The sequence below is a fragment of the Prionailurus viverrinus genome, chromosome B4, assembly GCF_022837055.1.
Source record: "Prionailurus viverrinus isolate Anna chromosome B4, UM_Priviv_1.0, whole genome shotgun sequence".
NCBI classification, from domain to species: Eukaryota; Metazoa; Chordata; class Mammalia; order Carnivora; family Felidae; genus Prionailurus; species Prionailurus viverrinus.
Window position 1 is genome coordinate 139,330,839 of NC_062567.1, and position 241,271 is coordinate 139,572,109.

General features: G+C 50.0%; 9 protein-coding genes and 1 pseudogene across 38 annotated transcripts; 4 read left to right on the plus strand and 6 right to left on the minus strand.

The window, feature by feature from the left end:
• The first annotated feature begins 522 nt into the window (after positions 1–522).
• KLHDC7B (kelch domain containing 7B) lies at positions 523–3,754 on the plus strand. Its single transcript, XM_047867070.1, has one exon. It carries the CDS (start codon positions 740–742, stop codon positions 2,648–2,650), a length of 1,911 nt encoding a protein of 636 aa, XP_047723026.1. The 5' UTR covers positions 523–739; the 3' UTR covers positions 2,651–3,754.
• A 202-nt stretch (positions 3,755–3,956) lies between these two features.
• Positions 3,957–33,457, minus strand: SYCE3 (synaptonemal complex central element protein 3). 2 transcript variants are annotated; one of them, XM_047866650.1, is made up of 3 exons: positions 33,376–33,457; positions 21,614–21,722; positions 3,957–4,263 (listed from the first exon to the last, which is right to left on the minus strand). In XM_047866650.1, the coding sequence occupies exons 2-3, from the start codon at positions 21,720–21,722 to the stop codon at positions 4,106–4,108; spliced, it is 267 nt and encodes an 88-aa protein (XP_047722606.1). In that variant the 5' UTR covers positions 33,376–33,457; the 3' UTR covers positions 3,957–4,105. The 2 variants fall into 2 exon arrangements, with proteins under 2 accessions (XP_047722606.1, XP_047722607.1); XM_047866651.1 differs by lacking the exon at positions 33,376–33,457 and adding an exon at positions 23,654–23,709.
• Positions 22,101–46,854, minus strand: CPT1B (carnitine palmitoyltransferase 1B). Of its 6 annotated transcripts, none has more exons than XM_047866644.1 (19): positions 46,470–46,854; positions 45,893–46,052; positions 45,380–45,519; positions 44,905–45,082; positions 44,579–44,680; positions 44,256–44,393; positions 44,080–44,157; positions 43,185–43,292; positions 43,026–43,110; positions 42,269–42,464; positions 41,750–41,935; positions 41,558–41,663; positions 41,359–41,475; positions 40,828–40,992; positions 40,614–40,748; positions 40,362–40,514; positions 39,678–39,791; positions 39,008–39,100; positions 38,556–38,861 (listed from the first exon to the last, which is right to left on the minus strand). In XM_047866644.1, the coding sequence occupies exons 2-19, from the start codon at positions 46,031–46,033 to the stop codon at positions 38,778–38,780; spliced, it is 2,319 nt and encodes a 772-aa protein (XP_047722600.1). In that variant the 5' UTR covers positions 46,034–46,052; positions 46,470–46,854; the 3' UTR covers positions 38,556–38,777. The 6 variants fall into 6 exon arrangements, with proteins under 6 accessions (XP_047722602.1, XP_047722598.1, XP_047722600.1 ...); XM_047866643.1 differs by having other exon boundaries at positions 46,220–46,854; XM_047866645.1 differs by lacking the exon at positions 46,470–46,854 and adding an exon at positions 46,167–46,181.
• Positions 46,855–47,105: 251 nt separating this feature from the next.
• CHKB (choline kinase beta) lies at positions 47,106–50,523 on the minus strand. The gene is made up of 12 exons (XM_047866649.1): positions 50,156–50,523; positions 49,845–49,953; positions 49,511–49,624; positions 49,170–49,303; positions 48,787–48,882; positions 48,559–48,617; positions 48,391–48,472; positions 48,155–48,263; positions 47,913–48,016; positions 47,547–47,628; positions 47,290–47,394; positions 47,106–47,216 (listed from the first exon to the last, which is right to left on the minus strand). Exons 1-11 carry the CDS (start codon positions 50,491–50,493, stop codon positions 47,320–47,322), a joined length of 1,302 nt encoding a protein of 433 aa, XP_047722605.1. The 5' UTR covers positions 50,494–50,523; the 3' UTR covers positions 47,106–47,216; positions 47,290–47,319.
• Positions 50,524–50,685: 162 nt separating this feature from the next.
• On the plus strand, positions 50,686–80,312 carry MAPK8IP2 (mitogen-activated protein kinase 8 interacting protein 2). Of its 2 annotated transcripts, XM_047866640.1 has the most exons (12): positions 70,102–70,288; positions 71,259–71,364; positions 72,659–72,940; positions 73,101–73,194; positions 73,300–74,553; positions 74,815–74,890; positions 75,019–75,191; positions 75,309–75,418; positions 76,065–76,169; positions 76,314–76,384; positions 78,311–78,409; positions 78,835–80,312. In XM_047866640.1, the coding sequence occupies exons 1-12, from the start codon at positions 70,224–70,226 to the stop codon at positions 78,905–78,907; spliced, it is 2,508 nt and encodes an 835-aa protein (XP_047722596.1). In that variant the 5' UTR covers positions 70,102–70,223; the 3' UTR covers positions 78,908–80,312. The 2 variants fall into 2 exon arrangements, with proteins under 2 accessions (XP_047722597.1, XP_047722596.1); XM_047866641.1 differs by lacking the exons at positions 70,102–70,288; positions 71,259–71,364 and adding an exon at positions 50,686–50,765.
• An 8,650-nt stretch (positions 80,313–88,962) lies between these two features.
• Positions 88,963–92,296, minus strand: ARSA (arylsulfatase A). 3 transcript variants are annotated; one of them, XM_047868373.1, is made up of 9 exons: positions 92,177–92,296; positions 91,491–91,728; positions 91,056–91,296; positions 90,712–90,930; positions 90,468–90,637; positions 90,036–90,160; positions 89,816–89,943; positions 89,507–89,609; positions 88,963–89,406 (listed from the first exon to the last, which is right to left on the minus strand). In XM_047868373.1, the coding sequence occupies exons 2-9, from the start codon at positions 91,706–91,708 to the stop codon at positions 89,087–89,089; spliced, it is 1,524 nt and encodes a 507-aa protein (XP_047724329.1). In that variant the 5' UTR covers positions 91,709–91,728; positions 92,177–92,296; the 3' UTR covers positions 88,963–89,086. The 3 variants fall into 3 exon arrangements, with proteins under 3 accessions (XP_047724329.1, XP_047724328.1, XP_047724330.1); XM_047868372.1 differs by having other exon boundaries at positions 91,491–91,743; positions 92,177–92,293; XM_047868374.1 differs by having other exon boundaries at positions 91,491–91,743; positions 92,093–92,271.
• Positions 92,297–112,709: 20,413 nt separating this feature from the next.
• On the plus strand, positions 112,710–164,284 carry SHANK3 (SH3 and multiple ankyrin repeat domains 3). Of its 5 annotated transcripts, none has more exons than XM_047865336.1 (22): positions 112,710–112,852; positions 114,174–114,859; positions 115,250–115,453; positions 116,272–116,343; positions 118,395–118,503; positions 118,579–118,730; positions 118,826–118,993; positions 119,168–119,284; positions 119,690–119,767; positions 120,732–120,798; positions 126,542–126,815; positions 129,810–130,012; positions 131,176–131,289; positions 136,525–136,600; positions 136,893–136,975; positions 137,501–137,625; positions 137,727–137,859; positions 138,821–138,901; positions 146,569–146,699; positions 147,332–147,416; positions 151,536–153,795; positions 161,753–164,284. In XM_047865336.1, exons 2-22 carry the CDS (start codon positions 114,560–114,562, stop codon positions 162,342–162,344), a joined length of 5,424 nt encoding a protein of 1,807 aa, XP_047721292.1. In that variant the 5' UTR covers positions 112,710–112,852; positions 114,174–114,559; the 3' UTR covers positions 162,345–164,284. The 5 variants fall into 5 exon arrangements, with proteins under 5 accessions (XP_047721292.1, XP_047721291.1, XP_047721293.1 ...); XM_047865335.1 differs by having other exon boundaries at positions 112,803–112,984; XM_047865337.1 differs by having other exon boundaries at positions 112,803–112,984; positions 137,504–137,625.
• Positions 164,285–169,856: 5,572 nt separating this feature from the next.
• Positions 169,857–175,668, plus strand: ACR (acrosin). Its single transcript, XM_047866860.1, has 5 exons — positions 169,857–169,950; positions 170,806–171,012; positions 171,215–171,498; positions 174,390–174,535; positions 175,085–175,668. Exons 1-5 carry the CDS (start codon positions 169,874–169,876, stop codon positions 175,640–175,642), a joined length of 1,272 nt encoding a protein of 423 aa, XP_047722816.1. The 5' UTR covers positions 169,857–169,873; the 3' UTR covers positions 175,643–175,668.
• A 9,529-nt stretch (positions 175,669–185,197) lies between these two features.
• Positions 185,198–187,379, minus strand: LOC125170691 (glucose 1,6-bisphosphate synthase-like; annotated as a pseudogene).
• Positions 187,380–201,889: 14,510 nt separating this feature from the next.
• Positions 201,890–225,683, minus strand: RABL2B (RAB, member of RAS oncogene family like 2B). 17 transcript variants are annotated; one of them, XM_047867784.1, is made up of 11 exons: positions 225,625–225,683; positions 225,298–225,403; positions 224,862–225,066; positions 223,749–223,918; positions 210,888–210,949; positions 209,934–210,065; positions 208,088–208,167; positions 205,040–205,151; positions 204,614–204,711; positions 204,163–204,246; positions 201,890–203,989 (listed from the first exon to the last, which is right to left on the minus strand). In XM_047867784.1, the coding sequence occupies exons 4-11, from the start codon at positions 223,853–223,855 to the stop codon at positions 203,909–203,911; spliced, it is 756 nt and encodes a 251-aa protein (XP_047723740.1). In that variant the 5' UTR covers positions 223,856–223,918; positions 224,862–225,066; positions 225,298–225,403; positions 225,625–225,683; the 3' UTR covers positions 201,890–203,908. The 17 variants fall into 17 exon arrangements, with proteins under 17 accessions (XP_047723740.1, XP_047723739.1, XP_047723735.1 ...); XM_047867783.1 differs by having other exon boundaries at positions 225,298–225,406; positions 225,625–225,673; XM_047867779.1 differs by lacking the exon at positions 224,862–225,066.
• Positions 225,684–241,271: the final 15,588 nt, after the last annotated feature.

The following is a 241,271-nucleotide window of genomic DNA, read 5'->3' on the forward strand; positions in this document are numbered from 1 at the left end:
GGGCACAGTGAAGGGGCCCAGGGAGAGCAGCCTCCATCCAGCCTCAGTCCTAGCTCTGGAGAGCAGGGAGGCTGGGCCCCAGGCTCCCAGGGAGTCTCAGGGACCCCCAGCCTCCGAGGAAGGCTGGCCGTGGGAGAGGAGCTTCGTCCAGACCCCAGACTCCATGGGCCCATGGCCAGAGGGGTCGCAATGCGGACATCCACTCTTGTCTCAAGGACGGGGGACCGCAGACGCCAGCAATGTGGTAAAGGCTGGGGCTCAAGGCTCTGGAGACGGCTCTTTCTTCAGCTCAGGGCCGGGCGGGGCAGAGCAGCAACGGGGCCATGGCCTCCTAGAAGGGAGACCATCTTGGCAAGGCCAGCGTGGGCAGAGCAGCGGGCAGGAGGCAGGCAGTCTGGACACAGAAAAGCGCCCCCCAGACACCCCCGGCTCAGCCACGCTCTCCCCGCGCATCCCTAAGCCCCTCCTGCCCTTGGCTTCCCCGCCCACAGCACATCCCCACGGAGGCCTCTTACCTGCAGGCTCAACCCTTCCGACCTCCTCTCCTTCAGACTCTTTGTCCCTCAGAGTTAGTCAGGGTTCTGCCGAGGATGAAACTCTCAGGGCAGTGTCAGCCCCAGCCCCTGCCCCTGCCCCTGCCCCTGCTCCAACTCCGCCCTCCTCCCCAGCCCCTGCCCCAGCCCCAGCCCCAGCCCCAGCCCCAGTTCCGACCCCTGCCCCGAGTAGTGAGTCAAGGCCTATGTCCCAGGAGCCCAGTGTGGCTCTCTGCAAGGACAACCAGGAAGGGCAGATCTCATCTAGCTGGGAAAACCTTATTTCGATGGTTCTTAGGAGTCACCCTTTCCCCAGGCAAGAGAGACGCCAAGGGAGAGCCCCAAGGGCAGCTCCCAGGAGCCCTAGAGATCCCAGCACTGATGCACCCTCTGAGAACAGAGAGTCTGGTTCTCCCCCTGAAGGGGCCGCCACCAGCCTGGAGGTCAGGAATGGCTCCGCCGTTGGAATGGTCACAGAAGCTGGCACAGGGGGCCTGCCTGAGGCTGGGTGTCCGCAACAGCAGAGAAGCTCGGATACCAGGGAGGCTCCTACTCCAGACCCTCCCTCAGGCCCAAGGCCAGATGCAGTGGATGAGATACATCCAGACTCCCCACTGCCTGGAGCCGCAATGCCTGGGGCCCCATCACGGTCCCCTGGGCAGAGGCAACCCGGCCCTGTACCCTCCCCCACCGCGAGGGGGGTCTCACAGCCTGTCCCACGGCCCCGGAAACGCAGCATGTGTGAAATAGCAGAGAGCTCTGAGTGGGAGGTCAGCCAGATGGTACCACTGAGGCAGGAGGGAGAGGCTCCAGGGGAGAGGCCCCGCCCTGCAGGCAGCGGGGCAGTCCTCACAGAAAAGCAGGAGGCCCGAAAACTCAAGGTGCTTCTGCAGAGGCCCGGGAGCCGGGGGGTGGCGGAGGGGCCTCGGAAGCCCAGCTCCCTAGCCCGGGAGCCCACTCTGGCCGCGGCTCGACGACAGCGGCTGGACCTGGGCAGCTGCCTGGATGTACTGGCCTTTGCCCAGCAGCACGGGCAGCCTGGCCTGGTGCAGGAGACCTATGGGCTGATGAGCGACAATCTGCTGCACGTGCTAGGAGACCCGGGCCTCTACCGGCAGCTGAGCGGGGCCGAGCGGGAGCGCATCCTGAGCCTTCGGACGGGCCGGGGCCAGGCGGTGGTGGGGGTCCTTGTGCTGCCCAGCCTCTACCCGCTGAGCCGCTCGGGGCTCACAAGGGGCCCTTGTGGGGAGGAGGCCCCTACGGTGGGACCCGCACCCCCGCCTCCTCGCACGCACCTGCACGTGTTCAACCCCCAAGAAAACACATGGCGGCCCCTGACACAGGTGCCGGAGGAGGCCCCGCTGCGGGGCTGTGGCCTCTGCACCATGCACAACTACCTGTTCCTGGCGGGGGGCATCCGCGGCTCCGGTGCCAAGGCTGTCTGCTCCAACGAGGTCTTCTGCTACAACCCACTGACCAACATCTGGAGCCAGGTGCGGCCCATGCAGCAGGCCCGTGCCCAGCTCAAGCTGGTGGCCCTGGATGGGCTTCTTTACGCCATCGGTGGAGAGTGCCTGTACAGCATGGAGCGCTATGACCCGCGCACGGATGCCTGGACCTCGCGCGCGCCCCTCCCTGCGGGCACCTTCCCTGTGGCACACGAGGCTGTGGCCTGCCGTGGGGACATCTATGTCACCGGGGGCCACCTCTTCTACCGCTTGCTCAGGTACAGCCCTGCGAAGGATGCGTGGGATGAGTGCCCCTACAGTGCCAGCCACCGGCGTCCCAGCGACATGGTGGCATTGGGAGGTTTCCTGTACCGCTTCGACCTGCTGCGGGGTGTGGGCGCTGCGGTGATGCGCTACAACACTGTAACGGGCTCCTGGAGCCGGGCTGCCTCCCTGCCCCTGCCCGACCCGGCCCCCCTGCACTGCACTGCACTGGGCAACACCATTTACTGCCTCAACCACCAGGTCACCGCCACCTTTACGGTCTCTGAGGGGACTGCCCAGTTCCAGGCCAGGGAGTTGCAGCCCTTTCCTCTGGGGAGTAAGGGGGTCCTCTGTCCATTCATCTTGACTCTGCCTGCCACCGACCGGCTGCAAACAGCCCTCTGAGCTGCTGCTCTCTAGGGAGACCCTGGGCCTGGGGGTCTGAGGGCAAGTGGAGCACAGGAGGTGGCTGGCAGAACCTTCTGCTGTTGTTTCTATGACAGCTTTGTTTTTCTGTTCTAATAAGGCTCATGATCTCCCCCTTCCCTACCCCCTTCCCTGAAAGAGCCCTCTCCCCCTGGAGCTCAGGCTCCTTGCATCTGGTTAGAAGCCGGCTTCTAACCTTCCCACCACAGCATGCTGTTTACTGCCTTTTCCGCTTAGTTCTTGCCCTGACGCCTCAGCTGGCTCGCACAGCCCAGCCCCTCCTCCAGGGGGCTCCTCCTCCTCCTCCTCTTCCTCTTCCTCCTCCTCCTCCTTCCCCCCTTCTCTGGGCTCCCAGGAGCCAGGTTCCCTCTTGCAGCACTGCACTGCCTGGAAAAATCTGTGTGGGGGTCCCTCTGGTGCTTTGAGAGCCAGAGACCGATGTGTCCTTGAGGACCAGGATTTGGCCTGCAGAGGGGCTGAGTGACTGCTGAGCCAAGGAAGGAGGTGGCTAGAGAGATCGTCACACTTCTCCGTTCTGTCCCTAGGGCTCCAAGCTGGGCAAGAGGTCTGTAAGGGAATGGGACAGGGGAACAAGGAACAGAGAGTCCCCAGAAAAATGTTCTTGCCTCAGGCCTTGGGAGCTGGTTTGGGTCTTCCTGGGAAAAACTCTGTAGCCCTCCTTCGTCCGATTGGTCCCCAGAGGCCTGGAACCCTTGCCTGTGAAACCGTTCTGCTGACTGTAGCCCCTGCCTGTAACCACTTGGGCTCATGCCCCTCTGCAGCCTGTGGGGTCTCTCCCCCCCGCTTTGCCCCTCCAGAAGCAGCCTCACTTCCCACCACCCCCTGTTCTTACGTGAGACCCAGGTTTCACCTGAGCTCTTTCCCTTGTTAGCTGCGGACTTAGCCGAGACATCTGATTCCATTCTTCTCATCTGTGTAGTGGGGAAAATGAACATCTGTTACTCAGGAGAGCTGTGAGGGCATAAGGACACATGTGAGCGCCTAGCGCAGTGCCCAGGATGAATAGATAATGTTCCCCTTTACTCATTTTGGAATCCATCACAGGAAGGTAAATAAATCTGACTGAACACTGCTGCCTGTCCCACTGTGTGCCCTGGTTTGCCCCATCTGGCCCTTTTAATTTTGCTTTTTATTCCATCCTTGGTACTACTGGCACTAAATGCGTTTAATCCATTGAAAGCATCTACATCTTATGATTCTCATTTTTTGCTCACAAGGCTCGCTATGCTGCTGGGTAGGACAGAAAGGGGTCCTCAGGTTGCTCTTAAAAATAAGTTTATTGAAAAACAAGTACAGTTCACACAGCTATATATTACGGTTGCTGTTACTCTGCCAAGCAGAGAGGGCTCTGTGTCCCCGGGGCTTCTCCACACTGGCAGGCAGAAGCACGGTGGCCGTGGGTGGGCAGGGGGCCTACTGTTTGTGCTTGGTCTCAGTGAGCAGCTCTTGCCAGTTCTTCTCCATCTCCTCCTTGCAGTTGAGGAAGGCATCCTCCAGCCGGCGCATGGACTCGGCCAGTGTGGGGTTGGTGCGCATCACCACCATGTCGTAGGCCATCCATGTGGCTTGCACTGCAACAACCAGATGGGCCCTGATCAGGCTACCGAATGGGGCTGTGGCTCTGAGCACTCCAGGGAGGGCCAGATGCCTCCAGCCATGCTAAGCATCCCAGGGACCAGATCCTGCTGAGTTGCTGGTAGGCTACACGTTATAGGGTTCATAAAAACCACTATTAAAACTTCTTCCTCCACAGAGCACTACTGACACTTCCCTGATCTCACACAAGTCTTAACTTCTGGATACATCAGCCCGTGATGCTAAGACTGGAGGCCTGTCTGATATAAAATATTAGGACCATTTAGAGCAAACTCAGGTCCTTACCTATCTGCAGTTTACAGCTAGTGGTTGCAGGGTGAACCCTGAGGGGTCGTAACACCCATCCAAGCTCACATGCTCAAGTAGGACTGATTATTCCTACTCCTGCAAAGCCCTGAGCCTCATGTTACCTTACGCACAGTGGCCTGGGATGCCTGCCCACTTCTGTCTGGGTACCTCTGTGCTTTCATTAAGGCCAGCCCAGGGACTCCTCCTTCTGGAAAGGTTTGCTGCATCCCATGTTAGGTGTCCTTTGGTGCTCGCCACTGCACTGAGTTTCTTGCTGTTTCCCATCGAGAGCTACTCGAGGGCTTATAGGTGAACACATGCTTCTTATACAAATTCAACGGAAGTCTGCAGAAACCTCATCTCTCTGCAGCACCCACCGCACTGGTGTGGTTCTACCCTCTATAATTACAAAGAACAAAGGTCATCTCCCTTCCACATGACAGCCAACCACAGTACATATATCTCCCCCTTAAAACTGCTCTTTGCTGGGCTAAAACATACTGGACACTTTGGGGAACTATGTCCTCAGGGAAATTAACCAAAGAGGAGATAAGCAGATAATAATAACACATGAATATCTACATACAACCAAGGTCAGCAGCAATGACAGACTTGATGTTTTACAGAAAGTAACATGTTTGGTTAAGGAAAAATTGTTAGAAAAGCTATGTGCAGTATCTTAACAGAGGGCATATAGTTATATGGCGTGTACAGGAATTCTTGAACTTTTGGATGTATGCGAGTCACTTGGGACACCTTTTAAAATGTAGATCACTGGCCGCTCCCACAACTCAAAGAGGGTCTTGTCTAACATGTTGTGAATGGTGCCCAGGAACCCGAATTTTAACAAGGAGACCACCCTTATAGACTGCCTGGACAGCAGGTGCAGCATGTACCTGGGAGTCAGAACAGTTTACTTTCTGGCTCTCTCTACTTGCTACCTGTGTGCCCACAAACAAGTGACTTAAGTTCACCAACCTCATTTGTAAAGGAGAGACAACATCCCAGTCTCACAGCTGGCTATGATTAAATGGATGATATGTAAAATGCCTAGCACATATTATGGTGTTCAAGACAGGAGAAACCCTTACCGTAAAATGAATAAGAGGTATTCAGGGCAAAGAGAGTGGGTAAGAAATAAAAATTCAGAAGGAAAAAAGAGCTTGCAGAAATGAGTCTCATACGGTTCCACACAGCAGTTGGAATTCTAGCTCTGAATTTCCTAAGGCGAAAGCAGAGGAAACATGCTTAGATTTGAAACTCGGTGGCCATAAAATAAAAACAAACCCATGAAGGACACCTGGGTGGCTCAGTCAGTTGAGCAGTTGAGTGTTCAACTGCGGCTCAGGTCATGACCTCACGGTTCCTGAGTTCAAGTCCCACATTGGGCTCGTTGCTGTCAGCATGGAGCCCGCTTTGGATCTTGTGTCTCCCTCTCCCTCTGCCCCTCCCTTGCTCACACACACACACACACACACACACACACTCTCTCTCTCTCTCTCTCTCTCTCTCATAAATAAATAAACAACAACAACAACAACAAAAACGGGCACCTGGGTGGCTCAGTCAGTTAACTCAGCTCAGCGTCTGACTTCCACTCAGGTCATGATCTTGTGGTTCATGGGTTCAAGCCCCACATCAGGCTCTGTGCTGACAGCTCAGAGTCTGGAGCCTGCTTCTGTGTCTCCCTCTCTCTCTGCCCCTCCCTCACTTGTGCTTTTTCTCTCTCTCAAAAATAAATAAACAAAACAACCATTAGATGCTTTTATCCTAAGAAAAAATTTTCCTATAGGTATATTCTATGAGAAGCATATAATATAGTTGAAAATGTCCTTGACAACATCTCTACTTGAAATACAAAGTGATTCTTCTATGTCTATTTTTGCAATCACTGGTAAAAGAAAGCTGTTGGCATATTGCCAAAGCACAGTCCAGAAAAGGCAATTCAATGAGACACCAAAACACTATATCAAGAGCAAAGCCCTTTTTAATTTGATCCAAGGAAGAAAATTCAGAATGCATAGAAAATAAAGAACTCATGATCATCAGAAGATCCTCCAGAAATGCACATCTCTTGAGTTTTTCATTCATTCAATATTTATGGAGCACCTTTGTGTTGGCATTTTGCTAAGGCACTCCTGGTCTCCTGGCAATATAGCAGTATGCAAGATAGACACACCCCACCTCCAGGAAGTGTCTATAGGGGCCATGGGAGGTAGAATAAACACACAAGACAATCACAGGTTGGGAAGGGTGCTGTACGGCAGTAAGCAGCATGTGTTGGGACAGAGAAATGGAGTAGGAGGGGTCTTTAAACCAGATGGCAAGGGCAGGCTCTCTCTGAGAGCTTTTGGTAAGGCCTGCACTTTAGCAAAGCCAAGGTCATCATCTCTGGAAAAGCCTGAACAGCAGATATTCTAAGAAGCCAACTAGGGCTCACCTGATACACTACCTGCTGGGTAGGACTAAAATCCTCATCCAGAAATCAAGAAAAAACAGCCAAGATGTGGGGCACCTGGGTGGCTCAGTCGGTTAAGTGCCTGACTCTTGATTTCAATTTAGGTCATGATCTCAGGGTTCATGGGTTTAAGCCCTGCTTCGGGCTCTGTGATGCTGGTATGGAGCCTGCCTGGGGTCCCCTCCCCGCCCTCCCCTTCCCTGTTCATACATGTATGCACTCTCTCTCTCTCAAAATAAATGAGTAAATAAATAAACAAATAAATAAGTAAATGAATGAATGAATGAATAACCAGTCAAGCTGTACACCTAAATGCAGGGTTCAAAGGATGAAGATAAAGTGTTCCAAAATTCTGTTGTAGGAGAGGGGAGGACATCACTTAGGGATGTAGTAAGTGAATTTGCTTTGAGGGCCTCGAAGGTAGACAGGGAGTACAGGAATGATGACAAAGGGCAGGCTCAGCCATGTGATAAAGGGACAAAGATGGGCCTGGACTTTATAGCCACGGGCTAATTCCCACCTTTGGCAAAACAGACCAATCAACATTTTAAATGTAATTGGTGAAGTTATATCTCCCAAATCTCAGGCCCCAGATAGTTTTACAGATGAATTCTACCAAAATTTGAAAGAACAGTTAATTCTTACATAATACGATTCCAGAAATTAGAAAAAGAAGAGTGATAACCTCACTGTATGGATATAGGAGCATTCCATTTATGTTCTAGAAAATTTGAGTACAGAGATAAACAAAAATAAATACATAATTTTCCCTAAGTTAGTTTGTTCCAAAATCAAAGATTATATGAAAAAATATAGTTCTATTTTATATCAATATAGATATAAAACTCTAAACATAACATGAACTAACCAAACCTAACAATGTGTTAAAATAGCATGTTATGATGTAGAATTTGTAACAGAAATTCAGCCCTGGGGGCTGAGCGCGGGTGCCATCAGGATGCTGCGCACAGGCTCTGCTCTGCTCTCTGTGCATAAATTCACAGACAAACATGAATGGGTAACAACAGAAAATGGTATTGGAACAGTGAGAATCAGCAATTTTGCACAGGAAGCTTTGGGAGATGATGTTTACTGTAGTCTGCCTGAAGTTGGGACAAAATTGAACAAACCAGAGGAGTTTGGTGCTTTAGAAAGTGTGAAAGCTGCTAGTGAACTCTATTCTCCTCTATCAGGAGAAGTAACTGAAATTAATGAAGCTCTTGTGAAAATCCAGGACTTGTCAACAAATCTTGTTATGAAGATGGTTGGCTGATCAAGATAACACTCAGTAACCCTTCAGAACTGGATGAATTAATGTGTGAAGAAGCATATGAGAAATACATAAAACCTATTGATGAGTGAAAATGGAACCCCTAAATAAACTAGTATGAAACAATTTAATCTAGCATAATTGTCTTAAATTAGTGGTGCATGGAGGATTTAAAATAGCAACTTTTGGGGCACCTGGGTGGCTCAGTTGTTGAGCCTGGGACTTTGGCTCAGGTCATGATCTCCGGTTTGTGGGTTGGAGCCCCCCATTGGGCTCTGTGCTGACAGCTTAGAGCCTGGAGCCTGTTTCGGATTCTATGTCCTCCTCTCTCTCTGCCCCTCCCCTGCTCATGCTCTCTCTTTCTCTCAAAAATAAATAAACATTAAAAAATTAAAAATGAATAAATAAATAAAATAGCAACTTTTAGCAATACTAGTGCAAAAAGAAATCACTCGCAACATTAATGAAAGAAAACACCCCTTAACTTTCTAATGATTGCAGATAAACTTAGCATGCATCTTTTTTGCCATACCTTATGATTTTTAGGCTAGGCTCTAGTTATAATATTCAGAATCCTGTAAATTATTTGTGGTTAAAAACTAGTTATAAAAATTATGTAATTCAAGGATAACACTGTCATCTTAAGTCTTAGGGAATATCGTAACTTGTTTGCATCTCTCCCTGGATTGGAGTCAAAATACTTAAATAATCTATCCATTGGAAATAACTGGCCGTGGAGAAAGGTTTGTTAGTTCTGTAGTGTCAGATAAAGAATACTACCTTAATTTTGCAATATACTGTGCTTTCAAAATAGCTGGTGCTATTTTTAATATGGTGAAGCAACAGCCTTGCAGGAAGATAAATAGTTTAATAATAATACATTCAACTTCGTTAAGGGGCGCCTGGGTGGCTCAGTTGGTTAAGCGTCCGACTTCAGCCAGGTCACGATCTCGCGGTCCCTGAGTTCGAGCCCCGCGTCGGGCTCTGGGCTGATGGCTCAGAGCCTGGAGCCTGTTTCCGATTCTGTGTCTCCCTCTCTCTCTGCCCCTCCCCCGTTCATGCTCTGTCTCTCTCTGTCCCAAAAATAAATAAACGTTGAAAAAAAAATTAAAAAAAAAAACATTCAACTTCGTTAAAAAAATAAAAATAAATAAAAAGGGGTAAATCATAGGAATAGCTCAATTAATGCCCAAAAAAAGGGCAGTTAACAAAATTTAATACCTATTTGTGGTTTAAAAAAAATCAACTCTAACAAATTAGAAATAATGGGAGACATCTTAAGCTTACTAAAAGTGATATACCAAAACTTACAACATATATACTTAATGGAGAAGCTATGTATATATTCCCTTTTTATTTATTTATTTATTCATTTTTACTTAAAAAAATTTTTTTAACGTTTATTTATTTTTGAGACAGAGAGAGAGAGACAGCATGAACAGGGGAGAGTCAGAGAAAGAGGGAGCCACAGAATCTGAAACAGGCTCCAGGCTCCGAGCTGTCAGCACAGAGCCCCATGTGGGGCTCAAACTCACAGACTGTGAGTACCAGTATACCCTGGTATACTGTTGGTAGGATTGTAAAATGGTGCATCATTGTGTAAAACAGTTTGGCCTTCTTCAGAAAGCTAGACATAAATTCCACTTCTAGGTAATTCTCCAAACAATTGAGAACAGGTACTCAAACACATACTTGCATATAGATGTTCACAACAGTGCTACTCACAATAGCTAAAAGGTGGACACAACCCAAATATCAATCAAAGGATGAATGAATAAAGAAAATGTGATATATCCATACAATGGGATAATTATTCAACCATAGAGAGGAATAAAGTACTAACATATTCTATAATATTGATGAACCTTGAAAATATGCTAAGTAAAAGAATCCAGAAACAAATTGTATTCACATACCATATGATTCATTTATATGAAACATCCAGAATGGGTAAATCCATAGAGACTGAAAACAGATTGGTGGTTGCCAAAGGCTGAGGATAGAGGCATATGGGGGTGACTGCTTAGGGGTACAAAGTGTCTTTTTTAAAAAGTTTACTTATTTACTTTGTGAGAGAGAGAGCATGAGCCCACAGGTGGGAGGGGCAGAGAAAGAGGGAAAGAGAGAATCCCAACCAGCCTCCATGCTGTCAGCGCAGAGCCCGATTCAGGGCTTGAACTCATGAAACCTGAGATCATGACCTGAGCTGAAACCAAGAGTCAGAAACTTAACTAACTGAGCCACCCAGGCGCCCCACACAGTGTCTTTTTTGAATGATGAAAACATTTTGAACTGGATAGACTTGGTGGCTGTATGACATTGTGAATGCATTAAATGCTACTGAATGTATACTTTAAAATGGTTAATTATATGGTATGTGGATTTCACCTAAGTTGTTTTTTTAAAGCTTATTTATTTTTGAGAGACACAGAGACAGCGTGAGTGGGGGAAAGGCAGAGAGAGAGAGAGAGAGAGAGAGAGGGTGAGAGAGAGAATCCCAAGCAGGCTCTGCACTGTCAGAATAGAGCCCCATGCGGGGCTCAAACTCACAAAACTGTGAGATCATGACGTGAGCCTAAACCAAGAGTTGGATGCTTAACCAACAGAGCTACCTAGGAACCCCTCACCTAAACTTTTCTATTTAAATTTAAGATGCTTCTATCTTTTATATTTAAATTTAAACTTTTCTCTAAAAGAGAGAGAATGAGTCCGGGAGAGGGGCAAAGGGAGAGAGAGAGAGGAGAATCTTAAGCAGGCTCCACACTCAGCGTGGAGCCCGACATGGGGCTCGATCCCACAACCCTGGGATCATGAGCTGAGTTGAAATCAAGAGCCGGTCAGTCAACTGATTGAGCCACCCAGGTGACCCTCACCTAAAATTTTTCTATTTAAGATGTAGGGGGACACCTGGGTGGCTCAGTTGGTTAAGCATCTGACTCTTGGTTTCAGCTCAGGTCATAATCTCATGGTTCTTGAGTTCAAGCCCTGCTGACACTCACAGCCTGCTTGAGAATTTCTCCCTCTCTCTCTGCCCCTCCCCCACCCCCTCTTCTCTCTTTCTCTCAAAATGAATAAACTTAAAAAAATAAAAGCAGAAACTTTATACATAATATAAAAAAAAGTGACATACAAAAAAAAAGAAATGGAAATAAAAGAATGTAAACAAAAAAGGGAAGATTCTCATATGGATTAATGATGATAACATGCTGTGAGCTGAAAAGTATGCCAACTCTCTGCCAGAGAACTCTAAAGAAAAACAAACCAACAAAACCAAATAATTAGAAAACAACAAACGAAGGACCCACTACGGTAGAAAGGGTATTATCTATGGTCAATTACAAATTAAAAGCATACCACACTGTCCTCATTTTGCCACGCAAGTAGGTACCATGGAAATTATCATATTCCAATATCTATTTCACTGTTAGCACTGTACTAGGAAAGGATGATGTCAGGAAGCTTAAGATACAGCTTTATTAAAATGCATAAAAAATCAGGGAGCTAAGACACATTCGTTCACTTAAAAAATATCTATTAGGGGCGCCTGGGTGGCTCAGTTGGTTAGGCGATCGACTTCGGCTCAGGTCAAGATCTCAGAGTTCGTGAATTCGAGCCCTGCGTTGGGCTCTGTGCTGACAGCTCAGGGCCTGGAGCCTACTTCGGATTCTGTGTCTCCCCCTGTCTCTCCCCCTCCTCTGCTCACACTCTGTATCTCTCTATCAATAACAAATAAACGTTAAAAAAATTAAAAAAATATATCTATTAAACATCTATTATGGGTCAGCATCTATTCTGGGGACAGAGCAGTGAGAAAGAATGTCAAAAAGTCTTGGCCTCATGACCGTTATATAATAAATAACAGTAAGTAGGGGCGCCTGGGTGACTCAGTCGGTTAAGCTGCCAACTCTTGATCAGCTCAGATCATGATCTCCCGGGTGGTGAGATCTCCCAGTTCGTGAGATAGAGCCCCCAGTCGGGCTCTGCACTGACGACATGGAGCTGGGATTCCCTCTCTCCCTCTCTCTCTGCCCCTCCTCTATGTGCATGCTTGTGCACATGTGCACTCTCTCTCTCAAAATAAATAAACATTAAAAAAATAACAATAAGTAAACTTATATAGTATGTTAGAAAGTAATAAGTGCTGGGCTGCCTGGGTGGCTCAGTAGGTTAAACAGCTGATTTTGGCTCAGGTCATGATCTTGAGGTTTGTGGGTTCAAGCCTTGCACTGGGCTCTGTGCTGAAAGCTCAGAGCTTGGAGCCTGCTTCAGCCCTCTCTCTCTGCTCCTCCCCTGCTTGTTCTCTCTGTCTCTCAAAAGAGGAATAAAAACGTTAAAAAAAAAAAAAGAAAGTAGTAAGTTCTGAGGAGAAAAATAAATCCATGAAGGAGGGTTGAGAGTGCCAGGGAAAAAGGACTTGCAATTTCAAGAAGAGCACTTGGGAAACACTTCACAGAGAAGGTGACATTTTTATTTATTTATTAAATTTTTAATGTTTATTTCTTTTTGAGAGAGAGTGAGTGGGGGAGGGGTAGAGAGAGAAGGAGACAGAGAATCCGAAGCAGGCGCTGGGCTGTCAGCAGAAAGCCCAATGTGGGGCAAGAACCCACGAACCTCAAGATCACGATCTGAGCTAAAGTTGGATGCTCAACTGACTGAGCCACCCAGGTGCCCCAAGAAGGTGACATTTTATTTATTTATTTATTTATTTTTTAATTAAAATTTTTTTTTCAACGTTTATTTATTTTTGGGACAGAGAGAGACAGAGCATGAATGGGGGAGGGGCAGAGAGAGAGGGAGACACAGAATCGGAAACAGGCTCCAGGCTCTGAGCCATCAGCCCAGAGCCCGACGCGGGGCTCGAACTCAGGGACCGCGACATCGTGACCTGGCTGAAGTCGGACGCTTAACCGACTGCGCCACCCAGGCGCCCCAAGAAGGTGTCATTTAAATTACCTTTTGATGAATAGAAGTTCTTAACGTTAATGTAGTTCAACGTATCAATCTTTTATTCTGTGTTTAGCATTTTAGCCTCTTGTTTAGGAAATTCTACTCCACCCCCAAAGTCACAAGATATTCTCCCCTATTTTCTTTCCAAGTTTTAAACATTTTTGATACCTAAGCCCTTATTGTTCTGAAGCTATTCTGTGGGTAGGGATGCATTTGTAATTTTTATTCTTATGGATAACCAATTTCTCCAGCTTACTTATTAAATAGTTCCTTCTTAAAAAATAAAAATAAATGGTTTATTCTTTCCTTCACTGATCTGTCATTTCACCTATTATATACAAAAATTCCTGTGAGTGTGTATGTATGTACACATGTGCATGTTTGTGTATATGAGCATGTTATGTGTGTACATGTGTGTGAGAGTGTGTGTGTTCACGTGTGTATGTGTGTGTATGAGAGTGTGTTATGTGTGCACATATCCATGTGTGTGTGTTTATGTGTGAGTGTGTGAGCGTGTGTGTGTGATGTGTGTGTGTGTGAGCGTGTGTGTGTGTCTGTCTGTTTCTGGGCTCTCTGTTGCATTCTGTTGCTCAATTTGTCTATTTCTAAGTCAATATGACACTATATTAACTATATAGTTTTATAATAAGTCCTGGTAATGGTAGGGTGAATCCTCTGTCCTTGTCTTTCTCAGAAATATCTTAGCTATTTTTGGGTTGTAAGTCTCTCATAAATGTTTTAGAATAAACTTGTCAAGTTCTATGATAAACCCTATTAGGATTTTCACTAAAACTACTTTAAAGCAAATGATGAACTCTGGGGAGAACAGACATATTACTTTAAGTCTTTCTATTCATAAATGTAGCTACAGCTCCATTTATTTTGATCTTTAGTATCTGTTAGTCAAGTTTTATAATTTTCTGCATATAGGCCTTGCACATTTCTTGTTACATTTCTTCCAGGGGAATTAATAGATGTGTCTATGCACGTGCATGTGTATGTTTGTGTGTTACTGTTGTAAATGCCTTTAAAAAATGTGTTCTAATTCCTTGTTGCTGGTATATGTAAATGCAATTAACTTTTGTACACTTATCTTTTATGTAACATATTACCTCCAATTACGTGTGTTTTAGATGTTCTGCATAAGTGTGGTAGCCAGCTTCCAAGTTGAGCCCTGTAGTAGTCCCGGCCTTCTGCTAATCACACCCTTATGTAGTTCTCTCTCACACTGTACTAGAGTAGATCCATGTGACAAGTAAAATATGACAGAAGTGATGGTATGTCACTTCTAAGATGAGCTTATAAAAGATCGTACCTTCTGTCTCTGGCTCTTTCATGTGTGTATGTAGTATTATACTATATTACATGTAATTGCTCTGGGGTAAGTTATGTCATGAACAGCCTTCTGGTGAGGCCACATAGAAAGTGGCCTGCCAACAGCTATGTGAGCTCAGAAGGAGATTCTCCGGCCTCTGGTCAAACATCTGGAGATTGAAACCACAGCCAACAGTTTGACTGCAAACTCATAAAATACATATCCAGAGCCCAGCTTAGCTACTCCTAGATTCCTGATCTTCAGAAACTGTGTGATAATAAATATTTTTTGTCTTCAGTTGCTAAATTTGGGTTAACTTGTTATGAAGCAATAGATAACTAATACAGATTTTGGTACTTGAGTAAGTGCTCCTGTAACAAAACTGTGAAATGCAGGAGTGGCTTTGGAGTGTTTCAGGGGATGGGAGCTGGAAAAGCTGTAAGGGTTCTGAGGAGAGCATTAGGAAAGATTAAAGTACCTCGAGCACACTGTTCGTAGGGTTTGGAGTTTGAGGAGGCTGCCAATGAGGCTTTACAGAAAAGGGCGGAAACGCTTATTGGAAGCTAGGGGAGAGGAGACTTGCTATGTGGTGGCAGAAGATTTAGCAACACTGTCACAGGAAGTAATGTGGAAGGGAGAAAATGTACTTAATGAACTATTCATAGGATTTACCTTCATGTTTAATATTTGATTTGTTTTCCATTGCCCTGTGCATTTCAGACCTTCCTTCTGAGATCACATTCCCTTTACTTAAGTAAAACTTTTAGTAGTTCCTTTAAAGCAGGTCTCTTTGTGACAAATATTGTAAGTTTTTATTCATTTGCAAATGTCTTTATTTTTTCCTCATTACTGAATGATAATTTTGTTGGATGCATAATGCTGCGTCAATAGTGTTTTTATGACATTTAGATATTATTCCACTAAGTCCTGGTTCTCACAATTATTGTTCAAAGTTCACTCCATTCTGATACCCTATGTCTTTTGGTTGGCGCATTTAGTCCATTGATCAAAGTTCACTCCAATTGTTACTCCTTTGATCTCTCTCTCTCTGGTTTCCTGTAGTTTTTCTCTTTGTCTTTGGTGTTCTGAAGTTTCACTATTATGTGTCTAGGTATGGATATAATTTTATTTTACTTAATGTATTTTGTTTCTTGGATCTATGATTCAATTTTTCATTAGTTCTGGAAAATTCACAGACATTATATTATTAGGTATTGCCATTATTCCATTGTCTCTAATGTCTTTTTTTCCTGAGATGCTAATGAGGTATATATTAGAACTTCTTGGTCTATATCACAAGTCTCTTAATCTCTTCATACTTTTACTTTCTTTATCTCTTTTTGATGCATTATCCTGCAATTAATCATCTCTTCAACTGTTGTTGATTTCGTTTTTATCTCACAATTATATTTTTCTTTTTAAGAGACTCCATTTGTTCTTTTCAAAAATGTCTATCCTTGAGTTTCTTTTATTTAAAAAAAAATTTATTTTTAACCTTTATTTATTTTTGAGACAGAGAGAGACAGAGCATGAACGGGGGAGGGGCAGAGAGAGAGGGAGACACAGAATCGGAAACAGGCTCCAGGCTCTGAGCTGTCAGCACAGAGCCCGACGCGGGGCTCGAACTCACGGACCGTGAGATCATGACCTGAGCTGAAGTCGGCCGCTTAACCGACTGAGCCACCCAGGCGCCCCCCTTGAGTTTCTTTTATACTCATCTTTGTAACTGCGTCTATTACTTCTGTAGCCACTTTATACACAGCTATTTGCATTCTGCATCTGACATCACCTATAGTCCTTGGAGATCTAAATATGTTGACTCTTGCTTCTGTGGACTTTCACTCACAGTGGCTTATCATTTCATGTATTTGGAAGGCAGCTTTGCTCGCCACTATACCACCAATGCTGTATCTGGTAATATTTATCTGTGAGGTCATTGCTGAGGTAGCTTCCAATCTCTTCCACACCGCTATATAATCTTTCTAAAACCTTTCTATAAATCTTTATGTTTTTCCTCTGCTTAGCTTTCTTCAATTATTCCCCTGTTGACTACAGAATGACTTCTTAGTGTGGTACACAAAGTCTTTCATGATTTGACCCCAAATGATTCATTTAGATTTATTCTCTACCACTTCCACTTGTAGTTTATTCTATAGAAGTTTAACATTAAATCCAACCAACTTTCTTCTACTTTTGTTCCTTGGCACAAATTGTTCTTTCTATTTGAAAGCCTTGCCCATCACTTGTCTATTTGAGAAACTCCTAACAACTCCTACTTCAGAGAAATGCTTCATGCCTCCTCTTAAAAATTTCCATAATTTAGGGGCACCTGAGTGGCTCAGTCGGTAAGCGTCCGACTTCAGCTCGGGTCATGATCTCGTGGTTTGTGAGTTCGAGCCCTGCATCGGGCTCTGTGCTCACAGCTCAGAGCCTGGAGCCCGCTTCGGATTCTGTGTCTCCTTCTCTCTCTGCTCCTCCCCCACTCACACTCTGTCTCTCTCTCAAAAAAAATTTCCGTAATTTACCAGACAGATTTCAGCCATCGATTCCAAATCTCACTGGAACTTTACTATCCTTTTATTATACCAATTAACATAGTATACTGCATTTCTTAATCGTTTATTTATTTATTAAATGTTTATTTTATTTTGAGAGAGAGAGAGGGTGGTGGGGAGGGGCAGAGAGAGAAGGAGAGAGAGAGAGAATCCCAAGCAGGCTCCATGCTCAGCACAGATCCCGACACAGGGCTCATCATGACTATGAGATCATGACCTGACCGGAAATCAAGAATCAGATGCTTAGTTGACTGAGCCATCCAGGCACCCCTGTATACTGCATTTATATGTCTATACATTTATTTCCCCCATTAGATTATAAGCAATTAAAGTGCAGGGCTTGGCATGTGTTCATTCAGGAAGTACTTGTTGAGTGAATGAATGAATGAATGGTGCTTTAACCCTGCCCCCAAGTCATGATATTTCTTTGGCTCTGAGATTATATTTTTCCAGCTTTTTAAAAGTATAACTGAGATAAAAATTGTATATATTTAAGGTGTACAATGTGATGTTTTGATATTTGTATACATTATGAAATGATTACCACAGACAAGGTAATTAACATTTCTATCACCTCACAGTTATTATTTATTTTGTGTGGTGAGAACACTCAAGATCTATATACTAAGTACATTTGTTTTTTTCGGAGAGAGGGGGAGAGCATGCATGCAAGCAGGGAAGGGGCAGAAAGAGGGAGAGAGAGAATCCCAAGCAGGCTCCACTCTGTCAGCACAGAGCCTGACACGGGGCTTGAACCCACAAATTGTAAGATCATGACCTGAGCTGAAATTAAGTTGGACACTTAACCAACTGAGCCATTCAGGCGCCTCAAGAAATTTCTACAAAGACTTATATTACCGCCAAATCAGACTACTGTGCAGAACATTTATATAAAAATAGAATTATAAAAAAGAGGAAAATATGTGAAACTAAAACTAAGGAAAGAATCAGCTAAAGAACAAATAATGGACCTTATATCAATTCAAGGGGTGTGATGTGGAAAAAGCACCAAGCGGAGAGGGTGTGGAACTGCGCATGATAAAAGCCTCATTTATGCCAAGTGTACATAGGCTAAACCTTTTTCATTCCTGTGAGAAAAGAAATGCACAAGCCTTTCAAGAAGTGTAGCTGCTTAAATATAATCGTTGCAAGTATCAGACAACTTTAATTTTACTCACATTTAAAAAATTGTCAAAGCTGAGTGTTTTATGTGACTTCTTTCAATATAAATACCTGTCAACCTTATCTTGAAAGGAGAGAGTATTTTTAATAACACTATTACCTTAGCAACATTAACTGACTTAACTATTGTTACTTAATAACTTACTTAGCTACTACCTTAATTATTATGGGAATATTTGCTGAAAAAAGAGTCGCTAGCAGATCTAAATAAAAATGCAATATGCTGTTTGGTTCCTTTGGCACACCGGGTGGTTTGGAAGTAAATGTTAAAAAGGAACACAAAGAGGGGTGCCTGGGTAGCTCAGTCGGTCCAATTCTTGGTTTTGGCTCAGGTCATGATCTCACAGTTTGTGGGTTCAAGCCCTGCACTGGGCTCTGTGCTGGCAGTGTAGAGCCTGCTTGGGATTCTCTCTCTCTCTCTCTCTCGCTCTCGCTCTTTGCCTCTCCCCCACTCACACTGTCTCTGTCTCTCTCAAAATGAATAAATAAAAATTTTAAAAAATTTAAAAAGAGGAACACAAAGTAAAGTAGGAGAAAATATAAGTAAATATTTCACTAATCTCAGATTAGGGAAAGATTTTCTTTTTTTTTTAAATCCTTTTTTAAAAGTTTTTTTAAAGTTTATTTATTTATTTTGAGAGACTGAGCAAGCATCTGAAAGCAGGGGAGGGGCAGAGAGAGAGGGGAGCAGAGGATTCAAAAGTGGGCTCCGCGCTGACAGCAGTAGGCCAGCTTGGGACTTGAACTCACAAACCTGAGAGATCATGACCTGAGCCGAAGTCAGAGGCTCAACCAACTGAGACACCCAGGTGCCCCAGACTTTATAGTCTTAATACGTAAAGACCTCTTACAAATCAAGAGATTCTATCACAGAAGTCTGCTATTTCCGTCTTGTTCTCAGTGCCAAGCCAGAGTTAAGGCTAGTTCCTTTTTAGCCTTTAGTTTTGCGAAGCTTCATAATTGATCCTTCCACTAGTCATCCCTCTCCAAACCATCCCTCCTTGGTTACTAGAGGTATCTTTCTAAAACACAAGTGTCTTCCTTGAAATCCCAGTGGCTATCTATTACCTAAATAAGAAAAGAAACAAAAGAAAAGAAAAGAAAGGTCAAATTCCTTAGGCTGATGTTGAAGACCCTTCTTCTCACCTTTTCAGCCTCTTCTTTGGCCTGCCCTCTTGTGGTTCTCATGCGCTAATCTTGCTCCCTATGCCCAGCTTTCCCTCACTGGCACACACACATTTGGCTATTTCTTCTACAGGACTGCCCCTCCTCTCTACCTCCAGCATCCCTACCTCATCTGTCCAATCTGAATTCCTTCCCTAATGCGCTGTTCAGAGCCTCACTTGCCTCCCCAAGCAGTCAGCCTCTCTTTCTTCTCTGCTCCCTCCCCAGTAGTTGGTATACACCATTATCAGCATTTACTAGATTACAGTTTTAATAGAAAATTAAAATGTTTTAATTTATATATTTAAATTATAATTAGTCATCTTGATGTCTGTTTCTGGCCCCCTACCTACTTCTTTTAATGAAGGAGCATCTCTATTTGATATCTCTATTCCATCCTAATCCTACAATAGCATATAGTAGGTACTAAGTGAATACTGTTAGATAGGAGAATATTTTATTAGATTGAAGGAATTGTATAACTTTTGGTAGAAAACAAATTATAGGACCTTTTAATTAATTAATTATTCATTTGTTTATTTATTTATTTTTAAAGTTTATTTATTTTGAGAGAGATAGAGAAAGTGAGAGACTGCATAAGCAGGGGAAGGGCAGAGAGAGAGGGAGACAGAACCCCAAGCGGGGCTTGAACCCATGGACCATGAGATTATGACCTGGGCTGAAATCAGGAGTTGGACGCTGAACTGACTGAGTCATCCAGGTGCCCCCTAGAACATTTTAAAAAGACAGTTTACAAAATATAAAAAACTTTCAAGTACATAGGCAAAAAAATTGCCAACATTTCAAGTAGAAATTTTCTAATTTTTTTTTAAAGTTTATTCATTATTGAGAGATAGAGAGAGACAGAGCATGAGCAGGGGAGGGGCAGAGAGAGGGGGAGACACAGAATCCGAAGTAGGCTCCAGGCTCCAAGCTGTCAGCACAGAGCCCGACGCGGGGCTTGAACTCACAAACCGTGAGATCATGACCTGAGCTGAAGTTGGACGCTTACCAACTGAGCCGCCCAGGCACCACTCAAGTAGAAATTTTTTAAAGCCTGTTGTAATAAATGGAGATTGTTTGCAAACTAAAAATGTCCTTAAAAAAAGGTTGTTTCTCATTTTGAGTAGAGTATGCACGCTTTCTAAAATTTGTTTTACATTATTATTTTCTCTAATAAAACTTAGGCTTATAAATTAAAGAATTATACATATTCTGAATTAGTAAAGAACAAATTAAAGAAATTATAATGGTGGGGGGATGCCTGGCTGACTCAGTCAGTAGGCCACGTGACTCTTGATCTCAGGGCTGTGAGTTCAAACCCCACACTGGGTGTAGAGATCACTTAAAAATAAAGCCTTTTTTGTTTAGGTTTATTTATTTATTTAGACAGAGAGAGAGAGAAAGAGCACATGGAGGGGGGGGCAGAGAGAGGTAAGAGAGAGAATCTGAAGTAGGTTACACACTGTCATCACAGAGCCTGACTGGGGGCTTGATCTAACGAACTGTGAGATCATGTTCTGAGCCATACCCAAGAGTTGGATGCTTAACTGACTGACCCACACAGGTGTCCCCAAAATAAAGTCTTAAAAAAACAAAGAAATTATAATAGTATCTCCACCACTGCTGGTTATCACTTAGTGGAAACATGTGGACTAACAGACTAACATTCTTATTCAAAAATGGAGAAATTTGTTCAACTCTATTCTTGTTCTATTCCACTGAACTAACTGTACCTCCCATTTCAGCACCTCATCAGTCTTAGCGCTATTACTCTGAACTCTTTCTATTTAAACGACTCACAGGAAGAATGTTCCAATTCTGTTCATAGGTGTTATATTAACATTGTCATTTTCTGAATACTTGAGCTTGGGTTTGGTACTGTGCCCAGTTACAAAAAAGAAATCACTATTTCTGCCCACAGGAGGATAATAGTCCAGTTGAAGAAGTAACATGAAAACACACATAAAGTAATCAGAAAATAATTCAAGGCAATATTTAGTGGTATTGTCAAATTTTATGGCATAGTAGTTACATGGTATAGAAGCTGAGAAGTGGTCAGGGAAGGCCTGTTAAGGCACTTGATTTGAGCTCAGCAGTGTAGGAAGAATCTGAGCTACTGGACGTAAGGGGGAAGACATTGTACCTGAGATTTTCTCCATCTCTTCTAGTAGCTTTTCCAAGTCTTTATTCAGGTCTGACAGCATTTTCAGCATGTTGTCATAGTTTCTTTCTCCAGGATCAGAATCAGCCATCTAGGCAGTGCACAAAAGAAGATGCAGTGAGACAGACTGACGTTTCAATTCCAGCTCTATTACTTATACCTGGCTAGCCCAAGCCAGAAACCCAAGGCCATCTTTAATTCCTCCTTATCTTCTTTTCCTGACCAAATGGGCCACTGAAACTCACCAATTTTATTTGTTCATGGAATAAATATTTAATCATCTCTGGGTCAAGAAGGTCTGCTGCTTGGGAGTCACCAGTGAACTGAACACTGCCTTTGTGCAACTCATAGCCTGGCCCAGCTCTTTAAAATCTCTCAGTCCCTTCCTTTCTCTCTCCAAGGTTGCAGCTTTAATTCGGGTCCATTCCATTAACCGCCATTGAATAGATTTACTGAGCATCTACTATGTGTCAGATGTCTACTATGGATGTGGGTATTTCAGTGTATTTGTAGATCCAGACAGAAAAACCCATGCTCTCACAGAGCTTCCATTCCATGGAGGAGACGAATAATAAACAACGGAATGGTAAGCATACCTTCAGTTTGTGGTTCACTGCACAAAGAAAACAAGACAGGGTGATTTAATAAAGAGGATATTTCATGGGGAGGGGTGCTTTTGCTTATAAAGTCAGATAAGTCCTTTCTAATGTAGTGACATTTGAATTGACACTTGAATGATAAAAAGGAGTTGGCATATAAAGAGCTAGGGGAAGAGTTCTAGATAGAGGGAACGGCTCAAGAAAAGGTGGGAGTGGCCTGATATGTTCTGCTTTAAGGCATGAAAGAAAGTAAAGAATGGGGTTTAGGAGAAAAGTGGTATGAGACGAGATCAGCTAGGTAGGCAAGACTTTTTTTTTTTTTTTTAATTTGGGAGAGAGCGAGCGAGCAAGCACACGCACATGTGAGCAGGGGAGAGAGAGACAGAGACAGAGAGCGAGAGGGAGAATCCCAAGCATGCTCCATGCTCAGCAAGGAGCTCAAGGCAGAGCTTGATCTCACAACCCTGGGATCATGATCTGAGCCGAAATCAAGAGTCTGATGCTCAACCTACTGGGCCACCCAGGTGCCTCCAGAATTTTGGTTTTATTTTGAGTGTGAGGGAAAGCCACTGGAGGTTGAGAGCAGGGGATATATTTTAAGATAATGACTTCAGGGGTGCTTGGGTGGCTCAGTCGGTTAGTGGTCAACTTCAGCTCAGGTCATGATCTCATGGTTCATGGGTTTGAGCCCTGCATCAGGCTCTCTGCTGTCAGTGCGGGGCCTGCTTCAGATCCTCTATATACTGCCCCCCTTTCCCCCTCCCCTGCTCACATGCTCTCTCTTTCAAAAAAAGTAATAAATAAACATTAAAAAAAGACAATGACTTCAGCTGCTGGTTGGAAACTGGACTATTGCAGAAGGTTGAGAGGAGGCAAAAGTGGGAAACCAGTTAGTTAAGAGAGCATTAGAATGATCTAGAGATGGATGTAGCTTGGACTAGGGTGGTAGGTAATGATATCAATGGTGAAAAGTGGAAGGGTTCGTGCTATAGTTTGGAAGATGAGCCAAAAGAATTTGGAAGAGGATCTGATGTGTCTATATTTGCAGGGGTAAATGATAGGGAGAGAGATATCAAAATGATTCCTAATTTTTATGAGAACAATTTGATACATGGTGGTATTATTAGCCAAAAAGGGGAAGACTAAGAGAGGAGAAGATTAGAAGGGAAACCAAATGCTCTATTTTGAATGTTAATGTGAGATGCCTATTAGGCCTCCAAGTGGAGATTCAAATAGGCAGTCAAATATATAGGCCTGGAGCTCAGGAGAAAGGCTGGAGTTGGAAATACAGAGTTTGGAACTGATGGTGCAGGCTCTCTTCACCTTTCATTTGGACTATTTTCATAAACTCTTGACTGATTTTTCTGCTTTTAGCTTCCTCTTGTCAAATCCATCTTCCAGTTCACCTCCAGAATGACCTTACCTAACATGCAAATCTGACCATGTCACTCTCTTTGCAACCTTTCAATAGCTCCCATCTTCTTTCAGGATAAAATATAATCTCTTTACTATAGATATAAGATCCCTTAATATCTAGCTCCTGACTGTTCCCATTCTCATCCAGTTCTGAGTTGTGACCAAATAATTGAAGAAAGCCTTAAGAGATCTAGAATTTGGGCTCCTGGGTGGCTCAGTTGGTTGTGTCCAACTTCAGCTCAGGTCATGATCTCACAGTTTGTGAGTTTGAGCCCCACATCAGGCTCTGCACTGACAGTGTGGAGCTTGCTTGGGATTTTCTCTCTCTCCCTCTCTCCCTTCGCCCCTTCCCCACTTACATTCCCTCTCTCTCTCAAAATAAATAAATTTTAAAAAGAGAGATCTAGAATTTATTGAGATATTTAAAATCTGTAAGAGTTGTGTATTTCCATGAGACGTGATAAAAAAATATCCATGAAAAAACCACAAAACTCTGCAAGGTTAAAAAATCTACAGTTTTCCTACAAAAGAGCTAAATAAATAAAAAATACAATAAAATAATTCTATCATGTAGGTGGTTGCAAAAATCTCTGTGAAGGCAAAGTAGATACACAATTCATATCTATGTTGTGTGGGGTACTTGCTCAATTCACTAATTTATAAGATTGCAGTTATATTCTTTTACCCATACATTTAACACATATTTATTGAGCACTACTCTAGATTCTGAAAATACAGCAGTGAACAAAACAGGTTAAAATCCTTGGTTTCATGGAATTCATACTCCATGGTGAGAGGAGACAATAAACAAGATTAATAAGTGAAATAAACATAAGGAGGGGATAAGTACCAAGGAAAAAAGTCAACCAGAGATGGAGTGTGGGAGGAAGTGTGTGTAAGGTGATGGCTGAAATTTAAATAAGTGTACAGTCTTGTGATGAGCACCAGGTGATGTATGGAAGTGCTGATTAATATTACGCTGTATGCTAACTAAATAGAATTTAAACAAAAACTTAAAAAGAAACAAAACAAAGGAGTAAAGGGGGGGGGGGAAGAAAGAAGGAGGCAAACCAAGAAACAGACTTAACCATAGAGGACTGAGGGTTACTAATAGGGAGGTGGGTGGGGAGATGGGTTAAATTGGTGATAGGGATTAAGGAGTGCACTTGTGTGAGTACCAAGTCTTATTGAAAGTGTTGAGTTGCTCACTATATTGTACACCTGAAATTAATATTGCACTGTATGCTAACAAAATGGAATATTATATTATATTATATTATATTATATTATATTATATTAATTTTGAGAGAGAAGCAGGGCTCATCCGAAGCAGGGGCTCATGTTTTACCCTAAGCGGGGCTCATGCTCACCAAATGTGGGGCTTGAACTCATGAATCGTGAGATCATGACCTGAGCCAAAGTTAGATGCTTAATGACTAAGCCACCCAGGTACCCAATTAAATATAATTTAAATAAAAACTTAAAAATAAGTAAGTGTACAGGGAAGGTCTTTTGACTAGATTTTCACCAGAGACTTGTAGGAAGTGAGAGAATGAGCCATGCAGATATCTGGGAAAAGTGCATCCCAGGCAGAGAAGAGAGTAAGAACAAAGGCCCTGAGCTAGGAGTCAGCTGGATGAGCTGAAGGAAGAGCAGCAAAGGCAATATAGTTGGTACAGAGAGAATGAAGGGGAGAGCAGTAGAAGATGATGTCAAAATTGCGGGGTGCAGAATCATGGTGGGCCTTGTAGTCCACCAAAAAGACTCTGGCTTTTTCTTTGAGTGAGACGGGAGCTGGGAGGATGATAATCTGATTTATGTGTTAATAATCACTGGATTGAGAGTAGCTTGTCTGGACATGGGCAGAAGCAGGGCGACTAGGAGGCCACTGGAATAACGCAGGTAAGAGATAATAGCTTGAATCAACATAGGAATGATGTAAGTAGTATGAAGGAGAATAGAATAGTTCAGGGTATATTTTGAGGGCAGGGCCAACAGGATTTGCTGATGAGTCAGTGTGGAGTCAGGGAAGACACTAAAATTTTTGACAGGGTAACCAGAAATGGAGATACCATTAACTGAGATGGGGGGAAACTGGAAGACACTGGGTTGTGTGGGGAGAAGAAAGAACTCAGTTTTGAACATATTAAGATGCCTATGAGGCATCTGAGTGGGTATGATGAGTAGGCAACTGGATAAAGGAATTCAGAGAGAGTAGGCTAAAGATAGAAACTTGGGAGTCATCATCATATAGATGCTATTTAAAGACATGACAATGGGTGAGATCAAGGGAGAGAAGTCCATCATCAAGTTTGGGGAGATGTGAAAAATCTAGCCAAAGCAACTGAAGAAGAGGGGCCAGAGAGGTAGAAGGAGAACCAGTCGGGAGTCTTAAGTAAAGTCCAGACTCTCAGAGAATCCCTGGACCCCAGCCAGTGTCCTCTGATCATATGACATCTCAGGAAACTGAGAAGACAACTCTGAAAAGTACAAGAGAAGGGAACTTTAAAAATTGCATGGGATAAAATAGATGCTTCCTTAGTGAGTGAATAACTTACAATGTTGAGAAGGTAAGGAACAAAGATAGGACGTGTTCAAGACCATAAAAAGCTAGAATTACTGCATTTGGTATTTTATGCATTTCTATGTTTAAGAGAATTTGGCTTATTAGAGTAACAGGTCAACTCTGTCATTCTAGCTTAAAATGTGAAATTGATTATGGCTTATAATTTTAAGTCAAAATCTTACTAAGTTTATAAAGAGATTTAGGACATTTTTAGGGAATCTGAGGTTCATTATATTTATTAGTTTGACTTATGATATTTATTTTATTTTATTTTTTAATTTTTTTCAACGTTTATTTATTTTTGAGACAGAGAGAGACAGAGCATGAAGGGGGGAGGGTCAGAGAGAGGGGGACACAGAATCGGAAACAGGCTCCAGGTTCTGAGCTGTCAGCATAGAGCCCGACACGGGGCTTAAACTCATGGACCGCGAGATCATGACCTGAGCCGAAGCCGGCCGCTCAACCGACTGAGCCACCCAGGCGTCCCAATATTTATAAGAATTATTTAAGAGAGTGGGAAGGTTTTGGGGAGCCTGGGTGGCTCAGTCAGTTAAGTGTCCGACTTCGGCTCAGGTCATGATCTCACGGTTCATGAGTTTGAGCCCTGCATCGGGCTCTGTGCTGACAGCTCGGAGCCTGGAGCCTGCTTCGGATTCTGTGTCTCCCTCTCTCTCTTCTCCTCCCCCTCTCATGCTCTGTCTCTCTCTCAAAAATAAACATTAAAAAAAAAAATGGGAAGTTTTCTTATTAAGACAATTGAGATACTTAAAGAAATGAAATATATTAAGTTTATAATTAAATGAATTTAAATTTATAAATAGAAAACATAACAATAATGTTATTTAAATCATTATTAAATTTGCTAGCCTACAACAAGATTAAACGTTTAGAATGAGGGCACCTGGGTGGCTTAGTTGGCTGAGGGGCTGAGCGTCTGACTCCAGCTCAGGTCATGATCTCGTGGTTAATGAGTTCGAACCCCACATCCGTTGCTTCTGTCAGCCTGTCAGCACACGGCCCGCTTTGGATCTTCTGTCCCCCTCTCTCTGCCCCTTCCCCGACTTGTGCTCTCTCAAAAATAAATAAACATTAAAAAAAACCTTTAGAATGAGATAATCTTATTGAGGATAAGTAATCTAATAATCTGATTTAGAATAACATTTATAAACTAAACTTAAATGCTCAAGGAAAGATGGATTTTTAATATTAGTAACTTTAATAAAATATTAATTTTTAAAATCAAACATTCAAATACTCTTTTCTCTGTCTAAATAATGCCTTTAAAGGCACCAAAGCTCATATTTATCAATATCTAGCCATGTCCTCATATATACCCTAAGCTTCAGTCATATGAAAGATTTTGTAAATTGGGGTGTCTACCATATGCCAACCACTACAGAAATTGGAGATTAAAAAATAAATAGGTATGGGGCACCTGGGTGGCTCAGTCAATTAAATGTCTTATTTTGGCTCAAGTCATGATCTCACAGGTTTGTGAGTTCGAGCCCTGCATTGGGCTCTCCACTCTTAGCGGAGTGCTTTGGATCCTCCGTCTCCCTCTCTCTGCCCCTCCCCGCCATGCACACACACAGATTCTCTCTCTCTCAAAAAAGTAAACATTAAAGTAAATAAATAAATAGGTACATAGTCATGCCAACAAAGAAATAAGTCTGGTAAAAAGAGACCTGTTGTACCGCAAGATTCTCTGAAGAGCAATAGCCATTCGTCCAAATGTCCTTGCTCAGTTTCAAACCAAATCCTGCTCATTTAAATAGCCTTTATAGCCATGTCATTGAGGACTCTGAGAACACCATGTTCTCTCTTGCCTCTATGTGTTTATATATATTATGCTACTGCCTGAAATACCCTTGCCTCACTCTCTCTGTTTTTAAAGACTTAGTTCAAGGGCCACTTCTAGAAATCTCTCCTTACATTTCTAATCAGCCAACCCTGAAGGTTTCACCTCTCTTATGTTCCCACAACTTCTACACCTCCTTCTAGCCAGATATTGTTGTAAGCATTTGCATCTTTATCAAAACCATATAAGGTAAGTACTATTATTATTCCAACTTACAGATGAGGAAAACAAGCCTCAGAGAAATTAACTAAACTGCCCAAGGTCAGACGGCAAAGACACAGATCTGAGAATCGCGTCCTGACAATCTGGCTGCAGTCTGCGTGCTCACACATTATACTACTGGTACGCAATAAATTCTTGATAAATATGTGAGTGAACACAACCAATGAAAGGTAGTAAGCAACTAAAGAAAAACTTCTGTGTACCCCGAAACCCTGGACTAGAATCCAGGCTCTGCCATTTACTGACTGTGAGACACTGGAAAGTTTAAGTCTTAGTTTCCCCTTCTGTAAAATGGAAATGACAGCTCCTTTGTAGGTTATTGTGAAGATGTACATAGCTATGGATAGAGTAGGCACCCAAATTAACAAATTAAATAGTAGGCGTGACTGTGTGTGTAACACGAGGTACACACAGAGTAGTTGCTCAGAAAACATTTTACTATAATTAGGTGAGAAAGAGATGTGAATCTAATAATATAAAAGATAACATTTATTTCACGCTTAATATGTGCCAGGAACTGCGTAAATTCTCAACAAACATTGACTGATTTCACAACAACGTGAGAAAATTAAGTGCTATTATTCTCCCTGTTGTACAGATAAGGAAACGGAGGACTGTGGAAGGGTCTATCCAAAGACACACAGCTAAATAGTAGTAGGCCTGGATTCAAACCCAGTCCTGATTCTAGAGATGGAGCTCATTAGCATTACATTTTCTCACAATTGCCTCAGATGATACAGTGGGTAGTTTTGAGCTTGACAGATGGAACAAAGGGGGAGAAAGAATGGGGGTAGAGGAATGGAATGAAGAGGCTATAGGAGTTCAATTTGGGGCAGCTTGAGTGTGTGGTGCCTATGGTGTACCCAGGTAAAGTTATTTAACAAACAGTTGAAATACAGGATTGGAGCCCAAGAGAGAGGGTAAACTGAAAATAAATGTGAATGTATAAAAGGAGAAGGGAAAATGGACTTGGAAAAGTCCTTAAAAACCAGCTCTTAAGAGCAGTTGGAAACAAGCCCATAAAAGGCACTGATAAACAGTCAGAAATGTAGAGAACTGGGGAGTGTGTAGTCGAGACCACAGAAGAGAGGAGGGACTGGCCAATTAATTCATTTAGTCAACAAATATTTATTAAATGTCAGGAACTGTTTTAGGTGCCAGGGGTGTATTAGCAAACAAAAGACAATAAGCCTTGCCCTTGTGGAGTTTACATTCTGGTCAAGGGAGACAGATACATAAATACATAATTTATGTGTATAAATACATCATATATAAATCTATAAAATATATACGTATATGAATACATAAACATATAAAGTGTCAGGTGCAACTAAGCACCATGAAGAAAACAAGGCAAAGTAAGGTAGGCTAAAAAATAACGGGAGTGGGAGGAACCGCTATGGAAATCTGCTCTGAGGTGAACCTTCAAATAGCCTCAAGAAAGTGAGCGCGGGAGTCCTGTGGCTATCTTGGGGAAGAGCACCGTGCAGAGGGAACGGGAAAGAAAAAGCCTTGAGGGTACGTGTGCTTGGGTGTGGTTGAAGGAGATCAAGAAGGCTGGAAATGCTGGAGTGGAGTGAAGGAGGGTAGGCTGTTAGAGGAGGCTGAAAGACTGGAGAGGACACTGCAGTTTATATAAGACTTTGGCTTTTATTCTGAGTCGTATGAGGAGACGTTAGAAAAATCCGACAGAGGTGACAGGATGTGAATCACGATTTAAAAGGATCACTCTGGCTGCAACGGCGGAGATGGTAGAGCAGAGAGGAAACTGCGGCAAAACTCCAGGTGAGGGATGACAAGGCCTGGACCAGAGTGTTAGGAGTGGGAGTCGCGAGGGTTGCTTGGATGGCTCAGTCGCAGTTAACCTCTGACTCTGGACTTTGGCTCAGGTCGTGATGTCATGGTCCCAAGACAGAGCTCCGTGCTGGGTGTGGAGCCTGCTTAAGATTCCTTTCACGCTCCCCTTCTACCCCTCCCCCCCGCTCACGTGTGTGCACATGCACGTGCTCTCTCTCTCTCCCCCCCCAAAAAAAAAAATAGTGGAAACAGTGAGAAGTGACTGGATTCTAAATGTGTTGTAAACATTGAGCCGACAGTATGTCCCGGCATCCAAGTAGAAATATAAATCTGGAGTGTGGTGAAAAGTCTGGCTGAACATCCTTATTTGGGAGTCACTGGGGTACAGGTGACACTTAAAGCCACGGGACTAGTTGAGATCTCCTAGGAAGTGAGAGTAGAGGGAAGAGAGGTCTGACCTCTTCACTGTTTAGAATTCGGGAAGAAGAGGACCAGCAAAGGTAGAAGAAAAACCAGCAAAGAAAGTAAACAAAGAGTGATCCATTGTGTCTCATATAAAGTAGCATAAGCAGGGGCACTTGGGTGGTTCAGTCGATTAAGCATCTGACTCCTGATTTCGGCTCAGATCATGATCTCACCGTTGGTGGGACTGAGCCCCACGGCTCTGTGCAGAGAGTACGAATGGAGCCTGCTTGGCATTCTCTCTCTCTCTCTCTCTCTCTCTCTCTCCCTCTCTCCCTCTCCGGCTCACACATGCTCTCTCTCTCAAAATAAATAAACATTAAAAAAAAAAGTGGCATAAGGAATAAAAAAGTGACCATGGATTTGACAATCTGAAGGTCACTGGCAATCTTGACAGAAGTTGTTTTCATGAGGTGGCATGGACAAAAGCCTGATTGCAATGTGTTCACAGAGACGGTAAGAAGAGAAGTAGAAACTTGCGTGTTCTGGTTCAAAGAGAAGCAGAGAAAGGGCCAGTAGCTGGAACGTAATGTGCAGTCACAGGTGTTTTTTGTTTTACGTTGGGAGATGTTACACCAATGTCAAATATTACAAAAGGACCAGACGAATTGCGGACATCTTCTTGGGGTGTCAGGCCTAAGTGAGTAACAGTAACAACAAGATTTCCACGAATAAACAATTAATGAAGCGTTAGACAAAAGAGATAGCACATGCAGATTTCACGGAGAGAGGAGAAATAGGAGAGAGTAAGAAGGTGACAGAGGGAACGTTTTCTGTTTTTCAATTCACAAAGGCAGAAACCTGCCTGTGTGGAAAGAGCTAGTTGAACGGAAAAGGCTGAAGAATGCGGAGAAAGGGTAACTGAGGGCGCAGGGACTGGTTTCCGGTAGGAAAGTGGTCACATGACGAAGGGAAGGGAAGGGAAGGGAAGGGAAGGGAAGGGAAGGGAAGGGAAGGGAAGGGAAGGGAAGGGAAGGGAAGGGAAGGGAAGGGAAGGGAAGGGAAGGGAAGGGAAGGGAAGGGAAGGGAAGGGAAGGGAAGGGAAGGGAAGGGAAGGGAAGGGAAGGGAAGGGAAGGGAAGGGAAGGGAAGGGAAGGGAAGGGAAGGGAAGGGAAGGGAAGGGAAGGGAAGGGAAGGGAAGGGAAGGGAAGGGAAGGGAAGGGAAGGGAAGGGAAGGGAAGGGAAGGGAAGGGAAGGGAAGGGAAGGGAAGGGAAGGGAAGGGAAGGGAAGGGAAGGGAAGGGAAGGGAAGGGAAGGGAAGGGAAGGGAAGGGAAGGGAAGGGAAGGGAAGGGAAGGGAAGGGAAGGGAAGGGAAGGGAAGGGAAGGGAAGGGAAGGGAAGGGAAGGGAAGGGAAGGGAAGGGAAGGGAAGGGAAGGGAAGGGAAGGGAAGGGCGGGTTAAGGGTCCAGGTGGCCCAGGCTCAGCTGAGGTCTCTAGCTCGCCGGCAAATGGCAATGGAAAGGTTCTTCTCGGGCATTCTCGGTTTGAGGAGAACAACACGGGTTAAAGCTGTGTGCCCCCTACAGGCACCCAGACGTGCCGCGGAGAAGCAGGGGTGGCGGGCGGAGGCCACACGGCTGCACAGCACACGCAGGACTCCGGGGTGGCACAGAGAGAGGGGATGGACGTGGCTGGCCGGGGATTTTGAAACGTGGGGGGTGGACGGGCAGGGTGAGGACGCACGTAAGGCAGCGGACTTAGGGCTAAGAGGATGCGTGGGGAGCCAGCGGAGGCCCCGTGGGGACATGAGGTCGAGGCCCAGGTGGCCGGGGGCTGTGGCCAGGGTGATGCTGGGTCTCAGGGGAGGGATGGCTAGACGGGGAAAGGGGGTGAGCAAGCCCGGGGCGGAACGGGGTGCCAAAGCCAAGGGAACGCGGGGAACAGGAGACTAAGGGGGTTGGGCGAGCGGGGGGGGGGGCGGTGGGAGAGCAGGAGGGTTGGGGATCACTCGGGGCGTGAAAGGCTCGGGGTCGCAGGGGTCCCGGGCGCCGCCGCAGAGCGCACAGGCGTGCAGAACTCCAGGGCCTGGAGTCCGAAGAGTCCGCTGGAGTCTGGGCCCCCCTCGGCTGAGACCAGAGGGGCGCCGGGGTCACTGAGGCTGTGTGAGGGCGAGGGGCGCGCGCGCGGTGGGAGTCCCGGAGCGACGGGGCGAGAGGCCCTGGGGCCGCTCCCGGTGAGCGGACGTCAGGAACCGGGGAGTGCGGTCTAGCGAGCGCAGGTGCCCCAGCTGTGGCGGCAACAGGTGAGAGGGTCGGGTTGTGCGGGAAGGGGCGGGGTCTAGGATGTGCAGTGTGTGGTGTCTGCAGGAGGCGGGGGGGGGGGGGCGACGAGACTGGGGTGAGGTGGGGGGTGCGGAGTGAGGAGACACGTGGGGGGTCGGGGTGAGGAGACGGGGGGGGGGGGTGAGGGAGGTGCTAGGTGAGGAGACACATGGGGGGGTGCGGGGTGAGGTGACACGTGGGGGGTGGGGCTTCGGGGGAGGAGACACGTGGGGGGCAGGGGTGGGGGGGGTCGGGGTGAGAAGACTGGGGTGAGGGAGGTGCGAGGTGAGGAGACCCGTGGGGGTGGGGTGTGTGTGGGGGGAGGAGACACGTGGGGGGGTGGGGGGAGGAGACTGAGGTGAGGGGGGGTGCAGGGTGAGGGGACACGTGGGGGTGGGGGGTTGGGGGGAGGAGACACGTGAGGGGTGGGGGTTTGTGAAGGGAGAAGACACGTGAAGGGTGGGGGGGTGTGAGGGCGAGGAGACTGGGGCGAGGTCACGGGTTACGTCGTGATAAGGAGTGGGGACGCTGCGGTCAGGGCGCGCAGCGAGGGCGTGGCTCACCTCCCGCACCGCCTGCGCTCGCGTCAGGATCCGCCGTCCACCTACGCAGCCTGGGGCACGAGGTCCAAGCTCGGCAAGGCACCCCGCCCCTTTCCGTTACCAGATCCGCCCCCAGAAGTGGCTTCTCGCCCTCATTGGCCAGTCTCCCGGAGCGGAAGGGGCGGGGTCACAAACACGTGAATGCGCCCACTTCTGGCTGGTCCCAAGTGTCAGCCTCCAGGTCTCATTGGCTACTCTGTAGAGCGGAAGGGGCGGAGTCGTCTCCGGCTGGTCTCGCACGTGGGGCTCTGCGTCGCAGATGGGCCGAGTTCCCAGACTGAGGACTGGCTGAGTTCTCGGGAGAGCGGAATTGCAGCGAGGGTCCACTGGTGGTCCTGATCGTTGTGTTCCTCTCTGTGGTTCATGAGTGTAAGGTATGCGCTCAGGGCCCTGTCTGCTTGACCACTGTGCCCCCAGTGTTCAGGACAGCACTTGGCACAGCAGGTGCTAGTAAATATTGGTTCAATTAGTTCGACGCCCACATATATTCAGTCTTGACAACTACAGTGCTGGCGGACATTGTTGCATCTGTCTTACAGAGCAGGAACAGAAGAAGTACATGCAACTGGGGAGAGTGTGAGCTCTGGCTCCGGTCCAGGCCTGCCAGGCATCACTGGCCTCCAGGCGGTGGAAGCACATAGCCCCAAGTCAGGACAGGCAAGAGAACCGCTCACGGTTCTGCACGTTAAGCTGTGGTCCAGAGGAGGCCGGAGAGATTGCTCACACCGCAACAGGCCAGTCTAAGGAGCTCAGTCTTTTTTTTTTTTTTTTTTTAATTTAAAAAAAAATTTTTTTTTTTCAACGTTTATTTATTTTTGGGACAGAGAGAGACAGCATGAACGGGGGAGGGGCAGAGAGAGAGGGAGACACAGAATCAGAAACAAGCTCCAGGCTCTGAGCCATCAGCCCAGAGCCCGACGCGGGGCTCGAACTCACAGACCGCGAGATCGTGACCTGGCTGAAGTCGGACGCTTAACCGACTGCGCCACCCAGGCGCCCCAGGAGCTCAGTCTTTACTTAGAGGGCACTTCGGAAGGGTGGGAGGCAGAGGAGTGACATGGTGAAGAGGTCTCTCTGGCTGCTGGAGGGAGAGCTGAAACAGATTGTTGCTGTGTGGGTGAATGATGTTGGAGATGTGGACGGGGTGGAGGGAAGTACACAGAGTAGAAGCCTTTTAGAAGATAGACTTGACAGGGCTTGGTAATGTGGGAAGTGAAGAAGAAAGAAGGAATGGGTTGGTGGCTGTCTGGAGGGTGATCACTGGCTGAGTTGGGGAGCAGTGGGGGAGAAGCTGATTTGGAAGGCTGTTAACCAGTTTTGAACACTTTGAGATTCCAGATAAACCTGGGACGCACTGAATTTTCTTTCAAGGATTCTGATTTTTAGTGGACTGATTGCAGAATAGGAAACAGAGCTATAACTGAGCCAGACAGTTCTGGGCACAGAGTATTTGCCCATCTATTGAGGCCATACCCCCTCCCCAAGCTGGCAGGTTCCTGCCCTTCTGAACCTGGTTCCCTTGCTGTCCCTTCCCACCTGTGAGCTACCCTGCATACTTCTATTCCTTCCACCTTTGCTTAGACTTCCCAGAGCTGATTCCTGTTACAGCATCTCAGAAAAATACTAATCAGCAATAACTCTGATGGGTGATGAAGACAGCTTCAGGAAAGAGTAGGAGTTTACCAAGATGAGAACAACACAGGATTTCAGGTAAAAGTTCTATCAAAGGCAAAGGCAAGGATGTGAAAAAGCCTTCTTCATTTAGGGAACGGAGAGTCTGGTTGGGGCTCAGCATTCTTGAGATGAGGCAGAAGATCATTTGGGCTGGAATGTGAGGGCCTTGGGTACCCTGCCTAGTGGATGAGGTGGGCTATCTGAAGAACCCTGCAGAGCTCAGGCCAAGAAGGATGGGCTCTCGGTAAGCCCAGAGATGTCAGTCTGGTCTTCCCATGCCCCTGTGCGTCCAAAACCAGCAAACTATTCACCAAATGTTTTCTTTATATCCTTGTCATATAGCCAGACTGTATTTTCCAGCCTCCCTTGCATTATGAGCCCTGGCCAGTGAATGTGGCAGTAAGTGCCCTGTATCATTACCAGGCCAGATCCGTAAAAGCTTCCCACGAGTGATACTTTCTCTCTCTTCCCCGTGTACCTGCTGGATGTTGATGTCCAAGGCAACTTGGGACCTACTTGAGGAAGGCAGGGCTTCTGTCGGCATGCCTTTGAATAATGGTATGGAGCTGAGTCTCCATCTCAGCCAACTGAACAAGAACTAAATTTCCCTTGGGTTAAACCATGAAGATGTCAGGATTTATCTGTTATGGCTGCTAGCCTTTACTAGTGCAGATCTGTAAACCTATGAGAGACAAGCAGCTTGTTCAGGTTTGATGGGTTGTCACCAGAGGTTTATATCTTGGTTTAGCACTATGGTTTCTCCTCTTACTTATTTTAACCAAGAACAAATCAGATTAAAAAAAAAACACAAAACTTTGGATTTCAACATTAATTAAAAGCCAGCTTTTTGGAGACCCTGCTTACTGATCTCCCAGAGCTGGGTGAACTGATGAGCCCAGACACCTGCCAAAACCCAGACACCTACCCAAAGTAGGTGACACAGACACCCAGAGTGGCAGAGGTCTGTGAAGATATTTTTGGAAGACCAAGAAAGCTCTGAAATGGAACGTAACATTTTGTGAGCTTAGATTTAGTTTTATAAGCTTCTCACTGAGACTCAAAGGAGGTTAGGAGTCTCTGCCCTGGGAATCCTCTCATGTACTCTTAGGGTTTTAATGATCTTCAAAGTTGTTCTCAGGAGCCTACATCTCCTTAGCTTTCAAGTTATATTTTGAAGAGTCTGAGACATTTTCACGAATACTCCCTATAGGCACATCAAACTCAACATTTAAAATTCTCATCCAATATCCCAATCACCCAAAGCAGAAAATATGAATATCTTTGGTGCCTCCCTATCAGGTTTTTCAGACCTTCAACATTCTCAGTTTCCTGAGACTCCCTTCTTTAGTCTAAGTCCTGCCATTTCTCCCAACCCTGCCCCCCCCCCCCCACCAAGAGCAGTAATGACAGGTCTCCTTTCTGTCCTTACCAGCCCCTACTTTGTTATTTTTTTTTTAAGAATTAAAAAAAAAAGTTTATTTATTGAATTTATTTATTTATTTTTGAGAGAGGCGGGGAGAGGGGCAGAGAGAGAGCGAGGGAGGGAGAGAGAGAGAGAGAGGGAGAGAGAGAGAATCCCAAGCAGTCTCCACAGTGTCAGCAAGGAGCCCGATGTGGGGCTCAAACTCACAAACCATGAGATCATGACCTGAGCTGAAACCAATAGTTAAATGCTTAACTGACTGAGCCACCCAGGCACCCATATTTATTTATTTTGAAAGACAGAGCATGAGTATGGGAGGGGCAGAGAGAGAGGGAATCCCAAGCTGACTCCACACTGTCAGCACAGAACCTGACATGTGGCTCGAACCCATGAACCATGAGATCGTGATCTGAGTTGAAATCAAGAGTCAGATGCTCAACTGAGTCGAGTCAGGTGCACAAACCCCCGCCCCCCACCGTTGGTTCTAATGTCATTTAGGTTGGCCATGATGATCCCATTAAAATTTAGGGCAGGCAATATCACCCTCTGCTCAAACCTCAATGTCTCCCCCATCATTCAGGGAAACCAGAGTCTGGCACAGTCCACCTGTCCCCCCCGGCTCCGCCCCCCCCCCCCCCCCCCCCACTAATTTTGTGCCAGCCACAGACCGTCCAGTACTGTTCCTGCATTGCAGCAGGCAATGCTTCCACCTTGAAGCTTTGGCTCTTGCTGTCCACTCTGCCAGGTATCTGCTGCCCTTGCACGCTCATTTCCTTCAGGTCTGAGTCCAATGGCCCCGTTCCGGAAGGCCTGCCTGTGCAACCCCATCTGAAATTGCCACCCACCCCTCAGCGCTCCCTCCCCTTACTTTTCTCCTTAGCACTTATTACTATCTGACTTACTATATAATTTACTCATTCTTCTTCGTTAATGCCTGCCTCCCCACTAGATTCTAAGCCCCAGAGGGAGGGACTGTTTTGGCCACTTTTATTCACAGCTGTATCCCAGTGCCTAGCCCACAGTAGCACTCAATAAGTACTTACTAAGTGAATTATTCCAAAAGCCTCCTGGTTTCCCTGCCAGCCACTCCGTCCCCTGATCCATGCCTGTCTCACCTAATAGTGAATTCCACATAGGTCGGTGCCTTGTTCACCACTGAACCCCCAGCACAGAGCTCGACAAACAGAGCTTCATGAGAGAAGGCCCAGGATTGTGTCTAATTCATTTCTAGGCTCTTTTTTTTTTTTTTTTTTTTGAGACAGAGACAGACAGAGCATGAGCAGGGGAGGGGCAGAGAGAGGGAGACACAAAATCCAAAGCAGGCTCCAGGCTCTGAGCCGTCAGCACAGAGCCCGATGTGGGGCTCGAACCCACGAACCATGAGGTCGTGACCTGAGCCAAAGTCGGATGCTTAACCAACTGAGCCTCCCAGGCGCCCCTTCATTTCTGGGTTCTTAGCACCAAGCATAGGGCTGAGATTCAGATTCATTCTAGCTTGCAGTGATAGTGCTGTCTACTTATACTTTCCAAACAAATTACTTTTTGTTTACTCCTGATGTTAATTTAATGTAAAAGCCAACCTGAGGGGAGGAGCATGTGTTGCTCCAGATTATAGTGTGTGCTGTCTCACAGACATGGCCACTTGGCACCTTGACCTCGGGCCTGAGGTTACAGCCCCTCCCTTTGGCCAGGAGGAGGCCAAGGGCCTCCACAGGGCTGTGCAGGGGTGCAGAGGGCATGACTATTCATGGAGGAGGCAGGTGGGCCCCACTCTCTGGCTGACAAACAGAAGTGGCCCCAGGGACCAGGTGAAGGTTCTAAAGCAAGAATTTATTCCAAGTGCACATGTGAGTGTGGACAGCGGTGACCTCAGGAGAGACACGCATTTCAAAGTAGGTCATATGCCTCTCAGTCTCCCAGCCCCAGCTCCCCACCCTGCCACTTCTCTGGTCTGGACTTGGGCAGGGGAGGGCCTCATAGTCCCCAGCAAAACAAAGGTACCTGAGAGCTAAGAGAAAATTACACAGCCTTATCTTTATTTGTATCTAGCAAGAAAAAGAAAATCAAAATCCCCTCCCTGCTCCAACCCCACCTCCACCACCTGGGCCCTCAGCCAGCAGCATCTATCTGCCTGGAAAGTGCCGGCTGCCAGAGCTGTCCTTGGAGCCTGGACACCTGTACAAGGCCACCCTGTGCCTGTGAGCCGACCACAGGCCCCTCCCTCCACAACGTGGGGATGAAAGGGCAGCTGGCATTTCTCCAGCTCTCAGCTGTCAGCCTTGGGAACTTGGAAAAGATCAGCGATGTCCAGCAGAGCCTGGCGGATGTGGTTCCCAAAGCGCTGGGCATTCTGTGGGAGCCGAGAGCTCAGACCAACCTTCAGGTGAACCCCTGTCCCTCTGCCCCTAAAACTGAGGACTCTTCCCCCACCCTGCCCAGACAGGGCCCCAGGTGGCATCCCCTCCTCAGGCCTGCGCAGGAACCGGGGAGACTCACTGTCTCTGAGCTTGAAAACTTGCTGGAGACGTGGAAGAAGATGGTGTTTTCGCCCGCAATCATGTAGGAAACCCCATAGCCGTCATCTGCCACCTGAGGGCAGCACGAGAGTAAAGAACAAGTAAAGCAAACTTTGTGGATCTGAAAGCCAAGCTGACTTCATGCTTGTTCTCCCCACAATATTCCCAGGAAGGGGCCCCACCCCAGATGCTGCGTTTTTCCTGAGGTCAGGAACACCCCCAAGAAAAAGCGTGAAAACCAAGGGGCTCTGCCCGATGCAGCTCCAGACACTACCAGGAACCCAGGACCTTGTGTTTCTTTCAGGAGGCTCAATATCACCGCTTCTCTCCGGGGGGCGGGTGACAAACTAGCCCCCTTGAACTTCTCAGTGGGAGGCCTGGGCTGTCTCTGGGAAGCACACACTTCAGAGGAGGAAACCAGCCCTGGGTGTGGTCATGCTGCAGCTGGGAGTATTGAGGAGTGTTGGCCTGGGTGGGCCCCAGGCACCCGTCTTCTGTCTTCAGGTCAGGCCCATAGCTACTCATGCTGTTTCCATGCAGGGCAAGCCCCGGGGCCATGCTCCCACCTCTGGTCTGACTTCAAGACTGCACTCTCCACTGAAACCCCTGGGGCCCAGTCCTGCTCATCGTCCTCTTTCAAGGGCACTTACAGGGCCAAAGCCACCACCGGCGCCCAAGTGATTCGGGTACTGCTCTGGGTCAAACATACGGATCTGGAATTGAGCGCTCTGGCTGGTGGAGAGGCGCCAGGGTTCTGAGAGCACCTGCAACAAGGGGGCCCCAGCAGTGAGACACCATGCACGGAGCGCCATGCACCGAGCATGCACCTGCTGACAGGTGGTGCGTCAGCACCAGTACGAGTGATGCTGCCCCTCGCCCGCCCTGCCAGTCTGTTCTCAGCCATGTCAGCATCTGCACAAAACCCTCAAGGCCCCATGTGACCTAACCGTCCCCTGGGCCTCCTCTCCTACCAGCCTATCCCTTCCTTGGTTCTGCTCCCTCCCCTCCTGCTGTTCCTTGCGCACCCACACCCCTGCCTCAGTGTCTGGGCACCGGAGGTTCCTCTGCCTGGGTATTCTGCCCACCCTGATACTGCAGCCTCTACGCTTTCCTCACAAGTGCTGTCATCACCTGACACTCTCCTGAGAACACCAGCTCCGTGAGGGGAGGTTCCCACTCAGAGCCAGGACCACAAGCCTGGATGGGCTGTAGAGTGGGAAAGCCGGCCCCAGCCCTCGAGGGCAGCTTCTGGGGAGCTGGCCAGAAAGAAAACAGGCCAAGCCCCCCCAAGAGAGGGCATGGGGACAGAGGACACACCCACCAACAATGCTGACCTCAGCCAGGAAAGGGGAGCTGACCCCCAGGTACTTGGAGACCACGTAAAGGCAGAAGAGGTGCCTGTCTATCCCAGCCCCTGTCATGGCCAGGCGGTACATATTCTGGTGTTTCTTGGAAGCTTTCCGGAAGAGATCTTGGAGGTCTGCTTTCTGGGGAGCAGAAGTGGAGCAGTGAAGAGTAGCCCTGACCCCAAGGTGGGCAGAAGGTAGAGGGGTCACCTCACAGTGTGGCTGGTCGGGGAGGCTCACCATGTGGGACCCCTTCACCATAGCCTGAACAAAGGCTGTGGACTCGCTGGTACAGGAACGGACAGTCTCGGTCCGTCCCTCTCGGAACATTCTAGTCATGGAAGCTTCATAGGTCAGGCAGAACTTGCCCCTGTCCTGAGGAGCAGAGAGGGGTGAATCTGGCAGGTGAGTCTGGTGCCACCCTGCCCCCTCAGCGGCCCTGCGGGGCTCCTACCCGGAAGTGGGCCAGCTGCAGGGCAATCTGCACAAAGGCGTCAGGGCTGGTCCGACACTTCTTGATGAGGCCTTTGCCAAATGGCAAGAACTGGAAGCAGTACAGCTCCACGTCGTCTGCCAGCGCTGTGGCCACCTGGTAGGAGCTCTCGATGACCGCCTGGCACTGCCAAGACATGGAAGGGTCAGCTGGGGGCAGAGCTCTCTAAGCAGGACTCCAGGGTCACATCTGGGAGGCCTGAAGTTTAGGTGATAGATGAAAAGCGGGGCTGGGCAGGTCTCGGTGCACCTTCTCCGTCTTCAGACACAAAGGGCAACCTGGGCGCAGCAGCCACCAGAGGTCAGGTAGGGCTTTGTGGGAAGAGGGAGGCACTAACAGGTGATCCACGGATGACTCTCACACATCACATCTTTCTCTAACCACCAAATAGACTCTGAGAAGCTCCTGTCCCTCCCCCGAGAGCATCCCAGGTACTTGTCATACTTGTCACTCTCTCACAAGCCCGTCCCTGTTCCTTCGCAGACGGCACACCTGCTCGGGAATGTCCCACTGCAGCCGCTGGGGAGCTGCAAGCATGGGGTTCGGTTTGCCCAGGCAGTGCCCAGTCTCCGTGTAGCCCAGGTGGAAGGTGTCAGTGCCCAGGACAAACTGCAGGGAGAAGGTCAGGCTGAGAGAGCACCCACGTGTCCCGCACCCAGCCTGCCCTACGGGATGCCTCAGGGCCCGTTACCTCCCAGAGGTGCCCTATGATAGGGGCGTCTGCCCACGCGTGTTCCGTGTTGAGGCCCAGCTGGCCATTCTTGAAGGCAATGATAGTAAAAGACTTGTCGAACCACCTGCAGGAAAGGAGGCAGGCGATGAGCGGAGCACACCGAGATGGACGGAGAGGCGGGGGGCCTGCACCGGGGCTGGGGTGCCACACCTGTTGTAGCAGTTGCCGTGAAGTAGGGCCTTGCCATAGAGGCTGAGGCTGGCCTCATCTTCAGGGTCGTAGTGGGGAGACTCCTCGTCCAGGGCCACAAAGAAAGCAGCGCGCTCGATGGCGTCTAGAGCAGTCTTGTTCTTGCCGGAGCTGAAGAAAGCCTGGCGTGCCTGTGCCCACTCCACTCTGGGGGCATAAGGGCAGGGTGAGAGCTGGAGACACTGTGGGTGGCAGAGAAGGGCACCTCCCAGGACCCAGCAGGGCCCAGAGCTGGGGGTACCAGCCTCTCCTGGAAGGTGTCCTTGTCCTCCACACACTCCCACCTGGCCATCACCGAGCTGGATGTGGCTGGAGATGCAGTGGGTTACAGCCACTGACCAGCAGTGCCCCTCGCCACAGAGGGTCCTGCTGTGGACAGAGGATGCCATGCCAGCACTTCCCTCCCTCAGTCACGCCTCTGGCCCCAAGTTCCAGGGCGGCACTCGGGGCCAAGCCCCTCCCCTCGTGGGGCCCTGATACCTTCCCCCCGCAGTGAGGGCTGCCAGCTTCTCCTCCCCAGGCTGAGGGGGGGAGGGGTCATCCAGGATCCTCTGGAACTGCATCTCCAGGTCGCAAGGCTTGAGCAGGTGCGAGCCCTGGTAGAGCCACACCTTGAAGAAGCGGCCCTTGTGGTAGACGGCCACGTGCCTGCTGTCGGAGAGGTGCTGCAGCAGGTCTACAGCGGAAGCGGGCAGGAAGGCTGAGGCAGCGTGGCATGGCGTGCCTTGCTCCCACTCCACCTGCTCTGTAGGCTGCCAGCTGGGCTTTCCTCCCCCGGGGGGGGGGGGGGGCTGGGGTGCAGGGGGCCTGCATTGAACCAGGCCCTATGCTGGTTGCCTCCACACCTCTTGTTTAAGGCCAACACCCTGTGAAACACTTCACAGGGCAGGAAGCCCACACACTGCCCCAGGGTCTGCGAGCAGCCTTCTGGTCCTACAGGCTCCATGAAGGGCTCACGGAAAGCTCCGCCCCCCTGCTGCTCCTTCCTCAGACTACCTTCCCCTGGCCTGTGAAGCCCGGACAGGACAGGAGGGGCTCTGTTTTGGGCCCGCAGGGTCCCAGCACTAGCATCGTGCCTGTGAACAGTAGGGTCACAATTACATGACCCTGAGACACCCAGGATGCTTGGTGATGGATGAGCACGTGGTAGGGTGACCAGCCATGGCAGGCCCAGAGCTGGGCGGGAGGGAACTCCGTCTGGATGGTCCCACCACGGGCTCCTGGTTGTGGCCAGTACCTGTCTCCTTGCCTGGGATCCGGGTGGTGTTGAACATCCTCTCCATCTGGTAGGAGCACATGGGCACGATGCCCAGTGCCATCACCTGGGGGGAAGGCCCAGCATGGCTCAGACTCAGGCCTCCTTTCCCTGTCATGCCCTCAACACAACACAACTCACAGGCTTGATCTCTTCACGGTCCAGTTTACGGCGATACATGATCATAGCGTGGACGATGTTTCCCAGGCGGGCTGCCTGTATGTCTGTGTTCTTGATGAGCACAAAGTCCTACAGAGAGAGGACAGAGCTTGCAGGTGGTGTGACAAATGTGCACAGGTCACCTGGGTCTCCCTGCCTAAGAACAGGGTGTCTTGACCCCTTCCCCCGGTCCATCCTGCACATTTGGTCGGGGTGCACTGCCAGAGATGAAATGCGTAACTGATCACGTAACCCCTCTGCCCAGCCTGAATCTTTGATCTGCTTTTCCATAATCTATTTTTGTTCGTATTTTGTTTATTTTGCATCGAAAAAGAAGTTCCCACCACTAAAAAACAGTTTAAAACCTCTGGTGTGGACAAGCTATATATAAGCTGTGAGGAGGACAGTTTTGTGGAGGAGGGGAATTCAGCACAGGATTCACAGTGTGTTTTGGACAGTGGGAGAGGAGAGAGAGGCATGCTGCATGGACCTGTGGCTGGGCGGTGGGGGGACCCTGGTGGCTGCGCACAAGCATGTGCTGGGGGTGGGGGGCTGGCCATGGGAGGGTTAGAGACCAACAGTGACCTCCTGAGCTCTCAGAGAAGCTGCTCTGGGTCCACATGGTGACACAAAAGGGAGGCAAGATGAAGGAGATTCCCTGGGGATGGTGTTAGGAGAGCTGGAAACATGCGGCTGGGAGGCCAGCAAGGGAACCAAGGCAGGAAGTGACGGAGCCTGGGGACTCTGAGACTGACAGCGTCAGGCTGTGTGGCTACCCAGTTCTCTAGATCCTCGGTATCTCTGCGGCCCTGAAGCTGCTTCCTGACTGTTCCTCCAGGACCTCCCCCATCTTCCCTGTCCCCGAATTCTCTCGCACCATGACATAGTAGTTGCTGTTCACCACGAGGGGGGCCCTGCTGCGCAGATACACGTACTCTTCCCACCAGTCACTCACCTGCGGGAGGGAGGGAGCAGTGAGGGCTGGGGCAGAGGGCAGGGGACAGATCCCCCTGACACAAGCGGAGGTGAGGGTAAGCCCGGGAGGGGACTCACATAGTTAGTTGCCCACCATGACTTGAGGACCAGGTACTTCTGCAGCCTGGGAGCAGTCTTGTCCTGGAATTCTTTGGCCAGCGTCTCCATTCGGTAATATTCCTCATCATCCAGCAAGGGCCGCACAGACTCCAGGTACTGTCCAGCCAAGTTATTGTCAGTGTGGGGGCCAAACAGCAACAACCACCTCTGTCCCGACCCTCTTCCAACCCAGCCCCATTGCTCTAAACCGCGCTCTTTGCAGGGGACAGTTCCTTATGTTTGCAGAAGTCCTCTGGGTCCAGCCTAGCCTGCACATTGGGATGTCTGACTCAGGCCCTCACCCGGTGAATTGTGGCTGGCACACTGGGCACAGGAAGCTTGGGCAGGGATGTCTGGAAGCTGTAGAGCATGGGCCGCCGGCTGGACAGAAGGCGGACACAGAACTGGGCGTACAGAGCACAGAGTGTTTCTGGTGAGAACCAGGGGAAATAATGGAAACAAACTAGCAAACACTTGAGGACTTGGGCCCCCGACCCTCAGAACCAGGACAAACCTATGCACCAGGCACCAGTGCCCTGTCTGCCTCTCCCCTCCAAGTTAGAACCCCAAATGAGGCCCCCAGGGTCTCAAACCAGATGCCTGACCCCCTCCCCTGGCTTCTGCTCACAGCCCAGACTTTGGTGAAGTGGCTGGTCTGGCCGTGCATCTCAAACATCCAGCCATGGTAGGAAAGAAGCACTTTCAGGGTTTGGCGGAAGAAGAAGATGCCCATCATCCAGACCCCCGTGGAGAAGATAGCCATGCTGAGAAGTGCCCGGGTCTGTGGGGTCCGGTAGGGGCCACATCTGTCAGAGAAGGGAGAGGGCTGCAGGGGGTCCACTTGAGGCCAGCCTTGGGGAAATTCTGACTCTGAAGTTTTCATGGTACAAACCATCTTGGGGGAGGTGCTGAAGAATAACATTCCTGGGCACACTCGTGTCTGAATGCATAACATGCAAACTTAGGAATGTGGGACTCTGGTGATGGCAGCCCCCAGGGAGGGCTGCCCTAGGACCTCCAATGGCTACTGTCCTGCATCTGCCCAGCTCAGGAACCCTGGCCTTAGAGCCTGCCCGGCCCTCTCTCATAGCCCTGCTTCTCACCCCTCAGGGAGGCATCTCTGGATACAGCAGATGAGTCCCATGGAGATGTCCACTTTGCAGTAGGAAGAACCCACGGTTGCCATGACGACGACCAGCCAGCTGGTGGGGCTGCCAGGGTACACACCCCTAAGGATACCATTCTGTGGGGCAGAAACAAGCACACTTACAGCAGGAGTGACGGCGGTGAGCAGGCACCTGTGGGGTCCCGGGTCTCTCACCTGTTGTGTTCTTCTTCCTCCCTCATGTCTGGTCTTCCCCTTCTCCACACTCCCACACCTGCAGCACCCCATTACTCACTGTGTCCCTCTGCCACTCCTTGTATGCCCATCTCCCCGCCACACCTTGAGCGCCGCTCTGGTTTCTGCACTGCTAGGGCCTGTCACCCAGCAGTACTGCCGGCCAAGGTGGGGGTGGAGGATCTTAACAAAGGGGCAGCAGCTGACACCTGGCCTCCGTCTCCGAGAGGGCTCTATTCTGCACTTGCTGGAAGAAGCCAGAACCACCTGCGCCCACCTTGATGCGAATCAGGCGTTTCTTCCAGGAGTTGATCCCAGACAGGTAGATGTGTTTCAGGGCCTCCCGACTGAGCCGGAAGTCGACCCCATCTGGGGTCACCGTGAACTGGAAGGCCACGGCCTGGTGCGCTTCCGCCATCCTGGAGGTTGGTCGTCACCTGGGAGGGGGCAGGAGGGTGCGCGGGCGGGCTCAGGCTGACCCCGCCCCCGGCCGCCCTCTGCGCGGAGGCCCCCTCCCTCCGCCCCCGGCCGGGCCGCGCCCCCGCCCGCACCGCGCTGGCGGCCTTCCCCCGCCCTTCCGCTTCGCACGGCCCCGCAGCCTGACCAACGGCCGCGGATCCCTCGCGCCCGCGTTCCGGGCAGGGTCCGTCACGGTGGTGCAGGGGTCGAGCCGTAAAATCTGCAGAATGGCTGCCTCGGGGTGGGGGCGAGACGCAGAGTTGGTCTGGAGCAAGGCCGGGTCTGGGCACTCCCAGCCCCGCCTGGGAGGGACCCCGGCGCCGTCCTGGTCCCCTGCTCCGGTCTGGGACTCTGAGCCGGACCGGTGGCCCTGTGTTGCCCCCCACTCCACTCACGGGTTGGGTTCGCTCCTGTCAGCGTGTGGGGCGAGTAGCTCTGGCCCGTGTCCCCACGTCCTTCAGGCCTGGCCATCCCCGCCCCGCCCTCACCGGGAACCTGACACCCACTCCCAAATTTGGGTTGAGAAAACAGATGTGGGGCGGCAACCAGAATCCCCTTCCCTCTGTGGTGGGAATCAGGAGTGGGGCGGTCCCGGTTTCTGCAAGCTGAGATTGCTCAGAGGTTTGGGAACCTGGGGGGGCCTAAAGGGTCTCACGTGAGGATGGTAGCATTAGAGCTAAAAATAGCTGAATGTAGGGAAAAGGTCATCCATGTGTCAGCTGTGCTGCCTGTCCCCTGCTCTCCAGTGCTCAGGGTTGGGCAGCCCCACCCCAGGGCCCTCTCTGTACCCCCATTGCTCCCCAGTCCCCCACCCCAGTCTCCCTAGTGTGCATCACTTCTAAGCTGGAGCCAGGGAGAGAGAGGGCCAGGGGCTCCATTTGGCAGAGTGGACCCGTAACTACTCTCAAGCCCAGAGCACCAAACAGCCATGCTTTTCAGAAAGGGAAAGTGAGGTTCAGAGCCACGGTCACTTTGTCACCCTGTGTGCATTCCTTGGTTGGTACTTTGTGCTGCAGAGCTAGGACAGGGTGTGAAGGAAGAAGCTTGTTTATTGTCTTAAGGTGCACAGCCCAGGGGTTCCCTCCCACCATCTTCGGGCTGTGGGGAGAGGTCAGCCTCCTCAGCCCCAATCTCACTCCAGGGCTCAGCCCAGTTCCCAGAGCCCCTCCCCACCCTTTGCCCCTCCCTCCAAGGTCCTGCCCTGGAGACTCCAGGAGAAATCTGGCGGTTGGGGGCTGTGGAGAGTCAGGATGAGGGCTGGAAGCTGCTCAGCTGTCCCTTCTGCTGGAAGTAGAACTGGAATCGAGACTGGGCGTACTCCTGGGGGAGAACCCACCCCACAGACTTGTGAGAAGGGTGGGTCAGGCACACCCAGCCCCCACCAAGTCTGCCCACAGACTTCCTGGAGAGCACATGGCCCCTGATGCACCCCACCTCCCGTCACACCTAACGGGCCCACCTGGGTTACTCACCAGGTAACCAAATTCTATGGTGGACATAGATGCCTGGAGGATAGACCAGAGACCCCAAAAGAAATGGGATGCCAGAGCATACCTAAGGGGGGCAGGAGAAACAGAGGGGTTCAGAGCATACTTGGTATTACCTGGATCCTATCCCTGAGGTTGGTCAAGCCCCAGAGCTCCAACTTCTCCCCCACTGCCCTAACCCCAACCCTGTCCTGACTGTCACCACTCTCCATCAGCCTCATCTGCACTCCCTGCCCCCACCAGGCACTGGCACCTTACCTGCAATCCTGTGAGTCGGCCTGCCTGCCTCCTTCCTCAGCTCCCTTTCCCCTGCACCCTGCTCTACCCCTGCCCCCACCCATCCTTCCTCACCGATTAGCCTCTACCAGCAAATCTTCTTCCAGTTTCCTCTGCTCCTCTTGGGAGATGGTCTCACCTTTCTTGACCTCTGCTAGGTAATGGCGAATAAAATGGAGCTGAGATCAACAGACAAGAGTCAGGAAATGAGACTGGAGCATTTCCCAGTGAACATCCTTTCTTGATATTCTTTTCAGACATCACCTTCCTCGTCCCTCATAGGCCAGGTCCCGCTCCCCAGCCTCTGGTCCACATACCTGCTGCCCCCGGGTGGGGTAGTCTGCAGGCTGTGCTTTGTAGAAAGGCCACTCGTCGTGAGTATAATCATAAACCCACTCACAAAAATGGTTCCCAATGTCAAAGCCCCTGGGGGAATAAGGTAGACACTCAGTCCCCAAATACCCTGGGTGGCTGGGATGCAGAGAGGAAGGCCTAGTCTGTTTTCTACAGTGCTTGGAAGCAGACCCATGGAGACCATTCTCTTAACCCTCACCTGTAGTTGTAACTACTGTACTCAAAGTCGACCAGCATCAGTCTGTCGGTGTTTTCTGGCTCTGAGAGCAACAAGATGTTCCCTGGGAGAAGGGGTGCAGTTCTGGTCACTCCAGGGTCCTCTGGCCCCCCTCACCTTAGGTTAGGAGACTCAGATGCTTTCTCCTACCTTCCTGGATGTCATTGTGACAGAAGACCACTGGTGATGGGGTAGAGTCTAGCAATTTCCTGCAGGGAAACAGGGGCATGGGTCCTGAGTAGGAGTGGCCAGAGGAGGGTGAGTCACCCTCGTGGGCCAGGCCCTGACCCAGCCCTCAGTAAATCCTGGGAAGGACCCCATTCGGTACCTGGAACTGCCTCCTGTGCTATTCTGTTCTCCTGCCCTGCCTTCCCTCACCTGAGGTTACCCATCTCATCCTTCAGGCTGTACATCTCCAGCAGGTTCATCTGTGGGAGGCCAGTGTGGGGCAGGTCCTGGATCTGCTTTAGGTACCTGAAGCCCAAAGAATAAGATATGCTCACTGTGATCCCTGCCTACCTCTCTCCTATCTGACTTTTTCCTGTCACTGTATGACTCGTCTGATGGACTTTTCTGACTTGTCTGCATTATTTGGAAGCCTGTTCTGGGAGAGACCATACTAGACGACACCGGGATGCGTAATCCGCTCAGCTGGAGGACTGGACAGTCATGGACACATTCAGTTGCAGCCCAGGGTAGTACCTGCCAGCGGTAGGGTTCAGACCAGGTGTGCAGGAGCCCGGAGGAGGCTCCTGACTCACCGTTCCATGGTCCCAAACAGCCAGTGGGGCTCCTTAGTGAACGGCATCTCCATGCCATGGAACCGGGCCATCTTCGTGGCGATTTCTGCTGACAACACCGGCTCTCGAAGCTCACACGTTTTCAGTGGCCGGCTCTGCACCCAGGAACCTATCAGGGTGGTGAGGGGGCTGGGGCAGGAGGGGGAAGGGGTAGGGGAATGGGTTGGGGGGGGGGGAAGTCAGGGTCTTGGGGAAAATGCCCTACCTGGGGTAAGGGGTGTGAAGGCACGCACTGGAAAGGGGAACAGGGGCTGGGGGGAAGGAGGTGCCTCAGGGAGGTCAGGGCCGGGCTGGGCTCATACTGGGATGTACTGTTCCAGCCGGCCCTCTGGAAAGACTCCATAGAGCTGGGGCCCCAGCGACCGCTCCGCCAGGATGGCGAACATCACACTTTCAAGGACCAAGGAATCCACGCCCTGAAGGAAAACGGACAACAAAGCGGGCAGAGCGGTGCTAACACCGGAGGGTCTGCTTTCCCGTCCCATCACCGCTTCACTTCCCGCTCTACAGCCCGCAGGCTCCAGAGCCCGGCGTGGCTACGGTAATTTACAAGCTGCTTAGCCCCCCCCCCCCCCCGCCACGCTTGCTGGGAGGTCCTAATGCCACTGGCCGCTGCGGCCCACACTCCCTCCTCACCTGCAGGATGGCCCCGTACAGTCGCAGCAGCACCTCGCGGGGCTCCTTGCCGACGCTGGGCAGGTGGTCCGGCAGCGAGCAGCGGAAGAGCAGGTTACTGAGGCCTCCGCTGCAGACCCACACCGGGGTGCGCTCAGCCCGCGGTCGGCCGCCCCGGTCCCGGACCCCCACCCCCCTCCCCCCTCCCGCCGGGCTCCCCCCGCGTCCGCCCCCGGCCAGGCCGGCCCCGCCCCCGCCCCCGCCCCCGCGCGCGCGCGAGGCCGCCGAAACGCGGTGTCCTGAGGGCCCGAGCTCGACCCCTGACCTCCCACCTCACAGGGTCAACCCTCAGCTGTTCGGGCCGCACTCGGCGCCAGGCCCCGCCCAAGTACTCCCGGCAGCACTGGTAGGCTCGGCGCTCGGCGTCACGCGATAGCGACGAGCTGCGCCGCCGGTTCGGGGCCGCGTCCAGGCACTGAGACTGCAGCAAGCCGTCCTTGGCGAGGCTGCCGCCAACAGCCCCGCCTCCGACCACAGCTGTCCCCTCGGCAGCCATGGCGCGCCTGGGCCAAGCCCAAAGTCCAGTCGCGCTCAGCCCCCTTCGGGCAGACTCGGCTCCTTCCGGCTGCGCTCGGGTCTGCTTCCGGCTAGCCTGCTCTTCTCCGGTCATACTCGGGTCTCTCCGGCTCTTTTCGGCTCTCTGCGGCGGCGCTCGGCTCTCTCCGTGACCCTGGTCGCGTACCTATTCCGAAAGCCAAATCCTGCGTGCTCAGGGAGCGTCCCGCCCCTGCTCCGGGCGAAGACCAATGACCTCTCTCGCTGGGCGGGGCCGCTGAAAAGACAGGCAGCTGTTTGGCCTGCGGCCGGAGCCGAGGAAACGACGTGGGCCGACCAGAAGTGTCTTGAGCAGCTGGGCGCGCTGCCCTGTGGCGCGTCGCGAAGGTGGGTCACGTGGGCGGGGCGGTGTGTCCTCAGGCAGCGAGCGAGCTATTCCGCTGGCGGGAGTGGGGTGGGCCGGGTGCTAAAGGGCAGGTATACCCAGGGAGGTGCCGGTGAACGGAGATGTGCCTTCGCCAGCCTCGGGGAGCGGACGGGGCAGCGCAGGCGGCGGCGGCCACTCGCTGGATAGGTTTGCGCCCCAACCCCTCCCCCGGGGAAGTCGAGCAAGCAGGACAGCCATTGAGCGCCCGATCCTGAGTGTGGGTCCCACCTGGAGGGGGAGACGGTGTGTGTGACTCCCCTCCATGGAGTAGAGAGTGTGGGGCACGTGGTAGGTGCCGAATAAACATTTGTTGAGTGAATGAGAGTTTGGGACTCTTGGGACAATTCTGATGACTCCAGGTGCCTTCCATCCCTAATCACCGCTAAGGCTGTCCTGTAAGTTGAAGCGCACCTCTGAGAGGAAGCTCTTGTTGTCGTGCTTGAAACCAATGTCTTCATGCCCGACTCCACTACCTCCTTGCCTCCAGACCTAGGCCAGTTAGAACATCAAATCCAGGAGAAGGCACACCTTGGAGCAAACACCTGGTGCTGTATAACGTCTCCTTGGCCCACCGTGGCAGTTTGAGGACCGATCAGACTCACCCCACCTTGGTGGGGTCCCACCTAAAATGCACAACCTCCTGCGTTTCTGCTTCTGCTGCAGACTGGAGTGGCAACCAGAATGACTTGACCCTAGGGATCTGTGGCCATGCATGTTGGACCATAGTGTTCTTTGGGATAAAATAGATAGGCAGCTGACTAGAGTGTTAATTGATTTGAATAACCAGAAGGAAACAAAGAATTTGTGACCAGAAGGCAGATGTCGGTTGCTGCTGTGGAAATCAGGATCCCTCACTCCGTTTAAATCTGAGCCAGTTCTGAGACCTGGAGTCCACTGGTTGAAAGGGAGGCTTGGTCCTTCAAGGAAGGATCCTGTGATGCCACTGAAAGCATATGAAAAAAAAAAAAAAAAGTCCTCTAATCCTTCCCCAGAGGAACCTAGAGCCACTTAACAAATAATTTACTTTGGGAAAGGGACTATCCAGACCTTTCAAGAGCTGTTAGATACAGGATCTGAGACACTTGTGCCAAGGTACCTGAAGCATCATGAAACACTGGTTAGAGTAGGGACTATGGAAGCCACATAATAAATGGAATCCTGACCCAAGTCCTGTGGTTACTTTTTTGGTCCCAGTACATCTTGGGATAATTATACCTAGCAGTGGGCAGAGCCTATACATTGATCCCTGACCTGTGGAATCAGAATCGTGGGAGGATGAGCAAAGTGAAGCCCCTGAAACTACCCCCACACCGACTCTCACGTCCTCTAGAACACTGTAGCAAGATTCTTGCACGAAGAGTCGTGACACCGAGGCTTTTCTTTCCAGGAAGCAACTTTATTCCTGCCGGCACCGCTCAGTTGGGTTCGTACCCGAAGAACTGAGCCCTGAATGCCTCGTGGTGTAGTTTTTTAAATATATATATTTTTTACCTCTTTGTGTCCCATATATGGTAACACACAAACATGTAGTCTGATTAAGTGCTCTCATGTTACAAGATCACAACGGATGTTGTCACGTATGCGTATAGCCAGGTTGCCTTGAGGTTTTTTTTCTTTCCTTAGGGAGGGGACCCTACCACAATACTAAAGCAAAAACGTGCTGCATTCCTGGTGGGACTGCAGAGATTTGTCACTCTCAAAGACATAAAGTGGTGATGCCCGTTACATCTTAAGTTCACCTGAATGGCCCCTGCAGAATCCAGGTGGATTCGAGTAAATGGTGGTGAGCCACCGCAAACTTAGCCAAGTAGTATCCCCGATCACAGCAGCTGTGTCAGGTGAGATATTTTTACTGGAACCAATGCATGCACCGCTGGCACTTAGTAATGCAATTCTCAGTTTGGTGAACATTCTTTTCAATTTCCAGTAGTAAAGAGTAAATTCCCAAAAGTGTCTCACGTTTTTATAGGAGGAACAGCTGAACATATTCATTGTCTTACTTCAAGCGGGTTTTAACTTTCCTGCTCTCCGTCACAATTAATCCATTGAGCTCTCAATCATCCAGACATTCCACATAACACTGATGACATCGTGCTAAGTGGACATGGTGAAGAAGGAAGTGACCAGTATTCTGTCCTTGATAAAACAATGCATGGCAGAGGATGAGAGAGAAACCCTCAGAAGTTGTGAGGCTGGGGCGCCTGGGTGGCTCAGTTTGTTAAGCATCTGACTCTAGGTTTCGACTTCAGGTCATGATCTGACAGATTTGTGAGTTTGAGCCCCGCCTCAGTCTCCTGTGCTGACAGCACAGAGCCTGCTTGGGATTCTCTCTTTCCCCCTCTCTCCGCCCCTCCCCCCACTCACTCTCTGTGTCTCTGAAGTAAATAAATAAATAAAAACTTAAAAGAAGTTGTGGAGCCTGTCATCAGTGAAGTTTTCAGGGTGCACTGTTGTAGGGCGAGCCAGGGTATCACCTCTAAGATGAGGAGAAGTTGTATCTTGCAACCCTGTCACAAAGAAGGACGCATGGTACTTGGTGCACCTCTGGGTTTTGGAGTTGGCGTGTACCATACTTGGGAATACTATTCTGACCCATTTGTTGGGTGACTTGAAAAACTGTCAGTTTAGAGTGGAGTCCAGAACAAAGGAGGGCTCTGCTGATCCAGATTGGAGGATGGGTTCCCCTGCCACTTAGCAGAACCGGTGAGTTAGTGTTGGGCTTATTTGTGGTAAGTAGCGACCCTATATGGCACCTTTGGCACGCTCCCACAGATTTGTAGTGCGTACACAGGGTTTTGAAGCAAAGCCGTGCCTGCTGCAGTAGAGAACTACTCACCACTTGAAAGAAGCTTCTGGCACACTGCTGGACCCAAGTAGAAACTTAGCGCCTGATTATGGGGCACCAAATGACCATGTGACCAAAACTGCCTGTCCTGAGCTAGATCTTGACAGATCCATGAAGCCAATGGGTTGGGTAGGTTCAGCAGCAATTCATTGCACAAAAAGAATTGGTCCAAGCTTGTTCAGAGAGCACCAGTCGTTTACAGGAAGAGATGGCTGTGGCCCCTATGTCTCTGTGGCACTGATGCCTCTATCTTAGAAGACAGGAAGAAAAATTCAGGTCTGAATCACTGCTGCACTACAGCCCCATTCAAAGTGGCTCTAAAGGAAAGTAACGGGGGGGGGGGGGAAATCCTCTAGAGGGCAGACCTTCGAGCAGTACACTTGGATATCTACTTTGTAGGGAGGGAGTGGGGTGGACAGAGTAGTGGCCTAAAGAAAGAATGCACATGAAGTTCTGAGTGGTGACAGATGTCTTGCTGGTTGGAAAGAGCAAGAGGGGAATGTTGGAGACAAGGTGAAGTTGTCACAAATGTGTGCATCTTTGTGCCTCATATTAATACTCACTGCAGAGGGGTCACTGAATGACAAAGTGGATGGATAGATGTCATCCAGCCTGTGTTCTTGGCTACCCTTGTGCTTAAATGGTGGGCCTGTGAATGGAGTTGCTATGTTGGCAGGAGTGCAAGTTATGTCCACTAACAGGGGCTCTCTCTTATCGAGGCTTATTTAATTATTACTGAATTATTATTACTAATGGTCACTGAATTTCTGACCTCTTAGCAGCCAGTATCAGTGCTGAGCCCCAATATGGCACCATCCCTAGATGACTCAGTGACAAGTTGGTTTTGGCAGATCCTTGCCACCCAGGAGACGGCATTGATTCATCCTTATTGGAACTGACACCTGCTCTGGCTGTGGGTTTGCTTCCCTATATCCACATATCCACATATCTACATATCCATGTAGCCACATAGCCACACAGCCATGTATCCACATATCCACACACCCACACACACACACATCCACACATCCACACATCCACAGTATCTCAGAGTAACGTCCCTATCCAGGAGCTTAGAGAATACTGGATTTACTAACATAGGATCATGTATAACATTATCTTGGGCCAAGAAACTCATTTCGCAGTGAAAGAGATACAATGATGTATGAATGGCCATGGGAGCCACTGTTTCTCTAATATCCTGCATTGTCCACAAGCAGCCCATCTAATAGAGAGATAGAATGACATCTTTCTAGCAAAGGTCCTAGCTCTGGGACAGTACCTTAAGGAGTTCAGATACATACACTGAATCACAGCCCGGTATATGGTGCTATCCCCCAGTAGATGCAATATAGGGATCCAGGAACAAAGACACAGGTCTAAGAACCCACGGGTTGGGATATCTTTCATCATCATGCTCAGTGATCCAGAGCATCGGGATCCTTTCATCATCCAAAGATGATCCTTTCATCATCCAAAGCTCAGTTTGTAGAATTTGCACATTCTGTCTCTGCAAAATTAAACTCTGCTGTTCCCAGGTAGAGAACATTTATTTCCATGAGGGGACTCCACTGGTTCCAGGGAAGGACACCCACACAGAGCCTCAGTCTGAAAATCCTATAGGGTCATTTTGAGCTCCTCATGCTTGTGAACCCGCAGGCAAAGAAGGAGTGGATAATTGATCCTGATGATTATGAGGAGATAGGGTTACTGCTACTTAGGGGGCCTTCAAGAGTTTGTCTGGTACTTTGAGGATTTACTTTGGGGTCTGGTTGCTTCCATGCCAAGTGATAACAGTGAAAAGACATTTTCAGCAGCCTCAGCCTGCCAAGGGCAAGGGAACCAAGGGCTCAGAACCCCCAGGAATGAACGACTGCGTAACTTCATCAAATGCTGGCTGAGGGTGAGGGAAGTCTAGAATAGGCAGAGAAGGGAGATAATAATGAGTATGAGTTATAGCCTCAGGAGCAGCTGCAATAGTATGGACTATTTTTGTTCTGTTAAGGCTTTTGTAGAGGTTGTGACCAGCCTTCACCTCAAAGAATCATGACAGATTGGACTTAATGTGGCACGTGGGTAGATCTGAGGGCTGTAAGGGCTGGTGTCTTGACTAATGCCCTCAGCACACCTTTAATTACAGTGGGTTTACAGAGATGCCTCCCTGGCACCTGCTGTATATCTACACTTTCTGCCCGAGCCCTTCTCTGACACCACAGGAGCCCACCTGACCTGCTTAGCAGCACAGCCCAGTCTCTAGAGGTAACCCAGGGTCTGGGGACAGAAGGCAGTGGGTGAATAATTGGAGAATCCTAGGAGACATTCTGGACACTTCTCAGGAGATCCTGGTGAAGTCAAGGTTGTTAGCCAGAGCAGTGACCTCAGGAACACTATGTTTTGATTCCTCCTTTCCTGTCTCACTCACCCCCTCCCTCACTTTCATTTCATGGCATCACTTCCTGAGCAAACCACTTATACCCAAGTCTCCGCCTTAGGCTCTGCTTTCGGAAGAACCCAAACAAAGACACACAATAAAAGAGCAGAGATTTTTGCCAATTTATATCCACAAAAAAATACTGGAGAATATGTGTGGGAATGGATTACAAGGATACAAAGCCAAGAACGAATTGTAGATTAGTTCAAATTTATCGACATGGGTGTACTTACTCCAAACAGATTCTGGATTCAGTGTTTGGGCTAAAGCCCTGGGATAAGTTGTAGCTGTGCTTAGTTGGCTGAATGGAGCCTGGACTCATTGGCAGCCTGCACTGTGAGAAGGTGAGAATGTGCTGGAACAGACTTGTTATGTATCTAATGGCCGCCGGTCTCCCGTCTCTGTTTCTCTTCATTAATCCATTATGTTGATTTGAAAATATGTTAGATGATGTCATGAATTTCTTTTCAAGATGATGAAGGGCTGTAAAATATTTGATTATGTGTCGGGTCTGTTGGGTCTGTGAACCCTAACTGGTCTCATTTGTGCCCATGACTCAATTGGCATCTATATGCTTGTGCTTCAATAGCAGCTGGCCTCGGCTTAATATTCTCGGGTCACCGTTAGTTTCCTATTGCCACTGTAACAAATTACCACAACCTTGGTGATTTAAAACAACAGAAATGTACTCTCTCACAGTCCTGGAGGCCAGAAGTTTGAAATCAGGGTCACTGGGCTGAGATCAAGGTGGCAGCAGGGCTGCTCTGAGGGAGAGTCCATTCCTTGCCTCTTCTGGCCTCTGGTGGCCTCTGGTGGCCACAGATGTACCTCAGCATGTGGCTGCCCCACTCCAGGCTCTGCCTTTAGGGTCAACATCGCTTCCTCCTCGTCTATGTGATCTCCTGTTTTTCTTATAAGGAAACTTATGATCACATTAGGGCCAACTGGGTAATTCAGGATCATCTCCTCATCTCAAAATCTTTAATTTGATCACTTCTGTGAAGATCCTTTTTCCAAATAAGGTCACATTGACAGGTTCTGGGTTAGGATGTGGATGTCCATTGGGACATGGTTTTCTCAGCCCCCCACAGTACTTTCCCTCAGAGCTCCCAGCTCTTTGCTTCATACTGCTCCAGTATTGGATATTACAGTTGAAAAGGGCAATAGTTTTTCTCCCTTGAACATGGTTTCTTTTTTTTTTTTTTTGCCTGTATATTTGAAGTATGTTATGTTCACGCTGAATGGGTCTTTTACTTATGTATAATTTTGAAACATCATTCATCCATCGGTTATTTGGAAAATATTGGCTCACTAAGTTACATAGATCTTCCAAATTTGGACACATTTTATTATATATTATCAAAAAATATTTAAGCATTGGGAAACTTTAAGCTCATGGTGATAGACACAGGTTTTCCAAAATTCTAATTTTTGCTTAAAAGCTCAAACATTTTTTTAAGTTTATTTATTTATTTTGAGAGAGAGAGAGAGAACATGTGTGAGCAGGGATGGGGCAGAGAGAGAGAGAGAGAGAGAGAGAGAGAGAATATCCCAAGCAGGTTCTGCACTGTCAGTGCAGATGCTAATGTGTCGCTGTATGTCACAAACTGTGAGATCATGACCTGAGCCAAAATTGAGATCAGATGCTTAATGTACCGAACCAGCCAGGTGCCCCATAAAAACTCAAATTTTATCAAATACTATCAGTTCTTTTCCTTGAAGTGACATGCTCCATTATTCATTTTTGAGAAAGTGTCTTCCAGATACCCAAGTGAGAATAAACACAGTTTAGGGGCTCGACACGACGTGGGGCTCTAACTCACAACCATGAGATCATGACCTGAGCTGAGTGAGATCAAGCGTCAGATGCTTAACCAACTGGGCCATCCAGGTGCCCCATTTGTCCATTTTCTTTTAAGTAAAAATGGTGTTTCATGAAAAACGTGATGCGTTCAGCAGCCCAATAAACAATGATATAAAGTAGCTATGACACGATTGTACTTTAGTATGTAGTCCTTTATGCCATCACCCTGAATATTAAGAATTGGTAAGTGTCAAGACAATAAAATTAAAATTTTTTATTGCTTAATCAACAAAATTATTTTTTTTGAAGTTTATTAATTTTGAGAGAGAGAGAGAGTGAGTGGGGGAGGAGCAGAGAGAGAGAGGGAGACAGAAAATCCCAAGCAGGCTCCACACTGTGGGGCTCGAACTCAGGAACCATGAGATCATGACCCGAGCCAAAACCAAGAGTCAGACGCTTAACCGACTGAGCCACCCAGGTGCCCCATTAATCAACAAAATTCCTAAGTGAAACTGCTTTTTCCTCCCTTCGACCTCTGACCATAGTGAAGAATTCAATGATTACTATTACAGTTTGGTACCCCAGCTTTGATTTATGCTACCTAACCATTGCTTTTGCACAATAAATGCGAATGCCAGCACAGTGGAAAGACACGTCACGTCTTAGTGTTATAAAGATAATTTGGGCCTTGTTGACCTTTAGAAACTCCAGGGTCCATGGACCGTATTTTGAGAAGCACTGTAATAGTATATCATAGGGACCATAGGATATGTGTATTTTCAGTTTTACTAAGTATTGCTAAACTTCTCCCCAAATTGATTATCCCACTTTATGCTCTGTAGCAATTAAAATACTGTTTGGCCATGAATCACAAAGACCCAGGATAACAGTGTCTTAAGTAAAAGGGAAATTTTAGTGTTGCTGTGTGTGGTTGAACACACAGAATACACTTAGTGGGGTCCCTGGAATCACACAGTACACAACATGTACAATTTTATGCAGTTTACATAAGATAATTTTATTTATCTCATGTAAGAGTTTAGAGGTAGCCGTCCCTGGGCTTGAATGGTGGCTCTATTCCATGAAGTCTGTAAAGATCTAGGTTTCTTTTATTTTCTTCTGCCTTTATGTCCTCCATTCCCAAGTTTACCTCATGATCCAAGATGACTGCTCCAACAAGTGCTTCCATTTTTAGCCAGCAAGGATAAGGATGGGCACAAATGCCTCATGCCAGTGATCTCCTAAGGGAAATACCTGGATGCTGCCCTGTGCCACTAGTGCAAGGGGGACTGAAATACGTATTTATTTTGGAAGGCTAAATGGCTGACTGAAAATCAGGGATTCTAAAATCATGGAGGAACAAGAGAAGAGATATTGGGGGACAATTGGCAGTTTCTGCTGCAGTACTCTCTTTTGGCCATTCTTGTTATCTGTGCACTCTGCTGTATCTGGAACAAGCTCACTTCATCCCTAAGGGAGACCATTTGTAACAGTTCCAACAGTTGCAGCATCCAGCTCACAGTTTAGGTTCTCTGAGTTATGTACAGTTTGTCCAAAAGGGTCTGATGTAGATTCTTGTGGTCCAGTGATTTAAAAATGAAATGATATGTTATTTGTTCTCCCAACATACTCAATGTACAGTAGTTTATAAATTTAGTGATTTATAAACTGAAAAATATTTTATGTGTCCCAAATATGCAATGAGAGAGTAAGAATAGGATAAAAGGATAAAACCTCTATTTAGAAAAGGCAACATGGGAAATATATCAGTCTATGGTCCGTGGCAATTTCCAAACCCTATTAAGCATGAATAATGAAGACCTCTACCCTGGAAGAAGAGAAAGTTACTTGTTTTGAAAGCTCCCAGCTCGGTCCTTTGGGGTTCTTCCTTGTTTTATGCTTCATGTTCACATCTGGAGAGGGCACTGAAGAGTATTCTCTTGTATACTACACAGCAGGCTGCTTGTGTAGAATAACTTGGGGGAGGGACCCTATCGGAGATTTCTGGAACTCTTTATCTGAGTTGATCCTCTCTCTCTCTGTCTGAAAATTCCAAATACCTTGGCCTCTGCAAGCTCTAACTCTGTCTTTTAAACTCATCATGACTGCCACACTCTGATTTCTGGAAGTTCCTGCAGTCCAGAAGTTCCTCTATGTGGAAAATGAGGGCAATCATAGGCTTTATGTCATTGATTCCCTTAGGGAACATAGTCCTGTGCTGTCCTTTGTCCAATGTCTGAAAATAGTTGCTCCCTATATTTTGTTCAGTTTTCTGGGGTTTCCTACCCACCCCCTTTGGAAGGAAGGAAAGTCTGATAGCAGTTATTCCATAATGGCTGGAAGCCATTTAAAAAATAATAAATAATTCTTTAAAAATCATAAATAATTGTTGAATGTTATAAAATTCACATCTGTTGAGATGCTTATGCAAATTTCCTCTTAGTCCATGAATGTGGTGGGTTACCATTGGAAGTGAAAGTGAGATACTGAACCATCCTTGGATTTCTGGGATCAGAATGCATTTACAAATATAAACTGTTGAGTTTCATTATCTAGTATTTTGTTGGGAATTTTGTATATATGCTTGTAAGTGAAATAGACATATAATTCATTAATTTTCTTGAGCTAGTCTTACATGTTGTAGTTTCTTTTCTTTAAAACAATTTTTTTAATGTTTATTTATTTTTGAGAGAGACAGAGACAGAATGCGAGTGGGTTGGGGCAGAGAGAGAGGGAGGCACAGAATCCGAAGCAGGCTCCAGGCTCCGAGCTGTCAGCACAGAGCCCAACGTGGGTCTTGAACTCACGAGCTGTGAGATCGTGACCTGAGCCGAAGTCAGGCGCTCAACCAACTGAGCCACTCAGGCGCCCCTATAGTTTCTTTTCATAAAATGAATGCAAATGTAATATGGCAAGCTAGATTCCTAAATAGAACTTCCTGATGAAAATGTTTTGGACTTTTTTTTTTTTTTTGAGATATAGAGAGAAAGAGAGAGCATGCGAAAACAGGAGGGGGGCAGAGGGAGACAAAGAGAGAATCTTAAGCAGCCTCCACGCCCAGTGTGGAGCCCAACGCAGGGCTCAATCTCACAACCATGAGATTGTGACTGGACCTGAAATCAAGAGTCAGATGCTTAACCAACTGAGCCACCCAGGTGCCCCATAAAATGAAGGATAAACCAAAAAATAACAAGTATCGGCAAGGATTCGGAGAAAAAGGAATCCTCATGCATTATTGGTAAGAATGCAAACTGGTACAGCCACTGTGAAAACAGTATGGAGGTTCCTCAAAAAATTAAAAATAGAAATACCGTATGATCCAGTAATTAATACTGGGTATTTACCCAAAGAAAACAAACACCATTTCAAAAAGATATATGCACCCATATGTTTATTGCAGCATTATCTAGAATAGCCAAGATATGGAAGCAGCCAATGTCCAATGATAGAAGAATGGATATATACACACATATGTTTTATACACACATACATATAGAATATATATACACACATACACATACACATATAATGGATTATTACTCAGCAATGAAAAAGAATGAGATCTTGCCATTTGCGACTACATGGATGGACTTTAGAGGGTGTTACTCTAAGTCAAGTAAGTCAAACAGAGAAAGACACATACCATATGATTTCACTTATATGTGGAATCTAAAAAACAAAACAAACAAAAAGCAGAAACAGACCCATAAATACAGAGAACAAACTGATGGGGTGGGGGGTGGGCAGAATGGGTGAAGGGGAGTGAGAGACACAGGCTTCCAGTTATGGGATAAATGGGAATGTAAGGGAATACAAGGTAGAGCATAGGGAATACAGTCAGTGGTCTTGTAACAGCATTGTGTGATGACAGATGGTGAGCAGAGCATAATGCATAGACTTGTCCAATCTCTATGTTGTACACCTGAAACTAACGTAACATTATGTGTCAACTATACTTCAGTGAAAGAATGTAGGACAAACTGTTTTCTTAAAAAGTGTTTTCAAAAGTCATTGATGATCTAATAAGAAAATAAGGGACGAAGTAAGAAGGGAGGCCAGAGGGGCAGTGGAGCACAGCATACTGTGTTTGATCAGAGCCATTTGATGAACAGAGAGAATTTGATTGGGGTTTTATAGCCTATGCTATGAATAAATAGTTAAATAGTGTCCTCCCCCACAGTGCATACCCACCCAGAACCTCAGAATGTGACCGTATTGGGGTACCTGGTTGGCTCAGTCAGTGGAGTGTGCAACTCTTGATCTTAAGGTCATGAGTTCAAGCCTCACCTTGGGCATGGAGCCTACCTAAAAAAAAAGTGCCCTTATTTATAAATAGTGTCTTTGCAGATAAAATTAGTTAAAATAAAGTCACACTGGATTAGGGTGGGTCCTAATCCGATTACTGGTATCCTTATAATAAGAGAGAAATTTGGGCACCTGGGTGGCTCAAGTCATTAGGTATCTGACTTTGGCTCAGGTCATGATCTCACAGTTTGTGAGCTCGTGCCCTGCTTCAGGTGAGTTCGGGCTGCACTTCTGGTGAGCCCCGTTTCTCTCTCTCTTTCTCTCCTTCTGTCTCTCTGTCCATGCTCACTTGTGTCCCCCCCTCAATCAACAATTTTTTTTTTTAATAGAGACTAATTTTAAAAATAGGGATATTTGGACACAGACACAAAAACCTAGGAGAGAAGCTCATGGGACAATGTAGGCAGAGACTGGAGGGATGCATTTATGAACCAAGGAGCTGGAAACCACCAGAAGCTGGGAAGAGGCAAGGGAGAACCCTCTCCTAGAGCCTTTGGAGAGAGTCTCGCCCTGCTGACATGTTGACTTGGGGCTTCTAGCCTCCAGAAATACGAGAGAACAAATTTTTGTTGTTGAAGCCACCAACTTTGTGGTACTTTTTAATGGCAGCCCTAGAAAATGAATATGTACCCTTTGAAACGCAGAAGACAGAGACAAATCAGAGTCTGTTAAGGAGGAGAATTTAATAAGAAACCAATCCTCTGCAAACCTTGGACTTCAAAGAGTTAAACCCTCAGTATTAGGGTGAATTAGAGAAATATTCTGTCCTTCGGGGAGTGCAAAGAAAATTATTTCAAATTTGGGGTGAAGTGAAGTGTGTGTGTGTGTGTGTGTGTGTGTGTGTGTGTGTGTGTATGCAAGAGAGAGACAGAGATGCTGAAAACTTAGAAGAGGAAGCTGGCCCTCATGTAGGTTGGCAGTTCAAGTTCATATGGTCAGGGTGATACAAGAACCCTTCGATGGGACATTGAATATAGAGTGACCTCAGGTTGCTAATGCTTATAGGTGCCTGGTAGACAAAATACAAACTCTCCCTGGTGGTTTCTACCTCCTCCTAGGCCACAGAGTTTCCCACGAATGCAATCCCAAGGCTAATGGGCATCCCTAAGTTAAAAAAAAAAAAAGGTGATGAATGATAATGAGGGATCATGAGAACAAACCAGCAGTAACCACAGACAGTACGCTTCAGGTAATGGAATTATCAAATGTGTTACAAAAGGCCTATGTTCAATATCATTTAAGTAATAAATGGTAAGGCTGAAAATACGTGTGGAAACTGAGAAACTAAGAAGAATAATCAAACTTTCTGAAAAGAAGTTCCAGACGGAAGTTCTAAAATGAAAGTTTTAATTTAGTTTATGTTTCACTTGAATTTTAACTTCAAATAAATGTAAAACTCAGTGCGCAGCTTGAATAACAGCAAATAATAAACAACTGAAGAGTGAATGCATGAACTAAGAGATAAATGAGAATCAATTATCCTGGATATTGCCTGGAAGATGTACAGGCATTAAGAGCCACAGAGGCTAGAATGAGAAGGTCCACGGGGTCTGAGTGGGGCCCCCGGTGAGAAAGAGGAAATGGGGGAGGAGATATATCAAGGACACATTGGCTGTGAACTTTCTAAACTGAGGAAACTATATGGAGAAATCCATGTGGTTAAGAGGCTCAGGGGGAGCCTGGGTGGCTCAGTTGGTTAAGCGTCCGACTGTTGATCTTGGCTCAGGTCATGATCTCACGGTTGATGAGTTCGAGCCCCATGTTGGGCTCTGAGCTGACAGCCTGGAGCCTGCTTAGGATTCTCTGTCTCCCTCTCTCTGCCCCTCCCCCTCTAACTCTCTCTGCTTCTCTCTCTCTCTCTCAAAAATAAATAAACATTAAAAAAAGGTTAGTAAACCTCAGGCCGAAAAAAACAGAAAAACAAATGGACACCTAGATCCACTGTATTGAAACTTCAGAAACCCAAAGACAAAGGAGAAAGTCCTAAATGAAGCTGGAGAGGAAAGAGAAATGGTCTTCAAGAGAATGGGGGACTGAGAAATGTGACTTCTTGCAGCAACAAGGCAATTCAGAAGACAGCAGAATGATACCTTTGAGATGTTGGTGGCAACAAATTACCTGACCTAGATTTCTGTATCCAGTAAAATGATTTTTGGGGAGTTAGGGCAAAATAAAGAATTTCCTAGACAAATGGAGAGTTTACTGCACAGAGCTCCCAATTAAAAAAAATGCTAAATATTGTATGTCAGGCAAAAGGAAAGGGTATCACAGGAAGGTCTGAGGTGCAAGTAAGGAAGAATACATAAAGAGGTAAACATTTGGGTAAATCTAAGTAAACATTGACTCTTTAAAGCAAAAATAACAATTCCAGGGCACGTGGGTGGCTCAGTCAGTTAAGCATCTGACTTCGGCTCAGGTCATGACCTCACAGCTGGTGGGTTTGAGACCCGCATCAGGCTCTGTGCTGACAGCTCAGAGCCTGGAGTCTGCTTCAGATCCTGTGTCTCCCTCTCTCTCTGCCTCTCCCCTGCTTGTGCTCTGTCTCTGTCTCTGTCTTTCTCAAAAATAAATAAACATTAAAAAAACTTTTTAGGGGTACCTGGGTGGCTCAGTCCGTTAAGCGTCCGACTTCGGCTCAGGTCATGATCTCATGGTCTGTGAGTTCCAGCCCCGCATCGGGCTCTGTGCTGACAGTTCAGAGCCTGGAGCCTGCTTCGGATTCTGTGTCTCCCTCTCTATCTGCCCCTCCCCTGCTCATGCTCTTTCTCTGTCTCAAAAATAAGTAAAAACACTAAAAAGAAAAAAAAAACCTTTTTAAAGCAAAAATAACAATTCCTTGTGTGTCTCTAAAAGGAAAATTAAAATGTACAATGAAATTTAATTGGGACTGCAGCGAATCCAGTTAGAGTCTTCTAGGATCTTTATGCTGTTCAGGAAGAGGATAGAAACATCCATTAACTTTAGGCTTTGTTAAGAGTAAACTGGGTGTCATAAGTAAAAGGGTGCCTTAGATCAGATTCTTTCAAAAATAAGGGCTGGGACAAGGGTTCAGGGGCGAGTAGCTTATTTGGAGGTACAGGAAATGAAGGTGACAGGGTGGGAGGAGGAGGCAGGGAAGAGAAAAAGGGGCATCATGCCAGTGGCCTGGTCCTTGTTATCTAACCTGTAGTCTGTGCTGCAAGATTGATAAAGGCAATTTTTGTCAACCAAATAAGGTAATTATGCTGGAATTTCTAGGGTAACAAGTTTGTGAGTGGAAGAGGCCTTGTACATCTCCACTCTGGGCCTCCCACAACCTTTCAGGACCTCTCCCTGGTCAGGCTGACCACTGTCTAGTTTGTCTTTGGGAAGGACAGGGGAAACTTGAGAAGCCATTCTCACCAAATATTCCCCAGCCTGATATTTCCTGGAGTGCTTTGCTGGGGTAGTCCCTTTGCACTCATCACAACAAATGGGAAGGTCTCTGAGATTCATGTTGTCAAGGCTCCAGTATAGTCCCATGTGGGACAATGATACTGCTCAAGTGTGAAGACTCATGTGAAAACGTACAGTCCTCTTCTGTATTCAATTTTTATGTAACTGTCTTTGGGTGTCCTACTCTGTATGAAGAAATGTTTTAAGACATTGAGATTTCAGAGATTGTTGCTATTTCCTAAGAGTAACAATCCCTTAAAAAACTTCAACTCTGATTTATTGTCATGACCATTTTCCTTATTGGTAGAAATCTGTTTTCTGAAAGGCATAACTGTTTGTGAGATTCCTTTCTTAAACCATAAAGGATATTCTTTTACTGTCTTTTTCTTGAAGGCATAACAATATCTGTAAACCCCATGACTTTGGATTCCTTGTTTATTCCTAGATTTTGCTTGTTTGCTGATGGAAATGATCCAGAAGAGAAGGAGACATTGATGGTGCAAGAGAGAAGAGCTTGAATGGCAATGAGAACAATGAGAGGGTCACCATACTGGAGATCTGTGGCTTTAGAACATGGCCCCCAATTCCTTGACACTCCTCCTACTGCCTACTGAGAGGTGGGTCTATGACCTCTCTCTTGAATCTGGAGGGTCTTGGGACTACTTTGACCAATAGGTATGAAAGTCATATAGCAGAAGTGATGCCATATGACTTTCAAAGCTATATCATAAAAGGCCATGCAGCTTCTGCCTGGCCCTCCTAGGATACTCACTCTGGAGGAAGCCAGCCATCTCGTAAAAAGTCCAGTTACCCTGAGACTATACCATGCCAGAGAGGCCAGGTGTAGGTGCTGGTTGACAGCCCCAGCTGAGCTCTCAGTCAACAGTCAATATCAACTGCCAGCCTTGTGAGTGAGCCATCTTGGACATCCAGGCCAGCTGATCTCTGACAGTAACCACACCACACCAAAAGCCCCAGACAAGGACTTTTAAATCCCAAATTTATGACTGCAAAACTGTAAGCAGAATAAAATGCTTTTAAAAAAATCAACTTAGTGATAATTTTCTACACAGCAATAGTAATTGAAACAGGCTTCTTATTGGGTCAAAGAATTGTGGGTGTCATTGTGATAATAGTAAGAAAGCAAGAAAAGTAGGAGGCGTTGGTCAGAGAACTGGATGCCTAAAATCAAAATTCAGGAGGTGGTGGGGCGCCTGGTGGCTCAGTCGGTTAAGCGTCTGACTTCAGCTCAGGTCATGATCTCGCGGTCTGTGGGTTCGGGCCCCACGCTGGGCTCTGTGCTGACAGCTCAGAGCCTGCAGCCTGCAGCCTGCTTTGGATTCTGTGTCTCCCTCTCTCTCTGCCCCTCCCCCACTCACATTCTGTCTCTCTCTCTCTCTCTCAAAAATAAATAAACATTAAAAAAAATTCAGGAGGTGGTGAAGTTATTGGTTATGACAGCATTCCCCATAAAGTGTGGCTCTTAAGCTTTTCATCCTTTTTATAGATTTCTGTTCATAGTTTCAGCCATTGGCATTTTTGCTTTTTTTGTGTGTGGGACTTCTATGGTATATGAACAGAATAAAAGCAGATTAGTTTGCACTTATTTTCTAATCTATGAGAAAATTGTCAGGAAACGTCCTCTGATTTTTTAGAATTGATCTGTGCTGAGGATTGCTGAAACTGTGTTGCTATTTCAATTTTCCCACATAAGTCCAGTCAATTTGGTGTTTTGTAGTAACTGTCCATACCATTAGCGGACCATAGAGCAAACCGAATTATTAAAGTGGTGGAGTTGTTTAAGGGAAGGAAAAGGAGTCTGGAAGACACTGACAATGGGTGGTTAGGAAGGCAAGAGGAAAACCAATAGTGCATGGGACCCACAGGCTGAGGGAAGAAAGAACTTCAAGGAGCGATTGATCAGCTCTCTCTCTGGATCTGTTATTTCATCCATACAAGGATGCTATGAGGATCACATGAGGTGACGTGTAGATTTGAAGAAATGTAGGAGATGTAAGGAGCATAAACCCCTTCAGGAGACTTTGCCTTTTCATATCAATGTATCTCTGAGATGGAAAGAGCAGAGTCCTGAGGGTTTGGGAGGAAACGGGTCCCAGGGTGAGGAGCAGGGAGAGAAGGAATATTGAATGATCATGATTGGGATCTGGGTCCATGCCTAGAGCTTTACATGTGTTATCTCACGTGATCCTCATAGCATCAGTGTATAGATGAAGAAACTGGGGTCTGTAGGATTGAGTAACTTTCCCATGTTCAGAGAATTGATGGCAAGATAAAGATTAGTACCACAATCTCTCAGACTCTAAGGCTGGTGACCTTCCATTTGTGCTCTGGGGGCAAATGGAAGACTTCACAGGTAAAATTAGGAGTGGGAGCCCCAACTTCATGACCTTTATACTCCTGGAATCCGCAGGTGTATCATCTGATAAGAGGGAGGGAAGTAAGTGGAGAGGCTTGAAGAGGATTGTAGGAGTGATAATTTGAGACGGAATTTAGACATATAAGGATTCAAAGTTGGTGCAATTCCAGGCAGAAGTAAATCCTGAGGCTCTTTATGGGAGAGGTTGCTAGAGTTGAAAGAGTTGAAGACTGTTGACTGATCAGAAGTCAAGGAACTGTCTTACCATGGTGTTGTTGGATGGACCATTTATGTGGATGTCTAGTTTCACGACAAGACAGGATTGAAAGGAAGTCTGGGAAGTTGGGGTAAAAACTCTGTGAATTCTAGGGAGTGATCTGGAGTTTTGTGGGGGAAAGTCATGGAGTTGTTAATATGTCCAGACTCCTTGAACCTCAGAAATGAGGAATGTTCTTAGTGCTCCTAAAATTGAAAAGACAGCATGGAGACAAGGACTTAATGTCCCATTTATGGACTGGTGAAGTCCATAAGCCCTCTCATTCATTCATTTGCTCACTCACACATTTCCTGAGCATGTGCTGTGTTCCAGGCACTGGAGGTTCAAAGAAGAACCTCTTTGGAGGTTCAAAGAGAGATAAGATAGTGTCTCTGCTCTCCTGTAGTTCTCATTCATTAGGGAGGATGACATAAACTATTAAGTACCATTCTTAGAAAAATACCATAATTGAGACGAAATGTAAATTGTGATTAGGCACAAAAGCAGGCACAGTCTGCCCTTGGCCATAGGTCTTTCCCAAAGAATGATGTTGCCCTTCCCAACTTGCAAGAGCTCCTTCTGCCTTGTGGTTTCCAGGCATTAATCATTCAAGAGCCACATCCTTCCCACAGAAATAATTTAGACAAAGAAATGTCAGCGCACATAATTTCCATCAAGGGGGGAAAAGGATACTTTCATGGCACTCTTGTTGAAACTCCAGCTTCCTTCTTTAGCCAAGTCTTCTCCACAATGTCTCCCTAAACTGCCCCTCCAACCTGTCTGTGTCAACTGTACTCATAACACTGATCTGCCCTCCCCCTGCCCCAATACCTGCTGACCCTGACCTAATCTAACTCTTTGAGCTCCATTTCAACCATCGCTCTCCCCACACAGCTCCGTAACAAGCCAGAACACGTCAGTATCCTGAACAATGCCAATCACATAGTTGGTGCTCAAGAAATAGTTTTTCTAGTTGAATGAACATAGCCTCAGGGTTATCACCCAATTCCCAGCAGTACCTCGGTCCAGTCTGCGTAGTCTGTACTGTGTCCTGAAAGTTCCGTGTTAGTCTCAATCAAGCATCCTGTGTGATTAACCTCGAATCCAGCCAGCTCAGCATCCCTGGTCAGATGTCTCTGTCCAGCACCGATCAGCAAGATTTGGGAGAGCAGCTCCTTCAGCTGTGATCAGCTCCCGTCAGGGAAATAGCTCCTCCAGCCCAGTCAGCACGTTTTAGGGAGAAATCTCCGGCGGCCCAATCAGCACCCTTTGTGGGACAGCTCCAACCAGCCCTGATCAGCACCCAGAGGCGGACAGCTCCCTCAGCCCCTTAGGACCCGCAGCCAGCCCAGCCTCGGTCTCCATCCCCTCAGACCCAGGCTTGGGACCCCAACTCTTCTGATTCCTCGGGACGTCAGCTCAGCTCCGGGGCGGCACCCGCCCCTCCACGAGCCCCCACAATCCAATCCCACGGTTAACCAGAGGTCTGTGGACCCAGACAGCTGCCTTCCTCCACTTTCCCACCGTAGGGTTCTCATTTAAGGGTCTCACTCTGTCTCTCCCCACCCGCAGACCCTCCTGTACATATACCTAACCCTCATCCCCGCCAATCCGCTTCTCACCTGCTCCCCCCACCCCGAGAAAAACCCCAAACCCGATCGCTCCCGAACCAGAGCCTCTCAGTCAAACCATCTTCTCTCCTCCAACCAGCTTCCCCGCCGTCCCCCTCCCTCCCTCCTCTGTCCCCTCCCTCCTCTCCCGGATCCTCCCTCCCCTCCTCCCCTCCCCCTGCGGCGCTGCCGCTCGCCTGCCGCGGTGTCCTGGCAGGGTGTCGAGGTGTGTCGGCGGGCGGGGTGTCGCAGGGCGTGTCACGAGGTGACTCGGGGAGGGCTGAGGACCGAGGGAGGGAGCGACGAAGGGCGTGCGGGGCCGTCGCTCCGCGCACCCCTCCCCCCGCCGCAGTCGGCAGGCCTTTCCCCGGAGAAGATGGCGGATCGGGCGGAGATGTTTTCTCTTTCCACCTTTCACTCGCTGTCGCCGCCAGGCTGCAGGTACGCACTCTGGCGCCCCGGGCCTCGGCAGGCCCTTATCTTCCTGCAGCCCCCGCCCCGACCCATCCCCAGCCTCCTCCGACCCGGGCCTGCCACCCCACCCCCATCGCCTTTGGGGACCCAAGCCCCAGTCCCCTGTCTGGTCCTAAGGCCTCTGACTCCTGTACATCATCCTCCTTCCCTTCAGGGTCTATTTTTGTCCTCCCCTCCTCCCCCTTCTCCAAGGCCTAATGCCCCTACCCCCATATCCCGCTAGGACCCTGTGCCGCACCCAGCTGGGGCAGCTGACCCCTCAAGGGTGGAGGACCTGGGTTGAGCCTTTGAGGGGCAGCCTGTCTGGGCAGGATGCTGAGCCGCCCTCTGTGCTTGGCAGTGTCCTTTTGGCCTTGCTGGGCCTCTCTTTGCTGAAGGCCTGTCTTGGCCTGTAAAGCTCCCGGAGGGAGAGAGTTGAAATCAAGCCTGGAGCCCTGGGGGAAGGGACTGAGGTGGGGAGAAGGTTGGACCTTTGGGTGTAGACCTGCCTTAGGCAGAATGGGAGACAAAGTGGCTAGACTCTGCTCTCAGAGCAGGCCCACCTGAACGCACCCCCCCCTTCTGCTGCTGCAGCTTCAGCTCCCCCTTCCCCCCCTTCCCCCACTCTGCTCAGACTGACTCCCCTGGGGCTGAAGCTGTGACCCAGAGGGGCCTGTAGCCTGGAGGAGAGAGGAGGAGGGGGTGGGGAGGATTGGGGGGACAGATGGCTCTTCTGGACTGGTCATGGCTCAGATTGTGGAGGATCCACTGAAGAGCAGAGCTTGGGGTTCAAGGTGATGGCAGGATGTGGATCTGAGAATTGGGGTTTCTGGAGACCATGGGGCCTAGCAGCTGGGGGTTCCTCCTTAGGACCAGCCTCCAGACAGGGAGGGAGTCCAGGGGTGGTGGCTCCCTCAGGAGCCCTGTCCTTGCTCTCTGACCCTGGTCCCCTCCCCAGGCCCCCCCAGGACATAAGCCTGGAAGAATTTGACGATGAGGACCTGTCTGAGATCACCGATGACTGTGGCCTGGGCCTCAGCTATGACTCGGACCACTGCGAGAAGGTGGGAAATGGGCTGGGGTCATGGAACCCTGTTAAGGGAGAACTTCACTTCGGATCTGTTTAATGCTCACTTGGAGTTTTAGGGTGGGTCTGCGCTCAGCCTTGAAATAGAAATCCTTTGACTCCCCCCTCCCTTTTGGCCTCCTGGTCCAGGGTCTTCCTTGATATCAAACCTCTCTTTTCTCAGACTCTATGCCCTCCACAGAGGGCTGTCCCTAGCATTCCTCCCCTGGCCCTGTCCCTGGGCTAGCCTGGGGGAGGGGAGGTGTGCCTATGGTTTGGGTGCCTTCTGTCTTCAGACTACTTTCTAGGAAGATCTAACCCCTTCCAGCTGCCATCTCCTTCCTAACCCTATCCCCATCTCTCAAGCTTCCATCTATCTGCCCTACGTCTCCACCCCAATCTTTTCTCCTCCCCATCTCCTCCTTCTTCTCTTCTCCCTCCCTTTCTCCACGTTTTTGTTTTTACTCACTCTAGAACATTTCTGAGGAACTGCCATGTGGCAAGTGCTGGGGGCTTCCAGGTGTGTGGAAGGAGAATGGGACCAGTGTGGCCCTTGCCCTTGGGAGCTTCTAACTCAGTAGGGGAGAAAGTCATAAGAGGCAATGGCTGGCTGCCTGAGTATCAAGGACTGGGCTCCTAGGTGCACTGAGGGGGAAGGGAACTCAACAGAGACTGAAGCCATTAGGGAGATTTTCTGGTGGAAATGGCACACAACCTTGCCCTTAGGGACGACTAGCTGGGGTTGGGCAGGTGAGGGAAGTAGGGAGTGGAGGAAAGTGATTAACTGTGTCAAAGGCCCTGAGGTGGGTGCAAGCTTGGTTTATCCTGGGCTGTCTTCATGCATTCCGCTTAGCATCCACAGGCTAAGTCTTGTTTTCGGTGTAGGGTACACAATATGGACATGGCCCTGCTCTGGTGAGGCTTGCAGCTTGCTGGGGGTGTAGAGTAATTGTGAGTTGTGTCAAAGTGCTATGAAGGCAGGAGTGCTGGTGTCAAATGTGACGAGGTTTGGGAGCAACATGAGGATGGCAGGTGGGTTGCAGCCGCTCTGAGAATTTCTGTCCCTTAAGCTTAAGAGTCTGGGCTCTTAGCAAGAACTGAAGGGATCCTTTTGTATCTTATGCAGGTTGAAAAACAAACAAATAAACAACCGATCAGTTGATGGGGAGCAGAGTGAACTGGAGTCTTCTCTCCCTTAACTTTCAGTTTTCTGCTTTCCCCTTTCCTGGCACCTGGAACCCCCAGTCACTATTGAGCTCTGGCCCAGCTCTGCCTGTCCCTCCTTCTTGCAGGACAGTCTCTCCCTGGGACGTTCGGAGCAGCCGCACCCCATCTGCTCCTTCCAGGATGACTTCCAGGAGTTTGAGATGATCGATGACAATGAAGAGGAGGAGGAGGAAGAAGAGGAGGAGGAGGAGGAAGAAGAGGAGGAAGGAGAAGGGGAGGGCAAGGAGGGAGGAGGCCCTGGCTTAGAGGCCCCTGCCCCAGAGGAGGCCCTGATCCCCTCCCCCTCCATGGAGGAGCCCCACAAGAATCGGCCCACCACGCTCCACCTGACTACACTGGGAGCCCAGGTGAGCATCCAGACCCACCTACAGCACCCTGGAACTAAACCTGGGTTTCCACCATCTGGAACTCTGCTCCCCATGACAGCCTGTCCTACCCCTGAGAGCTGGAGACCCTCCTCGGCACCACTGTCTTATTGCTGTTCCCCCCCCCCCCCCCCCCCCCCAGGACTCCCTGAACAACAATGGAGGCTTTGCCCCAGCGCCTCCAGCTTCCTGGCAGGAAACAGTCCTGTGCTCACCTCCCCAGGAGCCCCTCAGAGGTTAGCGGGGTGGCGGTGCTGGTGGTGGGGTCACAGGAGGTGAGGGAGGGAGGAAGGGAGGAAGGGAACCGGGTGGGCTTGCTGACATATACCCCTGCTCGGCAGAGTCACCCGCCCCCCTCCAGCCCACAGACGCGAGCCCCTGCAGGGCACAGTCGCCTGTGCGCCCAGGCTGCGATTGCGAAGGGAACCGGCCGGCTGGCCCCCCCGCGCCCTGTGGGGCCTCGCCCTCGTCAGATCCTGGCATCGAGGCCGACCTGGGCAGCCGCTCCAGCGGGGGCCGCGGAGGCCGGCGCAGCAGCCAGGAGCTGTCGTCGCCAGGCTCCGACTCGGAGGACGCTGGGGCCGCACGCCTGGGGCGCATGATTTCCTCCATCTCCGAGACGGAGCTGGAGCTGAGCAGCGACGGCGGCAGTAGCAGCAGCGGCCGCTCCTCGCACCTCACCAACTCCATCGAGGAGGCCTCGTCGCCTGCCTCCGAGCCCGAGCCCGAGCCCGAGGCCCCGTGCGAGCCCCCGCGCCGCCCCGCCTTCCTGCCGGTGGGCCACGACGACACCAACAGCGAGTACGAGTCAGGGTCCGAGTCCGAGCCAGACCTCAGCGAGGACGCCGACTCGCCCTGGCTGCTCAGCAACCTCGTGAGCCGCATGATCTCCGAGGGCTCCTCGCCCATCCGCTGCCCTGGCCAGTGTCTGTCCCCCGCGTCGCGTCCCTCGGGGGAGCCCGTGTCGCCGGCTGGCGGGGCCACACAGGCCCCTGAGGCGGCTGCGGGGCCGGGCGGCGTGGAGCTGGTGGACATAGAGACGCTGTGCGGGCCGCCGCCGCCCGTGCCCTCGGCACCCCGGCCTGGCCCTGCGCAGCCCGGGCCCTGCCTCTTCCTCAGCAACCCCACACGCGACACGATCACGCCGCTGTGGGCCGCTCCGGGCCGCGGCGCCCGTCCCGGCCGCGCCTGCTCCGCCGCCTGCTCCGAGGAGGAGGACGACGAGGAGGAAGAGGAAGAGGATGACACTGAAGACAAGGCGGGGCCCCCTGGGGGCCGGAGCGCGGGCCCCGCCGCGCCGCTGGACGCCTCGCTGGTGTACGATGCGGTCAAGTACACGCTGGTGGTGGACGAGCACACGCAGCTAGAGCTGGTGAGCCTTCGGCGCTGCGCTGGCCTCGGGGAGGACAGCGAGGAGGACAGCGGCGGGGAGGCCAGCGAGGAGGACAGCGGCGGGGAGGCCAGCGAGGAAGAGACAGCAGCTGCACTTCTGAGTGGCGGTCAGGGCCCGGAGGACGCCTCCCCAGACAGCCCTGACCTCACCTTCTCCAAGAAGTTCCTCAATGTCTTTGTCAACAGCACATCTCGTTCTTCCAGTGAGTGGGAAGTGGGGGGAGGGGGACGGTCCCGGGGAGCAGGCAGGTCCCCAGAGTGCGCCCAGGGCAGCCTGAGGTCCCTCACAGGGCGGGGACGCCTGCGGGGATTGATGCTCCTCCTCGCCCCGATGGGCCGGTTCCCTTTCCCTCCCTGACTCGGGACGACCTACAGCAGACTGTTGGGGGGAGGAAGTTGGCCAGGCCTTCAAGTACTTTCCTTTCCCACCTCTGAGTCTGTCTTTCCCTGTCTCTGTCACTCAGGCACCGAGTCCTTTGGCCTTTTTTCCTGCTTGGTCAACGGGGAGGAGCGAGAGCAAACCCATCGGGCCGTCTTCAGGTACTGCCTCCTCAGGTGCCGGCAGTGATCCCCAACCTTGGTCTGCAGACACCGTTGGGCCCGGGGGGACGCATCCCAGCCAGTGCTGCCCCTCCTCCAGTGATCTCCCACCTCCGACCTCATCTCAGGTTCATCCCCCGCCATCCGGATGAACTGGAGCTGGATGTGGATGACCCGGTGCTGGTGGAGGCCGAGGAGGACGACTTCTGGTTCCGTGGCTTCAACATGCGCACAGGGGAGCGTGGGGTCTTCCCTGCCTTCTACGCCCACGCGGTGCCCGGCCCTGCCAAGGACCTGCTGGGTGAGGTCCCATCCCCGAGGTGTAGTTTGCTACCCAGCCGCCCTCCTCCCCTCCCCCCCAACCACTGGTCTGAGCTAGACCCCTTATGATACTCCCCTCCCCTCCCCACCCCTCCAGGGAGCAAGCGGAGTCCCTGCTGGGTAGAGCGCTTCGATGTGCAGTTCCTGGGCTCTGTAGAGGTGCCCTGTCACCAGGGCAATGGCATCCTGTGTGCGGCCATGCAGAAGGTCAGTCTGGAGGCAGGGGTCCACCTCAGTCCTGTAGGCTTGCACGGCCTCTGGAGGCCCCAGGCCTCTGACCACAGAGGGTTCAGGTGGGGCCTTGGGAGCCTCAGGGGGCAGGGATCCCAGCTCTGATTCAGAGGCCTGGTCAGAGGGCAGAGCTTGGCAGCTGCCTCCCAGCACCTTGGGGTCTCTTGGCGGGTTCAGTGGGACCTCTACTTTCCTGCAGTCCGTCTTCTTTTTGTCTGCAAATCAAGACCAACTCTCACTCCGTCATTTGCTCCCTCATTTGTTCTTAGTCAACATTTAATGAGCACCTGCCCTCTACTGGTCCTGTGACTGAGTAGAAAAGCAGCCGAAGAGCAGGACGGCCCTGTGCCTGAGAACTTCCATCCAGCTCGTGGGGTGGGCAGTGAGGAGGCCGGGGGTGGTGGGAGCTGTGGTCCTGTCCGGAGGAACAGAAGGAAATGGCAGGCTTTGTGCAGAGAGGTGACCAGGTGGTCCTGAGCCTAATGAATGGCCAAGGCCCCTGGCTCACACGTTCGAGAGTCAGTGCCAAGAGCGTTCATCCATAATGCAAATGTTGCACCAAGGGGAGACGAAGACACCCTTGTAGGCCCTTGAGACCCTCTCTCCCTAACTTCTTCCCCAGATTGCTACTGCCCGGAAGCTGACGGTCCACCTGCGTCCTCCTGCCTCCTGTGACCTTGAGATTTCCCTTCGGGGGGTCAAGCTGAGTCTAAGCGGAGGACCTGAGGTGGGGGTGTAGGGGTCTGAGGCACAGGGGAGGCTGGGGACGGGCTAAGGCAAGAGGGTCCGACGGAGGGAGGGTGGCAGGGGTGCCAGGAGTGGCTCCAGGCCCTCCGTCTAACTTGGCAGACACCTGCCGCCTCTGCTCTAGTTCCAGCATTGCAGCCACTTCTTCCAGATGAAGAACATCTCCTTCTGTGGCTGCCATCCCCGCAACAGCTGGTGAGAGCCTTCTCTTCCTCAGAGTCCCCATAAAACCCAAGGGCCGCCCCTCTATGAGTCCCGTCCTCCACCGCCCTGACTGCCCCGCCTGCAGCCACGTGGCTCTGTGAGTTGAGCCCTTACATGGCGCCCACTCTGCACTGGGCTCAGGAGACATGGATAAAACAAGCTCCCATCTGGTCTGGGTGGGGAAACAGACACATAGACAAGTAAGCACTAGAAGCATCTATCGGGGCCTGGCAGATGTCGCTATGGGGCTCCAGTGAGCAGACCTGTAGAGAGGTGGATGAGTTCTCTTGGGACTCAGGTGGGGACTGGAAAGCATTCTGTGAGCCTTGGAAGACAAGTAAGTAATGGGGCAGGTCTTGGTAGGGAGCCAGTTGAGCCAAGGCTGTGGGTGGGGGGCACTAGGTGTCTTGGGGAACAGCTGGAATGAGGCTGGAGGGACACTAGGAGTCCCGTGCCCTTTGACTCTGTCAAAGAGCTTGTATTTCATCCCATTTGCAGTGGTGTCACTGAATGTGACTCAGTTGGGTTGACCAGCTGGCTTGTCAGGATGCAGAGCTGGATAGAATGTCAGGGCTCAGACCAAACAGCAGGGCGCTCGGGCACCACAGGACTGGTCTGCATGGAGGCCACATCTGCACGGGTGGCGGGCTGAGGGTGGCACTACCGGGAGGGAGACTGCATGCGCCACAAGCTCAGGTCTAGACACCTAAACACGACCCAAGTGCAAGCCCGTGAGAGAAGGATGGTCAGACCAGTGGTTTAGGATTCAAGCAGTGGAGGTGGTGGGTGGAGGGGAGGGGACACAGGAGCTGCTCTCCTGGCCCAGACCTTCCTAATACGTATTACTCCAGAACTCGGCGCAGTCCTTCATGGTAAGGAGGCGCTGAGGAAATAGCGTCAGGCGAAGGGGTATCTCATTTCCTTGTGAAGGAGGCAGCGGGTCCGGAATGTGCCGGATGAAACTGGAGTACGTGGCTTGTTAGGTCACAGATTGCCACAAGCACTCCTGCGCTGCCACAGACTGGCCGTGCGTCCTTGGGCAGGTTTCTGACTGCCTCGGCGCCTCATTTCCATCATCTAGAGACAGTAGAACAGGACACTGACCTCACGGAGCTGTCGTGAAGTTTATGTGAGGTGAGAACAGGAAGGGCTGAGGGTGGTGCCCAGGACTCGGTAGCCCCATCGAAGCGTCGGGTGACGATAAATGCGACTGAACGCGGCGTTTGAGATGCGGCTCTTCACCGACAGCACGAGCATGTTGTTTTGGCCGTGACACTGTCATGTGGATTCCCACGTGGCAGAACCACAGGAGCCCAATCCAGTGTGATGTGGGTTGGATGGGCCACAGTGGGGGAGACTCCAGACTCAGGCCGCGGGGCTCTGACAGGCTCTCCCTCTGGACAGTAACTTTCGTTAATGTCTTCGTGAAGAGAACAGGGCAGATTCAGGGAAGAGTTGGGGCGGTGACTGAAAGGTTGTGACAGAACCAGAGTGGGAGGTGTCTCTCCACGAAGAGGGTTTTGCAGGTTGAGGGCCAACGCCATGCCCCGAATCAGAGCTCAGAGAAGAGCTGCAAGAGTTTGCAGGACCAGAGATGGGACTGTGCAGGCTCACGTGACTCACATCTAGAGGGCAGGAAGGAGGCCCTGCTGTGTGCTCTGGGTGGGGAGCCACGGAGGCGGGGGCACCCCTGTCGTGGAGAAAGTAGCACAGGCCACTCACTCCTCTTAGGTGCCGAGCGCTGTGCTTGCCCTAGAACCCAAAAAGTCACCTTGAAATCTTGAAGTCCTGTGACCCACACACTGTCCCCTCCCCTTACTCTCCTCCGGAGCCCTCTGTCCCCGACTCGTCTCCAGATCTTAAGGGGGGCCTGAGGTGTGTGTGCTCTCACGTTCTTCTGCACCAACTCCCCTTCAGCTATTTCGGCTTCATCACCAAACACCCTCTGCTGAGCCGTTTTGCCTGCCACGTCTTTGTGTCCCAGGAGTCCATGAGGCCCGTGGCCCAGAGTGTGGGGTGAGCTGGGGTGGGGAGGGTTGGCTGGGGGGCGTGTGGGACGCAGAACTGGTGCGTGAGTGCCCGGCGGGGGGTGGGGAGAGTAGGGCTGGGAAGACAGGCAGGGAGGTGAGGTTTGTGGGGAAGGCCTGGCACGGGGTGGGGGGTTTGTACAGGAGTGAGGGGAAGGCCAGATGAGGAGCCATAGAGCTGGAGAGTTGGAAGAAGTTGGTGGAAAGCAAGTTTGCAGACGTGGGGCAGGGGCCTAGGGGGAGGGTGTTGGGGGTGGAAGAGGCATGTTGCCCCACGGGCCTGGAGAGCTGAGGAATGGGGGCCAGGGGTGACATGGGCAGGCCCAGGTGGGTGAGGAGGGAGAACTTGGGGCGTGGGGGTGCGGGTGACTCAGGTGGCCCCGAGTGGCTGGTAGATGACGCTCTCTCCCCCAGCCGCGCCTTCCTGGAGTACTACCAGGAGCACCTGGAGTACGCCTGCCCCACAGAGGACATCTACCTGGAGTAGCCGCCACCGGTCTCCTGCTGCAGGTGCAGCTGGGGCTGGGCGTGTCTCAAGAAGCCACTGCGGCTTTGGCAAGAACTGGATTGGGGGCACGTGGGAACTGACGTCCAGGGGGTTTCCTCCGTGCTCCCCAGGGGCTTCGGGAGGGAGGAGTCCGCACCTCTCCACTTTCCCTCCGATCCGTTCTTTCTCTCTGTGTCGCCCTCATCTGCCCCTTGACCTCCTCCTATCTCCTTGTTTCTGTCTCTGCCCCTCTCTGTGCCTGCAAACTCTCACCCTCTGCTCTTTACTTGGGGTCAGAACTGGGAGGGTTGTAGAGGAAGGAGAGGCTCTAGGCGGCCAGTGGCACCAAGCTCCCAGGTGATCCCCTCCTGCCCCTCCCCTGTGATTTATAAAGGAATTTTAATTTTTATAGTGAATCTCAAGGGATTATCCCATCCTTGACCACAGGGACAAAGAGAGGGACCCCCATACTGCCCTCCGTGGAGCTCAGGGGGAAGCAGGGAGGGGTTCCCCAGAAGGGGCTTGGGGGAGATTAGGAGTAGCTCTGGATGCTTACCCCAAGCCCCCAGACGCTAGGAGGAGGGCGCCCGCCCTGGCCCTGGTCGCACCAGCGTCCGCTTCGCCGCTGCACACACTCCCCGCAGTCTAGCGCCTCAATAAACTCTCTGCTTGGTGTGACACTGGCTGTTTCTGGGGGACGGTGGCACAGATAAGGGACTGGGAGCTGCCCCTGGCAGTGGGGCCCGAGACTCCAGGTTGATGGAGCCGTGAGAAGTACTCTCCAAAATCATGCCGTGGACCTTCCTAGGGATTCTCCCCAAATGTGCTTGATTGGCCAGGGAGGAAGCTGGGCCCAGAGAAAGAGAGGGGGCACTGGTCATACCTGTGTGTTCTTCTGTCCACACCAGAGCTCCAGGATGGGGGTGGTCACATGGGGGAGCTGGTATAGCTCAGATCAGTGTGTGTGCGTGTGTGTGCGTGTGCGCGCGTGCGCCCATGGGTGTATATGCACGCTTGTGAGTGTGTGAGAGGGAGAGCAGGGGGTCAGTCTGTCTCAATCTTAAAATTGGTGTTGAAAAAATTTTTCACAGAAACCCAGAAGAAGAAATGTGGCTATTTGTCACTAGGCCTCTAGCTGGTTGTAGATACTATCTGCCGGAGAATGGGTTTCCTGTCCCCGGTCCCCAGGTGAGCCCCAGATCTGGGGTGCTGAGGTCAGCGTGACAGGCGGGGCCTTCATGAGGGTGGGTCTGGGTCCTTCCCCCAGAGCCAGACCAGTGCAACCAACACTAGGAAGATTACAGGACAAGTGATGAAATGAGAGTGAGTGATGGGAGGGTTAGACAGATTCACTGCATATAAATTTAAAACTAGTGTCTATGAAAACCACATGCTGTGGGGATGCCCGGATGGCTCAGCTGGTTGAGCATCTGACTCGATTTTGGCTCAGGTCATGATCTCACGGTCATGAGTTTGAGCCCTGCATGGGGCTCTGTGCTGACGGTGCAGAGCCTGCTTGTGATTCTCTCTCTCCCCACTCGCGTGCTGTAAATAAATAAATAAGTAAATAAATAAACAGACTTAAAAAAATCACACGCCTCTACTCAAAATAAGAGTTAATAAATGGTCCGGACCTTTGGTATGTAGACAGCCCCACCAACAGAGCAGGGACTAGCTGCGCAGTGGACACGCAGCTTACAAACCAGGACACGGGAACGTTTCAGCTCTACTGTCGAGAGTCCAAGTAGAATGTCTGTGAGGAGACTTTCCCACTGAGTTGTGATGAGGCAGAGAGCCCTAGCTGTGTATGTTTGAAACTTGCACCCTAATGTACCTGGGCACGGAAGCATGACCCACAGATCCTCTGGCTGCATCACCAAAAGGACCCCCCCCAACCCACCTGCACTCTGCTCTTCCTTCACTCAGGTGGGAATTCTCCATGCCCTGCCCTCCTGTCCTCACTGCCGTTCTGTCTTCACTGTCCTCACTGTCCTCCTGCCCTCGCTGCCCTCCTGTCTTCCTGTCCTCCTGCCCTCCTGTCCTCACTGCCCTCCTGCCCTCACTGCCCTCCTGTCCTCACTGCCCACCCGTGCTCACTGTCCTCATTCGTCTCAGGAAAGGCACCACATGCCCACCCACACCTCCACCTCAGTTCCTCCAAATCATCTCCCCATTTTTCTGTAGCATTAACCTTTCCCTCCAGCTTGGCCACGTTTGGGTGTCCTTTATCTGGAACGGCTCCCTCTTAGCAGGACCCTTCCCATACCTGCCCATCTTTCTTCCATCTCTTTGACCTCCTTTCCTGCACCTGCCCGTCTTTCTTCCCCTTTCCAGCTGCTCCTTGAATCTCAGGGTTTCCTCTAGTTCAGCTGTGCTGTAGACCCCATCCCTGGCTGCATCCTGGGTTCTCTCTCACTGGCTTCTTCCCTTGGACTCAATGCCTTCCCTGTACAGAGCTCCAACGTTCTGCCTCTGAGCAGACCACTTGGCTCAGTCGTGTGCTACACATTAACTCACCAATCCCGGCTGACACTGGAAGCCACTCCTTCACCTGGTCAGTGGGCTGGGGCTTTGCAGAGTACTGTCAATGCAATGACCCTAATGAGAGCACCGAGGTGCAGAGGGCCCAGACAGCTCAGGAGGGGCTGTGGACACTTAGAACTCACATGAGCATCTCCCCGCCTGCTCTCGGTTAACTGTGTTCTGGGTTTTACACTTTTTCTCGGGCACCTGAACTAGAGTTGCCCTAGAGACCCCATTGCAGCCGCCTTCACCTCCACCCCGTCACCCCTGAGTCTGCCCCTTCATCCCCCCACCTCTGCCTGGATCAAACCACCTTGATGTCCGCCTATATACCTCCGTGCATCAAAAGCCTCCTCCAGGCTTCCTGCCCCAACCCGCATCTGTGAACCCACTGGCACTTGTAACCCCATGCTTTTAAACAGAAACCTCAGCAGACACTATCCCTCCTAAGCTGCAGTGGCTCCCTATCAAAACTGCCCTGTTCCTGCCCCTCTTGAGGCCCCAGTCCCTCCACCCCATTTCTGCCCTTGGAACCTCTGAGCTTCCTGTGGTCATCTGTTGTCCTCTGTATGTTGCCGGCTGACCTGTCCTCCTGGGTGCTGGGGGACCCTGAGCCTTGGAGTTGGATTAGGGGTCTCTCCTGCTTGCTCCCCTGGCAGAGGCTGTGGAATGTGAGTCCAAGACAGCAGGGGCGTGGCTGATGCCCCCTGTCCTCTGGGGGCCCAGTGCACACATGCTGAAGTCCTTGGAGCCCTGTGTGCTAAGACTCTAATGCCATGGCTCTGACTTCTGGAAACCAGGCTAAGGATAGCATTCTAAACGAAAAGCTTTGTATTCATTCTTGTTTAAATGTTGAAAGCATAAACATCTAAATTTTGACCAGCTAAATTAAGGTATACTTACCTAACTGAAATATCGGACAGGTATGAAAAAAGTAATAACCCAGAAAACATTTGTTATGCTATGGTAGGAAAAAAGCGCGCAGAACCTGTGTTAGAAAAAAGAGTGAACGTGGGGCGCCTGGGTGGCGCAGTCGGTTAAGTGTCCGACTTCAGCCAGGTCACGATCTCTCGGTCCGGGAGTTCGAGCCCCGCGTCAGGCTCTGGGCTGATGGCTCAGAGCCTGGAGCCTGTTTCCGATTCTGTGTCTCCCTCTCTCTCTCTGCCCCTCCCCCATTCATGCTCTGTCTCTCTCTGTCCCAAAAATAAATAAACGTTGAAAAAAAAAATTTAAAAAAAAAAAAAAAGAAAAAAGAGTGAACGTGAAGAAGGGCGGTCTCACGGCTTGTCTTCCTTTCTTCCTGTATGAACTTGTCTTAATTGTTTCAAGTATTATATGTGCTTATTAGAGACTCCCAAGTGCAATAGAAGCATCTACAGAAAAACTAAAAATACAAAAGTAAAGGTATATTAATTAAACGCAAACAAGAAAGGTTATTGGACCACAATAAAAGTACGCATCTCTGGATGTTGATGAGGCTTCCATGAACTTGCCCCGCAGACAAGGCCAAGAACAGCACTTCATCACATAGTGCTCATTATCATTTTTATAAACACTATTCAAAATAGAATTTGTCTATTTTTTAAAGTGTTATTTTTCCATTATAAAGAGCACACGGTCATTATGGGAATTTTGGACACTGCAGAAAATAGAAGGAAGATAAAAAAATTCTCATATCAACTCAAAGACAACTATTGCTAATATTCTGGTGTACTTTTTCTAGTCTCCTTTCTCTCTCTCTATATATATATAGATTTATATATATAATTACTGAAGTACAACAAACATACATCCACCCTGGATTTTACATTCTGCATATAGAGAGCACAGTTATTTTGGGATGTCAATGAAAATATTTCAACAATAGATCATATAATAGGTGTGATGCAAAGCATTCAGCTCTAAGAGAAAACACCAGGGAGACCGATCTGATCAATCAGGGTACGAGGTGTGGAGGCTGGCTTGGCTACTAGAAGAAGGCTACTTGGAACATAGCAGGCTCCTTCCCTTGGTCCTGGTCTTGGGTGCTTGGTCTTTGTCCTCATGACTGCCTGAAGGCTGCTGTGCCTCCTGGCGCTGTGCTCCATTTCACGCCAGAAGAAGAGTACGGACAAAGGGGCAGGCAGCTGGTCTTGCAAGAGCCCCACTGAATGCCCTGGTGAGGAGTGGGAAGGGGAGAGGCACTGGGGGGAGGAGAAGCTGGTGGAGACCCAAACTCCAGGCCTCCCCGAACCATCACCTGAAGGCTGGGGAACAGGAACATTTACCTGCTGGCTCCTGGCCCCCACCAGTTGAGAGCTGCCCCAGGAGTGTGCAGCCCACAGGCAGGCTGAGAGCAGAGTGAAGAAGCAAGTCCTTTTAGGATGGCCCAGCCAGCCACAGCTGAGGTCAGAAGGCCTGCCCCCAACTTCTGAGCCTCTCAAGCTGAGCAGTGTTTCTGACTTCCTCAAAAGAGGCACAGAGGGCAAACCCCATGACCAGGGAGCCTGGCGGAAGACCCCCCCTCCAAGTGCCGGGTGGGGATCCAAGACCACCCCCGAGGATGAGGGTGATGGGACGTGGATGGCACTCTCTCTGCAGAGGTGATGTTAAGGAACACCGCCTTGGTGCTGAGCAGAGCCAGGGCACCGGGCTCCTCATCCCCAAAACCGCCGCCGTGAGCTGGCCTTGCCTGGCTTGCAGGTGTGGACACAGGTGTGGCGGGACCTGCACGAGTGTGAGGTGTGTGGGGGTGGGAATTGGCACATAGCATGGAATCTCTCCCCGAACAAGCCCCCCACCCTGCATGGATCATGTCCTGTGGAATTGGCACATAACCCAGAAGACAGGACCCGGCACATGTCTAGCTTCCACTCCCGAGGTCACACCCACCAAATCCAAGGTCAGCTGCACTGCTACTGCTCCCTCACACCTGTGAATGAAGTCCTTTTATGCGCAGGACTTTGCAGCGAGGAGGATAAAACGGTCTACCCAAAGCTGTCTCAGCCTTCATTTGAGTTGGTGGCAAAAAGGAGAACTTTGATTTTATTTTTTATTTCTTCATGAGATTTGGAGCAGACAGGAGCAGCTGGCTCCTGGCCCCTGCCCTGTGCAAGGCCCCACCCCTGCAGAACCCCACTCACCACCCGGTGGGCCCAGAACTAGACATCCTTCAACCAGACAGAACATGCCTTCATCTAGACAGAACATGCTGACCCTGGAGGGCACGACCTGCGCTCCTTTGGGGCATCCTGCATGAGGCTTACACGCAGAGGAGGCTGACCACCCTGCATTTGTGGGCAGCAGAGGGGCATGGAGGAAGCTCCTGGGAAGGGGGCCAGCCTGAGCGGGCTCAGTACCACCAGCCACCAGGACGTGCCCCGTTCTTCCCCAGGGACCTCCAGGTAGGGACTGGACTATGCAGCCCACATGGGGGGGGGGGGCATCTCAGGGGAGGTGACCTGTCCAGTCAGGGTGGCAAAGGAGACGGAGGAGGTCATGCTGTTCAGACACAGCTCGTCTCCCAGGCAGGCCCCCCACCCAGGGGTGGCAGGGTGGGCACAAGTGGGCCCCCAGGGCTGTGCCTCATGTCTCCAGGAAGCAGTGTCCCATCTGCTACCTCAAACACAGCACATTATACTGAATCTCTGGCAGGGACCTGGATGGCAGGGACCAGTCCTCTCTCCGCCAGCCCACATTTGCTGGGATTATGGGGGTGGGGGTTAGTATTTAATTTCTTTCTGTATCAGTTAGCATTTTGTGGTCACAACCAAACTATAAAAACTAACTCTTGATAACTTAACCAAAAGGAAATTTATTGGGGGGGGGTGCTGGAGACTCCCAGGGGAGAAAGGAAGGCAAGACAAGGGGTGCCCCAGAGGGTCAGGGGCTACTTCGGGAATGGATGGGCAGCAGCTCTGCTGTGGGCAGATGGACCGACCCCTTTCTCGTGTTCTGTGGGTTCCCCGCACCTGGAGACCCATGTCTGAGTGGGGCAGGGTCATTGGACTGACTGTCCTTCCCTTGGGGTTAGAGGGGGCTGCAGTCCCAGTAGGGCATTGGGTATTCGCTGGGGAGGGGAGGGCAGACTCTGGGCATCACGTTACAGGGTTTGCAAAGTGACGAGAAAGTGTTTCCATTCTTGCTGTGGAATCCTGGGCCAGGCCACCCCCCACCTGTTCCCTCCAGGGCCCTGGTTGCCTGTCAGCTCAGATGGCACCCTAGACCCCTCTTTCTACCTTGGGTCCCTTTCTTCTGAGACCACCTGAGGAGAGAGACTCCGTCCTCCCTCCTTGCTGTGGGGTGTGTTGTGCTGGGGCAGGGAGAGGTCAGACCTCACCCCTGTGGCTGTGACCACTCAGAGGAGGAACCAAGGAGGCTGAGGGAAGGCATAAATAAATGCACCCCTCCCTCTGTTATTGCTAACCAGCCCTGGGGTCAAGGACAGGACCCACTGGACAGGACCCACTGGACAGGCACTGTCAGGGTGCAGCAAAGTGAGTTTACACTTAGTGTTACGGTTAGAACATGATTTGTGTGAGCAGAGAGAGCCTGATAGTGTTTCTTACCTTGGACTGTGGCTGCAGGCATTGCCTGGGGAGCTCTAACAAGTGCACGGTCCTTTTGTGATTAAAAACATTCAGGGAAGAGGCGAATTTAAATATCAGTCCACGAACTGTCACTTTTGCTCCCCCTTCCGGTCACTTGGGGGACAGGAGAGTAAGGAGTGGGTGATGGAGGGGAGGGGTGGTCTCCCTGAAGGCGCTCCTCTGCTCCAGACACCTCCTCTTCCTTCCTAACGCACCTGACGGGAAACTGCAGCACCAATGTGTTTGTTCTGTTGGTTCCAAACACACATAGCTCCTTCCAGAAGAGACTGGGTTGCCTGAGGAAGTCACTCTGTGGGAATGGAAAGCCGCCAGTCTGGTGAACGGATGAATCTTCAGCTCACAGGAAAAGGAGCTGTTTTTTTAATTAACAATAGCAGAGAAGAATGGGAAATGCAGGGATGGTGCAGACAGCATTTGGGGCCACGACAGGTGTGTGCACGAATATGTGTGCAGGCCTGTGTGTGCTCACATGTATGTGCTAGTATGTGTGCGTCTCTGTGCATGTGTGCATGTTTGCAAGTGTGTGTGTACAAACACGGGCATGTGTGTGCACAAAGACTGTATGAGGAGGGTGCCTCCCACTAAAGCAGCGGAAACGATGCCAAACAAGCATTTCTGCAAAAGCATCAGAGCAAAATCAAAAGTAGTGACCAAGTGAGTGAATCTGCTTCTCTCTCGAGCCTTGGGTGCGGAGGGTGGGTTTCAGCACCCTCCTCAGATCTCCGCCAACAGAGAAGCATCCCTGATGTATTCAATGATCTCTGCATCCTCTCATGATTATGCTCTTATAGGACCAAGTACTCTCCCGTTGTGCTATTTACCAGCTAAATTCTCATTTCTCTCAAAGTATAAAAAACATGTGACAACGGAAGTGTGCACCATGTTTCCACCCTCAAGTTAGAGAGCACCTGTAGCTCCTGAAATTTCCCTAGTGTCCTTTCCCAGGCAGTAGCCCACATACCCACCCTCCCCACAGGAGGAGGGATCCTCTCATGCTGGAAATCCAGCCTGAGATCTCAGGGTTGATGCTCACGTCCCTTGGGAAGAGGGGTGGGTCCCCTCTGGCAATCTGCACCCCAGCACTATGCACAGCACTGGGTGGCGGATAAACTACAAAGCGTGCTCCTCACCCAGGTGGGCGGCAGGCCTGGTGTCGTGCCTGGGCATTAGCATTTCTGTGGTTCTTGTTGAGTGTTTGGTCTTCGGATGCCATGCACAGACGGTGCCTGCTTCAGTTCTCAGTCCTCACTCTGAAACCAAGGCACCTGGAGGTGACCGTGTGTCCCGCTGGAGGAGAAGCTGCAGGCTGCAGGGGTGCGGCACGCCTCGCCCATCTGGGGCCAGTGCCTCCACTCCGACCACACGTGTACCTGGGCCCTCCTTATGCCGGCGTCAGCGGCTGCAAGGGCCCCCAAGGAAACCATTGCCCTGAGGGGGCAGCCCTAAGACACCGTGGGATCTGGGGCATGGTCAGTGCGGCACCAGACCAGACATGATGGGAGGGCCACATGGAGAACACAGAGTGGGCCTCAGCACTCTGCAGCTGACACCATAGGCTCACTCTCCAGGTCACGTGCACTCATACACGTGGCTGCCATACATCCCACTCACTCGTCTCATTCCAGCAGGACCTCTTTTGGCTGAAAGTAACATGACCCACAAGCACTGGCTTTAACAGGTAGGGTTTATTATACTGTGAGCTCTAGGAGGTAGGTGGCTGGGGACACTGGTTTAGCAGCTGCACGATGTCTGGTCAGGGGCAGCGATAGCACTGCTCCACCCTCACTGCCCCAGAGTAGGAATGCTGGAGGGGACCCAAGGATCCTGACAGACTGGCCCCGACCTTTCACTGACCAGGACTCTTAGTTACATGCCATTCCTGGACCACTCACTGCATTGGATTGTGACTGGCTCAGACTGGGTCAGGGAGAGCCCGTACGTACCTCCTACTCAATGGGCCTCTGACCACCACTGGAACGGTGGGGGTCTGTTAGGGAAGGGGACGGCTGCCTTCTGGACCTTGGCCACCCAGACAACGCTCTTCTCTTTGAGCCAACACCGAGGGAGCATAGGCTACAGTGCGGCTCTGGAGGCACACGGGACCTGACGTCGGCAACACACAGGGTGATTCTGCACGGGCCCCACACTGCTGCGTGAGTCCTCTCTCCTGGCCTCACAGGGGGACAGCCAGGCCAGCACGTCAGGCCTGAGGGATGAGGGGTACTGGGTGGGGAGAAGGGCAGACCTCAGAGGGTACGGGACCACTCTAAGGGAGTGAGTTTGAATTTAATTCTGAGCACGATGGGAAGTCTGCAGAGTTTTGAGCAGGAACCAAACCTGACGTCTGTCTTTTCTGGGTGGAGAACGCTTGTCTGAAGTCAAAGGAGGAGGAGGGAGACAGGAAGTGTGTGTGGGAAAGCGGAAAATGCAGAGCTCTGGAAGGGGCAGAGGCAGGGCCCGGGGTCCATCTCAAGAGCTATCTCCCCTGATCTGCACCTGGAATGTGCACCTCATCACCTGCCTTCAGACAGGCTTCTCCTAAGAGCCCACAGTCCGGTTATTGAGCCTCCAGGTATGCTTCCTCCAAGGGACACCTGGTGCTCACGGGGGCTTGGCAACTTCAGGGTCTTCTGCCCACCACACCTCACACCCACCCCACCCTGTTCCTGGCACACAAAAGCACTCAGCACAGCTCTGCATGAAGGGATATGCTCACACTCAGGACCCAAGCTTGCATGCACTAACACATACAATCACAAAGGTTGTGGGGCAGCTCCCGGAGCCAGGATGTTTGGGTTCAGATCCCAGCCCAACCTCTTCCTGGCTGGGTGACCTCAGACAAGTCGCTGGATCGCTCCATGCCTCAGTTTCCTCATTTGTAACACGGGCAGAACAGCACCTAACTCGGGGTTATCACGAGGATTAGAGGAATTATCACACCTGTAAGTACCAGCTGGTGTTATTAGCATTATCAGGTACAAACTGCCTCCACACACCCGCACCACAGCAGTCAACCATCACGTGCCCGGGTCAGGCGAGGGGCCCCGGCTGGCCTGCACCAGTGCTGTCAGGGCTGGGGCTCTGGGCAGTGGCAGCAGGATGGCCGGGGGGTGCAGCTGGGCTGACAGCAGATCTGCAGGGCAGGGTCCTCGCCCCGGGCCATCTGGCTGGGGCTGAAGGTCAAGGCAGCATCAAACTGGGCCTTAAGCAGCTGAAGCTGCTTTAGTGCCTCCAGCGCCTCGGGCGTGACCTCAGCCACGCCTCCCAGAAGGTTGTAGTTCTCACCAGGGTCCTCAGACAGGTCGAAGAGCAGCGGGGGCTCGTGGGCAGTCAGAGGACTAGAGGCGTGGCAGGCAGGGTCCGCAGTGGTGTCGCTGTGGGCAGAGCCTGGGGAGGGGGGCATGTCTGTGCAAAGGGCAAGGGCGAGAGGAGGGACCAGGCTCTGGGGCAACAACAGGGTTGGCAGGGTTGGGGGAGAGGAAATTACCCTGGGTGAAGAAGTGCGCTTTGTACTTCCCACTCCGCACAGCAAAGACCCCGTGGACCTCGTCTGGGTAGGCCGAGTAGAAGAAGAGAGACTGCCGGGGGCTCTGGGGGCAAAGTCAGGGATCACGGGGTGGGCAGGGCCCTCCAGGACTGGTGTGCACGTACCCAGAGCCATCAGCCTGGGCCCCGGATGCGTTGCTGCCCCCTGGCCCACCCGGGAACACCACTGGCAGCACCACTTGGAGGCCACTCGCCAGAGGGTCTGCGGGGCGGAGCGGGGGGGCCGGGGTCTCAGCCTTGCTGGCCCTACCTTGCCTGTACCCAGCAGCAGGGGGCTGAGGTCAACACCGTCCAAGGTGACATTGGGCAGAGGGGCCCCGGTCAGGGCTGCCAGGGTTGGCAGCAGGTCCAAGGAGCTGGCCAGCTCATGGGTCACACCTGGAGGCAGAGGACGACCACTCCATGTGCCACCAGGGTGGGGGAAGTGGGGCCAGGGGTTCGTGGGGGGGGGGGGGGGGGCTAAGACTGACCGGGAGCGATGTGGCCTGGCCAGAAGGCCAAGGCAGGCTCTCGGACACCTCCCTCAAAGGTGGTCCCCTTCCCGCAGCGAAGAAGGCCAGAACAGCCGCCATGGGACATTCTCATGGTCTCAGGCCTGGGACACACAAGGAGGTCGTCAGTGATGGGGAGCTCAGGGTGACCCCTGGTGACCCCAGCCCCAGAGTTACATGCTATACATAAAAACGGCCAGCATGCGCGGGTCCCCTCTGTGTCCTGCCAAGACCAGCACGTGGCCCCTAGCCTCCCACGTGCCCTGTAGGTCACCGTGATACAGCCAGCATCTCCCCAGACACCCTTATCCTACCACGCCCTCAGCCAGTAGTCAGGATGGGAAGACCCCAGTGACCCGCGGTGAGGGACCAACCAGCATTTCCCCACCCCCTGCCGCCCTGTCAGCAAACCCATTGTCTGCAGTGAAGATGACCAGTGTCTCTCCGAGCAGCCCCAGGTCCCCCACCGCTGTCATCAGAGCCCCCACCGCTGCATCCAGTTCCATCAGGGAGTCCCCGAATGGCCCTCGGCCTGAGCGCCCCGAGAAGCTCTGCCCGCTGAACTGGGGGTAGTGGGTGTGCTGTGGGCAGAGACAGGAGTTAGCACTGGGTAGGAGTCAGGGGCAGCCCCGGGGGGTGGGTCAAGGTCACTCACGTGAGAGGCGTAGTACAGGAAAAATGGCCGGCCCTGGCGCTGGGCATCAGCCATGAGGTCACGGGCGAAAGCCACATAGCGGGCCTCAAGTCCAGGCAGCCAGGGGGGCTGTGCCTCCACGGACAGGTTGGCCAACAGCGGGATAGGGACCAGGCCCTGGTCACAGCTGCCATCACAGGGGGTGGATGGCGGAAAGCAGGTCAGGTTCTGGCAAGGGCCCTGGCGGAGCAGTTCCATTGAGGAGTCTGGGCTGTGGGGTGGGGCTCAAGGGCTCAAGGGGTCAAGGGGAAGGGGATTGTTAGGAGGTAGGTAGGAGGGTGTCTGAGGGCCCTGGAGGTTCCTACCTGATCATGGGAGTATGGGATGCCCAGGAATCGATGGAAGCCCTGGTGGGGGGGCAGAAAGGCCCCCTCAGGCCCCACCCCAAGGTGCCACTTGCCAGCTATCCCTGTGAGGTAGCCCCGGGCAGCCAGGACCTCAGCCAGGGTCACCTCCTCCAGGGGCAGACCCCCTCGGGAGCTGGGCTCCAGAACTCCAGGGTACAGGCCCATCCGAACTGGGAGTCGGCCGGTCAGGAGGGCAGCCCTATAGGACAAGTCACAGAGTCCGTGAGACAGAGAGAAACTAAGGCTGAAGTGGACATGTGGAGGAGGAAAGATAGGGGAGAAAGAGCGAGAAACGTGAACTTCTCCAAAGAGACAGAGCCTTTTGGCTCCCCCACAGGAGCCCAGAGTGAATTTGGGAGATGCTGTATGGGCTCCCCTGGCCCCCTCACTTACCGGGAGGGTGTGCATAGAGATACGGGCACATAGAAGTCGGTGAAGCGCAGCCCCCCCGCGGCCAGCTGGTCCAGGTTGGGGGTGGTGGAGCTAGGATGCCCGTAGGAGCCCAGGTCCCCATATCCCAGGTCATCAGCAAAGATCAGCATGATGTTAGGTGGGCCAGCAGTGGCCAGGCCTATGGCGAAGGCCAGAGCGAGGGCCCACAGTACCACCATGGCACACAGCACAGATGGGCCTATCACAAGAGACCCTTGGGAAGGAAAGCAAACTGGCTCCAGAGAGCTCTAACCCAAAGACCCCTAGATCCAAGCACTATCTTCCCCTGAGAACCCAGATCTCGCTACTATCCTCCCCTGAGACTCCAGGCACTATGTCTCTCCTGAGACCCCAAATCCAGGCACTACCTCTCCCCTGAGACCCCAGACCCAGGCACTATCCCCCTCTTGAGACCCCAGACCCAAATACTCCCGGACCCAGATAACTCCCTTCCTGAAGTCCCAGAGGACTTCCGGACTTTCCGGAGACCCCTGACCCCAACAGAACCCAGGAGACCGTAACCTGGGATATAACTCCCTGGAGACCCTCGGGGACCAGGACACCTGATTCTCAGGCGACCTGACCCTCTTCACCAGAGATCGCAGGCTCAGGCTCGTGGTCTGAGACAGAAGTCACATGACACTGACCCGCGGGATCTGGCGCGGCTGGACGAAGGCAGTACCCGGCGGAGGAGAGGCGGGTCGGCACCGCTGGCAGTAGTGCCCTCCGCGGGCGCTTCCGCCTCGGCCCCGCCCCGCCCCCGGTCCCCGCCCCCCGCCCCGCGTCCCGTGACCCTCTGCGCGCGGCGGCCGGGGACCTCGCGGGACGGGGACGAGGCGGGGCCTCGCGGGGCGGGGACGGGGCGGGGCTTCGCGGGGGCGGGGCGGGGCCTGCTCACGCTAAGACTCGCTCCGGGTTCGGCTTCGGGTCGGGGTCGGGGTCCGCGTCTGGGGCGCGGGGGGCGTACTCGGTCCCCCTCTGCACCCCGAGGCCGTTGGCGGGGTTGGCGCGGGTCAGTCTGGGGCGGCGCGCGGGTACGGGCGGGGCGAGGCCCCCAAACTCCGGGACTGGGAGACTCGGGGTCCTTTTTGAAAGGACCTGAGCACCTGGGTGTTGTGGGCATCGCTGGATGCGCAAAGCGAAATGAAAGCCGCGGAGTCAACCGTCTGCTGCTGACTTTTCCTTCAACGTTACTTTTGGTGCTTTTTCGAAACACGAGATTGCAAATTCTTTCAGACCCTTTCCCCTCCGTGCATGTGTCTGCGTGTCAGTGTGTGTGTGTGTGTGTGTGTGTGTGTGGTGTGTGTGCACCCTGTGCGGTGTGTGGTGTGTGTGCATGTCTGGGTGTCGGGTCTGGCCTGCCTCCCGCTTACACACTGGGAAGAACCTGTCTGCGGAGATGACTAAGCTCCATCACTGGGTCGCCTTGGACAGATGACTTCACCTTTTTGCTCCCCAGTTGGTTTAGCTGTCTCAGTGAGAGGGAGCGTCCCAAGAAGGCTAGGCGGGTGTCACTGAGTGTAGTAATGGGGGGCCCCCAGCCAGCAGTTGCCCCCCGACTGCCAAGGGCAGCCTTCCAGCCTCAGGTTCCCCCACAAACTCATGTCATCCTTGTGGGACCTCTGGCCTAAGGAAGACTAGGACCTGGGTTTCCGGTTGGGGAGGCTCTCTGTGCTTCCTGACCCTGGAGCCAGCGGGACAGTGGATAGGGCCCTGGCTCGGCCTCTGGGGACTGGGGTGGGGGACCAGAACACAGCTTCCTTCCACTGGAGCCCAGCCGCCATGAAACGTGAAAGCTCAAGACCGGGGAGGGTGTGGGGGAGCAAAACTGAAAGGGTAAGAACTCTCAGAGATGCGGCTGGACACTGGGTTGGGGTCAAGGCTCTGCTGACGTTGTGGGGAAAGGAAGGGGCCAGTCTCTGGCCACCCATCCCCTTGGTGGCACATTCCAGGGTGGTTTCTGGGCCTTTGCGTGGGAGCGGTATGGGGTCGGGTGGCCAGGACAGAAAGTTTTTCCATGGCCCAGAAATCTTTGAACCTGTAATTGGAGCTATCACAGCTGGTCGGCGCTGTGAATTGGAGTTTAAAAGGAGTCGACCAAAAGAAAGCACTTTCTTCCCTTTTAACTGCAAGCTGGGAACTACCCCAGGCAGCTGAGGACCTGCCCTTATTCTTGGGAAGAGCCTGCCTGTGGTTGTAATGTTATGCAAATGACTGGCACTTTCCCTGTGGTTTCCGGAGGCTGCTCAGGTGTGCGCACACGGGACCGCTGAGCCAGCCCAGCCCTGACCTCTAGGTAGGGGGAAGGTCTGTGTGCTACCAGCTATGTTTGTTCAAAGCCAGGCCTCTGCAGGCGTCTGAGTCTTTTGGAGATGTGAGTTCTTTTTTGGCATTGCTGCAGGAGCTGGCAGGAGGGTCAGCTTGGGATAGAGCCCTGATGGGGGGCAGCCTGCCAGCGCGCAGGAAGTGGCTCTGGACGCCTGGGACATTGCTAATTTGGAACTGACGCCCACAGTTAGGAGAGGGGCCTTGCAGTGAGTGGTGCTGGTCTTGTCTTTCTGTACCTAGGGATAAGAGGCCTCCGTCTCCTGGGCCTGCGTGGGGTGGGTGGGGTGGGGGAGCGGCTTCAAGTGCGAACACCCAAGCTTGTATGAAGGAATTTTGTGGTGGTTTCTGGGACTGGCTGACTGTCGGGCCCCGGACACTGGAGGCCATCTGTGCAGGCTCCTTGCCCTCAGCTATCGCTGTTCCCGTTTGCTTCCCCGCAGCCACCCTGAGGTAGTGTGATTGGTCCTAGTTCCCGAAGGGCACTGCTGGCGGGTGCATGTCTCAACCAAGGGACTGAGCTTTGGTTTGCTTGACCAAACTTTAGTCAGGCTCCTGAACCTTCTTCTAGGCCCATCTGCTAAACCCAGTTTTAGCAAGAACCCTCCCCCACCACCCCCAGCTGATGTCTGATCACCTGGCCTGTCTGGCAAGAATCCTGGTAGATGGGTTTAGCCAGAACCCCTCTCACCCCTGATTGTTTCTTCTTAGTGACTTTCTGTCTACTGGCCCCCTCCTACCCTTTGGCTATTGTAGGTCAAATTTTCCTTGACCCTCATAGGGTCCCTGGCTGGGTCTGAAAATTAAACGGACAAAGACAGATTAACTGGAGAAGCCCACACATTTGTTTAATTTTATAAGTTTTACCTGACATGGGAGACTTCATACGGAAACGATCCAAAGAAACAGTTAAACTTGAGTATTTTCTGCTACGTTTGATGAAGACTGGACAGCTGTGGAGGCATACGACAGGTTAAGGAGTATGAGGTTAGTATAGTAAACTGAGGAAACTCAGCAAGGCCAGTTTGTTGGGGTTCTTTCCTTTGTATGTGGCATAAGGATGCTCCTTTCCTCCTGGCATAGGGAGGGTACCTCTCACAGGAAGGTTTGATGGCCTGTTTCAGGGGGGAAGGGAGAGAGAGGTCAGAGTGACCGTCTCAGTTCTGCTGTTTTCTCAAATACCTTCAGCTTCAAATATTCAGTATGCTAAAGTGTCGTACTTTGGGGTAGCATGTTCTGAACCCCATCACTATCAGGTCCCACTTGCCCATGCTGTAATCAGAGTTGAGCCCCTACCACATAATTTTATCACAGTGGTCTGGGTACCTACTGAGATGGTCCTGAATAAATGAAGTCTGCTTTGCCACTTTCTTTAATTGGTTAAATGTATTCTTTAAAAAAAAAACACAAACTGTAGTTAGCTACCATAGTGTTATATTAGCCTCAGATATACAAGATAGTGATCTAACAATTCTTTTTTTTTTAGTGTTTATTTATGTATTTATTTTTATTTATTATTTTTTTTTTTGTTTATTTATGTATTTAGACAGGAAGAGAAAGTGTGAGCAGGGGAGGGGCAGAGAGAGAGGGAGACAGAATCCCAAGCAGGCTTCACGCTGTCAGCACAGAGCCTGACTCGGGCTCATCATGACCTGAGGCTAAATCAAGAGTTGGTTGCTTAAGTGACTGAGACACCCAGAACCCCTAACAATTCTTTAAAAAATGTTTTTAGGGGCGTCCTGGTGGCTCAGTCAGTTGAGCGTCTGACTCTTGATTTAGGGTCAGGTCATGATCTCACATTTTGTGGGTTCGAGTCCCACATCGGGCTCTGTGCTGACAGGGTGGAGTCTGCTTGGGATTCCTTCTCTCTCTCTCTCTGCCCCTCCCCTCTCTCAACATAAATGAATAAGCTTAATTTTTTTTTTTTTTTTAATTTTAGAGAGACAGAGTGTGAGCAGGGGAGAAGGGCAGAGAGAGAGAGAGAATCTCCATGCTGAGTGTGGAGCCTGATGCGGGGCTCAATCTCACAACCTTGGGATTATGACCTGAGCTGAAATCAAGAGTCAGATGCTTAACTGACTGAGCCACCCGGGCACCCCAGTGACCCAACAAATCTATACATCACCCAGTGCTCATCATTATAAGTGCATTCTTAATTCCACCCATCCCACCTACCTCCCCTCTGGTAACTATCAGTGTGTTTTCTATAGTTAAAAGACTATTTCTTGGTTTGTCTCTTTTTTATTTGTTTTGTTTCTTAAATTCTACACCTGAGTGACATCATATGGTATTTGTCTTTGTCTGACTCATTTCTTTTTTTGTTTTTCTTTCTTTATTTATGAGGGGGCGGGCAGGGGCAGAGAGGGGAGGACAGAGGATCCAAAGCAGGCTCTGCACTGACAGCAGTGAGCCCGATGTGGGTCTCAAACTTACGAACCACGAGATCATGACCTGAGCCAAAGTTGGATGCTCAACAGACTGAGCCACCCAGGCGCCCCTCTGACTGACTCATTTCACTCAGCATTATACCCTCTAGCTCCATCCATGTTGTTGCAAAAAGCAAGTTTTCATTCCTTTTTATGGCTGAGTAATATTCCATTATATATATCCCACCAACTATATAATATATAATATCTACATATCTATATCTATATGTATATATATCCCACATCTTCTTTATCTGTTTGTCAGTGGACATAGGTTACTTCCATAATTTGGCATTGTGAATAATGTTGCCATAAACAAAAATGTACATATATCTTTTTGAATTGGTGTTTTCTTATTCTTTGAGTAGGGGAATTACTGGATCATATGGTGTTTCTACTTTTAACTTTTCGAGGAACCTCATACTGTTTTCCATGGTGGCTGCACCCCGCCAACTGCTTACCCACCAACTGCTTACCATTTTAACAAGTGTCATGAATAATTCTTTCTTTTTTTTCACTGTTTTTATTTATTTTTGAGAGGGACAGAGAGACAGAGTGTGAGCAGGGGAGGGGCAGAGAGAGAGAGGGAGACACAGAATCTGAAGCAGGCTCCAGGCTCTGAGCTGTCAGCACAGAGCCCGACACAGGGCCTGAACCCACGAACCGTGAGATCATGACCTGAGCTGAAGTTGGATGTTTAACCGACTGCGCCATCCAGGCGCCCCCAAATAATTCTCTAACAAGGTGCTGACTGGGAGGTTCTCATGGCATCCACTGGAATGGAGCGGGAGGCAGGAGGGCTCCCAGGAAGGGGGTGCTGTTCTGAGCAAATAGGAGAGGGGTGCCCAGGAGTGCTGTGGCTGGCATGAAGTGGTATAGCTTTGGATGGCACTGTCCCTCGGCCCCCTGCCCTTGGCATCTTCTAGTCTTGCACCTCTGACCTTGCTCCTCCCTATCTGAAATTCTTGACCTTGTATCAGCCTGGCTGGCTCCCACGTCCTTCAGGTCCATTGGGATGTCTCTTTCAGTGAGGCTTTCCCTGGTGTCTGAGCTCCCTCTCCCACCCCTCTGTCTAGTTGTGAGCTGCTGCCCTTGGCCTCTGTTGGTGGGGGAATAAGCTAATTGACACAGGCAAGGCTTAGCCTCAGCTGGCATGTAGCAAATCTGTATTATTATTCTTACCATTATTGTCCTTATGCAGTGGTGCCTGGCCAGGACTCTGAGGACTTTGGCAGGGAGGGTCTTTCACAGGGGCCACAGGGGGCTAGGGAAGATAAGGCTTATCTGGGTGACAACAAGGTGGAGAGACGAAGACAACTTGTCAGTTGAGTTACAAACAGGGGTCAAGTTGGTCAAGTTTTATTCAATCTTGCGTGCAAGGGAAAACCCTTGCATCCTTAATGCCTGAGACCACTTCAAAGATCCACTCAGGGCAGGAAGGAGAATCACCAGATACACTAGTCACACTAGATACAAAACAACCTCTGGTTACAGATCACTTATCCGTGAATGACACTCAGCTGGGCTAGTGACTGGTTTCAGAACAAATTATGCCATCAGTAAAGTTCATCAGATCATTGCATGTGCATATTTCATCAGGAATGATGATTTCTTCCCAGAAGGAAGTTCTGCACAGACCAGGTGGGGGACAACTTTTCCTTGCCAGTGCTTCCAAGGAACTAGATGAAGCTCAGAATGAACATCTTCCAGAGCAGATCCAATACCTAGCAGCAGACTCTAGACCCCATGTGTATGGCAGCCGGGACACCCACTGCCTGGTGCAGGTCTGGCTGTGGGGCTGGGAGGCAGCTGCTCCTGCACGGGTCCAAGGGCTTGAGGGGGATAAGGTTGATGTGTGAACTTCTCAGTTGGTCATAGTGTAGCCTTTCAGAGCAAGACAGGGGCAATTTAATGTAAACACAGGAACAGAAGACTTAGGCACCAAGATAATTGCACCATTTTGCACATCTTCTGCAAAGTCCTGATGGATGGATATTGGAGGAAGATGACCCTAAGTCCGGTGGGACTGACAGTGAGCATCGGTTCTGGATCTGAGGGGCTGGGATGGTGTTGACTGTGCACTAGTAATTAAAACCAGGCCTCACGCCGGCCCATGTGATGGAGTTGAGATGCTGCAAACACCTTGGTTTAATGGTGTTGAACAACAAAATTCAACAGAATAAATTTAAAGATCTAATGATCTTTATTCAGTGATTCTTGGATGGGGCAGTATCCGATCCACTAAGTAGAAAGGAGCTGCAAGGAACTGTACAAAATGGAAGGATTTTATAGGCAGAAGGAAGGGGGACAAGGAAATTAAAAGAGTGGAATGCTTTAGGTAAGGTCACCTTTCCTTAGGGAAGGCAAGGGGTCTTATCGTGCAGATGATCTCACTGTGCTGACTAGGAAATTGCAGATTCATTGGTTTGAAATTCCACTCCTGGGAGAGGCTGAAACTGCCATTAGGTTAGGTGATAAGTCTTGCTGGGGCTTAGCAAAAGTGACTCCATCTTGGGGCCTGCTGTTTCTTTTGAGCAATGGAGAAAAAGGCATCCAAAGACTGAGACAGGAAGGTATTGTGCTTGAATTGCTCAGTTGTCCCCTAAGTGTCCTCTGAGGGGGCCTGGAGGACACCCTGTCAACAAGACATTAAGGAGTGTAGTTTGGAGTAGACAGGGGAACAGCAACACCCTTGAAAGGTTCTGGGAAAGTTGGCTGCTGTAGGGAGGAAAAGGAACAAGGTGAAGAGATATTGGGGTGGCAGAGGCTACATGGCCAGGCAGATGTGGTTATCATGATGATCAAACAAAATGGTGTGGACTCAGAGACCATTGCCTCATTGCCTTGGAGTCACCCTCCAGGACACAAACAGAGGGCAGTGCCAGTGGAGGCTTGGGCGGTGGTGGAAAGACCCTGGGTCTCAGGAACTGGCCTGTATTGACTCACAATGCAGGAAAGTCCCTCCAGCTCCTCTTCCAATTCCTGGACATGAGTCATTCAGAGACCTTGAGCCTTCTGCCAGAGGGAAAGACCTGGCGGAAACACCCGAGGCCATGCAAAGTCTTCCCTGTGGCCTCCCCTGCAGGGAGGTGCAAACTTTTGCCCAGATTGCCATGCACTGGCGAGTGGGGCAGGGGGTGGGCTGGGGAGGGACACTTGAGGTTTTCAGGGATTGTTAGGTACTGATTCTGAGCTAATGCCACTTCCCAGACACTCTGATGCCTCCAAAGTCTACTGATCAGCAGGGTGCTTTGGAGGTCAGGTGAGATATGCATTCTGGACCAGTTCATCTCACAATGGACACAGTGAATACGTGACTTTATCTTGTATTAATTTCCCCAGTTCTCAAAATATATTGAGCAGCCAATGTAACACTATTTGCTGGTCCAGGCAAGGACTTCCAAGGCAGGAAGCCCATATGGGCCATTGGGAGGCCTCTAGGGCTCCCCCCTTATATCAGTTGAGGAAACATCAGCCACATTGATAACTAAATCTCCAAATCTCAGAGACTTAATGCAACAGATGTTTATTTCTTGTTCACAGAAAGTCAAGTTTACAATATTGGCAGGGACTGGGGAGTCTCTGCTCCATACAGTCATTTAGGGACCAGGGCAAATGAAAGGCTGCCATTCTCAAAATGTGGATTTAAGGTCATCTTTTTTTTTTTTAATTTTTTTGAACGTTTATTTATTTTTGAGACAGAGAGAGACAAAGCATGAACAGGGGAGGGGCAGAGAGAGAGGGAGACACAGAATCTGAAACAGGCTCCAGGCTCTGAGCTGTCAGCACAGAGCCCGACATGGGGCTCGAACTCACGGACCGTGAGATCATGACCTGGGCTGAAGCCAGATGCATAACCAACCAAGCCACCCAGGCGCCCCTTAAGGTCATCTTTAATGCCTGGATCCTGGATGCCTACACCCAGCAAGCAGAAGGGTGAAGAGAAAGCATGCAGGCTTGAGCAGGAGGTATTTACAGGTCAGGCCTAGAGCAGCACATATCATTTCTACCCAGATCAGTTCCAGAACTCTGTGACATGGCCCGACCTAGATACAAAAGAGGCCGAGAGGTGTGGACTATTGGTGTTGGGGCACCACCTTTTTGACACCTCAGTTTGCCAACTGTGGCAAAAAAAAGGAACTCCTTAGGAGACCAGTTCTATGGTGCTGCTGGGGGAGAGTATATCTCTAGAAGTTCAGACTAGATGCTTCTCTTTCAGTCCTTCCAATGACTTTGTAGGCACTAATTCCAGTATTAAATCCTTCTCTGCTCTAATTAGCTGTACACAAGTCTATAATCTACATCCAAACTCTAGCTTTTACAGTCAGTGAGATCAGAGGTAACTTAAGTGAAAGGCTACTTTTCAAAAAAGAGAAATAAAAGATTTTGTAACAATTTTACCACAGGATGGAAATAAAATCTTTCCTCAGAATTCATGAAGTATAGACTACCTTCAAATGAGTGTGCGTTTTAAATCTAGACTACCTGGGTGGTTTGGGATTGAGTTGAAGTGGTTATAGTTTGGCAGCATTGGGGCACCTAGCAGGAGCAAATGCAAATCATCAGTCTGAACTCAATTTCTCCAGGTTCCCACAGGTTGGATTAGCCAAACATGAGATCACAATCTAAAATCACAAACCAGGGGCGCCTGGGTGGCGCAGTCGGTTAAGCGTCCGACTTCAGCCAGGTCACGATCTCGCAGTCCGTGAGTTCGAGCCCCGCGTCAGGCTCTGTGTTGACAGCTCAGAGCCTGGAGCCTGTTTCCAATTCTGTGTCTCCCTCTCTCTCTGCCCCTCCCCCGTTCATGCTCTGTCTCTCTCTGTCCCAAAAATAAATAAACGTTGAAAAAAAATTAAAAAAAAAAATCACAAGCCATATAAGTATGCTAAAAATGTTCACAGAGAAAAAGCAGTTGAAAACCTAAGTAAGAGATGAGAAACAATCAGAAAAGATCAGAAAAAAACAGGGAAAGGGAAAGAATCTGATAGATCTGAAAATGAACAGAATATAACTTCAGAAAACTATAATTGAAATTTCAGTGGGCAGATTAAATAGCAAACTAGACACAGCTGAGAATTATTGAACTAGAAGATGGGCCTACAGAAATTACCCAGAATGCAAAATAGATTAGGAGATGAGAATATTTCAGAAAAAGAGGGTCCAACATATTTAAAAATTTTTAATCTTTAAAAAAATTTCACACTTTACAGTTTCATTAGATATATTCACAATCTTGTGGGAATCATTACCATTGTCCATTTCCAGAACTTTTTTATCATACGAAACAGAAACTCTGTACTCTTTAAATAACAACAACCTAGTCTCTCCTTCCCCAGCCACTGGTAACCTCTAGTCTGCCATCTGTTTCTATGAATTTTCCTATTTGAGATACCTCATACGAGTGATCATATAATCATTGTCCTTTTATGAATGGCTTATTTCACTTCATGTTTTCAAGGTTCATCCATGAGATCTAACATATTTTTAATAGAGGATACCGAGCAGACACAACATTAAAAAAGATAAAAGTAGTGAATTTCCAGATTTGATGCAAGATATAACCCCTAAATTTGGGAATCATAACAAATCCCAAATAGGACAACTAAAACTAAAATAACACCTACACATATATTGAAATTGAATTATATTAAAGACAATAGGTTCTTAAAAGCATCCAGAAAGAATAATCTACAGAATAAATAACTTAAAACAGCATATATTTCAATGTCAACATAGAACCCAGATGACAACAGCATAGTAGGTTTAAAACGTGGAGTGTACATAACTGTTAACCTAGAATTGTATACACAGGGTGACAGATTGCTAGCTGCCTATTCTAATATCCATCATGTTTTCTTCCTTATTAACAGAGCCCTGATTTTGTAGGGGATCAACAATGTGTTCACCTAAGAAAGGACTTCATTTCCTAGACTCACTTGCAGCCAGACTCAGTTCTAGCCAATGAGATGAAGCAGAGTCATCAAGCAAGATTTCAAAAAAGTTCCTTAACAAGGTCAGACATCTGTTCATGGTGAAAACTCTGCAAATGATGGCTAGAAGAGGACCTTCTAAATCTGATAAAGGCCACCTCCAAAAAAACGTTCAGGTAACATCGTACTTAATGGTGAAATATCAAACATTTCCTCCTATGATTGAGAGAAAAGCCAGGGTGCTTGCTCTTACCACTTTTATATAACACTGTACTGGTGGTCCTAGCCATTGCAACAAGGCAAGAAAAAGAAATAAAAGGCCTGACAACTCAAAAGGAGAAAATATTTTGCTATTTGCTGTTGACCTGATTCTTTATGTAGAAAATCCTAAGGAACCCATAAAAATGCTATTAGGAGAAACCGGGTGGCTCAGTTGGTTAAGTATCCAGCTTCGGTTCAGGTCATGATCTCACAGTTTGTGAGTCTGAGCCCCATGTCGGGCTTTGCACTAATAGCTTAGAGCCTGCTTCGGATTCTCTGTCTCCCTCTCTCTCTGCCCCTCCCCGCCTCTCTCTCTCAAAAATAAATAAATAAATATTAAAAAAAATAAAGATGCTATTAGAACTAAGTGAATTTAACAATTTTACAAACTACAAAGTTTATATAAAAAATCAGTTGTATTTGTGTATACTAGCAATAAACAATTATAAAATAAAATTAGAAACAAAGTAAATAAACAAAGGAAAAAAGAGACCAACAAAAAACAAGAGTCCTAACTGTAGAGAGCAAATTGATGGATACCAGAAGGGAAGACTGTAGGGGGATGGGTGAAATAGGTGACAGGGATTAAGAGTACACTTATCACAATGAGCACTGAGTAATGTATAGAATTAGTGAATCACTATATTATACACATGAAATTAATATAACACTACATGCTAAAAATAATAATAATGAATTCTAAAAATAAAGAAGTGAAATTAAATTTTCATTTGCAATAATGTGAAATAACAAAATTCTTAGGAATAAATGTGACAAAAATGTGTAAGAACTTTACACTGAAAACTACGAAGCTTTGCTGAGAATTGCTGAGATAAATTAAGGACGACCAAAATAAATGAGGGGATTTACTGTGCTTAAACATTGGAATATTCAATATTGTTAAGAATCCATTCTTTCTAGATATATATTTTAAATGTTTATTTATTTTTGAAGAGGGGACAGAGAGAAGATCTGAAGCGGGCTCTGTGCTGACAGCAGAGAGAGCCTGAAGTGGGGTTCCAACTCATGAACCACGAGATCATGACCTGAGCTGAAATCAGACGCCTAACGGATTGAGCCACCTGGGTGCCCCTTTTCTAGATATATTTATAGATGTAATGCAATATCAGTCAAATTCCTATCAGGTTTAAAAAAAATTTTTGTAGACATTGACAAGTTGATTCTAAAATTTATATAGAAATGAAAATGACATGGAATAGCCAACAAGATTAAAACAGAACAAAGTTGTAGGGTTTATACTACTTGATTTCAAGACTTTATAGAAATTAAGACAATCTGGTATTGAAGAAAGTATAAATATAGATGGAAGGAAAAGAACAGAAAATCAGGAATAGATATGCATATATGTGATCAACTGATTTTCAACAAAGGTGTAAAGACAATTCAGTGGAAAAGGAAAGCCTTTTCAAAATGGTGCTGGGATGCCTCTAAAGCAGCAAAATCTACAGAGGCAGAAGACAATAGTGGGGCTGAGGAGAGAGGAACGGAGAGTTAATGTGTAAAGGCACGGTTTCCATGCGGGATAATGAAAAAAGTTCTGGAGATAAATAGTGGTGATGAGTGCACAACACTGCAAATGTACTTAATGCCACTGAACTGCACACTTAAAAATGGTTAAAATGGTAAGTTTTATATTATATATATATATATATATATATATATATATATATATATTTTACCACAATAAAAATATTTTGAAAACATTTTTAAAGCTTATTTTTATTTATTTTGAGAGAGAGATAGAGAGCAAGCGGGGAAAGGACAGAGAGAAATGAAGACAGAATCCCAAGTTGGCTCCATACTGCCAGCACAGAGCACAATGTCGGGCTGGAACTCACGAACCGTGAGATCATGACTTGAGCTGAAGTCAAGAGTTGGAGGCTTAACTGACTGAGCCATGTAGGCGCTCTTTGAAATAATTTAAAACGTGGCCCGAGGGGTACCTGGGTGGCTCAGCCCGTTAAGTGACTGACTTCGGCTCAGGTCATGATCTCAAGGTTCATCGGTTTGAGCCCGCGTCAGGCTCTGTGCTGAACGCTTGCTCAGAGCCTGGAGCCTGCTTCGCATTCTGTGTCTCCTTCTCTCTCTGCCCCTCCCCTGCTTGTGCTCTGTCTCATTCTCTCTCTCAAAAATAAATAAATATAAAAAAGAAAAAAAAAAGTGGCCCAAAGCAATTGGACATCCCAAAATGGAAAACACAAACAAAATCTAACTTGAAATTAATCGTAGACCTAAATGTTACAACTAAAACTTCTAGATGAAAACATAGAGGTGGGGGGCACCTGGGTGGCTCAGTCCACTAAGCATCTGAACTTAGCTCAGGTCATGATCTCACAGTTCAGGAGTTCGAGCCCCATGTCAGGCTCTGTGCTGACAGTGCAGAGGAGCCTGGAGCCTGCTTCGGATTCTGTGTCTCCCTTGCTCTTTGCCCCTCCCCCGCTTGTACTCTCTCTCAAAAATAAATAAATATTTTAAAAAATTAAAAAGAAAGAAACACAGGAAAATTTTTGTGATCTTGTGGTAGGCAAAGATTTCTTAGGACAAAAGAATATTTTTGTGTCCAGAATATATGAAAAGATACTAAATTTCAGTAATTCTAACTACCCAGTTTAAAAAAAATGAGCAATAGATTTGAACAGGCATGTCACAAAAGAAGACACATGAATGGTCTATAAGCATATGAAAAGAGGCTCAGTATCATCAGGGAAATGTATATTTAAACACACAAGGAGATACTGCTGCACATCTATTAAAATGGGTAGGATTAAAAAAAAAAAGTCAATGCCAAGTATTGGCAAGAATGTGGAGGAAAGGAAAAAGTTGGAATTTAAAACGATACTACCATTCTGGAAAAACGGCTTGCCAATTTCTTAAAAAGTTAGCATACATACATCTACCATAAGACATAGCCATTCTAACCCTACATATTTACCCAAGAGAAATGAAAGCAAAAGTCCACACAAAAACTTCTACACAAATGTTCATAGCAGTTTTATTCATAGTTGTCCCAAACTGGAAACAACCCAAATATACATTTCAACAGATGAGTTGACAAACAAAATGTGGTATTTTCATAAAATGGAATATTCCATAGAAAAGGATGACCTGAGTGAAGTTCATCCCTAGAAGGGCTTCCCTTCAGGACAGAGGGCAGGGATGAGCAGGTGGAAGGCTACTCTGGCAGAAAGTAGGCCAGGGCTGCCCTGTCATTGAGGAAATCCAGAAGGGGGGGCTGGGAATCACTTTTTAAATTAAATTAAATTAAATTAAATTAAATTAAATTAAATTAATTTCTGTTAATTAAAAAATTAATTAAAAATTTTTAATGTTTATTTTTAAGAGAGAGAGAGAGAGACAGAGCATGAGCGGGAGAGGGGCAGAGAAAGAGGGAGACACAGAATCTGAAGCAGGCTCCAGGCTTTGAGCTGTCAGCACGAAGCCTGAAGTGGTTCACTCCCACAAATCGTGAGATCATGACCTGAGCTGAATTCAGATGCTTAACCGACTGAGCTACCCAGGGACCCCTAGAGACTCCTTTAAACTACTATTCCATTTACAATCCATGTGCCTGTCTTCCAATACTGGGATGGATTTATGATTTAAAAATATACATCATTCTTTTTAACACTACTGTATTGTATACCTAAAAATGATTAAGATGGTAACTTTGATGTTATGTATTTTTCACCATAATAATAAAAAAAACCTACATAGTTCTTGATTTGTCAGTGATCTTTGGTTAGGGGGAATGGGTCAACATGTGAGCAAAACTCAGTCTTGCAAGAAAATGTCATTGGAATCCTAATTGTGAAATTATATAGGCAGATATTTCTAACTTTTAATTTCACTATTAAAATAATACTTAAAATCTAATGCTCTAAGATTATACAACAAAGATCAGTCATCCCCACACATCACTCTGTTTTGCCACTATGTATGAAAATGTTCACTAGGATGCATTCATTGGGTTGAAATGACAGAAACCAGATCTGAACTAGCTTTATGATGTTAATAAAAACTCGAGTGTTTATGTTGCACCACGCCCATGGTCAGCATTTCACGTCCATTTATCCCATCTAGTCCACACAATGGCCCAGGAGGCCAGAAGCCAACCTGTGAGCCTTGCCTCATACTCAGCAACTTGAAACAGGACCTGGCATGTAGTCAGAATGAATGAAGGAATGAAATAATTCCTACCATTGTCCTCAACTTACCAGAGCTGGAGCTGTGCTCTGGAGACATAGGAAAGACATAGGAAAGCTAGGCCTACCCAGCTAGGCCACCCAGGTGTTTGGAGGCAGAACTGGGACTTTAATCCAGGCACCTGCTATAAGGACAGCCCTTCAACCCGTCCATTATGTGGACTCTCAACCCAGAAGGGGAGTGTATTGGGTCTCCAAGAGAAGCAGAAGTGCTTTCAGATTTCAGGCAGTGTTTAGGGACTTACCCTTCAGAGCCTTCCTTGTCTCCCGTATCTATATTTCTCTCAGTGTTGTTGTCTTCTCAAGGCTGGAATCTTGGTCACCAGTAGCTACTGAGTTCAGATCTCTCTTATGTATCTCAAGAGTGGAGAAACAGTTATAAGAGGTAAAATCCCAGGGCAGGATTGTCACTTGCCCTGGTGGATCACATGTACACTGCCATGGTTCAGGTCCTGGTTTCTACTGTCTAGCCATACATGACTTTGGACAAGGTAAGTTACTTAGTCTTGATGGCTTTTGTTTCCTCATCTGCTAAATGAGAACAATAACAGGGGCTGGCTAGTGAAGGACATGTAGTGCTCAAACACCTTAGTAAGTAATTTATTTTCATAATTCTTGTTACATATTTCCTTTTTATTTAAGCAATTTTCAAAAAGCCTTGTGGTGGTCTCTCTCTAGAAAAGTCTCACTGTGAAGTTGTAACTATTGCCTGACCCCATAAGCTTTGGAGTTTGGGTTATCTCCTTCTTTGTAGTCCCCAGGACCACCAAGCTAAGAAATTACCATGAAAGTAGTCCTGGAACATTAAAAAAATAATAATAAAAAAATTTTTTAAAAGGGGCACCTGGGTGGCTCAGTCAGTTGAGCGTCTGACTTTGGCACAGGTCATGATCTCGCTGTCTGTGAGTTCGAGCCCCGCGTCGGGCTCTGTGCTGACAGCTCAGAGCTGGAGCCTGCTCCAGATTCTGTGTCTCCCTTGCTCTCTCTGCCCCTCCCCCACTCATGCTCTGTCTCTCTCTCCCGCAAAAATAAATAAACATTTAAAAAAATAAGTTAAAAAAAAAAGTAAAAGTAGTCCTGGGATAGGGGCACCTGGATGGCTCAGTCAGTTGGGTGTCTGACTTTTGATTTTAGCTCAGGTCATGGTCTCACAGTCATAAGGTCAAGCCCTGCTCTGGGTTCCGCACTGATCCTTGAGCTTGCTTGGGATTCTCTCTCTCCCCTTCTCCCCCTTTTCCCCACTCAAGCATGCACACATGCACATGCTCCCTCTCTCTCAATAAAAGAAAAAAGTTAAAAAAAAAAAAGGAGTCCTGGGATAGTGGCACTTCTCTGAAGGGACACATTTAGGCTGCTTAGGATTCCCACATAAATACAGGCCCAATTGAGTTCATGGCCCCAAATTACAAAATTTTCACAGAAATAATCTACCATGAGTGACAGTCAGTAGACACCACAAAGAGCAAGATTAGACCCCCCAAAAAAGTCATACAATGGAACTATTGCCTAGAAATTTAAAAATAAATATTTTTAAATGATTAAAGATAAGAGAAGACATTTTTTAAGTTGCATTAAATAAAAAAGAAAAACCCATATAAAGAAAGAGAAAGCAGATTTGATAATGTACCAAACTGAACTTCTAGAAATAAAATCAATAGTCATTGAAATAGAAAACTATATGGAAAAAACCCCCAACTATATGGATAGAATTAACAGCAGATTAAACACAGTCAAAGAGAATATTAATGAGGTGGGAGTCAGAATTGGGAAATTATCCAGAATATAGCACACACAGAGGAAAAAAAAGTACTGAGAGGAAAATAAGTGTCAATTTCAACTTCTACATTGCTAAATTTTCATTCAAGAAAGAGGGCAAAATAAGAAATTTCAGAGACTGAAAGAATTTATCACTACCAGACATTCATTAAAAATATCTGAAGTATGTGCTTTCAGGAAAAAGAAACTTCAACCTAGAAGGAAGAGTGAGTGAAGAAACAGGTTCACATATGGCCAAATCTAAACCAGTGCTGATGGCTCCACAGTGAGAATAACAATGAAAAACATTGATTTGGAGGTGAAATGGCAGGGACAGGAACCTAGAGGATGAGAGAAATGATTGCAGCTAAAGCGTTCTAGTCTTATCATTACACAGAAAAGAGATAGAGATAGTAAATGACTTTAGAACTTGTTAATTATACATGTTGAAAATTTAAGTGTATTTATGAAAGTGATAGGCAATGGATAATTTCCAAACCAATGGAAGTTGAGGGAAAGGGAATTATAGAATACTCGATCCATCCAATTCAGGACAGAAAGGGAGAAAAAAGAAGCATAGAGAGAAAAGGTAGACAACACAAAGGAAGACGGTAAAAATGAATTAAAGCATATCATCAAACATAATAAACACACCATTAGAGGTTTAAAACTGTAAAATTGATTTCAAAAATCTAGCTACACAGACTGTACATCAAATTCATACCTAAGATATAAGGAACATAATGGAAAAAGATATATGAGGTCAACACTCACACACAAAAAGGACTGTAGTATACTAATTGGTGGAAAAAACAAAATTAAGGCCAAAAGCGTGATTAGGGATAATGAGGGGTACTGTATAATGACAAAAAGAATAATTTATCAGGAGGCTATAATAACTCTAAAGCTGTTAACAGTTAAAAATAGTCTCAAAACATTTAAAACCCAAACTGGCAAATTTCACGGACAGACCGCTAAAACCACTGTCATAGCAGTGCGATTTTAACCCATTTCTCTTGGTAATTTATAAATCAAGTAGATGCAAAATTAGAAAAGGCATAGACTACTGTAATAATGCAATTAACAAGCTTGATATAATGGAGATTATATACCCCATGCATCCAACAATTCCTATTAAACAGGAAACTTGCAGGGCATGTATACCACTATAAAGTCTTCACAAAATCCCCAAAGATCAGTATTATGCAGACCTCCTCCTTCTCCCACCATAATGCAATAAAATAAGAAATCAGCAACCAAAGTTTAGTCTTCCCTCCAAAAAACCTAGTGTACATTTGAAAATGTAGGGGCGCCTGGGTGAAGTGTCTGACTCTTGATTTCAGCTCAGGTCATGATCTCAGGGTTCATAAGTTTTAGCCCCAAGTTGGGCTCTGCACTGATAGGGTGGCGCCTGCTTGGGATTCTCTCTTTCTTCCTGTTCTTCCCCAATTTATGATCTTTCTCTTTAAAATCAATAAAAATGTAATTTTAAACAAACAAACAAACAAACAAACAAATAAATAAAAATAAAATAAAATAAAAAATGGGGGGCATCTAGCTGGCTCGGATCAGTGGAGCATGCAACTCTTCATCTCAGAGTTGTGAGTCCAAGCCCCATGTTGGGTGCAGAGATTACTTAAAAAGTAAAAAAAATCTTGGGGTGCCTGGGTGGCTCAGTTGGTTGATCATCCAGCTCTCGATTTCAGCTCAGGTTATGATACCACAGTTCGTGGGTTTGAGCCCCGTATCGGGCTCTGTGCTGACAGTGCAGAGCCTGCTTGGGATTCTCTTACCCTTTCTCTGCCCCTCCCTCCGTCTCTCTCTTTCTCAAAATAAATAAATAAACATAAAAAAAAGAAAATGTAAGTGAGCATACTTTCAGCAATTCCCAAGCCAAAAAAATAATTGATATTATAAGATCGGAACAACACGAAATTAAAAATACTACTTATCAAGACTTAAGGGACATAACTAAAGTGGCACTTGGAAATTGACAACCTTACATGCTTATTGTGAGAAAAGAGAGACTAAATGTTGAGTTAAATATCCACTCAAAAATTGGAAAGAATCATAACACAATAAAAAAGTAGAGAAATATAACAGAATAAGACAAAATAGAAAATAGATGATTAGCAAAATAAAAAAAAAAAAACTGATTCTTTAGAAATAGCTTGTATTCCCAGAAATTAAAGTGAACAAATTAGACTCAGGATGAAATGGAACCTAAATATACTGATAGACATTAAATAACTAGAAGCAATAAAAAACCTACCCACAAAAAATACACCAGATGCAGACAGTTTTACAGTCAACTCAACATTCAAGGGTTCCTGCCTCATGTGTCCTGTGCTGGAGTCTGGGAGAGGGTCTGATGTGAAAACAGAAAGGTGGGTGTGAAGAGCCTGTGGGTTGAAGCTTTTATTTATCCACTTGGCAGATATACGCTGCACATCTGTGGGGCACCAGGCACTATTCCAGGGCTGTGGACACACCAGTGAACCCCAGGAGCCTATGTTCTCAAAGGGCAAGGCAGACACTAAACAGGGAGGAAGTGAGTATGTTAGCCGAGGTGCCGCGGAAGAAGGAGTAGATCAGAGGAAGGGGCGCAGCAGTGCGGGGAAGGGGGGTACACTGAAGAGAAGGGCAGTCAGTGGAGGGCTATGAACAGAACACCCCACCAAGTTGTCATGGAAACCAAGGGGGAGTCTGGGGAGCTGGGAGAGGGCCCCACAGGAGGGCAGGGTTGGGATCCGGAAGCGGGCCGGGAGTGTAAAAGGAGGAAGGGGCGCAGGCCAGCTGAAAGGCGGCAAGAAACTTGGTCAGGAGAGAGCCTACCGCAAAGGCCAGGAAGGTGTGGACCACCAATGCCGGAGGGGGCTGAAGAATGTCAGGGTTTGGAGTACCAAGTCAACGGGGACAGATGATTGATGTTTGGGAGGCCGAGGGAGCATGTGCGGTGCGAGTGGGGGACGGGAGGCGGCACGGTCGTGGGCAGGGGCCCACACCGGAAGGAGTGTGCCCCGTGCCAGGCATCGGGCCAGGCGCTTTGCCTACATGAATCCCCCCCCCCCCCCCCCCCCCCCCCCCCCCCCGGCCTTACGAGGCCTGTTTTGCATCTGAATATGTGTGGTGGGAGAATGTGGGAAAAACATCTTTCTGGCATCTTGGTCTGGATGGAAGGAGTGCGAAGCAGAGGGCCATAGGCCTGGTGACCCCTCACCTTCAAGGACAGACATAGGCGTGCAGAGGGGGCTCGGCTGGGCCGTGGAGGGGGGCAGTGGCAGGCAAGGGGTGGCCCTGCCTGAGAGGTGGAGTCAGGTGGAACCCCGGGCTGCTCGGGAGTCCAGGGGAGGTGGTGAGGGGCCTGGTTCTTTTATTCTCAACGAAATGAAGGGCAAAGACACCCACTGTCCTTTGCCTTCCTTCTCGATAAACCCATCATGTTGCGGGGATGGAAGGACATGATGTGGGTAACGTGCTTCTGGGTATTGTTATTTTTGCTGTTTGCTGGGGTGGTGGCAGAGCTGGGGGGATGTGCAGGCTTGGAATTCATTCATTATGTGCCCACCCCAAGTGCCAGGCACTTTGTGGAACCAGCACAGAACTGAGCAAGGCTCTGGCATCTCCCGGGCAGTGCCAGGCCCAGCCGAGCCTGGAGACCATAAATCTGTTGGTTGCTGATCAGCAGATATGAGGTTTTCTCCCCAAAGGTTTGATGGCCACGGTGCAGGACTAGAGTGGGACTCACCCTGGGCAGTAGGTTGGTAGAGGGAGGCCTGGGAGGGGCTCCTGTGAAGTCCAGGCTGGGTGGGCATGGTGGCAGGGCCAGTGCAGAGGTCTGGGGCTGCTCCTCTTGGGCTCCTTCCTTCATCCACCCAGAACTAAGGGCTCTGCTGAGCATGTTCATGGCCTAGCAGCCAGCCACAGCAGGATGAAAGGCTGGGAGCAGGAGTGAGGGCAGGTGGGGGTTGTGGTGGGAGGACTGGGGAGGGCAGGGTGGGCAGGAATTGTGGGCCTGGATTGCTTGGTGGTGGGGGGTGGGGTGGGGCAGGAAGATAGTGGAGACAGGAGAGGGGCTGGGAAGCATTAGTTTCCTCTCTCCAGGGCTGGGCCACAGGAAATCCAACCCTCGCGCTTCCCAAGGTGCTTCCTGAAGATAAAAAGTAGGCTTCTGACGGCCCCTTCCTGCTCCCCCCTTTCCCCAGCCCTCCCATCCTGCCCCCAGCCCCCAGGGGACCATCAGCTCTAGCACTCAGGCCAGACCAGTGGCCTTGGGAAGAGCCTGGACAGGGGGTGGGAGGTCTGGGCATCCTGGGGCCGCACTTCCGGGCAGCGTGGGTCCGCCCAGGCTTCAGGAGAAAGCAGGACCGACCCACAGACAGCGCTGGATCCTGCTCTGTGGGGTCAGTGGGGAGTCCAGGGAGGCAGAGATTTTTCCTAAAGGGGTAGTAGATGGAAGAGGAGAGAGCCAAGGCTTGTCCTTGGGAAGAAGGCCTTGCTCTGGCTTGATCAGAGACTGTTCTGGGGGCAGAGAGGTGGGTATTGGTGGGGAGGGGGCTTTGTGGTGGGAGACAGTGGTTAAGGTGGCTCTGTAAAGAGGGGGTCTGTTCTTGGAGGGGTGCCATGCACTGCTCCAGTGGGGTCAGGAGGTTTCCAAGTTGTGGTGGGGAGGAGTAGGGAGGTTTTCTGTGTGTGTGTGTGTGGCGGGGCGGGGGGGGGGGGGGGGGGGTTCATTCAAGTTTATTCCTGGGAGGCTCAGGGGATCTAAGGCTGTTGTTCTTGGAGAAGGTTTGGAGAGGCTGGTGGGGGGTGGTGGGGCGCAGGCAGGGTCTCTTTCCACCAGGGAACAGAGGGTATGCCCATGTTTGGTTGTTCTGTGAACATAATCAAGTCTGTTCAGTGAAAGCGTGAGCAGTTCGGCTCGGGGGGTCAGGGCCTGCTCTTTGGGGGCATGGTCAAGGCATGTTGGGGAGTTCTATGGAATCAGGAGCTGTTTCTCTGGAGATCAGGGATATTTCTACATTTAGGGGCTGCTCTTTGCTCTCGGGGGTCTTGGGGGTACAGGTTTTGCAGCACTGGGGTAGTTTGGGGAGGCTTATCAGTGTTGGGGGGGTGCCATGCTCCAATGGGGTGGTGGTGCCTGAGCTAGTTTCTTGACTGCGCTCCCCTCTTCTCCGCCCACTCATCACCCCCTCCCGCGTTGCCACGACAACGTGTAAAACTAAAATTCACTTTCCCGTCGCAGGTGGAGACTAGTAGCGCCCCCTCCCCTAAGCCTGTCCTCATAGGTCGCGCCCCCATCCTGTCGTCGCTAAGGTGACGGGGAGGGGGCGACAGGCATTGGATCTAGGCAGACCAGGGGGCCTGGAGAGTGGGGAGGAGGAAAGGCGGCCTCGGAGTCCGGAGCGAACTCCCCAAACTCGGCTGGGGATGCGGGAAGCCGCGCTGAACACTATTCAGCGTGGTCGTAAGGGTTAAGTCGGAGGGTTAATTGGCTCCGACCGTGGAAGAGCCCTTGGTCCCTCCCTGGCCCAGATGTCTCCTCCGTCTCACCCCCCAAGCCTGGGGCAAGGCTGGTCACCGTGTCCCCCGGGCCTTGAGTGGGGTGGAGAGGTCGGTAGAATGGGGGGGACGCTGCCACCCCCGGAAATTAATTCTCCTGTTTTTTCTCTCCCCTTCCTGCCTCGTCTCTGGTCCTTGTGCCCAACGCGGACCCCACCCCAGCTTCAGGACCCCCTCCTCTCCGAATCTTCTTCGGTGGTCCGCGGATGCTCGCCCGCAGCCGAAGGGCGGCGCGGCCCTCGCGGTTCAGCCACTCCCCCCACGCCGAGGCCTAGGATTTCCCGCCCCCCCCCCCCCCCCGCCGCCAGCGAGCAGCCCCCAGGGCCCCCGCCCTGTGGGGCGGCCCAGGCCCTCCGCACGACCCCTCCCACCTCACCCCAGGACCGCCACGGTCCCCCTCGCCCCCGGTCCCCGACTGGCCCCGAGCCCTCCCGGCCCCCGCCTCCGGCGCAGCCCCCTAGCCACCCCCGCTTCCCTCCCGGCTCAGGCCCCCTCCCCCCGCCGCCCCCGCCCCCGGGGAAGGCAGGCGCCGCGCGGAGCCGGGGCCGATGCAGCTGAGCCGCGCCGCCGCCGCCGCCGCCGCCGCCCCTGCGGAGCCCTCGGCGCAGCTGTCCCCCGCGCCGGCCCCGGCCCCGGCCCCCCCCGGTCCCCTCCCGCGTAGCGCGGCCGACGGGGCTCCGGCGGGGGGGAAGGGGGGGCCGGGGAGCCGCGCGGAGCCCCCGTGCGCTCCGCTCCCGGCCGCGAGCCTCCCGGGCCCCGGCCGGGGCGCGGGCACGGGCGCGGGGATGGACGGCCCCGGGGCCAGCGCCGTGGTCGTGCGCGTCGGCATCCCGGACCTGCAGCAGACGGTAAGCCCCACCGCCCCGTCCCGGTAGCGCCCCCGCCGTCCTCGCCCAGCCCCCCACCCCTCCTTACACCCACCCCACTCCCCCACCGCGCGCTCCGAGGCGGGCGCGGGAGACCCCAGGCCCGCGGCTACTCACCCCTCCCCCGCCGCCTCCGCGGAGACCCCCCCCACCGGCCGGGCGGGGGCGGGTCCCGGGGAAGCACCGCCCTCGGGGCGGGTCCTCGCCCGCCGGCCGCGGAGGCGCGGGGTCCGCGGCTTAGGCTGGGGAGCCCGGGACTCCTGCGTGGGGGGTGGGGGGGAGTTGGGGTGGGGGGGGTCGGGGGGGCTCCCGGGACCTGGTGCTCTGCGCGGGGTCGGGCCGGGCCGCGCTCACGAGCTCGCTCCGCTGCAGAAGTGCCTGCGCCTGGACCCGGCCGCCCCCGTGTGGGCCGCCAAGCAACGCGTGCTCTGCGCCCTCAACCACAGCCTCCAGGACGCGCTCAACTACGGGCTCTTCCAGCCGCCCTCCCGGGGCCGCGCAGGCAAGTTCCTGGACGAGGAGCGGCTCTTGCAGGAGTACCCGCCCAACCTGGACACGCCCCTGCCCTACCTGGAGGTGAGCGGGCAGGGGCGCGCGCAGGGCACCACCACAGGGTTCCGTGGCAGGAGCAGCGAAGGGCACGGTAGCGACGGACGCGGACGGGAAGAGTTAGTGTGGGGCGGTGTGTGTGTGCGGGGCGGGGGTGGGAGGCTGTGTGTGGCCAGCGCAGTGAGCGGTACGTGCAGTGTGTGTGCGGTGCGCAGTGTGGTGTGTGTAGCGTGTGAGGTGCGAGCCTGGCGTGTGGTGTGCAGTCAGCATCTGTGCGTCGGGGGCACACCGTGGTTCTGCAGAGTGGGGTGTGAGTGTGCAGAGCGGTGTGTAGAGAGAGCCGGCGCGTTACCTGTACGCACATCTGCCCCCTCCCCTTCCAGGGGGTCTCTGAAGGCAGACCCGGTCATAATGGAAAGGATATTGTATGCGCCGTCAGGCGTGGGGACACAGGCTTGTAGTTTGGGGCGGTGGTGGCAAGTGCCATGAGCATTAAAATATGCATTATGGTGGCTGAGCACGAAGTGGCTTGGCCTTTTTGGTGTCACAGGGAAATAGGGTTTGTTCTCCTCAGAGAGGACATATCTAGGAAGGTAAGCCTGGAATCAGGTCTTGGAAGAGGAGCGGGATTTTCCAGGGGATCCTGGGGATGGGAATGAGAGGGAAAGGGTGGTGCAGGACAGCAGGCATTCATCCCATCTGAACTTGGGGTTGGCTCTGTGTCACTGGCAGCATGAGCTTTGTGTGGCTGGCAGGGTGAGCAAGCAGGGCTTGGTTTTGTCGGTGCATTTGCTCACTCAGCCCAGGTGAGTGCCTTTTCTCTGCCCTTTTTTTCACCTGAGCAGTTTCGATACAAGAGGCGAGTTTATGCCCAGAACCTCATCGATGATAAGCAGTTTGCAAAGCTTCACACAAAGGTAAGGAGGCAGCCACGGAGAAGGGACTCCAGAGTTACCTCCTGACCCCCACGAGCAGTGTTCTCTTCACCCCAGCCTTGGCTGGATTTCGTGATATTGAAAATGTCCTTTAAAAATTCTCGAGAGCCCTCCTTCTGCTCCTAGCGCCCTCCACCCTGGCTGGGGGCTGAGCACAGTCTCTCTAGCTTGCCTCAGTCTGTTTTCTCCTGTGTCAGGGGTCCACAGCATGCGCTGGGGCTGCTGGAGGGCTGGGTGCAGCTGTTGTGTGGGTGGTCTGGTGATGGGCTCAAGTCAGATCAGGTTCTGGCTGACCCCTCTGGTGGGCTCCTGCGGGGTGGTGGTGGTGGGATATGACAGGGCATGGTGTCTTGGTGGGAGCCTGGGTGGGGTGAAAATGAACAAGCACCAACCAATGTTCTCATTTAGGGGAACCGGGAGGGGGTGGGGGAGAACAAGGGGCCTAGCATTTAGTGGTCGCCCCGTGCTGGGCACTAATAATTGGGCATCTCATTAATTTTCTCCTGGGAGGGACTATTATTATCCCACTTCCCAGATGAAGATACTGAGTCCCAGAGAAGTGAAGTGACTTGCTCACAGGTGTGCAGACAGTGAAGCTGGGGCTGAACCCTGGTCTGTTTGGCTCTGGGTCTCTGTGCCTAGGCACACTTGCTGGGCACCATTGCTAGGTAGGCCTGACCCTGAATATTCTCTGAGGGGCACCTCACTGCCTTCTCTGAATGTGGGAGAGGCAGTGTGGGTGCCGCAGCCCCTACCCACAGGCCGACTCTCTCAGCTCCCACCTCAGGCTCCAGTGACCAGCGGACATTTGCTTTCTGGACACTTCATTGACAATCCCTGGAGCCTGTCTCCTTCTGGGAGAAGGATCTGAGCACTATCACCCCTGTGTCCCAAGGACCCCTCTGTGACCCTGGGGCCTCCATGCCAGGTCTCTCTGCTGCCCCTGGGGCACACAGGGGTCAGGGGCCATGACTCCGGCTGGGCAGAGACTGTGGTGGAAAGGTCTCCCTCTCTCTCCACTCACCCCAGTGTGACCCTGTCGCTCTGGGTTCCTCCCAAAGTGCTTACCTCTTCTCTAAAACTGTCCCAAGCAATCCCGAGGACATTGGTGACTATTGGCCTCCAGTGAGTCCCACTTGCTTTTAGAGCGAGTTTCAACTCCTTACCCCAGGCCCGTACTTCTACCTGCCTGGCCTCTGACCCCCCCACCATCATACCATCCACCCTGGGCCTGGCTGAGGTCTCTCCCCTGTCAGGAGCACCTTTCCTCCTGTGTCATTGTCCAGACCCACCTTGGTTCCCATTTATGATGTACCCTGATCGTTTCTAGAAGACCTGGGGCCTCCAGCCGGGGCACCGTGCCTTGTGCGTGCAGCATCTGTAGCACCAGCCTCAGTGAGGCTTTGGATGAGTGAATTTTGCTGAGTGAATTGATGCATGACTAGGTGAATGAATGAAAGGCAGTCAAAGTCATGTCACAGGAGGGGCCGCTTATGGGTGCGGAAGGGCCTCTGGGGTGGCGGTCTGCCTTTGCATGATCTCATGAGGAAGAAGGAGCAGGCTACCTTGGGGGTGATGGGGACTTGGGGGTGACAGGGACATGGGCTGTGGTGAGGGTAGCTCCTGCCTGGGAGCCTTGGGCTGTTCCGGGCTGGGCAGGTTGGCGCACCAGGGCTGGGGGGAGGAGCCAGGGGTGAGGTTGGGGTAGGGAACTCTCAGGGGGGCGTGGCCAGGGCAACGTGGCCTTGATGAGGGGCTGGGTGGGCTGAGACTAATTATTGCGGTGGGTGTGGGATGCAGGGAGGGACTTCAAGCAGCAGGAGGGCCCAGTTGAGCTGGGAAGGGCCATGGTGGGGGTGTAGGGCTTGAGGTGGTATGAGGGGGCGACAAGGTCATGATGGAGGCTGACAGGTCAGACTGGGGGCATGGGGCAGTAGATGCTCCACAGGTGGCCTGAGGCCTCCTGGTGGAAGGTGGGTGACAGAAGATAGTAGCTGTGGGGCTGGGCTGAGTAGGATGGCTGCGTTTTCCAGGCAAACCTGAAGAAGTTCATGGACTACGTCCAGCTGCACAGCACGGACAAGGTAGCCCGCTTACTGGACAAGGGGCTGGACCCCAATTTCCACGATCCTGACTCAGGAGGTAAGAAGCAGAGCAGGAAGGGGCATGGCCTTGGAATGGTTGGGACCTTAACCTTCATCTGTCCCTTGAACCCAGAGTGTCCTCTGAGCCTTGCAGCCCAGCTGGACAACGCCACGGACCTGCTGAAGGTGTTGAGGAATGGTGGTGCTCACTTGGATTTCCGCACCCGCGATGGGCTCACTGCCGTGCACTGTGCCACACGCCAGCGGAATGCCGCAGCTCTGACGGTCAGTGTGGGTGGGGCCCTGGCCTGGAGGGGCACGTGGCCCAGCAGGGGGAGGAAGCTGGGCCCCGCATGAATGCTGAGGCTCCTTGCCCTCAGACTCTGCTGGACCTGGGCGCTTCACCTGACTACAAGGACAGCCGCGGCCTGACGCCCTTGTACCACAGTGCCCTGGGGGGCGGGGATGCCCTCTGCTGCGAGCTGCTCCTTCACGACCATGCTCAGCTGGGGACCACCGATGAGAACGGCTGGCAGGAGATCCATCAGGTAGGCAGGGAGTGTGAAGGTGGGGAGTGTCTGCTTCTGTCTGGGGGTAAGGGTGAAGTTCCTGGCTCCGTCAGGGAGTGGGGGGCAGGGGGGGTTCCCGGCCCTATCTGTAGGATTGAGGGTCCTCTCTGTTGCTCTGTTCGGGGACCCAACAGCACCTCCCTCATCCCCCAGGCCTGCCGCTTTGGGCACGTGCAGCACCTGGAACACCTGCTGTTCTATGGAGCTGACATGGGGGCTCAGAACGCCTCAGGAAACACAGCGCTGCACATCTGTGCCCTCTATAACCAGGTGTGACTACATGTGTATACGTGCATGTGTGTATACAGGTGCCCCGGTACAGTGCTTACGTGTGGACGCATGTTGGGTCCTGTGTGCTACTTCCTGAGTGCATGTCCTGTGTCCTGCCGTGAGCTGTGGCCTCGTAGGCCTATGTGTGCACATCTGTTCCCTAAACGAACAAGTCACATGTGTGAGTTGTGCACATCCGGGCTTTCTGGGTCAAGTGGACTTGTGTGTGTTGTGTGTACCTGATCTGCCAATGCCTATGCTATGCACATGTGCACGGGACGTGGAGGTGTGGGTGTATGTGCCCTGCACCCCCGTCTGTGCCCTGGTGTGTGTGCATGCTGTTGTATCCTGACCCCACCCCTCCAGCTGCCCAGTTGTGACCCCCCACTCTGACCCTCCCAACAGGAAAGCTGTGCTCGAGTCCTACTTTTCCGTGGAGCTAACAAGGATGTCCGCAATTACAATAGCCAGACAGCCTTCCAGGTACAAGAGTGATTTACAGGAACAGGAGGCTGACCGCTGGGTGTCTGTCTCTGCGTGACTTGATCTCTCTGGGCCTTGGTTCTTCCCCTGTAAGGCAATAGCAGAGCTCTCACTCCAGGATCGGGCCAGGGTGAGGTAGAGGAAGAGGGTGGGCCAGTGCAGTGCCCAGTTCATGGTGGGGGGAGGGCTTCACTGTGGTTGGTTTCCTTGTCTTCCTTCCAGGGAGAGAGGAGGGTCATAGGGCTCTGGGGTCAGGGGAAAACCAGTGTGGGCTTGACCTGCCAGAAACAGGCCGGGTACAGAGGCCAAACCAGGGGTGAGAGGATTGGTTCCAGTCCCTGACTTAATTCAGGTGGTGTTTCTGAGCCCCTTCTCCAGTTGGGTTTGGTTCTTGGCACTGGGATGACCACATGGGTGGGTCTCTGTATGACCTGGAGTTTGTGGGTGGGGGAGACTTTTGGACCATGGAGAGAGCTGGGATTCTCTTCTCAGTGAATGTGAGGGCCTTCAGAGGTCTTGTCAGAGATGTGAGGAGAACAGGTAGGTCCTCCCTGGGCATCAAGTCAGGGGGCAGACGCAGTAGCAGAAGAGCCTGGTAGGTTTGAAGGAGTCTGGAAGGGCCTGTTAGGTGACTAGATGCAGGGGTGGGGGAACGGAAGACGGAGGGTAGCAGGTGTGAGGCCATGGCTGACACTTGTGCGCCGGTGTGTGCGGAGGGGCTGTGACGAGGGTCACTGGGGTGACCTGTAGGCCCGGACTGTCCTAGTTTTAGCTCTGAAAGTTTCGTGTCCCAGGAAACCTCTCAGTCCTAGGCTGAATAGGGTGGTGGGTTAGACAGGGGCCACAGTCTGAGCCTGGGGACCCCAACCAAGGAAGATCCCACACAGCAGCCCAGGCAGAATGCACAGGGGCCGAGGGAGGCAGGTTTGGCATCCCTGAGCCCCCCCTCGCCCTCCCTCCTCAGGTGGCCATCATCGCAGGGAACTTTGAGCTCGCAGAGGTCATCAAGACCCACAAAGACTCGGATGTTGGTGAGTTCTGCTCAACCCAGATCCCTGTTGGATGTGGATTTGTGGGGGTTGTCGGGGCTCCCACAGGTACAGGGGTCAGTGGGGATGGTACAGGGGAGCCCTCCATACCCTGAACCTCTTCCTCCCGGCTCTACTTTGGTCAGTGGTCCTGAGGTGTGGGGACTGTGCTGAGGGAGGGGCCTGTGTAGAGTGGACAAAGGGTCTGAATAAGAGTCGAGAGTATGGTTAGGTTGGGGACACTGCTGGGTTTAGGGATCGATTTAGGTTGAGAGTGGGGTTGAAGTTAGGGTCAAGATTCTTCTCCTGTTAGGTCGTACAAAGGGCCAGCCGGGGGCATGGGGCAGTGGATCTCAGTCATTGACCCTCAGTGTGTCATTGGTGCCTGGATTAAGAGGCAGTTTAAGTGGCCCATGGCGTGCTTCAATATGACAAGATCACGTAAAGAAAACAAAACACAGTGGTGGGGATGCGCTGAGTTCTGAACCAGTATGCCAAGGAGATCCCAGTATATGCCTGACTCATGGTCTCAGTAGGAAAACCAGGAGATGCCACCGGTGGCAGAAGTATGGGCAGAGCCATCACACTGGAGCCTCAGGGAGGTCCCCACCCACTCCCATGTGATGGGTGTGGAGCCGCTCTGGGACCTGTCCTTAGAATCCTGCCTGCTCTATCCTGTGTGAAGTGGCTGGGGCTATGGGAGAGGGTAGGCCTCCCCTCTGGAAAGGCCACCCCTCCAGCTACCTGGCCACAGAGGGGCTCCCTTCTCAGCTCCCTTTGTCCTGGGTGGACCAGGTTTTCCCTCCCATGGTTCTCTGTGGAACACAGACTCCCAAGCTCCCCTTTTCGCGATGGGTGCAGTGTCCTCATTAAAAAAAAAAAATTATAAGTGACGTTGGACAGCAAAGGGCTAGGGTTGGCCTTGGTTCTATTGTGAGGTTACAGTCGGGGCTGGGGTTGAATTTGGACTGGGGTTAAGATTAAGGTCAAATTTATGTTTAAGAATTCTTCCTTCTGTAGTGTCTTCCCTGAAAAGACCGTCTCAAATGAGGCTTGGTTATGAGCCTGTCATGTCCCAGGCAGGCCAGGGGACCATGATGATGGACCAAGTCTCTAAGAAGGGAGGGGTGGACTCAGCAGCTGCAGAAGCTCAGTGCAGCGAGCATCAGTAGGCGCTCGTTGGAGAAACGGCTGGGCTGATGACGTGGTGGAGAATTTGGGTCCAGGTTCTGGTGGGGAGAGAACCCCGATGAGCTCTGAGGTTTGAATTAGGGACAAGAGACAGAGTGAGGGCTCAGTTATAGTCTGGCTGGGACTGGTAAGTGTTTTGGAGGTAGTTGTTAGCCTGGGAGAACCGTGGTTTGTGGACATGGGGATCCTTTCATATTCTCGTGATTGACCATGGGAGAGCTACTAAGTAAGGCCTCTGTGCCTCAGTTTTTCTTAAGTAAAATATGGTTATCTTAAGTAAAATAGTAAAAATTCCTATCTCTGACCTCCTGTGGGATTTGATTCTGTGTGTCTGGACTCTGGCAGGTGGCCTTGGTCCATCTGACTAGAGGGAGGGGGGTGTCTGGTCCTGACCAAGAGAGAGGAAGTCTCCAGCTGCCTCTCATTTTCCTGATGTGGACAGAGATACTAGGGTCCCTAGGGTCACCGTTATTATGATTTACTGTCTGGCTGGCCCAGAGTGCGATCACCTGCTTTGCGTTGGGCACACCGTTGCTGAGCTGATGTACAGAGCAGGCAGCCATACCTGTTAGTCCCTGTGTGGGCACTGGCTTTGCTGGCCACGTACCCTAACCTGCTCAGGCATCACATGTATGCTCAAATGGCATAGCCGGATATCCTTGAGTTACAGGTAATATATCCATTAGTATTTACTATAAGCTTTGTTATCTTAGGCCACTCTCTCAACAACCCCTCAACAAGTGATTATTATTAGTCTGTTTTTACAGAGTTGGTTAAGGGCAGAACCTGTCTTTGGACCTGGGGAATCCAGGGGTTTGTCCTTGTCACTCCTACTCCCTCTGCACACCTTCACTCCAAGGACACTCCCTCAGTGACACTCACAAGTGGCCATGTCTCACCCCAGCTTGGGGACCCTGGGTGGGTCTGCATACAGAAGAGCTGGAGGGAGGCTCTGCCTATCGACCCTCTTTTTTCTTCCTCAGGAAAGGAGCCCTAGTGGAGGGTCTGGTGGGCTGGGTCCTGTTACCCTTCAAGGGACGTGACACATTGAAGCCTATTGGCAGGCCTCTAGCCCTTAGACTGATAGGTCTGGGAGCAGTCACCTCTGCCTCCTCACCTCTGTCACCTCAGGCCAACTGAGGGCCCACATTCTCCCCTCCATCTCTCCCATACATGCTTTCAAGGGCAGGTCTCACTGACTTGCTGTCCCATAGTGCCTGAGGGAAGTGCTTCTAATGCTATAGCCAGGAATCTCGTTAAATTTTTTTTTTTAATGTTTATGTACTTTGAGAGACAGACACAGAAGTGGAGAGGGGCAGAGAGAGAGAGGGAGACACAGAATCTGAGGGTGGGTGGGGGGAGGAAGTGGGGGGCTCTGAGCTGTCAGCACGGAGTCTGACACGGGGACGCAGGACTCAAACTCGTGAACTGAGATCATGACCTGAGCCGAAGTCTGACGCTCAACTGACTGAGCCACCCAGGCACCCCACCAGGGATCTTGTTAAATGTACATTTTGACTCATTGGGTCTGGGCGGAGCCTCAGAGTCTGCATTTCCAATGAGTTTCAGCTCTGAGGTGAGGCTGAGGGTTTGTTGCCCACACTTTGGTAACGGGAGTCTAGAACAGGGCTTGGCCAATGAGACCTTGCAAGCTAAATTCAGCCCACAGTCTGCTTTTTTGTTTGTTTGTTTTGTTTTTAAATTGAGGCTTTAAAATTGAGGATTTAAATTTCATTTAAAGTTGAATTCACACAACATAAAATTAATTATTTTAAGTGGAATTATTCAGTGGTATTTAATATATTCACAGTGTTATACAACCAGATCTATTGAATTTCAAAACATTTTCATCACCTTGAAAAGGAAACCGAGTATACATTAATTATTCCACATTCTCTTCTCTTTTAGTCCCTGTCAACCTTTAACACACTCTCTGTCTTTACAGATTGACCTATTCTAGATATTTCATATAAATAGGATCATATAATATGTGACTCTTGGTTTTTGGCCTCTTTCACTTAGCTTGTTTTCAAGCTTCATCCATATTGTAGGATGTATCACTACTTCATTCTTTTTTATGGCTGAATAATATTCCATCATTTATATTTATAAAATTTTGTTAATCCATGCATCCTCCAGCAGGACACTTGGGTTGTTTGTACCTTTCAGCTATCATGAACATTGCTGCTGTGAACATGTGTGAAATATATTTGAATATCTGTTTTCAGTTATTTGGGGGTATAAAGTTAGGAGGGAATTGCTGGGCCATATGATAATTCTATATTTAACTTTTTGAGAGACTACCAAATTGTTTTTCATCACTTTACGTTCCTACCAGCAACATATGAGAATTCCGAAGTCTTCAAATCTTTGCTAACACTTGTATTCGTCAGTTTTTTTTTTTTTTTTTTAATTATGGCCACTCTAGTCAGTGTGAAGTAGTATCTCATTGTGGTTTTGATTTGCATTTCCCTAATGGCTAGTGATGTCGAGCATCTTTTCATGTGTTTATTAGCCATTTGTACATTTTCTTTGGAGACTTGTCAAGTCCTTTGCTTATTTTTTAATTGCTCACAGAACAAGTTAGGAAGTTTTCTTTCCTCTTCTAGTTTTTGGAAGAGTTTGAGAAGGATGTGTGTCAATACTTCTTTAAGTGTTTGGTAGAATTCACCAGTGAAGCTGTTTGATGCTGGAATTTTCTTTGTTGCAAGATTAGTGATTGTGGATCCATCTCCTTGCTTGTTATAGGTCTGTTTAGATTTTCTACTTCTAGAGTCAGTTTTGGTAATCTCTGTTTTTCTAGAAGTATGTTCATCTCATCTAAGTTATTTAATTTGTTGACATACAATTGTTCATAGTATTCTTTTTTAATCCTTTTTAATTCTGTAAGATCGGTAGCAGTGCCACAGTTTCACTTCTGATTTTAGTTGATTGTGTCCCTCTTCTCTTTTTTCTCTATGCCAGTCTAGCTATAGGTTTGTCAGTGTTGTGGATATTTTCAAAGAAACAACTTTTGTTTTCACTGATTCTCTCTATATTTCTGTTCTCTTTTTCATTTATCTTTGTCTATCCTTATATTTCCTTCCTCTGCTAGATTTGGGTTTTGTTTGCTCCTCTTTTTCTAGTTCCTTAAGATGTGCACTTAGGTTATTGATTTGAGACTTTTATCCTTTTTTGATATAGATGTCCACAGCTATGAATTTCCTTGTTGGCACAGCTTTTGCTGCATCCCAAAAGTTTTGATGTTTTATGTTTTTGCTTTCATATTCTCAGAGTGTTTTCTAACTCTGAGTTTTCTAACTAAGAGTGTGTTGTTTGTTACATATTTGTGAGTTTTTCCGTTTTTTTTTTTTTTTGTTATTGTTTTTGTTGAATTCTAGCTTCATCCCATTGTGATTGGATAAGATACTTTATGTGATTTCAGTTGTTTAAAATTTATTTAGACTTGTTTTGTGGCCCAACATGTAGTCTACGCTGGAGAATGTTGCATGTGCACTTGAGAATAATGTATATTCTGCTCTTGTTTTCTGTAGTGTTCTAAACACATATCTGTTAGGTCTAATTGGTTCAAGTCTTCTATGTCCTTATTGATTGTCCTTACTGATAGATTGTTCTATATATTATTGAAAGTGGGGTGTTGAAAGTCGTAAATATTATTATAGAACTGTCTATTTCTCCAAATGTGTTAATGTTTATTTCATATATTTTGATGCTCTGTTGTTTGGCACATATATGTTAATAATTGTTAATCTATTTGATGAATTGACACTCTTTTGTCTATATGCAATGTCCTCTGTCCTTGTAACACTTTTTATCTTTAAGTCTGTTTTGTCTGATATAAATGTAGCAACTTAGCTCACTTAGTTACTATTTACATGAACTATCTTCCTTTATCCTTTTACTTTAAACCTACTTGTGTCTTTGGATCCAAAGTGATTCTTTTGTAAATAGCATATAGTTGGATCATGTTTTTAAAAATCACCATCTGCTTTTTAAATAAAGTTTTATTGGAACTCAGCCACACCCATTTGCTTATATATTGTTTGTGGCTGTTTTTGTGCTAGAGTGGCAATGTTGAGTCCTTGGGACAGAGACTATATGGCTTGCAAAGTCTGAAATAGTTACTATCTGATTCTTTACAGAAGTTTGCCAACCCCTTGTCTAGAACATCTTTTACGGTTTTCCTTGTTAGAGTCACCTATAGATGGTCCAGTATAGCAGTAGTGTAGTGAGCTTTATCATATGTGGCCTGTTCTGTCTCTGCTGAAGCCTGCGAAATGGGCAGTTCCAAGAGCAGGTCTGAACACACTCAGGACCTCGTTTGGCTGACAGGAAGAACAGGCTTCTACCCCTGAAGCTAGAGTTATTGGCAGTTTGGGATGTGATCCCTAATGGTAGCTTCAGTCATAGGCTGGCCAACTGTCCTGGCTGCCCAGGACTGAGGCAGTTCCTGGGACATAGGATTTTAGTTTTAAAATCTGGAAAGCAAACCAGGGTGTTGGTCACCCTATCTGGTTGCCCAGAGTCTCATCTGTGCCCCCCCCCCCCACTCCAGTACCATTCAGGGAAACCCCCAGTTATGCAAAGCGGCGGCGGTTGGCTGGCCCCAGTGGCCTGGCCTCCCCTCGGCCCCTGCAGCGCTCAGCCAGTGACATCAACCTGAAGGGTGAGGTGCAGCCGGCAGCTTCTCCTGGACCTTCTCTGCGAAGCCTCCCCCATCAGCTGCTGCTCCAGCGGCTGCAGGAGGAGAAAGACCGGGATCGGGATGGTGACCAAGAGAATGACATCGGTGGCCCCACAGCAGGCAGGGGCAGCCAGAGCAAGATCAGGTAGGAGGGGTCTGGGAGGCCCTGGCAGGGTCTGGGTGGGTGGGGTGCTGGGACCCGAGCAGGAGGAACCGGCATGGAGAGGCCTAGTGGTGCCTGGCACCTCTACAGTGATGGGCTGAGGCTTGGGGTGGGGGGCTTGCAGGCCCCCAGATGGGCCTCCCGGATGGGAAGCAGAAGAAGGTGAGGCCCTGTCCACGCTGATCTGGTTGGATCTGGACTTGCTCCGAGCAGAGCTCAGGGAGCATGTTGGAAGGAGAGGGTTTGGCCAGCTCTGTGCTTTACAAAGTTTCTTGCAGTGCTAGGAGGGCAAAGGCTGAGATGAGGCAGGGCTGGGTGGTGTGGGGTTAGGGGTCAGGGAATGGAGTTTTTATCTCCATGAGGGCTTGAAGTCTATGAGTGACCCCTATCCCTGTCTCCAGGGGGGAGTCTTTGTCTTTCTCCCCACCCCTCCAGCCCTATATAACCACAAGACTCTGCTTCTACTCTTTGCCCCTTACCGTTAGCACTGGGACCCTGAGAAGCAGGGATACGCCGGGGGGGGGGGGGTGGGGGGGAGGGGGAGGGTGGGGTGGTGGTGGGGGTTTTGGCATCTCTGGCACTTAGAGGAAGAAGCCTGGGCTGAAGCCCCACCGGCTTTGGTGGGCACTGGCTCTATAGATGGACAGTTGTAGACCTGGCATCAGTTGACTGGGTGACAGCTAACCACTCCATGCTTAGGTTTCTCATCGGTAAGGTAGAACTAATTCCACACAGTGGTTTCCTCTGGGAAGCCTTCCAGAACCTGGGCAGGTGATGGGTCCCTCCTGGGATCCCCTGGCCCACAGCACAGTCCAGCCTCTGCTGGTTAAGGCATCTCTCTTCCCAGCACTTCGAGGGCAGGAGCCGTCCTCTTACAGCTTCCCCAGAGCCAGTCACATAGGAGGTGCTCAGGAGACACTGTTCAATGAGTTACATAAACAGCACTTTGTTTTCAAGATGACAGCTGGGCTGAGCAGCATATGTGTATCATCTCACTTCACCTTGGCCATACGTGAGGCTCTGCTCTATTACTGTTTTACAGATGAGGGTCCTGATGCTCAGATGGGGTAAGTGACTTGTCTAAAGTCACAGAACTAGGAAGCGACATAACCGGGCGGGCCCCAGGTAGACCTGGTCCCCGAAGTTTCTAAGCCTGAGTGTTCAGCACAGGGCTTGGGGTGCAGCATGAGCTGATAGAAGCCATTTCTTCCTCTGCCTTTGTCCCTGCTCGTGCAGCTGTGACCTGTGATGTCTCCTCTCTTTCCGTGTCTCTGCCCAGACTCCAAGGCTGTCTGTCCTGCTCCAAATCACCTTAATTCTCCCCTGAAGCTTTTGCATGTCCCATGGATTTCTTAAGGGTAGGATGGCCCAGTGGCGAAAGGAACGAACTTTGGGATATTTCGGTTTTCCAGAAACAAAAAGCTATAGATGCCCTGCTTTCATTTATCTTTTTGTATATTCGTTTATCTTTTCAGCAAGCATAGAACTGAGACCTGCTCTTTATGGGGCTCTAGCTCACTGTTCTGTGGGGATGGCAGGATTATTATTATTTTTCTACAAACATTTAGTAGGTGCCTGGAGTGGTAGGAGCAAATAGCAGGGAGTTCCTAAAGGTGTCAGAAGGACACTGGCAACTGGGGCCCGGGCCTAAGAAGCAGTTAGGTGGGCAGTGATTCAGGTAAGGGGGCCTCTTGGTGCGTGGCCAGGAGGGGGCTGAGGAAGTTTGGTGCACCACGGGAGGGAGAAAACCTCATAGGAAGAGATGGCCTTTGGTGAAGGGAGAGAGGATGGCATTCGAGCTGCGGGCTGGGGTGGAGAGGTGATGCAGAGGGATGCCTTGTCTTGGGTTTCCCCTCCCCCCAAACCAGCACCCCCTATTGGTAGAGCCTGGCAAGGAGCCCTTAGCCCCCTGCAATGTGTGACAGAGTTTCTGCCCCCCTCCCCCCCCCCCCCCCCAGCATCCCAGAGCAGGACAGAGGAAATTGGGGCTGTAGCTGAGTGACAGTGACTTAATAGCTGGGAGCATGAGTGGGATTAGAATGAAGTGCTGGGAACAGTATCATGAGTAGCCCAGAGGAAGAAAAGGTCCCTAACCATGTGACTGGAGTGTAGCTGACTCTCACATCCCAGAGAGCCGGGCTATTGCCTGAGAATGTGGACCCGGGCTGCCTAGGTACTAGGGAGCCAGTGCAGGCTTCTTAGCAGCGGGAAGGTGGAGGGCCGAGGCCTCAGGTTCCGTGCCCAGGTCGGGGGAGCTGTCCGGGGAAGGTGGTCAGCATGGAGTGGGCATGGGCATCAGAGGCAGGTATCGCGGAGGAGAGGACACAGGTCTGGGGGAGGATTTGGGCGCCCGGCACGTGGCAGGGGCCAGGAGGAGGAGAAGGCCAAGGCCTGGGCAGGCGGGCTGGGGGCGGGCCGCTGGGGGAGCCGCCCCCCCAAGCCCTCCCCAGCTCCCACCCGGCTCTGCCCACCGCGTCCCCCGCCTTCCTCAGCCGACCCCTCCTCCGCCCCCTCCGTGCGCTGCAGTGCCCCTCGCCCCGTGGCCTCTCCCGCCGCGGGGGCCGCGGCGGCGAGGCGGCCGCTGGAGGGGAGGGAGGAGGGCCGGCCGCCGCCGCCGCCGCCCGCAGAGGGAGGAGCCGGGCCGCGGAGGAGGCGGGGCGCGAGGAGCGGCCGCGGCATGGAGCGAGCCCGGCGCGCCCGGGAGCGCAGCCCCGCGGCCCCGGAGCCCTGAGCGGGCGCGGCTCGTGCGCTGGCGGGAGCGGGCCGGGCGCGGCGGCGCGGCCCATGGAGCGGCCCCGGGCCGGGCCCCCGGCGGGCGGGCGGGCGGCGGCGGGCGGCGGGCGGCGGGCGCTGCGGCGGCGGCTGCGGTGAGGCCGGCGGCGGGGCCGGGCCGCGCGCCATGGAGGCCCCGGGCGCCGGCTTCGCGTGCCCGCTGCCCCCCGGCATCGCGTCCGTCACCTACGTGTTCGTCTACAGCCCGAGCGGGCCCGGCGGCCCCGGCGGCCCCGGCCCCGCGCCCGGCCCCGGCCCGGCGCCCCCCGCGCCCCCCGCGCCGCCGCCCCGGGGCCCGAAGCGGAAACTTTACAGCGCCGTCCCCGGCCGCAAGTTCATCGCCGTGAAGGCGCACAGCCCGCAGGGCGAGGGCGAGATCCCGCTGCACCGCGGCGAGGCCGTGAAGGGTGAGGGGGGCGCGGGGGGCGGGGTCGCGGGGCGCGCGGGAGGAGGGCGGGGGGCGCCACTCCCGGGTGCGTGGTTGGGGTCCTCCGCGATCGTGGAGGGGCTGATGCCATTTTCGGGGTCTGTGTCATGGGGGGGGGGTGTCTCTGGAACTCTGAGCCGCTGTGGTCATTATGGGATGCACCTGCCACTGGGGATTCCTTGTGTCACCGTGAAGGGCTCTGTGTCAGGGAGGGGTGCCTGCCTTTACGGGGGGGGGGGGGGGGTCCTGTCATGCGGGTCCCTCTCCGTCCTCTGTCACTGTGGGTTCCCTGTTGTCACCATGGAGGTTCCTCTCGTCATGGGGGTGTTTCTGTGTCATGATGGAGGTTGGTGTCATTGGGGTTCTGTGTATTTGAAGGACCCTATCCCACCAGGGACCTTCCTCGAATATGGGATTCCTGTGTCACTTCTGGGACTCATTCATTGGAAATCCTTGTGATAGGTGGGGACCCTGTCCCATGGTGGGGGATATGTGTGACAGTTATGTGGGTGTCTGTGTATTATGGAGGTTTCTGTCACTGACGCTTCCTGTGTTTTGGGGAGATCCTGTGCCATGACAAGCTCCTCTCATCATGGGGGCCTCTGTCATTACTGGGGTCCTATCCTTGTGGGTGCTGTATGTCCAGGGAGCCTGGGAAGGAAACAGTTGTGAGGTCGGCCCTCCTTTGGTCCATCATGTGGCCTAACCCTTGGTCGCAGCACAATGACCCTGAGTTTTTGGCAGTGACCTTTGGGGTGGGCGACAGAGCAAGGATGGGGGTTGGTTCAAGGAGTAGGAAGAGAAGGGTCAGCCGAGAGGACAGGAGCAGGATTGTGGCCCCTGCCTCTGCTTCCTGTCCCCCCTCGAGTGTGTCCATCTGTGTGTCTCTCTGTCCCCCACATGCCTGTCCTGTGCTGTGTCCATCTGTTCCTTTCTGTCTTCTGTGTGACTCTCAAAATCTTCCCAGGGAAAAATCCAGGAGGATGAAGGGGAGGAAGGGAACAGAAGGGGAGAAAGGGTGAAGGAGGGGTGTGTGTGAAGGGTCAGGGTAAGCAGAGCCTGAGCCTGAGGTGGTGGTGGGTGAGGTGGGTTCCTGAGTGTCCTGCTCTACGCTGACACCCTATCTGGCTTCTGTCCCTCCAGTGCTCAGCATTGGGGAGGGCGGTTTCTGGGAGGGGACCGTGAAAGGCCGCACGGGCTGGTTCCCGGCCGACTGCGTGGAGGAGGTGCAGATGAGACAGTATGACACACGGCATGGTGAGTGACCCCCCCCCCCATCCCCTGGGTGGCTACTGAGGGGTACTGCCCCTTCTAGCTCCCCTGTGGTCTTGCTTGGCGTTAAACCCGCAGATATTCACAGAGAAAAGACTAAACTCAAACACACATCCGAAGTGGACGCAAACTTGTGTACGTGACAGACACAGGGTGCACACACCCTGTACGTACTGAGGAGCACATGTGCAGGGAGCTGGGCACTTTACAGCTGTAGAGACACACGTGACCTGCCCATAGGACACGTATTATGAATGTGCATCTGTATGTGATCCCACATGTGGCTCCCAGTGACTATAACCCCCCGCCAGACACACACACACACACACACACACACACACACACACACACACACACACGTAGTCGTCACAGAAATACTGGGTGTTTGGGGTGTGAGATTCCTGTGTGGCTGGCAGATAAGTAAAGAGGTCAGTGTGAGAAAAGAGGCGTCTTTCCAAGGTGGACAGATTGTCCAAGTGGGCAGTGCAGGGAAGCCTGGGCCAGCCAAGAGGAAATGAGGCCAGTTGGGCCCGGAGGGGCTGTCGTGGGTGCCTTGGGGCCAGGATGGTCCGAGGGTAGCAAGTGGGGGACGGCTCTATCCTCGGCCTGCAGGGAGGCCGTGAGGGCAAAGGCTGCAGTTCTTGAGGCTGGTGGACGGCTTTGGTCAGACCTTGCTGACTGCCTGGGCCTCCAGAAAGCACCCCTCTGGGTGTTGGGATCTGAGGTGGTCCTGCCAGCAGAAAACAGTGGCTGTTCCTTCCATAGCTCCCAGGCCCCCGGACCCATGAGTGTTGTTTCTGCCTTAGAGAGTCAGTGGGAGAAGTGGTGGCCAGTGATTGTTACCAGTGTCGCGTCTAGACCAAGGGTGCACGCATTCCTCCCTCTGCACGTGAAGGGCTTGGGCCCAGGGTTGCTGTGCTCCGTTGCCCTGGGTTGTGAGTCTCTCAAGGGGACAGCCCCCCTCCTCCCCCAGCCGTGTGGCCTGGACTTCTGCTCTGTGTGGAGCATGGCAGAGTCCCACGGAGGCAGGGGTGCAGCTGCTGTTCCTGAGCAGATGCCTTTAGTACTTTACTCAGCCATTCCCTATCTTGCCCTGACAGATCTCCTGGTGGCTGGGTGCCTATAAGGGACATGGCCCCCTGTTGTCTGCCTGTGGAGTGTCGTTGGGGCCGTGTGTCCAGGTGGGGAATGGTTTCAGAAGTTTGGGTCCTGGTGCCAACTTCATGGAGGAGGGTGGGGAAGAAAGGGCCTCTGGCTTGACAAGTAGGGACGGGGTCCTATGCGCCCCTGGGGGAGGACGGTGAAGACTCTGGTTTGAGAACTGTGTGGATCCAGAAGCTGATCTGAAGCTGGGAAGGGGTTGGGGAGGTCTGGACTGGAGCTGGGATTTGAGAAGAGCAAATGTTTACTAGGTGTTTGATGTGTGCCGGGCCCTGTGTTGGGAGCTGGGTTGCGGAGGCCGGCTCTCTGCCTAGAGAGGAACAGGCACGCACAGCAGCTACAGCAGATATGCTGGCGCGCGGCTGTCATGATGTGAGTCCAGGGGGGCCCCCGGGGTTGCCCTGAAGGAGTTGGAGAGGAGCCGCGAAGGAAGCTGGGGGTCTGCTATGCGGTTGGTTAGCTGATGGGGCCGGGGGCCGGGCCTGCTGTTGCAGATCTCCGTGTGCTGGCATCTCGCATGCTCCTAGCAGCGTCTGGACGTGTGGCATAGTTTGAAGCACTTGTATAGATGAGAACTCACTTACTCATCCCGGCAGGTCTAAGAGGTGGAGGCTGTTGTTAGTTCATCTCGAGGAGGGCAGTGGGCTGCAGAGTCTGCTATAGCTGCCATGCTTCAGGGCCTCTGAGTGAGTGAACTCAAGTGTGTGCGCTGAGAGATAGGGGGGCTTTACTGGGGAGCGTGAGGCCGGTCAGGTGGCTGTGAGAGCAAGTGGAGGAACTTGCCAGTTTGCTGCAGCGTTGCAGGAGACTGGGTCGTATTGTCTCGATTCTTCAGGTCGTTTAGGGTTAGGGTGAAGGCCCAGGCAGAGCAGAGTGAGAGGTGGAGAGGGCTAGGGTGGGCTGAGAATCCCGAAATGGGAGAGTGTAAGGAGTGACCTGGAGAAGGAGTTGTAGGCCTCCGGACAATTGCAGGGCTCCTAGACCAGGGTGGCTCTGGGGTTTGTCACCTGGAAGAGTCAAAAGGGACCTAAGTAGATGGGATCCTTTCATGGGTAGGCAGAGGGAGAGAGGCCTGTGGGGTCTGCCAGCTGGCAAGGCGTGGGAGTGACCTCTGTCCTCATCTGAAGACCAGCCACCAGCTGCTCTGATCTGGGACCCAAGTGCTGAGTTCTGCCGGAGGCCAGAGGGCAGCTCAGGAATGGGAGTCTGCTTCTGACAGGCCCAGCTTTCTTTCCAAAAACAGATCTGTTTCTGAGACTGGAGATTGGGACAGAGAAGGACTTACAGGCCAAAAAGGGGCCACTGCTGGGGGCCAGGCTGATGCCCAGGGTCATCAGAGAGTGTACCTCCCAGGCACCTGTCTGGGGCAGAAGGGGTAAAAGGAACAGTTGCAGGCAGAGAGCTGAGAGCTGAGGTGAAGCCCTGTGTGCTCAGAGGGTCTGTAGGGCACCTGGACAGCTCTGGCCAGCTCCTCCCTCCCCTCCCCTTCCTCCTTCCCTCCTCTCCCTCCATCCCTCCTTCCCTGTCTTTCCAGTACTTGGGGGGTCATGCTGTGTGTTTTCACTTGAGCTGGCTTTTACATGTCTGATTAATAAAACTGGAAGATGAATTTTTGTTATGTAATTAGGATAATTTGTTTGACAAAATCTAAAAAATGGAGGTTAATGAACTGTGCAGTTTGAGGGGGTCCTTCTGCAGGCAGGTACCATGAACGTTCCAACATTTTCAAACGTTGGGTCAATGTGAAGAAGGGTGTGATGGAGGCAAGAAGGGGTCTGATGCTCCCCCTCCACCAGCAGTGATGAGACTTGGCCTGCTCTGGCCTTGGAAACGGCAGAATGGTGTGTGCAGCCACATTACAGAGGGTCTTAGGACAGGCAGTGTGTGGGAAGAGGAGAGAAGGGAGCAGATGAGCTACTGGGTGGGTTAGGGTTAGGGTGACAGGTTACAAGCCATCAGAACCTAGAGGACCCTTCGAGGTAAATTTTTCTGCTCTACAAGGAGAGGCTTCAAAGGGGTCTGTTGACTTACTGAGAATCATACTAGTGGCAGGATCCTGCAATTTGGACCAGTACTTTTCCTGACACCTGTGTCTTCTTATATTAACAGGAATTCTTTCTTTGTTCTATCCAGCTACTGTTCCATTCTTATATTCATTTATCCCTTGACTCACTATCCTTTCTTGCCATCCGTCTACTCTTCTATCAACCCACCCAGGCAACCCCTCCTTGCATCCATTCATCTACCCACCCACATACGCACCCACCCAACCATCTATCCATCTATCGATCAATACATCGATCAATCCACCAATCCAGCTATCCCCTCTCTGTCGACCCACCCTGCCCACCTATCCATCCATTTACTTATCCACTACCGTTTGTTCCATCCATTCTCCCCGCACCAGCCCATTCTCTTTTCTCTCCATCCACTTAAATATCTATTTACCTTTGATCTGATCTATCCTTCTGCTTCTCTCTTGTTCCATCTATCCATCCATGTACTTATTCAGCCAGTTGTCCACCCATCTATTCTTCCAGTTAGCATTTGCTTGGCCTGTTATATGCCAGCTGCTGTGCTAGGTGCTGGGATCACAGAAATAAATAAGAGGTGGTCCTTACCTATGAGGAGCTCACAATCAATTGTAGCTTCCCTCTCTGATCTCATTTCCTCTCTCTCTCTCACTCTCACTCTCACTCTCACTCTCACTCCCTCTGCTCCAGCTGTATGGCTGCTCACTGTCCCTTGAACACCCAAACCCAGCCCTGCCATGTGGGTTTTGCCCTGCGTGCCCCTGCTCCCTGGAAGCCCTTTGCCCACAGAGTCTTCAGGCTGCTCCCTAACGTTCTGTGCCTCCCAACTATCCTTTCCTGATGAGCCATCATGTGACCACCCTAGAATTGCAGACTTTCTCTGTACCCCCAGTTTGCTCCCTTCTCTCCTAACATTTGCCAGCAGTTGACATGTTATGCATGCACCTGTTTCCTGTCTCTCTGTTCTCTCTCTTCCAATAGATTGTAAACTCCACAGGGTAGAGGCTTTGTTCTGTTCCCTACTATATTCTCAGAGCCTAAAACAAACAGTGCTTGGTACACAGTTGGAGCTCAATAAATACTTGTTGAATGAATGAATTAATCTTGAGAAATTCTAGACTGGTAGGGAATGGGAGAGGAGCTGTGGATGAAACATGAGGTGGTGGTGGAGCCACATTGGGAGCCCTCCAGGGTCCTGGAGAGCTGGAAGCCAGGAGAGCAGGAATGGGGGCTAGAGTGTAAGAGAATCTTAACTTACAGGCAGCTGGAGAAGAAAGCCTGGAGCACAGGGGCTGTGGCTGCAGATGTGGACTGGGGTCTGCACGCTTGCAGGAAATCAGCAAGGCCACGGCCATGGGCGGAGTAGCAGGTGGACAGCCGGCTAGCCCTGCAACAGCTGTGAGGGACTTAGAGATCAAGAGTACAGATGGGGGCAGGAATCTGTGGGATGCAGTGACATCAGCCCCACACCTGGACCTCCTGTGCACTCAGAGGCAGGCTCTGGAGGAAGGGACCTGTGAGACTGAGCATCAGTGGGCTCTCATGAGAGTCTCAATGAGGACACAACGCCACCTCCATGCCAGTGCACGTTGCCTGCAGCATGACCCTTGCACGTGACCACAGTCATATGCACACACGCCTATATGAGCACGGCACTTACACGTGACTGCAAGTTACACACACACCTAGGCCTACACATGTACACAGCTTCTTTGCTCCTGGCTTTGGGGCTTGCTGACTCTTTCTGAAGATGGCCCGGCCTTGTCCCTGGCTGTGTGCAGCCACTCTGTAGAGAGATGGGCCAAAGCTCCTACCCTATTCTGGATCCTGACCCCTGGAAGCCAGGATTTCCAACATGGTCCCCTCAGCCTTCTTACCTTAGGACCTTTGGGCCCCTCACTTCCACGTGGGTACAACCAGGCCAGGGGTGTGTGTGTTGGCAGAGGCTGGTGACCAGCATGGTTGAGGGGCAGTTCAGGTCGGTTGGAGGATGTGGCCCTCCATCAGCTCCTGAAACTCCCCTCAGAAACCCGGGAAGACCGGACGAAGCGCCTTTTCCGTCACTACACAGTGGGCTCCTATGACAGTCTCACTTCACACAGGTACAGGTGGGGGCCGGTGGGCAGGTGGGCAAGGGTAGGCATGCATGCGGATGGGATATCAGGCGTGGAGGGGGGACCAGAGCTAGTTGAGGAGGCCTGTGGATGAGGGGGTCAGAGGAGGCGAGGTGGTCCCCAGCCCACCTCTGTCTTCTGCCTTCCTCCGTCAGCGCAAGGGTGACTTCTGGGGTGGGCCATGCCCGTGGGATCCTGTTTGGGGCATGTGTGGGGTCAGCCTGGCCAGCTGTACTCTCTGGCAGGGCTCTCCTCACCCCTCACTGCTTTCCTCCACCAGCGATTACGTCATTGACGACAAGGTGGCTGTCCTACAGAAACGGGACCATGAGGGCTTTGGTTTTGTGCTCCGGGGGGCCAAAGGTAAGGAAGGGTAGACAGCACCGAGAGTGGGTGTGGGGCTGGCTGCCAGACTGCCAGCATGTGTCTTGTCTCTGCTCCTCCTCTCTGCTCTCCTCCCTGCCTCACCCCTGCCCTATCCTCTGCCCCTGACTCCCCCACTGCCTCCCTCGCTGCTAGTTTGGCTCCCGTCCCCCTGCCTTGCTCCTCTGCTCTGACTCTGTATCCTTGGTTTGGAATATCTCAGTACGAGGCAATCCCTTCCCCCTGTTGATTTCCAAGATCTCTGCTGGAGCATGTCTAAGGGAGGCGAGTCCTTTCTGGTGGGGCCGAGGGGGGCAGTTTCTTCCCTGGGTGGCACTGCCTGCTGCCCCCCAGCCCCAGGACACCCTGACATGCTGCCTCAGTTGTCCTTTGTTCGGCGTGCGGAGCCACTTGTGGGAGGTTGCTATGTGGCAGCTGCCTCCACCTGGACCACGCAGGTGAAGCACCTTCCTAACTGCCCTCCCCCATTCCCAACCCCTCCCCCCCCCCCCCCCCCCCCCGCAGCAGAGACCCCCATCGAGGAGTTTACACCCACGCCGGCCTTCCCTGCGCTCCAGTATCTTGAGTCGGTGGATGTGGAGGGTGTGGCCTGGAGGGCCGGGCTGCGCACAGGAGACTTCCTCATCGAGGTGAGGCTTGTCCTTACCTGTGCAGCCAGGTGGGGTGCTGACCTCTGAGCCCCAAGGAGGACACACTTGGAACACCCCCACCACCCACCTGTCTGTCCCAGGTGAACGGGGTGAACGTGGTGAAGGTCGGGCACAAGCAGGTGGTGGCTCTGATCCGCCAGGGCGGGAACCGCCTCGTCATGAAGGTTGTGTCTGTGACGAGGAAGCCAGAAGAAGACGGGGCTCGGCGCAGAGGTGAGGGGCCGGGCTTCAGGCCTCTGTGCTCAGACCTTCCCCTCTGGCTCCTGACCTGAGACCTTTGACCCCAGGCTCACTTTCCTCTGCCCACGCCCTGACCCCAGACTGTGGAGGTCAGATGCCTAAACCTAGGTGAAATACCCACGTTCATGGCCTGGGTGGCTTCCCAATCCCTGATGTTAGCCCACCAACCCTGGCCCCCAGCCTCTGACCTCTGACCCCTGACCCCAGGGTGCCCCTCCTCAGATCCCCACCCCCTCCTTCCCGGCGTCCCCCCAGCCCCTGGCGTGGAAGAGCCCTCCTCCCGACACTGCCAGCAGCTGCCTGGAGGCCGGGGTTGCCATAGCAACTGTGAGGTTGACGCTGCCGCCGCTTTATTGTCGGAGGGAAGGGGGAGGCGGCACCTGAGGGAAGAGGAAAAGCGTCTTCTCCCCGCGACGTCGCGGCACAGCCTGGGCCCAGGAGGCTTTGCCAGCTTGGGCCGGCCCAGCCCAGATCCTGGCTCTGCTGCCCACACCCTGGTCCCCCGAGGGGCAGCGGCCTCCAGGGCCTGGGGTGGGGGGGCCCTGGAGCAGCAGGAGCCCAGCCTGCCGGGAGACCCCTCCCAGCCCCCACCTCATGGCTCTGGTGCCCCCTTGCTCAGCCCTCGGAGCCTACAGGGTGGGCATTCAGGTGGGAGCTGGCCAGCACCGTGACCCCCATTGGGGCCCTTGACCACCTACCTCCTGAGGCCCCAACTACCCCGGCCCCGCTGGGCCCTCAGCAACCCCCTGAGCTCCCAGCGCCATGAAGAAGTTTGCATCCAGCCGCAGCCTGAACAAGATCCTGGCGCAGTGCGACTCATCCTCACGGGAGTACGAGGAGATCCAGGCGGTGGAGCGCAAGTGGCACCTGCACCTGGCCACGCCGCGCTGCCTGCTGCTGGACAGGAGGTCCAAGGCCTCCCTCTTCTTTGCAGCCCCGCCGCCCCCCAAGAGGGCTCCCAGCACCACGCTGACCCTGCGCTCCAAGTCCATGACGGCTGAACTTGAGGAACTTGGTGAGCAGTGGGGGGTGGACAGCAGGCAGACAGTCCAGGGTGGGAGGCCAGGCAGAGTGAGCTGGGGCCAAAGCCAGGTAGAGACAGGGGAGCGGAAGGACAGACGGACGGATGTATGAATAGGTCAAAGATAAATGGGTGGGTGCTGGAGTGGTGGGGAGGGGTACAGCACATGGATGGCATGAGGGCTGGATATAGACAGTGGGCCAACCGGGACTGATAGGGTGCAGGGCCTGGCCTCCCAGTGTGTTTGCATGCATGTGCACCTGCTGCCTCTGGCTCTGTGTACTTCCAGTCTGACTTCTCTCCGTTTCATCCAGGCGAGGGAAGAGCAGAAGTTAGGGGACCTAGGCTCTGCCGTGGCTCTGCTGACACTAGCTCTCTGATCTTTGTGCTTATTTTGCCCTCCTAACACCTGTTCACTCATCAGTTAAGCATGGGTTACAGCAAGCTGCTGACCTCATAGGGCTGTGTGAACATCACTAGTATGATGGTGGGACAGGCCCTCATAAGCTGCAAAAGGCAGATAAGAGTATGTCAGGGCTTTGGTATGGCGTGTTGTGAGCACGATCCTGGGATGACCCCCAATAGCTTCGTTGTAGGGCATGTCTTGAAATATGTGACTGTTAATAGCCTCAGCATAGGCATGTCCAGATATACATGATTGTGTCCTGACATATGTGGCAGTTAATAATGGGCATATCCCAATATACATGACCCAGTTCTAGTCCCAGACTTTTCTATGGCTCTAGCCATAGAAGGAATGCTGACTCTGGTCCTAGGCTGAGTTCTGAGATAGTCCTGTCTACAGGAAAGGCCCTGATCCTGGTTCTAGACTGATCCCCAACCTTGGCTTCAGGCTTTGTTCATTCCCAGCTATAGAAGGAACACTTACCTGTCTCTGAAAATTGTTCCTGATCTTATAAATAGAGTGACCCCTGACCTTGTCCTGGCCACAGGTTGAGCTACCCCCTCCTTTCAGGCAGACACTCTTGACTGCAGTGTCATTTAGTGTGGACTTCAGCCACCAAGATAGGTCAGGCTGACATGGTCATACTTTTCTTCCCCATAAGTATTCTGAAGAAAGTAAAAGCCAAAAGGATATAGCCAACTCAAGACAAAGGAAATTTCCCAGACCTCAAGAATGGAAAGAGAAGTCAGTTAAGTGAGAGGAAGCTGATGATGCTTCCATAGTCCATGAGGGCTTGGGACAGTGTTATAGACCCTAATGGCAGGGGCTAGGGTTCTGTTGCTCCCACAAAGCCAAGAGATGAGGCTGTGGACCCATGAGAAGTGGGAAAACTAGAAGCAAGCCCAGGAACCAGCATTAGCATCAGAAGAACTAGAAATCAAAGAATATGAAAGAGGCAAAATAAGGTGTTTAAATACAAAGTTTAAGGAAACTAACAACTCATAAGGAACAGGACAGTACAAACAAAAACAAAAACAAAAACAAAAACAAAAAAACAAAAAAAAAAAAACCAAAAAGAAAAAACCCAAAAACCAAAAACCAAAAGATGAATAAACAGATTTTAAAAGATCCCTAAAGAACTGTTATGGAAACAAAAGGTATAGTCACTGAGATTAAAAAATCCATGACTGGGATAAACAGTGTACTAGATTCAGCTGAAGAAAGAAACAGTGAATTAGAAGATAATTCTGAGGAAATTATCCCAAGTGCAGCACAGAAAGATAGGGATATGGAAAATATCCCTAGAGATAAGAGATGATGAACAAATGAGAAAATCCCAGTCTAATGAGAGTCCCAGAGGGAAAGATTAAAATGGGGAAGAGGCAATATTTAAAGAGTACATGGCTAAGAATATTCAGAAATTGAATAAGGACATGAAATTCCATTTTGAAGAAGTATAAACCCCAAGCAAGGAAATAACAAATCTACATCTAGAGCTGTCATAGTAAAACTTCACAACACCATAGACAAGAAAAATCTTAAATACCAGAGAAAGGAGCTGGATGACATAGAAAGGAACAATGGTTAGACTGACAGCAGACTTCTCATCAGCAATAGTAGATGCTAGAAGACAATGGAACAATAACTAAAGTCTTGAATTAAAATGCCTTTCCACCTAGAATTCTGTCCCCAACTAAACCCACTCATTGAAGAGTGAGGCAGAGAAGCTGGCAGACTTTTGGCCCCAGGGTCACAAAGGTCCAAGACTAGTTATGGGGGAGCTGATCTGTCATACTGATTGAGAATGGAAACTGATTGACAAACCAGTACCCGTAGGTACCTGGGTCCAGCTGGACTCCAGACCAAAGCTTTGGTGGGTGGGTCCCAGGAGTCTCCTTCCAGAGGCTGTCACATAGCCATGATGAACTGCATGTTCAGAAGGGACCCTCCTAGTTCTGCATGAAGAGGTGCATAGGCAGCCTGAGATCTGTAATCCAGGGGCCAGGGGACTGAGCTCTGCGGAAACAGAAGAATTGCCTTCTGCTTTATGGGATGCTTCTGTCTAAAGAAGCTCCTTCCTCTCTGCTGTGATCCGGGGCCCTCCTGCTGCTGTGTGACAGGGTCGTTCCGTACACCCTTGTCTTTCAGAGGTGTTCTCTCTTGCTGCCTCAGGTCAGCATTGTTTCCACCATTTTTTTCCTGAGCAGAGTCTGGGTAGGACAAAGGGTAGCACAGAGGGTAGCTGGGTAGGACAGCTTAGCACAGAGCCTCCATGCACACTGCTGAGTGAGGGCGGGCTCACAGCTTATGTTGAAGCTGGACCTAGACTCTATGTAGCTCCATTCAGAGAGGGAGAAGCTACTCCTGCCTCCAGAGGACAGCTGTCGGGGGAAACCAGACTGCTTGCTTACTTTCTGTAGGTTTGAGGAGGCCAGGCCAGCATCAGGGTTTCCCTGGGTACCTAAGGGGTCATCCCATGATTCAGTGTTTGTGCTTTTATAAGATAGAAATAAGACCTGTAGGCTCATTGGCAGCATAAACATGTCAGTTCTCTGTCACACTGTTAAGAACTGATAGAACCTGTTAGGATGCTGTGGTCTATTGAGAAGATGGCCTGAACACCTGGGAAGAAAGGAAAGTGTGAGGCCGCAGAAAAAGCAGGTGGCAAGGGTGGAGACTCACGCCCATATGGCTCCTTGCTCCTTGGTGGGTATGGGGGAGAAGCAAGGTCATGCAGGAGGGAGAGGAGGTAAAGAGCATACTGTGGGGGATGGTAGTGGCAGTGTCCAGAAAATGAAGGCCCGAGGTGACTGGCGGAAATGGGGTTGAGAGGAAGAGGTTGGGGTAGAAGCCCTCCTCCCAAAGCAGGTGGTGGGAGGAGACGGAAGGGTGGGGCACTCCCAGTGCCCTTCCGCATGGTCAGTGGTCACCACATGTCCGTCTGCCTGAACCAATAATGAGCCGGCTGCACAGAGCAGTGGAGACTCAGGCCAGGGAGGGCCTTGGTGGGTCTAAACCTCTCCTATTTCTCTGCCTTCCTGTGAGAAATCTGGGGCTTTTGGGTCCCTTTTTCTCTCGTGATGGGAATGCTAGAGCAGGTGCCGTGCTTGAGTATGATATCTGATTAGCCGTGGTCTGGCAAACACATTGACCTGCTCTTTGATACTGTACGGAATACTCAAGGGTGACCACTGCAACTGTTAGTGGCCTCTGAACTTTTTTTTTTTGGGTGGGGGTTGCCTTTTTTCTGAACAAACATTTGATTGAACTGAGTATGATTAAGTTGTGTGTGGACATCTCCACACGTGTGTGCATGCCTGTGTGTGCATAAGTGCAATTATGCATATGTGTGAGTGGAGGTGCATGGATGTGTATGTGTGTGTGCATGTGCATGTGTATGCATACACACAAGCATGTATACCTGCTTGTGGTTGTTTCCACCTTGAGTTTCAAGCTGGGTACCAACTTGGCATTTGGGCACATTTGCCACTTGGGGTCTGATAGGGAGGGTTAGGCCAGGGTTGTACAGGATCTGGGAGGTCCCGGTTGTTGGAAGGGGTGGGAGTTGGAAGAGGGCCCAGATGCCGATGGATGAAGCCTGCCTCTTACCCCTGTGCTCTGTTTCTTGATTGCAAGCCTCCATTCGGAGAAGGAAAGGGGGTGAGTCATCTGCTGTGTCCCCATGCCCCCAGCTTTGTTTGACCCTGTCCAGGGAAGTGCTGATGTGTGAAGAGGCTCCATGTCAAGTCAGGGTGCTCTGGAAGCCTGGGCTGTACCTTCCTGTCGGCCTTCTCCCTGGGGATCTGGTGGGGGTGCAGTAGAGGGAGCTGGGGAAGGATGGGTGGGGGGGTCCAGGGGTGTGGCTCTGTGGGGGTGTGACAGTGAGGCACAGCCATGGGCTTTGGGGGCTCAGGTGAGTGTGGGGGCAGCCTAGTGAGGCAGAGCTGGGAAAGCCTCCCAGTGGAGGCCACACCATTTGCCATGTTCTGGAGCTGGGTAGGGGGAAGGTTCAGAGGGCTCAGCTGTGGGTCTCCTCAGGGAGCATGGTAACTGGGCCAGTGTGGGCAAGAGTGTTGGGTGCTCAGCTCTGGCCCTTTTGCTTCTTTCTGCCTGTTTTCTGGGGGCTCCTTGTGCCTGGTGTGTGGGTCCCATTTCTGTGCTGATCTGTTGTGGGGTCTAGTGCGGTGCTGATAGTCCCTTCAGAACAGGAGTCTAGGCCCCACAGCATTGGGGAGGGAGCTTGGAGCTCCTCTGGCCAACATAGCCCAGGCTGTTGACTTCACCACCCCTGCTCCTCCCATCAGGCCTCACCTGTTTGAGGCTCCTTCCTATATGTTCTGTGTGTCCAGCCTGGCTGCAAAGAATGTAGCTTCCATGGTGGGGGGGACAGAGTCTGAGGTCCAGCATCTGGTGAGATCTCAGGGCCTGGCCTCTGCCAGTCTTCTCCATCTCTCGAAGTGGACGGGAGACTCTTTCTGCTGAATAGGAGTCAGAGCCAGAGGGAAGCCTGAGGTGGCTTTGTGGCCCCAGGCATGTGCGTTTGCCCATTTGTCCGTGTGCCTGGTGCCCACCCATCCCTCACTCTGGGATCCACAGGGCCTTCCCTGTGCTGGGGGTACACCAACACCATCTGTCTGGGCCTAGGCTCTCCAGCATGGCCTGTGGTCCGGCCCTCAGAGCTCTCCTCTTGACCCTTGCCCTAATCTCAGGTGAAGTGCTTTCCTTGGTGTCTTTTCAGGTATTAAAACTGGGTGTCCCCTAGGGACGCCTTTCTTCACTCTATGAGGCAGACACAAGCTATTTCTGGAATATTTTGGTTCTGTCTTAAGATCATTAGCGGAGCTCCCAGGGTGCTATGCTGTGGCCTGTGCACTTCTTCCAGTTGTAGGGGAGGTGACGGGTGATTCCTCACCCCTGGGGCCCATCATACCTGCTTGGGTTCTGGCTGTTTAAACAGCTGCACATCGAGCTGTGTCGCCAGCACATGTGGAATCTTGATAACCGGTGGGTGTGAGGCTGATGGGAATGTGCGGTTCCCAGTGCCCCAGACCTGGTTCCTAGAGGGCTTCATTTTCTTTTTTGAGTATCTAAAATAATTTAAGAATATATTTTCTAATAACGGTGGGGATTGGTGTCAACCTCACCAGCTGTTAGTTCGGAGAATTCTTGATTCTTTCTCTTTTGGAAATAATTCTTGCCTGGCCCCAGCACCATCACCTTACCTCCAGCAGTATTTGCTTTGCTAACTTCATGTGCACTCTGCTTCTGGTCTCTGGGATTGAGCTCTTCTGGAGCTAGAGGTGCAGCTTCTAAACCCGCAGCTCGGGTGAGCACATGCTCACTTTTCACTTCACTCATGTCTTTATGTCTGAGCTTCCCGGAAAATGTGGTTGTTAAGTCTGACCCCTAACTTATTGAATCTATGATCTGGGGCGCTCAGATCTCTCAGAAATTCAGTTTCTTTTTGGGTAAAGTGAGGGCGGTATCAGTATCTTCTTTGTGTGGTTGTGGGGAATGAGAGGAGAAGGCTCATCAGAAGCTCTTTTCACTGAAAATCACCAAGGACTGAACGCAGGGCGGTGATGATGGTTTCAGCTTCCAAAGGGGAATTATTTGCTTCATTACAAAAACAAAGAAGAAGATCCCTCTAACGAGCCCTTCCTGGTGTGCACCTGGGCCCAGGTACCAGTGGCGCTGGGAGCTACACCCAGGACCGGTAAGCTAGTCTGTAGAGGGAGCATGCTCTGGTGCGTTGTAACATTTGCTGAACTCCTGTGTTACTCAGGGCCCAGGCTGGACACTCAGGGCAGGCAGGGGATGGTACTGGCTCCTTCCTCCTGAGAGCTCACGGGCTCTCTGGGGAGAGAAGGCGCACCGTGTGTGTTCAGTGCTTCCCCTGAGCCAGGCAGGGCAGCACTTGTCATGTGTAGACACGGACAGTAGGTGCAGACAGTAGACACTGAAGCAGCCACCATTTTTGGGTTGTTTTATCAGATGAGGAAACTGAGTCACAGAGAGGTTAAGTCAGGACAGAGGTGGTACGCGATGTGGGTCTGGTCCGGGTTGGGTGCCGGCCAGCTCTGACTTCTTTCTCCGTGGCAGTTGCCGAGTGGGTTGCAGAGGCAGAGCCAGGAGGTGCTGGTGGGAGGTGTTGGGGCTGACTGTGTCCTCTGACAACAGGCACTTGGAGAGCGAAAGCCCGGGCGTGACCAGACACATGGCCCTCTAGGGTGGCACGGGCCCTGAGGGCTTGGGGATTCAGAGCCTGAGTGACGAGTGGGGCGAGGTCAGTGTGGCAGCCATGTGGGCACGGGAGCTGCCCCCAACTCCTGCTGCAGCCCACATCCGGCCCTGAGTGGACCACAGATGCCAGTTCTCAGACACATGCGTTTAACAGAATTTCCAGGTCATGTTGATAATCAGAAACACCACTTTAAAAAGTACTAAACAGCTTTAATAAAAACAAGCAAACAAAGCTTTTCTTTATGATGGATTTGAAAAGAATGCTGCCTGAGGCCTCCTGGTGCCTTTCTCCCTTCTAGGGCCTCGTTCACACATCAGCTCCCCACCCCTCCCACCCCCCATCTTCCTTACCCTCCTCTCAAGGGGCCCGTGGAAGCCCCTTCAGCACCATCAGCACCTCCCACCCAGGGTGGGGCTGCTTTTCCAGGAAGGGAGGTTCTTCGGCCTGCTCATCTGCCTGGAGCCATATTTTTAGGTCCCTAGCCTGGGACTGTGAGTTCTGTTTTCAGGCAGTGTCCCCTGTTCATTCGTTTGTAGCTTATTCACACCTTCCATGGGCACCTGCTGCACACCAGGGTCTGTCCTAGGGCTGAGGTCCACCAGAGGCAGCTTAGCTTTTGGTGCAGCAGCTACAGACAGATGAGTAGTGCCAGGAGTTGAGGAGAAAAGGGACAGGGCCAAGGGCAACAAATTCAGGAAGACTCGAAACTCCAAACAGCGCTGTCCCTGTCCTGGTCCTCTCCCGAATGGTCAGTCAGGCTTTTCCTGGAGTGGGCTCCGAAGGGTGACCTGGACCACCCTCGGAGGACAGAGTGGCCAGGCGGGAGTGGGACTCAGATGGGATGCATGTTACTCGGCTTCTGGCCCCCGGCCTCAGGTCTGGAAGAAGGGACATCAGGCGGGCAGGGCCCAGTGGCTCCGTTAACATCAGGAGGACTCAGCATGGGGTGCACGAGGGTGGAGCAGGTTCAGGGTCCAGGTGGTTGAGATGGTGCCTCCCTTGGCTGTGCAGAGAAGCTGGATGAGATCCTGGCAGCCGCCACGGAGCCCACGCTGAGGCCAGACATCGCGGACGCTGACTCCAGAGCTGCCACTGTCAAACAGCGGCCCACGAGTCGGAGGATCACACCTGCTGAGATCAGTGTAAGCCACCCCAGCAGCTGGGGGGGGGGGGGTGGGGGCATGGGGAGGGGAGAAGGCAGGGAGGGGCGCGGGGGTCAGAGCTCCATGTCCCCTACTGTGCGTTTGTGCATTTTTCTGGGGTGGGAAGTCCGTCATTTGGACCCTCCTCTCCAGGGGTGAGGGTGAAGGACCCCATGGCTTCTCCTCACACACGTGGGGAAATCTTGTCCTCCCAGAATGGCCACAGTTTAACAAATGCTGAGTGCTCACTCTTGGCCCTGGGTCCCAGTGCCTCCTGCATAGCCACACCCAGGACCACCTAGAGCACCCCAGCCCTGTTGAGGGTACAGTGCAGTGTCTCTGCACCCCGCCCCCCGACTCCTCTCACTTGGCATCTTCTGGGCTACTCCCCCAGCCTTGTCCATGTCAACCCTACCCAATACTCTATGCCCAGGCCCCCACTGGCTATGCCCCTGCTCTCTGGAGTCTCTGCGCCTGGGTCTGAGTCTTGGGTCAGGCCCCACTGGTGCCAGCACCATTGTGATTAGTGTGTGGGGTGTTTGATCTCAGGCTTAGAAGGATGGCTGGGGCTGGATGGAGAACTGGGACCCCCAGTGCCCTAGAGCCTCCTTCTAACCCCCCAACTCCAACAGTCTTTATTTGAGCGCCAGGGCCTTCCAGGCCCAGAGAAGCTGCCCGGCTCCCTGCGGAAGGGGATTCCACGGACCAAGTCTGTAGGTACGGCTGGGCTGGGGGTTGCATGGGGCTGGGGTGGATGTGGGGCTGGAGGACCCTGTCTCTCCCAGCCCTCCAGTTGGGGTTTTAAGGTTTCCTTAAGGTTTCCTCTGAGAACCCCATCTCCCTGGTCATAGCCCAGGAATCTCATTTGTTTGTGGACATATGTGGGATCCGTCCTTTCCCCAAATCCAGACAAACTGCCAATAGAGACCCTTGAGGCTTCCTCACTCCATCCACCACTTCCTGTCCATTGTGTCCCCATCCCTGCTCTGGTCCACTATTGCCCCCCCATCCGCTCCTCCCCGTCCAGTCTGTGCCCCTCCATCCGCTCTTCCCCGTCCAGTCTGTGGCCCCCATGCGCTCCTCCCCGTCCAGTCTGCGCCCCCGACATTCCTCCCCGTCCAGTCTGTGCCCCTCCATCCGCTCTTCCCCGTCCAGTCTGTGCCCCCCCATCTGCTCCTCCCTGTCCAGTCTGTGCCCCCCCACACTCCTCCCCGTCCAGTCTGTGGCCCCCATGCGCTCCTCCCCGTCCAGTCTGCGCCCCCCACACTCCTCCCCGTCCAGTCTGCGCCACCCCATCTGCTCCTCCCCGTCCAGTCTGTGCCCCCCACACTCTTCCCCATCCAGTCTGTGACCCCCATATGCTCCTCGCCATCCAGTCTGTGCCCCCCCACCCGCTCCTCCCCGTCCAGTCTGCGCCCCCCACACTCCTCCCCGTCCAGTCTGTGCCCCCCCATCTGCTCCTCCCCGTCCAGTCTGCGCCCCCCACCAGGTATTGCTCTGTATCTCTCTTTTCCTTCACAGCCAGTCTTCTCCAGAAGTCACTTGCAGTTGCTGTCTCTGTCCTCATCTGCTCCTCAGCTTGGGGCAGCGTAGCTCTGTCCACACCTAAAACTGACTTTGCTGCCACCAGGGTCACCAGTGGTTTGCAGGGCATTCCTTCCAGCAGACACATGACCAGCCCTTCTCTTGTTGACCTCAACTGGCATTTGATTTTTCTGCTCACCTCCCCAGAGCTTTAGGACATTTCCTGGTTCTTTCCTCTGTTCTCAGGCTGTACCTGTTCAGGACAAGATGTAAACCTAAGAAAGACCTCCACACCAAATGTGGGTCCTCTTAAGGCTGTGTCCTTAGCCTCTGTGACTTCTGTACCTGTCTCTTTGGGGCCTCATCATGCCTCACACTCGCTGTCACGCCTCTCATGTAGCCATCTCTCTCGACCCCAGACTGGGGCATCTCACAAGCTCCACTCACTGCCCTTCCTTCTAGACATGTAGTCCCCTCTCACCTGCCCACTTCTCCATCCATTCCTTCACAGACCTGCCCACTTGTCCATCCATCGGTCTGCATACACTGCAGCTCCCCCATCATCTGTTCATCATCAGAGTAAACACCACAGTGTTTATGCACACTGGTTCGTTTCATACTTACAGTAACCCTGTTGAGGTAATACTATTAGTACCTCTGTATTACAGGTAAGGAAACTAAGGTAAAGAGGTAAAGTGACTTGCCCAAGGTCTTACCTTGTCTTCTGGTAAGACATCATGCCAGCCATCTGCCCAGACCTGCCCAAAGGGGGCTTTCTGCAGAGCAGATACCACCCCATATCCCTCCAGTTCCCCCGTGGTGGGCTCTTCATTGCCTTGGGGCCTTGGGGACCAGTCTCAGCCTTCTCCTACTTCATCTGGGGGCATTTGTCTCCATTTCCTTCTTACCCGGGTGTACCAACACTCGCTATTCTGCACCCGGCCTCAGTCTGCCTGGATGGCCTGTCGCTCAGCCCAGCCCAGTCCCAGGACTGACCACCACAGGTCCAGATCTCAGTGCCTTCCCTGCAGGATGTGAGCCTCTTGGTGGGTATTCCTCCTGGACCCTCCTGTGCTCATTCTGTGAGTGAGCGAGAGGGGTTCATCTTCAGGCTCCTTGCCCTGGCCTGCTGCCCATCACCAACGTGAGTGTTGGTCAAGGTGTCAGATTCCCAGAGTCCCCCACCCACCCTTGTCCTGGGCACATGATTCAGTCCTGGAAACCTCAGCGTCCTGGTCCATAAACTTGAGTCCCATCTAGTACTTGCCTCCAAGTCTACGATGTGGCTCACCCAGTGGGCTGTACTCAGAGGCTGAGTACAGGCATCAACCACTGATACTGTTCCTAGATGCAGGTCCTGAATCTTGAGGCTGGAACACAGTGTTTGAGAAATGTTTGCTACTCTTCATTGGACAGAGGTCCCCACCCCACCTTGGGTGGTATCAGAACAGATTCCCCACTTCATCCCAGGCAAGTGACTTATCTTCACCCTAAGTTAGAATTTGGCATGCCAAATCTCCTGCGTCTTCTAGGAGCACAAGCTTTTCCCCATGTAGTTTGTCTCATAAGATAAGTTGTGCAGCGGGGAGGAGGCCCCAAAAGAACCTGGCACAAATCTTGTGTCCAGCCATGGGGGTGGAAGGCAGACCTAAAAATGATGATGATGATGATGATCTCGGCCTCCTTCCTGGGATGCTTCTAGGTGCTCAGCCCCATGCTGTAGGCTTTAAATGGCTCCAGCTGTGGCAGCCCCACAACAGGGGCCAGCATTTCGCTTGAGATTAGGAAACTGACCTGCTAAGAGATTAAGTAATGTCAGACAGTAACTTCCAATGCTAGACTTCAAGCCACACGAAAGCCCACCTTTGCTGCGCCTGGGGTGAAGAGCTGTCATGCAGGACAAGATGTAGATCGTGCAGTGTGGGAGGCCTGGGGAGACCACCTTGGCTAAAGGAGGAGGTGGCTGGGAACAGGCAATCTGCATTGTAGTGAGTTCGTAAAAATGCGAGCAAGTATAGAGTGAAGCCAAGTGTAGATTCCCAAGGCACTCCACCAGAGACCTGTGCGTATCAACATGGAGGAAACATTCATCCACTGTCCTCCGGTTGGGCCGTCGAACACTTGCAGCCTAACTGAACATGCATACGGTACTGTGCCCACAAGGACACTTGGGAGATCTTGCCAGGCTCTAGCCAGGCAGCAGGACAATGAGGGCCCTGAGCATCCCAGTCCTGCTCTTGCACAGACCCTAACTCGGGCAGCAGAGCGGGTTTCATTTTAAGCCTGTGTTGCCCATGAGAGAATTGAGATTCAGGGGGGCCCAGGGCCCGGCCTGGGGCCACACAGCCCATAGGGAGTACAACTGACACATGGGTCAGGTGCTTAGTCTACAATTCCACTTTAGCTCTTCCTCCTTCCCTTCCACCCTCCCTCACTGAAGTTCAGCCATTGAGGTTATAGCAGTGACCGGGCCGTGCGTCCGGTCCAGTCCACTTGGGTCTCTGGGATGGAGCCTCTCAGGGCTTGTCTTTTCACAAACACCTTCTTACCTGGGCGCCAGCCTTCTTTCTGCCAGATGCGTGGCTCAGCTGGCCACAGTCCTGCTGCCCCTCTGACTACAGTCCGTGCATCACTCCTACTCTGGGAGAGTGTCCCTCTAATTTCTGACCATCTCTCTTCTTCCCGTCTCTGGTTGCCACCAGGGAACTCCCGGTGACACCTGCTTGTTCCATTGCTGCAATGTGGCCTCGCTCAGTCTTGAATGGAAGCCATGCACCAGCCGCCCCTACCTCTTCTGTGCAGTTGTCTTCACCACTCCGCGTGGGGGGATGTGTAGGGGCTGCCCCGATTCTCCCTGAGTGTCTTCTTTGGGCCCTCTCAGTGTGATGGGGCTTGGGTAGGTCTTGGCCCGAACCCAAGACTTTGGGTCCTTTCACAGTCTGTTGGTGGGGCCCTCCTCTGCCTTATATCTGAAAGAATATCTCTCCCCAAGTCTTTCTAAGAGCCCCCTCCCTCCAACTCAACACTGGGCTTGGGGTGCAGAGCTGGCATCCAGGGAGGAGCCCAGACTAGGGGCCTCACTCAGATCTCCTGCTCTGGGCTGCCCTGTCCCCTTTTTCTCTCAGACCCCAGCCTCCGTGCCCTTCTTGACCCCGTCCTCCCCGGCTGGGTATCGCTTCCCGCCAATTTCTAAGGGGGTGGCTTCGCAGTCCTCGCATCTGGGGCCATGGCTGCCCTCAGGTGGAGTCAGGGCAGGGCTGGCCCCTGTACAGGGCCGGCGCCGGGGTCTCACCAGGGCCCTTCTGTCCGCAGGGGAGGATGAAAAGCTGGCGTCCCTGCTGGAGGGGCGCTTTCCGCGCAGCACGTCCATGCAAGATACGGTGCGTGAGGGCCGTGGCATCCCGCCCCCGCCGCAGACCGCACCGCCGCCCCCACCCGCTCCCTACTACTTCGACTCCGGGCCGCCCCCCGCCTTCTCACCGCCACCCCCTCCGGGCCGCGCCTACGACACAGTGCGCTCCAGCTTCAAGCCCGGCCTGGAGGCGCGCCTGGGCGCTGGGGCCGCGGGCCTGTACGATTCCGGCGCGCCCCTGGGTCCGCTGCCCTACCCGGAGCGGCAGAAGCGTGCGCGCTCCATGATCATCCTTCAGGACTCGGCGCCGGAGGCGGGCGACACCCCCCGGCCTCCTCCGGCGGCCACCCCACCGGAGCGTCCAAAGCGGCGGCCGCGGCCGCCGGGCCCCGACAGTCCCTACGCCAACCTGGGCGCTTTCAGCGCCAGCATCTTCGCGCCGTCCAAGCCTCAGCGCCGCAAGAGCCCGCTGGTGAAGCAGCTGCAGGTGGAAGACGCTCAGGAGCGCGCAGCCCTGGCAGTGGGCAGCCCTGGCCCGGGTGGCGGCAGCTTCGCCCGGGAGCCCTCCCCGACGCACCGTGGGCCTCGGCCAAGCGGCCTTGACTACGGCCCCGGGGAAAGCCCCGGCCTCGCGTTCGGGGGCCCAGGCCCGGGCAAGGACCGGCGGCTGGAGGAGCGGCGCCGCTCAACCGTGTTCCTGTCGGTGGGAGCCATCGAGGGCAGCACACCTAGCACAGACCTGCCCTCCCTGCAGCCCTCCCGCTCCATCGATGAGCGCCTGCTGGGGGCTGGCGCCGCCACCACCACCACCGGCCGAGACCTGCTCCTGCCCTCCCCCGTCTCTGCTCTGAAGCCATTGGTCAGCGGCCCGAGCCTTGGGCCTTCAGGCTCCACCTTCATCCACCCACTCACCGGCAAACCCCTGGACCCCAGCTCGCCCCTGGCCCTCGCCCTGGCCGCTCGAGAACGTGCTCTGGCCTCCCAGGCGCCCTCCCGGTCCCCCACGCCTGTGCACAGCCCTGACGCTGACCGCCCTGGGCCTCTGTTCGTGGATGTACAGGCCCGCGACTCTGAGCGAGGGGCGCTGGCCTCCCCAGCCTTCTCCCCAAGAAGCCCCGCCTGGGTTCCTGTGCCTGCTCGGAGGGAGCCGGAGAAAGCACCCCGGGAGGAGCGCAAGTCGCCAGAGGACAAGAAGTCCATGATCCTCAGCGTCCTGGACACATCCCTGCAGCGGCCGGCCGGCCTCATCGTCGTGCACGCCACCAGCAATGGGCAGGAGCCCAGCGGGCTGGGGGCTGAAGAGGAGCGCCCGGGCACCCCGGAGCTGGCCCCCGCCCCCGCACAGTCAGCAGTGGTGGCAGAGCCCCTGGCGAGCCCCCGGGCCCAGCCCCCTGGCAGCACAGCTCCGACAGATCCCGGGCCGGGCCAGGGCAGCTCCGAGGAGGAGCCAGAGCTGGTGTTCGCCGTGAACTTGCCGCCCGCCCAGCTGTCCTCCAGCGATGAGGAGACCAGGGAGGAGCTGGCCCGCATTGGGCTGGTGCCGCCTCCCGAAGAGTTTGCCAACGGGGTCCTGCTGGCCACCCCACTTCCTGGCCCAGGTCCCTCACCCACCGTGGTGCCAGGCCCGGCCTCAGGGAAGCCGAGCAGCGAGCCGCCTCCTGCCCCTGAGTCTGCAGCTGACTCAGGGGTGGAGGAGGCTGACACGCGCAGCTCCAGCGACCCCCACCTGGAGACCACAAGCACTATCTCCACGGTGTCCAGCATGTCCACCCTGAGCTCGGAGAGTGGGGAGCTCACCGACACCCACACCTCCTTCGCCGATGGACACACTTTTCTACTCGAGAAGCCACCAGTGCCTCCCAAGCCCAAGCTCAAGTCCCCGCTGGGGAAGGGGCCGGTGACCTTCAGGGACCCGCTGCTGAAGCAGTCCTCGGACAGTGAGCTCATGGCCCAGCAGCATGCCGCCTCTGCCGGGCTGGCCTCCGCTGCCGGACCTGCTCGCCCTCGCTACCTCTTCCAGAGAAGGTCCAAGCTGTGGGGGGACCCCGTGGAGAGCCGGGGACTCCCAGGGCCTGAAGATGACAAACCAACTGTGATCAGTGAGCTCAGCTCTCGCCTGCAGCAGCTCAACAAAGACACACGCTCCTTGGGGGAAGAGCCGGTTGGTGGCCTGGGCGGCCTGCTGGACCCTGCCAAGAAGTCGCCCATCGCGGCAGCTCGGTGAGCAGGGCAGTGTGGGGAGGGTCCTGTCCCGTGTCCATGGCCCCCCCCCCCTGTGTTTTTCCTCTTGTCTGTCCACCATCGGAGGTTTCCTCCGTTCCCCTCCCCAGTCCATTCTATCCCACCCCTTACCTGTCCGTGGCATGCCTCTCTGTCCACTTGTGTCCTTTGTCTGCCCTTGCTTTGTCTGTGTGAGACAAGTCTCATTCAGGGATCTGAAATCTTGGGGCCGCTGTTCTCTCCATCCTGTTGGTGCTAGGAGTGGGGGCTGGGCACCCATCAGAGACCCAGCGGGGCCGAGCACCTCCACAGCCCTCCTGGAGACGCCCTGCCTCGGGGGGTTCTCGTGGGCTCTCACTCTTTTGCTCCCGACCAAAGCTGCCTCTCCTGTTACGGGTTGTTCTGTGCTCCGTCCTGGAGTTGCAACCCGCTCCCCTCCCCCCACTGTTCAGCTTCGCTGTGAGCCTGTGGGCCCCCAACCCCATCCTCCCTGTGGCCACATGGCTGGTGCCACCTTTCCTGTAGCTGCCTCCTGCCTTGCTTCCTTTTGAGGCTTAGAGTACACAGACTCCTTTTCCTTTTGGGACGCACCAGCAGCTCCCTGTGTTCTGCCCCAGAAAAATTTGTCTCTCTGCTCTGCCTCAGAGCCCCTTAAACACAGACTGCAGTGCATTCTCAAAGTGCATTAAGAAGCCATTCTTAGGGGGAAGTCACAGCATCCCTCCATACTCCATCTGCCCTCTCGCCTTCTCCGTACCTTCCCTGTTCCTCTGTCTGTCTGCTCGTCCCACCTCTTGCCCAGGGTGAGGACTTGAAGGGGCCACGTTGTGCCCTGGAAATGGGGGTGGAGGTTGCTGAGCAAGGGGCTGGGGTGCTGCTCTGGTAGAGCTGCCAGAGCCCCTGGGCTGGTCCCTTGGATATTTCCTTGAGGACCCCCTTCCCAAGGCTTTGCTCCTGAAGGGGTCCCCCTTGGGCCTGTGGGCTCCATGGATGTTGGTGGGAGAGCTGGTTCCTGCCCACTGGTGCTGATCTGAGGCAGCTCTGGTAACCCCCTGGCTGGCCCTTGCCTGCCCTTTTCAAGCTGCCTTTGCCTTCTGTACCCCTTTAGGCCCTCCTCCCTCTTCTGGCTTTGTCGGGGGGGGGGGTGTGAGGTGCCACTGCCTGGCCTCCTTCTTGCTCCCTGAAGACAGCCTATTGGGCCCTTTCCTGTCAGCCTTGGAGGGCACAGCTCACAAAGTGAGGGATTCGGGCTTATTCACAGGGGCTTGTCTGATTTACCTTCTTCCAGTTAAGGGTTCAAAAGATATGTGGGGGCTTGGGAAGCTCACGGTGCCTCCCCTAAGTGGTCCAGGAATATTGCCCTTCAGCTCCTGTCATGTCAGGGGCTCGCTTTGGGGCCCCCTCCCCTTTTGGCCTCTTCCAACTCCCAGCTGAATGTGAAAGCCCTCTTTCCAGCAGGGCAATGCCAAAGGTACCCTGAGAGTGGGCGTTATGGGCATGGCCAGGGTATCCATTTGGGATGAGTAGCCCAGGTCCTGGGCCTCTGCAGGACCTAACCCCTGGGGACGGGGGGTTCCCTGACCCACCCTCGACCAGCCCCTATCTTCATCTCTGCTTCTCCTCCCTTGCCAGTCCCTCTGTTCTCTATGTCCTTTGGTCCCAGTGAAAATTAAAGCCATTTAAAGTGGGAAGCACAGTTCCTGATACAGTGCAGGCCCTCAATAAACGTTTGCTCAACAGACGAAAGAACTAAGCTAAATGCAAGCACTGTCTTTTGTGACCTGTAATCTAGGGAGGGGGCTTAGGATAAATATCACTGAAGGACAGACACATGATTCAGATGCACTGGTTGTTGGACCCCATGATCAGGCTCAGGCGAGCCTGGGTCTTGTCATTTGCTCTGCTGGCTCCCATGGGGTGGCCGGGCACCCTGAGCATTTCTCCTCTGTCAGGGTAAAGGTCTCTTGTCCCATGGCTCTGGGTTGTGCCAGGACCCTGTGTTTGTGTTCTGATTTGGACATGGGATGGGGCAGGGCAAGACCCACAGGTGCCAGCTTTGCACCCCACCTACCCCACAGGTGCACTGGAAAGGGAGCCTCTTTGACTTGGCACTTCTTGCAAAAGTCCAGCCTCTGATTGGCTTCACATGGGTCCCCTGCTTTCCCCTGGATGAATCAGCAGGGTCAGGGATGCTGTAAGGCCTCCATTGGCCAGGCCTGAGTCCTGTGCTCTCCTGGGAGCTGGGGCACGGGGCCAGCCCACCTAGCAAACAGGTGCTGAGAGTGAGGGAGGGTGGGTCTCCAGAGGAAAATCAGCTGCTGTTACGGGGGTCCAGATGCTGGAAAACCTAAAACAACACAAGTCCCTTGTGACATGTTCTCACCAATGTCGGCAGTTTGCTTCATTCCCTGGCATCAGCTTGGGGTCAGAGGGCCCTGGATATCAACTCTTGGCTAGTTGCACCTGAGCTCTGTAGTCTTGGACGAGCCACTGTGAACTTCAGTCCCTCCCCTGTGAGATGGTGACGGTGACACCCTGAAGCACCAAGCTCAGGGCTGCAGCACGGTGGGTTCTCATGAAGTGGGCACTCAGCCAGGTCCTTCGTGGGAAATAAAAGGGCCGGATATTGCACTAGAAAATGCCAGGTCATATTATTTCACTTCTACAGCCATTCTCCCGGATGGATAACAGCATACTCTCCATTTTCCAGACAATAAAACTAAGGTTCTAAAGAGGTCTATTGCAGCTGGTAAGTGGTGGTATCTGTCTGGCCCCAAGCCCCACTCTCTGTTCACTGTACTCTGGGGGCTGTGTCGTTAAGCCCCTTCTGGTGACGGATGCTGGGTTTCTGTGCGGTAGCCTCTCACACAGAAATGCGCACCTGTTCACTGGGTAGACTGACACCGTTATCTATCAGTCGCGTATATCACAAATAGCACGTGTATTCTGAAATCGCTTATCCTCGAGTCCTCGCAGCGCTACCTCATCAGCCCAGCTACACGGAGCCATCCCTCTGCCCTGCCTTCCTATTCCCACTTCCCTCTGCACCCCCTTCTCTCGTTCACACTTCCTTTGGCCCTCTCTGCTTCCCCTCACCCCTCAGATCTGGGTGAAACCACAGTCCCCAGTGGCGTGGACCCCACTGCCCACTCTTGGCTTCTGGCCAGAGGCAGGGGGCTGAGCGGAGGATTCAGTGAGCGTGTGGAGTCGGCCCCTCCGTGTGGCTGGCAGGAGCTGTGGTGCCCGCCAGGGCTGCTGGGCAGCTCTCGTTTGCAGCTCACTGTGGCTGGAACCTAGCACTCCTCTCTCATTTAGTGCTGAACTGCTAGTGATACGGTCTCTAAGAGAAACGTTCAAAGTGCGGGAAGTTCTGGTGTCTGGGTGGGGCTGTTTCCTTCCCGGGACCATTCTTGGCAGAGGCCCCAGAGTAATTGCCTTGGCCACCTGGAGGGACCTCTGGCTTTTTGCGACATTGATCCTAGACTATTCATCTGCTCTGTGCTTCTAGCTTCGGGTCTAGCCCTCGTATAGACAGGACGTCCATCTTCTCAGAGCCCCACCATGGTCTTTGAGGCTCACATCTGTACCCAACTCCACTCGCCTTCGGATCGGAATCCCACATGTCGTCTGAAGTCCATAGTGTCTCTGAGCACCGCAGAAACACTCAGCTCTGCTGTGGCTTTCAGTTTTACATCTGTCTGACCCTCACCTCTGGTTTCATAGAAAAAAGTTCATGGTGAAATAGCTGTGGAAATACAAAGTGAAAGGGGTGTCTTTCCTGCATCTTCTTAGCCCCTTTGATGTGCTTTGCGCCATGGCCTCGAACCTGTTAGGTCTCAGCTTCTCTGGCAGATCGTTAGTAAGTGTCTTGCAGAAGACACACATTCCTTATGATGGGGTAGAAACCCTGCTCTGGTGACTTTCTGTGGACCCCGTTCTACTAACATGTTTGGCTGGGATCTGGATGCCACCTTGTGTCACCGCAGGTATCTCACGGCCAGTGGGGCTTCTTCTGAAACCTGGGCTGACACTTGTGGTGTGACGGCCGACGCCAAGAGCACTGGGGCCAGGATGTGCTTTGTCCTTGCGGGCCACACGAAACCGGGTCACATGCTTCAGGAGCCCTGAACCATGCTGGGGGAGCAGGAAGTGCTCACAGATGAGGGGATGTAGAGGCATTTGGAGGGTGTTGAGGTTGGGCGGTGAGAAGGCGAAAGGCTGGAGACGCCCTGAGCGGAGAGTGCGCTTCGAAGCTTATGAGTCTGTGTCTAGTTTTGCGCTGCTGTTGAGGGTTCTGTCCCTGAGTGGAGCTCCCAGACTGCAAAAGCCCACAAGGCCTAGACCTGCCCTGCATGAGTGCACTGGCAGAGGCCAGGACCAGAGCTCGGGCTTTTCCTTGTCTGTTGGTGCCAACAGGCCAACAGGCAGTCAAGCCTGGGAGGGACACGTCCCGTTATTTTTGTTTGCTGACATTTAGCTTTGTCAGTGAGGAAGTGAGGTGAGAGGTGCTGAGTGAAAAATGTCTGGACCCTGAGGTGGCCGGGAGGGTGAGGATAAGGGCCTGGGTTAATGCTGGGAGCCCTCCATGAAAAGGAGGAGGAGCTGAGGGTGGCTCCCGGTCCCTGGTGTGGGGAGGACTGGGGGAAGGGAGAGCATGTTTGGAGGCCCCAGTAGAGGTCTGGAGCTCAGGAGAGCCTGGGCTCACATGTAGCATCCTTGGGCACGTCAGCCGTAGCCAAGGGTGGGAGTGGGCTGCCTGGCCCGGGAGAAAGTGTGTGTGCCGAGAGGAGAACCCACAAAACCCATCTAGGAAGGAAGGGGTCCTGCCACAGCCTGGGTAACTGCAGGGGTGTGGGGCAAGGGGCAAGGGGCGAGGCCAGACCCCAGTGGCTGAGGAATCACCAGGCAGCAAGACAGTAGCAGATTCAGACGTGGTGGAAGAGACGTCCGGGGCCACGGAGCCTTGCGGAGCCATCCGGAGGAGGATGCTGACGGCATTCAGGGGTGCCCGGTGAGGTACCGCTCGTTAGGGGGCGGGTGGCCCAGAAGCCCTTTGGGAGGCTGGCGGGTGCTGTGATGTGGCCACACCGTGGCTGGGGCCCGGCTGGGGCGGCGTCAGTTGAGAGTGGCGATGGACGGTGACGGCTGTGCCGAAGTGGCGTGGAGGCTTGGCTGTGGACGCTGCTGGGGTTCCCGCTCAGGGGGCGACGTGGTGGTTCCCTGCTCCCCTGGAGGAAGGGAGGAGGGGCAAGCACTTGGGCCATGGGTACCCTTGGCCACTCCCTGCTGTGTCCTGGGGCCTTGGGAGGCCACAGACTTCCTTATGCTCTTCTCGTAGGCCTCCTGCCGTGTCCACCATGCTTTGGGCATCCTTAGGACTGGCTCTCTCCCCACTTCCCCACCCAGTGGAATACGGCTCTTCATTCCCTCACTCATGGCACCTCCTGGCATCAGCCGCATTTTCTCCGGCAGGTGCCCATCTCCTGGCACCCACCACCTCTCCTCAGGAGGGTCTGCCTGGGTGCTGCTAGAGCCTGCCTCACCCCTCTGACAGGAAGGGGCGCTTCGGCACTGGCCAGAAGGGCGTCCTGGAGCCCGGACCCTGCTCTGGGCTCAGGCCAGGCGTCTCCACTGCACTCCCCAGCACCCGTCCAGTTCTCTCTGCCTTCACAGCTTGGCTGTGGTCCTGCCAACTTGTCAGTATGCTTCTGTCACACCGGAGACCCTGGGCACACCCACATGGTTCCACTGAAACTTAACCCTCGGGGTAGGGCTAAGCAGGATTCCCTCCTGAGACACGAGGTCCTCAGGCCTCGGTCGCTGTGTGAGAGTCGTGGTGGAGCTCTACTGGGACCATCCCCTCCGCACCTTACCCTGCACTGCAGCCCCCACCCTAGCATTTCCCTAGCAGTCACCGCCACCTGGGCACCCCCCACCCCCTTGCAACATCCCCTTGGGTACCCTCCCTCTCTCCTTCACTGCCGACCCACTTTGCCCCAAAGCCCAGGTGGTGCCAGGGAGATCAGGTGTGGTGGGAGCAGGGAGGGCTTCTTCTGGCTGGTGCCTGTTCCCTGAGCCCACCCCAGGTGTCCTTAGAGCCCCTCGCCATGGGGGGTAGGGCGGAGGGAGGCCTGGTTTCAGGAGGCTCTGCTGTGGGTCTGAGCACTGGGGGGAGGCAGCGGGGAGAGCGGCTGAGGGGAGAAAGCCGGTGGAAAGTGATGGAAGCTGGAAACTGGAACTGAGGTCAAGTGGGAGGGACAGACAGAACTGGATCTTTAGGGAGAGGCTGGTCTTGCCCAGGTGGGAGATGAAAAGACAAAGCCTGCACGGAGGGGCGGAAGGACGCCAGGGTGCCCTGTGCGGTGCGAGACTGGCACCAGTCAGGATGGCGCAGAGGTGGATGGGGGCACGCAGAGGAGGCTCCTCAGCCCGGCAGGGGCAGGGGCAGGGGCAGGGGCAGGGGCAGGGGCAGGGGCAGGGGCAGGGAGGGGGTATGGCAGCTGCAGAGGCCAGTCAGGCCGCAGCGAGTGTAAGGGGACATGAAGTGTCACCCAAGTGCCAGGTGTCTGCCGAGCACTTGCCACACAGTGTCCCAAGGAAAGCCTGTGGAGGTCACACAGGCAGACCCGGAACCCACCCAGATCTGCCCACGTGTGGCCTGCAGGTCCCTTTCCCCAGCAGCCCCAGATTTGCTCTCTCCCATTGTACCTGAGTCCCTCCCCCAGTGGGTGTCTGGCCAGGGAGACCTGTACCTGGCTGCCGTACTGTAGCTGTGACTGTGGGCCATGTGCCTGCTGTGTGGGCCTGGGCTGCTAACACTCTTTCTCATTGCTCTCTCCTGCCCATCTGCATGTGGCTGCTCTGTCTAGCTGCGCGGTGGTCCCGAGCGCCGGCTGTGTAAGTGAGCATGCCCATCCCATGCCTCTCACTGTCCATAGCTGCACCTGGTCACCCTGGTCTCTGCTCTGCTTGGCTTCGTGAGGCTTCTGTGCCACCGACAGCCCCCTGAGGCTTCCCCTGGGCGCAACTGGGGATAGGGACCGAAAGGAGGGGGTGGGAGAGGGGAGTGGGTTTTCTCTGGAGGTGCCCCCAGGTAGGCCTCCCACCATGGCCATGCTGGAGAGGGGCTGCAGGTCTGGGGGTCCTGTCAGGTGATGTTGGGAAGAGAGGCATCATTTTTGTGTGTGTGTGTGTGTGTGTGTGTGTGTGTGTGTGTGCGTGCGCACATGTGTGCTGCTGTGTCCCTGTCACGAGCAGGCTGCTGCCATTCCTGCCGCTGCTGCTGCATGTCTGTGACGCGTGTGGGTGCTGTCCTGTGCAGGGAGGCCGACTGTCATGGGTGTGTCGCTGCCTGACACCTGCACATGCTGCTGCTCTGTGTGGGCATGAGCGCTGCCTGGTGTCTGTCTCTGACTCATGGACTTGGTCAGTCTGTGCAGCCACCAGCCTTCATCACGACTCAGCCGTCCCTGAAGCCTGCCCAGGTTTCTCTGGGTCTCCTCAGGAGAGCAGAGCTGTGTGTGGGAGTGGGGAGAGGTACTGCCAGTCTTACTGTCCAGGACACGGGCGGATGGGGCAGTGCCCAGAGCCTGTGTCGGAGGCCGTCAGGGATGGGGCAGTCGGCCCTTTGCCACGAGAGGCTGTTTCCCCTGGTGGGCTGCTCTTGGATCCCCATGGAGTGAAGGGGCCCTCTGTTTTTACTCTTTATGTTCCATTCAGTTTAGGCCCCTTCTCTCCCGGCAGGGCCCTGGCTCTGACCCTGGGGGCCAGACAGAGGGGCCCTATCATGACCACAGGACCCCACCCTTCTTTCTTCCTGTGGCCCTAAGGCTACCCCCACCCCAGCCCCAGTGCCCACCCGACCTGCGTCCTCCTGGCCACTGGCCCCTCTCCCCTCTGCCTGCCCCCACATCTCCTGGCGCCCCTCACCTGGCCTTGACCCCCTCTCCCTCCGCAGGCTCTTCAGCAGCCTCGGTGAGCTGAGCTCCATCTCAGCGCAGCGCAGCCCTGGGGGCCCGGGCGGCGGGGCCTCCTACCCGGTGCGGCCCGGCGGCCGCTACCCCGTGGCGCGGCGCGCCCCGAGCCCAGTGAAGCCCGCGTCGCTGGAGCGGGTGGAGGGGCTGGGGGCGGGCGCGGGGGGCGCGGGGCGGCCCTTCGGCCTCACGCCTCCCACCATCCTCAAGTCGTCCAGCCTCTCCATCCCGCACGAGCCGAAGGAGGTGCGCTTTGTGGTGCGCAGCGTGAGCGCACGCAGCCGCTCGCCCTCGCCGTCGCCGCTGCCCTCGCCAGCGCCTGGCCCCGGCCCCGGGGCCCCCGGCCCGCGCCGGCCCTTCCAACAAAAGCCGCTGCAGCTGTGGAGCAAGTTCGACGTGGGCGACTGGCTGGAGAGCATCCACTTGGGCGAGCACCGCGACCGCTTCGAGGACCACGAAATCGAGGGCGCGCACCTGCCGGCGCTCACCAAGGACGACTTCGTGGAGCTGGGCGTCACGCGCGTGGGCCACCGCATGAACATTGAGCGCGCGCTCAGGCAGCTGGACGGCAGCTGACGCCCCCTCCCCACGTCCCAGCCGCGCCCTGCCGGCAGGGCCCCCCACCCCCACCCCCGGGCCGCGGGCTCGGCCTGCCCCCCACAAAGGCGCCCGGGCCAGGAATGTTGCATGAATCGTCCTGTTTGCTGTTGCTCGGAGACTTGCCCTGTACATTGCTTAGTGCCCTCCCCGGCCGGCGAGTCCCACCCAGCACACGGTCAGGAAGGGCGAGGGCCAGGGAGGCTGGAGCGGGAGAGGGTTGGGGGTGGGGTGCTCCGGCCTGACCATCTCCCGCACAGCTCCTGGTGGCTACTCTCCCAGAGGGGGGGACCTAGTCCAGCATGCGAGGTCAGGACACACCTTGGTGACTCGGGGGGAGGGGGGAGACTTGGGGTTCTCGGTTGGGGGCCTAGGAGCCCCCCCCTGTTTTGCATATTTTAATCCACTCTATATTTGGAACGAGAAAAGGAACAAATATCTCTGTCCTTAACAGCTTCCCTTCCCTTCCCCTACAGCCCCCCCCACCCCCCCCACTGGTTCCGCTGCTGCTGCCCAGTCTTCCATCTCTGGCCCCTCACTGCCACTGCCACCCCACATGGGGCGGGGGACGCTCCAGCTGGTCTGGGGTTGGCCAGGGTCCTAGTAGCCCGCCCTGGGGCCCCAGCTCGGCCCTCTCCCCTCGCTGAGCTATAGTGTGCCCCACCGACCCTTCAGGTGCTGCGTGGAGGAGGGGCGGCAGGCAGCGAGTCCTGCTGGGCACTAGCCAGGTCAGGTGGCCTGGGAGACCATTGCCCTGGGGAGGGGCAGGGCCCTGGCATCCGCCCCAGCCAAGTCCCTCACAGGGTCCCTTCCCAGGAGGGGTCTAGCCTCCTCCCCACACTGTTGGGCAACCACAGCAGAGAAGCCTCCCTGCCTCAGACCCCAAAGTCTCCTGTTCCTGCCCTGTGTGTGTGTGTGTGTGTGCGCGCACGCACGTGCGAGTGTGTGAAACTCTGGGTGCGGCTGAGTGCGTCGGAGCCCTGTGTGTGCCTGACTGGAGTGTGGTCCCAACGGGCCACTCTGGACTAGTGTGGGGGCTTCAGCAGTGTGCACAGGGTGCATGTATGGGTGTGTCCCTGTGAAAGCACCCCATTTCCACTTCCAAAGAAAGTCAGAGGCACCCTAGGACCTGCTGTTTGCCCAGCCCGTCCTTCCAGAGCCTCGTCTAGCCTGAGCGGGCCTCCTTGGTGAGGCTCTGCTGCTTGGACAGGCTCCCAAGAGCCCTTGGAGGCAGTGCCCCGCCCCCCACTGGGCTTCTGGGGGGGGGGGACCATAGAGGACCCCTAGAGTCAGGCCACCGCAAGCCCTGGGGAGAGGCAAAGACCCCAGAGGGCACCCCAGCCCCCCTTACTGTGACTCCTCACACTCAGCAATGACCTGTGGGGTGGGGGGCCCTGGGACGTTTTTAAACCTAGGGTTTGGAGTCTGGACTAAGCTCCATCCACGTCACTCACAAGTTTCTGTTTATATTTCTAGCTTTTTTTAAAAAAAAAAAAAAACAGAAAACTGAAGTTTTCACAGCCCAGGGGCCTGGCACGCCGGTCTGTGCCCGCCTGCCCCGCCCTGGCCCACCGGCCCCATTCCCTGGGCAGAGTCACACCCAGTAACCCTCTCACCGACAGACCAGGTCACACACAGCAGCAGTCACTGTAACAGACTGCCACATACACCCTCAGTCTCACACTCACCTGTGGGTTTTTGGTTCCGTTCAATTTGGGTTTTTAACTTTACAGGGTCAGTCCCGCTTCACCCCTCCTTTTGTATGGAGTTCCATCTGGGGGATTTCACCCCTGCTCCAGTCCTGAGGCCTCCTGACCCTGACGTTGTGATACACCCCACAGAGATCTATGTTTCTTATATTATTATTATTGATAATAATTATTATAATATTATTATGTAATAAATTTATAAGAAATGAAGCCGTCTCTCAGTTGCCTGTTTGAGGAGGTATTGGGAGCACAAACTGCTGTCCCCTGAATGGGATGAACCTCAGCCTTGACACGAGCATTCGGCCACATGCACTGGTGACTCTCAGCCCTGTCTCAGTCTCCTTGTTGACCCCACGTCCCCATACCAGGCTTCTCTTCGCATCTCTTCCGGACTCCTGCTGGGCCTCAGCTCATGCTGCCCACCAGCTCACTGAGTGTAGCCCTCCTGAGGTAGGAGTCCAGTTGTCCTCTGTCCCCCTGCCCCACCTCCCCCACTGTGTCCATTTGTTTCTGAATTCTTTGAACCTTCTCATGTCTGTGCCTGCTGTCCTGCCCTCATGGCTACTGCCCTTGTCCGGGCTTTACTACCCCCCCCCCCCCACCTGAGCTGACAGTCATGTGAGCAGCTGGCTGCTACCAGCCAATGATGTGGCAAGGCTAGTGTGGCACCGGGTGGGGCGTGGCCCACCCACAGGAAGGGCAGAGGCACCTTAAGGGTGGAAGAGAGGGTGAACAGTGTGGGTGGATGGATATCTTCCCACAGAGTGGGCACAGGAGGCCCAGCGGGAGTTGGGAGAGGGCTCCTCAGGCATCAGTCACCTGACAGGGTCTTGGCAGGGGCAGTGCCTGCAGATCCTGGCCCCACTGGGTCAAGGTGGAGTGCAGATCTGACAGAGTAATAAACGTGGACCTTGACTTGGGTTATTGATGGTCAGGGGTGGGACCAGTGGGAGATACCACCAGAAAGTGTGAAGATCCCAGAGGGAGTGAAGTGGCTGGAAGACGGACAGACTCTGGTGTCTTCACCCAGAGGAGGTGGGGGCAGGCAGAGGTGCTTTGAGGGATCAAGTGCAGGTCTGGCTGGCCTGGGAGGGAGGGTGAGGCCCTGTGAGGCTTGGACCTTGAGAGGCTTGCAGGCTATCTAGAAAGCCCCACAATTTCAAATTTTCAACTTTTTCAAAATTTTAGTTTTCATTTTCAAGTCAGAGACTGTGGTCAGCATACAGAAGAGGCCATGAAGGAAGTCAAGGAGTAAGGAACTGGGAGGGTCTAAATGTGGGGGCAGAGGTGGGACCCTGCCTGACTTGCCGTCTGCCTGAGCCAGGGTGTTGGGGGGCTGGTATCCTTTGCACGAGGAGCCCTGGGTCTCTCTGGGTCTGGGTCAGAGCTTGGGGTAAGTACAGCTTTTCAACAGAAGAGAGGAGGAGGAAGAGGAAGGCAACAAGCCTTCCATAGAAAGGGCATCACCCACTCTGGCTCCTAAGGGGTTTGGGGGAGAAAATGAATCCCCCCCACCCTCATACCTCAGAAGACAAGTCAGAACCTTCAGTGCCTGTGAGGGCAGACGTGGCGGAGGAAATCCTCTCTGCAAGTTGAGGACTAGGGGAGCTGCAGCCCCAAATGCTTTGGGGCAAAGACATTTTCACTCAGGGCTAGGGTCTCCTCATGACCTCAACATATCCTTTTGGGGGCCCTAAGCAACTCACCAATACTCTTTCTGGAGCCTGGAGCAGAGGCTGCAGCCCCAACTCTCCCTCACCCCAGCCACCACTGCCTGAGGTCCTGTGAACAACTTGGGCTGGATGGACGGACGTGTCTGCTCTGCAGAGGGTCTCGCTGGAGAACGGGTGGGGTGGGAACCTCAAGGGTTAGAGATAAGGGTGAGGAAAGATGAGGTAGGAGTTGGACTGGTCAGGGGAGCAGGGGTAGGAGTTCAGAAGTGAGGGGCAGGAATCAGGCTGCGGTAAGCAAGGGGGCATATGGGGGTGGGAAGGGAAGGGGGGAGGTGAGGTGGGGGGGGATGGGGAAGCCCTCATTCTGCTCCCTGTGCTGGGAGCTTCATCTTGGTTCGAGTCAAGCCTCTAGTAGCCATTGGGACCCCCTTTTTTTAAATAAAAATTTTTAATGTTTATTTATTTTGAGAGAGAGAGAGAGTGAGAGCGAGCAGAGGAGGGGCAGAGAGAGAGGGAGACACAGAATCTGAAGCAGGCTCCAGGCTCCGAGCTGTCAGCACAGAACCTGATGTGGGGCTCGAACTCACGACCCATGAGATCATGACCTGAGCCAAAGTCAGATGCTCAACCGACTGAGCCACCCAGGCACCCCTGGGATCCCTTCCTCTGGCCCCAGACTCCTACCGTCTGGTACCTTCCTGCCTCTCTCCCTTGTGCTTTGGAACAGCGTGGAGAAGTCACTCTTATTTGAGATGTTTGCTTCTTCCATTAGGGTTAATGACAGAATTAGACCTGGTAGGCCATGTTCCTATCCCTCATTACTGTGGCCATGGGGGCAGGTATGGACTGGCAGCCCCTTCTAAAATCAGGAGTGAGTGTTACTCTGTGGAGTCAGATAGTAGTTGCCCTCTAGAATCTAGACATTGGGCCTTCAAATTTGTTACTGCATAACCCTAAGTGTTTTGAAAAACTAGGTGCTACTTTTCATCTTGAATCTTATAACTAACATTTTTGTCATATGGTTAAATACTTGCAAAGGTTGTGATTTCTAGAAAATTGTACATATTAGCATGAAAATTAATGTTGACATCATTCTGTTAAATGATTCTCATGGACCTAAATACCATATCAATTTTATACCCATCAAAATCCTATAAAAACACCTGAATAGGTGTTTTCTTAAATAGTCAAAACTTCAATGATCACTTGAATTCTTGCTGCAATGTGGTATAATTCCAAAGCCTTTTTGGTTACTTTATCAGGCACAATCTGACACTTGGCTAAAATAAGCGAGGACTCCTAACACTCAGTAGGTGAATTGTAACTTAGGTTTGTGAAATAGGACTTCCTGAACTTCAGGTAGAGGAGGAGAGATCACTTGATATGAAGGCTTAAAAAAAAAAAAAAGAAACTTAAACACAGGAGCAGAGTCCTCCTGAAATCAGGTAGAAGAAATATGTTCTATGACACTCAGGTCTGAGAAGAAAACCTAACAGTCGGGTAAAGTGCACAAGGGCCCTGAAACTCTCCTAGGAGAGATGACTCCCTACACTCAGGTAGAAAAGAGAGCGCCCCACTGACATGCAGGGGGCAGTGATAAAAATCTTGTGATACAGAGTTGATGTTATTGAGACCCAATTACATTCCTCTAGGGGAAAGAAAACCTGTTGCTTGTCAGGAAGGTAAATAATGCATATCAAAACTCAAGTGGAATCATTCTGCCACTAACTGGGGGGATATGGCCTTGTCACTCCCTACTAAACAAAGATAAGATGTCCTGGGCCAGTGTTAGAAGACGGAGGAGGAACAGGAAAGTATTCCCCAGAGAAGGCACTTTGAGACTGGAAAACCAAGCAGGCCACTACATACTGTTTACTCTGAGTTTGTTTTTGTTAAGATTTAATTTTGAGTAAGCTCTACACCCAGCATGGGGCTTGAGCTCACAACCCTGAGATCAAGAGTCACACGCTCTACTGACTGAGTCATCCAGGCACCCCTGTTTACAGAGTTTTATTCAGGTGGATCGGGCAGAGAATGACTGCATAGTTGAAAGATTTCATACGATGAGGCCCATGCAGAAGGGCAGTAGTGAGATTGCACCTAATGGACAGCCGACCTTTAATTAGCTCTTGTGTCACCACCTGTGCCTCAGCAAGGGGAAAGACTATGTTATCTCCAACAGATTCTTGGGGGAGGGGGTGAAAACAAGCCTTGCCCATCCTGGCCTTGGCAGGCATTCCTAAGGTGTGTATATCAATCTCCAAGGTGCCCGGAACACATAGCCCCAAGGGAGGTCACTGAGCAAACAGGAGCAAGATGGAGGGCCAGAGATGGAGTCAGTATTGTCAGCAACCCTAACCCAGTAATAGGAGAGGGAAGATCTTCTGGCCTGCAAGAAGAGTAGACTTGGGGACACTCGTGTATAGAAAATGAGAGCTTCTTGACAATTGGGTAGTGAGATGAGATGTCCGGACAATTGTCTAGTGGAAACGAGACATCTGACAATTAGGGAGAAGAGATGGAAACACTGGACATGCAGGTAGGGAAGGCAAGGCCTTGTTACACTCGAATAGGGAAGAGGAGACCCCTTGGTTGCTAAGAGAAAAGAGCTGGAACCTCCAGACATAGCAGAAGAGGTGAGTGACAAGATCTCCTGACTCTCAGGTGGAGGAGAGCTCCAGATGCCCTGGAAGGAGACAGAAAACCTTCAGGTAGTCAGAGAGTTGAGACAAGAATATCAGATATTTACAGAGCAAAGGAGACCTTGTGATATTCAGGTAGAGAAGATGAAAGCTCATGACTTTTAGGGAGGGAGGGAGACTTCCTGGCAGCCAGGTGGAGGACATGAGAGTTCCTGGCACTTGAGCATGGCAGGCGAAACCTCAGGGCACTCACAGAGGTGAGATGTACTTCCTGAGCCTCAGATAGGGGATATAGGACCTCTTGGTTCTCAGGTAGAGAAGATGCAACAAAGTGACACTCAGGCGGTCCAGACGAGGCCTTTGGCCTTGAGATGGAAGAAGAGAGACATCCTCACATTCAGGAAGAAGAGATGATAGCTCCTGATACTCTGGTAGGATGTTCAAGACCTGCTGGACATTCAGTTGAGGGGGATGTGACCTCCTGAAAGTTACGTGAGATGAGAAGTATGACATTCATATTTAGAGGAATAAAGATCATCTGGAAATCTGAAAACCCTTAATACTCAGGACACGAGGTGTCCCGACACTCGGGTAGGAGAGGTGCACCCTCCGGACATTCAGATTGACTAGTGGAGAACTTACACTCAGGTCGAGGATGGGAGACTGCCCTTCATGCAGGTAGAGATGTGATCTCTCACACTCTTACAGAAGAGGTGAAACGTGTTAACACGCAGGTATGTGAGGTGAGCCTTTGTCAACCTCTGGTAGGTGAGACACAGTCTCCTGACAATCAGAAGAAATGAAACTTCCTGATATTCAGTTAAGTGTAATGAGAGTTCTTTACACTTAAGTATAGGAGACACACCTTGTTGCACGTAGGTCCCAGAGGGGAGGCCTGGAGACACTCAGGTAGGAAACACCAGAGCTTGTGATACTCAGGAATGAAGAGAAAGGTGGGCCTTGAAGTACTGAATTAAGGAAATTCAGAATGGCTCTCTCAAAAGTGTGCTGATAGCATGTACTTGGAAGAGGAAAGACAGTTTTCCCCACACAGTATTAAGGATCGATTAATCTGACCTGATTAACCTGACCCCTTGTAACCACTGACATGCGCCATCTTGACACAGAGGGACAGAGCTGCCCTTCAATCCGTGTTTGGAACAGGAAACGTGCTTACAGCCTGCATGAGGGGCAGACCCTGAGGTTGCACAAAGCTAGAACCTCAGATGATATGGGACCTCAGAAGGGTAACTCGGAATGAAGATCCTGGCCTTGGGACAGAGGGAGGGGGCTGCACCCAGGAGTCAGGGGGAGCCTGAACAGGAAGTTGGGAACTCCTCTGAGCCTGAACCAGTTAAGCGAAAGGGCTCCTGCCTGGCCTGATGCCTGGGGGGGTGGGGGTGGGAGGTCGCACTGCTGATTGGTCAGGAGGCCACAGGGCTTTGTGAAGTCGCTAGGGTTCCAGGCCAGGCTGGGGCAGGAGTATGGTGGAGATGCTGCCAACTGCCATCCTGCTGGTCTTGGCTGTGTCTGTGGTTGCCAAAGATAACGCCACGTGTGAGTAAGTGTCAGGGACACCTTTGGGGTGTGTGTGGAGAGAGTGTCTTCTGAATAGTAAGCCCCACCCAGACTCTGTCCAGGGCGAGGGAGGAGGCCAAGTGCAGGCCTTAGTCGTTCCTGGGTCTCACAGGTGTGACCTACAACCCCCACTCAGACCGTCCTTGTTCCCAGCTTCATCAGCCCATGGGCCCCAGGGCTGACCCCTGGGTTCCTGTGGCTCCCACAGCACAGACACTGGGACCTCTTCCTCACCTGGAGACTGGCCTCACTGCCTCTGGAACATCAAGTCTTACTTTTTAGGAGGCCTTTTATTCCCACAGATACTGAGGTGTCCCCACCTGTGTATGACTCCTAAGGCCCCAGGATACCATCACGCCATGCCTCTGGGATCCCCCCTCCAACTTAGACTCCTACAGCCTCCAAGATACCCCCAAACTATTGTGGCCTCTCCCCAGCTCCCAGAATTCCTGTCCCTGGACCCCCGCGGCTCCCCATACCTGGGGCCACTGGACCTGCCTTGGCTACTCTGCCTCCTCTGCCACCACCCACCCCTGCCTTGCAGCCTCGACACCTCTAGCCTCCCCGTCTGCCTAGGGCTCTCCTACGTTTCTAGGGCCCTTACTGTCTGTCCTGCTTCCCGTGGCCCTTTCTTTCCCCCAAACCATTTCCTAGACGCTGTAGCTCCTGGCCTCGCCACCACCCTGACAGCGCTTCTCCTCAGCATCGTCCCCCCTGGACTCCACCTACTCTGGGCCACCCCACTTGCAGCAGACCCCTAGCCTTACCTCCCCCGTTGTGCAGGTAGGACAGGCTGGAACTGTTCTCGGTTTGAACCGTGCCCCTGGTCTCTCCTCAGTGGCCCCTGTGGGTTACGGTTCAGGCAGAACCCACAGGGGAGTGTCCGTATCGTCGGAGGGCAGGATGCGGCACTCGGAGCCTGGCCCTGGATGGTCAGCCTCCAGGTCTTCACTTCCCACAACAACCGAAGGTATCACGCGTGCGGAGGCACCCTGCTGAACTCCCACTGGTTGCTGACGGCTGCTCACTGCTTCGGGTCCAAAAAGTACGTGTGGGAACGCGTGGAGGGAGGTCTTCAGGAAGGCTGTTCTGGGGCAGGGACTTTCCCCAGAGCTCTCTGTGCAGTCTCCCGGGCCTAGTGGCGACCAGACCTTTGACAGGGGAGGGCTCTGAGGGTCACCATCACCAGAGGTTTCTGTCGAGCCAGTCCCTACTGAGGATAACCTGGCTTGCCTCTGTGCCCACAGAAAAGTATATGACTGGAGACTGATTTTTGGAGCAAGGGAAATTGTGTATGGGAGCGATAAACCAGTGAAGCCGCCTCAACAGGAGAGATATGTCGAGAAAATCATCATTCACGAGAAATACGTCCCCAGTTTAGAGTACAATGACATTGCTCTCTTGAAGATCACCCCTCCAGTTCCATGTGGGCAGTTCATCGGACCCGGCTGCCTGCCCCAATTTAGGGCAGGCCCACCCAGAGTCTCCCAGGCCTGCTGGGTGGCTGGCTGGGGATTCTTAAGAGAGAATGGTGAGTATGGAGGGGGCTCTCAAGGGGGGACACTGCTGGTCGTTCTCTTGGTGGTCTCTGAGGGGAAGGGGTAATATGTGCTGCCTGGTGGAGTGACACCCAGACCCCACCAGAGTCCTGTAAGTAGGTTCCGTTTTATAGCTGGAGAAACTGTTCAAAGCCTCACAACTTATGACTAGTGTGGTCGCCGAAGGGAAGGCTGAACGCAGGCACAGGAGAACCTCGGTGCTCTTAGCACGGGGTCTAGCCTGTGTCTGTGTCTGGGCCTGGAGCCTAGCTGCTGCATTCTGGAAGTGGGTGCTCCTGAAACTTGGAGAAGAGCTCTGGATATGGTTTTGGGGCTGTGGGGCAGTGCCTCTCCTCTCTGGCCCTCCATTTCCCCATCTGTGAATGGAAGGGGCCGGTCACGTGGTCTCTGAGCTCTGAGCCCCCTGAGCCCAGCCCTCCTGGTCCTGACCAGTGCACCTCTCCTCCCCACCCTTGGTGGTCACAAGGCCAGAACCCACCCTGCCCTTTGGAGTTACTTCGTTTTCACTGTGGGAGAGGTTTTTTGCAGGTCAGCAGTGGGCAGCAAGGGTTTGACCAGCAGGTTAGGCCTTTCGGGTTTCCAAAGGTGGTCTCATGGAAATCTTTACCCAGTCACACTGGGGATGTGAAACAAGACTGAAATCTCTTGTGTCCCTTGATAATGGAAAACCGAGGGTTCCCAATTCAAGGCACTGCAGTCGTTTGGAGTCAAAACTCAGGCTTTCCTGGTGACAGAACCTTGGTAGTTTCAGGGTGCTTCCTGGAACTCTTCTTTCTCAAGGCTGGTTCCGCTCTCTGGCAGGTTTGCTGTCCGTTCTGTCCCTCAGGGAAGGGCTTCTCTTCCCAGGCACCCTTGCTTTCACTGGCCTCTGCTGGCCCGTGGCCTTCTCTCCCTGGTCCGGGGTGTCACCCTCTGTCTGGCTGTTGATGTCCATGGCTCTGCCGTGGCCTCTAGAGCATTCTTTTTTTCCCACTCACCGGCCTACCCTGCTCTGCCCACCCACTTGGACATGGGCACAGCATTCCGGGGTTCTTGCCGTCCCTGGGGGGACTGATCTCAGGGTTCCCATCTGCACCCCCACCCCCACCCTCACCTTTGCTGTCCTTTCGCTCAAAAGGATTCTAGGCTCCCAGCTACACTCTGGACATCATGCAAAGTCTCTTTTGTTCTAGAATTCCCCTCAACGTAATGGGTTTTCTATTATTTTTTGGTGAACACTCCCCCACCGCCAAGGCCAAGTCTTAAAGAAATCTCCAGCCTCCAAAGTTCTGTGACATTCCTTCAGACCTTTCTTTTTCTATGTCTTCCTTGAACCCATACGCTCTGGGGCCGAAAGAGCACTTTGGGGGTGGTCTTCCTTTTCTACTGAATTTTGAATGCTTGCAGACCTTTTTAGCATTTTTCCTGTAAAGCCAAGGTGTCGGGATTGAGAACCCCCTTTCTGTTTCAGGACACCTGGCTCTTGACAATGAAACTTGTGTCTGTCCAGACTCTGTAGGCTGTGCCATAGATTTAAAAGGTCACCTTAGGGGTGCCTGGGTGGCTCAGTCGGTTAAGCGTCCGACTTCGGCTCAGGTCATGATCTCACGGTTTGTGAGTTCGAGCCCCACGTCGGGCTCTGTGCTGACAGCTCGGAGCCTGGAGCCTGCTTCAGATTCTGTGCCTCCTTCTCTCTCTGCCTCTCCCCCACTTGTGCTCTGTCTCTCTCTCTCTCTCAAAATTAAGTAAAAAATGTAAAAAAAAAAAAAGCTCACCTTAAATGAGCAGGCTTCTTGTGGCAATTTCAGTGTCACCCCTGTCTCAGGGACGGGGCACATACAACACTCTCCTGCTTGGATGGTATGCAAAGCTGAGCTAAAGGGACCCAAAACATGTTCAAAGCCACACAGACGCACATTCAGCTGTTTTCCGGGTGCCTACTGTGTGCCTTGCTCCCCCCTCCCTCCCCCTTGCTGCACGTGGCTCTGGCTTCACGTTGGCCATGTTCCAGGTCTGACTGCCACCTCGCCACCTGTATGCAGGCAATTTCAGACTCCCCCGCCAGGCGGTGGCTGGGCTGTGGGTGATGCTGTAGGGGGGCCCTTCTGTTTGCGGGGGCCACTGGTGAAGGGGGAATGGCTGCACCTATTCTTGAGCTCTAAGCCGGATGCGAGGTTGGCTGATTGAGGCATCGCCTGGGCTGGACCTTCCTTAGCCCGAAGGTCATGATGGAGCATCTGGGGCTGTAAAGGAAGTTCTGACTTGGCCTCAGGTCATTCCAACCATCTGTGCCCCTGACAAGTCTGTCTGTGTGTGGACACGACCCCACAGCTCTTCCCTTTATAGAATCTCCTCAAAGCAGAAGGGAGGCACGCGGGAGGGACTCCTCCCGTCCACAGCTGAGCAGAGGCATCCCGGGTGAAAAGCAGGGAGGGTGACCCAGAGCTGTGCTATGGGGGATGAGACGTGTGTCTTGGGCTTAAGTGTAGAGGAAAACCTTGGTCTGAATCCCGGCCTCACCACTTCCCTGCCAGGACGAAGTGGAGGAAAGGCGAGTCACAGCCCTCCACGCAGGGGGTTGCTGTGGGCCGTAAATGAGGTGACACACTCTGGCTGTTAATCTGCCCTCAGCACACACAGCCCTGGAGCCGCATCTGCACCTACCGACTGCACACGCCCACCTCCACCCCACACCCTGCCTGCTCTTCTCCTCAGGGTTATGTGAGGAGAGGCCAGGGGCATTCGCTCCCACGGGTTTAATGGTTTTATTTCATGGGTTTAATCAGAGCATTTGGGGGCGATGGGGTTCTGTGGGGGGACGGGGCAGGGCTTTCCCAGCACACGTCTGTGCTCGCTGACCACTGAGCCAGGCGCCTGGCTGCAGCCTACAGGACGTCACCTACACTGCAGGAGGCACTCGTGAACCTCATCGATCTCGACTTATGTAACTCCACCCAGTGGTACAACGGGCGCATCCGGTCCACCAACGTGTGCGCGGGGTACCCTGAAGGCAAGATTGACACCTGCCAGGTAACTCCCCTCAGGTGCCCACTTCCAGCCGACTCCTCTTGCTTGAGGCCCTCTTGTTTGAGCTACACTACCGCTAGGGCCCTGCTCCAGTGACCCCTTCCCTGGCCCCATCTTCCAGCAGTGAGGGTGGGGGGAGACACTAACCTGCTGCCCCTACAGAGGACCAGTCACCACACCGAGAGCTTATTCTGCCATGGCACAGGGGTCAAACCACCCAACCGCCACCCCTGAAGAGAATGCTTGCCTCTCTTTGCCAGAAATCAAAACCTCCCAATCCACGTGTACACAGGCCCATGTATGCGTGAAGCCACATGCATGGACGCATGGGTCGCTTACTCCCTCCTCACTGGAAGGAAACCCACGACAATCCATACCCTTCTCACATTCCAACCGAAGATGTTGGTACCAACTCAAAGTTTGCCACAACCACTGTGTTCATGGCAGCAGGAAGTCATGTGACCCAGAGACTGTCCTTCCAGAGCCTATGGCCCTTCTGGGCAGGGGAAAAGTGGCTCAGGCAGAGAGTGACTCCTGTGTCCTTCTGGGCAGGGGGACAGCGGCGGTCCTCTCATGTGCAGAGACAACGTGGCAAATACCTATGTGGTCGTGGGAGTTACAAGCTGGGGGGTAGGCTGTGCCCGAGCTAAGCGCCCTGGAGTCTACACGGCCACTTGGCCCTATCTGAACTGGATTGCCTCCAAGATCGGTTCTAATGTCTTGCACATGGCTCAAGTGCCCACCCCTCCCCCTCCCACTACTCCAGCACCCCCAGTCAGACTCCCCTCTGCCCACCCTTCTGCTCGCCCTCCTTGGTACTTCCAACGCCCTGTTCAACCACTTCCCGCGCATCCCCCTGCATCTCAACCTCGACCCCGACCCCGACCCAAACCCCCAGCCCCGTCCCTGCCTCCACCTCCACCCCCGCCTCCATCCCCATCCCCACCCCCTCCCGCACCCCCACCTATCACTAAACCTCCCCAAGTGCTTTCTTTTGCCAAGCGGCTACAGCAACTCATAGAGATCTTGAAGGGGAAGACCTTTTCTAGCGCAAAGGGGTATTATGAAATGGAGACCACAGACCTCCCCGAACTGACGGCTGCTTCCTGATCCAACCCCATTCCCAACAGACCCAGTGAGCCCTTCACTCTTGAGAAAAAAAAAAAAAAGATGAAATAAATAACTATAACTATAACTATAAATACATATCCACGAAGAGATGCTTTCTGGAGTTCTTCCTACCTGCCCTCTCCAACTCAGTCCAAACCCTCCCACATCAAATCTACCCACCCTCTTTCACTCTCCAACAAGGTGGACTTGCTTATACGTTAACATCAGTTGTGGTTTTTTAAATCTTGATTTTTATCTTTATTTTTATAAAGCCTTTTTTTTTTTTGAGAGAGAGAGAGAGAGAGAGCACAAGCAGGGGAGGGGCGGAGAGAGAGGAAGACAGAGGATCCGAAGTGGCTCTGTGTTGACAGCAGTGAGCCTGATGTGGGGCTCGAACTCATGAACCATGAGATCATGACCTGAGCTGAAGTTGGGTGCTTAACCAAGTGAGCCACCCAGGTGCCCCTAAATCTTGATTTTTAAAGTTGGAACAAGGTGATCTGGGGCCATGGGCCTGTTATGGTCTTTATTTCACACTCAGTGTCTCTGTATATTAAATTAGTAGGTATGGGTGCTGGCAGTACGACTGTGAGCTGAACTGATTCAGAAGGAGTGTGCATCTGAATCCATTGGAAGAATGACCCCAATCTGAAGTTTTGTAGAGTGGCCGACCAGTGCTCAGTCCGCATGGCCAACCCCAGGCAGGAGTCTGCCCTCAACCAGAATTGCTCATGTCCATTTGTAAATCCTGAGAAGGATCTTGATGGGCTCAGGTCAACTGCCTACTCTGGTCTGGGCATAAACCAAACCTAAATGCTGGATTAACCACTTGAGAATTAAAGATGGCAGGCTCCAAGGGCGCCTGGGTGGCTCAGTAGGTTAAGTGTCCAATCTTGACTTCGGCTCAGGTCATGATCTCATGTTCATGGGTTTGAGCCCCGTGTCGGGCTCTGTGCTGACAGTGAGGAGCCTGCTGGGATTCTCTCTCTCTGTCTCTCTCTCCCCCTCCCCTGCTTGCTCTCTCTCTCTCTCTCTCTCTCAAAATATATAAACGTAAGCTTAAAAAAAGGAAAGATGGCAGGCCCCAGAAAGAAACCCTCTTGGCTCCTGGCTGGGCAGTTGCTGCAAGAAGCATCCATTCTCTTCTCTGTTCACCAAACTGTCTGTGCACGTTTCATGTGCGAGATGGTCCCATGTGCTGGTTGCAAAGACAGATGGCAGAAGGTGCAGGAGCATGAGGGAGGAACCTGGGGTGAGGAAGACCAAGGACCCTGTCCTCTTCCTGCTGGGGCGGCAACAGAGACGGATGAAGCAGCACGCGTCTTCGTTTTCAGGATTCATCAGTCTGACTGGGTTCAAACAAACACCCTGCTTTACCCCTCCTCAGCTGTGTGGCCTTGGGAATATGGCCAGAGGGTTGTGTGACAATGAAATTAGGACAGATAGGAAGCATTCAGAGCAGAGTTGACACGCTGTAAATGCTGTAATTTAGAGCCAACTGGCGAGGAGATGCTGGGTAACCTCATGTTTATCTGCAGAGGCGCTCTGGTGCATACCATCTGCACACTCATGATCCCTGAAATGCTAGGCTACAAAGGAAAGCTTGCAAATTGGTCTGGGCGGCCCATAGCTCTGTAGTGTAGCAATGTTTGATTAAATTAAAACCCCACATTTTATCTGCCTTGGCTAAGAACTGACATTGCTAAGATTGTCCATTATTCTTTTTGTTGGCTTTGGTCTGTCTCTTCTAAAGCCAGTTTCTTACTCTCCCTACTGGGTACATAAGCTTTGTACCCTGGTGTCAGATGCTAGATATCCTCTAAACACTGAATAAAACTCAGAGTCAGTCACACAGCGAGACAGAAACCAACTATGGGCCACGTGATCCAGAACAGAAACAGTCATGGCAGCAGCTCCGGACCTGCCCTCACCCTTCCTGGGCAGTCCTGAATCCTGAGCCAGAGCCCTGTGGATCTGCAGGTGGGAGTCGTGGGGCAAGGTGTGCTCAGGCTAGGGAATGGGGGTGGGTGTGGAGGGTTTGGGACAAGTTTGGAGGAGCTACAGTACCAGTGGTTTCCTTTCACCTTCAGATCATCCCCCCTCCTCAGAGCCTCCCAGGATCCAGAACACATTCTTCCGGCACTCTCCTTTTTTTTTTAAGCATTTATTTTTTTTATTATTTTTTAAAAATTTACATCCAAGTTAGTTAGCATCTAGTCTAACAATGATTTCAGGAGTAGATTCCTTAATGCCCCTTACTCATTTAGCCCATCCCTGCTCCCACACCCCCTCCAGTAACCCTCTGTTTGTTCTCCTTATTTAAGAGTCTCTTATGTTTTGTCCTCCTCCCTGTTTTTATATTCTTTTTGCTTCCCTTCCCTTATGTTCATCTGTTCTGTGTCTTAAAGTCCTCACATGAGTGAAGCCATATGATACTTGTCTTTCTCTAATTTCACTTAGCATAATACCCTCTAGTTCCATCCACGTAGTTGCACATGGCAAGATTTCATTCTTTTTGATTGCCGAGTAATACTCCATTGTGTGTGTATATATATATATATATATATATATATATATACATATATACACACACATACCACATCTTCTATATCCATTCATCCATCGATGGACATTTGGGCTCTTTATATACTTCGGCTGTTGTTGATAGTGCTGCTATAAACATTGGAGTACGTGTGTCCCTTCGAAACAGCATACCTGTATCCCTTGGATAAATACCTCATAGTGCAGTTGCTGGGTCGTAGAGTAGTTTTTACTTTTTTGAGGCACCTCCATACTGTTTTCCAGAGTGGCTGTACCCGTTTACATTCCCACCAGCAGTGCAAAAGAGATCCTCTTTCTCCGCATCCTCGCCAACATCTGCTGTTGCCTGAGTTGTTAGTATTCGCTATTCTGACAGGAGTGAGGTGGTATCTCATTGTGGTTTTGATTTGTATTTCCCTGATGATGAGTGATGTGGAGCATTTTTTCATGTGTCGGTTGGCCATCTGGATGTCTTCTTTGGAGAAATGTCTACTCATGTCTTTTGCTCATTTCTTCACTGGATTATTTGTTTTTTGGGTGTTGAGTTTGATACGTTCTTCATAGGTTTTGGATACTAACCCTATATCTGATATGTCTTTGCAAATATCTTCTCTCATTCCATTGGTTGTCTTTTAGTTTTGCTGATTGTTTCCTTTGATGTCCGGAAGCTTTTTATTTTGATGAGGTTCCAATAGTTCATTTTTGCTTTTGTTTCCTTTGCCTCTGGAGACGTGTTGAGTAAGAAGTTGCTGTGGCCAAGATCAAAGAGGTTGTTGCCTGCTTTCTCCTCGACGATTTTGATGGCTTCCTGTCTCACACGTAGGTCTTTCACCCATTTTGAGTTTATTTTTGTGTATGGTGTAAGAAAGTGGTCCAGGTCCATTCTTTTGCATGTCGCTGTCCAGTTTTCCCAGCACCACTTGATGAAGAGACTGTCTTTATTCCATTGGATATTCTTTCCTGCTTTGTCAAAGATTAGTTGGCCATATGTTTGTGGGTCCATTTCTGGGTTCTCTACTCTGTTCCATGGATTTGAGTGTCTGTTTTTGTGCCAATGCACTCTCTCTTCTTTACACGCTCGAATCCTCATCCCTCTCTCCTCATCGGGCCTGTCATCTGTCGCTGACACTTGGGTCTCCTCCCTGGAGAGACAGAGCCTATGCTTGGGGAACACTCGTGGGAGGCCATGGATTGGGTAGAACCTGCAGAATCCACGTGATGGTAACTTGTGTATCTTCTGGAAACTTTCCATGCTGATGAGTATATTTATATATAATCTAATCCCCTTATTTATTCGCTGTTTATGCTACTCTGACTTCCTTTTTCATGTAGCAAATTAGGCATATTTCCATCTTAGCACATAGGGACCCACCTCCTCTAAATGATGTTCTGCAGTAGGGCTCCACATTTCCTTCCTGGGAGGGAATATCTAGCCTTCCGCTTTAGCCTTCCCTCAATGTGCCCATTTCCCCATATGTAAGCCAACACTGGTTTATATCAAACTCACTGATGTTTGCAAAACTAACAGATGTTCTAATTTACATTTTAAAAATTATGAATGAATTTGTTTATAAATGAAATGAGACTCTTCTGATAGCCTTCATGTCCCTGTGGATATTGTAACCCTGAAAACGGCTCCCAGATCCCGGAGCAGGTACTGCTGCACAGAGATGGAAAGAACAGGGGAGAAACACACAGGCTGCATGATGAGCCAGCACCAGAGGGCATCAGGGCATCTGAGGGATATGCTCACTGCTTCCTTGTAGGGTGGTTAGGCAAATGATAAGTATTTTTAAAGAATAGAATTCATACTGAATTTTATTGCTAAGAACAGTAACAAAGTGATTTGACAGTGGCTAAATCTGTGCACATGGTAAAACCCTGACTCCTGAGCGTTCGGTGGGGGGGGGGGGGGGTAGACATGCAATAATGAGTGTAGGTACAAGTTCTAATTGTGAATTTGATACATACATGAAATTTTATATTTTCAAGGAAAAAAATGACCCCAATGAATATAATTTTGGTAAATTAAAAAATTTTAAAAAATTCTTTTACATTGATTTATTTTTGAGAGACAGAGTGAGACGGTGTGAGAGTGGGGGAGGGGCAGAGAGAAGGAGACACAGAATCCGAAGCAGGCTCCAGGCTCTGAACAAGCTGTCAGCACAGAGCCCCACATGGGGCTCGAACCCACAAACTGTAAGATCATGACCCGAGCTGAAGTCTGACACTCAACTGACTGAGCCACCCAGGAACCCCTAATTTTGGTAAATTTTAAGTGGAAGCAGAAAAAATGGAGGTAGTTCATTCTTTTTTAAAAGTTTATTTTGAGAGAGAGAGAGAGAGAGAGAGAGAGAGAATCCCAAGCAGGCTGTGCACCATCAGCACAGAGCCTGACCTGGGGCTCGAACTCCAACAAATCATGAGATCATGATCTGAGCCAAAATCAAGAGTCAGACACTCAACTGACTGAGCCACTCAGGCTTCCCAGTAGTTCATCTTTAGTGTGTAGAAAACGGATCAAGAAACAGAAATCAGCTTAATGCAGTTTTCTGCAGAAAGTACTCTTGGACCAAGAATCATCAGTGACCTGCTTCTGGTCACTATAGTTGAGCCCATATACGTCTCTTGGGTAAATACTCAGATGGTGCAATGGCTGGGTAGTATGTCATTGTAAATTTTGACATATGAATGCACCCAGGGCACCAGCACCACAGTCAATATAGTGAACCTGCCCATCACTTTGAAGGCTCCCTTCTGGCGTTCTGTCATCCCTGCAGCCCCATTGGCCCAAGCAACTTCTGATCTGTTTCTCTCATTGTGTATTCATTTGCATTAAAAAATTATAAATGCAATCATACAGTGACTGCCCTTTTTTTGTCTAGCTTCTTTCATTCAGTGCAATCATTTTGAGATTTGTCTCTGTGGCAGTGTGTTCCAGCAGTTTCCTGGTCACTGATGAGTGCTCCACTGTGTGCCTGAACCACAATTTGTTGTTCTGTTCACCAGGCGATGGACTTTCAGCTGTTCACAGTTTTTGGCCATTGCAAATAAAGGAGCTATGAGCATTTGTACACAAGTCTTTGTGTGGGCATATGCTTTCGTATCTCTTGGCTAAGTACTTATGTGCTGGATCATGTGGTAGGTGTGTGGTTAGCATTTTTTTTTTTTAAAGATTTTTAAAAAAATTTTTTTACATTGATTTATTTTTGAGAAACAGAGTGGGACAAAGTGTGAGCAGGGGAGGGGCAGAGAGAGAAGGAGACACAGAATCTGAAGCAGGCTCCAGGCTCTGAGCAAGCGGTCAGCACAGAGCCCGATGCGGGGCTCGAACTCACAAACTGTGAGATCATGACCTGAGCCGAAGTCGGACGCTCAACCGACTGAGCCACCCAGGCACCCCTGGTTAGCATTTTTAAAAATTGCCAAAATGTGTTTTCAAGGTGGTTGCCATATTCTACATCCCCATCAGCTGTGTCTGAGAGCCTGTACCTTTAACGCCTCGCCAAAACTTGGTGTGCTTGGTCTTCTCATTTTAGCCATTCTTATAGGTTGTGTGGTAATATGTCATTTGTGGGTTTCCCCCACAAATGTAGTTTATAAGTAAGTTTGAAGTATTATCAGTGAGGTAATAGGGCAAGAATATTTGACAGTAGCAAAATGTGGGAGGGCACCTAGGGAAAGAAGGAAGCAGAGAGAAAAAGGCATAAAATTAAATTTGTCCAAATAGAATTTAAGTTTTTCAAGCATCATAAACATCAATGGAAAACATGTGAAGGGCACACGATAGCGACAGCCGTTAAGTTTCGCCGTTAAGATCCTGCTAACGTCTTTGCTGCATCAGTTCCAGGCGAGGCCTGATGAAGAAGCTGGCGGTCTGCCTCCCATGTAAAGATATTCCAGTTTCCAACCCCCCAGAGCCTCCCTGAGGGAGAGCAACACTTTGTGTTGAAAACAAAGTCCTCAGGGCACCTGGCTAAGCTCAGTGTAGAGTGTGCCACTCTTGATCTTGGGGTCCCGAGTTCAAGCCCCATGTTGGGCATAGAGATTACTTTTAAAAAATTCAAAACAAAAACAAAAACAACCAATAGTAAACAAACACACACAAGTCAACAACTTAGCCACAGTTTATCCCCCACTTTTAGGGTGATGATAGGTTTGTCCTTCACAAGAAGCATTTCCTGTGCTGCCTTATTGACCTTTCTATTGTTCGTTTAGTTCCAATGTATGCTTTGGTCTTGCTCCGCAAAGTCTTTCCTTCTCCCCAAAGCTCTAGGAAATCCCAGTTTTGATCTGCATGCTCAGTGAGAATTCATTTCCATGATATTTTCATAAAGAAGAAGATAAACAGTGCAGAGAGAGCCCAGGGCTGGGACCTAAATTGGCCCTAAATTCTCCTGGGTGGCTTGAGCTGTTGCTCAATTGACCTTGTGAGGCAAGTGTGTGCCAGTGTGTCAGATTCATGCTACATATCAGCCCAGACAGATCCGCGAGTGTGGTTAGGGTAAAATGATTCTTCAGGCTATATACCTCAGGAATGTTTATAAAATTTAACCTAATTCTGGGTTTTTAAATTTGTGAGATAAGAATCCAAGCTTCAATAATTTTCACCTTGATTAAGATGACTTAACTGCTGCATTATATTAAAGCAGTTAAAGTGTTCTTGCCGTACAGAATGGGATCGTGAAGACGGCCTGGTCATGGTGATGTGGGGTCAGTGATGGTGAATGGGCTGTCCTACCGTTTCAGCTTCTACTTTGCTCTCCAGTCACCGAAACACTGTCTACTCACAGTAAATGTATATATTTTTCACATACACAGCTTGGTTCAGATTACTTTGTAGAATATAGGCCACTTTCAAAATGGCAATCAACATTCCTAAAAGCAAACAAAACAAAACAAAACAAAAATTCTACACATTTCTTCTTCCAAAGCCTTTGAAAACAAACCTCAAACATTCCGAAAAGTGGTGCTCTGCGTTTATGCAAGATGCAGCTATTAGAAAGTAAGGAAGGAGCAAATTAATAATTGTGGCAATACAATAATTTGAAAATTATACTTGGATCCTGTGAGTTCAACCAAATGTTAGCTTATGGCTGCATCAAACCAAGATTTAATGAACATTCTAATCAGTTTAAACTTTGTATTATTGCTCTTCTTTTAAGGAAATAAATTCTCTAATACCAGTGCCATATCCTCTAGGTAATTTGTTTAGTGTGATTCTACCCAAGACTGGTGATTGTTACCTCCTGACTACGCCCCAAGTGCATAGGTACTCTGTGAGCTATACAGGACAGGATGCACTTTGGGAAGATTAGACCGCACTTCTCTGTTAAGTCTTGTTCAGAAGACCATAGAATGCACCCAAAGTGACCTTCCGGAATGTTAATCCACACTAGAGGTGATAAATAGAACTCATGTGATCACAAATTCTTATAGAAGCCAGCAAATGTTAGAATAAACTGGCTCTTCAATTTAGTGTTTCATTAATACCTAAAATCTGTTTTTGTTTATTAGTAAAATTAGCATTACTTCATCTGACAAAAGAATAAATATACTTATAAAGGTATAACTCACAAGTTAGAGTTTTAAATAGACTCAGAGCTTCTTAGATTCTTTTCTTAAATCAGCAAATCTCTCTGATGTAGAGGGGAAGCCCCTATGCAGTTTGACTTTCTTTAGCTGTCTAAGGATTAAATTAAATGCTTAATTCATATTCAATGCAGGACACTGTTTCAGTTCACACCAGACCCTGAGAATTCACTGAGAAATCTGACAAGAGGAGTGTCGCCATTATTGTTTTGTTTAATGAATGTCATAATTGTAAATACATATAATGAACTTACACTGCACCAAGAGCATCTTTTTTTTGTTTATTTTGAGAGAGCATACACGTGTATGTGCGCATAAGTGGGGGAGGGGCAGAGAGCGAGAAAGCGAGAGAGTGAGAGAGAGAGAGAGAGAAACAGAGAGAGAGAGAGAAACAGAGAGAGAGAGTCCCAAGCAGGTTCCGTGTTGTCAGCACTGAGACCGATGACTTGGGGCTCAATCTCATGACCATGAGATCATGATCATGAGATCATGACCTGTGCTGAAATCGAGGGTCGGATGCTCAACCGAGTGAGCCACCCAGGTGTCCCCGCACCAAGAGCATCTTTAACAGAGGTGCTGACGGCACATATTGTAACACTGTTTTAAACTACAAATGCTAAATACCTATTTCCAATACTCTAATTTGTAAATATCTGTGATGTAACAATGGCACTTTACCACAGTGAATGGGGAACAATGCCACTTTTTTTTTTGCCCACTTTATGATTTAATTTCCTTAACCAACAATTACATTAACACTTATATGCCTTTCAAAAATGTGCAATACACAATCACAAGACTATGGAACTAAGTTTAATCATACTTTAATTAGAAAACTCACTTTTGTATTCTTATGTTTCTGGTAAAGGAAGAACAAAGTGTTAACTGTAATAATTCCAATGTAATGACTTTTGTTCAAGATTATGAAAAATTTGAATATTTTCCCTCAAGACCATTTCATTTCAAATTTATGCCGTTTGTTTAGTCACCTGACCAAAAAGAAAGGAAATAAAAGGAAAAAAGATACTTGTCCAGATTAAATAGAGAATGCTAACAAGCATTCAATGCATAGCTTTCTTGGTTGATCTGCCCCACATACCAGTGCAAAGTACTGTCGCACTGGGGCATACCAGAAAGGAAGACCCGATCGTCTCACTCTTAACTAGGCTCAAAAATTTTCATTAAAAAAAATTTTTTTTAATGTTTATTTTTTAGAGACAAAGAATGAGCTGGGTAGGGTCAGAGAGAGAGGAAGACATAGAATCCGAAACAGGCTCCAGGCTCTGAGCTGTCAGCACAGAGCCCGACGCGGGGCTCGAACTCATGAACCTGAGCTGATCATGACCTGATCATGCATGACCTGAGCTGAAGTCAGACCCTCAACCGACTGAGCCACCCAGGCACCCCTGGGTTCAAAAATTTTTAAATCAGAGCTTTACTAAGTTTCTTTAATCCTTCTTCCAATAAGGCACTGTCACCCTGGTCAGGAAATACCCACAGCTCTGATAGTACTTTATGTTTGGTTCTGTCCTGCTCATCCAAGCAGCAGCAACACAGCCCTCTTGAGAAGTAAAGGTAATCACCTGGCTGTTCTGATTTCTCAGGAGGCTGCTGCTGTCGTATCCAGTGCTAATGTCCTGTACCTGCACTATAACAAGTATCACACAGAATTGTGGATAGTCTTTTGGAGAATAAAAATTGTGAAACCTTTCAAATACACTTTTGAGGTTAGTTGGAGCATAACACAAGAACTGAGAAGTCTTTTAAACTTTTTTTTTTTAAGGGGTGCCTGGGTGACTCAGTCAGTTAAGTGTCTGACTCTTGCTTTCAGCTCAGGTCATGATCTCGTGGTTCATGAGATTGAGCCCCTTGTGGGGGCTCTGCGCTGACAGTGTGGAGCCCGCTTGGGATTCTCTTTCTCTGCCCCTACCCTGCTTGTGTGCGCGCATGCTCTCTCTCTCTCAAAATAAATAAATTAACTTAAAAAAGGGAGTCTCTGAATTTGATAACCATATTTTCATAAACCTTAATCAGTCGCTGTTTCAATGTTGTGTTCATGGTTTCCAGGTATGATGCCACCTTAGCAGCAACAATGGCTGTACTCACCCCATCTTTATGCAAAGGGAAGTTCCACATGGAAAACCAATGAACTAAAAGGACTTGTTTCCCATTTTCCAGGAGGCCTTCCCACCACCCACCCCTGTTTTACTGAGAAATAATGGGCGTATGTTACTCTATACCTTTAAGGCATGCAGCACGATGGTTTGATCTGCAGCTATTGTGAAATGATTGCCACGGAGATTCAGCTAGCATCCATCTTCTCATACAGATATAACAAAAAGAAAAGAAAAAAGGAAAGAAAGGAGAAACATGGTTTCCCTGTGATAAGAACCCTCAGGCCCTCCCCTCCGTTAGCCCCCTGGCTGTGCACCGCGCAGTTGCTTCCTTTTATTCTACTCCCAACCCACTTAAAACCTGCTAATGTTTCTTCACAACGAAACCCTTCTTTAGGTGCAGCTGGCTTCAGATTTTTGGAAGAGACTGTGGTGGCTAACATATACACATCCTTCACATCGGCATTTCTTGACTTAGTTTTTCTCCCGCAATCAAATGCCCATCCCCAACACAGCCACCGACGTGAAAACTCTCCAGCGGCTGTCCTCCTCGAGTTCTGCCACTGCCGTCAGGGTCTGCAGCATTTAGCCGTAGACGAGTCTGGAACAAGTCCTGGATTCAGGAATTGTAGGCTTAAAGCCAAACATGTGAAAGGCCACCTCCATGGTCACATCTGCCCCCATGAAAAGATGCATGTACAGCATTTCAAGGTGGTCTTTGAATTCAACTCCCTGTGCAAACAGGTCTTTTTCAGACCCTTCATGTACCTCTTGCAAGTGTCCCACAGAGGATCTCTCTTCAGTGGGTTAGTACCCACTACATTTTCATTCCAGGGATCGTCGCAGGGCTCCACACAGTTTCCATACATTTCAGGATTTCTTTATCATGAGGAGCTGTGAACACCCGTTTCCCGATAACCCTTGTATCTGTTGTCTTGCCTGCAGTTGTGAGAGGCGCTCCTGGGCTGCATCTGACAGAAAAGGTGCAGGGGTTGTACTGAGGGAAGCAGAGGCAGGGACAAGGGCAGCCGGCGCAGTGAGCTGAGCAAGTCTGTAGCTGCTGGTTACTTGACACCGGTGTCCTACGTTCCCAAGACGAAGTCCCTGTGAAGTCTTAGCAACAGCCCTGAAGGCATTTGTGCATTCTCTGTTTGTGTTGGCGTTTCACTGTAAGGCCATTCATACAGCAAAACCCTGCCCCCATGGCAGAGTCAAGTCCTGAGGTTCTAGAAGTCATTTGGCGACAAAGATGATCTCGAGACTTCTTGCTTGTCCCACGCCAGAACAGATCTTCAATTTGCTCTTTTGTTTTGGGATTGTTCAGCGTTTTATTTAAAAGGGTACGATCCAGGAAGAGCCACGTGGAAGAGATGAATAGGGCAAAGTATGTGGGGGGACGCGCTGTGGAGATCTGTGCTGTCTCAGGACCCCATGCTCCCAGCACTGCTATGAACTCACCAACCTGGAAATCGCCCGGTTTCAATGCGCATTTCCCTAAAGACTAGTGATGTGAAGCATATTTTCATGTGTCTACTGCCATTCACATATCTTGTTTGGTGGTCTGTTCAAATTTTTGCTTTTTAAAAATTTTTTATGGTCTGTTTTTAGAGTTTTGAGAGTTCTTTTTATATGCTGCACATAAGTCCTCTATCACATATATGGTTTGTAAATACTTCCTCCCAGTCTGTGGCTTGTCTTTTAATTCTCTAAATAGTGTCTTTTTAAGAACAGAAGTTTTACATTTTGATTAAATACATTTAATCAATATGTTCTTTTATAGACCATTCTTTTTTAAAAATTTATTTATTTTGAGAGAGAGCACATGTGCAGGCCAGGATGGTGGTGGCAGAGAGAGGGGGAGAGAGAGAATCTCACGCCGGCTCCGTGCTCAGCGTGGAGCCCAACACGGGGCTTGATCTCACGAACTGTGCGATCATGACCTGAGCCGAAATCAAGAGTCAGATGCTCAACTGACCGAGGCACCCAGGCACCTCTGCAGATCATTTTTTTTTGCATCATATATAAGAAATTTTTGCTTCATTCAAGGCCTCAAAGACTTTATTTCATGTTTTCTTTTGGAAGGTTTAGAGCTTTAGGTTTTACGTGTAGGTCTGTGGTCCATTTTGGGTTAATTTTTGTGTATGGTAAACTATGGATTGAAGTTCGTTTTTTGGTGTGTGGATATCCAGTTGTTCCGGTGCCACGTGTAGAAAAGACTTCTTCCTCGAGTGAATTGCCTTTGTATCTCTGAAGAAAATCAGTTGTTCACGTATGTACGTTTCTACTTTGATCTATTCGTTTACCTTGATGCCGATATCACACTATCGTACTGAGTACAGCTTTACAAGAAGTCTTGAAATCAGGTAGTGTACATCTTCCAATTTTTTTTCAAAGCTGTTTTGGCTATTTTAGGTCCTCAGTATTTCCATATGACTTTTAGAATCACCTTATTGATTTATACAACGAATCCTGCTGAAGCCTTTATTGTGATTATGTTGAATCTATAGATCAGTTTGAGGAGACATGACATCTCAACAATATCGAGTCCTCTGAATCATTAATGCAGTATATCTTCCCAACAAAATTTATTTAAGACTTCTTTAATGTCCCTTAGCCATGTTTTGGTCTGAGCGTGCAGGGCCTTTTGTCAGAATTTTGTCAAAGTTATTCCTAAGTATTTCACATTTTGATACTACTGTAAATGTAATTTTCAGTTGTTCATTGCTAGTATACAGAACTATAATTATTTTGTGTGTGTATATTAATTACGCATCCTGAAACCTTGGTGCACTCACTTCTTAATTCTAGCAGCCTTTTTTTATTGATGTGTAGTTGACACATAATGTTACGTTAGTTTCAGGTATACAACATAAAGGTTGGACAAGCCTAGAAGTTATGCTGTGCTCCCCACAAGAGTAACTGCCACCTGCCACCATATATCACTATTACAATGCCACTGACTGTGCCCCTCATGCTGTACCTTTCATTCCCGTGACTTATTTATTCTGTAACTGGAAGCCTGTGTCTCCCACTCCCCTTACCCATTTTGCCCTTCCCCCTACCCCCAGCCCTCTGGCAATAATGTGTTCTCTGTATTTATGGGTCTGTTTCTGCTTTTTGTTTGTTTTGTTTTTTAGATTCCACATGTAAGTGAAATCATATGGTATGTGTCTTTCTTTGACTTATTTCACTTAGCATAATACCCTCCGGGTCTATCCAGGTTGTTGCAAATGGCAAGATCTCATTATTTTTATGGCAGAATAATATTCCATTGTGTATATACACCACATCTTCTTTATCCAGTCATCTTTTTATTTTATTTAAATTGTAATAATATTACAATATTTACTGTAAACAAAGACAGCATGGAGCCTGCTCAGGATTCTCTGTCTCCCTCTCTCTCTTCCCCTCCCCCCAGTTGCACTCTCTCTCTTTCTCTCTCAAAATAAACTTAAAAAATGAATGTTGGATTTTGTCAAAAGCTTTTTCTGCGTCTATTGAGATGGTCATATGGTTTTATTTTGTTAATCTGGTAAATTATATTGGCTTCTTTTTAAAAATAAACTTTTATTTCAGAATAACTTTAGATTACAGAACAGTTGTAAAGTAGTACAGAGTTCCCGTATGCCCCTCATCCAATTTCAGATTCCCCTGTTGTTAATATCTTTATCACCGTGGTATATATGTCAAAATTAAGAAATCAACATTTGTATGTTACTATTAGCCAAACTCCCGACTGTATTCAGATTTTCCCAGTTTTCCCATTACTGTTATTTTTCTGTTCCAAAGTCCAATCCAGGGCACCATGTTGCTTCTATGTGTCAGGTCCCATTAGTGTCCTGTGGTCTGTGACAGTTACTCACATTTTCACTTTGATTTTATGTGGCCTTGACAGTTTTGAGGAATACTGGTTAGATATTCTGTAGAAAGTCCCTCAATTTGAATTGTTCTATGTTTTTCTCACGATTATTTGATTATGAGTTTTCAGAAAGAATCCCATAGAGATGAAGTACCCTTCTCATCACTCCTATGGGGAGTCCATGATGTACACGTGACATCAGTGGTGATGTTAACCTTGGTCACTTGGGTAGGGTAGTGTTTTCCAGGTTACTTCACTATTCCCTTTCCATATTTATTCTTCGGAATGGAGTCACTCCATTTAGCCCACTCTTGGGGGGTGAGTGGTGGTGATGAAGTGTCAGCTCCTGCAAGGTGTAGTATCTATGTATATTATTTGGAGTTCTTCTGTAGGGAATATTTGTCTCTTCCTATTTATTTATTTATTATTTTAGCAGTTTTATTTTTTTATTTTTTTTATTTTTAAAAAAATTTTTTTTTCAAAGTTTATTTATTTTTGGGACAGAGAGAGACAGAGCATGAACGGGGGAGGGGCAGAGAGAGAGGGAGACACAGAATCGGAAACAGGCTCCAGGCTCTGAGCCATCAGCCCAGAGCCTGACGCGGGGCTCGAACTCCCGGACCGCGAGATCATGACCTGGCTGAAGTCGGACGCTTAACCGACTGCGCCACCCAGGCGCCCCTTATTTTAGCAGTTTTAGACTCATCTATATTTTATACTTTGGATTATAATCCAACACTATGTTATTTAATCTGTCAGTCACATTATTCTAGCTTTGGCCATTGGGAATGTTTTCACATTGGCTACTGTGTCCGTTTCATGTGACATTTTATTTCTTTGAATATATCCTTACTTTCTGATAATACAAATACTCCAGGCTTATCTTGTATTTTCCCTGTCTCAGTCCTGTTATCAGTCATTTCTCCAAGATGACCTAGTTCCTTTAATTGGAGAATGTTATTTGGAAACCAAGACCAGGACACAAGGCTTGTTTGTTGATACTGAGATGCCATTGCTTTCAGGGCCTCTAAGCTAGGTAAGACAAAACTAGATAATGGAGGCGTGTATCTTAACTCTTAACTTTTGAATGTTTAATAGACATTGCATTCCTGGAATAAACTCCACTATGATTATAGTGTATTATCCTTTTTACATATTGTTGGATTTCATTTGCTAAAATAAAAAAATGGTGCATTTATGTTCATGAGGAATATTGGTCTGTAGTTTCCTTTTCAAGAAACATCTTTGTGTTAATCTTGCTATCAGGATAATGCTGGCCACATAAAATAAGTTGGGAAGTGTGTCCCATGCTTCAGCTTTTTGTAAGAGCTTGTGTAAAATTCATATTATTTCTTCCTCGAATGGTACAATTTGCCAGTAAAGCTATCTGGACCTGGAGTTTACTTTGTGCAAGGGTATGAAATTGGGAATTTAATTTCTTTAATATGTATTTGGTGGGCAATTCAGGTCCTCTGTCTTCTTGAATGAGCTTTAGTAGTTTTTATCTTTCAAAGAATTTATCCCTTTCATCTAGCTAGTCAGATTTATAGGCATAACATTGTTCATAGTATTCACTTATTATCCTTCTAATGACTGCCTTTGTGCTATATTTCTACTGATGTCACCTTTCTAATTCCTGATATTGGTAATTTTTAATCTTCTCTCCTTTTTTTCTTCTTGATTAGTCTGACTGGACTAAAGTCAGCTTTACTGACTTTTTTTTTTTTTACTGATTTTTTTTTTTTTTAAATTTTGAAGTTTGAGAGAAAGAGAGAGAGCGAGAGGGAGCATGAGTAGGGGAGGAGCAAAGACAGAGAGTCCCAAGCAGACTCCGTGCCCAGAGCAGAGCCCAAAGCCAGGCTCAAACCCACAAAACATGAGATCATGACCTTAGCCAAAACCAAGAGACTAAGCCACCCAGGTGCCTAGCCTTACTGATCTTAAAGAGCCAGCTTTGGCTCATTAACTTTCTCTATTCCCCCCCTCCCTTGTTTTCTATTTCATTGATCTTTTCTCTTATCTATGTTATTTCTTTTCTCCTACTTGGGCTTATTCTTTTTTTAGTTTCTTTTTTTAATTTTTATTAAAAAAATTTTTTTAATGTTTATTCCTGAGACAGAGAGAGACAGAGCATGAGTGGGGGAGGGACAGAGACAGAGGGAGACAGAATCTGAAGCAGGCTCCAGGCTCTGAGCTGTCAGCACAAAGCCCGACACGGGGCTCGAACTCACAAACTGTGAGATCATGACCTGAGCCAAAGTCGGTAGCTCAACCGACTGAGCCACCCAGGCGCCCCTCTTTTTTTTAGTTTCTTAAAGTGGAAGCTGAGGTCATTGATTCGATATCTTTCTTTTCTTCTAATATAGGTATTTAACACTATCAATTTCTCCATAAGTATTGCTTTAGTGACATCCCACATTTATATATGTTGTTTTCACTTTTAGTTGGTTCAAAATACTAATTTCCTTTTTGATTTAATATTTGATGCATGAGTTACTTAGAAGTATGTCATTTAGTTACCAAATAGTTGGGACTATTTCTGTTATTGATTTATAATTTAACTCCATGTTATGGTCAGAGCACATATTTTGAATAGCTTGATTCATTTTTAACTTTCTGAGACTTGTTTTATGGCCTAGAATATAGTCTATCGTCATAAATGTTTTGGCTGTACCTTAAAAAAAGATGTATATTATTCTGTTTTTAGTAGAATGTTCTATAAATGTCTATTAGTTCAGGGTAGTTGAGAGTGTTCACATTTTCTATATCCTTACTGGTTTTCTGTGCATTTGTTCTCTAAATTTTTGGGAGGGGTTATTGAAATCTCTGAATATAATTGTAAATTTGTCTACTTCTCCTTGTAGATCAGTTTTTCCTTTGTATATATTTTTAACAGGCATATTGATAAAATAATTCACATACCGTACAGTTCACCTCTTTAAATTCAGTGGCTTTCAGTATACTCACAGAGTTCTGCACATCACCACAATCAATTTTAAAACATTCTTATTCCCCTAAAGAGAAACCCCACACCCCTTAGCTGGTAGGAAGGCAGCTATGCTCAGTACTATACAACCAATGCTTCCTTAGCTGCTAGAAATGTAAAATGGTACATTCTCTCTGGAAACAGTTTGTCATTTCTTTAAAAAAATTAAACATAGAATTATATTACCCAGGAATTTCACTCCTAGGTATATACCCAGATTACTTGAATGGGGATCCAAACAGATATTTTAACACCAACACTATTTACAATAGCCGAAAAGTGGAAACAGCCCAGGTGTCCATCAACAGATGAATGAATAAACGAAATGTTGTGTATATGTACAATGGAATATCATGCAGCCATGAAAAGGAATGGAGTTCTGACACATGGTACTATATGGATGATCCTTGAAAATATTTTAAGTGAAATAGGCCAGATACAAGAGGACAAATATTGCATGATTCCACTTATATGAGGTAGCTAGAATAGGAAATTCATAGTGACAGAAAGTAGAATAGAGGTTACCAGTGTCCAGGAGTGGGTGGAATGGGGAGCAATTGCTTAATAGAGTTTCTACTTGAGGTCATGAAAAAGTTATGGAATTGACAGTGGTGGTAGTCACACAACTTTGTATATGTTCTTAATGCCATTGAAAAATTTTTTCATGTTTATCAATTTTTGAGAGAGAGTGCAAGCGAGGGAGGGACGGGGTAGGGGGGTGGGGACAGAGGATCTGAAGCAGACTCTGTGCTGCTAGCAGTGAGCCTGATGCAGGGCTCGAACTCACAAATCATGAGATCGTGACTGAGCCAAAGTCAGTTGCTCAACCAACTGAGCCACTCAGGGGCCCCTTAATGCCACTGAATTGTACACTTAAAAATAGTTAAATGCTAACTTTATGTTACTGTATTTATATTTTAATACCAAAGTGAAGAAATTTACACTACAAAAAATCAACTAAATACAAAAGAATTCAGCAGTGGAGAAAAGGAGGGACAGAAAAGTAGAAGAAAGGTTTGTCATAGGTGTCGTCCCCTGCACTGTGCGCCAACCCATGAGACTGGCCAAGTTCTGCTGGTGGAGCTGGGGCTGCTCCAGACGCAGGTCAGGCAAGCTGCTCCAAGTAGCTAGGCATCAACAGAGTTAATTTTCCTGAGTGAGTAGTAATCTTGCAGTTTATGCATCCACTGGCATTCACTGTGATTGAGCCAGTGTTGGAAGAGGAGACATCCATGGATGGTGGTGAGCAGAGGATAGCACCCAGAATGCAAGAATAGGAAAACTCTTTGAAAATGATGCCAAGAATACCCTCAAAGTGGACTTCCCTGGGAAATCTTCAATATGTCCGCTTCAGATTGGAAAAAGGACTTTGATTTTTAGGTCACTTATTTCAGCAATTTAAGGTGATATTGAGTAAGCTAAGAAACAACTAAGTTTACTGGAACATTTGAAACTCAAAGAAGATGATGTCTTCCAGGTTCCTAAAAGCAAACTAAAGAATGACCTCTGGTGAGAAATCATCTATTTTATTCATTCACTGCTCATAACTATGCAACCTCACTTTGGTTATATTCCTAAAGCTGTGAATTGTTTTAATGTAGTTACCATATTATGCTTTAATTATTAAGTTAAACCCATCATGTGACAGTACTAAAAAGAGTTATCTTAAAAAATCAAGATTTTTAAAAGTGTTATGTTAATTAAAAACTCTTCCAAAGCTTTGTAAAATATATAACCAGAAAAGTCTTAAAACTGCTGGAAATAAAACCTACATAAGTATGGGCAAAAAGGCTAACAGTTATTAATTTGAGTTGAGAACTGTAATTCTCACGATAAAATCCAGCACTTGTATAGCACGTGCTGTGAAACAGAGAAGGCTTATCAAAGCTAATGCACTGAAGAGAGGTTTCAGGTTTATTATAAACCTAAGAGGAAAAATCCAGACTTTATATGTTTTTTTCATTTTTTAAAAAATTTAAATTCAAGTTAGTTAACATACAGTGTTGTCATGCCTTCAGGAGTAGAACCCAGTGATTTATCTTTTACGTGACACCCAGTACTCATCCCATCAAGTGTCTTCCTTAATGCCCACCACCCATTTAACCCACCCCCCACCTCCCGACTCCAGCAACCCTGCTTGTTCTCTGTATTTAAAAGTCTCTTATGGTTTACCGCCCTCTGTGTTTTTATCTTATTTTTCCTTCCCTTCCCCTATGTTCATCTGTTGTGTTTCTCAAATTCCACATGAGTGAAATCATATGGTATCTGTCTTTCTCTGAATGACTTATGTCACTTAGCATAAGACACTTTAGTTTGCACATTATTGCAAACGGCAAGATTTCATTCTTTTTCATCACTGAGTATTCCATTGTGTATATGTATACATACCACATCTTCTTTATCCATTCATCAGTTGATGGAAATTTGGGCTCTTTCCATAATTTGGCTATTGTTGAAAGTGCTGCTATAAACATAAATTCAAAATGGATGAAAGACCTAAATGTGAGACAGGAAACCATCAAAATCCTACAGGAGAAAACCTCTTTGACCTCAGCCACAGCAACTTCTTATTGGACATGTCTCAAGAGGCAAGGGAAATAAAAGCAAAAATGAACTATTGGTACCTTATCAACATAAAAATCTTCTGCATGATGAAGGAAACAATCAGCAAAACTAAAAGGCAACCAATGGAATAGGAGAAGATATTTGCAAATGACACATCGGATAAAGGGTTAGTATCCAAAATCTATAAAGAACTTACCAAACCCAACAAACAAAAAACAAATAATCCAGTGAAGAAATGGGCAGAAGACATGAATAGACATTTTCCCAGAGAAGACATCCAGATGGCTAACAGACACATGAAAGATGCTCAACATCACTTATCATCATGGAAATACAAATCAAAGCCACAATAAGATACATCCTCCCACCTGTCAGAATGGCTAAAATTAACAACTCAGACTTTGTGTTTTTTTAATGTTTATTTTTGAGAGAGAGAAAGAGAGAGAGAGAGAGAGAGAGAGAGAGAGAGAGAGGTTGAAGGGGGGAGGGGCAGAGAAAGAGGGGCACACAGAATCTGAAGCAGGCTCCAGGTTCCTAGCTGTCAGCACAGAGCCCAATGTGGGGCTCAAACCCACAAGCTGCGGAGATCATAACCTGACCGGAAGTTGGATGCTTAACCGACTGAGCCACCCAGGTACCCCTTTTTTGTTCATTTTTTTAAGACAAAGTAAAATGAGTGTTTTTTGTTCTATAGGTCTCATTTTTGGGTTGGGTAACACTTCTCATTCCTTTGTCAGAGTACACATTTTTATTCGTCAACATTTTTCTTGACTTAGGTTTTTCTTTCCTTTATTTTTTGATTCTTTCCTTTAAATGACTGTGTCAGTTTTTTTTTTCCCCATGTAGAATATTTTACAACTATATTTACAGGACATTGAATCTTTGATACCATTTCATACTTTCACTGTATTAACATGATTATCATGCATATCTGTATTGTAGTTTTAGAGAAAAACCTTTGTTGTAGGTTTCTTCAAGGTTTAAATAATACATAGCAGTTCACTTATATATCCAGTTTCTCAAAGAACACAGAATGCTTCTTTTGTCCCTGGGAAAACTATTTAAGAGCCAATTAAATTCTGAAATATTTAGAACGTTATTTATTTTAATGTAATCATATGTTCCTAAGCAAGTCTAAGCTGTTATAGGTGTGTATGCACTATAATTTATTGATCATTTAAGGAGAGGTTGTGCCTTGGAGGAAAGGCATAATAAACTTATAGTTAAATAATCTTCATACTAATACATTTTTCTTTGACTATATGATTTTTGATTCCTTGAGTCTTTTTGTTTGCATGGGCAGAAATTTGAGATCATTGTATATTTAGGAAGCTAAGGTCACAGATTGCTTTGGGCTCCTCAGACAGCTGATTGCATCAGTGTTCACCTCAGCAACAGATCTGGTGGGCATGTTGGAGGGAAGGCATATACAGAAGATAACTTTAAAGATGGCGTTATAAATCAGTTTCCCCAAGTTACATAAATTAGAGCTGATTGCAATAAAGATATTTACAAAAGCATATAGGAAAATATCAAAAACTGATGTTGGAGAAGTGGGGGAACATGGATAAATGCAGCTGGATTGTATTTTCCTTCTTGGTGTAGGAATTTGTAGTAAACAGAGTAGTGTGTGGCAGTTTCACTTCTTCTTTGTTAAAATATTCAGAAATCCTGTACTTGAAAGAAAGATGCCTCAATTGTCAGTCACTTTATGAGGTGAAGATTAAAAATAAACATGAATAGTGTAAAGACAAGTTTGGTTTGGTTTGTTTGAATAGCTTGCTGCTGATTATGTCCTCATTAACTACCTGGAAGTTCTTTGCTGTGTTATTTTGTTGTCACCTTCCATGACTCTTACAATGTGCTGTTAGGGGTTAGGTCATTGTAGGTCATTGTGCCTATGTTTGAAAATTTCCATGTTAAGTATTAAAGTACTATAAGAAATTACAGTAGCACCATTTTGATTAGTCCAAATGTTTCAAGGTTTGGAATAAATCTTGACTAAAGACATAGAGAACACAACAAACAGGAAATGCATGAAGTCAGTCCTTCCTTATTAGTAGTTACTTCTAATGTAAAGGAACTGATCTCTCCAATTAAAGGCAGAGCTTGGCTGACTGGCTTAAATGACAAGATCTGGCTATATGCTGTCTACAGGAGCTTCACTTTAGACCCAGTGACACAAACAGGTTTAAAGTGAAAGGCTGGAAAAGATAGTCCATACAAATAGCAAGTGGTGGAGAGATGGTGCGGCCATATTAATATCAGACAAAATGGATTATAAGTGCAAGCAGTTGAAACTGTTGTAAGAGACAAAGAAGGACATTAGGCATTGAAAAAAGGGTCAATTCATCAAGAAGATAATTAGAAACATAAAGGATAAATACAGATACTCTAAAAAACATATATGCATATATGCACCAAACAACAGAGCCCCCAAATAATGAGGCAAACATTAACATAATTGAAGGGAAAAACAAACAGTGCTACAACAGTATCAATTGAAGGCATCAGCATCCCACTGTCAATAGTGTACAGAACATGTAGACAGGAAGTCTATAAGGACATGCAGGACTTTAACCACACTGCTCGTCAACTACACATAATAGACATATATAGCACACTCTACCCAATAGCAGCAGAATACACATTCTTCTCAAGCCCACATGGAACATTCCTTAGGACAGATCATGTTTTAGGCCACAAACAACTGTCAATAAATTTAAAAGGACTGAAATCATACAAAGGATCCTCTCTGACTACAGTGGCTGAAGCAGAAATCAACAACAAAAGAAAAACTGGGAAATTCACAAATATGTGGAAATTAAAGAAATGCTCTTAAACAAACAATAGATCAAAGACTACATCACAGAGAATACAGAAGATACTTAGATACTTACAGACAAATGAAAATGAAAACACAACATACAAAAACTTATGGCATGCAGCAAAGGCAGTGCTCAGAGGGAAATTTATAGCAATAAATGTCTGTTAAGAAAGAAGAAAGATCTCAAATAAGTAACCTAACTTTATACTTTTAGGGAGTGGAAAAAGAAGAGCAAACTGAACCAAAGCTAGCAGAAGAAATATAGAGAATAGAGAAGCCACAGAGGGGCACCCAGGTGGCTCAGTCAGTTAAGTGACTGACTCTTGATTTCAACTCAGGTAATGATTTCAGGGTTCATGAGATCAAGGCCTGAGTCAGACTGCATGCTGAGCCTGCTTTGGATTCTCTTTCTCCCTCTCTTTCTCCCTCCCTTGCTTGCACTCTCTCTCAAAATAAGTAAGCATGAGAGAAAGAAAGAAAGAAAGAAAGAAAGACAAGAGTAATTACACCAGAAGTTAGTTTGAATAGATCAACAAAATTGACAAAATTTTAGCTATAATGACAAAGCAAAATGAGAAAAGGTGAAAATAACTAAAATAAAAAATGAGAGTTGTATCATTAAGACTAATTATACAGAAATAAAAAAATAGGAAAATCTATAAATAAGTACATCTTCCAAATTATGCAACCTAGATAAAATAAACAAATTCTTAGAAAAACACAAATTACCAAACTGATTCAATAAGAAATAGAAGAAATTGAAAGTTTGAACAGACCTACAAAGAGCAATGATTACATCAGTTTGGAAAAAGAGAGAGAAAAAAAGACCTTCTAGGAAAGAAAAGTTCAGAACCAGATGCCTTCACTGGTGAATTCTGAGCAATAGGTCAAAGACTTGATCTATTGAATTCTGAGCAATAGATCAAACATTTAAAGAAGAATTAACACCCATCCTTCCCAAACTATTCCAAAAAACAGAAGAGCAGCCATTTCCTAACTCATTCTAAGAGGGTAGCATTATTTTGATATCAAAGCTACATTGCAAGCAAAGAAAATTACCATCAACAGTTCCCTAAAATCCCTTAAGAATTTACCTAAAATATCTCTAAAATCCCTTAAGAATACAGATGCAAAAACCTTTTGCAAAAGACTAGCATATTCAATATCATATTAAAAGGATTATATGCCATCAACAAATGGGTTTGTTACAGGAATGCAAGGGTGGTACAATATGCAAAACTCAATCAATGTAATATATGACATTGATAGAATGAAGTGGATAAACACACAGTATGTCATTTGATGTAGGAAAAGCATTTGCCAAATTTCAAGTCTTTGATAATAAACACACTCAGAAAATTAGCAACGGAAGGGAACTTCTACGACGTGATAAAGGTCATATGAAAAACCCATAGCTAACATCATACTCAACAGTGAAAAACTGAATACTTTCCCCCTAAGATCAGGAATGAGGCAAAGATGCCTGCTTTCACACTTTAATATGATATTGGAAGTTCTAGTCAGAGCACTTAGGCAAGAAAAGGAAACAAAAGGCTTCTAAATTAGAAAGGAATCAATAAAACTTTTTCAGTATGCATATATGATTCTATTTGTAGAAAATGTACAAGTATCCACAGAAAACTACTAGAGTTAATAAAATAATTCAGCAAGGTTTCAGGATACAAGATCAACACAAATAAATGATCTGTGTTTCTATAACCAGAAATGAGCAATCAAAAAAGGAAATAGCTTCCACAGAATATCTGGAAATAAATGTAAACAAGAAGTGAAAGATTTTTGCATGAGAACTACAAACACTGCTGAAAGAAATTAAAGACCTAAATAAACGGAAAGAGATCCCATATTCATCGATTGGAAGACTTAATATTGTTAAGATATCAAAACAATCTTTAAAAAGAACAAAGTTGTTGGGGCGCCTGGGTGGCGCAGTCGGTTAAGCGTCCGACTTCAGCCAGGTCATGATCTCGCGGTCCGTGAGTTCGAGCCCCGCGTCGGGCTCTGGGCTGATGGCTCGGAGCCTGGAGCCTGTTTCCGATTCTGTGTCTCCCTCTCTCTCTGACCCTCCCCCGTTCATGCTCTGTCTCTCTCTGTCCCAAAAATAAATAAACGTTGAAAAAAAAAAAAAAAAAAAGAACAAAGTTGAAGGACTCATACTTCCCAAGCTCAAAATTGGGCTATGAAGCTACGGTAATTACAACAGTGTGTACTCACATAAGAATACACATCTAGACCAACAGAATAGAGAGTCCAGAAATAAATTCATATAATCATGACCAATTGATTTTTGACAAAGGTGGCAAAACCATTCAAAGAGAAAACAATAGTCTTTACAGGGGTGCCTGACTGGCTCAGCTGGTGGAGTGTGCAACTCTTAAATCTTGGGGGTTGTAAATTCGAGCCCTATGATGGGTGTAGAGATTAGGAAAAAAAAAAAAAGGAATAGTCTTTGCAAAAATGATGCCAGAACAATTGGATGTCCACATGCACAGGCATGAAGTTGGACTCCTACCTCACACCATATACAAAAATTAACTCAAAATGGATCAGTTACCTAAATATAAGAGCTGGAACCATAAAACTCTTGGAAGAAAACATAAAGGTTAAGTCTTCATGACTTTGGAATTGGCAATGGATTCTTAGATAGGTGAGCAACAAAAGGAAAAAAATTGGACTTTCATGCATCAAAGACATTATCAAGGAAGTGTAAAGACAATCTATGGAATGGGAAAAAATAGTTGTAAATCATAAATATGATGAGGATTTAGATCCAGAATATATAAAGAATTCTTATAACTCAACAACAAAAAGACAACCCAATTTAAAAGCAGGCAAAGTATTTGAATAGACATCTCTCCAAAGAAAATTTACAAATGGCTAACAAGCATATGAAGAGATGCTCAACATCATGTCATTAGGGAAATGCAAATCAAAACCACAATGAGGTACCACTTTACAACACTAGAATGACTAAATGTGTCTTTAAAAATGGAAACTAACAAGTGCTAGCAAGGATGTGGGGAAATTGGAACGCTTGTCCATTGCTTGTAGGACAGTAACATGGTTCCACTTTGAGAAACATTGGAAGTTCCTCAAAAGTTTAAACGTGCAATTACCATATGATCCTTCAATGCCACTCCTAATTATGTACTGTACCATGGTCTGAATTATGTCTCCTTGGAATTCATGTTGAAGCCCTAACCCTCCATGTGACGGTATTTGGAGTCAAGGAATTTAGGGAGTTAATTAATGTTAAATGAGGTAGGGCCCAATCTGGATGTCAAAGGATGTATGGTCTTTTAAGAAGGCGAAGAGAAAGAGATCTCTCTGATCACAAAGAGGTCCTGTGTGCACAGTGAGAGGGCAGCTGCCTACAAGCCAAGAAACAAGGTTTCAGAATGAAACCAACCTTGTTGGCGCCCTTAGAGTACCCAGGCTGCAGAACTGAGAAACAAGCATCTGCTGTAAGCCTTCCGGGCAGTGGTAATTTGTGACAGCAGAAGCCTGGTGCTCATGGAAGTCCACGTACAAGCCTGTTTGTAGCAGCACTACTCATATAGCTAAGAGGTGGAAACGGCCCAAATGTCCATCAACGAATGGGGGGTGGGGTGGGGGGGGGTGGTAAACAAATGGTGGTAGATACATACAATGGAACATGATTCTGTCCTAAAAAGGAATGAAATATTTGATACATGGATGAATCTTGAAAACATTGTGCTAAGTAAAAGAAGACAGACACAAAAGGTCACAGTATATAATTCCATTTATATGAAATGTTCAGGATAGGTAAATCCATAGATAGAATACAGCTTAGAATTTGCTAGGGGCTGAAGGGAGGGGGTCTGGGGGAGAAACTGCTTGATGAGCAAGGGATTTTACTTTTGAATGATGGAAATATTTATAACTAGACAGAGGTGATAGTTGCACAGCATTGAAATTGTACTAAATGGGACTGCGTCGTTTACTTTAAAATGGTTAATTTTATGTTATATAAGTTTCACCTCAATAAATTATTTAAAAAAAGATCCAGGGGTGGTGTTCCCTGTATTAGTCAGGGTGGAATGAACTTTAAGCAGCAGGTGGGTCTGAGCATGTGAAGGTGGGTGGCCATGGGTGCTTCTGGCACCCTGCCTGAGCACTCCTCCCCTGGCTGCTTTAAGTGTTGATGGATAACCCTGCCCTTTTCTCCAGAGAACTGCCCTTTGCTGACTCGCAGCAGGAGCCACTTTGCTTTGGAGGCTAGGGGCCACCACCTGCACCCCCCTCCCTGTCCCACAATAGCTGACCTCCACAAAAAGCTCCTGGTCTCTAAGTGGGACCAACTCTGAGGCAGAGGAGACTGAAGCTGGCCTCCCACCCTCTCCTGCTCCCCTCACTTTGGAACCTGACTCCAAATGGTTACATAAAACCAATACTGATGGTGAATTCTATGGTCTTTGAATGATATCTCAATAAAGCCATCATGTTAAAAAGATACTTACGAGTCATTTACAGCACCAAAGGTTTTTTGTTTTGTTTTGTTTTTGACATTCTTAAAGGCCCACCTCACCAGGGTAACACATTCCCCCAAATCCCAGGTCAAGTTACATCTTTTCAGTTGAAATTGTAAGAATTAGTAATTTAAAGGCAAATAAGGTTTGTTCTTGTTTCTTGTTCTTCCCAAATACACACTCATTCTTTTTAAAATGCTGAATTCCATTGAAATGGTCAGTTAAGCTGACCAGGGCTGCCCTCGCATGTCAGGTCAAGGCAACCTTCCTACTAATCAACTGATGATCACAAGTTCTTTCTGTGGGTTTTTGCTTAGTGAAATCCAGACCCACAAGCATGCACATAACGTGTAATGTTTGTGTTAAGTCAAGCTTTACTATAAAAATGAAAGCAATGGAAACAATGCACAGGATGATCATACACACACCAGTGAGCCCCAAGTCCAGGAAAGAAGTGGGAAAGGCAGTAGGGCAGCCCTTCTCCCTGCCCCACAAAGCAGTGCCCAAATAGTCTCAAAAAACAAGGCGGGGGGGGGGGGGGGGGGCTACAGGAAGCTCTTCTAATCCAAATAGGTGAGCCATGGTATTAAGTGTCGTTAGACATGTCACCTGTTTCCCTGACTTTAATGGCCAACCTGTCCTGTGATCTAGACCTCAGTTTACCAGTGTGCTGGCAGTACCCAGGTACCCTGAGAAACATGTGGGATGAACAGCTGTCTGCTCAAAACCATTTCTAAAAAAAGTTGGTTGGGAGACTAAAGAGGAAAAAGAATGGAGCACCCCCCCACCCCCCCAAATCTGTAGAGGTGGGAATGGGATGGTAAGGGATTAGAAATAATTCCCTTGGTGGAAAGGCAATGAATGGGCCCTGAGGTCAGTTCTGGGAGAGAAAACACACCTCAATTTCCTTTTATTTGAGAGATACACAAAGCATGTTCCTGAAGCTCTTCACTGCCCCCCCACAACATAGGGAGGCTTCGGGTACTGATCTCTAACTCTGCTTGACGCTCTCCTTGGACTTCTCATACCTGTCGAGGGCGCTTGCTTGCGCAGACCCCATCCCTGTCCCTGAGTACGAGGGTGGGGGTGGCAACTGTGGAAAGGTCAGGTATCATGGGCCATGGAGGTGGGTGGGAAGGATGGGTGGGCTTGCAGGAGGTAGAGAGGGGGATGGCCTGCAAGAGTTTTTCAATTCAGAGCTGGAGGGTTGTTGAGGGGAGGGTATTCTGAAAGAACCCCCACCCTCCAAGTCCATGAAGAGGGGCTTCCTTCTCTCAGGAAGGGGAGAGGCTCTCAAGACTGCCACGCTGCACTTGGTCTGGCACATCTTCCTCCTTCTGCTCCAAATCAAAGTTCTGTGAACAAGGTTGCAGGTGAGGTCTGGCCCTGTACATGCCGAGCACAGCTCTGATAATTCTAGGGGCGCATGCATGATGGGCATGTGTTGCCTGCAAAGGCTGGGTTATGTTCCACATCCCTGAGGAGAAGCTGCTTTCCTTATCCCACCCACAATTTTGGCCTGACCTACCTCAAGCTCCTGCAAAACCTCATCCATGAAGTCCCGGGAGTTGTGTTTGTACGACACAGCTAATCGAATTGCATCATTGAAGAGCTGGGGGTGAGGTGCAGGTGGTGGAAGGAAGGAAAGGAAGGAAGGAAGACATGGCCGTGGGTGCCAATGCCCTGTCCGTGTCATATGTCCACCCAATACTCTACCCCTAAAGTCGGCAAGGTCACCCCTCAATTCACCTTCTCCCCATCAATGTACTTTTTCTCGCCAAGCTCAGCCCATTACCTCCCTTACTGTCAATACAATGACCCCTTCCTATTCTATTGCTCTGGATTGCCCACTCATAGTCCCTGCAATACCTGTCCTCTCCACCGTCCCTGTGGCCAGCCCTTTCTTTGCAGCTTCCCTGGTCCCTTCACCATTTGGCTTTCCCTAACCTCACTAGACTACCCCTGCAGTCCACCATTACCTTCACAACATTGGTACCATCAGCAGCTGAGACAAAGTACAGGGGAAGGGAGAACTTCCTGGCAAAATTGAAGCTCTTTTGGGTCATCTTTATGTCTGCTGTAGAGAGAAGGTAAAACACTGGCCTATCAAGCGACAAGGACAGGAATTGGCAGGACAGGTCACTGGAGGCCCCCATTCCAGAAAGTGGGGCAGGCAGGGGCAATCAGGGGACATGTCCTAGAAAGAGTTCATTTAAAGGGATTTGTGTCTTGGGGAGAGGGAAGATTGCCTCAGTTGGTATCTTTACTGGTAAGAGATTGATGGCAAGCAAACAAGGGAAGGAGGACAGATCACTGAAGGTTCCCTGCCCCAGGAATGGAGGAGGAAATGTGTGGTGGTGGGTCCCCCACGGAATGCTGACACGCAGATGCAGAGATGGCCCCACCATCAATTTTATTGGCCACCACGATGCACGGGATCTCTGGCCTGAACTCCCGAAGCTCTGTGTACCAGGTGCTCAGGTTCTTGTAGGTGACTTTCCTCTGCACATCGAACACCTGCAATGAACACAGGAGGGGAGAGAGCTCAGGTTGTCGGTGTCTGCACCCCACCCACACGTGATGTGCACATGCAGGCAAGCGGCCCTGTGAACAAAGGCTGCACCTGTTCCCGCCCCTCTAAGGGAAATCCTCAGAGCCTCAGATCCAAAAGTGGTTTTTAAAATGTTTATTCCAGGGATGCTTGTGTGGCTCAGTTGGTTGAATGTCTGACTCTTGATTTCAGCTCAGGTCGTGATCCCAGGGTCATGGGACTGAGCCCTTCGTTGGGCTCCGTGCTAAGTGTGGAGCCTGCTAAGAAGTCTCTCTCTCCCTCTGTCCCTCTCTCCCGCACTCTCTAAAAAATAAAATAAATCTTTAAAAAAAAGTTTCTTTTCTGTTGTCACCTAATTCCGTTTACCTATTTTAACCAAGTTGTATCATTGTACTAATCAATAGTCTGTTACAAATTGTAAATTTTTGCTTTTTCTCCCCTTTAGTCTATTCTTATTTTTATTGCTTAAACTCTGTCTTAAAATTTCTTTGTGATAATTTTAAATGCTTGTAAAATTCCCCTTTAGTTACTATTGATGTACTTTTAATTTTAAACTTTTGTTTAATCTCGTATTCATTTTGTATTTTAAACTTCTTAAAAGTAGTTTCTATCCATCATCATCATCATCATCATCATCATGAGGCAGCCGGCATCTTTCCTGCTTTGGCGGAGGGGGCAGGTGTGTCTTCGCCGCCGCCAGGCTCTGGCTGCGGAGGACTGCGCTGGCTCTGGGAATCGCAGTGGTGCTTGCTCCTGCAGATCCTGGGCCTGATGCTGGGAAGGTCGTCCAAGCGTTCTTGTTGTCGCTAGTGGTCCACACGCAGGAGGCAGTGGGTGTTCACTGGCCAGGTCTCCACGACCACCACTAACCACCACTAACCCCTGCTGGGCCGCAGGCTCCTCCTCACAGTCTTGGGGAGAATCAGCCAGTTGTAGCGGAAGGAGCTGCGAGCCCTCAAGTGACGGGGCTGGTGCTGTGTGTCCGCCTGTCCCCCTGGATCAGGAAGCTGGAGCAGTTCCACACGACCATCCGTTGTAGGTGGCCGGAGATGGAAAGACTATCTTTTATTATTTTGTAGCTTGTAATTTGATTACTAGTTTACAAATTACAGTTTTTTACCTATTTTATTTAAAAAAAAAATTTTTTTTTTTTTAACATTTATTTTTGAGACAGCATGAACGGGGGAGGGGCAGAGAGAGAGGGAGACACAGAATCGGAAGCAGGCTCCAGGCTCTGGGCCATCAGCCCAGAGCCTGACGCGGGGCTCGAACTCACGGACCGCGAGATCGTGACCTGAGCCGAAGTCGGACGCTCAACCGACCGAGCCACCCAGGCGCCCCTACCTATTTTAAAATATTAGCAATAAACATGAACACTGCAGACTGGCTCAAAGGACAGGGGAGGCCAGAAGTCCTGAGACGCTTCAAGTTGCTGCTGCAGGGATGGAGTCCCTCCAACCCCCCTGGGAGCTCCTCAAAGGCCATCCTCCAGGATGGACTCAAAGGCCCCGGCACACAGTAGATAGAGCTGGACAACCCTGGAACCTGCTGGAATGGCTGCTCTTACTTCCAAACTACCCAGTCCTGCATGGGACCAAATGGATCTCACCCGGGGCCAGGGGCTTGCTCTGCATGGCAGTGGGCATGGGCCCCCACCCCGGAGGCAGCAGGAGGTCCCCCGGGAGGTTCTTCCGTGGTACCCACAGGCCCCATTTCAACAAATGACCATGCTGTCTTGAATTTAAATGACACTTGTAATGAGTCTTCTGCAATCGGCTTCACGTCAGGCTGCCTCCCATGATCACTGTCGATCACCTTTCATCCAGGTCTGGTTTCCTGAGCTGCCTCTCCTTGTTTTGAGAGCTGAGGAGGAGCTGGCTGGGACAAGGAGCAGCCCCATCAAGACTTCAAGGTGGTTCAAGGTGGAGGGTGGAAGCCTAGCTCCCTCTGGGACTAGCAGATCCCCAGGTGCTCATCACCAGGTGAGCGCTTTCTACCTGCCTGGCCCCATGCAGCAGGCACCGGCAGATACAGGCATGCAGGAATGCTGGCAGGACAGACATCCCCAGGTTTCAGAAGACAGTCCAAATGGAGCCAATGGAGAGGGGTCAGAGGCAGGAGGAGTACACTCCCAGAGAGAAAATGGAGGTGGGGTCAAAGCCCCAAATGCCAGAGCAGAATCAAAACAAATGGCTGGGCCTTGCCCTCCCAGTTTTCCAAGGTCAAAGATGTTGACTATGTGAGCCTCCAGGTGAGACTGCTGGCCTGCACTGCCCCCATCTGCCTTTCCCAGTCACCTCCTTGTTCTGTCCCCTTAAAGATACTACCTAGTATTACAATTTGGAAAATTTCAAGAGATTTTGTGCTACTGGATAGTGGAACCTGTGAATGGAGCCAGGACTCTGGGCAGGAGGCCCTAGAGACACAGCCTTGCACAGCTCTCCTGTGCTTCCCTAGCCCTCCCTCAGGCCCTCTTATGGCACTTTTTATCCTGTGGCTCTGGGGGGACCTCTGAAGCCTGTGTTCTGGACAGCACAGAGGAAAGGGGCCACTTGGGAGCAACACCAGCTGGCAGTCAAGGGGGCCTCGAGAGCCTATCCGAGTAGGTGGCTCCATCAGGAAAGGATTGCATTTGCCTTAGATGGCATGCCTGATGCTGAGGCCCGGGGTGTGTTCCTCCCCCTGGACGGGGGTTCCTCATCCGGACCCACTTGAAGCGAAGCTCACCTGGGCCTGCTCACACTCAGAACCTCTGGAAGCACGTGTAGTTTGAAACCTCCCCAGGCTTCCCTGTTCCCCTCTCCCCCAGCACCCGGCCTTGGTGAGGAGGGCTCAGCGCTGCCGGGTCACCCCTCAAGCTTGCCCAGAGGGCAGCCTGTCCACTGCCCGGCTGGTTTCATACCATGATGCAGGCGTGGGCCTTGTGGTAGTAGGAGGCATGCATGCTCTGGAACCGCTCCTGGCCGGCTGTGTCCCAAAAGTCTGCAACATGAACACAGCTCTGACTGCCTCATGGGGCCGGAGGGCAGAGAGACCCGAACGCACTGAGCATCTCTGTGCAGATCTCTGTGTGCAGAAACAGAACCTGCGGGGAGGACAGGGAGGAACGAAGACCACACAGCGCGCACGTGTGCGTCATCGGGACACAACGCACCTGGGTGTGCCGTGGGAGGTGTGTGTATGGGGGTGCATGGGGGTGGGTGAGAAGAAGACACATGGGCAGGCCAGGAGGAAGGAGAACGCAGACAGGAAGTCCCAAAAGGGAGAAGGCAGGTGTCCCTGTTCTCCCACCCACAAGATGCAGGACCTTCCGAGGTCAAAACCAGGCTGATTTTCCACGTGTGTTGACCACGGATGGCAGACACAGTCAGGCAGGGTGCATGGCCTAACCAAGCAGAAGGCTATGACCCCACAATCTTAAAAGCTTTTGTGGAAGATAATATTCAGACCACAACTGTTATTTCTTTATGCTGGTTAAATTAGAATACCAGGTCAGAGAGCTGGAACGGAGGTCTTGAGTGCCTCCTCCCACCCTCCCTAGGCTCCTCTCACGGTCCTTCCTACCACCCTTAGTCTCTGCTGGGGGTCTCATTTGCTCCCTGCCTGACTCTCTCCCAGGGACTTCCATCCCCTCCCCTTTCCTCGCCCTTGAGAGTCTATGGCTCGGCCTTGTGCTGCTCACCCACAAGGACAGTCTTGCCGTCCACCGTGGCCGTGTGCTTGTACAGGGTCAGGGCATACGTGGACAGCTGTTGCGGCTGACTGCATTCAGGTTAAGGAAAAGAGATGAACGAAAAGGAAGGCAAGGAAGGTGCTTGGGGGGAGGCACTGGTGTGATGAAACTGGCCCTCTCCTTTTCTTTTTGGAGTTCTTTAGATTTTAAGCTGAATGAATGTGGCAGACAGGATCACTTTCCAGTATCACTGGCACAAACTCCATGGAAAGGCGAAGGGCAGGAGAGGCTGGGAGACATCCCGGCCATCTAAGTACCAGGGACAGCATGGAATGGAATTTTACGAGAGAAGCCATCATAAACAGCATCACGTACTTGGAAAATGCAACCATGGGGGCCCCAGCCTCTTCATGGACGGGGCTCTTGCAGGCCAGAGAGGAAACCCAGCCGTAGGCAGCAACATGACCATTCCAGGGAAAATTAGTCTCTACAAGCTAGACAGCTGACAAGCTGTTTGTGAACTGCCTGTACAGGACACCCCAACAAAAAGCCTGGGGAATTACTTCCTGAAGCTGCAAGATGCTGGGTGGTCGAACCAGCAAAGCTGGGATGATGCAGGGGCAGCTGCAAAGAAGCACTTGGTGGAAGGTGAAGCAAGATATACTCAGGCTCCACCTTGGGGGTCAAGGCCCAGGGCAGGAAGCAGGACACTCCAGGGCTCTTTTCTGCCACAGTTCTTAGTAGATTGACGTGGGAAGCTGTTTAAAACCATCCCAGTTGCCAGGGAGGGTCTCACTCCAAGCCTAGACCTTGTGACAATCCATAGGAGGAGGGAGCAGTTCCTGTTTTACAAAGTTCATTCACACCAGAGAATTTTAAAGCATTAGCCCGAGCTTTGAGGTCAGAGGTTAAGTGACTTGCCTGAGGCCAGAGCTACTAAGGAGGAGGAGGTGGCGTTTGAATCCAGGCACGTGACCAGGTACTGTTAGCCATGCTATTGTCTTTCTGATGTAAAGCAAATGCAAATAGGACACTGGTGAGAACAGTCAAGAAGGAAACCTATGCATTCACTCACCTAGCCCTCCTCCCCAGAGCAAAGGGGTGAACGGCGAGGTTGAGGTGGCATGAGGGGAGAAGGGCCCCAGGAACAAGGAGCACTTCAAACTTTGAAGGATACAATCCATCCATGAGAAACCTCTCCATAAGTCTGTAAGGACAGTGTGCAAGGTGATCAGGGTACATCCTTCAACCTTCCTCCTCCTTGCCCCGCGTCATAACCCCTGTCCAGGCTGACAAGCTGGGGCCATTCATTCCACAGCCACACAGTTTCCTTTTAGGACAATGCCCAGGAACCGCCCCCCAACCCTCTTCTTGACTCCCCTTAAGTGCCCGGCATCCCTTAGTTGTAACACCGATCCAGCACCCACAGCTGCTTTGCCGGAGGGCAGGGACCCCACCTTCCTTCTTTTGGAGCACCACAACAGCTGGTAACCTATATTAGTTGAAGGGATAAAGACCGATCTTTGGAGCTCTGCCACATGTCTACACTGGAGAAGTCTGTGTGAACCATGAACTCAATAAATCTAAAAGTGAGTTTGTTTAACCCACTCATCCTGTCCTTGTTCCTGAATTATCTAGTTAGTGGCATCACCCCATTCTCCAAGTCTGGAACCTGGAATCAGCATTACTAGCCCCTAACAAAACAGGCTACATTACCACAAGTTCATATACCAGTCCACGCGAGGCTCTCAGACCCACTGTTCCTGCCTCTGCACACTACTGACAAACACCATGATCCCTGCTTTATGCCTAGGAAACTGACACCAGGCAGACTGTGCCCTCTGCCCACGAGCCATTCCCCTAATATTCTGCAGGTCCTCCAGGGCTTTGCTCAAATGTCACCTGAGCAGTGGGACCTTCCCTGGTGATCTTACTTGTGATAAGCAAGTTCTATCTTACCTTGTACTCTGTCTTACCCTGTAGGTAATACCAACAGAAACACTCAGTATTTTATTTATTGACAGTTTACCTCTCTCGACTAGAATGGGAGGCCACGAAAGCAATTTTAGTTTATTGCTGCACGGCCAGTGCCTAGGACAAAAAACATTTAGACTATGACTAGCATGCAAACACCACAGGAAAAACTGTAGTCTCAGTGGGGAGCTTAGATTTCCACCCTTGGGGGGCACCTCAACAACATTACCAAGCTGTCCTAATAGGGAGCTGGAACTTTCTTCTCTACCATATGGCAATGAGACACCCTCCCGCTGCCGCCACCCCATAGTGCCAGTGGAGACCACGGGTGCTGCCTCCCCCCTTCTTCTACTGAAGCAATGCTGCAGGAAGCCAGCTAAAACAGAAGGTTCAAATAAGATTCAGAGTCTCATAACATGATCTTCAAAATATCCAAGTTTCTTCCAAAAATCATTCATCATATTAAGAATCAAGGAAGATCTCAAAGTGAATGAAAAAAGATAATCAATAAATGCCAACACTGTGCTGATACAGATGTTCAAATTATTTGTCAAAGTTTTTAAAGTAGCTGTCATAAATGAGCAACTATAGATGTGCTTGAAATAAATGAAAATACAGAAAGCTTCAACAATGGGCCAATTCCTAAAAGCACAAACAAGCAAAACTAACCTAGTAAGAAAGAGATCATTTGAATAGCTCTGTAACTATAAATCTCTAGGCCCAGATGGTTTCAGGGTAGAATTCTGCCAAACACTGTAAGAATTAATATCAATTTTGCACAATCTCTTCCAGAGAACAGAAGAAGAGGGAATTCATTTTATGAAGTCACTTTATCCTGATATCAAAATCAGTCAAAGACAGTACAGGAAAAGAAAAACAACCCTACAGACCAATATCTTCCATGAATATAGCATCAACAAATTATTAACAGAATTCAGGAACATACAAAAGAAGTTATACACCATGACCAAGTATGATGCATTTCAGGCGTGCAAGACTAGTTCGATATCTGAAAATCAATGAATGCAATCTAACATATTAACTGCCTAAAGAAGAAAATCACAGGATCATATTGATTGATGGAGAAAATGCATCTGCAAAACTCAACATCCATTCTCGATAAAAAAAAATAAAGCAAGAATCGAGGGGAATTAGTATGTTGAAAAGTACAAAATACTGATGAAAAAAATTAAAGATCTGAATAAATGGAGAGACATACTATGTTTATGGATTGGAAAACTCAATAAAAAAACGATGTCGATTCTCCTAAAATTGATATACAGGCTTAACGCAATGCCTATTAAAATTCTAGCAAGATGTTTTATAGGTATCGTCAAGATTGCATACAACTTATGTAGGCAGGCAAAGGAATTAGAAAAGCTAAAAGAAATGTGAATAAGAATAAAATGGGAAGAATCAGTCTACCCAACTTTAAGACTTACTATAGCTACTGTAAGCAAGATGTGTGGTACTGGCAGCGGGACAGACACACAGACTAATGGAATACAAGAAGGAACCCAGAAATAGTCTCACAGAAGTAAAGCCAACTGGTTTTTCACCAAAGTGCAGAAGGCAATGGAGGAATGACAGTCTTTCAACAAATGATGCTGGGCCAAGTGAGTATCTACAAAGGAAAAAATAAACTCTTACCCCAAACCCTCATACCTTAAACAAAAGTTAATTCAAAATTGATCACAGATAGGGGCGCCTGGGTGGCTCAGTCGGTTAAGCGTCCGACTTCAGCTCAGGTCACGATCTCACGGTCTGTGAGTTCGAGCCCCGCGTCGGGCTCTGGGCTGATGGCTCAGAGCCTGGAGCCTGCTTCTGATTCTGTGTCTCTCTCTCTCTCTGCCCCTCCCCCCATTCATGCTCTGTCTCAAAAATAAAAAAATAAACGTTAAAAAAAATTAAAATAAACAAAATTGATCACAGACTTAAATGTAAAATGTAAAAATACAAGGCTTTTACAAGAAAACACAGGAAAAAGATCTTTGGGACCCAGGGCTTGGTAGAGATCAAAGTCCATGACTTCAGTAACATCAAAAGCATGATCCATAAAAGAAACAAATGGACTTCATGAAAAGTAGAACCTTCTGCTCTATGAAATAGCTTGTTACAAGACAGTGGAAGACAAGCTCTCAACAGGAGAAAATGTTTGCAAAGAGCACATCCAGCAAAGACCAGTACCTGGAAAAATAATAGCCAAAACTCTACAATGAAAAAAACTCTCAATTAGAAAATGAGCAGAAGGCATGAAGAGACACGTAACCAAAGAGGAGATGTTCGAAATCACCAGGCATTAGGGACATGGAGAGTAAGACCATGCTGAGCTATCACTACATGCCTGCCACGATGGCTAAGATAAAAATTAGCAATAACACTAAATGTTGGCAAGGATGCAGAAAAAACTGCATCTTTCACACATTACTGGTGGGAAAACAGACATTTTGGAAAATAATTTTATTTCTTTTTTAAAACATTTATTTATTTAAATTCAAGTTAGTTAACACACAGTGTAGCACTGGCTTCAGGAGTAGAACCCAGTGATTCATCTCTTACATATGACACCCAGGGCTCATCCCAACAAGTACCCTCCTTAATGCCCATCACCCATCTAGCCCATCCCCCACCCACTTCCCCTCCAGCAACCCTCAGTTTGTTCTCTGTATTTAAGAGTCTCTTATGGCTTGCTTCCCTCTGTGTTTTTATCTTATTTTTCCTTCCCTTCCCCTATGTTCATCTGTTGTTTCTTAAATTCCACATATGAGTGAAATCATATGGTATCTTTCTCTGACTTATTTTGCTTAGCATAGTACCCTTTAGTTCTATCCACGTTGCTGCAAATGGCAAGACTTCATTCTTTTTGAATGAAATTCTTTTAGTCTTCTTTTAGTATTCCATTGTATATATACATACCACATCTTCTTTACCCATTCCTCAGTCAATGGACATTTGGGCTCTGTCCATAAGGTGGCTGTTGTCGATAGCACTGCTGTAAACATTGAGGTGCATGTGCCCCTTCAAATCAGCATTTTTGTATTCTTTGGATAAACACCTTGTAGTTTCTTAACAAATCAAACATATACTCACTGTATGGTCTAGCCATGAAATGAAATAAAAACTTACATCCGTGCCAAAACCCACACACGTGTTCACAGCAACTTCATGTGTACTAGCCAAGACCCAGAATTAACTGAAATGTCACTTAACAGGTGACTGGAAAAGGCTGGAAAACCACACCGTGGCCATCTACCATGAAATACTATTCAGCAACAAAAAGGAGCACACTATTGATAGTGCAACAACTTGGATGGGTTGTAAGGATATTATGCTGAGTGAAAAAGGTCACGGGTTGTATAATTCCATTTACACAATGTAGCCAAAATGACATGATTATAGAGATGGAGAATACATTGGTGGTTACAGGGGTTAGGGGTGGTGGAAAGTGAGGTGGGGTGGGTGTGACTATAAAGGGGTAGAATGACCAAAGTTTTGTATCTTAATTCCATCGATAGTTGCATAAATCTGCACATGTGATAAAATGACACAGAATTATACATGCATCAAACCAATGCCAATTTTCTGATTTTGATAATGTTCTACAGTAACTTAAGATATTATCATTGAGGAAGCTGGGTGAAGGGTGCACAGGCCCTCTCTGTACACTCTGTGCAACATCCTGTGAATCTGTATTATTTCAAAATGAAAAGAGAAAAAAAAGCAAAACAGAGAGGGACAAAAACCACAAGAGACCCTTAAATACAGAGAACTGAGGGTTGCTGGAGGGGAGGTGGGCGGGGGATGGGCCAGATGGGTGATGGGCATGAGAGAGGGCACTTGTTGGGACGAACACTGGGTGTTATATATGTAAGTGATGAATCACTGGGTTCTACTCCTGAAACCGTTATGACACTGTACGTTAACTAGCGTGGATTTAAATTTAAAAAAAAGGCAAACAAAAACCACAGGTTGGGAGATGTCTGCGATGCTAGTAACTGACAAGCATGAATACACAGAAAATATGAACAGCTCCGATACGCAAGTGAGAGAGCACACAGACAGCCTGTGCACTAAGAATACAAACAGGTGAATGGCTAATGAACATATAAAAAGATGCTCAGTGTTTTAATAATTTAATGACTTCAACGCAAATTAAAATGAAGTAGCTTTCACATCCCTTCAGACTGGCACAATTCAGAAAGTCACATGACACTGAATGTTGGGGATTTTGTACTGTGCTGGCAGCAGCATAAATTCAATATAACTATTTTGGAGAGCAATTTGGATATCTCGATGTTTGAGGTAATCTTGAAACTAGGCCATTTCACCCCAGGCCTAAGTGTGTGCCCAAGATGGTAGGCACAAAAATACTCACGGCAGTATTGTACTTAATATCATAAAAACGATAACACTGGAAATGTTCTTCAACAGAAGAGTAGACAATTTTAGTACAAACTAGTTAAAAACAAACTTACTAAGTTGCTTACCACTTAGCAGATACTATGGTAGGTGTCATGACATAACACTGAGCAAAACAGATGAAGATCCCTGTCAAGACAGACAATAAGTAAGCCCCTAAAATACATGCAACCACACGTGTGGTCATTGCACTTAGGACAAAGGCATCGCTAGAGTTGAGTGGGGTTAACCGTTTCATCAATTAAGCATGTGGGAGCAACTGAGTATCTGTACCGGGAAGAGACGAGCCTTGAGGCCGTTCATGAGAGGGGGAAGTAGGAGGTCCTAGGGGGGTCAACCCGCACCTGAGATATCCAGGAAACTGGAAAGGATGATGAGAACGAGCCAATTCAGAACTCCGGAACCTGAGTGCACACACAGAAGCAGGACAGCACTAGGTGGCAACAGAGTGCTGACCCCCATAGAAGGGCAACGTGTGTCAACCAGCGGCAGCTGCCCGTCCCTCAGGCCGCACCAACTTGCTGAGCTGAGCTCCAAGGTTCTGGCTACGGTCCGGGGCGCCGGAGATAGTGCCCTCAATAAGTCTGGGTCACATGTTTTGCTCAACTAGGTCTCAGCTCTCTCAGGCTTCAGGTGTCCCGTGCTGGTGTATATTGGAGATTTCAAGGACTAGGAAGATCTTGGTTTTTCTTTCTATTTTTGGAGCCAGGAGTTTAAGGAAATCCTTGCCAGGTGACTATCTGACCACAGATAATAGAACAGGAACATCAGTGACCACACACAAGGAACACACACTTTGTGAAAATAGTCTGGAAAAATTACAAATAGACGACTCTAGCCCCAAACAAGGGGAAATCAGCAATGCCTGAAGAGTGGGAGAATCTGATTTTTAAAGTTGTCACATTAAAACACTCAGACTGTCTAATTCTCATCAAAACAACTCCAAAGCTTACAAAGAAATGAGGAGATATGACCCATTCTCATGAAAATAAGAATCTGACAGAATCAACCCCAAAAGAAATGCAAACATTGGAATTACTCATCAATTACCAAAATTGAGTATCTTAAATATGCTCAAAGGGCTAAGGGAATTCATGGACAAAGAATTAAAGAAATCAGGAAATGATACATGAATAAAATGAGAATATTAATAAAGAGATAAAAATTATGAAAAGGAACCCAACAAAACTTCTGGAGCACAAAAGCACATTAATTACAATGAAAACAAAACAAAACAAAATAACCTCACTAGAGGGTTTCAACAACATATTTGAGCAGGCAGAAGACAGGGTCAGCCAACTTGAAGATAATAAGGTGGTTGAAATTATCCAGTTGGAGAAGCAGAAGAAAGAAAGAATAAAAATGAGCAGGGCCTAAGGAACGTGTGGGACAACACAAAGCAAACTAACATATGCATCGTAAAGAAAAGAGAGATCTGAAGAAACAATGGCTAAAAACTTCCTAAACTTGACACGAGACACGACTACACACACCCAGAAAGCTTCACACATTCCAAGCACGATAAACCCGGAGATCCACATTGAGACACATCATAGGCAAACTGTTGAACCCTAAAGACAAAATCCTCAATAAGACAAACAGCCCCTTTCTCATCAGACACCACTGAAGTCAGAAGGCAGTGGGATGACATATTTAAAAGGTCCTGAAAGAAAAAAGCTGTCAACCAGGATTTCTATATCCCGAAAACTATCCCTCAAGAATTAAGAAGTTAAGACATTCCCAGATAAAGATAAGCTGATGAAGCTCATTACCAGTGAACTTGCCCTACAAGAAATGCTAAAGTGAGTCTCTTTTAGGTTAACACAAAAGGGCACTAGATGGTAATTGGAAGTTGTATGAAGAAGTAAAGATCTTCAGTAAATGTAGCTATGTAGGTAAATATAAAAGCCAGTATTCTTGTACTTTTGGTTTGCAACTCCCCTTTTTCCTATATGATTTAAAAGGCAAATACAGGGGTACTGGGTGACTCAGTCGGTTAAGCGTCCGATTTCAGCTCAGGTCATGATCTCAAGGTTCGTGAGTTTGAGCCCCGTATTAGGCTCTGTGCTGACTGCTTCTGATTCTGTGTCTCCCTCCCTCTCTCTGCCTCTCCCTGGCTTGTGCTCTGTTTCTGTCTCTCTCAAAAATAAATAAACATTAAAAAATTTTTTAAAGGCAAATACATAAAACAATAACTATAAATCTAAGTTAACGAGCACTGGACATATAAAGATGCAGTCTGTAACAAACCAATACGAAGGTCTGGGATGGAGACATCTAGGAACAGAGTGTTGGTGTACTACTGTAACAAACTGGTAATATTTAAATAGGTTGTTATAAGTTTAAGATGTTAATTGTAGTCTTTAGGGCAACCACTAAGAAACAATTAAAGAATTATACAAAAAAAGGGAAAAGAGAATCAAAATAGCACACTGCAAAAAAAAAAAATCAATAAAAAAAATATTAAAGTATTTGAGGAAAACAACCAAAAGACACAGAAAACAAACAGCTAAATGGCAGAAATAAGTCCTTCTTTACCAGTAATTGCTTCAATTACTGTTGTTTCAAATGTCCATGGATAAAGCTCTCCAATTAAGAGTGAGAATACTGGCAGAATACATGAAAATAGCTGATCCACGCATGTACTATCTGTAAGAGACTCACTTTAGACCCAAAGTCACAAAAAGGTTGAAAACAAAAGATGAAGATAATCCATGCAAACAGTATCTAAAAGGGAGCTGGGACAGCTGTACTAGAGTCAGACAAAATAAACTTTCAGTCACAAGTTACGAAATAAAGAAGGACATTACACGTTGATAAAAGTTTTTTTAATCTACCAAGGAAATATAAAAGTTATAAACATATATGCACCTAAAAACAGAGTCCCCAAATACAGGAAGCAAACACTGATAAAAGTAAAGGGAGCTGTAGCTAGCTGCACGAGAACATACTAAGATCTCAAACCCCACTGTCAGCAATGGGGAGAATGGCTGAGGCAGAACCACAAGGAAACCAAGGACTTGAAGAAGAGCACACACCAGTCAGACCTAACACACATACAGAGCACACTACACCTAACAGCAGCAGCACATGTCTCTCGAGTGAACATAGGTGATAACATAAAACAAGTCTTAATAAAATTAAAAAGACTGAGATCATAGGAAGCATCTTTTCCAATAGAATGGAAGGATACCAAAAATAATAGCAGGAGGAAAACCAGAAAATTCACAACTATGTGGAAATTAAACAACACAGTATTAAACAGGCAAAAGGTCTAAGAAGAAATCATAAGGACAATTAGAAAATGTCTTGAGACTTGGGGTGCCTGGGTAGCTCAGCCAGTTAAGTGTCTGACTTTGGCTCATGTCTGTGAGTTCTGTGCTGACAGCTCAGAGGCCTGGAGCCTTCTTCTGATTCTGTGTCTTCTTCTCTCTCTGCTCCTCCCCCACGCACGCTCTGTCTGTCTCTCTCTCAAAAATAAATAAACATTAAAAAAAAAAAAAAGAAAATGTCTTGAGATGAATGAAAACAAAACACAGCAAACCAAAACTTAAGGATGAAGCCAAAGATGTGCCAAGAGCAAAATTTATACCTGTTCAGCACATACCTTAAAAATGAACGAAGATCTCAAATCAATGACAAACTACACCTTAAAACACTAGACACAAAAGAGCAAACTAAACACAAGCTCATGAGAGGAAGGTAGTAGTAAAGATTTCAGTGAAGATAAACAAAATAGAGACTCAAAAGACAATGGAGAAACCCCTGAAACAATAATTAGGTCTTTGACAAGATCAACAAAATCAATAAACCTTTAGCTGGGCCAAGGAAAGAGAGAGAAGGCAAAATCTGCTCAAAATCAGAACTGGGGACACTAACATCAATTTTACAGAAACAAAAAACATGATAAGAGAATCCCATGGCGACGCCTGGGTGACTCAGTCGCTTAAGTGTTGGACTCTTGACCTTGGCTTAGGTCATGATCTCATGGTTTGTGAGTTCGAGCCCCATGTCGGGCTGTGTGCTGACGGCATGGAGCCTGCTTGGGATTCTCTCTCCCCAACTCTCTCTTTCTTGCCTCCCCTCCTTGCGGGCTCTGCCTCTCAAAATAAACTTAAAAAAAAAAAAAGACTACCATGAATAACTATATGCCAACAAACTGGATACTCTAGAGGAAATGCACAAATTTCTAGAAATATGCAAACTACCAAACTGATATAAGAAGAAACAGAGAATCTGAATGGACTATACCAAGTAAGCAGTATCCAAAAATCTCCCATAAAGAAAAGGCCAGGACTGGATGGCTTCACTGGTGAATTCTACCAAGCACTTAATGAATTAACACCAATCCTTCTCAAACTTGTCCAAAAAATTGAAGAGGAGGGGCATTTCCTAATTCTTTCTAGGAGGCCAACATTACCCTGATTCCAAAGCCAGACAATGACATACAAGAAAAACAAACAATGGGGCGCCTGGGTGGCGCAGTCGGTTAAGCGTCCGACTTCAGCCAGGTCACGATCTCGCGGTCCGTGAGTTCGAGCCCCGCGTCAGGCTCTGGGCTGTTGGCTCGGAGCCTGGAGCCTGTTTCCGATTCTGTGTCTCCCTCTCTCTCTGCCCCTCCCCCGTTCATTCTCTGTCTCTCTCTGTCCCAAAAATAAATAAAAACGTTAAAAAAAAATTTTAGAAAAAAAAAAAAAGAAAAACAAACAGTATCTTTAAACATAGATGTAAAAATCTTCAACACAGCAATAGCAACCAAATTAGTATTAAAAGGATCATATACCGTGTTTGCTTCAGCAGCACATATACTAAAAAAAGGATCATATACTGTGACCAGGGGAGATTTCTCTTGGAATTTACGGGTGGCTCAATGTAGGAAAAAACACACCATATTAACAGACTGAAGGAAAAATCCTACCTATTCTCAATAAATGCATAAAAAGCATTTGCCAAAATTGACACCATTTCATGACAAAAACACTAAATTACTAGCAATAGAAGGTATTTCCTCAACAGGATAAAGGCCATATACGAAAAAACTGTAATAAATATCATACTTAATTGTGAAGGACTAAAAGCTTTTCCCCTAAGATCAGAAACAGGAGAAGGATCCGACTTTTCCCACTTCCATTCAACACAGCCGTAGAAGTTCCAGTCCAAGCGCTATGGGGAGAAAACAGCCATTCTGAGCTGCTGCTCAGGCATCTGACAAGCAGGACAAGGCCGCTCACACCGAGTCTCGAAATGCAGATAAGAACCTGAGCTTAGGATGCCCGCCCAAGTTCCCACTTTGTCTTTCCCTGGCACCTTCTAAAATAACCACTTAGGGAGTGTCTGACTGGCTCAGTCATAGAGCAAGTGACTCTTAAATCTCAGGCTTGTGAATTCAAGCCCCACACTGGGCATGGAGCCTCCTTCAAAAAATAATTAAAAAAAATTTTTTTTTTTTTTAAACAGCCACTTAGATTTGAGCCTGCAAAAAGTGAGTGACCTCCACCCCCAAACACCTTATAAGTGCTTGCTGGTGACCCAGGATGGAGGGCTGCCCTTCCCCTGGCTCATTTCACTCCCACTTCTGGGATCCGTAAGTAATAAATCTTGGGACTTTTTCTTGTGGGTGTATTGAAAGTGCACCTTCAGTCAAAACAAGCCCAGGGCTTTCACTTCCCCAAAGTGGGAGCTCAGGGCTGGCTTATACCTCTCATCCACCCTTATCCATCAGGTCATAGCTGGTATATTCTTTTTTTTTTTTTTTAATGTTTATTTAGAGAGAATCCCAAGCAGGCTCCATGTTGTTAAGTGCAGAGCCTGACGTGGGGCTCAATCCCATGAACTGTAAGATCATGACCTGAGCTGAAATCAAGAGTCAGACACTCAACTGACTGAGCCACCCAGGTGCTTAAGTCAAATACACCAGCTTCAAGAAGCCCCTAACACAGGCACCTTTGCAAGAAAAGGAAATAAAAGGCATCCAAATTGGAAAGATGGAAGTAAAATTATTTCTATTTAAAGATAATGATTTTATACATAGAAAATGCTAAAAAGTCCACAAAAACAGTAATAGAGCTAATAATTCAGCAAAGCTGCAAGACATAAATTCCACACACAAAAATAGTATTTCCATACACTGGCAATGAAAAGGGAATTTAACCAAGGAGACATAATACTTGTACACTAAAACCGTAAAACACTGCTGAAAGAAATTAAACTAGACATAAATAAATGTAAAGATATCAGTGTTCATGGATTTGAAGGCTTACTGTTGTTAAGTAGATAACACTACCCAAACCAATCCACAGATTCAATGCAATCCTTATCTCAATCCCAATGACATTTTTGCAAAATAAAAGAACATATCCCAAAATTCATATGGAATTTCAAGGGATCCCAAGTAGCCAAAACAATCTTGTGAAAGAATAACAAAATTGAGGGACTCACATTTCCCTGAGGTCAAACCTTCACACAAAGCTATAATACTTAAAATAGTGTGGTACTGGCACAAATAATATGAATATACAGACCAACTGAATAGACACTTGAGAAATAAACCCTCACATACATGGTCAACTGATGTCTGACAAGGGTGTCAGGACCATTTAATGTGGGGGGAAGCATTGTCTCTTAAACAAATGATGCTGGAAAAACTGGATATTGCCATGCCAAAGAATGGAGGTGAGTCCCTTCCCTCACACCATATACAAAAGTTAACTCAAAATGGATCAAACACCTAAACTTAAGAGCTGAAACTATAAAACTTTTATTTTTTGTTAACATTTGTTTATTTGAGAGAGAGTGTGCATGTGAATAGGGGAGGGGCACAGAGACAGAGAGAGAGAGAGAGAGAGAGAGAGAGAGAGAGAGAGAGAGAGAATCCCAAGCAGGCTCTATGCTCAGCCTGGAGCCCGATGTGGGGCTTGATATTACAACTGTGAGATCATGAACTGAGCTGATATAATGAGTCGGACGCTCAACCGACTGAGCCATCCAGGTGCCCCAAACTATAAAACTTTGAGAAGAAAATGTAGGATCGTATCTTAATGATACTCCCCTAAGAGCAGATATATAGACCAATGGAACAGAATAGAGAGCCCAGAAATAAGCCCACACATATACGGTCAAATATTTCATCAGAGAACTAAGATTATACAATGGAGAAAGGATGGGGGCACATGCAGGAGCGAAGGAAAAGCCCCCCTCAGGAGGCAGTGACCAGATCTGAGGACGCCTGCTCACAAGCAGTGGAAGAACTACATCATTAGAGTCCACCCTCAACAGAGGCTTGGGGGGCCAGAAACACAGGTGCAAACAGGAAATGGAATCAAGAGGCACGAATGTGCTGTGTGAACAAGAAAGGCATTTCAGAGAAAGTCTGGCGCTTGGGGCGGCCCCAGTGGCCAACACTGTGGTAATCGATGAAGTCTTGTATTACTACTTTGTGTTTGTCGTCCTAAGTGAGGCTTGTAAGAAACTGGCATTGAACTTGGGGCTGGGCAGCACCAAGGAAGCTGGCAAGGTGGCCATGTTGGGGCTCACACCAAGCTACACTCTCTACAGCCCCCATCTGCTAATGAGCTGACAGCTTGCTCCCTGCCTGCCTACCATTCCTGCTCCCTGTGTGCTGGCAAATACTAAACTTGGTTGGGGAAAAAGGGGGTGTTATTTACTATGTAATCTCCCCATGCTACAACACTCACCCACATTTTCGTTGTACAGGCATGTTGTTGAGGACGGTCAGAGTCACTGCAAGACGCTAAACTAGAGCTGCAGTGTGTACGTATGGGGTAGGGCAGAGAGAATGTGAATTCATGAAGATGGCCTAAAAACCAGCAAAGCCCTTGGAATCAAAGGGTAAGGTAATAAATGATGATGCTGGAAGACAAGGTAGATCTGGAGCACCTAGGAGACAAGACTCAAGCTGAGAAGGCAGAATGGGAGGTGTGGGATCTGCCAGCATTGTAGAGCCCCTCCTCAACCCTACAGGTGGGAGTCCCAAACTGTGCACATGGGCACTGGAGCCAGTTATGATGCAGCCAGTCTCCACACTGATCACAGCCAGTCGTCATTTCTTTCTACTCTGCTTAATCTGGATGGGTTCCTCCAAGAAGCATCTGCACCACTTCTAATCAATCTGTCACCGGGTCTCCATTCCCACTGTTTCTGCCTCACAGACTCGCCCACACAGCACATGCAGGACCCCTGGCTCTGATGTCCTCACCCTGGACTGCTTCAGTAGCCTCCAGGGTGACCTGCCCATATCTGCTGCTAGGACTCATGGAAAAAGCTTGATTTATTCAGTCCTTATGACTTGCTCCCCCCTCCTGCAACACACACAGCTGCTGATGTGTTCCCCCTCACCCCCCCTCCCCACCTGGGCTCCAACCAAGACTATTCCCTACCACCCCTACAGAAGTCATGAGCCTCTGTGCCTCCAGCAGGTTTTTCTAATAACCCTGACCTGCGCTGGGACTGGTCTTTCTTCCCTCATCTCCCAACATACTTGGATTTGCCCACAGCGCTGTCTCCTAGGCAGATGATCTTCACGTTGTCATCAGCATCATATTTCTCTTGGTCGAGCTCACAGGGTTTGGCTCTGTCGCTGGCCATTGGCTCCCAGCTCCTGGCTGTTCAGCCTGGGGTAGGTGTGTGTGTAGGGGGTCTTGTCACTGTCTGGGAAGTTCAAGAAGAGGCTGTTGTTAAAATGATGGGAAGTTTCCAAATCTAGTTCTTCCTCTTCCTGGACTGGGGAGAGAAGGAGCTGATGAGAGCAGGGCCCAAGGACACACTTACATCCTTCTCTACTCACCACCAACCTGGCTGTCACTTGCCTCACTGTGGGGTTGTAATCTTGTCCCCACCCAAATCCTCTTCAGGTGGTGGACCCTATGTCATCTCTTTACTACAGCTATGTTCACGGCCACACCTTCCACTCCCACCTCAAAAGACAGTATTTTACAAACTGTACATAGACAAGCTTCTCACGGGTAAAACCAGGACAAAAACCAGTGCCCATGTCACACAATCAGTGTGAGACAGAGACAGTCCTCTGTAAACCTGAGCTCTTCTCACTGAACGACAGCCCACACAGCCAGAGACACCTAATGTGCATTCCTGACCACCCACCTCATGCCTCTCACCTCCCCTTCACTTTTCACCCTGCTTCAGTCAGTAGCTGTTTCTTCCTCTCTCACTGTGGACATTCCACAGACCCTCTTCTCTAAGGTCATTGCAAGTATGTTCTAAATGCTGACGATGCCAAATCTGTACCTACACCAAGATTGCTTCTCTTGGCAGCAGACTCAAGTAGGCAACTGCCTACCAGACTTGGACTAGTAGATTCTGCCACACAGGGACAAATACCATGTGAAAACACAAATACTTAAGTCCTGCCCACCCCAAACATCAATCCTCATATCCCTCATCTGTACAAGACAGTGCCGGCCACCCAGTGACAACATCTAGGTGTGACATCATCTCTAGCTCTGTCCTTTCCTCACTCCCAAACAGAACCTTTAAAATTGTACTGAGAATGTACAATAGTCCAGACTCTGAGGTAATCAGGCACACAGAAATGACGCCATAGGCTCTTACTGAGCATTCACCATGAGCAGACCTTGTGCTGGGTTCAGAAGAAAGGAGACACGATGTTGGCAGCCTACTGTGGCAAGAGCGACGGCCGGGGTGTGAATACCGTGGAGGGTGTAAAATACCAACAGGATCCCGAGTTTCCCTGATTGTACCACTGCAGTGCCATTGCCTCTCCTCAGGTAGGTACTGAGCCTTGTTTACCCAGGTACCCTCGGCTTCATGAGCAGTGCCTGGGAAGTGGCAGATGCTTGGTAAGCATAATGAAGGGGTGCCCCTTCCACTTCCACCCTGGAGCAGAGTGACCTGTTCCAAAGCCAAACCCAACCCTATTAACTTCAAGCTCGAAGAGTTTCAATGGTTGTCACTGTCCTCACCATCCAGTGCGCAAGCTGTCTTTCATTCAACTTTTTTTTTTTTTTTTTTTTTTTTTTTTTTGGCATGCAACACATCTCGGAACCAACCTTCCCTGTCAGGCTGGACTGCCCTCGCCCCCAGATCGCTGCGTGCACCCAACGACGCGTCCTTCTCCTGCCTAGGGCCTAGGGATGGTGGGTCCCAACGCTGAGCCTGCTGGGGGGAAACAAATAAGACCACGGACTCCGCAGGCTGGCCCGCCTGTGGCCAACCATTCCCCGGTCCGCGCCCGCCGGTTATGCATCCCGATCCTGTCCCGGTCCCCGGACCACCCCGCCCCGGTCGCGTCCCGCCCCAGTCCCCGTTCCGCCCGGAATCGCGTCATTCTCCGACCCGGTCCCGCCTCGGAGCCCGCGGGCCAGCCGGGGACTTACTCCGCGCCGCGCTCCGCTTCCGGCTCAGTCGGCGTCCTCGCAGCTGCTACGCAACCGCGCAAGGACCCGGAGGAGGGCTGCCCGGCCGGAGGCCTGAAGGACCCCTCCTGGGTGCGGGCTGGCTAGCGCGGTGCCGGCCGGGAGGACCTCAGGTGATTGCGTGCACCGCCGCCGGTGCTGAGTCGGGCGGGCTGGAGGCCGGGCGGCGGGAGTGTGCGGGGTGGGCTTCCTGCGACGTTCAAGTCGGGCAACGTGGATAAATGCAGCTGGATTGTGTTTTCCATCTTGGTGTAGGAATTTGTGACAGAGTAGCTCGTGGCAGTTTCATTTCTTCTTTGTTAAAATATTTAGAAATCCTGTACTTGAAAGAAAGATGCCTCGATTATGAGTGACTTTGAGGCGAAAATTAGAAATAAACATGAGGGGCCCCTGGGTGGCTCAGTCCGTTAAGCGTTGGACTGGGCTCAGGTCATGACTCATGGTTTGTGGGTTCTAGCCCCGCATCAGGCTCCACAGTCTCAGTGCGGAGTCGGCTTGGGATTCTCTGTATCTCCCTCTGTCTCTGCCCCTCTCCCACTCTCTCCCTCTCTCTCTCTGTCTCTATCTCTCTCAAGTAAACTTAAATAAGTAAGTAAATAAATAAACAAACATGAGAAGTGATGGGGTTTTGGTGTCGTGGTGATGGTGGTGTGTCCTGAGCTCACGGCCAACAAAGAATTCTTAAGAAATTCTTTGGTGCAAAAAGGTGGCTTTATTAAAGCAGGAGGACAGGACCCCTGGGCAGGAGGAGATGGGCTGGACTGGTTATATACTATGGACTTGGCGAGGTAAAGGCATCAGAGTTTCCCAGAAGGACTTTGATGTGCCAAAGAAGACCCCTAAGATACCGGAGACCTCCCTATTGTCAAGCTAAGGTTGTTTTCTTCTAGTAAGGCATTAACATTAGGGCAGTATGGGGTTCCTGGAGAAATGTTACACTCTATTTGCCTCAAATATTTGTCAGTAGGCTGCAGGTAATAACTTTAATGTTATTTACATTTTCTTCTTGCCTTTGTTCCCATATCACATGGAGGGGATACATATCACATGGAGGGGATACATATCATACGGAGGGGATCACATGGAGCTGATACTAGGGGCTCCAGGAAACTGAGTCTATAGGTTTCTGGAGATTAGGCTATTGATAAGATTGCCTTTTCTTGTAATTTACTAAGACATTTGTAAACTGATGGAGACTCCTGTCCTGTGATCTCTATCAGCTAACCAGTTGTTTTCTATCCTTTCTTTTGTTCTTGGGCAGCCAGGAGTGCCTGAGGAATGTCACACATACTCCACCTGAGGATGGTGGGGGGGGGGGGGTTGTAGGGGTGTCAGCTTGCCTTATGCTCCCTCATCAAGAAGTGTAAAAACAAATTTGCATTTGGTTTATTTGAATTGCTTACTGCTGATTATGTCATCATTAAGTACCCAGAAGTTCTTTGCTGTGTTGTTTTGTCACCCTCTGTGACTCTTACAATGTGCTGTTAGGGGTTAGGTCATTATGCCTAGGTTTGAAAATCTCCATGTTAAATACTAAAGTATTGTAATAAATTACAGTAGCACCATTTTGATTAGTCCAAATGTTTTCAAGCTTTGAAATAACTCTTGACTACATGAAAAAGAGTTTAAGACATACAGAAAACAAAAAACAAATGCCCGAAGTCAGTCCTTCCTTATTAGTAATTACTTTTAATGTAAAGGAACTGATCTCTGCTATTCAAGGCGGAGTTTGGCAAAATGGCTTAAAAGACAGATCTGGCTATATGCTGTCCATGGGAGCTTCACTTTAGACTCTATGACACAAATAGGTTTAAAGTGAAAGGCTGGAAAAGATAGTCCATACAAATAGCAGTGGTGGAGACCTGGTGCGGCCATATCAATATCAGACAAAGGGTGAGAGTGGGGGATTGTCTTCAAGAAGACAGACCTGGGGTTCTTGATTGCTGTACCAGCCGGGGATCCCTTCAGGCAGCCAGTCCAAATTGGAGTCTGACTGTTGTCAGCCTAAAGGTGCTGCTTGAGCAAAATTTTCAGGGTTTTACCCCTCTTCCCGGGAGGTATGCAAGTGGTTTAGGACTTGCCCTGGATCTACAGACCTGCAGGGTGCAGGCTGACCTCTGCAGGCTAAGGGGGCGTGTAGTGTGTAAGCTGGGCAGATCCAAGGAGCCAGGGAGCTGGAATAGGGTTAGCTGTGGAGAGAGGCCATGCATGTCCCAGGAGCTGATTATTTGGGGGCACCGGACATCTGCCTAATTCCAAGAATTATCCTACTCAAATGCACATATTCCCCCTGAAGGCAGAGCTGGAGGAAGGTGCACTGTCCTGCCTGTGTCAGGCTCCACAAACGTGCTTTGGTTTCCTCCAGGAAAACAGCTGGGAGCACTGATTGTTGTGGAAGTCAACATCCCCAGCATACTGATTAAATGTGCCCCAGTTTAAATCTGCCACTGTGGAATGGTTTTGGGGGTGCACTCCCTCTTTTCAATCAGTTATACACTTTGTTGGGGACAGTCCAAACTCCACTGGCTTGTCGGGCCCTGGATGCACCAGGCTGGCCGATCAATGTGTCCTGCGCAAGCATGTCCCACACAGCTGGATTTACCCAGGGAATCTGTACAGAGAAAAGTTCAGGAGAAGACTGGTCTCAGGAGCAGGCTGTTGTGGATGCATGGACTCTACCCATTTCCAAGCCTGAACCAACACAAATGCACCTATTCCCTTTGAAAGCTGAGCTGGAGGAGAGTGGACCTCCTTGCCAGGGTGCAGCCGGATAGACTGGCTGTGTTATCCTCCTATAAGAGACACTTGGGAGCCTTGATGGCATCTGTTGTGACTGATCTTCACCAGTTTAAAACCCCTGTTGCAGAAGTGTTTGCGGGGTTTTGATTCCAACAGTCAGGTAACCGAGCAGGTGGTTTGCGGCCAGCTTGCCCTCCACGGGTCTGAAGGACCCCAGCTGACCTTGGCAGACTGAGGAGGTGCGTACTGTGTATGCTTGGACTGTAGAGGTTCAGGTAGTGAATATCCGGAACCAGGGCAAGTGTCTTGAAAAGCTGGGTGTTGGGCGTGGGCTGTTTCCAGGACGAGACACCCGCCTATTCCCATATCCTACAAAAGTGTGCATCTTCTCTCTAAAGGCACAGCTTCAGATGACTGGACTGCTTTTCCAGGATTCAGCCTGGTGGGCTGCTGGAGTATACCTCACTAAGATACCTGGGAGCTATAAATACTAGCAAGCTCTGGAACCTATTGGGTATCCATTCCAAACAGGGACTGAGCTTGGCCAGTTGAAAGGTGGTGAAAAGACTTCTGGGTGGTGATGTTCCCCCCTGCTGTGCAGGGGGTTCCAGACCAACCGAAGCGCCACAGGCTTGGAGGGCACCCAGGTGCTCTCGATAGGCTGATGGGGTGCTTGCTTATTGTGCACGAACCATGGAGATACGTGTAGACAGGGACCTGGTACAGGGCAAGTGTCTGGAAAGGCCTATTAACAGGAGTTGGATATTGCCAAGGAAGGAAGAGGTGGAGGAGTTTGGAAGTCTTGAAGTGCCGATTCAGGTAGCTGTAAAAGGTATCCTCAGTAAAAGACAACGTGGGACTTGATTGTGCAGAGGCTCAGAACTTTGCAAAACACAGACATGGGGACGGACTGTGCCCCATTTCAATGGCTACTGCAAAAGTAATCCATGGGTGGGTACCAACAACCCTCAAGCAACGCTGGAGGGTGGGAATAAGAATGTCAACAGTAGGTGGGTGCATGTAGGGGGGCAGGGGGCAGGTGATCATATATGGTGGTGCAGGTGGTTGTGTGCTGGTGGGCATGTGGCTGCATGCAGGTGGAGTGAGTGCATGCAGGGGGCAGAGGGGGGTGGGTGGGTTCCTACAGAAAGTGAAGGCATGTGTGTGCTGGGGTACAGGTGGGTACATGGCGGGGGAAGGTGGGTGTGGGGCAGGGGGCAGGTGGGTACATCAAGAGAGGCAGATGGGTGCATGCAGGGGTCGGGGGGTGAGTGGGTGTTTGTAGGTGGAGTGCGAGCAGGGGGACAGGTGGGTATGTGGCGGGGGGCAAGTGGGTGTATGCAGGGGGCAGGGGGCAGGTGGGTGTGTGAAGAGGCGCAGATAGGTGCATGCAGGGATGTGGGGGCAGGGAGGTGCGTGTAGGTGGAGTGAAGGCAGGTAAGTGTGTAATGGGGTCAGGTGGATGTGTGCAGGGAGGTAGGCGGGTACGTGCGGGGGGGGTCATTGGGTGCGTGCGGGGGAGCATGTACGTGTATGCAGGGCACTGGGTGTGCACAAGGGGTCAGTGAGGCTGGTGGGTGCGTGCAGGGGTCAGCAAAGGCCAGTAGGTGCATGTACGGGGGAGCGAAGGCTGGTGGGTGAGTGTAAGGGAGCACTGAGGTCAGGCCCATCATTGTCCTGGGGTCAGTCCCGGGCAGGGTCTGGCCGGCTCGGGGCAGTCCTTGCTGCTGGAGGGTGTGGTGTGGGTTCCAGCGGAGGATGCTTTGTCTGTGGGGTCTCTTGCTGGAGTTTAGGGGTGGCTGGAATGAAGAGCTTGTCAGTTAGAGAGTGCAGACCCTGATTAGAGTGGAGGCAGTGAAATCCTTTTTCTGTTCTTCTTGGCGTCTTCACTGTTGACACTCTGCCCACCACGATGCCCCTTTGGGGAGGCAGTGTGGCAGTTTGTGTACCTGAATTGTGCAGGTGCAGGCCCGTGACTGAGCCTGTGTGGAGGCATCCCTGCAGACACATGCAAGGATCCTCATTGAACGTACTCGGCCGCTGTGAACGATGGAGAAATCACGGTGGCCGTCTCCTTGTGGCCCACAGGGACTAATACATGGTGTGGCCCCACCTCCCAAGGACACACGTGGCTTTCAAAGAGAAGGGTGTAAATATGCCCAGACACGGGAAGACACTGGCATCAGTGATCTTGGCACATGACAACATTAAGCGGACTGAGCGGCTTGAAACAAGGCACATTTACTATCTCACGGTGTCCATGGGCAGGGGTCTGGATGAGGCTTAGCTGGGTCCCCTGAGATGAAAATGTGAGCCGGGGCTGTAGTCCCACCCGAACCCCACACCCCAAGGCAAGACCTGCCTCCTCATTCAGGCCTGTTCCACCTCCAAATTCTGAGGAAAGAACGGATTTGGGGCCCATGTCCTGTGCAGAATAATTCAGTGAAGAACTCAGAAGTTTGCTGTGATATTTTCAGGGCTGGGATGGAGCTGCAGAAGTGTATCCTGAGGGCAAACCCAACCCTGGCCCACAAATTGTCAGACCCCTGAACCCAAACCCTAAGTCTGAAATGTGCCAAAACACGTGCCCTCAACTCAGTCCTCCAGGGAGACCACTGCGCTGTTGGTGGTTCAGTCCATGATGCCTCCTGGGACCTAATGCTAACCCTACCCATGGCTCATGCCCTAAGCAGCCTCAGCTTTGAGGTATAAGAAAGGATTTGGGGTGAGGATTGGTCCAGAACATTTCGGCAAGGAACCCAGAATTTCACCGTGATATCTCCAAGGCTGGGATAGAGCTGCAGGAGGGGATCCTGAGCCCAAACCTAACCCTGACCCACCGACATGCACCCAACAGCCCCCTCTGCACACACCCACTGCCCCCCTGCACATACCCACCCACCTTCACTCCCCCCTGCACATGCACACACATTTGTGTACATGCACGGATACACATACATGAACACGGACACATATTTGTCTACATGCACGGACACAGTTACATGCACACACACATTTGTATACATGCATTGACACATGTATATTCAGGTGTGCACACATTTGTATACATTCACAGATGCATGTACATGTACATGCACACACACACACGCCCCACACATACACACAAGCACACATATCCCAGCTGCACCGTGCGTGTGCTCTCAGGGGCAACAGGTGGTGAGTGGTGGCAGTGGCCCACGGCAGAGCTAGGAGCAGGGGTGACACATTGGTAGATCTAGACCCCACATTGAGGGCCACTCTGTGACAAAGACTGTCTTTCAAAGACATCCATCCTCTCAGACCACTGAGGGGGCAACTGAGGTCCCTGGAAGTGATCTATCAGGTCCGGCAGCCACAAGGGGTGAGGGACCAGTACGGGGTGTTTCTCGTCTTCCCCCACATGCTACCTACCTGACCTCAGGCCCCTGACATGCATCCCGTGGGGTCAGGGCCCATGCCTGTGGCCACTGGTGCAAGGGGAAGAGCAGGGCGGCCGGGGGCTGGCAGAGCCTCAGAGGGAGGGAAGAACGTGAGGGCATGACCTCTAGTACCACATCGTCCTGCCCCATCACCCAACTCCTGCCCCACATGAGGGTCACCCATGCCAACCCCATGCTTTTCCCACTTCAGAGAGCCATACAGGCTGGGCTTGCAGAGGAGAATGTGTTGTCACTACCAGCCCCTCCCTCTGCTGATGACCTGTAGACACTGGTGGTCCCGACATGTTCCTGGCACCTCGAGGAAGCCTGGCCTCCCGGTCCAACACTCCAGGGCCCACCCCCCAAAATCTAAGCTCAGGTTCCCCCTCAAGCACCCCTGGGAGTCTCCTCCGTTGGTAGAACTGAAGTTGAAATGGTCCCACCATGCCTGGTCACTCAGCTCTCCACCGAGAACCTTTGACCCTGGGCGTCCTGCCCCTCCTGGGGCTCAGCTCTGCACTTGGGAATGCACCACAGGCCCGCTGGCCAGCCAGCTCCCTACCTTGAAGGGACCTCATTGTCCAGCCTTGCCCCCTTGCAGCACAGACAACATCACACTGCAGATATGGTAACCAGAAATGGCAAATGTTCAGCAACTTGCCAAGAGACAGAAAAGGAGAGAGAGCCCAGCTCTGCCCACTAAGCCCACCATCAGCTCCCAGAGATAGGAAAGACATTTTGGCAGGCAGTGATGGTCGGGCTGGCCTTGACTTATCCTGAGGAACACGTTTTGCCTCATCCTACAGGTGAATCTCAGGTCCTCACACCTCGATGGCATAAATGCTGTGTAGCAACATTTAACCCAGGGAGACCTGACTGCTGGTGCCTGCAGCCTGGGCCCAGCGGACAGTGTGCACATCACTGGGGGGTGGGCATGGCTGTAGCAGAGCAGGTGCACAGGGGGGCAGCAGAGAGGGGGGCATGAGCAGGTGAAGACTGTCTCTGTGCAGCTGCCATGTTCAGGGAGACTTTGGTTCTGAGGATGAGGAGGAACATCAGATCTCTGCTTCCCTGGAGCTTCAAGTCTAAGAAAGAGAAGGCAATGCTCAGAGGAGCGAGGAAGCAGAAGAAAGCACATGCCTCATGGCCCAGATGGTCGGGCATCATGTTTCAAGGTGTCTTGCCTCCTGGGGGCTTGCAGCCACTGCAGGGAGCATCCCTGCCTCTGGGGACCTGCAGCTAATGCCCAAGGCCCTGGGCGTCTCAGTGCTCACTGCTGGTTGAATTTAACAAGAGAGGCCCCTCTTGTTCCAAATGGCCCCATGTGGCCCCTCTGCTGGGTGCCCTCAGGATCCAGCTTGTCCCATGGACACTACCCGAGCAGGTGTCCCATGAGAAGGAGGCACAGTGGCACGGCTGCCTCCATGGTAGCCTCAGGAGTCCCACGGGCCACAGCCCACCTGTGGAGATGTGGGGACCCCAGGAGAGGTCAATTGTCCCAAAGCCCCACCCCCACTCTAGGACACAGCTGCCCGTCCAGACCCTCTCCTGCCTGCATGTGCCTTTCGCAATCCGCAGGGTTGGCAGGCAGCTTCCCACCTCCTCTTCTATGTGGATGTGACACCCTCCAGGTCCCTTGTCTTCTATGAGTGTGTGGTTGGGTGGGGAGGTTCCTAGATATGGCTTCTTATTTCAGACATGGTCTATGTTAAGAGCTCCTAAATAACTTCAAATCTTGATTCTGTTTGGGTTAGGGAAGGAGAACATGAAAATGTGAGCAATGAAGCCAACAGCAGCCCATCATTTGATCCCACATCCCACACTTTGTCTTCGAAACAAAAGAGATCCAAAGAGTTCCTGCCCAGTCTCCACCCAACAGAATCCTGCTGAGGCATCGATGGCCTTGCAGACCCCCTCCAGAGAGTAAGGTGAGGCCAGGTGGATGCAGCCAGGGTCAGCTGCAAGAAAAGCCTCTCTGGGAGCTCCCCCAAATGGGGATCAGTCCACACATCGACTTCCAGGTAATCTGGATCAGAACACTGTGCCGATGTGTCTGAGACTCAGCTGCATCTCTCAGCAGGGTCTCCCAGGCTGGTATGTTTCCCCACCAGAATTGTGAAATCTCCTGTCACCATATACATTTGGAAGGTGACAGGAGCATCTCCTCGGGCTTCAGCCCCAGAACGGATGGACCTGGGGCAGCCAACAACACGCGCACTGGGCAGGACCCAGCAGTGGAAGTCAGGTGCAGATGTGAGTGTAAGTGGTCGGGCCACCAGGCAGGCATCTGGAAGCTTCTCCTGGAGGGAAGCACTCACCTGGCCTATTAACCAGGACAAATGAAAAGTGTGCCTCCCCACCCCTGCCAAAGCCACCTGCCCCTGTTTGGACGATCACCTCTCTGGAGGCCAGCAGGCCCCGCCTGCGTGTTGGTATCAGGGAAACCCAAGCCCTGGGCTGTCAGGGCCACGGCGCCACTGCCAGCCTCCTCTGCCCACTGGGAATGCTCCAGTCGGGGCGGGGCCTCTAACCAGACTCAACAGACGGACATACAGACTGTACGCTTTTGTGTGGGACTCCCGACATTCAGAACCGTGTCTCAGAGATTCATCTGTTTCCTGGCACGAACCCTTCCTTTTACGTGGCTAGTGGTGTTCTACGATGTGAACACTCCGGGATTCCTTTGTCCACTTGGATGTTTCTTAATTTGAGGTTACAATAAAGCTGCTATGAGCATTCTTATACACGCCTTTTGGTGAACATATGCCCTTAATTTTGTGGGGTCTACGCCCAGAAGAGGGACTGCCAGGTTAGAGGGCATGTGCCTGTCTGCCTCGAAGGGTGCTGCTGAACCGATTTCCAAAGCAGCTGTACCGTTTCTTGCCCCCACCAGCTGCTCCACATCCTCCCCAGCACGTGGTCAACTTCAGCGTGCTAGTGGGCAAGTAGTTTTCCACGTATGTTTATTACGGCGCTAATTACACTGGAGCGTTGGGGGCAGTTCCTGATTTGGCACTCCGATCTATTTCCCCTTCCTTAATGTAGTACCCTTGTAGCTGGGCCTGTGCTCACTCAGCTGGCGACTGCACGTCCCAGCTTCCCTGGCAGCTGCAAACAGCCCTGTGAGTAAGTTCTGGTCAATGGTATGTGACAGAGCTGATGGGTGCCACTCCCTGTCCCACTGAATCTGTGAGCATGCCCTTCCTCCCCGCAGATGCCACACTGCCCACGGTCTGCCTGTCCACCTCTGGCAATGTTATGTTAGAAGTAAAGAGACGTCCACCTTCGTTAAGCCACTGCATTTCAGGTCTCTTTATTACGGCAGCAAGCCGTGCCCCCAAAGGATGCACCGTGGTTGCACATTCACCTGTGGCTCTAACACAGCGACACCTGTGCTGGTTCCGTCTGCTCAGCACCATCCTTTCACCAGGGTGTTGTTCCCACCCAGCCCCGAGGTTCTGTGAGGTGATGGACTCACCCTTCCCAGGCACAGGCAGGTGGCCCAGGTCTGACTGGTCGTGGCTCCCCATCCTGTTTGGGGTTGTAAGTTCAGGGGTGGGGCATGAGACCCAACTGTAGTCCTTCCATGAGACTCTCAGTATGGTGAGAGAGAGTCTTTGCCATTATTGTGCATTGTGGTGGGAGAGGGAAACCAACCCCAAGCAGAACCAGAGGCAATCAGAGACAGGAGAGGAGGAAGCCCGACAATGGCGTCTCAGCCCCTGGATCTAGCTGTACCTGCAGCACTTTTAGATGTAAGTGATCCACGATTGTGAGCTGAACTTCTGTCACTTGCAACCAAGCGTCCCATCTCCTTCACTAATAATAAAATAAACATGTTTGGGAGCAATTTTATATAAGCATTGTGCTAAGTGGGTCTATAAAGTCTGTGGATACCCTTTAAAATGGTCATTCTGGGGCGCCTGGGTGGCACAGTCGGTTAAGCGTCCGACTTCAGCCAGGTCACGATCTCGCGGTCCGTGAGTTCGAGCCCTGCGTCAGGCTCTGGGCTGATGGCTCAGAGCCTGGAGCCTGTTTCCGATTCTGTGTCTCCCTCTCTCTCTGCCCCTCCCCCGTTCATGCTCTGTCTCTCTCTGTCCCAAAAATAAATAAACGTTGGAAAAAAAAATAAAAAAAAAATAAAATGGTCATTCTTTTTTAAATGTTTATTTATTTATTTTGAGAAAGAGAGAGCGTGAACAAGGAGAGGGTCAGAGAGAGAGAGAGAGAGAGAGAGAGAGAGAGAATCTTAAGCAGGCTCCATGCTCAGTGCAGAGCCTGACTTGAGGCTAGATCCCATAACCCTGGGCTTATGACCTGAGCTGAAATCAAGAGTCAGACGCTTAACCTACTGAGCCACCCAGTCTCCCCTAAAATAGTAATTCTTAATCTGAAGAGACTTTGGAAGGTCTATCCAGATGAAATGGATGGGGTTTTGAACTGTGCGGGTCCACTTATATGTGGATTAAAAAAAAAATTCATACCCTACAGTCCTATAAATATATTTTCTCTTCCTTATGATTTCCTCAATGACATATTCTTTTCTCTGGCTTACTTTATTGCAAGAATTCAGCATATGATACTTATAACATGCAGAATATATACTAATTGACTGTTGATGTGATTGGTAAGGCTTCTGCTCAAGAGTAGCTATTAGTATTAGTGGTTAGGTTTCGGGGAAGTCAAAAGTTATTCATGGGTTTTTGACTGTATGGGGGGTTGATGCCCTAACCCTTGCATTGTTTAAGAACATACAAAAAAAAAAAAAAAAAAAAAAAAAAAAAAAAAAAAAGAACATACCAACATTGGTACCTCTAACAAACCATCACTTTTGGAAGCAATGAAATTAAATAAGAAACAACATTTATCAGAAAAGTCCCCAAACCCACCAAACCATTGGTGAATGGGCATTAGCCTGAGATGCCCGGCTGACACATAATCCCGCCAGATGTTGACATGATGCAGATGGTTACTGTTCTTGTGTCTTTTGTGTAAGTCAGGCCTGTTTGGCTGCGCGTATCAGGACCCCACTGGAATGAGTGTGTGGGGTTGGGTGGGCACAAGGGGCCTGGCACCCTCTCTTCCATGTCTCACGGCTTGCTCCCATGTTTGCTCCTTATTGTATCAGGGGTCTGCCTGGGTGTTGGAGCCCTGGCCTGCAGCAGCAGTGGGCTCCCAGTGACCTGCACCCTGAAAGATACCCTTCCCTCCTCCCAGGCAGAAATCCTGGGGGGAAAGGGCTGAGCACAGGAGGACATCATGTGCCGGGAGCTGGCTGTCAAGGTGGTGGGGGAGAAGCAGATCTCAGCTGGGGGTAACTGTCCATCCTGCTGGGACCCTCTGAGAGCCTGGACCACACCTCGGGATGTCCTGTCTGCTGACTCCCAGCTGCCAGAGGGGAAGGCTGCCCCCAGGGACAGACTTTCCCAGCCAGAGAGCCCCGCCCCCCTCGCAGGAAAGGAGGCCTCTGGGGCAGCCAGGGTGTGGGTGCAGCCCCGAGACCCTGGAATTTGGGGCAGACTCACCATGCAGGACCCACAAGTTGTGCAGGTGGCTCCTCAGAAAGATGCCAGGCAACGTTGGATTTCACTCATCCATTCATGCATTCATCCAATTACTTAATTATAACCAGGAAATGTTTGCTTTTATAAAAAATTAGCACATTAAGGCGTAGCATTCATACTGTCAATTGCATGCATTTAAAATGTCCAGTTTGGTGAGTTTTGACAGATGTACACACCCGTGAGACCACCTCCATGATCCAGGACATTTCCTTCACCCCCAGAGTCTCCTCATGTCCATTCCAAGTAACCCTCTCACCCCATGCCAGACAAGTAAACATCTGCTTTCCCTTACTGTCCACCAGCTTTCCCTGTTCTTGACTTTGGGGTCGTGGACAGGGCATTCGCTCTCTGCAGGACATCTGAACTTCACTGTGATGTGGGGGGACGCGGACCAGCGATCTGCTTGTACCCACGTGGTCTCTTGTATGGACAGTCCTCCCTCTTGTTTATTCATTTACTAGTGGATGGACACTGGGTGGTTTCCATGTTTGTGATGGTTGTAAATAAATGTCTTTAACAGTGGATAGTTTGAGTTTAGAAAAAACAAATGTTTGTTATTTTCTGAAAAAAGTAAATCATGCTCATACCACATATAGAAATTAGAATAAAGGATAAGGAAAAAGTAATTCTTCAGACTCCCACTACTCAGTGTTAACCACCAGGGTATTTTGCTGTGTTTCTTCCCAAACTGTCTCATGCATGTGTATGTATGTATTTATGTACACAAAATTGTGAAAATTGGGAAAGTACTGCAAATATAATTTTGGTTCTTGTCTTTTACAGTGGACATGAATGTCTCAGTGTGGGTTTTCCAGGGAAGCATAACATATAATATTACAAGGAATTGGCTCACACAGTTATGGAGGCTGGGAGCCCCCTGACCTGCAGCCTGCCCACTGCAGACCCGGGAGCTGGTAGTGTGTGCGCTGTGTATATGTGTGTAGATGTGTGGTGTGCATATATGTGTAGTGTGTGTGTATGTGTGTGTGTACCTGTGTGGGTACTCTAAGGAATTGGCTCATACACTTATGGAGGCTGGGAAACCCCTGACCTGCAGCCAGTCTGCTGCAAACCCGGGAGCTGGTGGTGTGTGTGCATGTGTGTGTGTGGTGTGTGTATGTGATCTGTGTGTATGTGCGTGTGTGTTGTGTGTGTGGTGTTGTGTGTATGTGGTATGTGTGTATGTGTGTGTGGTGTGTCCATGTGTGGTGTTGTGTGTGTAGTGTGTGTATGTGGTGTATGTGTGTGGGGCATGTGTGTGTGTGTGGGTGTGTGTACCTGTGTGTGTGTATGTGGTGTGTGTGTGTGTGTGTGTGTATGTATGTGTATATGTGTGTGTACCTGTTGTGTGTACTATATGAGGAATGGCTTGTGTGGTTGTGGAGGCTGGGAGCCCCCTGACCTGCAGCCGGCCTGCTGCAGACCCAGGAGCTGGTGTTGGGGGTCAGAACCCGAGCCAGCAGGCTGGAGAGCACGAGCACAGCAGGTGCCCATTCTGGTCTGGGGGTAGAGAAGACTGGGTCCCACTCAGCAGCGAGGCAGAGAGGGGTTTACTCCCCTTTCTGCCGTATTCAGGCCTCAGTGCACCGGACGAGGCCCACCATCACTGGGGAGGGCAGATTCAGGTGCGAACCTCACCCAGAAGCACCTCACAGATGCACCCAGATGCTGTTTGGCACACACCCTGTGGTCCAGTCAAGCTGACAGTGACATCATCCCCTACAAGAGTCTCCCAACTATCAGACTTCCATGGGACTGTCTTCAGCAGTCCGGTTTCCATCGGTGCCTCTGCTCTCGATTGTCCCGAGGACTCTTCAGGCCTGGGCCCCTCACGGTTTCAAAAGCTTTGTTCAGGAATGTTCCGACGTGGTGCCTACGTCTTCAGTTCAATGAACAGGCTTGGTCATCCAGGGACTGTTTGTTGTGCTCTGCCCTCTTGCAGCTGGGCAGGCCCAATGTGGGACTCAGGGCCCCCCTCCACCCACCAGACCTGTGAGGGTCACCCCCCACCCCCCCTTTGTGCCTCCCACTGTACACGGGTGCCTGCACACTGTGGGCAGGAGCAAGTGGGTCACCCTAACTTCTCTGCTGGGTTTGCTGGCCGCTCCTGTTCCTGGGCTGCCTGGCCTCCCCCACCCCTGGCAGCTGAAATTCCAGGGGAGACCTGCCCTCCAGCTCCTCAGTCCTGAGTGCTGACCCCACAGTAGTTCTTGTACTTCCAACATTGCAGGGCCCTTGGGAGAATTAATGACTAATTTGTAAAGGGCACTGAAGACCAGATACCACGTGATGTGGGTGCTGTGGTTACAGGAGTCCTGAAGGTCATACTCATCATTTTAGCAAATTCCCTTTTCCACTTGGCTAAATTCTATTTTGTTCACTTGGATGGAGGCTGGGCTAAGCACTAACCACATGGTGGTTGGTCCACAGTATTTAAATTCCGGGCTAACTTGCTCAGATTTGTCACAGCTTCCTCCAGGAAGACTTCTTTCTGAGCTAGTTGCTTGTGTAGGCAACATACACTCATTTAACTGTTTAAAAATAAATAAAATACTAGTTAGAAATCTGGACAGAACAACCAGAAAATCTCCCACTCCAGTCAAATCACATCTTTTATTGCCTACTGTCTTATGTTATTCAGTCTTTTAATGTATGCAATTAGGTTTTTATTTTTCCAAAAAGTGAATAATTGCATTGTTAGCAGGATATGCAGTTGTCGTCCGGCTTGTTTTCTGAGATGGCTCAACCCCAATTTGATGTGTGTTGGTCACACTACATCTCGATGCAGGAAGTGGGTCAGGAACAGGTGCCGAAGAACACAGAGTGTGGCAGCCAGGGCATTAGGATGATGGCCCCGCCACCTGTAGATGCACTGTCTCTGAGCTTGACTTCCAGTGCACCATATCCTGTGTGATCCCCCATGCTTCAGCTTTCTCTCCCACATCCCTGAATCCATGACAGTGTAGAGCCCTGAGTCTTGTGCTCCTTCCTGCCTGCCCCCTTGTCCCTAGCGAGTTCCTCCCCTGCAGAGCTCATGCATAATTTCAACCACTGTTTTGCCTTCCTCCTTCGACCGGACTGACTGCACAAGCTCTGCAATCCTCCCAAGCTTGCATCAGACACCCCACTCTCACATCTAGGTTAAAATGTATGCACAGGTGGATGAAATTGCCAGCATTATGGGTTAGGGACACATGCATGGTCTTCTCCACCATGTGTCCTCAGTAAGGATGAGTCATCCGTGCCTGTGGCCATGGTCCACTCTCTCTCTTGTCTAAACTACTCTCTTCCAGGGGCACACCCTGTTTCTTTACATCTCTCTTGGCTGATGACTTGCCTTTGACTCCCAGTGGCAAATTAATGCTATGAAGATTGACTTTCTGCTCCCATATGGATCACCCAGTCTACCTCTGCACATTCTTGTCTGCCCTACCAGGGGTTGGCCACCATCCCACACTCTGGGCATCTTGTCAAATCCAATTTTGAGTTGGAAGGCAGAGGGTGGGCATCCAGACTCCATGGTCCAACAAGTTCCCAGGTGAGGGGGATGCTGCTGGTGGTTCTGAGACCTCACCTGGAAAGAAAGAACACCTTGCTTGTGAACACCTACTTGCTTCCTTAGCATTCATTAACCACCCCCCTCCTTCCACCAGTAATTATGGGGGAGATGGGTCCATCCTCCTTAGAAGTAGGTCTTGCTTCTCGGCAGATGGATTGGTCAGCATTCCATCTCTTGCTGATGGCCACACTAACTGTTCACAGGTTGACATTGTCCTTCTGCAGCACCATCCCTGACTTGAAAATGTCATGTGAACTCCTGAGCTCCTCGTTGAATGATTTTGCACAGGTCATGGGCCTCAAATCCATTATTTCCTCGGAACGTTCC

What these genes read in the sequence shown, in the direction of transcription:
- KLHDC7B (XM_047867070.1), top strand. Translation starts at nt 740, where the DNA reads ATGTCCCAGGAGCCCAGTGTGGCTCTCTGCAAGGACAACCAGGAAGGG.
- SYCE3 (XM_047866650.1), bottom strand. Translation starts at nt 21,722, where the DNA reads ATGGCTGATTCTGATCCTGGAGAAAGAAACTATGACAACATGCTGAAA. An exon ending in AGAGATGGAGAAAATCTCAG is followed by an intron (nt 4,264 to 21,613) that starts GTACAATGTCTT and finishes TGGTTGTTGCAG; the next exon opens with TGCAAGCCACATGGATGGCC.
- CPT1B (XM_047866642.1), bottom strand. Translation starts at nt 45,669, where the DNA reads ATGGGGTGCTGCAGGTGTGGGAGTGTGGAGAAGGGGAAGACCAGACAT. An exon ending in TGCCAGCCACAATTCACCGG is followed by an intron (nt 44,394 to 44,578) that starts GTGAGGGCCTGA and finishes TTGGCTGGACAG; the next exon opens with TACCTGGAGTCTGTGCGGCC. An exon ending in GCCCTCACTGCGGGGGGAAG is followed by an intron (nt 41,936 to 42,268) that starts GTATCAGGGCCC and finishes TTATGCCCCCAG; the next exon opens with AGTGGAGTGGGCACAGGCAC.
- CHKB (XM_047866649.1), bottom strand. Translation starts at nt 50,493, where the DNA reads ATGACCGGAGAAGAGCAGGCTAGCCGGAAGCAGACCCGAGCGCAGCCG. An exon ending in TGTACGGGGCCATCCTGCAG is followed by an intron (nt 49,625 to 49,844) that starts GTGAGGAGGGAG and finishes GTTTTCCTTCAG; the next exon opens with GGCGTGGATTCCTTGGTCCT. An exon ending in GATGAGATGGGTAACCTCAG is followed by an intron (nt 48,618 to 48,786) that starts GTGAGGGAAGGC and finishes GTTTCCCTGCAG; the next exon opens with GAAATTGCTAGACTCTACCC.
- MAPK8IP2 (XM_047866640.1), top strand. Translation starts at nt 70,224, where the DNA reads ATGGCGGATCGGGCGGAGATGTTTTCTCTTTCCACCTTTCACTCGCTG. An exon ending in ACCCATCGGGCCGTCTTCAG is followed by an intron (nt 74,891 to 75,018) that starts GTACTGCCTCCT and finishes ACCTCATCTCAG; the next exon opens with GTTCATCCCCCGCCATCCGG. An exon ending in GTCTAAGCGGAGGACCTGAG is followed by an intron (nt 76,170 to 76,313) that starts GTGGGGGTGTAG and finishes CCTCTGCTCTAG; the next exon opens with TTCCAGCATTGCAGCCACTT.
- ARSA (XM_047868373.1), bottom strand. Translation starts at nt 91,708, where the DNA reads ATGGTGGTACTGTGGGCCCTCGCTCTGGCCTTCGCCATAGGCCTGGCC. An exon ending in TCTCTATGCACACCCTCCCG is followed by an intron (nt 91,297 to 91,490) that starts GTAAGTGAGGGG and finishes CTTGTCCTATAG; the next exon opens with GGCTGCCCTCCTGACCGGCC. An exon ending in AGCGCACTTCTTCACCCAGG is followed by an intron (nt 89,407 to 89,506) that starts GTAATTTCCTCT and finishes CCCCCTCCCCAG; the next exon opens with GCTCTGCCCACAGCGACACC.
- SHANK3 (XM_047865336.1), top strand. Translation starts at nt 114,560, where the DNA reads ATGCAGCTGAGCCGCGCCGCCGCCGCCGCCGCCGCCGCCCCTGCGGAG. An exon ending in TTGCAAAGCTTCACACAAAG is followed by an intron (nt 116,344 to 118,394) that starts GTAAGGAGGCAG and finishes TGCGTTTTCCAG; the next exon opens with GCAAACCTGAAGAAGTTCAT. An exon ending in ACAGTATGACACACGGCATG is followed by an intron (nt 131,290 to 136,524) that starts GTGAGTGACCCC and finishes AACTCCCCTCAG; the next exon opens with AAACCCGGGAAGACCGGACG.
- ACR (XM_047866860.1), top strand. Translation starts at nt 169,874, where the DNA reads ATGGTGGAGATGCTGCCAACTGCCATCCTGCTGGTCTTGGCTGTGTCT. An exon ending in GGGATTCTTAAGAGAGAATG is followed by an intron (nt 171,499 to 174,389) that starts GTGAGTATGGAG and finishes GCCTGGCTGCAG; the next exon opens with CCTACAGGACGTCACCTACA. An exon ending in GCAAGATTGACACCTGCCAG is followed by an intron (nt 174,536 to 175,084) that starts GTAACTCCCCTC and finishes CCTTCTGGGCAG; the next exon opens with GGGGACAGCGGCGGTCCTCT.
- RABL2B (XM_047867779.1), bottom strand. Translation starts at nt 223,855, where the DNA reads ATGGCCAGCGACAGAGCCAAACCCTGTGAGCTCGACCAAGAGAAATAT. An exon ending in GCTCTGGGGAGGAGGGCTAG is followed by an intron (nt 208,168 to 209,933) that starts GTGAGTGAATGC and finishes TTCATGTTGCAG; the next exon opens with ACTTTTGGGACACAGCCGGC. An exon ending in ATGGTACCAATGTTGTGAAG is followed by an intron (nt 204,247 to 204,613) that starts GTAATGGTGGAC and finishes CCTCACCCCCAG; the next exon opens with CTCTTCAATGATGCAATTCG.